The sequence below is a fragment of the Dipodomys spectabilis genome, unplaced genomic scaffold (genome assembly GCF_019054845.1).
Source record: "Dipodomys spectabilis isolate Male_0828 unplaced genomic scaffold, ASM1905484v1 ptg000006l, whole genome shotgun sequence".
NCBI classification, from domain to species: domain Eukaryota; kingdom Metazoa; phylum Chordata; class Mammalia; order Rodentia; family Heteromyidae; genus Dipodomys; species Dipodomys spectabilis.
The window spans coordinates 10,043,598-10,331,955 of NW_024870683.1; the positions used below are offsets into that span (position 1 = coordinate 10,043,598).

General features: G+C 42.7%; 5 protein-coding genes across 9 annotated transcripts; 3 read left to right on the top strand and 2 right to left on the bottom strand.

Moving 5' to 3' along the window:
* Positions 1–231: 231 nt before the first annotated feature.
* Positions 232–59,420, top strand: Tdrd7 (tudor domain containing 7). Of its 4 annotated transcripts, XM_042696293.1 has the most exons (18): positions 232–371; positions 9,400–9,612; positions 10,894–11,035; positions 11,878–12,091; positions 14,679–14,749; positions 15,559–15,603; positions 17,678–17,889; positions 26,186–26,772; positions 29,636–29,822; positions 35,534–35,645; positions 38,971–39,173; positions 40,679–40,813; positions 43,258–43,344; positions 44,950–45,084; positions 45,579–45,689; positions 47,263–47,891; positions 52,579–52,739; positions 58,950–59,420. In XM_042696293.1, exons 2-18 carry the CDS (start codon positions 9,406–9,408, stop codon positions 59,168–59,170), a joined length of 3,459 nt encoding a protein of 1,152 aa, XP_042552227.1. In that variant the 5' UTR covers positions 232–371; positions 9,400–9,405; the 3' UTR covers positions 59,171–59,420. The 4 variants fall into 4 exon arrangements, with proteins under 4 accessions (XP_042552227.1, XP_042552233.1, XP_042552239.1 ...); XM_042696299.1 differs by lacking the exon at positions 15,559–15,603; XM_042696305.1 differs by lacking the exons at positions 232–371; positions 9,400–9,612; positions 11,878–12,091 and having other exon boundaries at positions 10,959–11,035.
* Positions 59,421–86,830: 27,410 nt separating this feature from the next.
* Positions 86,831–139,291, top strand: Tmod1 (tropomodulin 1). Of its 2 annotated transcripts, XM_042695909.1 has the most exons (9): positions 86,831–87,001; positions 102,556–102,712; positions 107,525–107,644; positions 116,905–116,994; positions 118,538–118,668; positions 120,290–120,397; positions 123,138–123,281; positions 136,153–136,297; positions 138,732–139,291. In XM_042695909.1, exons 1-9 carry the CDS (start codon positions 86,882–86,884, stop codon positions 138,794–138,796), a joined length of 1,080 nt encoding a protein of 359 aa, XP_042551843.1. In that variant the 5' UTR covers positions 86,831–86,881; the 3' UTR covers positions 138,797–139,291. The 2 variants fall into 2 exon arrangements, with proteins under 2 accessions (XP_042551843.1, XP_042551852.1); XM_042695918.1 differs by lacking the exon at positions 102,556–102,712 and having other exon boundaries at positions 86,919–87,001.
* A 1,994-nt stretch (positions 139,292–141,285) lies between these two features.
* Positions 141,286–163,368, bottom strand: Tstd2 (thiosulfate sulfurtransferase like domain containing 2). The gene is made up of 10 exons (XM_042695898.1): positions 163,258–163,368; positions 161,584–161,791; positions 156,314–156,627; positions 155,069–155,189; positions 149,287–149,412; positions 148,292–148,397; positions 145,409–145,527; positions 144,806–144,964; positions 144,104–144,242; positions 141,286–141,769 (listed from the first exon to the last, which is right to left on the bottom strand). The coding sequence occupies exons 2-10, from the start codon at positions 161,743–161,745 to the stop codon at positions 141,486–141,488; spliced, it is 1,530 nt and encodes a 509-aa protein (XP_042551832.1). The 5' UTR covers positions 161,746–161,791; positions 163,258–163,368; the 3' UTR covers positions 141,286–141,485.
* Positions 163,369–163,679: 311 nt separating this feature from the next.
* Positions 163,680–199,652, top strand: Ncbp1 (nuclear cap binding protein subunit 1). The gene is made up of 23 exons (XM_042696067.1): positions 163,680–163,922; positions 171,403–171,491; positions 172,729–172,829; positions 175,357–175,513; positions 177,997–178,104; positions 178,706–178,827; positions 180,484–180,553; positions 180,837–181,052; positions 182,275–182,372; positions 183,015–183,078; positions 185,032–185,142; positions 186,087–186,151; positions 186,901–186,963; positions 187,117–187,191; positions 189,562–189,665; positions 191,567–191,689; positions 193,229–193,331; positions 193,895–193,988; positions 195,008–195,111; positions 196,553–196,667; positions 196,945–197,073; positions 197,975–198,088; positions 199,115–199,652. The coding sequence occupies exons 1-23, from the start codon at positions 163,889–163,891 to the stop codon at positions 199,226–199,228; spliced, it is 2,373 nt and encodes a 790-aa protein (XP_042552001.1). The 5' UTR covers positions 163,680–163,888; the 3' UTR covers positions 199,229–199,652.
* Positions 199,653–201,613: 1,961 nt separating this feature from the next.
* On the bottom strand, positions 201,614–215,776 carry Xpa (XPA, DNA damage recognition and repair factor). The gene is made up of 6 exons (XM_042698091.1): positions 215,523–215,776; positions 212,456–212,566; positions 210,394–210,499; positions 207,240–207,405; positions 205,259–205,376; positions 201,614–202,993 (listed from the first exon to the last, which is right to left on the bottom strand). Exons 1-6 carry the CDS (start codon positions 215,707–215,709, stop codon positions 202,845–202,847), a joined length of 837 nt encoding a protein of 278 aa, XP_042554025.1. The 5' UTR covers positions 215,710–215,776; the 3' UTR covers positions 201,614–202,844.
* Between the last annotated feature and the right edge of the window lie 72,582 nt (positions 215,777–288,358).

Below are 288,358 nucleotides of genomic sequence, written 5' to 3' on the forward strand. Positions count from 1 at the left end.
GCGCGCCCGCATCCACCCCGCAAGCCCGCGTCCACCGCGACCCCGGCGTGGGCACGCGCAGAAACCGCTAGGCGGTGTCGGTTTTCCTTCCCACGCGAGGACGCCGGCGTGGGGTCCGACGCGCCCGCGCGTGCGCAGAGGGCTGAGCCGAGCCGACGGGGGGCGGGGCCGGAGCGGAGCGGGGCGGGGCCGAGCCGGGCGGGGCGCGGGGGCCAGAGGTGTTTCCCGAGCCGGCCGGCCGCGGGGCGGCTCCGGCGGTGCGAGGGAAACCGAAAGTGGGCGGTGGCTGAGGCGGGGGCCCCGGCGGAGACGGCGGCGGGAGCGGGATCCAGAGGCGAGGGGGACGGGCCGGGGGCCCCCCCAAGGACGAGGTGAGCGCAGGTCCTGAGGGGGCCCGCACGACAGGTGCGGAGCCCCGGCGGGCGGGAGGCGGCGTCTGGAGGTGCGGTGCACCTGGGTGGCCGGCGGGACGGGAGGGGTTCCCCCAGGCCCCAGGGCCTCTTTCCTGCAGTCGCCCGGGACGTCCGGGTCCGACGCCCGGAGACCCGGCGGGGACGCCGGGGGAGTTGGGATTCCAGAGCGTTGTGATTTAAATCGCTGGAGAGAAGCGGACGGCCCTGCGGCCGCCGGGGCAGCCCGGGGCCGCCCGGGTGGGAAAACGCCGCAGCGGGGGCGTGGACGGGGCGGGAGATGCTGACCAGGAAGTGGTTCCTGACGGACGCGGCGGCGGTCGTCCGCCGGGGGCCGCGGGGGGCCCGCGGCTGACCCCGGGGAGCGCACCGCTCCGAGCCACCGCACACGAGCCCGTGCAGGCCGCTCAAGAAATGCCGGAGCCTTGCATCCGTTCCTCCCCACGGGGAGCGCCGGCCGGGAAACGTGGATCCGACTTCACCCCCACCCCTCCAGCCAGGTCGGGTCTTCAGCTTCAACTTGTCCGGAGGGAATTTGCTGCTGGCGTTTGTTCTCAGCTCCCATCCACTTGAGGGGTGTAAAGCTTTCCGTCCATACTCAAGGGCACCGCTCACAAGTAATTTCAAAGAACCAGGGAGGGAAATATCTGACTGTGTTGGCAAAGTTCGGGTTCCAGAGGATTCTGATAACCGTCCAACCAAACCTAGCGCAAACAACGACAGCAACAAAAACCACCACCAACAACAAAACAACACCCAATCTGGTTCCTGTCACCTCACCCCACCCCCGGTCGTGCAGATGAGAAGTGCTCTGCCTGGACACTGGGAACAATATACTGTGGAAGGGAAACTTAGACCCTGGTTCTAGTCTGTCCCCGGGCTGCTTTAAGGTGTATGAAAGTGTGTGCGCACGCATGTGTGCGCTCTCCAGGCCTGGAATCTGGGCCTCTCAATTTAATAATTTTGTGATTATGAATCAGTTGCTCACTTTGAGCTGGGTTTTCCTATGTGGCAAGTGGAAATACTTAATTTACTCTGCAAAGGCTTTTTCAAGATAAACCCTCTAAAGATCCTTTTGCTTATTGAGGCAAATTACATTTAACTCTTTTCAATCAAATTATTTTACATAATTGGATCTCTCTCTCACTCACTCTCTCACTCTCGTGTAAAGACCTTTAACTTTTAAATATAAGAGAAGTTGGCACGTAGTGGAGACCTTTTTTCATGCAATTCTACACAACTGATACTCATTGAGTGTCAGTTACATGCAAAGTACTTTGCAGGTTATGGGAATTGTTCCTAAGGCAAGATAAATTAGAACTCACATCTCCTACTCCAGGGCCATTGGGTGACACACAGTCTTCCTTTTTGCTAGTTAAACATAATGGACAGTGAAACAGCAATTGGCAGTGCCTTTGGATTTTAGTCCCTGTAGACTGGAAGTGAAATGTAATCCTCACTAATGCCCTTTTAAGTATACTACTTGAAAGTAGCTGAAAGGACTATTGTGTGTTGCATCAAGAGATTTAAACTCCTTGGAGGATCTCTTTCTCTCTTAAATTGTCTGTATGATATAATCTAGTTAGATATTTAATACCAACTCTTCTCCCTTTGCAAGAACTGATAAATGCTTTGTCTCTGGACACTTCCATGCAACAGAAGTTGCATCTAATTTTTCCGATTGATTTTGGGATTTAGTGCTACACTGCAACTTATATTTGAGACAAGAAAAATGTAATGAGCTAAATGGTACAGTTAAAAATATTTGAAAAATGCATACATGAGAGTCAGACTAGTTTGCTAAAAATCTTTTGGGCACCCATGGCTATAGGAAGCAGAAAATGCAAATGACTGAACCAGCTCACTGTCTCAATGCATCTGTCTAGGATGATGCATCAAAGCCAGATTCTTCAGAAAATTAACTATGACTCACAAAATACAATTTGAACTATAGTGAGGATTGTTTAAATTTTGCTTCCCTCAAGGTTATCATTACCTGCCCAACTTCTGGTATGTTAATTAGCATTTTAGGGTGCCCACATGAATTGTGTAGCAAAAAGAGGAAGGACAAAAGTAGCTGTAAAGTTGTCTCTGAAATTTTGTTACAGTTGGCAGTTCTGTTGATTTGGATGTCATCCTTAAATTTAAATATTGCAAGTGTCTTGTTGCTTGGTTAAAGGGCTAGTCACTAAACATGCCTACAGGTTCCCATTTGAATTCCCTAACTCAAAACGAACTTTCAGAAGTCTACTGTACATATTAGAAGCAACTGTGTAAAGGGAAGCCCTAGTCTGGGAGCCTAAAGTTGGAGTTCTGCTGATTCTGACTACAAATATATGTGAGAGCTGGAATGTTTATGTCAGATCTCAGTTTTCCTAATGTGATAACAGCAGAGTTTGGAAAAGATAGGGTTAAAATGCCCACTAGCATTCTGTGCTCCACCCACCTCCCCATATTTGAGGGTGAGTGCATGTCTTATTCTGCTTTCCTGGGCTGGGCTGGATCTTAGGTATTGGGGAATTGTGGTTTGAAGGAACTCTGCTCCAAAACCCTTTGTCAAAGTAGTAAGTGACTTTTTGCCTATTGAGCTAGAAATCTTGGAGACCTTCTGACTTTCTTACTAACTGGTGTTTGTGAGGCAAGTAAGAGTATCTGGGAAGTTCTGATATTTCAAATTTAACACTATACTAAACATTTCTCCAATATACCCAAGGATTATTATCATTACAGTCTTAGCCATTTAGCATGCGTTTTCAAACCATTTCTTACCTGCACCATGCTTCTACATCATTTTTTATTAAATAACTATTGGTATTGTACAAAAATAATAAACTCAATTTTTATAGTTAAATTATTCCTATATACTTTAATTTGCCACCTTCAAGAAGATCTCAAAAAAGTCATGATGTCAAGGTTTAATAAAACTCAAAGCATTTTAAAGCATCATATGTTAGATAACATTTAAGCTTTAACTTCCTTTTTGTTCAGTGCATAAAGAGACAGCTAATGGAGGAATTGCAAGTGAGCTTGGAAGTGACATCCATGAGACCAAGACACACACCTGTTTATACCTCTGAGTTGTGCTGAATTTATATGCTTCTCACCAGTGTTGAGGTCTTCAACTTGCAGCCTAAGCTTAGGACTACCCTTCCCTCCAGAAAGTTGCTTTTAGAGTTAGAGTGTTCCATGAAGACTAGCATACTTTAGAAAAAGTCTTACAGACTGCAGCCATGTGGACAAGCGTTGCTTCCTACTCTTCTCAAACAGGAGGTCTTTTCTGTAGCTTAAAAAAATTTTTGTGAGATCTCATCACTAGTAATTCTAGTATAAATTGTTTGATTAAATACAAAATTATTAAATGCTGTTGCAACTTTGGTAACAAGCTTGTGTTCGTGAATTCCAGCAGCATCTGCCCACTCCTAAAAACAGAAATGTGTATAAGTGTGCAGCATTCACCAGTGTTTGAGCAACATTTATGCTTGCTGGGATGTATGCATTCCCTGGATGTGTGCACTCCTTGCAGGAATGTTGTTACCCTGACTCAGGCCTGCTTATTTGCCAGCTGGTTCTCCAATACAATTTGGTGACAGTGACAGTTGTTTCATTCAGTTTATAATAATCATTACATTTTAACATTTTTTTCTAGTATTGGAGATTGAACCCAAACAGCCTGATGTATGCTAGGCAAGCATTAGTACTAGTAATCTATATCCCAATCCCCTACAGTCAGTCATTGAAACTTGAAAATAATTTTCATAACAAATTGGAGTCAAAGCTATTTGTTTGAGAGCTGATATGCATTGTGTGGAGTTTTTGTAAGTAGGAGATCAAAATACTGATGGTAGCTAGAATAGAATTTCTTGCTAATCCAGCATCTATTTATTGAGTTCTCATTGACACTAGGGATTCCGTAGTGAAGAGCCACACATTCCTGCTTTCATGAATCTGTGTTCAAGTGAAGGAGATAGACTGCAAAATTAAATTAAGAAGATTATTTGACCATGCGACATGTTAAGGAGAAGAATAATGCAGCGTAGATGGAAAGAAAGTCCTTATTCCAGGGGTCCATGTGGCTCACCACTTCACCTTCCTCAGGTATTTGTTCATACACCACCTTCTCAGCAACACCTTCCCTGGATACTCAGTACCAAAGTCATAACCAGGATCCCAGCTACCCAATGTTCTCTATTCCTTCAGTATGTATGGGACAGCTTCACCTCAGATGGCTTTGCATCTGCGTATTTGGATATGGACTCTAGTGGAAATCACATTCTTTGTATCTACAAGAAACATAATCAAGTCTTGGAGCAAAAGGATAAAAGGATACAAGTTATAAAACATCTACCTGTGTCTTGACAGAGCCTACAGCCTCAAGGAAAGAGATATATTCAACTACTATTCCTACTATTGATTTCCACAGTGACTTAGGGTCTGAGTGTGGCCTTCACCTTGTTCCTAGATTAACTGCCCTACTTGGGAAAATTCCTTCTGATAGCTGTTTGAGAAATAAGGAAGGTTAAATGAGGACATTTTAGGAATGGGACAGAAGATTGTTCTCTTGATGGAGGAGGGAGGTGAAGGCTTTCATGTTGGGCAGCCCTCAAATACCTGTTAAATACCAGTTGACATTTGGATTATGCATTCTAGGAAATAATATATTTATTGAATGTATGTTCTCTTCTACCAACAGTATCACAATTTTGGGTTACTGCAGTTTTGTAGCAGGTCTTGAACCTTATGGTATTGGTGAGGAACTTCAGTGTGACAATGGATAGGAGTTTGAGCATGAACATGTTTTTCCCCTGTTCCCAATCTCAAGGAAAGAGCATTTATTCTCTGTTACATAGGATGTTAGCTATGGGTTTACATAGATTACCTTTATTAGGCTAAGGATGTTTCCTTTTGTTCTTATTTTCTGAAAGTTTTTAATGATAAAGGGACTGATTTTTTCACTGACATGAGCATATGGTTTTACCTCTTTTTGTTGAGTTAGCCTTGCATTCTAGAATAGATTTTTTTTTTTTTTTTTGGCCAGTGCTGGGATTTGAACTCTGGGCCTGGGTACTGTCTCTGAGTTTCTTTTGCTCAAGGTCAGTGCCCTACAACTTGAGCCACAGTGCCACTTCTGGCTTTTTTGAGTAGTTCATTGGAGATAAGAGCTTCATGGAGTTTTCTGCCCGCAATCCTTAGATCTTAGCTCCTGAGTAGCGAGGATTACAGGCGTGAGCTACTGGTGCCCGGCTAGAATAAATCTTAATGCTTAACTTTCCTGTTTATTGTTTAATTTGATTTTCTAGGGTTAGACATTTTTGTAGTCACATAGGAGATAATTGATCTATTTTAAAGTGTTTTTTCTGGTTTTTAGTATAAGTATCATGCTGGCCTCATAGAATGAATTTAGAAGTGTTTCCTTCATTCTGTCTTATGAAAGAGTAGCACGGATTTCTTTTATAAAGTTTGGTGGGATTTGCTAATAAAGCAGTCTGGGCTTTGAGCTTTCCTTTTGTGAAGCCAAGGTAAGAAAAATAAATTAATTCTTTTAGGAAATATAAGAATATTCAGGTTATCTATTTCTTCTTGAGTAAGCTTTGAAATTGGTGTCTGTAAATGAATCTATCCATTTATTTCATTTATCAAATTTATTGGCCTAACTTGTTTTCCTTTATTATTTTTTGTTTTATTTATTTATTTTAATACTGTTGTCAAGGTGAGTACAGTGGAATTATAGTTATATAAGTAATGTAGTGATTACATTTCTTGTCTAACTTGTTACCCCCTCCCTCACATTTCTCCCTTTTGCCCTCCCCCAATTCTGTACAAGTTGTACAGATCATCTCCAACATGGTGTCTTGTGAGTATCGCTGTGACATAGGTTCCCCCTTTGTCTTTTGCCTCACCACTTTGTTGTTCCCCTTCTCTTCCCTAGTTCAGATAAATGCATATACCCAGGGTACCAAAATTGAATACAGTGACAACAGGGGATAAACCATAGAGGGAAAAACAAAAAGAAACATAGCACATTGAGAACAATATTTAAAAATATATATCTGTAGGATCTGTACTAATAGTCCCTCTTTCAATCCTATTGTGGTAATTTGTCTTACCCATTTTATTGATGTTTTCAAAGAATTAGCTTCAAATTTAGGATATTGTTGTTTTTAACTCTGTTGTTATTATTTCATCATTCCCATATTGATTTCTGCTTACCTCTTTAGTTCCTTCCACTTGCTTTGATATAATTTACTTTTCTTTTTTGAAGGAGGAGATTAGATCATTGACTTAATATCTTTCTTTGTAACATAGCATGACATAAAATATAATGCTATAAATATTCCCCTAATACTCTTAATGTACTCGGAAAGTTTTTATGTACTATATATTCACTATGTAAGTTTTTTCAGATGTTTTTGATTATTGAGAATTTAGCAAATACCTGGGAAACATTACTGGTACCTAATGACTTTTTCCAGGTCACGGAATATTACTTTTATAGCTTCAGTTATTTTGAAATTGGTTGAATGTTGGTTTTTAATATGATTATATTGTTGTTATTAAGGTGTACAGAGGGCTTACCATTTTGTAAGTCAGGCAAATTAACACATTTCATTTTTTATTAATGTCACCCCTTCCTTTGCTTCCCCCACCCATATGTTTTTAGTTCAAAAATAAATTGTTTTGGTAAAATTTTCATGTGTTCTTAAAAAGCATCTTTATTCTACTCTTCTTGGAGTAAGACATTCCAGTGAGATCAATTGGGTCAGTCTGGTTGAACATAGCTGTTCAGCTATTCTATAACCTTAGTGATTTTTCTGCCTACTGGTTTTATCAATTATTAGGAAGGGAGTTTGGAATCCTATATCCTTTGTACTTCCAGCTCTCAGGTTTGAGTGTGGTTTTTTTTTTTTGTTTTTTTTTTTAGCTCTCTCACCTAAATCTTGCCACACTTAGGGAGGTTAACTCCATATACATTATAGAATGTCCCTTTTATCCCTGGTAATAGCCCTTGTTCTGATATTAATATGGCCATAGTATTTGCACAGCATATCTTTTTCTATATTTTTACTTTTAACCTATGATGATAATGCTTACTATTATGACTGGTCTACCAATCTCTACCTTTTTATTGGGATATTTCAGTTATTTACATTTAATGTATTAGGTATGGTTGGCTTTAAATCTACTATTTTGCTAGCTTTTTTCTTTTTTTTTTTTTTTGGGTCCGGTAGTGGGGCCTGAACTCTGGGCCTGGGCACTGTCCCTCAGCTCTTCAGCTCAAGGCTAGCACTCTACCACTTGAGCCACAGCGCCACTCCAGCTTTTTTCTTTTTGCTTATGTGGTGCTGAGGAATCGAACCCAGGGCCTCAGGCGTGCAAGGCAAGCACTCTACCACTGAGCCATCTTCCCAGCCCCGCTTTTTTCTACTTTATCTATATTTTTGTTTTTATTTTCTCTTTTTTCTCCCTGCTTTTTCAGCTTATATTCTATTTGTATTATATTCTGTTTTATCCAATTTTATCTTTACCACTGGCTTATTAGTTACCTCTTAATAATTTTATGAGTTTACTTATTTATTTATTTGTTGCCAGTCCTGGAGCTTGAACTCAGGGCCTGGCATTAGCTCTGGGCTTCTTTGCTCAAGGCTAGTACTCTACCACTTGAGCCACAGCGCCACTTCCGGCTTTATCTGTGTGAGGAATTGAACCTAGGGCTTCATGCATGCTAGGCAAGCGTTCTGCCACCAAGCCACATTCCCAGCCCCTAGATACATTTTTATAACATTCAAATAATAATATTTACTTATTATACTTATTATAGATAGTATAATTACCTTCCAGTGGTAGTTCTCCCCTCATGCTTTTTGATGTTATATGTTCTACTTTTACATATATTAAGGAACAATTTGGTTCCTGATGGAAATACTTTAATAATAGTAATGATTATATGAGAATATTTTTCAAATCTTAGACATAACTCATTTTATATGTCTAAGATTTGAACATCTTGTAGGTATTTTCTTTTTTGTGTGTCCATGCTTCCAAATGACAACCTTCCAAATATGTTCACTGTTTACCCTATCTTGTCTCCCTGTAGGCAGAAGATAGTAAATCTATGGCCTCTAACCTAAGTTCCTACTGCACATATGTACATGGCTATCCTATGAGCCTTTACATGTCTAAAATGAATCTACTCTCTTCCTCTCTTGTAAATCTGCATCCACTCCATATGCATTATTACGGTCCACCATGTTTCTTAGTAGGAAACTTGGAAGCCCACCTCAGCCTTCATGCCAATTAATTCCTAAGGATTCTACCTCTTAATTATCCTCCAACTTAACTTTTTGTTTATTCCTAAAACCTATTTTCAAATCCTCCTCATTTCCAAGAAGTTTTGCAGCCTTAAGAAGTTCTTAAGTGCTGAATAGTGGTCTTTCAAAATCAGAACTAATCATTCTCTTTTCATAATTGGAACTTTTTTAAAGCCCCATATTACTTTTGAAAAAAATACAAACTATTAGCATAATGTGTCTGTTTCCAAGTCTGCCCACTTCCCACTTTTCTAGTTCCGCTCGTAGCTCTCAGCTTAAGAGTCTCAACCAATCATGTCCAACTACATAACTGCCTGGAATTATCTGAATCCATGTCTTTCTCTCCTACATCCATGCTTCTGCACTTTCTGTTCTCTCTAGACCCACAGCCTACCCTCTTCCTCCAGGCTTACCTGATTCCATCTTGCTATCAAGACTCCTAGGCTTCCTGTGGTCTGGAAACAGTCCCTAAAGTCTTCCATCTCAGTCCATCTCAATGCCTTTCCAAGTTTCTCTCTACATTCTCATGGTTCACTATGTTTTCCTACCATCATAGTTTCCCCAGCTTTGTCAATAACACAGGAAATATTCACTATTTATAATCTAACAAGCTTAAACTCTGAAAGTCTGTTTGCATTCAGAGTAATGAGCCATCATATAGTAACCAGCCAATGTTCTTACAGGGGAAGATGCTGGAAGCAGACCTGGTTTCAAAGATGCTACGGGCTGTTCTGCAGTCTCATAAGAATGGGATAGCATTACCCCGGCTGCAAGGAGAATACCGATCCTTGACTGGAGACTGGATCCCCTTCAAGCAGCTGGGTTACCCTACTCTAGAAGCCTATTTGAGAAGTGTGCCAGCAGTTGTCAGAATAGAGACTAGTAGATCTGGAGAGGTAAGTAGGCAATTGTGCATGTACGAAGAATCAAACTGATTTAGAAACATCTACTTGGGACTTTCATACCAGTAGTAGAAAAGTACCAGCTAAGTACTTTGAGATCAGCAATGCTATGGCAAGGATAAAAGTTAATTAAAAATATTAGTAGGAAAATACCATCACTTATTCCCCCCAGACAGGTTTAATCCTCCTTTTTATGTGCACCTTGTAACACATCTGTGGGACACTTGACATGATATTTTCTATTTAGTTCCATTTCCTTCTTTTTTCCTTCCTAAGTTTCTTGAGGATGAGAGACACTTTTTACCCATCATAGTTGACTTAATAAATCCATGTTGAATGCATGAAGACCTAGTGTCCAAATGAATAAGTTAATAATGCATCAAGTACTTCTGTACCATGAAGTACTTAAATTTTGCTCACCAATTTGGGACATTTTAAATGTTTCTGAGTTTTAGCTATTAATATAATCCCTTACTGAACATACTGACTAGGTAACACTCTTCCTTTGAATTATATTCTCAGGAACAAAAGCCTGGGCCAAAGAGGATAGTAGTGTAAAACGCCATTGTTTTTCTGTTCTCCATTTCAGTTTAAAGTCTTGAAAAACATCTAATTCCTTTAATCTACACACTATACATATTTTTCTCTTATATCCTATATACTGTCATAACAACTTTTCAGTCAAGAGTAATAAATCTGGCCCCTGTGTTTTAAGCAGGTACTTTTTTTAGGGATGTGTGTGTCATGCCTTGTTCTCATACCTTTGCCTGTGGGACCTTTTGAGATCCCTTTGGAATTTTGTGGCTCTAATGAACCCAGTTGAAACTCCAGGTCTAAAGCAAGCCTGTTAAGCTGAAAATTCCCAAGGCTAGCTTCACTGTGTGATTTGGAAGTTTATCCAGCTTTCCTGAGCCTCTGCTGCTCCATGTGTGAAATGGGGATCAAATAGATCTCATGGATTCTGTGAGATAACACATGCAGATCACAGTTTTATTTTAGTTCCTTTGATAATTGCATTCTAACTAGTACACTGTAGATGTTTGGTAAATACGTGTTTATGATAAATTTCAGTTTGCAAGGTGATCATTTGGTATACTACATTTTGCAGTAAATCTGATTTTGCATCTACATTGTCAAGGAGTAAGGTAAATGAACATTTGTATATAGTTCGATGTGGCATGTGTGGGCTCACTTAAGACTCACTTTCAGAAACTGGTCTCTTGGTAACCCTGGGCCTAAGAAATATCTTCCTCTCACTTTGTCCCTCTTGAACAGATTACCTGTTATGCTGTGGCCTGCACAGAAACTGCAAGGATTGCTCAGCTAGTGGCTCGGCAGAGGAGCTCTAAAAGGAAAACCGGGCGGCAAGTTAATTGTCAGATGAGAGTAAAGAAAACCATGCCATTTTTTCTAGAAGGTAGATCTTTTCGTATGTTAAAATTTTAAGCCCCTGAATATAATATCACAGGAATTATGGAAATGCTGCTTATATCCACAATAAGGAGAAAATTCCTGAAGCTAAGATTTACATTTGAAATGTTAGTGAACATGAAGAGTGTGACTTACCCAAAGCAAAACAGTTACACAGTTGGAAATAGCAGATTTTAACTGTTTATGATGGCAAAGTGCTTTTACTCTTTCAGGTTATTTGATAAGCCACACCCAGAATTTTGAGTGAACCAAGAACCTGTGATTTAATGTCTTGCTTAGCAAATTGTGCCTTTTGGTATAAGACCCTCTGTTTTTAGAAAAATATTAATTACATAGTATGAAAAATTGTTACAGACAACTCAGCCTTTCTTTACTGGATGCTTATCTTGAGAAGCAGTCATTTCTAAAGTGAAATTCTCAAGAAATAGTTCATTGATAAAACAGCTCAGTGCCAGGGTGAGCATTTTAGACAGCCAGGAAACTGGGAGCAAGAGCAGAAATGGAAGGCTTCATAGCAGAGGGGAAATCTCACCTGCCAGGGTATGGATTGATCCTCCTGCCAGGAGGATCATGCTGTCCTTTATAATAGTGGCTGCCACAGAAGTGTAGGTGCCGAGTAGGTAAGAACTGGTTAGCCTGCCAGTAGTAGAACTTCATCTGCAAATATAGTCCAGTCTCTCCTTCCCCTACTCATCCACCCTTCAGGGGCTCTGTTATTCTTGCAGGCTATTCACAGAATAGAGTCCCACAGAAAACACTGGGAATGGCACAATGAAACCAGGGCTTGGAGAGGCCAATTGATTGTATTATATATGCCTAACTTCATAGGAAAACCAAAGGCAACACTCAGACAACCAGGATTTGCTTCGGAGTTTTCTATTGGCAAAAAACCTAATCCAGCACTGTTAAGAGACAGAGGAAATGCTTTTGGAGTTAAGTCTGATGCTGAAATGCCACCTTACCCAGTACATACGACTCTTGGAAATGAAGTATTCAGAGACATTCCAATGCAGAGGCATGTGAGCATGCCTACCAATAACAGGTATCTTGGCTTTATCTGACTAAAAGGAGAAGCGTGGTGAACCTAGGATAATAAGTGCTAAAAAAAAAATGTATATTTCAAGCAAGACTTTCTACTGTATTTAATGTAAGTTTACATGTTCTAGGAAATGTGTCATTGGCAGTAGATCTACTTTTCCTGGCTTCCCAAGTGCCACTGTCAGAACAGATGGATGTCCATTTTGGGTTTTCTCTACAATATTGATCATCTCTCCTTGTAAAATTCACTCTAAAAATTCTTGCAGTTTATTCTAAGATACTGTTTCATTGTGAAATATAACCCTTTATTTTAAAAAAAAAAACCTCATCATTTGTAAATTTTGTAATAAGATCTTACCCAGTTATCCATTCCCTCTTTCTTTAGTACTCATGCCCATAAGTATGTAGTAGCATCAGACATCCGTGTACAGGAGTCCTGGGCTAGTAATCAGTCAACTTTGTCTTAGTTTGGGTACTACCATTTACTAGCCAGGTGAAACAAAATATTTCGTATTTTGGATGATAATTTCCTTATTTGGTCCAATAAAATTGTAAAAGTAAACTTATATCAAAATTCCTTTCTATCTCTAAAGTTTAGGGCTTTATGAGCTGTTTAGGAGTTGGCAAACTATCATCTATGAGCAAATCAAGCTTCCTGCTGTTTTGTAGATGCAGTTTTATAGGAATGTAGCCATGTCCTGTTCACATGCTGTCCATGGCTACTGTGTACCCAACCAATGACTGGCTAAATGGTGGTATAGGGTCTTGGTGATCTGCAAAATCTGAAAGGCACCTGTTGCCCCTTCCCAGAAAAAGTATTTTCAATACTAATGTAGATGAGTCAATATCTCATTCTTCTTCCTTACACTATTTTTTTTATTATAGACTTATAGCACCAAATTCCTTTAGGTCAGTGTTGACAAAGTCCATTTCATGCAAACATACATTTTTTTACTCCAAATACTATAATTTTAGGAATAATTATTTTTTAATTTTATTTATTTTTTGTGTATGTGATACCAAGGAATTGAACCAGGGCCTTATGCATGGTAGACAAGCACTCTACCACTAAGCCATATAACCATTGCAAAAATTACTTTTTAAAAGTTTGGTAGAAAAGTTTGATGTATTTTCACATCTTCTGTTATTTACTCATGAACAAATATACAAATATGCTTTTGTAATTGCATGCACTAGATAAGCCCTATTAATAGCCCACATCAGTAATTTTTTATAATTAAAATATAAGAAATGCCAGACAACTGGCTCACTTCTGTAATTCTAGCAACTCAGGAGGCTGAGATCTAAGGATTGAGGTTCAGAGCCAGCCCAGGCAGGAAGGCCCAGTAAACCACCACAAAACCAGAAGCAGTGTTGTGGCTCAAGTGGTAGGATGCTAGCCTTGAGCTGAAGATCAGGCTCAGGGACAGCGCCCAGGCCCAGAGTTCAAGCCCCACAACCAACCAAAAAAAAGAAAGAAAAAAGACAAGAAATGTGCTTCATTTTAAAGAATTGATCTAATTAAATTTTAGTGTTCCAAACTATTCAGAAATTGGAAATACATATTTTGCATGGTAAAAATGTACTTATTGATTCATCAAATCATGATTCATTTGATCATTCTTACATGATTTTTCTCCCTTGAAGTACCAAGTACTTCCTAGGCCAAAGGAACACGAATAATGAAGGGTATCTAGTAAGGGAAAGACTCTGTACATAAATGGTATATGTGTGTATATGTACACATATACATGTATTTCTTTGTCCTCATATTTAGAGACATCTACCTATATAGTCCCCATCATAAATCTTACATAATTATTGTAGTAATGGTGTGGAGATCGGTTTCTTCTTTTCAAAATAGGTACTTGAGCACCATCTGTGTTACTGCTTTGAAATATTGATCTGGTTTGAAGTACTATTTTGTGGTATGCCAAGATAAAATATAAACTTATTGTTTGTAGGTTTTCTGTTTTACTTACATACTCAGATATTTTAAATGTAACTTTATGATGTATTTCAACATCAAGTCCTTTGTTTTTTGTTATATTCTTTATATATTATATATTTTTATTTACAATTGCTTATTTACCAGGACTTGAACTTAGGGACTTGCACTCTTACTGGGTTTTCTTTTTCATAGTTGCCCCTCTGCCACTTCAACCACCTCCAAGCCAGCATTTTTGCTGGTTAATTGGAGTTGGAATCTTGCAGACTTTTCTGCTGGGGCTAGCTTCAAGCCTTGATCCTCTAGGTCTCAGCTTCAGAGAGACTAGGATGATAGTCGTGAGCCACTAGCTCCTGGCCTAGCTATTTATTCCTTGCATTTATTTATTCTATTTTGCTAACACTGTAAAGGTAATTAGTTATAAGTCTGACTTGCAGGCTCTGAAAGGGGCTTTCAAATACTCAGCTAAGTTGAAGCTATCTTTAACATACTTTCCTCTGGGTAGATATGGAAGATAATACTAGATTTCATTTCCATTTTTCTGATTTTTGAATACTTTCATGACTTCTTTCATTGTTCAATACCACAGAGGCTTTAAGTGGCAAGTACAGTGTTTAAAACTTGGTATTCTTTTATACCCTAGGTTTAGCCCGAAGGCATCCCTTCCGCAACCTTTCCAGATGCATCTCTCAGCCTGTAATAAGGAAGTGAGTGGTATGTTTTCCAAACATCTTCTTGATACATACTCGCTTCTGAAGCCTCAGGGCCCCCAGTAAAGTATCTATCTAGTGGTAGGCTTTGGCAGTCCTACTTCTCATCTCCTACTACTTTTTTTCTTTTATTTTTTATTTTTTATTTTTTTTTTTGTCAGTTGTGGAGCTTGAACTCTGGGCGTGGGTGCTGTCCCTCCGCTCTTCAGCTCTACCACTTGAGCCACAGCACCGCTTCTGGTTTTGTGGTGGCTTATTGTAGATAAGGGGTGAATTCTCATGGACTTTTCCTGCCTGGGCTGGCTTTGAACCTCAATCCTCAGATCTCAGCCTCCTGAGTAGCTAGGATTACAGGCATGAGCCACCAGTGCCCAGCTTCTTCTCCTACTTCTAATTCCTTTAAATCATGAATTCAAGTGTTCTTTAGAGGAAATAATATTTCCAAGGATATTATGACTATTCTGACGAGGCCTTCCTCATAGTAGACCTATTGTTTCGCCTCCATGTGGCCTCCTCACAAATCCTAAGGAGGTTGAGCCCTCAAAACTTGCAGCCTCAGGCCCTACTTGAAGAAACTCCCTACTGTAGATTTGAAGCACATTAAGTTTATAAAAGAGTTTCATGTGTCCCACTGCTGAAAAATTGGTCCCTAAAATGTGTGTAGTGATACTGTATTATCTGAATAGTAGGAGTATACCTAACTCTTCAGGTTATAAAACTTGAAAGGGCTGTTAAACAATAAGACACATAATGAAGTCAAAGAATGTACAGCTCAGAAACTGACCTACTCGTCATCTTGTTTTCTCTGACCAGTGTGCACATCTCCTGCTATGGACACAGCCAGAGGGCGCGTGCAGAGTGAGTGCTTGTGGTGTGTGAGGTGCACACACGACTTTCTATTCTTTGTGGCTTTCATTATGATTCTGGCTGAGTTGAAGTTCTTTTTTTTTTTTTTTTTTATAAAAAAATCACTTCCAGTATTTCTTACTTAAAATACTAAATGATGCTGGTAGCTCATACCTGTAATCCTAGCTACTCAGAAGACTGAGAGCTGAGGATCACGGTTCAAAGCCAGCCTGGGAAGAAAAGTCCCTGAGACTCTTAACCTCCAATAAATAACCAAAAAGCCAAAAGTGGAGCTTTGGCTCAAGCACTAGCCTTGAGCAATAAAGAAGCTCTAGGACCCAAGTGCCCAGGCCTCAAGTTCAACCCCAGGATCAGCAAAGTAATAAGAATAAGAATAACTGAACAAAAGGATTTTTACTTATATGAATTATCTTTACATATGCACTTTCTGAACTGTGACTACACAGTTCTAGAGGCTTAGCATAAGCTTTTTCTTCAGAAACAAGAGAATGTATTTCAGGAGAATATGCAGTACCCCCACCACAACTTTTCTACATGCTGGCAGTCTAGACTTCCTTCCTCCATTTGTTCATCGAAAGGTATAAGAGCTTAGGTGACTCCAGATGCTAAACTGTGTTTGCAGACTCCAGATTGAGTCAACCAGTAGGTAACACACTGTCATTAAGGAGAGTCTGGCTAGATATGAGAGGCTTATCATTTCCTCCTTCATAGTCCTTTTATCCCCAGTAAACCACATGAGCCCTTAGTAGGAAATGCAAATGGATGTTTGAAAACTTTCTGTTCCCCACGTTAGTCCAGTTCTGGCCAGGCCATATCTTTATACCCTCTAGTGGGAAGATAAGAGTCAGTATCCCAGCTTCTGTGAGAGAAACTCTTCTTTGGCTACTGGCATCCTGAGAGACCAGTGTTCCCCAAGTAGACACTATGTCTCTGCCAACCAATTTAAAACAAGATAAAAATGATAGAGTCCTAGCAGAGATAGTGTGAGATTAAATTATAAATATATTTTTACATACATAGCAATTTTTAATATACCCTGATCTGTATCCCAGTAGAATTTTGAAGGAGTTTAGAATTAATTTTATAGTTATTAAAATACCAGAACCAGAAACACCAGAATACCAGCTTTAGTGAATACTCAGATTGTTTTGTCTTAGGATCCGAATTCAGATACTCCAGGTTTTAAATTTTTTTAAATGCAAGGAAGGTAGCCAAAACTTTATAAATGTACACTGATGAGAGATCAATACTGGGGAAATCAAAATATAAAATATATCAGCATTACTTGTTTGTGGTTTCTAAACCTTTTATTTATTTATTTTTGGTGGGGGGAGTCTGGTCGTGGGGCCTGAACTCTGGGCCTGGGTGCTGTCCCTCAGCTCTTCAGCTTAAGGCTAGCGCTCTACCACTTAAGCCACAGCGCCACTTCCAGCTTTTATCTTTTTGCTTATGTGGTGCTGAGGAATCGAACCCAGGGCCTCATGCATGCAAGGCAAGCGCTCTACCACTGAGCCACCTTCCCAGCTCTAAACCTTTTATTCTGGCTTATAAACCTTATTTTTGTGACTGAATCATTTTTTGAACTACTGCATGTTGCTAAGTTATTTTCATAAGTAAAATGATCATAATCTGAAGACCTGGACAACTTTCTATCTTCTGTAAAATGTTCTTTGGCCTTACTATTAAGGCATTCTTATACTTTGTAGAATATAGCTTTAACATTGCAAGCATATCAACATTATCTAAAGTTTCCCTTCCTTATTTGTAGGTGAAAATTATTAAATGATTAAATTACTAAATGATTAACTTATTCTTTACCTTATAAGGTCATGCTGATGTGTAGACTATAAAGCATCTTTGCAAAATGAACACTCTTTGGAGGTCTCTTGGCCAGGATGGTTAGGTGAGGGATAATAGAACAAAGTTGTCCTCTTGCTGTTTTATTGAATCCTGCCAACTTCTAAAACCTTTGGCCCCATAGAGTAGTAAAGACACAAATGCTAGGTCATGGGGACAATCTAAAATTTTAAACATTTTGGTTAATTCTATCCTTTTTTATTTAAAGATAATATAAATCAGACGGTTGAAAAACCAAATGTCACACCTCCTGCCTCTTATAAAATGGATGAGGTTCAAAATCGTATAAAGGAAATATTAAACAAGCATAACAATGGCGTTTGGATATCTAAGCTTCCACATTTTTACAAAGAGTTATATAAAGAAGACCTTAATCAAGGAATTTTACAACAGTTTGAACATTGGCCTCATATTTGCACGGTACGTGTTTCCTTCTGCTTCTCTTCTGATGCCTCTCTCCACTGTTCAGACCTCTATTTATTAGACATAATACCTTTTATTAGGGGTATGAGGTGCTTTACACCTGATACTTTACTTATTTTTATCTCTAAGATTAACACAAATTGTTCCTTACTTATATAACAAGTATGCCAATGTTGATGGCTCTGTGTGTTGTAATTGCTTTTATGTGTTTTTGCTATAAGTTACTTTTAAGTTACACTTTCTGTTTGGTAATACATATTCTGTATCAGTTTGTTTTGGGTGACCTGCTATAGTAAGCACTGATAGCTTTGCTGTTTTAGTACTCCCTAATAATCATTTTTAGTAGACGTGACTTTTATATGCTTGTTCAATTTACCTGCACAATTTCAGTTACTTGGGCCAGTTATTGGCATATTATCATTAATATATTAGAATTCATACTCAAAATTTTCACAAGCAGCTTTCACGTAAGAAACTTTGAGAGTACTTTATTTTTTATAATTATTCCCACTTGGCTTTTTATCATTATAAAGTGATAGATCACTTATTAGAAATCTTAGCTCATCCAGAGATAGATACAGGGAAACTCTTAAATCTAAGTAACTTCTAAGACATCTCTTGATGTTTTTCTATACACAAAATATATTCAAAATTTAAGTACCTTAAACAACATTTGTTACTACTTGATACATTGGTGTTTATAGTTAATATCATGAGGAATGAATGTGTTTTAAAAGAGGGCTTTTTGTCTTTAATATGTACTTTGATCCCTATGCCTATTTGGCAAAGTATAGACTACCCTCTTCATAAGCCTAAAGAGAGCATACACTTTCATTACCACTTCTTGTACAGGCTGTTGTCACCCACTTGGGTTGCATAGCTACTTTTGGGGCAGAAATCATTGAGTCTCTCACCCAATAAATATTACAGTTGTCCTTCACTATATCACAGTTCATTTATTGCAGCTTCACTGTATCATGGGTTTTTAAAAAATACATATACATAGTGATCCCTCACCTACCATGGGAGTTACATTCCAGATAGGGAAATATCTGCAAAATAGCAACAAGTAAGCCACAATATAGTAAGGGATGGCTATATGACATTACTGCTTCACAGATCCAACTATCATGGGGGTCTCTGGAATGTAATTCCTGGGATAAGTGAGGCATCACTGTATTTTATATGATCAGATGCACATAAGCATCTCACCTTTGTGTTCCTCTCCTAAGAATATCCTTTTTATCTCACTGCATGTGACTATCTAGAGAGCACCTAGCTATTTTTACACATCTTTGCACACCTACAGCATGGCCATTTTTTATTTCTTCCAAATGCTTGTTTTCATCTTGCTGGAATCATAAATCTAGAGCATGTGCCTGGTTGGTATTACTACAAGGTAGGCAGGTAGCCTCAATGGCAGTGCAGAGTATAGGGTAAAAAAATGGGCATCTCTCTATATGGCTTGTCTTATAACCAAAGAAAAAAATCCAATTGTAGTCATTTTTTCTTTTTAAAAAAATATTTTTCCTCCAACTTTACAAAGCATTCAATGTAAAAAAAAGTTTTTAAATAATGTTGTAAAAGAAATACAAATCTTCCATAAGTTTGTACCCTACAATATCTGTCATAGGCATTTCCATTTGATTATCAGAAATATCTGATGAACCATTGTTAAATTTAACTTGGGTGAAAGTATGAATAAGAGAAAAGTAAATCATACTGTGACAGAGTCATAGAAGCTTGGGGGGGGGGGGAATGAAGCAAGGGGAGGAGAGGAGGAGGAGTCACACCTCCACTTCTGGCTTTTTTGGTGATTCATTGGAGATCAGACTCTCATGGACTTTCCTACCCCCAGCTTGCTTCAAACTGTGATCCTCATATCTCAGCCTCCTAAGTAGTTAGGACTACAGGCGTGCCCTACTGGGCGCCTGGTAGGCCGCTGTCATTTTTGAGAAGCAGCACAGAATTAAAGCTGACTAAAACCTCTTGCTGAGGCCGAGCTTCAGTGAGCTGAAGTGAGGCAGTTACCTCTGATAGGCAAAGTTAAAGAGAGGAAGGGCAGTGTTTTAAGTTAAAAGGAAGAAGCAGTGGGTAAGGTCAAAAAGCTGAACCTCCAGAATAAGCATTGTGCCATTATCAAGGAATGGTTCTTACCCTGCCCCACCCTGCCATGTAGTGAGAGCCACTGCTCCAAGCCAGGAGCTGTTTCCCCTGAAACCTTGTTATGTGTGGGTAGGGAAAAATCCATCATCTCCTGTAGGAACATTTGAGAACGCAGCCAAGCCCTAGGCCACCCTGAAGGAAAATGACTTGAAAGTTTATCCTGATGAAACTAGGTGTAATGGGGGTCTAAAGACAGTGTCTGCAAGCAGTCATAGGTAAGGGATGAGGTGAGAGCAGGTTGGCCCTGAAATGAATTGAGTCTATAAAGCCATTTAGGAGAAAGGGCCTCTGGGTAGATGGTTTCTGAACAGTTGAAGGTTACAACAAGGAGTTTTTAACCTTCCCCTTGTCTGTGGAACATTCTACAAACCATTGTACTCTCTTAAAGAAAATCTAAAAAATTACAGCTCCTGTGTTTCTTGAGCTTATAATGGTTATGAGTGTTAGAAACTGTAGGACAGATGAGTGGAAATAGGTGGTTTGGGACAGTGAATTGGGTGGGTCTCTGTCTTTTTCTGAACCTTTGCATGCTTCAAATCTTCCCTGATTCAGTTTCTTTATTGTGACTCAGTGATGCCATTGGGACCATTTCTTCATCTCTTTCTCAGTCCTGTCACTTCCAGCTCTACTTGGCTTTAGTCCATAGATAGACTGCCTCTTAGCATGGTCATCAGCCAACCTTCCTCTGAACTGGCTATTCCTAGGACACAAGCTTCTCTTCAGTAATCTAAGGTTGACATTGTTCCTTGGCACACAAGAATCTTCAGTCTGCCGCCAAAGTCAATTTTTCACTTGTTTTGGGTCAGTAAACATTGCTTGCATGCAAGAAGTTCTAGAAAGCATATCTCCAGGTAAATGAGATTTTATTGTACTGTTTCCGGTTTTGTTTATGCTGGTCCTGGGGCTTGAACTCAAGGCCTGAGTACTGTCCCTAAACTTTTTTGTTCAAGGCTAGCTAGCACTTTATCATATGAGCCACAGCTTCACTTCTAGCTTTTTTGGTAGTTAATTGGAGTTAAGAGTCTCATGGGCTTTCCTACAGGGTCTAATTTCAAACTGTGATCCTCAGGCCTCAGCCTCCTGAGTAGCTAGGATTACAGGCATGAGCTACTAGCAATTGGCTCTGTCTCAGGTTTTTATTAAGTAATGGCCATGTTAAATGAAGTTTACAGTTAAAGTTTTAACACAAAGAACAACTACCTAGAAATGAAAAGTGTGCTTTGAAAAACCTCTAGACTTAATTGGATGATACTGAATTCTGTTATAGAATCCCAATGAAAATTCTATTTCCATAGAGACAGTAAACTCACTTCAAGAGTCCTATGGTACGGAATTAGCAGGTGAGTCTTCAGGGACTCTCAGAAGAGTTTGCCTTCATGAACTTTTTAAGTTTACAGCACAGGTAAAACTAGAAAGCAAGAAACCCATTTTAGAGTTAAAAAGAAGAAATGTTATAGATAGGGGATGAAAACTTAGTTGTATGAACAAACATTTTCTTGAAGAAACGAATGGTTTAAGTCTTTGGCCCTCACATCTACCAAATCTAATCCATTGATTGAATCTTACAGAAATGCAGAGAGATGTGAGATTCCAAATGAGGCAGAAAGAACTCAAGCAGGGTATAACATGCTTAAGGCATATTTGATGTAGTCTTCTAATAGTCATCAGAGGAAACAGTTTGCCTCATGATGGAGAGTTCTGTATCACTTGTCATTACTTTTAGAAGTGGGGATGAGGGTCCTTGTAGAGTATGTAGAGTTATGGTTCACTCCAGTTCCTGTCATTGGTCTGGTGATTTGTAGGTTAGACCTCCAAAGCCAAAGGGGGAAAAATATGCAGACATAAAGTGAAGAATACCATGAAGGTTACAAACCTTGAGTATCTTCCAGGGAGGACCTTTGGACCTCTCCTCAGGTATATTTGTGAATCAGATGGACTAAAAGAACTAGAAGTTCCTCTCTAGAAATTCACCTGAAGTGCTTAGCAGTCAGTTATGACCAGAAAATTATAAAATTATAATTATAAAATTATAAAAAAATATCTTGAGTAGATATTGACTTCCCATATCCATGCTGTGGCTGTTTGGAAGACCAGGGTCAGATATTCTGTTTTGGGGGCTGAAGCAGGAGATAGGTGTATAAGTTCTGTCAGATGCGCCACAGCAAAGTGAAGGACAGACATCACACAATATAGCGATTCCTTGGCTTTGGGGACACAGCTTGTCCTATTTGCTTTGGGAACTCTTTATAACCATTTTGCAAAAAAAATTAGAACATGCTTCATGGAAGATAGGTGGCAATCACAATTTTCATATGAATAAAAACCAATGAGTTTAAGCTGAAAAAAAACACATTTGTCTTAAACTATATATTTAACTCCAAATTAGTTTCATGTATTTTTCCCTTTGAATTGAGGAACTCTTAATGGTCTCAAAAGATTGGTTAATGAAGTATGTGGACTAGCATGTGTTCCACATCACCATATCCATGAGTAGCTTTGTCTTTGAAGAGTGGAAGGCTGCTGGGCATGCCTGTAACACTAGCTACTGAGGAGGCTGACATTGTTCACAGCCAGCCCAGACAGGAAAAAGAAAAAGAAGAAAAACCCTGGAAGTGAATACTTGTCTCAAGTGGTAGAGGGCTAGCCTTGAGCTAAAAGGCTCAGGGATAGTACTCAGGCCTTGAGTTCAACACCTCCCCTCCCCTCACCCCCCCCCCCCCCCCCACACACACACATACACAAGAGAAGGCTATCTGAATCAACTCTATTTCATGTCAAGTTCAATTCCTAAAGTCAGGTGTAGGTTCTATTTTAAATACAAAATACCCTTTTGTATTTAAACAGTAAGCTAATTGAAGAAAGATGGCTTTAGGCACATAAAGATGAGGAAGAAGCCACTGAAGATTGCAGAGAGCTACATTCAAAGTCATGGAGTGTGGTGGGAGGCCCAATTACCTGAAATGGGGGAAAACGTGATGTGAAAAAAATTGTCTTCTAGTTTATGTAGTTCATTTGGTTTTTGTTCGGACTCTAAAGGCAACTGTCAGTTTGATTTAAATGCTGCAGGTAGATTTGGAGATACACTATTTCCAGAAACTCTGTAAGATTGTTCTGGAATAAAGAACCCTCAAACTGGAATTGTCAGGTTGCCTTGAACCAGCTCTCATTAAGTATGATGGTCATATCTTCTGTTAAGACAGTAAGTAATTCCAGCTGGGTGTTAATGGCTGTCTGTACTTACTCAGGAGGCTGATATCTAAGGATTAAGGTTTGAAGCTGTCCTGGACAAACAAATTCTGAGACACCTATCTTCAATTAACTAGCAAAAAGCCAGAAGTAGAAGTGTAGCTTGTGGTAGGGAATCAGCCTTGAGTGGAAAAGCTAAGCAAGAGCACAAGGTCCTGAGTTCAAGCCCCAGTAATGACATAAAAAATAAATATAAATAAATATAACTAGATAAAATTAAAAAAATAAAAGTAATTCCTACTCGAAAGACCCCATTATGTTGCTTTGCTCAGAGATCATCTTCAGAGGCTTGCTACTAAAGTTTATTGTTAGGTCCTGGGTTCTGATCACATGAGGCTAGATGAAAATGGAAGCTTTGATGCTGGAGGAGAGGACCAAATAAACATGGGCATATTCCATATTCTCAGGCAACCCACTGGAGTGGAAAGGATCATAAAGCTGAAGAACCTTCCTATCCTTTTATGGGTTAGACAGAGCCATGTGTTCATTTGGGTGATAAGATTTATGGCTTAAGCTTCACTGAAATTTGCCTCCTCCAGCCACTCAGCAGGGCTGGAGAAGAGGTTGGTAGATAAAAATTGAGGAAAAATTTTCTAGTAGGCTCTGCAGACTCATCTGGCTTTGGATAACAACAATTGCCATGTCTAAATCTAAAATTACAGTAATTAGAATAAATGAGTCACTCAGAATTCTGCTTTTCCATTTTCATCACAAGTATCTTTTCTAAACTTCCTTTGCCTACCCAGTCTAAATGCTTATACCTTATCAGGTATCTGAAAGCACGGGGTAGACTGACATTTAAAGATTCTAAGGAATAGTTGAGTAAGCCTGATAACATAGGAACAGCCCATAGCCAGACACTGGTGGCTTTACCTGTAATCTTCGCTACTCATGACACTGAGATATGAAAGATGGATGTTTGAGACCAGCCCAAGCAGAAGAGTCTCCACAATAGCAGCAAAAAGCTGTGCTATAGGTATGGCTCCACTGGTAGAGTACCACTTGAACAAGCAAGCTGAGGCTGAGTAAGCCTCAGGCCCTGAGTTCAAACTGAAAAAATAATGTTAATTAAACTTGCACACATATATGCATACAGACACATAAACATATATATGAGCATTTTAGAAGGTAGTAAATATTAACTTCAGTCTTACAGCCTAGTACAGGATTTTAGAAACTGTTTTTGTAAAGACCAAATAGTATGTGCTTTAAAGTTTTACAGGATCTAATGTTTTTTAGAGCTGTATGACAGTCACATACTGTCACAACTGTTTTACCATTGTAGTGTAAAAGCAGCCCCAGATAATTCATAAGCAATGAGCATGCTGTTCCAAAAATACTTGTGTGTTGAATTTCAGTCATCTTTGCATGAAGTAAATTTGCTTTTGACTCTTTTCAGCCATCTAAAAATGTAAAACTCAGACTGACACTGGTGGCTTATGCCTGTAATCCTAGCTATTCAGGAGGATGAGATGGGAGGATCACAGTTCAAAGCCAGCCTTGTCAGGAAAGTCTGTGAGATACTCTAATTAACCACCAGCAAACCAGAAGTAGCACTATGGCTCAAAGTAGTGGAATGCTAGCCTTGAGCAAAAGACTTAGGGATAACACTGAGACCAAGTTCAAGCCCCACAACCAACAAAACAAAACAACAAAAAAATTAAAACAGTTTTAGCTCATGAGCAGCACTAGGCCACCAGCTGGCCTTTACCTGGTCTAGCAGAGGAAAGAAAGGCTTAGAACTTGAACACATCGGGCTGGGAAGGTGGTTCAGTGGTAGAGCGCTTGCCTTGCATGCATGAGGCCCTGGGTTCGATTCCTCAGCACCACATAAGCAAAAAGAAAAGAGCCAGAGTGGTGCTGTGGCTCAAGTGGTAGAGTACTAGCCTTGAGCTGAAGAGCTGAGGGACAGTGCCCAGGCCCAGAGTTCAGGCCCCACGACCGGACCCAAAAAAAAAAAAAAAAAAGAACTTGAACACATCACCACACCACTTCTCAAGCTGCATCCCTCAGGCATTCTGTGAGTACAGAATTAGAGACCGGATGACTGACAGTTGCCTGGTGTCGTATTTTTGGGTTTTTTGTTTGCTTTTGTGACTGTCCTGGAGCTTGAACTCAGGACCTGGGCACTATTCCTGAGCTTCTTTTGCTCAAGGTTAGAGCTCTACCCCAGAAGCACTTCTAGCTTTTTCTGAGTAGTTTATTGGAGATATGAGTCTCACAGACTTTCCTGCCCAGGCTGGCTTCAAAAGATTGTCAGATCTCAGCCTCCTGAGGAACTAGGATTACTGGTGTGAGCTACAAGCACCCAGCTTGTGTTTTTAACAGTTCGTCACTGGAGTGACAATACATCCAACTAGCATTCTGTTGATTGTTATAAAAAACTGTGCCTTACCCTTAGGCCATTTTTCCCCTAAATAATGGAGAGCTGAGGGCTTTCTTGAAAGAAGTGAAATTGTATTATTTTGTCCAAATATTCCTACTGTGCTTTTCAGTGGCTGCTTCCTGACAGCTGTGATACCTTTTTGTAGCTTCATTTCACCTTGGATCTGGTGCATTTTGTAAGCTATAGCTCTGGATTCTTCACAGAGGAGAGCACACAGCACATTTTAGACAGAGCAGAGCATTATGGTTTCCTAGTCTGAATGCCTCACAAGTGAAATGAGCACCTTTTCAGAATTTCAGAAATGTGGATTGTGTTATTTGCAGATAAACACAGTGCTTGAAAATACTACTAGAAGAATACAATGTATACTTCAGTGTGTGATTGCTCTGAACTTTGAAAATAAGTGTTGCTTTCAAATATGAAAAGCTTTAATGTGTTTTCCGGTTGCTTATAGCCACTGATAGTCTTGTCTTTGCTTGCTTTAAAAATATTCAGGTGGAAAAACCTTGCAGTGGAGGCCAAGATTTACTTCTTTATCCAGCCAAGAGAAAGCAGCCCTTGAAAAGTGAACTGGACCCTGACAAGGTACCCCTGCTACCTGCTTCCAAGCAAACACAACCAGCGAAAGAGAGTCCAGCCGTGATGCCAGGAGATGTCAAAGAGAAAGTGGCTGAGCTGCTGGTGAAATACACAAGTGGGCTTTGGGCAAGTGCACTCCCAAAAGCATTTGAGGACACATACAAAGTAAAATTCCCCGAGGATGCCTTAAAAAACCTCGCTGCACTTTCAGATGTATGCACCATAGACTACATTTCCGGAAATCCCCAGAAAGCCATTCTGTATGCTAAACTTCCATCGCCTCCTGACAAGATCCTAAAGGATGAAGGGCAAGCACAAGGCGATTATGACATCAAGTCTATGATTGAGCAAGAGTATTTGCAAATAGAGAAAAACATTGCTGAGAGTGCCGAAACCTGTGCAGAGGATATGACCATAGCCATTCCTCCTCTAGTCATTCCCACTGAGGCCTCCCCATCTGTGCTGGTGGTTGAACTGAACAACACAAACGAAGTGGTTATCAGGCAAGTTGCACTTTCTAACTCTTTCCAATACTGATATGCTATTGTTACTTGACTATCATAGATGCTGGGATTAAAAGATAAAATATTCTTGGTTAGAAAGAGTTATAGTGGAGTGCAATAATATTTGCACTAAATGCTCAAGATACGCAACTGTTCTTATGAGAAAAGATAACTAATAATTTTAAAATTGAAATGATAAAATTATCTTGAAAAACATGTCTTCAGATTATTTAGATAACTTTTTCCAGTATAAGTTTGCATCTTCCCTAGCTTTTTCCATTATAGGCATGCATCCTGGATTCTGCATTTCACATGTGGAGTGGGGTGGCTGGAAGCCAGCAAGCACAGTAGGCAATGTTTGTTCTTAACTTGATCTAGGTCCTTGGCACATGCCCCACCCCTGCAGACTTGGCAGACCCCTACCAGACTAATCTCTGTTCTATAATCACATATTCATACAGACAGGCTTCATAAGGGGCTTGGAGAAGTGCAGAAGCAGAACCTGCACATCACAAATGGAAATCTTGGTCTTCACTCTCAAAAATTAACATTGGGTCTAAGAGTGGAGCCTAAATATGTATGAAGCTGTTGAGTTCCATCCCCAGCATTATAAATGGGGGAAAAAAGTATAATTAACTTTGTGAAACTATATGGCATGCCTTCATTGATGTCACCATTCTCTCTCCACTTGCTCAAGTAATTTCCAGACACTGAATCCATTCTTGTGACTACCACCTCATTCCAGCTGTAGCATCATCCCTTGCTCTCACAGGACTGCATCTGGCCTTTCCTATAGGGGCTGCTGCAGAGAGAAGAAATGCCTCAAATTCCCACTTCTCCCCACCTCCCATCTCCTTACTGGAGCCTGTGCCAAGCAACCATATCACCACTGCAGCCTGAGTCCTGCCAGTTGGTCTTAGGACTGAAACCTTTAGTGGAAATCCAGGCGCCTGAGACTCCAGATCCCAGGAAATGGGGCTCAATACAGACCTCCCAGGAGATTGCAGAGTGGGACAACTGCATTCCTGCATGTCTCGACATTTACAAAGCTCTTTTAAGTTTAAATGATAGAGTATGGTAAAGCCTTGGGAGGTTCTGGAGTGAATAATATGCTTGTGTTGCTTTAAAAATAGCCTTTGCTCCTCAAAGGGGCTCTCGCCATCTGCATAGGGTCTTTTCTTTTTTGTTGGCTGTGGGGCTTGAACTTAGGAAATAGGTGCTATCCCTGAGCTTTTTTGCTCAAGGCTGGTACTCTACCACTTTGAGCCACAGCTCTTCTTCCAGCTTTTAGGTAGTTAATTGGAGATAGGAGTCTCACATATTTTCCTGCCAGTGCTGGCTTTGAACCATGATCCTCAGATGTCAGCCTCCTGAGTAGCTAGGCTTATAGGTGTAAGCCACCAGTGCCCGGCTTGTGTAGGACTTTTAAATAGATTTTTGCCTCTTTCTGGTAACAAACAGGTTTAGTACAGCATCTTCTCTCCTGCTCTCTACTTGTCCATATGCAAAAACACTCATAAAGAAATAGCTTCTTACAGCTACCTGGGCTCATTGGGACCTTGGGAAACAACTGATCCATACCAATGTTCTATGTCTACCCCCACCTCCCTGGCCAGGTGAGTTCATAGCACAGCCTCCAGACAAAAGGCTTCCGTGGGTAGTTATGGCAGCTCTTGTTTTCATGGCCCAAACTTGGTTTTCAAGATTTTTTTTTTTGTCTTAGAAGCACACCCTTAATGAAAACAGGAAAATAGCAGCCATGTATAGAAGAAAAAAAAAACTGTTCAGTTATTTTTGTGATTGTTCAGTGGGGTTTGAACTGAGGGCCTCATGCTTGTTAAGCAGATCCTCTCCTACTGGAACTACATCTCCAGCACTGTTTATTTTGCTTTAGTTATTTTTTTCTAAGTAGGGTCTCGAGTTTTTGCCTGGGCCAGCCTCTGAGGAGATTCTCCTATGTCCTTCCATGATGCTGGAACCCAGCTATACCACCATGCCTGCCCTATTTGTTCACATGGGAATCTAGCCAACTTTTTGCCTCGGCTGGCCTCTAACTTAATCCTACTGGTTCCTGCCTTTGGAGTAAGTGGGATTATAGGCATGTACTACCATGACTGGCTAAATGAGTGTGTTTTGATAACCAGAGATAGATCAGCAAGACTGCAGTCATCAGCAGTAGAAAATTGTAGAACGTTACAGGGTGTGTCTGAAAATAATATACTCAGAAAGGATACATTTTAGAGGCTTCAGCTAGAATATGTCACTTTTTAGAGTAAGAATTCAACATTTTATTCTAATTGGTTCATTAAATTTTTTTAGGGAGGATGTCACATTGCTATATTTAAGGCTGGTGTTTTGTTTTTCATTTTGGCTTTTGTTCTTGTTGTTGTTATTGTTGTTTGCAATTATATGGATCACACCCAGGATCAAACTAGACAAGCACTCTACCATTGAATCACTGCTTTTCGGAGCTGAGGTTTCTTAACACCCAGCCTCAGGACAATGCTGTCTGCTAGATTCTCTTCTCGGTGGTCTGCACAGATCTAGTAGCCTTACTCAAGATCTGAGGACTGCCCTTACTTGCCTCTTTCCTTTTATGTAGATTTTCAGTGTGTCTTACTTTCTTCCAAACCTCCTCAGCTTGATCTTCCCCGAGAGGCCTCTTCATTCAACTGTGTTAGTGTTGGTCAGCTCTGTTGTACAGTGATCGGGACCTCAGCTTGCCTTGTGTGATCCCTATAACCCTACTCCCTGAAACCAGAGATGGCCACAGAAGAGTTGAGCCCTACAGAATTCCTGAGGTTCCCCCCTCCCCCCACTCCTGGGCTATTTCATTTGTGTTCTCTTCCTGTCATTAATCCAGGTATGTGGGCAAAGACTACTCAGCTGCTCAGGAATTAATGGAAGATGAGATGAAGGAGCATTACAGTAAGAATCCCAAGGTTGCACCAGTCCAGGCTGTACATGTCGGGCAGCTGCTGGCGGTCAAGGCCGAGGAGGATGCCTGGTTACGTGCACAGATCATCTCAGCAGAGGAGAACAAGCTAAAGGTAAGCATTAAAGCTTCTCTTTCATGGGTAGTGAACACTAAGGTTGAAAAGATTGTATCTATAAAAGATTATCAGGAGTAGTTGTGTGAGCTTTGAGCTTGGCAGTATATGTATGTGCTTCTCAAGAAAGGTTGCATGACCCATGGTGTAATATGGAAAAGGTGATTTATTCCCATTCCCAATACCAAGCAGTCCAGTAGATCCGAGTCCAGGCTTCCACAGAGGGCCACAGCCTGATTAGAGAGCTGCCCTTCTTCCTCTCCCTGCTCAGGGCCTGTTCCCAGGGTTGCTCTCCTTAGTCCTCTTAGACTACTGGGAGCTCATCTGCATCTGTCAGCTTTTCATTTCCACAGTTTTTATGAGCATCAATTAGTTGTTCAAAGAGTTCCATTTTGACATGTCCATATGTATACACAATGTACCATGGTCAGACTCAGCCCCTCCTTCACTCTCCTCTACTCTCCTTTCTAGACCAGTTTCAACAAGCATCATTGTTCCATTTTCATGTACAGTAAGTGTCTTGACCACTCTCTCCCATCCTCTCCTGTTTTCCCAACCACCTCGCATTAGTACCTGTACCCCAGACCAGACATGTTTTGCATTTGTGTGTTTTTGTGTATCTCTGCATGGTAATTGGTGAAAGAGATTTCCCTGTGGTCTTTCGCCCTGGCTTGCTCTCACTTTCCCCATCTCTAACACCCCTGCTATTCAGTAGCTGTCGATGACTTTAAAATTTTTGATATTTTCATCCACAGTACAGTTTATTTCAGTATCATTCATGCTGTGATATTTTTTTTTTTACTTTTTTAAATTTATTTTTGTCAGAACTCAGCTTGATCTGCTGGCACTCTACCACTTGATCTGTCTCCAGGTCTGATTTTTTTAAATATTTTTTTTTATTGTAAAGATACAAGATACAAAGGGGTTATGGTTACATGAGTAAGGTAATGAGTACATTTCTATCAAGCATTGTTACACCCTCCTTTGTTTTTCCCCTACCATCCCTTCCTCCTCACCTCCCCAATTCCTCCCTCCCCCTCTCCCTCTCTCCCCTCTTTCCCTTGCAAAGTTGTAAAGTTCGTTTTCAACATAGTGTCTTGTACATCTCATTGTTCCAACGGGTCAACCTGTATCCTTATTTCAGCATTTTGTTATTTCCCTCCTCCTCCCCAAATTAGAAAAATATATATACAAGATACAGAGCACCAGAATCAAATACAGTGAACACACAGGTTATACCATAGGAGGAAGAGCATAGAACAGAAACAAAAAAATCACGTAATACATTATAAATACATTAAAAAACAACAGCAACAGAGATAAAACCTCTTGTGTCCTTATCCTGGGGTTCATTTCACTTAGCATCATCTTATACAGTCATATGTACATAGCTTTTGACCTTTTCTGTTTGTCCTAGACATCTAGGCCTGATTTTTGCTGGTTATTTTGCAGATGGAATCTCTCAGGCTGGCTTGGAACCACAATCCCCAGATCTCAGCCTTCTGAGTAGCTCTGAGCCATCAGCACCCAGTTTGTTCTAACAGTTTTTTTTTCTTTTTACTGTGTTGCTTCTTCCTTTCTTGGTAAATTCAGTATGTTTGTTCAGAAATTACCTTAAGGAGGTTCTTAAGGTTCTTAAGCCCCTTGCAGAGGGGTTGTTACTTTATGAAGAATTTGGGGAAACATCACTGAAATGTTTCCTCTTCACTCACTAAGGAAATGCACTTCAGGACCTCTGTACATCATCACCTCTTTCATAGGAGAGTGCCCTTGGCTCCATGTTTCACAGTTCTGTGTGTACAGAGGAGACATGTGTTCTCTCTGGATTTTGAAAGCAGGGAATTATGCCACCATCTTTGCAGCCTGTGTTCTACAAGGCAAACCTGAAACCCACATGCCACTATCAGCCCCTGGCCATAACTCACTATGTGTCACTGAAGATATGTAATCATTCTGAACAGTGCTTAGGTCCACCTACTCACCGAGACTCTGTCTACACCATTGAGAGACAGAGAAGACACTGTTTCCTACCTAGTTTGCTCAGGAGATAAGAGAGGCTTTGATCCTGTCCAAATAGGAGATCACTCAGCCACCTTTTTCATTCATTGTGAATTTAGGAAATCCCTTAGCCAATATACAGAGACATGGTATTTAAGAATTGAGTGACTTTAAAATCTGAAAAGTGTAACAGTTTGGCAGTTTAAAAACACTTATTATATGTCCCCTAACTATACAAGAGAAATGTAAATACAGTATCACACAAGGCTTATGTCTATGTTTGTAGCAAGTTTATCACTAATAATCCCAAACTGGAAACATCCCGGATGCTTATACATGTGAATGTATAAACAGTTAATTCATGCAATGGAATATTATGCAGTAATCAAAAAGAATGAGCTTCTGATATAGACAATTATATAGATAAATCACATGATTTGTGCTGAACAAAAAAAGCCAGTCACAGTAATATTACCCTATGTAAGTGATATCTAAGAACTGATAAAATCTGTTTGCAGTGATAAAATTGGGACAGTGCTTGCTTGGCATAGTAAGTGAAGAGAGGCTAATTGCCAAGGACCAGAGGGCACTTCTGGGAGGCAGTGGGAATAGTCTAAGTTTGATAATGGTGGTGAGTATATGGGTATATATATATTGATCAAAACACATTTAAGCCAGGCGCCTATGGCTCATGCATGTAAACCTAGCTGCTCAGGAGGCTGAGATCCTGGAGATCTCAGGAGCCAGCATAGGCAGGAAAGTCTGTGAGACTCTTACCTCCAATTAACCATCAGAAATGAGAAGTGGCACTGTGGTCAAAGTGGTGGAGCATCATTCTTGAGTGAAAAAGCTCATGAGACAGTGCCCAGCCCTGAGTTCAAGCCCCATCACTGACAAAAAAAAGTAACTATAGACGTTAAAGCATTAGCTTTTATTCAGTATAAGTTATACTTGGATAAATTTGAAAACAGATTGAAAAGTCCTAAGGATCAAGTTGAAGGGGGAAGCATAAGACTTGTGTTTGTGGCACAGGCACTCAGCCTGACTTTGCTTGTATTTTTGTGGCTTTAGTCAAGTCCCTCCTTTGCTCTGGGCCTTTAGGTGATAGGCTATAACTACCCCAAATGTTCATTGATAGACTTCTACTTCTGTCCATTTCTCTTACCTACCCTTAGGCTATGCTATTTTAAGGCAAAGGGATCTTTTCTTTCTTTCTTTTTGGTCGGTCATGGGGCCTGAACTCTGGGCCTGGGCACTGTCCCTCAGCTCTTCAGCTCAAGGCTAGCTCTTGAGCCACAGCACCCACTTCCGGCTTTTTTCTTTTTGCTTATGTGGTGCTGAGGAATCAAACCCAGGGCCTCATGCATGCAAGGCAAGCACTCTACCACTGAGCCATCTTCCCAGCCCCACAAAGGGATCTCTTATAAAGAGAAGAATCCTCCATAATTCCCAGGGACATATTAATGGTGCAGCAGTGTTTACAGTATACAGTGCAGTTATCCACAGACATTGTCCAGAATGCCATCGGTATTGCTGCTGAGAGTTATGGCTAATTGATAGAAATTAAAAAGGTAGCTGAATATTTTATACACTAGTATGTATAGTGGTCCCACCCAGCTCTCCTTCCCTCCTCCTGGTGGAGCTCAGTTATTTCTTCCTTTATTTGGAGAAACCACAACTACTTCTAGCACTAGCTTTCTCTTGAGTTAAACTTTGCCTGATGATGGGTATCAGAACCCTTCTTGCTCTCCATCTGTGAGATCCTTGGTGTGTGTACTCCCTGAGGCTGGTGCCAGTAGGCTTGACCAGACTAGACATGCATGTCAGAGCAGCTTTGAGTTACTCAGGTGACTCTGTGCAACTTGTGACCGTTTGATGGCGCCAGAGAACCAGGAGTGGGGGGGGGGGTGCTCTGGGAGCCTGCTGGTGCCAGTATCAGTATTTCAAAGAAACTGCTTTGTCCTCACAGAATAGAGGACAGTGTGGCAAGAGTCAGTCTGGGCCATCCAGGGACAAGTGCTTTATAAATGCTGTCTGCCAAGCAAACAGGTAGTGGCCTGATAAGGACAAGAAAGAAAGGAAAGAGGCAACTTATGAACATTTCAAAAACCCTTTGAAGACTTTAGAGCAGTCTTCCTTAAGATCCTATTGTATTAAGAAAATGAAAGCTGCTCTGCCCCTGAGTTTGGGGGGGGGGGGGGGGGGGACAAGGGGCTAAATTAGTGTGAGAGAGATGCACTTGTACACAATGAGGCTTACTGCCTTCCGTGCAGGTTCTGCCATTAATCTGGAGCCGCAGCAGTATAAAGTATGAGTTTATAACAAGTGCTAATTTTCAAGAGAGAGAAGGAAGGCCCACATGGTCAAGGTTTGAGTTAGTCTCCCTGCCTCTCCTGGTTTCCTGAGACTCTTGACTAGAAACTTTTATGTTAATGCTGTCATCTAAGTACTAAGAAAACTGGCCTGTATACTTTTTTTTTTTCTCAGAAGGTGAAAGAGACCTATCTTCACTTGTTTGGTACTACTTAGCCAACCCTGGTTTTTTGTGTGTGTGTGTGTGTGTGTGTGTGTGTGTGTGTGTGTGTTAAATAACCATCACCAGCTTTCATTAGAGAATCATACTAGATTTCAACAATTTCAGATTCTTAGTTATCATTCTAAACCACAACCTAATGTTTCCAGATATTAAAAAGGCTTTGTATTTACAGCCTTTTTCAAAAGAAAGCTTTGCATAAACACTAAAAATTATCTATATTAGAATTATACTCTATGAAAATACTATCCAGGCTCCTGTAATGATCTGTAGTAATAGAGAAGAGAGGTCTACCTGTGCAAAAATGCTCTGCCCCACGACTGAGCTGGAAGCCTAATCTAGCTTCATGCCCTTAAAAAAGAACAGCTGAGCTGGACACCAGTAATCCTAGCTACTCAGGAGGCTGAGATCTGAGGATCAAGGTTCAGAGCCAGCCTGGGCAGGAAAATCTGTGACACTCTTTATCTCCAGTAAACCACCAGAAAACCAGAAGTGGTGCTGTGGCTCAAGAGGTAGAGTGCTCGCCTTGAGCTGAAGAGCTGAGGGACAGCCCCAAGGTGCAGAGTTGAAGCCCCACAGCTGACAAAAAAAAAAAAAGAACAGCTGTGCATGCTCATATTTTCAGGGAGTCCTATGCTGTCTGACCTTCTTGTTGACAGTAGTATCTTGGTCCCTAGAAGCACAATGGCTGAGAAGAGGCCATATGTGGCCTGGGGCTTCTAGAATCTGTTCTGTACCATAAGAGCAATGTCCCCTCTCTATGAAAACTACTACTGCCCAAGAACATGAAAGTGTGATTGAAGAGAGGACAAGGTGACACAGGCATCAGGCCATTAAGGAGGATAAGAGAGGAAAGCCTCAAGTTGGCAGAACCGTAGGTATGCTGCTAAGAGACTGGCTGCAGCAAGGTCTGGGAGTCTTATTCTTTACCCTGCTCTTACCATTATTCAAGGGCTGAAGGAACAGATGGGACTAGAACAGGAAGCCCAGGTTCTCTTTGTCCCAATCCATCTTTCTCTTCTGGGAATCATCAAGGAGTGCATGTTCTGGCTTTGTGCAGTTGGCTGTGATACCATTGACCTTAATGATTGTGAAATAAAATGCATCAAATGGTTTTTTAAAGTGAGGATTAAGAACTTTTTGAGCCTAACCATTGTTTTTCCCCCTTTTTTATCATTAGGTATGCTATGTTGACTATGGTTTTAGTGAACATGTTGAGAAGAGTAAAGCATACAAACTGAACCCAAAATTCTGCTCACTCTCATTCCAAGCTACAAAGTGCAAGCTAGCAGGTAAGAGAGATGTTTAAAACCAAACAAAAAAGTTGCCTTGTGTTTTGTTTTCTGAGGCAAGGTGTCTCCATGTAGCCCAGGTGGGCCTCCTGTCTCAGCCCTTCCTACTGCTAAGATTACAGCTGCTAATTCTCTCTGTTTTGGCAGGTCATCACCACTGTACTTTTTGGTAGTTAAAATCTTATAATCGCAAGGTGGTGTGCTGTGTTATTTTCTTGAAAGCTTTAAATGAATTGCATGTTTAATATGATCTGTATAAGATTATATACATAACATAAAATATAAAAAGAACATTAAAATATAAAAAATTATGAAAATGTTATGTTTCTTGCATTTTGTTTTGTCATAAATATTTATTGATACATTTTATTGTAAAAAAGGCTTTGCCATCTGAAAGAGTTGTTTTATACTTATACTAGTGAAAACCCGTAGAAACTCCCATCACAGGATTTGATCAGATTCAGTTGTTCATGTGTTACCAGGCGACCCTTAGACTTTTCCCACAGAGATGGACCATGGAGTAAACCCTTGTACAGCCTCCAGAGCCTGGCTATAGGTCATGTGCAGTTTTTTGCATAGTCAAGGAATCCTTTCCTCCTTAGGAAAAGAGGGGGGGAGAGAGAAAGAGACAGAGAGAGAGAGCATGCACACATGCATGTGTTTGTAGCATTGTAGGAATAAACAAGGTATGGAGGATACAGTGGTCAGGTGAATGGGAAATGTTAAAAGGGTTTGCACAGAATTCCAAAAAGTGATTGTAATTCACCCCATTCTCTGTAAGAATGAGTGCTAATGTCCAGGAGTTGAGTCTGATGGTCAATCAGATAAACCTAAAGTAATTTTAAGAGCATGTTCAAAACCTATGGGCAGTGGTTTTGAAAGAAACATATCAAGAGCATAGGACAAGACTTAAGATTCTAAAGAGAAATGTTTGCAAAAGGCTATGAAGTTGTACACTGGAGAATATTGCAGGATGAGGAATCTGAAATTTAGCTTGTGGGAAAGTATAGAACTAGGCACTAAAGTATTATATGAGCATAGGATATATGGAATTAAAATTTTCAAAGAACTAAAAGAGTAATTGTACTACAATGCAATTCACCTCATACCTGTGTTCAGTTAAACACTAATTTTCTCTTTCATGGTATTCTCAAGAGTCATGATGGTAAGAAGGAAGAGAGGAAGGAAAGGAGGGAAGAAAGGTGGTGTCTTTTAGATGACAAGATCTCCTTGTTCATGGGTTGGCAGACTTACTTAATATTATGAAAATGGCCATACTCCCAAAGGCCACCTACAAAATCCCAATGTCATTCTTCTCCAGAGATAGAGAAATCAATCTAAAAATTCATGTGGATACACAAAAGGCCAAGATAGCCAAAGCAGTCCTGAGGGAAAGAAAAATAAAGCAATACTGAAGACATATTTCCAGACTTCAAACTGTATTATAGAGCTGTAGTAGCAAAACTAGCTTGGTATTGGCACATAAACAGACCTGAAAACCAAACCAAACCAAATTAGAAGATCCAGAAATAAATCCACATACTTACCACAGCCATCTGAATTTTGACAAAGGAACCAAACATATATGTTGTGGGGAGCTCTTCAACACATGGTGAAATGGTGCTGGAAACTAGACCTCCATATGCAGAAGTTAAAACTGGATCCCTGTGTCTCACTTTGTACTAATATAAATTCAAAGTGGATCAAAGACTTTGATGTAAGACCTAAAACTTTGAAACTCCTTCAGGAAAGAGTAAAGGAAACACACTACGAAGTTACAAGTCAGGATATAATGGAGGTACCTGCATCCCCATGTTCATTGCTGCACTATTCAGAATAGCCAAGTATGGAAATAGTCTAAATGTCCTACACCTAATGAGTGTATCAAGACAGTGTGGCATACAGACTGGAATTTTATTCATCAGAAAGAATAATATGTCATTTTCAGGGAAATGGAGATACCTGAAAAAGTCATACTGAGTGAAGTAATTCAGGCTCAGAGAGACAAAAGCCATATGTTTCATCTGTTGAAGTTAGACTTAAACTGTAAACATCTGCTGGGCTGTATATATACAATCAGACTGACTATAATATATGCAGAGGTAGTCTTCATAATATAACCAAGTATTTACAAAATGTGTTATCTGAGAAAAGGAGAAAGGATGAATCAATAGAGGACATAGTGGTCAAATGTAGTCATAATATTCAATGTACATATGCAAAAATAGAATTGGAAATCTTTAGGAGACAAGTATAGGATGGGATGGGTAGGGGAACAGAATGACTGAAGGGCTGACGCTACTCAAGATGCACTGTACATATAAATGAACATGTGAAATTGAAACCTTAATTTAATGTAATATTTGAAAATCACAAAAAGAAAAAAGTTGATGTCTTTATTTTCAATAAATACATGTTTAAAAGAAAAAAAATAATTGAATACATTTAATTAGAAACTGAAGAGCCATATTTCCAGCCTGTAAGCCGTTTCTTCTAAGCTAGAAATTCTGATTAATCAAATTTTCTTTAAAAACAAAAACTAGTTCTTGCCAGGCACCAGTGGCTCACACCTATAATCGTTGCTACTCAGGAGGCTGAGAACTAAGGATTGTTGTTCAAGGCCAGCCCAGGCAGAAAAGTCCCTGTGAAACTCAGAAAGGGGCACTGTGGCTCAAGTGGTAGAGAGCTAGCCTTGAGCACAAAGAGACTTAGGGACAGCACCCAGGCCCTGAATTCAAATCCCACAACCAACAACAACAAAAACATATTTGTTCTTAAACACTTCATTCTTTGGTATTTCTTTTATCATTATTAACACCTATTTAGTTGGATAAAGGGGTTTCATTTTAATATGTCTATTTACATATATATATCTTGATCATAATCAGGGGTAAGTCTCCCTCCTTCCCTCAGGCCCCTCCCAAAACAAATCTTATCAGGATTCCTTGTTCCATTTTCACACACATGTATATAAAGGTATTTTTGATGCTTTTGCCCTTCCTCCCCTTCTCTGTTTGTGGATTCCCCTCCCCTGTTTTTCTTCTTGAGTTAAGATTGTCTTAGTAGATCATTTAAAGGGGCATCCACATTATAATTTTCAACACTGACACATGAATATGGTTAAGATTATAAAATCAAGTTTCCATCAAAAATGTAATTATTATGTGATACATGCATCATTTTTTAAATTTCTTATTTTTTAAAAGACTGAAGGAAGTTAAAATTTAACGTGTCCATAATTTTAATACATGGTCAAAACAAATACAAACAGTCCTCCATCTTGTAATGACTGTTAGTAGAAATGAAAATATTCTTCCCTTTTCAGGGTTGGATGTTCTAAATGATGATCCTGACCTCGTGAAGGTGGTTGAATCTTTAACCTGCGGGAAGATCTTTGCAGTGGAGATACTGGACAAGTCGGACATCCCCCTGGTTGTTCTGTATGATACCTCAGGGGAAGATGATATCAATATCAACGCCACTTGCCTGAAGGCCATGTGTGACAAGTCCCTGGAGGTTCACCTCCAGGTAACCTTTGGTCACCACTGTCCTCTGTCACACCTAAAATATGAAAGAAAATTGTCAATAATATTACAGATCTTAGGCTAATGATCGATAAAACATCACATAAATATTGAGAAAAAAGGAAAAGGCGGTGGAAGAAAAATGACAAAATGTTAATAGTAATTTTTTCTTAGGAATTGGGTTATTATGAATATGTTATTTATGGGTATATATGAAATTACTCTACAAAGATAATTTTTTAAATGCAAAGAAATAGGATATTATTCAACATTATTCACACTTTTTTTTCTTTCACTGGTACTAAAGTTTGAACTCAGGATGTTGTGCTTACTAGGCATATACTCATCACTTGAACCATGTCTTCACCACTATTTTTCCAAATAGTGTTTCACATTTGAACCTGGATCACCTGGAGTTTGATACTCCTATTAAACTGTGTGTATGTACACACATGTGCACACACATGCATGTACACATGCACCAGCCAATTCTGAGGCTTGAATTCAGCGTCTGGCTTCTGTTGCACTCAAAGTTAATGCTCTACCACTTGAGCCAGAGCTCCACTTTCAGATTTTTAGTGGTTAATTGGAGATAACTGTCTCATGGACTTATATGCGTGGGCTGGATTTGAACTGCTACCCTCACATATCAGCCTTCTGAGTAACTAGGATTATAGGCATGAGCCACAAGCACCCAGCTTTTCTATTAAACTTTTTGTGTAGCTTGGATGACAGGCATATCACCACACCTACATTATTATTGGTTGAGATGGGAGTCTCATGAACTTTTTGTTCATCTGGCTTTGAACTGGAATCCTCCTGATCACTGCCTTCCAAGTAGTTAAGATGATAAGCATTAGCTACTGTGCCTAGTGCAAAGAAAAGAAAAGTTTTAAATAAAGAACATCTACCCTGAAATGTTCAAAGTGATCATTTTTAAAAATATTTCACAAAACCTTGGGGAAAAATAGTATCAGTAGAACTGTGAATTATTCTTAGGAGTTGAATAAAAAGGTTAAGATTAAATGCTTGCTTTGATTACAGTTTTTAATAATTGGTAAGATTCAGGTAGCCATTTCTTGGACACAGGTTAGAAAGCAGTCTGGTAATGGAATTGATTTTGTAAGTTGTAGGGTTTCTTTTTTTAATATCTATTAGTGTTGAAAAAGCATGGTGTATGGAGTCATTCTTATCCTAAATAAATGGGGAGAAAATACACCAAAGTTAAGGCCTCATCTATCACCTTTCAGAGGATGAAATGTGGTAATGTGCGAACTGTCCCTTTTGTACATGACACATATGATACTGAGTATTCTTTTGGGAAAGAAAAGGAATTCAGTGTAGTTAACTGTAGTGGGTTTTTTTTAACATTTAAGTTGTGAATATTTTTATTTAGCTGTCCTCTGATATTTTAAAATGTAAGACTTTTAAAAAAATGAGATAATTAGGTAAATATCCTGTGATGGGGTAAAAGCAACATTCTGTTCTTATGTCCCTTGTTCATTCCAGGTCGATGCCATGTACACAAATGTCAAGGTGACTAACATTTGCTCTGATGGGACAATCTACTGCCAAGTGCCTTGCAAGGGCCTGAACAAACTCAATGACCTTCTGCACAAGATAGAGGATTATTTCCACTGCAAGGTATGGCAGCAAAGCACCCCCTCCAAAACTAGTACTAAAATGCAAACACTAACCTGCATTAGTGTAAGTTTTTAACAGTTTAAACTTCAGAGTTTTGGGGGACTTTAGGAAATAAAACTACTCTAATTTCTGCATTATAAAATGAGGTTAGTAACTCTTGGGCATCTACCCAGATCATTACAGGTCAAAGACACTTGCATATCCATGCTCATTGCTGTGCCATTCACAATAGCCAAGTTATGGAAACAGTCCAGGTGCCCTACAACAGATGGAGTGATTAATAATACACACAATGAAATTTTACTCATCCATTATAAAGAATAAGATAGTTATTTATAAGGAAATGGATGAATCTAGAACAAATCATGCTAAGTTAATGAAGCCAAGCTTAGAAAGGCAAACAGCACTTGTTTTCTCTCATATATGGAAACTGGATCTAAAATATAACTAGACATGATAACCTACACAGGACTCTAGACATTCACACAGTCAGACTAAAGGAGAATAACCTTAGAGGATAGAACCCAAAGGTGTAACTCCCCTGAACATTTATAATACTATAAAACCAATATCAGGAAAAGGAAACATAGGTTTGTTTTTTTGTTGTTGTTGGTCGTGGCGCCTGAACTCTGGACCTGGGCGCTGTCCTCAGCTCTTCAGCTCAAGGCTAGTACTCTACCACTTGAGCCACAGCACCACTTCTGACTTTTTCTGCTTATGTGGTACTGAGGAATCAAACCCAGGGCTTCATGCATGCAAGGCAAGCACTTTACCACTGAGCCACCTTCCCAGCCCCAAAACATGGGTTTTGTTGTAGGGGGTGGTGGTGGTGTTTGTTTTAGTTTGGGTTTTTTTTTCTTCTGAGAGACAGATTGGGGGGAGGGGGCGGGTACAGAAAGGAAAGGAGAAAGGGTGAACGAATAGAATCATAGTATTCAGTATACACTTTGGAAAATGACCTATGTAACTTGTGGACAATGGGGGCGGGGGGGGAAACTGGAGTAAAACAAAGGAAGGGGTAACATTGTCCAAAAAAGAAATTACTCGTTACCTGAATTATGAAATGGTAACCCTCTGTACTACAGCTTAATAACAAAATTATATTTAAAAATGATAATAAAACAAAGGGAGTATTGTGTTCTATGTGTTTATCACAAGGATAGTGGAGATTCTGCTTAGCACAGGGTCTGGCACATATTAAGTGTTTAGCAGTGTGTAGATTTGTTATTTATAACTGCAGCTGCTGGTAACTGACTTCTGGAGCCAGCTGGTCTGCTGCTACATGCAAAGAAGGCTTATTGAGGGCAGTGATTGTGTCTTGTGAGTTTGCAACATACCTTGCAGTACCTAATTTAGTGTCATACAGTGGAATAGATATTTCAAACTATTTGCTGAATCAGGTCAAACCTGTATTCAGACTCTCATCTGAAACTGAGACATCAGATCTAAAGTTTTACCTCTTTCTATGTTATAAGTGAACTTGCTAGTTTATCTTGGAGAAACCTGAAACCCTCCCTAACCCCACCTGCAGAGAGGCTGACTCCGGTGACTCCTTTTTACATGGATAGTATTATAACCCATGAAATAGAAGGCACTTGTGACATTTTCTATTACTCTGCTAAACTGAGTAGAGGTGTTAGCTCTAGGGAGAATAGAAACATTCACTGAACAGAAAGAGACATGGGCAGGTCCCAACTTCAGGCTGTAGCAAAAGAGGCAGTTGAGAAGGCTGTGATTTGTTAGCATTTCCCTGGCATTGACAATACATATTAGGAATTAAAATCTTACCTTTGAGGCTAAGTTTTAAAGGATGGAAAGAAGAGGCCTTACAGTCGGCCATTCCAGCCTCCTCACTTTTTATCCATCTACCCTTCCTGCTTCTTTCAAACTCAAAGATGTGTAACTGACCAAGCCACAGCCTACATGAGTCTCAGTGGTTTCTACTAATATTTGTAGACATTTTTTTTGGTCAGTCGTGGGGGCTGAACTCTGGGCCTGGGGGCGCTATCTCTGAGCTCTTCAGCTCAAGGCTAGCACCCTACCACTTTGAGCCACAGCGCCACTTCTGGCTTTTTTCTGCTTATGTGGTGCTGAGGAATGGAACCCAGGGCCTCATGCATATGAGGCAAGCACTCTACCACTGAGCCAACTTCCCAGACCTATTTGTGGATATTTTAATGGTCCAGATTTCTGAGCCATGTGCTTAAAGGGGGAAGTAAACCGTTAAGTGCAACAAACATAATAATAACAAGGCAGATCATAGATGTTCAAGTACTCTGGTACATTTGCTGCATCTGTTGGGCCCACTTGGAAGGTAGGGCTCATGGGAAATCTGTCTTCATGGGGGAAAGCAATGTGCCTGTGCCTCAGCCATCTGTCTTGAATGGTGTAGCCACAACTCTTTGCTAAGAGTAAATACAGAATTTCATATTTCTGTCTTATAGCACATGACCTCTGAGTACTTCATCTCACTGCCCTTCTGTGGGAAAATCTGCCTCTTCCACTGCAAAGGAAAATGGTTACGAGTAGAGGTAAAATAAGTTGCTTAATCTTTGAGATTTTTATTATGAAATATTTTAAATAAACAAGTTGTTTTAAACATAGAGTAAGCATGCCCACACTCATTGCCAGTTGATAAAAGAAAAAAAAATGGTTATTATGATTGGGCTCCCGTTTTCTTAACTGTCCCTTCCCAGGAAGATTCTCTTTTTTTTTTCTTTTTTTTCTTTTTTGGTCGATCATGGAGCTTGAACTTAGGCCCAGGGTGCTGTCCTTGAGCTCTTTTGCTCAAGGCTAGCACTCTACCACTTTGAGCCAAAGCACCACTTCCAGTTTTCTGCTGATTAAATGGAGATAAGAGTCTTAGGGACTTTCCTTCCCAGGCTGGCTTTGAACTGCAGTCCTCAAATCTCAGCCTCCTGAGTAGTTAGTATTATAGGTGTGAGCCACCAGCACCAGGATTTCCTCTTTCTTTTCTTTAAACTATGGTATGTATAGATATAGATATAGATATATATTTCTCTATATATAGATATATAGATATATTCATTTTTACTATGTATTTTTTATATGTTGGTAGTAGACCTATAGAAACAAATTGTACTTAGAATATATAATAAAAATAATATATTAATAAATTATTGGTTTTCCCTTTAATTAAAAGTCATGCCTGGTGCTAGTGGCTTATACCTGTAATCCTAGCATTCAGGAGGCTGAGACCTGAGGATTTTGGTTCAAAGCTAGCCCAGGCAGGAAGTCTGTGAAACTTTTTATCTCCAGTTAACCACTAGAGAACCAGAAGTGGTAGAGTGCTAACCTTAAGCAAAAGAACTCAGGGAAAGCACCCAATCCCTGAGTTCAAGCCCTACAACCTCGTAAAAAAGAAAAAACGTGAGGAGTAATTACTATTATCAATATGACTGCATATCATCAAGAGACTGAGATCTGGAGTGCTTTTCTCCTTGAGCCACAGTTCCACTTCTGGACTTGTGGTAGTTAATTGGCAATAAGAGTCTCACATACTTTCCTATCTAGACTGACTTCAAACCAAAATCCTCAGATCTCAGCCTCCCCAGTAGCTACGATTTTAGTCATAAGTCATCAGTAACTGGCATTAGGTTTCCAATCTTTGAACTGTTAGTTTGGATGTAGGTTTACTACTCTATGAATTGCTGGGTTTCAGATGTTATTTAATGAGCACAAATATAATAAAATTACTAGAACTTAAAATGTTATAACTTCTAAATTTACTCAGTCTAATAAAATTCCATCGCTGAATCATCCCTGTTCTTTATTTGCTTATAGTTTTTCCCTCAGATTTTAATTTTTTAGAGGATAGACTCCATCTTATAATCAGCATTATTTAATAATATATCAAGTCATTTTATAACAGATTATATCCTGAAATTAGAGGCATAGTAAATATTACTGTTCTTATATTTTACCAATTATTATTAGTTTACCAAATTAAAGCAATTAAGGGAAATTAAACACTTGATGTTGAAATCACTTGTATTAACACTGATGGTCTGTGTTGCTCTTATGTGCAATTAGGAATTGGGTAAAATGTAAATTGTATGGAAGCATTTTAGTTTTTTGTATATTCTAATAAATTGTCAACACGTGTCTCATTTCAGATCACAAACGTACACAGCAGCCGGGCTCTTGATGTTCATTTCCTGGACTCTGGCAACGCAACATCAGTGAAAGTCTCAGAGCTCAGAGAAATTCCACCTCGGTTTTTGCAAGAAATAATTGCAATACCACCTCAGGTTCTACATGTTATAAGCTTGAGATTTGTCTGAAGTATTTTGGATTGTGATTGTGTTGTGAGAAGCTCTCTTGGTTTTGATGTTACTAATGATCAAAGTTACAGTCTATAAGAGAATTTGAAACTTGTCCAAGTGTAGTTGTTTACTGGTTTTCACTTAACACTCAAAGCTCAGGCATACAGAGAATTGTAGATACTTACCTAGCCTTGTCTTTTCCGCTCTGTTGTCTCCCACAGCTAGTCAGTTGAGTTATTTCACTATTTGTAAAATGATACCACAGCTTCAGCTACACGGAAGTATTGTGGAGTGATTGGTGTCTAGTAACCTTGGCTCAAAATAGAAGTATCCACTGTGTTGACACAAAAAGACAGCCCTAAACAAAGAGCTTTGATGGCTCTTATCTGCTGTTGTTTTCTGTTTATATTGAGAACATCTACCTCTTAGGATAATGGACAGTATTCATTCATTTGTTTTCCTATTGTGTTTGCTCTCAGGCTATAAAGTGTTGCTTAGCTGATCTTCCAAAATCAATTGGCATGTGGACTCCGGATGCTGTGCTTTGGCTAAGAGATTCTGTTTTGAACTGCTCAGACTGTAGCATTAAGGTGAGTTATTGTGCTGGCTCTGGTATGTCTTGAAGAGAAACTGGAGCTCGGGAATGGGAAACTCATGTATTTTTTGTGAAAGCATTTTATCCCACTATAATACATGGATGTTTTTCACAATAGACACATTTTTTATTAAAGGGATGATTCCATATATAGTTATTTCATGGTTTGTATCTTATTTAAAAAGCTCTCCTCTATCTTTTCAATTAGTTTTTGTTTTCTTTTCTCAATTAGTTTTTGAGTCCGGTCGTGGGGCCTGAACTCTAGGGCCTGGGTGCTGTCCCTCAGCTTTTCAGCTCAAGGCTAGCGCTCTACCACTTGAGCCACAGCGCCACTTCCAGCTTTTTTCTTTTTTGCTTATGTGGTGCTGAGGAGTCGAACCCAGGGCCTCATGCATGCAAGGCAAGCACTCTACCACCAAGCCACCTTCCCAGCCCTTCTGAATTAGTTTTAAACCCTTTAAAAGGGTGTTAGATACTCAATAAAATTGCTTTTCAGTGGATACTTTTTAACATATATATATACATATCAAAATAAATGAATAGCCAGTATCTCAATGCTTCAAAGAATAAATTTAAATAAAATTTAAAAATTAAGGAAATTGCTATACACTACCTTGATAGTGTTTTCTCTCTTCTGTGTCCTTGATACCAGTTAGATGTAGCCACTTTGATTTTTCTTAAGACAAACCAGAGAAGCTGATTAAGTCATTAGCAGATACTTAGTCTTTGGGATACATGGTAGTGGGATTGCAGTACTGGGGTTTGGTACTCCCCTACAGAGATAGAGCAGAAGTTGGCAGTTAAGTAGTCTTCTGGACAAAGGTGCAAAAATGTCATTTGTCCTATTCACTAGAGCTTTCTTTTTTTCTCTTTTTTGGTCCGGTCGTGGGGCTTGAGCTCTAGACCTGGGCGCTGTCCCTCAGCTCCTCAGCTCAACACTAGTGCTCTACCACTTGAGCCACAGTGCCACTTCCAGCTTTTTTCTTTTTGCTATATGGTGCTGAGGAATCGAACCCAGGGCCTCATGCATGCAAGGCAAGCGCTCTACCACTGAGCCACCTTCCCAGCCCTCACTAGAGCTTTCTTGTCCCTTTTTTTCTCTCTGTAGTTATGACTGGGGAAGGGTGAAGGTTGAGGATGTGTGTATTCTAGGACCACCCAAGGTGACATCTCCAAGTGGAAATGTCAGTCCCCTTTTCTGTGGGCTCTGCAGCCTGAAACAGGAGGCTTGTTGAACTTGTTGCCATCTTTGCAGTCATTTTTATTGCTGAAACTGGCTGGTGAGTACATAGCCACTCATCATAACTATCAAGACCCACTTCCTTCTGTCAGTGGTGATGATCTCTAGCAAGTTCCAAAGTTCCTCAGAGTTTTTATTTCCATAAGATGGCTATTTCACTGTAGGCTGTTTTGACTTGAGTCAATTTATTGCTAGGCTGTGGTAGATAATTCATCTTTGCTTAATTAAAAGGAATTTTAGCATGTTTTTGGTAAAACATTGGATCTTAATAGTTAAAGTTAATGATTGCTTCTCAGAATCCAATGGATTCCTTTTTTGTTTTCCGAAGGTCACCGAAGTGAATGAAACCAAGGGGATTGCCTACGTGTATTTATTTACTCCGAAGAACTTCCCTGACCCACATCGCAGTATTAATCGCCAGATTACAAATGCAGACCTGTGGAAGCATCAGAAAGATGTGTTTCTGAGTGCTGTGTCTAGTCCAGTCAGCTCTCCTGGCGGCAGAAATGGCAGCACGTCCCTGTTGGGCAATATACCTGTGTCCAGCAGTACACCTATTTCTAACAACATTCCTGTGTTGGGTAACACGCCTGTGTCAGTTAATATACCAGTGTTGGGTGGCACCCCACTGTTGGGTGGCACACCCCTGTCAGGCAGCACTGGAGAGAATTTCAGAAAGAGCTTCCCAGAAATCATCAAAAAGTCTGTGGTAGACCATACCAGCCCTTTCTCCGCGGAGGAACTGCCACCTCCTGTCCACTTGTCAAAGCCTGGGGAACACATGGATGTATATGTGCCCGTGGCCTGTCACCCAGGCCACTTTGTCATCCAGCCTTGGCAAGAGATTCATAAGTTGGAAGTTCTTATGGAAGAAATGATTCTGTATTACAGCATGTCTGAAGAGCGCCATGTAGCAGTGGAGAAAGACCAAGTGTATGCTGCCAAAGTGGAAAATAAGTAAGTCCTGGGACAGAGCCAGAAACATGCAAGGGCTCTGATCTTGTTTTAGGGGGGCGCCTCTGAACCTGGAATGGAAATGGTTATTGTGGAGTCAATAGCTTTTTAAATATGTAAAGTGATGGCACTTATCTACAAGTCAAGTATTCCTGCTCAAACCAAATTTTATACCTAAAATGAAGGTTTAAATGTTTTACCCATTTTTCTACTAGAAAAATACTCTATATTCAGAAAATAATTGTTTCTATTAACTTATTTTTTAATGTACATTGTAGAAAATTGAAAAGTAAAGAAACTAAAGTCAGTTACCCACACTTAGTGCTTGTTAAACTGTGTATGTCTCATTTGTTTGTATGCATATTTATAATAGTTGGTATATTATTATCATATGTGAAGTTGAACTTGCTTTTCAACCCTAACAGTATGCTATGAACATTTTTCCATATTCTATTACATGGAAAAGAATCTAGGAAGTGGCACTGTGACCCAAGCACTAGAGCGCTAGCCTTGAGCTGAAGAGCTGAGGGACAGCGTCCAGGCCCAAAGTTCAAACCCCATGACCCACAAAAAAAAAAAAAAATCTAACATCATTATTGTGTCATATAATCTGCCATATGGAGAAATCATATTATTCTCTTTTGTTGTATAGAATTTTTTTCCCTCAGGTCTTTCCCTCTTAGAAATACTAATAGATTATTAGTATAAACAAGCTTATTTTACATCCCTAATGATTTATCAATGGATAGATTCCTCCTTAGGAGAGGAATTAACCTGTGGAAAGAGGACAAGATGCCCAACATAAGTTGCCATTGCTTGCTAGCAGTTGTGCCCCAGTTTATTAGAGCAGCAGTGTGGGAGTGATAGTCCATTACCTTGTTGCTCTTCAGCGTTGGGCTTCAAGAATCTTACTTCTTACATTTGTTTAGCATTTGTGTCTGCTTTCTTTCAGTGGCACATTTGTATTCATGCCTTCTTCCCCCAATGGGTATGCCCTGTAAATCTACTCTCTGATCTGTACTCCTGCCTTCTTAGAGCTCTGGGAGGATGACACAGCCACTGTTAATTATCCCCATGCCAGAGTGTTAGTGAAAACTAGCAAGTTTTGTGAATGTTAGACTTAAAGATCTGTGTTTTCTCCCCATAGAAATATATATACAGATTATACAGATCCCAAAACTCAGTTTTAGGCAGACTGCCTTTTCTCTTTTACATAATTGCTTTCATTTTTTTTTTTTTTTTTTGGTCGGTCATGGGCTTCAACTCTGGGCCTGGACACTGCTGTACTACTTGAGTCACAGTGCCACTGCCAGTTTTCTGGTGGTTAATTGGAGAGTCTCAAGGACTTTTCTGCCTAGGCTGGCTTTGAACTGCTATCCTCAGTTCTCAGCCTCCTAAGTAGCTAGGATTACAGGTATGAGCCACTGGTGCCCAGCTGCTTTCATTCTTTAGACAGCAAACAGGCATATGTAAAATAAACTCACTTTCTTGGGAGAAAAAAATTCTAATTTTTAATTCTGAAATATGAAAAGCACAATAACTCATTTTCAAAAGCATACAGTCCATATGTCACAAGATTTTCATCTTTTAAAATGATTTTATTATGTCATTATGACATGTTATTTACAATCATTTTGCATAACTTAATTTGTGTAAATTTTTGTAAATCAGAGCTCTTTGTAGGGTAATTATAATGCAAACCTAATACATTAATTATCATCATTAGTTGTGATTAGTCGTGGGGAGAGCCTACTTGGAGGATGAAGAACCCAAGACTGGAGCCTTTGAAGTAGGGTCCTTGACTCCCCACCTACCTCTTATAGGCCTGAACAGCCCTACCCCAGGACTACTTTTTTTTTAACCAACTAATTTGTTCCCACATAATCAAAAGAGGTTTTACAAATAAGAATATAGCTAATATTCTGTAAACTTCATAAGTTAAATCAATATAAAGTGTTTACTTTTTTGTCCCAGTTCTGAGTCTTGAACTCAGGGCCTGGGCACTACCCCTGAACTTTTTGGATCTGCTCCACTTCTGGCTTTTTGGAAGTTAATTGGAGATCACAATTTCACAGGCTTTCTTGCCCAGGCTAATCATCAGATCAGCCTCCTGAGTAGGATTACAGGCATAAAGTATAAGCCACTAGTGCCCAGCTTTAAAATTTTTACTGTTTACTGAACTGTGTTAACTGTGCTATTAAGTCAAGACTTAGGAATTTCAAATGCTTTTTAAAAAAGTGTTTTCCAAATCTATCTCAGCAACATTTGGAAATCAATTACTAATAGAGATTTTCTTTTTTTTCTGGGGTCTGGTCGTGGGGCCTGAACTCTGGGCCTGGGCGCTGTCCCTCAGCTCTTCAGCTCAAGGCTAGCACTCTACCACTTGAGCCACAGCGCCACTTCCAGCTTTTTTTTCTGCTTATGTGGTGCTAAGGAATAGAACCCAGGGCCTCATGCATGCAAGGCAAGCGCTCTACCACTGAGCCACCTTCCCAGCCCCTAATAGAGATTTTCTTTCTTTATCCCAGGCCTCCTGAATCAGAATCTCTGTTCCTGATCCTTATAAGTGTTTTTAACACTCCAGTGATTCTTTGCCCTGGAATTGGCAATCTAATCAAAAAAGCTAGTTTTGAAAAAAGAAATGCTACGTAGGAATACAACACATTGATTTTCTGAGGCTTTCTCTTTATTGCACTGTACCTCTTATTTATGAAATAAAAAGTTAGACCATCATTATTTCACTGTGCAATTAAAAGACAGTGCTGTTGATGCACACCAATTTGTTTTGTCAGTACTAGGGTTTGAACTCAGCACCTTATACTTACTACCACTTAGGCCACATCCCTGGACCCACTTTTTTAAAGTTATTTTTCAGATAGGGTCTCATCTTCAGACCATAATCCTCCTACTTACTCCTCCCAAGTACTTGGGACCACAGACATACAGCCTCATGTCTCACTTTATGTGTTGAGATGGGGGATCTTGACGTTTTGCTTTTAGTACTAAAAAGTGTTTATCAATGTGTAAGCCACTGTATCTGGTCCTCCAAATTTTTGATGCCTTTTTTCACATAGACAAACGAGCACTGTGTACAAGTTTGGCATTTCTGCATGTGAAAAGTTCTCCCCAATTTGATCTAAAGTTCAACTTATCTTCCAGATGAAGGCTACCTTTTGCTAAGTGTCTTGTAATGCCACGCAATGTTCTAAGCATCTCTCACATAGTATTTATGCAAGTGAGTTAAAAATAAATACCACACATGAGTTAACTGGGGCTCAGAGAAGAGAAATAAGGAGCCCAGGGAGCCATTGCAGGACAGTGGTCCCCCAGAACTTAGGCACTAATGACCCCTTTCTCTGTCTTCTCTGGGACTCATCTGTAACTCCTTGTACTTTGGACCTATTTGAAGGTTTCTGGATTCTCTGGCAGCAACTCCTGCCCCCAGCCCATCACATATAAAGTTTAAAGGTGGCCTCTTTTTGTAGGTTTCTCACTATAGTTCATCCCGAACAGTCACATCGATTTCCTCTACCTAGTCTTTGCTAAGTGTTTGCTAGTCAGTTCTGGCCTGGCAGTGTGTTCCACTAGGGTTGTAGCTGGTAAACCTGTTGCAGAGAGTGTCTGGGCCTGCCACCTGAAGTGCCATCTGGGCTATGCCATTCAGAGCTTTGCTCTTTTGGCTTTGAGTTGTAAAATGACCAATCTTCATTTGCTTAATATAATCCTTTCTGATCATGCTAGTGACACTGTTAAGACTTTAAAGTGGCTCTTCATATATTAACCTTAAAGTCTCAAACTTTTTCTCATGTTAACAATATTCATGTAGACCCAGAATTAAAGTATGGTATACAGTATATGTAAATTATATACTATATATTATAGCGTATAACATATGCTATAAATATAGCATATATAATATATATAGTATATGTATAATTTTTTCATAGGAATTTCTTTCTGGTCCCTTGAACTCCAGGTCTAAAACCAGGTTCTTCATTTCACCCATTTCCCTCCTACACCTTCTAGGTTCTTTATTTTAGGGACTAGGTTGATTTGTGGGGGGGTGGGGGTCTTAGTGTTTTCATTTGGACTAATTTAAATGGTCAGTATTTCATTCAAAACTTTTCTGATCACCAGCCTGCCACCCAATCTAACTTTCTCTTCTATTCCTGCTCACATTCTCTCTTCTAGCAATACTAGAGTATTTGCCCGCCCCCCTCTTCCCGTCTTCTTTGCTCTTAGGCTCTTTAGCTGCAGCTGATCCTGCTTGTATCTCTTCATTTTTTCAATAAAGACTGATTGCTTGCTGATATTCAGTATACTAAGTACTAAGGATATGACTGTCCTCCCAAGAATAAAGGGATCCAGGTCTGATTAGGCTCTCATGGTGTGTCCTGTTCTGCTTAAGGATGGCTGGTAGTTTATATACTGGTATCCTTCATCGCTCCTTGAGGCTCATACGTCTCTTGAATGAGCAGGTTCTATTAGATGAGCCAGTGACCAGTAGAGAGTAGTGGCCTTTTTGTGGGGGAGGGGTAAGGGGCGAGAACTAGTAGCAAATGTTTTTAAGAACTTCTACAACAATAGTTTTATGTTTTGATAGCCACTCTTTGCATTTATCAGAAAAGGTTTATTTATCCTTAAGTATTGACTTTGTATGTTTTCTCTATTTAACTCAATGCACATCTAGGTGGCACAGGGTGCTTTTAAAAGGAATCCTGACCAATGGAATGGTGTCCGTGTACGAGTTGGACTATGGCAAGCACGAGCTAGTCAACATAAGGAAGGTACAGCCCCTAGTGGATGTGTTCCGAAAATTGCCCTTCCAAGCAGTAACTGCCCAGCTTGCAGGTAATTTGTGTGGAATTGAAAATCACTTGAGCTGCAGTATAGCTTATATTTTCCTTTTGTCCTTGCTACTTAACAAGCGCAAAACCATTGGCCCACTAGGATTTTATTTTTCATGCTAGCACTATCCCAACCAAAATGGAAATCATCATAAGGATCTCTTACTCTCCGTGCTTTCCCATTATTCACAGTGCTTATTTTTCCTATACCTTTCTGTCCCTTGTTTGCATGCCTGAGTAAATTTCTAAAACTGCAATGATATCCCAGTACAGGTACAATATTGCATTCTGCTTTTCATTTAGCGTTTCCCCCACTATTTTGCTGGGGGGGGGGGGGGATGGTTCATGTTTTTGTTGTTATTCCTTCTTCCCACTGTACTTGGAATTGAACTCAGGGCTTTGTGCACGTGCTAAGCATGCATTCTACTTAGCCATGCCCTCACCTTCTGCTTCTGGTAATTATTTTTAATGGATGCAAGCCATTCCATTGAATCAATTATTTCCCTACTGTTAAACAATTAGCTTGTTTATACTTGTTATTGTAATGTTGAGAGAAACCTTACAGATACATAAAACAATAGCAACAACTTGTGTCCACTAGTCATTCTACTTTGGACTTGAACTTTTAGATAGTTTCTACAAATTAATGATTGTCTTTTCGCATTTTCACTTTTAATGTTTCAATTTTTGTAACAGCACCTTTTATCAAACATGATCATCTGGATACCCAGAGAAAATTCTCTGGGAGGAATTGGGTGCCTGCCCCTACCCTGTCATTAGCCTCATGTTGGTGGTTACTGGTACTTAGTATATGGTAGAGACCCTGCCAGCCACTTTGTCTTTCTTGTAATAATATATGCATTCAATGCTGTGAGTTTTCCTCTAAATGCTGCTGTTGCTTCATCCCTCAGGTTTTCATATGCCCTGTTTTTATTTTCAATTAGCTCAATGAGCTGTATGCCATTTAGAACTGTGTTGTTCATTCTCCAAGTGCTTGATTTTCTAGCCATCTTCCTGTGATTAATTTCAAATTTAGCTCCATTTTGATCTGAAAAGACATTTTATGATTTCTATCTCTTTAAAATTTATGTCTTTTATGCTGAAGAATGTAGTCTAACCTGGAAAATAGTCCATGAAGAATATATTCTGCTGTTGTCAGATGAAGTAGTCCAGATGTCGCTTATATCCAGTTGACGCATACAGTGCTGTTCAGTTCAGTGTGTCCCTGCTAGTTTTCTGCCTGCTGGATCTGTCCCTTTCTGATAGAAAAGCTAAAGTCTCTAACTACAATAAGGGGGTTCATGTTTCTCCTTGAATTTCTGTTTCTGCCTATGCTGTTGTGGCATGCTGATGTTAGGCTTGTGCATGTGAGAACTTACCCCTGTACCATATGTAATGCTTCTCTGCATTCCTGATAACTTCCCTTGCAGTGGAGTCTTCTGGTACCTGCTCCCCAAACAGAGCCTGTGTTGCTTTCCTGCCATTTTTTCATTAGTTATACAAAGGGTTTTGTTATGGTATTTCACACATGCACATGTAGTCAGACTAATCCTCTCTACCCACAAGTCCATCTTAAATACTGTTACATTCCTTCATGGATAGTGCAAATACATCATCATAACAAAAAAAAATCCCGGGGCTGGGAAGGTGGCTCAGTGGTAGAGCACTTACTTTGCATGCTCGAGGCCCTGGGTTCAATTCCTCAGCCCCACGTAAGCAAAAAGAAAAAAGCCGGAAGTGGCGCTGTGGCTCAAGTGGTAGAGCGCTAGCCTTGAGCTGAAGAGCTGAGGGACAGCGGCCAGGCCCAGAGTTCAGGCCCCATGACCGGACCAAAAAAAAACAAAAACAAAAAAAATCCCATAATAAAGTAATTCCTTCTGCCTGCCCCTTGCTTTATTCCACTTATTTTACTTTCATATGCTAGCATATATAATCAGACTTCGTTGCTATTATTATTTTGAACAATCTTTTAGACCTGTTAGAATAAGAAATAAAAATTTACCAAACTTTATTCATTATGTTTTCCTTTACATACATACTGATTTCATTTTCCTTTCCTCTGAAAAACTTATATTAATATTTCTCCCATCTACTGACAACAGACTCCTACAACTTTAGTTCATCCGAGTCTTTGTTTTGTTTTTCTTCCTTCCTTCTTTCTTTTCTTCTCTTTGAGTGTGTGTGTGTGTGGGTGTGTGGGTGTGGGTGTGGGTGTGTGTGTGTGTGTGTAAGTACACATAAACTGGAAGAAGCTTAGATCCACATTCATGCCAGAGCAAGTGCTCTGACACTGAGCTTCATCCCTAATCTCTCTACTTCACTTTTTTTCACTCCCCCAGTCCTGGGGCTTAAACTAGTGCTATCCCTGAGCTTTTTAGTTTAAAGCTAGCACTGTACCACTTGAGCCACAGTTCATTTCTAGCTTTCTGGTGGCTAATTTGGTTAAATAGGTCTCACAAACTTTTCTGCCCAGGCTAGCTTCAAACCACAAACCTTAGATCTCAGCCTCCTGAATAGCTAGGATTATAGATGTGAGCCACCAGTGCCCAGCTCCCCTTTCCTTTTGAGTAATTTTTATAGGACACAGAATTCTAGTTGGTAGATTATGTTTTTCTCTCAATATTCTTTTCTTGCCTTAAAAGTTTTCTAAGGAGAAGATAGAAATAATTTTCATCTGTGTTCCTTTTCAGATAGGCCCCTCTCCCACATACTCTGGTCTCTTGCAAGATTTTTATCTTTGATTTTCCAATGTTTAGCTATGATATATCTAGCTTACTTGGGGATATTTATCCTGCTTGGTATTCTCTGAGCTTTCTGGATCTATGGTTTTTGCATATGACACCAATCTGAAGAAATTTGCAGTTGTTTGAAATATTGCTTCTGTTCTTTCTCTTTGGATGTTCTATTCTGTTTTTGTTTCTAGTTGTTTTTCTCTTTGTCTTTCAGTTTTGGAAGTTTCTGTTGTTACGTCCTCAAGATCAGGGCTTCTTTAGTGGAATGCAGTCTGTAATGACCCTATCAGATATTTTTGGCTGCTATGGTATTTTTGATCTACAGAATTTCTTTTTTATTCTTCCTTAAATTTTCTGCTTATGTTATCCATTCTTTTCCTGCTGCAGTACTAGAGTTTTTTAACTCAAGGTCTTAAAATTGCTAGGCAGAAAAAAAAATTGCTAGGCAGAAAAAACAATTGCTAGGCAGGTGCTCTACCACTTGAGCCAAACCCCCAACCCTTTTGCTTTAGTTATATTTGAGATATGATCTTAAGGTTCTGCCCAGGTGTCTTTAACTACAATCCTTTTATCTCCTACTGTAGCTAGGCTGACAGGCAAATACCACCACACTTAATCTTTTTTGTTCATGGATCTCATGAATGTTTTGCCTGGACTGACATCGAACTACAATCTTCCTGAGTAGCTAGAATTACTGGTGTGAGACATTGTGCCTAGCCATTTTTTTCCTTTTGATGTTAATGCTCAAAACAAGGGCCTCACACATGTTAAATGTGTGCTGTACCCCAGCCCCTCTTGCATCTGCCCTTACATGTTGTCTACTTCATCCTTTAAAGCCCTAGCATACTAATCATATTGTTTTAAATTTCTGGTCAACATTCCTGCCAAATACTGACAGTTTTTCAGTCTCTTCAAATTGGGTGGTTGGTTGTTATTTTTTTTGGTAGGTTGTGGGGCTTGAACTCAGGACCTGGGGGCTGTCCCTGAGCCTCTTTGTGCTCAAGGTCACTTGAGCTGCAGAGCCACTTTGAGTTTTGGAGTGGTTAACTGAAGATGAGTCTGACGGCACTTCCCTGCCCCACCAGCTTTGAACCCCTATCTTCAGATCTCAGCCTCCTAAGTAGGTAGCATTACAGGGACGATCCACAGGTGCCCAGCTTCAAACTGTTTTTTGCCTTTAATGTCACTTGTAATTTGCTGAATATGATGTACTGTGTGAAAGGAACTCCTTTAAACAGGCTGTTAGTATATGTAGTGCAAGTGAGTTGGGTGGGGAGTAGTTTACCTATAGTCCATGATCAAGGTTTAATCTTCTGTGGACCTGCAACTCTGGACTGAGTTTTACCCTGTGTTGCTAAGGAGAATGTGAGTGTTGTGGCATTTCTCTCCCCCTGACAGAATAGATGGTGATGAAACCCCTGCAGGTCAGGCTTCATTAAACCCTTTCTCCTAAGAGAGGGAGCTTAGGAACAAAAAGGCTCTGGTGCAGTTCAGACCCAAAGGGAATTCTTCTCTGATCCTCACCATTAGGACCAGGAGATAGCTCTTGCTAGAGCTCTTTACTTTTCAACTTGTTCATATGAACCCACAGCTCTTTGTCACAGTTTGATTTTTCCTCGTCTAGTACTGACTCAGGTCTCTAGGATTGGTTTCTGCTCTGGTAAGTTGTGATTTATGACATCCCCCTGTCTTTGTGTCCTTTTCATGGATGGCAGATTGCTCTGTGACCTCATTTTGGAGTTTTGTTCACCTTTTTACTTGTTAGGATGGAATGAAAACTTCTGAATTCCTGGTGGGCAGGGCAGAGCAATGTTCCAACAGCTATTTTATTTCATTGACTTCTCCCCCTGCTGGAAGGCTTAAGTACTACTAATGCAATACTTGCACACAAGCTGAATACTTTTCCTGCGTAGACCCCATAACCTTCCACCCCCTGCACTCCACCTTTCCAGCACTTCCCTTTCTGCACTAAATATAGTTTGGAAGTTACTCAGCCTGGATTCAGGGCCCTTGTTGACCTACCCACATCATTATTTCTGCTTATGTTCCAGAGCTCGCAATAGGTAAATCAGAGAAGAATGAGTATGAAATCACCTTCTAGGCTAAAACCTGCAGCACAAACACATGAATATCTTTTCATACTTACACCTAGAGATGTAGTGTTGATGTTGGGCCCATCTGCAACCTGAGTTCCTCCTCTAGGCTCACCTCTGCCAGCCTGCTTTCCTCTGCTGATTTGCTTGTTAAGAGTCTCTCTGGGCATCAGACTCCTGGAAGGGAGAACTGTGGAAGAGTGTTTAGGGTAGAGAGTATCTCTCACTCCACCTCAGGCATCTGCTAGAGAGGATGACATAGAATTGGAGTTTTGTGGAAGTCACCTGTTGTGTGGCTATTGGAGGCATCACTGTGGTAGACTTGATTTACTGCCAACCACAGCCTGTGAATTGTGAGAATATCCCTAGATTTAAGGAACTCTCTAGAACTTAAGTGTGGGAATCCATAGGATGCTCAGATTGTGTGAATCAGAATATTTTAAGGATTCCCCAGGGACCTTGAGTAAATCCTTGCCAGCTTAAAAATAGGGCCATGTTTAAGATCGTAACAGGATTCTCTGACTTGATCTCTCAAGTTCTGAAGTTACAGAGGTTAACAGATGCCAGAGCTTCAGATTCATCTGGTCCAGTTTCTTTTCCACTAGGCAGAGTGAGGCCTAAGAGAGCAGTTGATTTGCCTCAAGTCACAGCCATGATAGAGGAAAAGCTGGCTAATAGTAGCCAAGTCCCACTTAAACCTTTTCCACGATGTTTAGAATGTTTTAAAATTATATTGTAAACAAAACTAATCCTTAAAAAACAGCAATCCTTAAAAAAATTGGTCCACTGGGAAAAATAGTTGAAGAGGAATGTTACTAGTATGATAGAGACTGATGTTCTGTGCTCCTATCTATATCTCAGTTGTTAGGTTAAGACTACATATAGTTTGTGTGTATGGGGAGCAAGAGTAGTTGATTACCTCATTTTATCATACATCATCAGATCTCAAAAGAAAGTTACGTTGATAGGTAAAGACTTGCAGAAGTGACTTTATTTAGAGAAAAAAACAAAAAACTGTGCAGGTCTAACATGTGATGCTGCAACTGCTGTGAAATAGACTAGACAGTTTCCCCTTAAAATAGATCAAAGCTGGTACTGGTGGCTTATGATTGTAATCTGAGCTACACAGTAGGCTGAGATCTGAGGATCGTGACTCGAAGCCAGCCCAGGCAGGAAAGCCTATGAGACTCTTACCTACAATAAACTACTCAGAAAAAGCCAAAGTGATGCTATGGCTCAAGTGATAAGAACACTAGCCTTAAGCAAAAAGAAGCTTGGGGACAGTGCCTAGGCCCTGAGTCCAAGCCCTAGGACTGGCAAAAAAAAAAAAAAAAAGAGGATTAAAGGATGGTGTGTTTTGAACCCTCACCTTTTCTGTTTTTCTCCTAGGAGTGAAGTGCAGCCAGTGGTCTGAGGAGGCTTCGATGGTGTTTCGAAATCATGTGGAGAAGAAAGCTCTGGTGGCACTGGTACAGACAGTTATTGAAAGCACTAACCCTTGGGACCGGAAGGTAGTGGTCTATCTAGTAGACACGTCGCTGCCAGACACTGACACCTGGATTCATGATTTTATGTCACAGTATCTGGTAGAGCTTTCAAAAGTTAATTAATCACTGCGTCTGAGACCTTGACAACTAATTCAGATTTTTTTTAGCAATAATAAAATGTAGTAGGCTTTAAAAAAAATCTTATTTCTGCTACATGGCTCTGACTGTTGTGGGAGATTGGAAAGAATATGCTTATGTTTGATGAGAGATATTTAGCAAGTTTTGTTTTAACAGAGTTGACTTTTCAAAGAAAATTGCACTTGAATTATTACTATAATATTAGAATAAAAATGTTTATCAATGTAAAAACTGACTACCTTGTCATTTCTAGGTTTTATGGTCCTAAGATGAAATTTCATTGCCCGTGCCACTAATGTCTTCCTTGTGATACAGGGTCCTTCTCTGGGTAGACTGAGTTCCATGCCTTAACTCTATCCTGGGTTAATGGTATACCCCAAAGCAAGTAACCCCCAAAGCATGTGACCTGGAGTCTTTGGCCTATCAGCATTGCCAAAGGAGCAGCCAGGCAAACAAGCATGCCCTCACCCCGCATCTTGAGTGGTTCCTCATTGCCCAGCGAACTTAGACCCATGACTAGGCCTTTCCCATCTCCCCTCTTCTTTCTACTCAGCTCTACCCACAGAGGCCTTTATTTGGGCCCTAAACCTTGCATATGTTCATCCAGGACTACTGATATTGTCACACAAGACTTGGCTTTTCTCAAAACTTGTCCATTCTATTCCTTGTACCTGTAACGCCTTCTCCTGCACCAAGTTTTTTACACATCAATGCCCTGCCAGACCTCCCAGGCTGACCATGAAAACCTTTCTTCGGTGTTCTTTTCCAGTCCAATATATTTTGTTTTTGTTTGCTCATTTGTTTTTGTTTTTAGAAATGAGGGCTTGCTATGTATGTAGCTCAGGCTGGCCTTGAACTCCTAATCATCCTGCCTCCACCTCCCCAGTATAGGGATATATGTGGCACCCAGCTCTCCATTGTACTTTATGCCCACTCTGCTGCCACAACTAGTTGCCTTTCTACCTGTTACTCCAAGTAGATAGTGAGCACATACCCCCTCTGGGAGTATATAGTATTATCAGTAATACATTGGTAAATGCTTTGTGACTGGTTCTGGTTGCTGGGAGGTGAGCATTGATGTGTATGCTAACATACAAGTCATGGCTCCACCATTGGTGGTTTCTGACTAGCAATGTGACATCACTGAATATTGATTTAGGAGATGTTCCTTCAAGGATTTTGTGACCCTGGATGAGGGTCTCTAGCATACCACTGCCTAATACCATACACATGGACAGAATGACAGTTTGCACAGCTCAGCATGTGCTTGCTACATGGTGGGCAGATGGGGAGATTTGTAAATTGTAGTAGTGGTCTCAGGATAATGTGGAAGAGGTTTTGGATGAGAGTGGGACAATGCAAGTACAGGAAACTTGAATTTTTAAAAAATAAAATCGCTAGAACAAACCGTAAATGGGTAGAGAAGTTAGGGAAAACACTAGAGGCAAGCTTTAAAACCAAGGATGGTTAAGTTTGAGTGGAAGATTAAAATTTTGTTTTCTAAACACACAGAATTTGAGCTAATAAACCCCTCTATAGGAATGAGGCAGAAGCTCTACCACTCAAGCCCCTCTACTGCCCCTGGAGATTAATATTTCTAAAGTCATTTGAGAAAAATCTAGGAGAAATGATAAAAGGAAGAGGAAAGGCAAATTTTTTAAGTTGTTCATCTTAAACATGTAGGAGTTATTGCTAGATTTTAAGGTTTTTGTTGTTTTGTTTGTAGTACCGGTGTAAACCTAGCACCTTGCACTTGGATAATCAGGTGCTGTACCCCAACTCTTTTTGTTTTCATTATTTTTTAGATAGGAGCTCACATTTTTGCCCCAGGCTGGCTTGACTACTGTCCTCCTGTTTGTGTTTCTTGTGTAGTTGAAATGACAAGTTCACACCACTGTGCCCACTTTTATTGACTAAAATGCAGTGGGTTTTTTGTTGTTTTCTTTTTTCTTTGTTTTTTTTTTTTTTTTTTTGCCAGCTGGACTTTTGCCTATATTCTCCAAATCTCTGACTGCCAATTAGTTAGATTACAGGTGACAGCTACTGATGCCCAGCCTACTTTTTAAACTGATTCAGAATTCAAAAATACTTATGCCAGTGATTTCATTTTAATAAAGTAAAATATATTCTGGTACATAAAGATTTAAGTGAGATAAACTAGTGATGATTTTTATGTGTGTATGCTGGTAATATAATTTGAACTATGGGTCTCACATTCTTACTCGTGACTGACACTCTACCACTTCAGCTGCACCTTCAGTCTAGTATTTTGAGTGTGTATATACTAGTCCTGAGGATTGAAGTCAGGCCCTAGGCACTGTCCCTGGACTTCTCTACTCAAGGCTAGCTCTCTGCCACTTCCAGGTTTGGAGGGAGTTTAATTGCAGGTAAGAGTCTCGCAAACTTTCCCGCCCAGGCAGTAGTTTTGAACTGTAGTCTTCACATCTCAGCCTCCTGAATAGCCGCTGGCGCCCAGTCTAGTATTTTTGCTGGTTAATTGGAGATAGAGTCTCTCAGACTGTTCTGCTCAGGCTGTATTAAAATCATGATCCTCAGATCTCGGCCTCCTGAGAAGCCAGGTCATGATATCTTTATGATGGTCTGTTTCCCTAATACACAAAAAAAGAGCAAAGCTCAATTTTTTGTCTACAAGAAGAGTTGTTTTTTTTATTTTATTGGCTTTAGAAATAAAACACTATGTGTGTGAACATAAATGTAACAACCTGGTACTGATTCGATTTGACACACAGATGAACTGGGCTTTACCACATACCATATTCCAAAGTTAGTTCCAGGTGGATTGGAAACCTAAACGTGAAAAACAAAGGAAGATAGCATAGAAAAATACCTTTATAACTCAGGACTAAGAAAAAATTCTTAAGCAGGACATACAAAATACTAAAAAAAAAAAAACGTTATAGACAGACTATTAAAGACATTAAGGCAAAAGGTAAAGCACAGAGTAGAAGAATCTAGTGATATAGAAATGTGTTCACTAAACAAAAGACTACAGAAGAAAAGTGGGCAATCAGTTGTAACATTCACAAAAGAGGAAATCCAACTGGCCAAAAAACAAAAAGGTGTCAGCCCATAAGGACATAGAGAAACCCAAGTTGGAACCTCGTTGAGAGACAATTACTCATGTACCAGAGTGGCTGGAATGTCCAGCTCTTGTTTCTGCGAAGTACTGCTGAGAATGTGGAACTGCTGTTGATGACATTATAGGAGTCCATGGAGTTAGGCATGCTTCATGACCCAGCTCTACAACAGTGTATGCCCTTCCTTGTACAGGAGGACACTGTGGAAGAATGCCACCAGTATTTGTAATAAAATATGAATACCCTTAATAGGAAAATGGATTTTTAAAAATTGTACTATATTCATATGATGGAAAAACTCTACAGCAATGAGGGAAAACCAACTATGGGCACATGAAATACTATGGCTTAATCTCAGAAGAGCTGAACAATGGAGACAATCTACATGGGTCCAGGAAGAGAAAGTAAGGATATGAATAAGCGTCTCTAGAGAAGCTTTCTTGAGTACTGGGCTCAAACTGAAGGCAACAGCACCCACTGGGTTTTCTTGTCACACCTCCAGCCAGGCTTTTTGCCCTAGCTGGCTTTGAATTGAAATCCTCTAGGGTCTCAGCCTTCTGAGTAGCTGGGATTACAGTTGTGAGCTAAGAAAGCACCTTTAGGAAGAGTTGTGACTGAGAAAGCACAGGCTGGTTTATGAGCCCCTGGGGAATGTTTGCTGATTGGTGGTTGGTTTGCACAGGTGTTCACACTAAAATTTTAGGAACCTACATATTGATATTATAGGTACTTAAGTATTTGAGTCTGTAGCAAACATGTTTGAAAATTATAATCTGAAATGTGTATATATACATATTTATGTGTATATATGTTTTTATAAAGGTCTCTTTCCCTAAAATAATAAAAGGGGCACAAAGATTGTCTACAACTTATGAAGAGATGGTTTCTATTTCACTGACTTAAAATACACATATAAAGAGCATTCTCATAATAGTTGAGTTTTCATAATATAGAAATACATTGTTGTGAAAATATTTTAAAATTTATTAGCTTACATTAGTTATATAGTGATGGATTTCTTTGGTGGTTACAATATATTCTAATAAATTTCACTTCCTCTTCCTCCCCCTTCCCCAAAACAATTTAGTTTTGGGGGAACAGGCTTCCTTGTTCTATTTTCATAGTTGCAATCAATCTATTTCAACCATCTGTGAAAATACTCTTAAATGACTGTTTTTCATTAGTAATCTCCACCAGAATTCAAGAGTTGATTTTATTAGGGTCTCCCCCACCAACAACTTTCTCATAACTATCCAAACCCAGACATTTCCCTACACCCCTATGAATTCCTTTGCTAAGAGCCATTTGTTTATTAAAACACCCATAGTTTCTGTTTGGGTTTAAGTGGTTTGTTCTGGAAAACACATTAGCCTTTTAAGAAAGGGGAGCTTTTGTTGTGGTTATTTTAAGTGGCTATTTTGGACTCTCCAGTCTCTGTCATTCCGTGTAGAGAGAATGCATTTCACCCAGAGTTGGAATTGCGCATTCATCAAATGATAGCTATTAAAGTCTGGGCTCCAGCCAGACCCCGCCGGGTGGCAGGAAAAGTGTGACGGGTCGCGGCTTTACCTCCATCCCCACTGAGCGCCTCCCACAAACACTAGCCCCTGCGGGAACAGAAAATCTGCCCATCTTTTTCCTGGTAACTCAACATGGCTTAAACTCTTCTCTGGGATAGTGGGGAAACTGAGACTCAGACTGGGTCACACACACACACACACACGCGCGCGCGCGCACACACACGCGCACACAAACACTCCCAGGGCTGCAGATCCGGGCTTTCGGGCGGTGAGGTGTCCCCCAGTCCCGCGCGCTCCCCACAGCGGGTGCTCCTCCCCAGGGTCGGGCGGGGGCGACGCGCGTGCCTCTGCCCCTAGGGGAGGGGAGGTGGAGGGGAGGGGGGGTGGAGGGGAGCCGGCGGGCGGGGCGGGGCGCGGTGCCTGCGCGGAGCCGGGCCCGCCCCTGGCTCCCCCGCTGCCGCTCGGGAGCTCGCGCAACCCCGCGCTTCGCTCTCCCGCCGGCCGCCCGCGCTCGCCCCGCCGCCGCCCGCGCCCGCCTCGCCGCTCTGCGTCCCGGTAAGGCCCCCTACCCACACACACACCCTCTTGGGGTCCCCCTGGACTCGCGGGGCTCCCTGCCGCCGCTCCGGGGCCCAGCCATATCTGGGCAAAATATTCAGCTGTCGCCACCGCCGCCAAGAAGGACTGAGCGCGGCTCCCTCTATAAATAGCTGCCGCCTCGGGTCGCCTCGGGGCTGGGGAGCCCGGGAGTCGGGGTGCGGAGCCCGGCGCCCCGGAGCCCGGCGCGCCCGTCCCGTGCGCGCGGCCCTCCCTGGCCGGGGCGCCCCGAGCACTGCACCTCCGCGCCGCCCCTGTGTGCTCCTGGAGAAGTTGGGGCGGGGGGAGCCTCGAGAAGACAGATTGAGGGGTTCGGTAGTCCGGCGAGGAGGGTGCCCCGGCGCTGGCTGACGTCCGACGCGGCGGGGCTCGGCGGCCGCAGGCGCCGATGCGCGCAGGTGCGTCCCGGGACCTCCGCCCGCAGTTAGGGTGTCAGCGCTTGGGGAGCTGACACCGCGGAGCCCCGGGAAAAGTTTCCCCGACTGCGGCTGGGGAGGAGGCGGGACGGACGGCGCCGTCACACGCGTGTAGCGGCCGGGCGAGCGGGGCGGGGGGCGGGAGGGTGGGCGGGAGGCAGGAGCCCCTCGCCGCCCTCCACTCTCGGGGCGGCCTTCTCTGCACCCCGCTTTTCCCGCCAGCAGGGCGAAGCTAGGTTGGTTCCAATCCAGCGGCTGGGAGCCCCCGGGCGGGCGTGAGAGCTGCGGGGCGCGCTCTGGACCGCCTCGCTCCCCGCCCCTGTTCACCGGCCTGAGTTGTTCAGTGCGGGTTCAGGGGTGACACGAGTCTAGGACCTTTGGCGGCTCCCCTAAAAACTCGAATCAAAAGTTGGTGTCCGCTAGGACTCAGAATAACCCGCACCCCCAGAAAACGCACCTGCGGAGTGCTTGTGGACATCTTTTGGCTGAGAGGCCGGCATCGTCTTGGCAAAACAGTGAGAAAGCTTTAGATCGATCAATGAGCGGGTTCCCGCTCCGGCGCCCCCTGGCCTCAGTTTCCCCCGCTGTGTCCCTGTGGTGTGCCTTCCGAGACGCGCAGCCCCGTCCCCTCCTGACCCCTTGTCACGTCCACCCCCTCTGGGATGCCAACTCTCCTGGGTCCGAGCCGCTGAGCCAGACCCTGCAGGGTCCGCGAGAACACCCAGGGGACCCTCCCTCTCTGTCTCCCCACTGGCCCGCCATTTTGTTGTCCGTGCAGGGCCTCCGAGCCCCCTGTTCAAGGTCATGCTGCGGGACACCAGGTTTGTGGTCACTGCGCACTTTTCTCTTGTGTCCCTGACCCCTCTCGCCCTGCGGGAAGGTGCTGGGTGTTCTCTGAGCACCCCATCGTTGTCCCCAGTTTGTGATCTGCTTACTGTACAGGACTTTCCCTTGCCAGGGCAAGTAGCGCCCTCATTCTGAAGTTTCTGTTTGTTTCCACTTCTATGGTGTTTTCGCTAAGCCATCTCAAAGCCTGGCAGATAAAAGAATTAATTGAGAAGAAAGAGAGCCAAACAGTAAGGTTCCCTTCAATTCAAGCCACAGGGCAAACAGGCTGAGTGAAGACTGGGAACATTCATTTGGGTGCATTATCTCTGGTGAGCTAGTGTTACAAACCCACGTTTCCCACAGCTATTGGCCCTTGGGTTCCTAGCAGGCTAAGTGGAAAGCCTTCATCCTCTAAATATAGCCCCCGCCCTTCCCTTATCAGGGGCTCACACCTTCTCCCTCCTCCTGGGCAGGGTGGTTTCCTGCAGTGTAGCTGAGACAGAAAGCTAGGAGCTGGTACTGGCAGCTCTGAGTAATGGAAGTGGCTGGCCTAAAGATCAGGCCAATGACTTCAGCCTCACAGCTCACTCAGTGTGACCTTGAGCAAGGAGAGATGGACAAGATGGTCCCCAAAGAACTTGGAATTCAGAGGGCTCAGAATCTCCCTTGAAAGACCTCTAGCATGAAAAGAAAAGAAAAACATATCAAAGTGCCAAGAATGAGATCTAGGGCACCCATCTTGAGGAGAGCAAGGAGGGACTGCGTGGGAGAAAGTGGCTTCCAAGAGCCAAAGAGGAGAGCAGGGACAGTTACCTCAGAAAGATACAGGATGGTAAGACCTGGGAAGGGGCCACCAGAATTGGCACTGAATTAAAAGAATCTACAAGTACCTGGGCTGTATGCACCTTAATTTCCTCTTTTACAATGGCGTTAACCCCACTTCTCAGAGGTTGCTGTGGGCAGGAGATGAGATAATTCAAGGATAGAATACCAGCCCGTAGCTGGTACCCCAGTAGACCTGTGAGTGAGAGCAGAGGCAGGGAGCTCAGGTGGATACAGGCTCCAACTCAAGGCTTAGAAGAGTAAAGAGGGGAGGGAAAAGGTGGTAGGAGGTAAAACAAAGAAGAGACAGTGTTTCTGGCCTGAGGTGGTAAAGAACCCATGAGAGGGCCACAGAGTTTAAGAAAATCTAAGGGGTGTGACTGCGGCAGGACTGAGGTCCTTAATGGCCTTCCACTGTCACCAGTTCTGCAAGTAGTCTTCACCCCTTGGAACCAAAGGCTTAGCAAAACTAGGTAAAATGCCCAGGGGCCTTTGTGACCTTGTCTTGCTTATTTCTGAAATGACATCATCTATCGATGATGCCTGATAAACCTAGTCATTATGGACTCTTCCAGTCAATGTTTTGAATTTTCAGCATTACTAATGGACAGGCCAGGCTGCCAGCATTTCTAAAGAGGACAGTTCACTCTCCTTTCAAGCCGGAACACCAGATAAATCAATTATTTGGATGCTAGGAGCCATTATCAGTTTAAAGCTATAGACTTGCCTTATTCATAGAATGACAAAAATTGATAATAAAAAAATGCTGCAGTCATTTTTTTCTCTTTTCATTTGTAAACTCTTTCTTGGTTAATAGGATGGACCTGTCTCTCTTTAATCTTAATGATAATGAAAGAATGAGCTCATCAGAGTCAATCTAGGACAAGGGTCTGGAAAGTTTTCTTGGTGTTAGGAGGTGCTGAGTCCTTGTCTGCAGTGAAAATCTCAACACTCAAGCATTTCTCTCATTTCTCCTTTTCTTGTCTGTTTTTGTTTAAGTTTTTTGTTTTCTTTTTAACAAGGATGTCGTTTGTGAGAGCTAGACTTGATCAAATCTGAGGAAGAAAGATGGAGGGAGGAGACAAGCCTTCTCCTGTGTCTCCTTTCTCCTTTCACCCTCCCAGCTTCCCCACACTCTGGGACTAGTGATGTGCTACCCCGAGGAACACCATCTAGATGTACCTGGAAGGTTATAAACTGTGAGCACTGCCTATTTGCTCCGATGCTCAGAGGAGCAGAGGAAAGCAGAAGCACCTCCTGGCCTCACTCAGCCTTCTTCCTAGACTCACCTTTCTTAGGTGTCAACACTTCTCTTATCCTCAACGCTCACAATCTTGTTCACACCTGTGGACCCCAACCACCTTACAACTTCCAAGTTCTTATGTCCAGCCTGGACCCCGCTGCCAGTCCCAGGAATCTATGCCAATAGTACATCCCAAGGACACTTCAAACCCAACAGGCTCATGCTTTCTCTTCCCAACACACACGGTCCAACTGGATGCCTAGCCAGAAGCCCACCTATTTCCTTCCCCACTTATGCACTTCCTTCATGTGGCCACCAAGTCCTGTCGATTCTACCTTTCTTGACACCTCATCTCCATTTCCCCACATCTACCACTGCAGCGAAGGCCTTCCTCCTCTCTTCCCCAGGCTACCGTTGGAGAATCTTTTTCTGCTGTGCTACAGTTAGCAGAGCTTTGTGAAGAAGAGCTGTGGCTGTGTCCATACTCTCCTTTCAGGGAACTCCCTATTTCCTACTGAGTAAAGGCCAGGTTCCTTAGTAACTGACAAGACCTGGGCCCAAGTTTCTTTGAAATCATTACTAAGCCCTCCTCCCCAAGCTCTAGGTACCTTCTGTTCATGGCATAAGCATGCTGTGTCTTCATGCTTCTCTTTCTTTGCCGCTGCTATTCCTCCTGCCAGAATGCTATTCTCCTTTTCTCAGCCCATAAAATTGAAATCTTCCTTCAAACCCAAGTTTCTTTATACCATATCTTTGATCCCTCTGCCCCCTCAAAACATCTGTCACAGTGTCCTCAGCCTGGAACCTGTATCTGTCTCTGGGCAGACTGGAAGCTCCTTGATGTGGCTTATTTATTTTTGCTTCCTTGGAGTCTAGCTCACAGCTCAGTCCTCAACACATCATTAGAGCTTTAGGTTTTAATGTTTGATCATTGAATGAATGAATGAAAAGAGCCAGTAAGTGAAAGTTTTATCATCACATAACAGGCATGCTTACTATTATGAGAGCAGAGTGCATCACTCTTCTGCATCCTGGCAACTCTTGGTTCCTACTGGAATAAATGGCTGGTGAATCAATCCATGAAGGCACATTAATCCTGTGAAAGAGAAACAGCAGGTAGCATCACTCTGTTTTTAATTGGTCAGTGAACCTCAATAGGAATTGCTCCAAGTCATCTAAGTGGAGCGCGCTTTGCAGGGTTTGATAAGCCTGAGGAATGAATCTCCTACTGGATGCCAGCACTTCTCAGTCTTCAATGCACATTTCAATCATTTGGACGTTTTCAGAATTGCAGACTTTGATTCAATAGGCATAAGATGGGCTGAGATTACCAACTAATGTCTAATGGGCTCCTTGTTAGACACACATTAGGTGATATGCCTAATAATTCCTAATGTGCTCTAGTGAGCATAGTAAGCCGACCCCTCCCCTCTGCCCCCACATGTGGAACACTGGTTATTACAATATTTTCTCCTGGGCTTTGCAGTCAAGACCATGGTTTGTAAAATCCACAAGTGAAATTATTTGAGCCTTGGCTCAAAATCAAGATATCTTGATTTTTTGATCGGCACGTTGCTTACCAATTGGGTGTTTATGAGCACAGTCTGCACACCTGCCTAGTGCTGGAGTGGGAGCTACAGACACCTGAAACCCCAAGACATTTAAAACCACTTGGGAGTACACAGCTTTGAAGACGACAAGAGGGATGTGTGAAATCAGACTTTCTTCATGCACACTCAGGAAGGCTCATGCCTATAATCCTAGTTACTCAGGAAGCTGAGATCTGAGCATCATGGTTCCAAGCCAGCCCAAGAAGGAAAGTCTGATCTCCAATTAACCACCAAAAAGCTGGAAGTAGAGCTGTGCCTCAAGTGGTGGCACTAGCCTTGACCGAAAAAACTCATAAACAGCACTCAGACCTTGAGTTCAAGCCCCAGGGCTAGCACCCAATAAAACAAAAATTACTATGCAGCCTGGATGGTAGTGTTGCATGGATATGTGTGAGCATTTTATACTTCATTCTATTTATACCTAAAACAAACCTGTACAGACAATATGGTAAGAGCAGAACAATTCTGGGGACAGGGCAGAAACCTTGAAGATTAAGATCATGAAACTCTGAGGATCTAATTAATGCTTGCTCCAGATAAATAAATACATCTAAACATGAAACAGCTCATATATTATTTCAGTGGGCTCTAGGATCTCCCAGAACCCCCTTCAAAATCATTGGTTAAGAATACTTATCACATAGTCCTGTGCTGGTGGCTCATGCTTATAATCGTAGCTACTCAGGAGACTGAGATCTGAGCATCAGGGTCCAAAGCCAGTCTGGGCAGGAAAGTCCATGAGATTCTTATCTCCAATTAACCAGGAAAAAAAAAATTAAAACCTGGAAGTAGAACTGTGGCTCAAGTGGTAGAGCACTAGCCTTGAACAACAACAACAAAAAAGCTCAGAGACAGTACCCAGGCCTTGAGTTCAAGCCCCAGGACCAGCAAAGAAAAAGAAAGAAAAAAAGGGAAGAGAAGGGAACTTACTACAGAAAATAAGAGAAAAAGCAGACCAGCATCCTGGCTGAAGATGGCAACTGTATTTGGACATTCGGCTCTGAGATGAGTCCTAGAAGCCAAGGGAAAAAGGGAGATAAAGTGAATTGTGTCACAAGGAAGAACATCAGTCTTTCAGGAGACAGAAATGTTTTCTGAGCCCTAAGTCTCAGTGCATTGTCATGATAGGACACTTCATGAAAGAGCTAACTCCACCAACAGGTTTGGAAGCTTGGCACAGTAATTCAGAGCAGGGACTCTAGAATCATTTTTGGACTGCACACCATGGAAGTCTATAATTCTACCTTAGAGCATTAAGATATATATTTATACACACACACACACACACACACACACACACAAACACACGCGACCAAAGTAAAGAAGAAACAGAACATGGACTCTGAAGATCACCTCCTTGGGCTCAAATCTGAGCTCTACCGTACTGTGTGGTCTCAGGTATCTTTTTGCACCCTCTGAACCTTGACTCCCCCTCTATAGTGCAGGGTTGTTGTGAGGGTTAACCTGTTGAGTGTGGCAGGCCAGGGACAGTGTCAGTACTAAGCAAGTATGAGTTGTTACACTGTGGGAAGGCTGCATGGAGTGGCGATGCCCATGGCGTCCAGTCAGGTTGCCTATCCAGACTGATCTGACTCTATCACTTGCTGGCTATGTGACTCAACTACACTCTGTGTATTGGGTTAGGTGCCCTTCCCCACCAAGTCATGTCAACTTAGAACCCCAGAAAGGGATCTAACTTGCAAATAGGGTCTTTGCTTAGTTAACACAAGGCCATACTGTATGAGGGTGGGCCCTAAATCCAGTGGAAACACACAGGGAAGACTCCTTGTGATGGAGCCTGAGGCTAGACAGAAGTGATGATATGCTGAGGGCTTCAGGGACTATAGGAGGTAACCAGAAGCTAGGAGAAAGATACAGGGCATATTCTCTTTCCTTCCCTGGATTTGCCCAGGTTCTTGCATCTTGGCATCTTGACTGGGTTTGTAGCCTTTTGAATGGCAACAATACATTCTGTTGTGTTAAGCCACCCGTTTGGTGGTTATTTGTTCTAGAAAATCCACACCATCATTGAAGTCAGATTTCTTTGTGCTCAAGTTCCTTCACCTGCAACATGGTGATGATTTAAAAAAAAATACCTACATCACAGAGTTAGTGCGATTGCAGGAAGTGATTCATGAAAAGAGTTTAGTACGGTGCTGGTTGTGTAGTCAGTACTAAATAGTGCACTGGAGGCTGTGGGTGTGGCTCAGCTCCAGAACACTTGCCTAACATGTGCCAGTACCATACAGAGGTGGAGGAGGGAGAGGAAAGGAGACTTGTATAAGCAGGATACAGTGACACAAAGGGCTTATTAGCCCAAAGGAGCATGTCAACACAATTCCACTATTTGTCTTCACAGTAATTTATGTCAATCAGTTTGACAGGGTTTCTGGGTTTTAGAGTGATGGGGATGATGACGAAATTTCTACATATATTTTTGTACCATTCAGCCAGTAAAACTAACAGGGCAAATTCCTGGAAGTGGAACTGCTGAGTCAAAGGGTGTGGGCTCTTTGACGGACAGTGCTTAAATTGCCTTGAAGGAGGCACACCAGTGTACCCTGTCCTGTGCTGAGCCAACCAAGGTTGGCAGTTGGCAGACTTTTCCATCTTGACCAGTTGGATAGGTGAGTACTTACGGATGATTTGTGTCTTGCTTACTATAATGATGCGTTAGTTTTGTTGCCTATGTTAGTATTTATGTCATTTGTATTTTCTTCTTCCTCCTTCTCCTCTTTCTCCTTCTTCCTCCTCCTTCTCTTCCTCCTCCTCCCCCTCTTCCTCCTCCTTGTCTTCCTCCTCCTCCTCCTCTTCCTTCTTTCCTTTCCTTTATTCCTTCCTCCTTCCTCCCTCCCTCCCTTCCTTCCTTCCTTCCTTCTCTCCCTCCCTCCTTCCCTCCGTTCCTCCTGTCCTCCTTTCTTTTTCCTCCTTTTCCTCCTCCTCTTCTTTCTTTGTCTTCTTTTTCTTTTCTTTTTTCTGCCACTTGAACTGCTGCTCGATTTTTAGCTTTTTTTTTGGTGATTAGAGATAAGAGTCTCCCAGACTTTTCTGCCCTGGCTGGGTTGGCATGGCGGCCATCCTCACTTGTCAGCCTCCTGCGTAGCTAGGATTTTAGATATGAGCCACTTAGCCTGTATTTCTTTTTATATAGATTGACTGTTCCTTTCCCCTTCTGTATTTTGTCACTTGTGGGCTTGATCTCAGGGCCTGGGTGCTGTCCTTGAGTCTCTTTGTGTTCAAGGCTACCACTCTACCACTTGAGCCACAGAACCATTTCTGGTTTTTGAGTGGTTAATTGGAGATAAGAGTCTCACAGGGACTTTTCTGCCTGAGCTGGCTTTGAACCGTGATCCTCAGATCTCAGCCTCTTGAGTAGCGAGAGTTACAAGCGTGAGCCACCTGCACCCAGCTCCCCTTCCTGTATTATTTATTTTATTTTATTTTATTTTTTTATTGTGAAAATACTATATAGAGGGGTTACAATTACATGGGCAAGATAATGAGTACATTTCTTATCAAGCATTGTAGCCTTCTCCTTTGTTTCCCCTTCCCATCCCTTCCCATCCTCCCCCTGCCCCCCCACGCAATCCTCCCCGCCCCCACCAAAGTTGTAAATTTCATTTTTCCACATAACGACTTGTACATCTCATTGTTGCAATCCCTTCCTGTATTTTTATGCACAATTCTATTTTTGATATTGTTATTGTAAGAACTTGTTGTATATTAAGCAAATTACTCTTTTGTTCTATTTTTTCCCCATTTGTCATTTTCATATTGGTTTTTCAGAAAATACAAAACATGCTTCATCTACCTGCTGTGAGGCCAGAGGGTAAAGTTCCTGTTTGTCTAACAGTGTGAGAAGGGAGCACTCCGCAGCTTTTTCTGTTTTGTTTTTTTTTTGTCGGTTGTGGGGCTTGAATTCAGGGCCTGGGTGCTGTCCCTGAGCTCTTTTGCTCAAAACTAGTACTCTACCATTTTGAGCCACGTCTCTTCTTCTGATTTTCTGGTTGAACCACAATCCTTAAATCTCAGCCTCTTCAGTACCTAGGATTACAGGCATGAACCACTAGTACCCAGTGCTGCATGTTACTTTCCTTCTACCAATGCTTTTGACTTATGGCTGTCAAATCCAATAGTAATGTTAGTCATTCATTCATTTATTCCTTTTGACAGCACCTGAGAGATACAGGGCTTTGCATAGCCTCTAGAATAGGGCTGGTTGCCCACAAGGAGAGAAGCATAAGGCAATGCAATATTTCCCACAGAATTCTGATGCCTTTCCCGTTTGTATTATGACGTCTGTTTTCTTGGAACCATCTGGAACTGGTATGGAGGAAGATGAAATAGATGTGTATCCTAGTGAGAGTGAAGGTAGCCTAAACTCAGGGAGCTGTGGAGAGGTAGGGCGAGGAGCGCCATTGTGTTTGAAGCATGGTTGAGGTTGGTGGACAGGCAGCTGGGACAGAGAGGTGCTGTGGGACCTCTTTTCTGGAACCCTGCTGCTTACAATGATTCATGCGGTGACTCAGACATGGTGGTGACACCCCCCATCCCAAGGGATGCAAAGTGGAGTCACACGTGCATGCCCACACACGACCTTTTCTAAATTAAACTGTTTGACAGTTTTGCCTGGCAGTGTGGACCTTCAACACTCAGTGTTGGGACTCACATCAGCTGCAGAAAGTGACAGTGAAGCACTATGTTTAGCTATCCCACCGTGCTTTTTTAGAAGGTGCTTTCCTGTGTGACTAAAAGAATGAGCTCAGGCAGGGAAAATAAAAGCATACAGGCAGAATGCATGTCTTTTAGCCATAGCTGAGCCTCCTACCTTCATCACTCCATATACATCTTCCATAATAGAACCAGGCCTTAATGGGCCTTAAAGCTCATCAACTCCCCTAATACCCAGAGAAAATTCAACTCTCTCTGAAGGCTTCACATAGGGATCCATCATCTCCATTCACAAGTCTGTCTGTAATGACAGGTGCTTCCTACCTCTTGAATCAGCCCAATGCCTCCTTGGGTATCATTATTGTTAAAAGGCTCCTAATGTTGATTAGAAATCTTTAAGTCAATGATCTCAGTAATCCCTGTGGATAAAACCCACCATATTCTTCCTCATCCCCAGTCAACCCATTGGAGGGCTATAACCAAATTCCTCCTGAGCTCTCCCCTGTTTTACTTATGGTTTCTTGCATACCTTCTCTGATGCCTTTTGCACCACTCAAGAGAAGGCCCATTTTGCTGAAGAGATGATCTGTGTGGTCAGTGGGCAGTCACAGGGAAGTGCACAATGAGATGCCATCAGAATGGCTAATAGAAAAGTACTGACCCCACCAAGTGTTGGTAAGAATGTGGAACAACTAGGATGCTCACACCTTGCAGGTGATGTAAAATTGTACTATTATTTTAAAAACTATTTGGCACTATCTACTGAAAGTTCTTGTATGCCTACCTAGTAAATTCTACTTTGGGGTACATATTGTTTTTTTTTAAGTACATGAATATTTCTACCATATCCCATATTCATAACACTGATTGTAATTTCTAGATACTGGGAATGACCTAAATGCCCATTAATGGTACATAATTCAATTATAGAATATCTGTAGAATACTGTACAATAGTCAAAAAAGAAGAAACTTGGTACAGTCAACAGTATGGATGAGTTTCACCGATAAAATGTTGAGTGAAAGAAGCCATGCCTGAGACTGTGCTCAGTTTATCTGTGGGTATGATCAGAGTAGTAGTTACCTTTGAAGTTGCTTAACTGGAAAAGGATATGATAGCCTTAAGGTGAACTGGAAATGACCTCTCTCTTCATCTGAGTGTTAACATAGCTTTATAGATGGTAGTAGTTCATTTAAGACTCATGCTGGATGGAATGTATATAATCTGTAACCTATTTAAGAAGAAAAAATAGTGTCTCCAAAAAAATATTAAGAGAAGGATTCCAGCACAAAGCTGAGGGGTCATGGCCCTCGTCTGGCCATTATACTTTTACTAATCCTGCTGAGATCTCACTCTGCTGATTTATGCTGGATGGTCCATCACTGCAGAGTCCTACCTCTTCTGAGGCTGCTCAGCCACATCTATCACTCCACAGCCTGTAGATGTGGTTTATTGTGTCTGAGACCCTGAGGGGCAGAAGGAAGGTGAAAGAAGCCAGTGATATGAAGTATGTCACCATGTCTCAGGTCACCTCCCTAGAACACATTTGAGTGTCATGGCAGAGGACCCAGGAATCCCAGAAGTAATCACTGCTGCAGGCCTTGAGGCTATTAGAGCCAGGGCAGAGCCTGCCCAGGTCTATAGGAGCCCTGGTCTAGAAGGGCTCTCATCTGTAACAGGCTGACTTTGATGCAGAGTGGGGAATGAAGAAATGACACACGTAACACCATCCAAGGATATCTTTCCTATCTTCCCAACTTCCTTATAAGATTCCTGAATCCTGGGGTCTCCTTTTACATCTCTGTCTCTCCTACAAAGGCCTGAATTGCCTTGCACATAATGAATGATCAGTAAATGATCACCTAATAAATCCGGTCATGGAACCTGAGATCCACAGAAGTGCAGCTCAAGGTCATACAGTATAGCTCAAGGTCACACAGCCAGTCTTTAACTGTAGTCAGGACTCATAACCAGCCTGGACTCCCTAGGCTGTCCCTGCTATTACATAGTGCCCCAGCTTACTCCTGCTCCCAGAGACTAGAGATTCATTGCAATGAGTTGGAAGGCACAGGAAGGAAAAGGACCACCGCGGGTATGAGAAGGACAAGACTGACTCCGGAACCTTCAGGATGTGTGGCCCTGGGCATAGAGTTGGGAACCTTCCACTCCCTCACAGGTGCACAGAATCCTGCTATCCAAACCCTGCTGACCCTGTGCTTGGTTGGTTGCCTTACCATCGCTGCCTTGAAATTCCTAGTGAGCTCATCTTTAACTGTATAGTTATATACAATCCCAGTGAACAGTCTGCAGTCCCCAGATTTAGAAGCTCAATCCACAGGATGTGCCACGTCTTGTTGCCTCTCTGCTTCTAGGGATGGGTTCTTGGTTTCCAACTCCCCTAACCCCAGGCCTCCACCAAAGTCCTCCCTTCTCTCTTACTCCTGCCCAGCTACCATAAAGGCACTCTGTACCTATTTCTCTGATATCTTCAGCTGGAAATGCTGCAGGGCTTGCCTCTGTTACTCATATTCCTCTGATTCAGGTCCCCAGAGGCTTGGCCTATAGATGACAATCCCTTTGTATTGCAAGCTCTAGCCCAGGACACTAGGAACAGGGAATGAAAGCCCGTGTCAGAACAGTGGCCATCAAGAAGGGGAAATGCCCAGATGATCCACACCTTGCCAGAAGCCTCTATCCTATGTCTAGCAGGAGAGAGAGAAACTGGCAGCCCATGATGTCACAATGCACAAAGTTGACTTGGTGCATTGAGACACCAAACAATAAGCAGATTAAGAGAGACAATGAGAGAAAGGAAAATCTTTACATTTTGGTACCTTCCATCTTTTTTCCTGAACAAAGGATCCTATTAGTTTGTTTTTTTTGGGCCCAGCTAATTCTATAGAGTCTCACCTGGAGGAGCTCTGCCACCTCCTGCAGGATTTTAGAAGATGGCCTGAGATTTGAACCTTCATGGCTAGGAGAGCTTAGTTCCTTTCTGTCCACTTTCTTCCTCTCCTGTCTTCTGTCTGGACCCCATCACAGGTGCCAGTATGCCCAAGGACATGAAACTGTAGGTCTCGTGTTGTTTTTATAATCTGTGAAGGTCTCTGCACATCAGAGGAATGACTATTGGCATAACCATTGTGTCATACTTTGTGACCTTTCTCTAAACACCGAGGAAGTTAAGCTCCTCTCAAACTTGCATTGGCTACTTGTCTACCCCTTCCTCACCTACCTTAGTGCTGGCACATTTCCTCCCCTTGCTGTCTGCTGACCTGAGTAGGGTTTGCTTGTCTTCTCTGCTCCCAGGGATCTATGTCCCCAACTGACAATTCAGCTCAACCCTTCAGTAAATTCACCCTTCCTCTGAGCCAGGCCAGAGCTGGGCACTGAGATGTGGTGGTATCAGATATAATGGCGGGTGGCCCTCACCAGCTCCACCTGGAAGCATAATCAGAAACCGCAGGAGCAGATGTGGAAGAACTGAGCTGTGAGGCTTTCTAAGACTGGAGGGCATGGAAGTAGGCAGAGAACGGTCCAGGCTGAGGATCAGCATAGCCTAGGACTGAAATCTCAAGATTGCGTACCAATGCGGAGGGGGGGGGGGGGGGGGGGCGGAGATCTGCACAACCAGAAGAAAGGGTGTGCTGTGATGTGATTAGAAATGGAGACGGCCTAGGGGCCACCAGATCTTAAATGGTGTCAAACTCTAGGAGGAATTTGGTCTCTGTTATACCAAGGCTGTTGCTGGTTGGAAGCTGCATGAAAATGATTTTCACCTCCATCTTTAGACGAAAGAAGAACTGAGGCACAGGGACAGGCCAAGGACTGTTAATAACATAGTTAATAAAGAGTAAGTGCCATGAGAATGGAGAACGGGGCAGATAAAGGGATGTTAAAGTGCCAGATGCTGGTGGCTTACACCTATAATCCTAGCTACTCCAGAGGCTAGCTACTCTGGAGGCTAGCTATTCTGAAGGGATTGAGATTCAAAGCCACCCAAGGCAGAAAAGTCTGTGAGACTCATCTCCAATTAACTACCAAAAAGCCAGTCAGATTCAAGTGTGGCTCAAGGGACAGAGCTCCAACCAGGCAAGAGTATGCAAGGTCTTGGGTTCGAGCCCAGTGCCAGCCCCAACATAACAAACAACAACAAAAGATCTTTAAGACACAGTATTTTTTCAGTCACACAAAGATCCCAAGTGTAAGGATTCACTCCTATGAGACAGGAAAATGGTGGTTGCCAGGGTCAGGCAGGGACGCGTTGAAAGTTGACGTTTAATAGGTGCACAGCTTCACTTGGAGTAGAGAAGAAGGCATTCCAGGGATGGGTGGTTGCATAAGAAGATGAGAAGCGTCTGAGAACACTGAGGGTGGGAAGAAGGGAAGAGCACAGAGGAGCAGGATCCCTGCTAGGAAACTCGATAGGAGGGGCCAGTGAAGAAGGAGAGAAGCCAAGATTTGGGGCTCTTGTTATTTGGTTTCGAGAAGCAAGAGCCCATTCCCTTCAAGGTGCCTCTTGTTAGTTGGCTTAGATAAGCAAGGGCCCATTCTAGGGTGCACTGTGTGTGGATCACAGGGCCAGAGAGCTCATGGGAATTTAACTGGAGACATCTAGGACCCCAGTCTTCTTCCTTGGCGACTGAGGATGCAGGAAGTGTCCTCACTAGGATTCTTGCTATAGGACTTTCTGTATAGGCTCAGCTTCCACCTGCTCTTCGTGGTCACCCAGCTTCTCTCTTCCCCCTACCTATAGCTTCCCTTACTACAAGCCTCATTCTCTTCATATGGTCCACATCCGTCCTTTTCAGGGTTGAGTCGTGTAAACTCCACCCCACCCCCTGGCAAATCTTTGCAGATGATCAAGTTAATGTAATATCATTAAGAAATCCTTAATTCAATATGATTCCTGTCTCTTTTTTTGAAGGGGAAAATTCGAACTCAATCACATATATGGGGGAGACTACATATGTGTCTGACACAGAGAACAAGTCACTTTAAGCCAAAGTACACCTGAATCTACCAGAACCAGGAGCGAGGCCTGGAGCAGATTTGCCATCAGAGCCCATCCCATCTTGCTTTGGGGTTTCCAGACCTCAGAATGGAGCAGCTGCACATTTCTGTTGTTTCTAACACTCAGTTCATGGCATTTTGTTATGGTGGTCACAAGAAGGAATTCATTTGGGGGCTGGGAAGGTGGCTCAGTGGTAGAGTGCTTGCCTTGCATGACTGAGGCCCTGGGTTCGATTCCTCAGCACCATATAAGCAAAAAGAAAAGAGCCAGAATTGGCGCTGTGGCTCAAGTGGTAGAGCACTAGCCTTGAGCTGAAGAGCTGAGGGACAGCGCCTAGGCCCAGAGTTCAGGCCCCACGACTGGACCCAAAAAAAGAAAGAAAGAAAGAAAGAAAGAATTCATTTGTCTAATTCATTTGGCTTATCCCATCCCCAACCACACCCCCCATCTTCTCCCTCTCCCTTCTTCTCTTTACTCTTTTGTCTTAAGCTACTTCAGACGCCATTGCAGCCAATCAATTGGCTGGTTGTTCTGGAGCCAGGTACCCACTCTGTCCAATCAGCCGAGAGTGGAGTGATAGCATGTGATATAAAGAATAGCTGCCTGAGAAGCACCCCTGTTCAGTAGCCAGGGAGTTACAGGTCTCTTGTGTCTCTGAAGCTAAAGGAAGAGAGAGTTCAGGAGAGGGAAATAGACAGCACTATCCTGGGATACAGGATTCATAAAAAAAAAAAATCTCTGTAGCCAAATTGTCTTCCCAAAGAGAAGACAACATATAAAGGATTAGTTTTGTAAGCCAACTTTTCTTTGCCCATCTTTAAGATGTTCCCTGGCTGAAATAAAGGAAATGGCATAACTGGGAAATATTCCCTTGAATTTGTGATTCAGTTCTTCCTGAACTCAGGGAAATGCAGTCATAAATCAAGATGATGTCCCTTACTTGGTGGTGGATGCTGGAGAAGCCATTAGCAGAATTGCTGGACTCACCCCCATGAAAGCTGTGAAAGAGAATTTCATACTCCTAGAGCCCTAGTTCAGACCTTCCTCCTGCCCATTCCCTGATGGGTTGCCTCAGCCTTAATCTACCAATCTTTTCTTTCACCTTGCCAAGATTTACTTCCTGGCATAGCTTGTCAATTCTGTGTTTTTATATTTAGCAGAAGCTTATAGCTTCTGTTGTGGAAAAGCAGGGTGGCCAGATGGGTTATAAGTGTAGCACAGACACCAGATTTGGAAGACTTAAGTTCATATGTTTTAAATTTAATTAAGGAAAGAAAACACACAAAAAAAACCAAAATGGGCCCCGGTGCCTCATACCTGTAATCCTAGCTACTTGGGAGACTAAGATCTGAGGAACATAGCTCAGAGCCATCCCAAGCAGGAAAGTCCGTCAGACTCTTTTCTCCACTTAACAACCAAAAAAGCTGGAAGTGGAGCTGTGGTTCAAATGGTAAAGTGCTAGCCTTGAGCAAAAAAGCTCAAGGATAGTGCTTAGGCCCTGAGTTCAAGCCCCAGATCAGCCCAACACACACACACACACACACACACACACACACACACACACACACACACACACACACACACACACACACACACACACACACACAGGGTGGGGAGGGAGAGGGAGAGAATTAATGCCTGTAATTCTAGCTACTCAGGAAGTTGAGATCTAAGCCCCAGGATCAGCCCAACACACACACACACACACACACACACACACACACACACACACACACACACACACACACACACACACACACACACACACACACACACACACACACACACACACACACACACACACACACACACACACACACACACACACACACACACACACACACACACACAGGGTGGGGAGGGAGAGGGAGAGAATTAATGCCTGTAATTCTAGCTACTCAGGAAGTTGAGATCTAAGGACCGTGGTTCAAAAGCCAGCACAGGCAGGAAAGCCCATTAAGACTCATACTTCCAATAAATTACCAAAAAGCTAGAAGTAGAGCTGTGGCTTAAGTGGTAGAGTGCTAACCTTGAGGAAGAAAACCTCAGGGACAGCACCCAAACCCTGAATTCAAGCCCCAGGACTGGTTAAAAAAATTAAGCTACTGACCCTGTTCAGGACCAAGAGCTGTTCTGCTTTAGGAAGGCCATGCTGGGGAGCCCCTGTATCTTCACCCACCCATCCTGCCTCTCCCTCTTTTTTGGGATTCTCAGTTCCCCCAACCCAGTCCAATTTTCCATGTCAGAGATAGTAAACAGAGGATCTGAGAAGAGAAGGGACTTGCCCAAAGTTCAAGGATGCTCAGCCAGAACCCAGCATGCTCATTCCCTGTTCTCACATGCTACCTCTGGACCCAGCACAGGGCTACACCCTGAGGACATGAAGGCAAATACAACATAGGTATGCACTGAGGGAATTTAAAAATCTGATGATCATGGGAGTCAGTGAGAAGAGATGGGGGTTTCAGTACGAGCAGCAGCCTATAATGGCTGAGACTAGTTGAGCCAAAATGAACTGTGCCCAGCCCTAGGCTCTGCTCTTACCTGCTTTTGTCTCATAACATCCTGTGGGTGATTGCTCAGTCTCTGACTATTGCAGGCAAAAAAGCAAGTTAGTGGTTTTCAACTTTTTCTTTGAGCTGCAGAATTCTTTCTTCAAAGAAACTCAGTTATGGAATCCCAAATAAATACATCAAGTAAGATGAAGAAGTGCTTTCTGAGTGATCTCTGGGCACAGTTCAAAAACCACCCATGTAATTCTATTCTATCATTTTACAGGTGAGCACACAGAGGCCCGAGAATGGAAGGAATGGAGTGTGAATGAACAGGGTGTTATTGTCATAATGAAATCACCAACCAAAGTCCTGGGAATTTCAGGCCTGTGCCCCATTCCCAGCAATCTGTTCCAAGCCATATTTTCAGACCAACCTTGCAATGGGGCTCTCTTAACTTGTGGCTTTCATCCATAGGAGGAGAATCCTGCTTTAAAGAAACCATCCCTGTGAGCCAACTAGATGAGTGTGGCTTGAAGCTGACAGCTTCATAGTTTACCTTATGAGTTCTCAGTTCTTCTCAACTGATTTAATGCATTGCTTTATCATTCTGTAATATTCACAAGACACGGTGTTAGAACACTTTAAATCATGTGAAATAGAGAACTGGAATTCAACAGCAAGCACCTTGGGGACGTAAGTGGTATATTAACTTTCCTGGGTGTGATAAGAGGAGATTTCTACAGGAAATTTGATGATTGCATCCTTTAGGTATCACCTGGGGTTGGCCTGTTTCCTGCCTCCCCTGCAGTGGGCTCCAGAGTTTCTTCCAATTTCTCTCCCCTTTCCCAGCTCCTTCTGCCCAAGCTGGCTTTAATATGGATTTCCCCACCCCACCCTGCCATTTTCTTGCCCTGGATCATCTATCCTCCAGTGTCAATCTATGATTCTTTCCATAAGGATCATGTAGGGAAGAAGCAGCTGGGAGACAGTCTGGACGGGAAGCTCCCAGGGTCTCAAAGCTGTCCGACTTCCCTGGAGCTCTGTCCTGTCCCTGAGAATTCCTTCTTGGTGGCTCCGTGATGTGACCCAGAGGTGACTCTCAAGGCTATGTTTTCCAAACTTCGTTCCATAGATAACAATTTGGGGAGAAGTTTCTTAGAGACGTGGTGTCATGTCAGAAGAATTGGGGAAATTCTTCTTGTCTCCTCTTGGAGACAACCCTTGTATAGTAGCAAAGCAAAACTTTTGAGAAGTCCTGTGGTCCAATGTCTTGTGGAATTTGGTCCACCCTAAAACCTGTTTGAACACAGTCTCAGTCTATGGAGACTGGATATTTTATAAAGTAAGGGGGTTTATTTATCTCATAATTTGGATGATCAATGAGCTACCTCTAGTCAACCTCTGGTAAGGGTCCTCCTGGCTATATCTCAATATGGTGATGTATCATGTACTAAAGTTAGAAAATCATACAATAAAATGAGGAACCAGAGAACAGAAAAGAGCCAGTCTTTCTCTTGTTCTAACAGCTTCCTCTGGTGAGAACTAATTCCTCTAGATTAACATTTATCCCTCCAGTGGGAAGTTCCGCCATCAACCTAATTACCTCCCATTAGGCTCCACCTCTTAAAGGTTCTATCACTTTAACACTGCCACTCTGAGGATCAAGCCTTCAGCACACAAATCTTTGGGAAGCAAAACCATGTCCAAACCATAGCAAGGACCAGAACTTTGTATTTTTGTAGAGATACTAATTTGAGGCCACCCTGAATTGTCTGTGGGAGTTGGTTCTGGAAGTGTCTTGGTCCTGAGATGAGGATTGTTATTCCTCTCTCTCTTTCTTGGCCTCACTTAGGAAAAGCCAAATTAGGTGGTTCTGAGGCCCTTCAGGAGGTGTTTTTCTCTATACCAGAGCATTGTCAGCTGTTTGTGCTTTCTTTGGAAGCAAATGGAAATGAGTCAAGGGGGGCAGCCCATTTATGGTCTGAACATTGCATTCTTGGGGTCTGGTCAAAGGAATACGTCAGCCCAAGCAGGACCTTCCTTAGAGGAAAGGATGGCACTGGTTTCTGTATTTGAGAAGCAAGTCATCCTTATCAAGGCATCTGTCACCTACTCCAGTTCTCCCCAAATGCCAACCCCCCTCACCTTATATTGAATGAAATGTGCCCTCTGATTTCTGAAATGCAGACTTTTTCTGTTTATTTAAGAGAGCTTTTAGCCAGCTGCTGTTGACTTAAGCCCGTAATCCTAGCTACTCAGGAGGCTGAGATCTGAAGATCGCAATTCAAAGCCAGCCCAGGCAGGAAAGTGTGTGAGACTATAATATCCATTTTAACCACAGAAAATCAGAAGTGGTGCTGTGGCTCATAGTGGTAGAGTGCTAGCCTTGAGCAAAATTGCTCAGGAACAGTGCCCAGGCCCTAAGTTCAAGCTCCACAACTGACAAGAAAGAGGGGGAGGGGGGAGAGAGAGAGAGAGAGAACTTTGGTTTTAGTTTGTTTTCCATTGGTTTCATTGTTTTTTCTACCATGAAAAATTCCATCATCATGTCACAGCTGAGACCTGAGATTTGTGTTGGTGTGTTTGTTTGTTCATTTGCACAGGGGTCTCAGAAAAAAAAAAATGCTGTGCAGAGGGAATGCCAATTCTGTAGGTGTGCCAGGGTGGCTGTAACAAAGTACTACAAACTGAGTGGCTGAAGCAACAGGAATGTTCTGGAATAGGAATGCCAGTTCTGGATCAAAGTGTCAGCAGAATGGGTTTCTTCTGTGGACTGTGAGGGAGAATCAGTTTTAGCCTTCTCTCCCAGCTCCAGCTGGCAATCTTTGGTGTATAGAAATTTCACCCTGCTCTCTGCCTGCCCTTTCTGTCTGCCTTGTCCCAGTGTTCTCTGTGCGTGCCTAAGTCCGAATTTCCCCTTTCTAACAAGGACACCAGTCATACTGCATCATCATCATCATTGGATTAGTATCATTGTGCTCCAGGATGACCTCATCTAAACTTAATTATATTTGCAATGATTCTGCAAAGGCTGCATTTCCAAGGAAGATCCTATTCTTACTGGGGGTTAGGACTTTCTTATATGTGTTTTGGGGAGTCACAAGTCACCTATCACACTGATTTGAGGTGGTGTGGCACTACATTTCCTTTTGCAGTGTTTAGGGAAAAGAGCTTCTATCTCACCTGTTTGTCCAGATGATGGCTCAGCTCATGTAGATGGGTGCATAGTTGGGAAGAGATTCACACCCAGAGCTTATAATAGCCATTCAGCAAACTCACAGTTTCCAAAAGAAAGGTGCCAGTGGTTCATGCCTATAATCCTTGCTATTCAGGAGGCTTAGACTTGGAGTATCACAATTTGAAGCTAGCCCAGGAAGAAAAGTCTACAAGACTGTATTTCAATTAACCAGCCATGGCTAGAGGGATGGCTCAAATGGTGGAGCACCAGTCCTAGACAAATAATCCAAGTAAGTACAAGACCCTTGAGGACCAATCCCAGTACCAGGAGAAAAACCAGACCAAACCTGGAACCTCCTCAGGACTTATTCAATACCAAAGGCAAGTAGAAAACTGGGATTAGAAGAAGCTTCCTGCTGTAGGCACAGCCCTGGAGTCTCAGCGTAGCCCATGGAGAAGCCACAACAGGATGAAGGTAGCAGCCATACAGAGAGGTGTGGCCACTGCTGGGCCATGATGACCCTCAGGTTAGGTAAGAGGCTGTGTGGCATAATGGGGAGCTTCTGTAGGGTCATATGAAACCCTAGGCCATACCTCAGTTTCTTCATTGATAAAATGGCTCTAATTAAAAGACCCAACTTGTAGGCTATATCAAGATACAGGAACAAAATGTGATGGTCATGGGAAGTAGCAGACACAGACAGAGTCTACACATGGGTGTGGGTGTTTCTGGTGACATGGACAATGAACAGTAGAGAAAGCAGCCTACAAGTAGCAGCTGTGGAATCCGGTTCCCTTGATACCCGTGGGCAAATCACTAGCTTCCTTTATCCTTTAGCGTGAAGGAGTTCAAGCTAGACAATGTCTTTCTGGCAATAGTATCTTTGACAGACATCATCTAGAGCAGTGTAGACTCAAAGGGCCACATACTTGTGTTCAAATTGTTAACCTGCCACTTCCTAGCAGTGTGAATTGGGTAAGTCACTTAATTTCTCAAAGCCCAGTATCCTTATCTGTAAAATGAGGATAATGATAAAGACATACTGCAGAGGTAAACTTGAAAAATCCTTATAAAGTGCTTAGCCTGTGGCTTGGCATTTGCTAGTACGAGTTAGCTATTTCTTTAAGTCTACCTTCTGTCTGGATTGAATGAGATGTGGTAGGTGACACCCTCCATGCAGTAGGCTTTCTGTTACCCCTTTATTTCATCTCCTCCTCACTGAAAAAGTAGACCGGGTTGGGGGAGGGGAAGGTTCTCAGCAGTCATGATTCCCACTGAGACATTGGGTGGAGGGATGTCCAGGAGAGAAGTTCAACTACTTGAATAAAATTGTTTTCAAATATTCATAATAATCACCCATGTTCTCCAAATGAATAGCCATGTGCATTACAATCAACAATTCATTAAATCACATGACCTAAGACTTTCACATTGTTTAGGATTATTTTTTCTTTTTTAAAAAATGTTATTTTATTGTAAAGATGCTGAACAGAGGGGTTACAGTTACATGAGTAAGACAACGAGTCCGTTACTTGTCATTCGTAGTTACCCCTTCCCTTGCTGTTGTATCACTATCCCTTCCCTCCCCCAGCTCTCACACTCCCCCCCTCCCCCTACACCACCCCCAGGTTGTAAAGTTCATTTCCAATGCACTGTCCTATGGGTATCATTGTTGCAATGGGTCATCCTGTGTCCTTGTTTCAGTGTTTTGTTATTCCCCTTGCCCTCCCCAGATTAGACAAATGTATATAGAAGATGCAGGATATCAAAATCAAGTACAGTGACAACAGGGGATATACCATAGGGGGAAGAACATACAAAGGAAACACAAAAAATTAAATAGTACATTTAAAACAATAACAAAGGCAGAACTCTTGTGTCCATATCTTAGGGTTCATTTCACTTAGGATCATCTTATATGAACATATGTACATAGCTTTTGAACTTTTCAGCTCATCTGATAAGATTATCCTATATGTATACTAATAGGACCTATTTATTTATTTATTTATTTATTTATTGTTGGTCATGGGGCTTGAACTCTGGGCTTGGGCACTGTCCCTGTGTTCTTCAGCTCAAGGCGAGCGCTGTACTGCTTGAGCCACAGCGCCACTGGGACCTAATTTTTTGAAAGGTCTTTCTAAGATTCTTTCCCCTTTCTGATCAGCACTGAAACTCAGAAGATAAAGAGAAGTCCTTCCATCATGTCCTACAGACGAGAGCTAGAGAAATACCGTGACCTGGATGAGGATGAGATTCTGGGAGCCCTCACTGAAGAGGAGCTCAGGACCCTGGAAAATGAGCTGGATGAGCTGGATCCTGATGTGAGTAGCCTGGGGAGCACTGGGGGAGGGGCAGGTATGTACTTCCTGAAGCCACCATTGCTGTTTTCTTATATGGAAGCCACATTGGAATGATGTTACCATGGCAGAGGTTCTCCAGCAAAATGAGGGAGGGGAAGGGAGGGATTGTGGCAGGGCAGGGGCGGTGTGGGGGGGGGGGAGTTAGATTATAAGCAGTTGGCTCAAAACATTTGGGAGGGTGATAAATCTTGATCTACAAACCATCAGAATGAATGATACTGCTCCAGTCTAAACACTGGTAGGCTGAAGACCTAGAAAGAGCCAATGTTCTAATGTGAGCCCAAAGGCAGAAGGAAACAATGTCAGTTAGGCAGGAGGAAATCTCCCCTTCCCCCTCTCTTTGGAGGGTCAGCTTTTCTGTTCTATTTAGGCCTTCAACAGATTGGAGGGGCCCACCCACAACAGAGAGGCCATCTGCCTCACTTATTCTACAGATGCAAATGCTCATCTCATCCAGAAACGCCCTCACAGATACAACCAGAATAGCATTTGACCAAAGGGCTGAGGACCTGTGGCCCAGGCAACTCATAAAATCAACCAGCACAAATCCACCTCTTTGACAGCCTGGCACCCATGAGCATTTCTTCAAACCGCCATCCATTTTCAAATAAAGACAGTAATAGGACATAACAAGATATAACCAATCTGTGCACAAGGGACAACCTACCCTCCCTTCCCCAGGAGAGGAGATGAAAACTTTGAGTGCTGTTTACTCCGTTTCTTGATATCATATAACTTAAACACTGTGATGGAAAATTAACAAACTTAAATCCTATGATAAAAAGCCAACACAAGCTTATATTACTTGAGGAGATAATAAGAGAGAAGAAAAACCACAGATATTTGTTATATATAAGTGTGTCCATAAAACAAGGAAGAAATATTCATGACAATTACAGTTCCTCTCATTGGTCAGGTAGAAGTAGCTGCTATATATCATCATTCATTCATTCTGTACTTCCTTGCCTTCAGCAAGTGTCTTAGCTGATTCTGGAGGTCCTTTATCTGATGGAGTGACCCACACCTTCATCCTAAAGGGTCTGGGGCATTAATAGTCCTATCTGAGTTGGACTGCTGCAGTTTTCTATTGACCTTAGTCACCAGAAAGGACCTCTTATCTTCCACATTTGTTTCTCTACCTCTGCTGTAGAATAGTAGTCCAACCGGCCTCTGATAGTCAGACTCTGTCACCCCAGCCAGCTCTGTAACCCTCTTCTGTGTCTGTTGATTCTGAGGCACAAAGAACTCAGTGGCCAGGTAGCAGTGTTAACTTCCTCCTGTTTCATGGGGTCATTGTGACTCCTGTGAAAGAGAGCATTGCTCCTTTGGAACTGAGATGGCTACACAACCGAAGCATAATGTCAAGTGAACAGGAAGTAGAAATGTGGCTAGTGGGTCACTGAGGGTAATAGTGAAGGCTGCCATTCATGTTTCTAATCTTAGTTTCTGGGCCTGTGTGTCTTGGCTCTGGGAGAAATAGCATCCTATGTGGGTCCCTGGTTGCAAGCGTACACAGCCTTTTAGAGAACCTTGGTCTAGCCCTGCCTAGTACTTCTACTTTGCTGGTGATGTAACTGTGTCATCAAAAGGCCACTTCACTGTTCCAGCAAGCCCTGTGTTTCTGCTGAGAAAAATAGGATAAGAAGAATCCTTTGTTGAAAAACATCACTTGGTTGATGTTTTATCATCAGGTCTCATAGTTGGCATATCTAAGAAGTTTGATGTTTAGAGTTTACCTCTGCAGTCAGGATCCCCAGAGTTGAGAGGCAGAGAGGGCTCTTTGGTCATGTGTTGTTGGACAAGCCACACTGTAGCAGAGAGCAGGGCAAAGGGAGAAATTCCTAGGCCATATATATCCTAGGCCACTCATATCCTATGACTATATCCCAGGTACCTTCTATGTCTAGCACAGAGAAGTCAAATAATAAATGCAGTTTCATTCAATGCATTTTCACTTGGTATGTTTGTAATTAAAGATGGAATGTTTCATACCTTTTCTTTTAACCAGTCATTGTTCAACTCTTGCTTAACAGTGAAGGAAGTGAACAAGGAAGAGAAAGCTTTTATAGCATCTCACACACACGTACTTGCTGTGATGGTATAGGGAGCACAGATCAGCAGGGAAATGTAAAACTGGAGGTTAAATGTCCTACTTCCAGGCCTGGCCTTGTCCCTCACACTCATGTGACTCTAAGCTAGTTGTCCTTCCTTAGGTCCCCATGTTCTATCCATGAGACGATGGAAATGCTTGGTCCCTTTCAAGGCTGAGCTTCCATGTCCTTACAACCTGCGCTTATCTGTAGACCTGACATGTTGGCTTCTTTCCAGATTGCTCAGAATCTGTGTTTAGGTGCCAGGTTTCAGGCCCCATGGAATGACAGAAGCTTCTGGCAGGGTGTCCTTATCTTCCTATTCATAGCTGTCTCTTGCCTAGCCATGTAGACACAGTCCCTGATGAGGCTGCTCAAGTTGATTGGATGACAGCCATGGTGGCCAGAGCCTTGGGTCCCTCCTCCTGCTGCTGCCTCGTCTCCTGCATTTGATGGCTTTTCAGGGAAAACTAGCAAAGGAGACAAGGAACAAAGCCTCCGCTCTGCTGCAGCAAAATTATTCTGTTCCAATTCTATCCCAGATCATTGTCACATGGAAGCACAAAAACAGCTTTTAAAAGGATGCACACGGGGGATGCAGCTGCCTCCAGTTAACCTGGTAGATGGGAGGTAATTACCTGCCAAGTCCTGGGCCTGTGCTGGTCCCCAACAGGAGAGCTTGGCAGGGATCCTGCCCCTCAGGAGCTTGAGATACAGGTCATGGTCATGGGTGTAATAAAGCATGTCCTAAACAAGGCAGACAGGGTGCTGAGAGAGGATTACTTCTGACTGGTGGGAGGCTCAACAGAGCAGGTGATGTTGGAACTGGGCCCTCAATTTCTCTAAGTCAAGAATAAAAACAAAGAACTATAGGAGAGTGAAGGGATCCAGCACCAGTCTCTGTGTGGGAGGGAACTTGGGATGAGGAGTCTCCTGTGATTTCTGTGGGAAGGCAGATATGAATAGAAATGGGACGGGGGATAGAAACCAGGATGGGGGCAGCCAGGCCCACAAGAGTTTGAGCTTTTCTCAGTGGCCTTGCAGAGGCCTTGAGGAGCACTGACTCAGTGTGACCTAATAGTCTGGGGAGCGACCCTGGCACCCAGAGGGTGGAGCCTGCAGGAGGAGAGGTGAGAGGTGAGTGGTCAACTGTGGGAGACTCATGCCCAGCCCAGCTGGAGGTGGGCAACTGCTTTTCCTGAAGATGGGAAAGGACCCTGCCTTGCTCTACAAGCCTTCCAGCCTTACTGCACAGCCTTGCTGTGACGAATGAGGCAGGGAGTGAATATCCCTCTACCCAATCCCACCCCATTCCCAGCTGGTCTTTTTGTCTTGTTAGAGTTTCCTTAGGCTGATGTGTATGAGGTCAGATAATGCCATGGTTGTAAACAGGGAAAGTGATGACAAGGATCAAAACCCAGGATCAGCCCAGGATATAAGAACATCTCACCTCAGGTCTGAGCTGAGGCCCCGACTGGGAGCTCTAACTTTACCCCTAAAGTGACCAAGAGCTCCCAAGGACTCCTACTCCAAATACCAGGCTAGCTGCATCTCAGCAAAATGCCCAGGGTCTAAGTGCCTCTTACATGGTCAGTGTGGACTCAGGAGACTGGCAGGAAGAGGCCTTCCTGCTGGGAGGGACAGGGCACAAGAGGCTCAGATTTCTGTCCTGTTTGCCAAGTTACACGTGTGACCAGGCAGCAAGAGTCAAGTTGCAAATGGGCAGGGGAAAAGCCATTGAGTATATGGATCCAGGAGGAGGTATCTGAGACCTGCGATGCTCAACTACTATGGTTTCAAAAGTGACATTTTCAAAGACCCCTTTCTCGCTCCGTTCAAGGAAAAGAAAAGGGAAATGGGAAACCACAGAGGAAAGGAGATAATGGAGACTAATGGCGTTTCTGTCCCAGCCACACAATTGGCTCCTTCACTGAGATTAGTTCTGTTCCCAGATTGGCAAGACACTGTAGTGAGTGAAAGGCAGACTGGGCCCCCCTTCTTTCTGAGAACACAACATCTAGCTCCAGTTTCACCTGAGGCCTGGGCCCACCTTTGAAATCACAGCTCTGGGAGTGCCCAAAGGTATGCAGACCAGGACGGGAGCAGTAGGGGGTTGGTGGAGGGTGAGGTATCCAAAACATGTATCAGCCACACAGACAGAACCAGAGCAGAACCCAGGTGCCCAGGTTCTGCCCCCCTGTAGTTCTCCACACTCCATCTGTGTTTATTTCTGTGTCACAAGTGCAGAAGTGGCACTATGTATAATCACTCTTCTAAGCAAATTGGGAGTAAAACTCACTTAACCTTCCCTGGGGGCCTGAGAGGTAGATAACTTGTCTGAGGTTGCACAATTATTAGAGTGTGGAGTCATGTCATAGTCCCATCCAGGCTGCTCTAAGGCTTTCTGACAGTCTTCAGGAAGAGGATTTGGAATCATTGATATGCTTTCTTGGTCTGTAGTTCCACAGAGAGCTGTAGGTAAATCATGTCTTTCTTTTTTTTTTTTATCAGTTGTGGAGCCTGAACTCTGGGCCTGGGCACTGTCCTTCAGCTCTTCAGCTCAAGGCTAATGTTCTACCACTTGTGCCACTTCTGGCTTTTTCTGCTTATGTGGTACTGAGGAATCAAACCCAGGGCCTCATGCATGCAAGGCAAGCACTCTACCACTGAGCTACCTTCCCAGTCCCAAATCATGCCTTTTTTAAGCCTAAGGTTCAGGTGTTGGAGTCCCCATCCTGTCTCTGCTCCAGATGTAGGCATTGGCTTTTCCGTCTTCAAATCTCATGTCTTCTCTCTGTAAAACTGGCAACAGTGGCCCAGATGGCCTTGGATGACTCCTCTAGTAAGATTTCCCAGGCCATTCCTAACTGGTCTTATTACCTGAACTCAGTGATTGTGCCAGAGCGTGAGATGTTTTTTGGAGGTTATATAATTGTTAAGCCTCGTTGTCATGTGACAAAGTGGAGTACAAGGACTTGGAAAGCAGCTCTATTGGCAGCAGAGGGTTCCAAACTTTTGCACATTAAAAAAAAAAAAGTTTCTGACACTTTCTATCTCTCACTCTGGAAAAACTGGAGCTTATTATCATGAGATGGTTGCACTGGACTCCCTTGGGAAAGGAATGCTTCATGGGGCTAAAAGTATCCTCTGTTGTCTGGTTCTCCAGAGGTTCTGCCCTTTCTCTCTGGAGTTAAGTGGATGCTATCCTGAAGCTGGGCCAACCTCCCTGCTCAGCTCGCCTTTGTGCTAGGCAGATGGGAAAGCAGGCAACATCCAGAGAAGCTTGAGGATGGCAGGTCACACTGACTTGTGTGGAAATGGTGAGTGGACAGGTATTGAGTGCTCCATAGATACTTACTTAACACTTAATGGGTGAAACCCCATATGGATTATCTCTGTCTTCTGAGAGGGTTCAGTGCCTAGCTCCATTTTAGAGTTGGGATAGTGAGGTAACCAGAAAAGAATTAACCTGTCCAGGAGGCAAACTGGATGCTTCTGGGATTCCTTTTGGATAGATTGTGGCAGCCCAGGAATCTGTGAGATTAAATACCACTGCGGTGAGGGGGCTTTGGACACCTGTCCTCCAGATCACTGCTGAGATCTAGGGTTTGAACACCTGCTGAGCAGCTCCCCTTCCCCTCCCCACCCCCTTCCTTCTGGTCTCATACAGCAGCCCTGGCAATTATCAGCAAATTGATTTTTTTTTTCCTTCCAATTTAGTTTCCTTTCAAGTGGCTAGGTTATTTTCAACATATATAATAATCCTTTAAAAAGAGAAATTAAGAATCATTGATACAAGAGTTTAACTATAAATATTGTTTGTTAATGAAGCATGGAGAAAATGGTGGAATATTTCGGAAACCTCTTCTACAAGTGATACACATATTTTCAGGACCTTCTGAAGGAACTGAATCCTAAAAGTTGATGTTTTAAGCCAGCAGTTGAGAATCGGTGACATAAGATCATCACAAAAATCTTAATAGAAATAGCAGATTCTGCAAAACTCAAAATCCTACCCACTGAGGTGCTCTGGCATTTTTAGGAGCATTGTATCATAAAACCTCCTAAGGACTCCTACAGATCAACCCTCACAGGCTGTTGTTAATTCCATCCTATTAGTAAGGCGGTGGGCTACACTTAGGCAAACACTGCCTTTCCCAGCCCCATGTGTCAAGACTATCAATTGAGAGAAGAAATAATGGAAGGAAAAAACCTAGCATTGTAAACTCCCAGAGCCACAAGGCACTGGGAACCATTTAGCACCCTCCCCTCCCTGCCCTATGTACATCAGAAGTACAGAGTGAAGACTCTTTCCTTATGGCTCCCTTCATGGCCCCCCTGGGCTGTTCACTGGTGCTATCAAGCACCACCAAATTCTCATACCCATCCATAAGTATCACCATGGCCATGTTAGTGAGCTCCAAGCAACAGCAGGCCATGAGCTGAGAAAAGGGAAAGGACTCAGTCAAGGTTGCACATGAAGCAGATCAGCAGCAGAGCCAGCCAGAGGACCTGTGGCTTCAGGTGGCTCAGCAGACTCCCCATCCCATCCTTTCTCCTTGCCCCAGGTTGGGTCCTTAAGGCCCTGGGGCCCTCCTGGCCATCCTACTAGTGACCAAGTTTAGTTCACAGGCCATGGCTCTCTCTTGTAACACAAACCGGCAGAATCACAAGCCCAGGACAGAAGTAAACAGTTGAAATGGAAAGAAATAAATCTCTTCTCTAAAAATAGGCTCCCATCCTTAGAAACTCTGCCGGCAGCCTGCCATGTACAGATCTGGGATGGGCCTGGCAGGGTGAGGGCGAGCCAGGCCAGGCGCAGTGTGTCCCCACCCCACCCTTGTCTCCTGGCGCCATGACAGTACCCCCACCCTCCTCACCCCGCTCACTCTGCAGTGCCTCCAGCAGATTCCCCTCTTCCCTTGGGTCATAATCCTTAATTTCTCTAGGCCTCACTTCCTGACCCTTCTGGCTAAGTCCTGGCACAGCACCTGTACCACAACAGATACAGCTTTCCTTCTACCATGACATGTTTAACAGGAAGCACTGGAAACTCAGTGAAGAACATAGAATCCACTGACCATGTTTCACCACCTCAACTTAACAAATGTTAATACTTTGCCTTCTCTAGTTGAAAACATCCTTGCAAAGGAAAGATGCGATTATAGTCTGAACCCTGCCTTTTACCAACCCTCGAGCCTATTCCCTACCTCTCCTACCCTGAGTGCTTTGTGGGTACAAAGCAACTGAATACCCAAATACACACAGCATCAAGATGCTAGTGAATCATAATGATTGCTAATGAGTTGTAAATGAACAAGGAACAGGGACCCATTCCTTCAACTTGGTTCAGCTTTTACTTTTTTGATCTTAAAAGATATATATATATATATATATATATATATATATATATATATATATCCACTTGCTGGGCACTAGTGACTCATGCCTATAATCCTAGCTACTTAGGAGGCTGAGATCTGAGGATCACAGTTTGAAGCCAGCCCTGGCTGGCTTCACTTAATTGGTGACATTGATCAGGATACATTGTATTCATAAACTGCTTTGTTATATAACACCTCCTCTATACAACTACTTAAAGATAATTTTTTTTGAAAAGGCAAGTAGAGTGCTAGTCTGGACCAAAAGAAGCCAGGGACAACACCCAAATCCTGAGTTCAAGCCCAAAGACTGGCACAAAACAAAAAAGTTTACTTTCCACATAAGCTTCAAGGAAGAGAAGCCATAGCAGAGTCACTGCTAGGGATGCAGTAGCTGAACTCTGCCTCCATGGCAGGCACAATGGAGAGCATGGGGACTGAGGCAAAGGGGAACCTGTCCAAATGACACCTGCTTCTCTGCCCTTCCAACTGATGTAGGCTCAGTGATGCCAGATTGTCTAATGCTTTAAGACCTGTTGGAATCCTGGCTTTTTATCTTAAAATGTTGGCAGTTTTAATTCAAATGCACAGACTAAGCAAAACAAACCAAGTTTCTGCACTTAATTGAACTATAGGCCTTCTAGTTTGCAACTCTGGTGTGCGCTCTCTCTTTCTCTCTTCCTCCCTCCCTCCCTCCCCCCCCTCTCTTTCTATCTCTCCCCCCCCCTCTCTGGGTGTGTGTGAGCTCTCAGAAGGCTGAGGCAGGCAGGTCTTTCAGGAATTTGATTGATGTTAGTCTGGGCTGCATAGTGGTAACTGTGGTACCTGTCTGCGGGGAGAGCCCCTGACAGTATTGCCAAGGGTCTGGCAGTTGCCGTTGTCCTTTGGATGGCTATTACTTCTGGGTGTGGCCATGAAGGCTTGACCAGACTAAGGTGTTAACTTGTGGAGTTACACAACTGTCTGTTTTTGTGAGGTTTTTTTGGGTGATATTAGGATTTAAACTCAAGGCCTCTTACTTGCTAATCAGGCACTCTACCACTGAGTAATGATTCTAGCCCCACATCTGAGTTTTAATGTGACAACATCTGAAAGGAAGACATCATTTTAAAAACCAAAAGTAGATGACTATAGGAAAGGTGGGTTAATTTTTCCCCTATCTGAATTTCCAAGAGCATACTAAACTTTTGTTTCTGTAATACGAAAAACTTTTAGTTAACCTATGCATGTACCTCTTTCTTCCTCTAGCCTAGTTTGGTATATACAGAGCCCCCAGTCAATATTTGTGGATAATGAATACCTTGATAAATGAATACTTTGACTTTATCTACATGGAATTTTAGTCTGGTAAAAACCTTAGATCAGACATGACAAAATGGCAAAATGTGGCTGAGCCTGGCTAGTAGGCCTATTTTATGTGCTCTGAGCATATAAAAGCACCACTGCTTTGAAAATGTTTGATCTACATTTTAACTTTATTTGTTAAGTCATAACGCAGGGCCTGGGCACTGTCACTGAGCTTTTTTTTTACCACTTTGAGCCACAGTTCCACTTCTGGTTTTTAGGTGGTTAATTGGAGATGAAAGTCTCATGGACTTTCCTGCTCTGGCTAGCTTCAAACCACGATCTTCAGATCTCAGCCTCCTAGGTAGCTAGGATTAGAGGCTGAGCCACCAGTGCCCAACTATATGTTAATTTTTTAACATCGAGACCATTCACATAAAATCAAACAGATCAAACCACGTCATCATCATTCCTCCATGTTAACAGTTTACTGGAACTGGGTAGTATGGAGTCACAAAAGCTCCAGTGTGCCACAGTCCTCACTATTCCCAAGTTTCTGAGAGCTGTAATTTTAGGTTAAAACCAGAATATATCTAGAAGTCCATCTTCCCTAAAACTTACACTGACTTTCCTGCCAGGGGATAAAGATCACTTAGGCATTAGTCACTGCTTTTCTCTCATAAGTAAATTTCCAATCATATATACAGACATGAAGATTTGCTCAGTCTTTACACATGAAGCTCTATCCCAGAACAAATCTTATCCTTAGCCAACTTGCTCATGTGATTAGTGCATGTGACTCTGGGATCCCCTGGTTCTGAACAATAACTGTTTGATGGGATTCATGGATGCTTCCTCTTAAACTCACTTCCCAAAGAGCCTGGCCAAGCACACTGGCTGTGCTTGCATGCAGTTTTCAGTTCCTTGGGGGTTAAATGGCTCCAGGTTCCCCTGGGCATCAGGAAGTATTTCTTTTACAGGTGACATGTAGGCTGGTCATAGATTATTCTTGCTGTTTAGTGGAGTTGATCTTGATCGTCATGTATCCTGGGAAATAACCATTTCCCTACACTTTTCTTTCTTTCTTTCTTTCTTTTTTTTTTTTTTTTTTTTTTTTGGTTGTCCTGGAACTTGAACTCTGGGCTTGGGCACTGTCCCTGCGCTCTTTGGCTCAAGGCAAGCGCTCTACCGCTTGAGCCACAGTGCCACTTCCAGTTTTCTAGTGGTTTATTGGAGATAAGAATCTCACGGATTTTCCTGCCTGGGATGGCTTTGAACCTCGATCCTCAGGTCTCAGCCTCCTTAGTAGCTAGGATTACAGGCACGAGCCATCAGCGAGTGGCCCCTAGACTTTTCTCTATTGACTTCACACCTACCACTCACTTCCCATCTACCTCTTACTCCAACTCAAAGCCTGTGATAGGTTCATGGCCCAGCCTCTTATCACACTGCCTGGGCATATGGTAACTCACTCAATAGATGTTTGTTGATTCAATAAGAAATAAAGGCATGGAAGATACATTTCTAACATGCATGGTGCTCAAGTAGGCTCCTAGTTAGAGCCAACAACAAAATGGTAGCGGGAACACTCTATCTCTGTCTCTGTCTGTCTGTCTCTGTCTGTCTGTCTCTGTCTGTCTCTGTCTGTCTGTCTCTGTCTGTCTCTGTCTGTCTGTCTCTGTCTGTCTCTGTCTCTCTCTGTCTCTCTCTCTCCCACTCCTACTGTTGTCTAACCTGGATCTGAGAATCACTGGTAGGTTCTAAAAGTCATGAGAGAGCCCAGGGAGTATTTTCTTACCCATTTAACTTTCCACATCTAATTGATACCATAAAAACAGGGCTTTGTTTTTAATGGGACCATCTCTAGCCTGGAAAGACTCAGTACCACTGTTAGCCCTCCCTCTCGAAGAGCCCTTGCCTCTCAACCTTCCACTACAGGTTCCTTTGTTTATCAACTTAACCATCTCGATCCCTCTTGCCTAGGGAAAAAACATATCACACCATTTATCCAAGGGGAAGTGCACAATTCCAACATTTAAATTATATTCATAGTTCTACACCTATCACCGTAATCAATTTTAGAGCATTTTCATCACCTCAGAAAGAAACTTCACTCCCCGGTACCCCAGCTGCCCTAGCTGGCTTAATTAGCTCAGGCTGAGTGATTTAAGCAAAAGAAATGCATATTTCATGCCCGTAATCCTAGCTACCCAGGAGGTTGAGATCTGACGTTCGAAGTTTGAAGCCAGTCCAGCCAGACCTTGAGACTTGTGCCCCCACTAAAAAAAAAATCAGAAGTAAAACTGTGGCTAGCCTTGAGTAAGAAAACTTAGGTACAGCACCCAGAGCCTGAGCTCAAGCTTCATAACAGGCAAAACGAAAAGAAAGAACAGGTTGGGGCAGCACGGGGGGCGGGGATGCTGGCATACCCCAGATCCAGGCTGGCAAGGTTGGTTTCTGGTAGAGCTTTCTCTTCTAGCTTTTAGTTGGCTGTCTTCTCACCATGTTGGCTTGTAGGTGACAGGGGAGTGGGGCTTACAGCAAGCTCTCTTCCTCTCATGTGCTACTGGGATTTTGAACTTGTGGTCTTACCCTTGTTAGGCTCTACCATTTAAGCTACACCCCTAGCCTATTCTCTTCTAGTTATTTTTCAGATAGAGCATTGCACTTTTATCTCAGGCTGTCTGCCAACAACCATCCATCATCTTTGCTTCTCACAGGCTGGGATTACAAATATATGCCATCTCACCCAGTCCCATTGTCTCTTTTTACAAGGCCCTGACCCCTGTTGGATCAAAGCTCCTTCCTTGTGACCTCATTTATTCCAGTTACCTTCTTATATGCCTCATATCCAAATGCAATCACATTGGGGGTTAGGGCTTCTCCATATGAGGAGATGAACACAGTTCAGTCTATAGTACTAACCCCAGAGCAGCCATTAATTTACATTCTGTCTCTGTATATTTGACTATTCTGGATGTTTCATATAATATGTGGCATATATATGTAGCCTGGTGCATCTGGCTTCCTTCACTTAGGAAAACATTTCCAAGGATCATTCATGTTGTGAATCTTCAGGCTGAGTGATCATTGCATACATTTACATTAGTCAATGGACATTTAACTTTTTTCTGCTTTGGGCTATTGTGAAAAATGCTGTTATGAGCATTCATGTACAAGCTTTAGGGTGAACCTTTCTTTTAAATTCTTTTCTGTTGGGTGGGGGGGTGAGGGGAGAATGGGAAGGGATGGGAAGGGGAAACAAAGGAGGAGGCTACAATGCTTGATAAGAAATGTACTCATTATCTTTCCCATGTAATTGTAACCCCTCTGTACAGTATTTTCACAATAAAAATTAAAATTAAAAAAATAAATTCTTTTCTACCTATACGTGCAATATCTGGGTCATTCTGGTAATTCTAGGTTTCACTCTCTTGTAAACAGCCAGAGTGATTTCCAAAGAGGCTGAATCATTTTCTAGCCCTGCTCAGCAGTGCTCCACATTCTTGCCAACACTTATTATTGTCTGTGTTTTGGGTGTGTCCATCACAGTGGCTATGAGGAAGGATCTCATTCTGGGCTTCATTCACTTTGCCTGGTGGCTAAGGTGCTGGCTATAGTCTCCTGTGCTTGATGGACATTTTCGTATGTTCTCTAGAGAGAGATCTATTCAGATACTTTACCCATTTTTAATCAGCTTACTTGCCTTATAAGATCATAAGAGAAATGTATGTATTCTACATATTAGAGTCTTATCAGATAAATGACTTACAAATACTTATCCCAGTGTGTCTTTTCACTAATGTCTTTTAAGCACACATGTTTTTAATTTCCGTGAAGTCTATCCAATACATCTATTTTTTCCCTTTGTTGCTTATTGTTTTTCTGTCATATCTAAGAAACCATTGCCTAGTCCAGAGTCACAGAGATTTATTTATGCCTATGCTTTCTTCTAAGAGTTTTATAGTTTTAGGTCTTTGATCCATTTTAAGTTAATATTTATATACAGTGTGAGGTCATGTGCTGATTTTGAAAGCAAGTTAAAGTGATAAATAAGCGCTTAAAAGTATGTGACTATCTTTGGTTCTAAATGAAAACCATGTGATACTTCATTAAATGTACCCTTTAATGGAAAGAAAATAACCCAAAGGAGGAGGATACGGTCCACATTTCCTTTTAAAAATTGAGACGCTATGGATTGTTAGAAAAGACCTTTAACATTTTTGTTTTACAAAAATCAACTTTTTCCAATAAGTGCTTAAATAAAGCCATATTTTAACATGCTATGCAAGTGATATTTTAGATACATTAAAAAAAAAAATCTTCAGTCAGACTCTGGTGACTCACGCCTATAATCCTAACTACTCAAGAAGCTGAGACCTAGAAATCATGGTTTGAAGCCAGCCCAGGAAGAATAGTCCTCCAGACTCCAGAGACCAGAGAGGTTGCTGAATCATCTGCAATCCACAGAGCAGCTCCAGAATGAGGGTGCAGTCAGCTCAAAATGGCCGTTGTGAGATTGAGAAACCTTGCTTTATCTAAATCAGCGGCTGCCATCAGGTAGACTCAAAAAGGGATGCAGCCGGGCACTGGTGGCTCATGACTGTAATCCTAGCTACTGAGGAGGTTGAGATCTGAGGATCTCGTCTCAAAGTCAGCCTGAGCATGAAAGTCTGTGAGACTCTTATTGCCAATAAACCACTCAGAAAACCAGAAGTGGCACTGTGGCTCAAGTGGTAGAGCACTAGCCTTGAGTTGAAGAGCTCAGGGACAGCGCCCAAGCCCCAAGTTCAAGCCCCATGACCAACAACAACAAAAAAAGGATGGGAGATGCAAGTTTACAAACCATTCTCCAGCCCTGTATATTTCTCCTATCAAGATAGTGATGAATCACTCCCTGCCACCATGTGTTTATTTGGACAACTGATTTGCTAAAATGTATTTTGTCTTCTCATCACGATGGTAACAAGTTATGGTTTTGGAGTGCTGGCTATGTCAGCACTGGGCCGAGCACTCTCCTTGTGCCATTACATTTAAAGTTCCTAAGAGAGAGCTGCTGTCAGTGTTCACCTTTCCTACAGTGCAGTTAGGGGACTTGCCCAAGGTCACAGTGGTTACCAGGTGGGGCAAAGCTTGCCATGAGCTCAGTTGTGAAGTGCAGGCAGGCCACAGAGCTGCTGGCTTAGCCATGGACAGCCGCAGACAGGTCCTACAGGGCAGCGAAGGGTGTCCTCACTCACTTGCTCTCAGGAAGCATCCTGAGTAGACACACACAGCTTGGCCGCAGGAAATACCATCTACACGGACCTGCCTGCTGAGGCGTGGCTCATCTAGGAGCACCACCTGTCCTGCCTGCCATGATGAACCATAGCTGAAAACCAGTGCTTAAGAAAAACTGGGGCATGTGCAGCCTCACCCACCCCCAAGTCAGCAAAGGCTCTCATAAAATGCCCTAGCATCTCTGGCCTAAATCAATTCGCATGTACCCCAACCCCACCCTCGGACCCCTTTACCCCCCCCCACCCCTGGGCCTTTGCACTCTGTGCGTGTGCACACACACACACACACACACACACACATACATACACACTTGCACTCATACTTACTGAGAGAGTACTGTAGTTGGACAACGGGACAGCATATCTAAGGAGCTCAGTAAAGGAACCATGTGAGAGTTCGGAGGCAAGCATTTGGTAGGCACAGAGATTCCAGATGGAATGACTCTCCAGCCTAGCCAATTCTGGGGTTCAGCAGGAGGCTGCACACCTGCCTCCAGATGTAAGGAGAGTGAGGGTGGGGGGAAGCACACGCATTAGAAATAAAGCTTGCCTGCTCCAAATCCAAGAGAAGACCCTGAGTTTGTTCCTGATGTGCCCCTGAAACTCCAGAGCAAGTCTTCCCCTCACTTCGTCTTGAAAAGAGGCTACGTGCACCAGGTTATAGCATGCTTCCAGCACTTCCTTTGACTCTTGAAGGAGCCTGGGGGCTGAATTAAAGCGAGATTCACATCCACCCTAATTAGGAATCTGCTTTGGTAGCGAGCCCACACCTAAGAGCCTGCCCATGTTTGAAGAAGAGAGTGCAGCAATTGGTCAGTGCTATCTTTCTTAAGAGACCCATCTCCAGGGGCGACGTTCAAAATATTTAACAGCCAGCATATCAGGACTATACACCCGCCAGAGCCTACAAGGCCCAGTAGGGTATCCCTCTCCAGCCTTGCCCATCTTGTGGCTCTGCCCAGCCTTTCTCCTACTTATTCGGGGTCCCACCTCTTTATGCCTGATTCTACATTCGAAGGCCCTGCTTCAACACCCCCCCCCCCCACCTTCCGCTTCTCCCTCCAGCTACTAGATACACCACTGCTCTAAATGTCTCTGTACATCCAACTCCAACTTAATCCTACTTACCACTCGACAGGTGCCCTGAGCACTCTGTGCTCAGCCTGTGTGAGATCCCCTGTCTCCTGACCCCTGGCCTTTATAAAGGTTACAGGCAGGGACACCAGAGGATTAAGAAATTCTTAGCTCCAGCCTGTCTTGGCTGGCTTCTGCCTCCCGGGTGGCCACGGGAAGTCTCTATCTCTCTTGGGCTATCTCATTCTTCGCATGTAAAGGAGGAACTTGGGTGGATTTTGCTAGCCCTGAGGTCCCTGCTGGTCTATGATGAGTTCTGGGGAGTTGCAAGTCTGCAGCAGTTGACCGCTCTCTCTTTCTCTCTTTCTCTCTTCTCTCTCTGCTGCTGCCCATCACCTCCACCATAGAATGCTCTGCTGCCTGCGGGCCTGAGGCAGAAGGACCAGACCACCAAGGCGCCCACGGGCCCCTTTAAGAGAGAGGAGCTCTTGGATCACTTGGAAAAACAAGCCAAGGAATTTAAGGACCGAGAAGACTTGGTCCCCTACACGGGGGAGAAACGAGGTACTGAACAAGACACTCTTATGAACATGTCAGTCACAGACATTGCTGAGGGCACCTTTGTGCTGGGCCTGGGGTTGGGCCGGATGTGCATCAGCTAGATGTCACAACAATCCCAACCCTGAAAGCATCAATGCACGGCATGGATTTAGTCCATGTTGGGTGGACTGGGAAAGAGATTCACCTAGACCAACAAAACTTCTCAATTTCCCTTTGGTAGGGTATCTTAGTTTTCATCCAAACCTCAACCCTTTTGAGAATGAAAGAACATCAGGCCCTCAGAGGCTCCAACAAAGCCATCCTGTACAAACAAGTAACAAGAGATGTCACCCAACTCCTTCTACTCTGATTCTTTCTGCTCTTTTCTCCAAAGTTCTCTCATTCTGGCAACTACATTGTCCCTTCCTTTGCCTGTCTCTCTAAGACTGTTCCAGCATAAAACAGGCCCTCTAGAGCTCCCCCCAGGGAAACTCTCCAAATATCTCCCTTCCAGGCCTTCCTCTCTCCTCCAAACTATCCTGTCCTTATTCATGGCACCAGTCATTGTCATGACTGAGTTCCTTTTTAGCCATTTTATTTTCCTTGTATGTTCCCTCTTTCCCAGATCTCTGGAATCTGATATTAGCATAGAGGTCACGAGACATTTTTCCCCACAATGATTTTGTGATGTGTTTTGCTTGGAGAGATCATGGATATTTGCTGCTGTAAACAGTTTAAACGACAGAGTAATTTTTTCTATGGGAAAATAAGTACCAATTCCATTTTAGTGAAGATCTTTCCTTAGTGAAGGCATTTCTCTATATTCTTCGTATGCCCTCTGGCCCTATTCCACTAAACTCCTGGTCCAAGTTACATCTTTCACCTGTGCTATTGCACAGCCCGGTCACCACCTCTCCTTACTTCATCCTCCCTTCTTTACAGACTAGTCTCTATTAACAGCCAAAGTGAGCAAGGAGTTTTCAGTTGAAGTAAACCTGACATATAAAATGAAATTACTTCAATGGTGTGGCTGTGCAGCCACCGCCTCTATCTAGATCCAAAATGCTTTCCTCACTCCAAAATAAAATTAGGGACCTCCACTCATCATCTGGTCCTCACATATATTTTTGGATTTACTTCTAGATATTTTCTTTTTCTTTTTTTCTTTTTTTTTTTTTGGGGGGGGGGGGTTCCGGTCGTGGGGCCTGAACTCTGGGCCTGGGCGCTTTCCCTCAGCTCTTCAGCTCAAGGCTAGCGCTCTACCACTTGAGCCACAGCAGCTCTTCTGGCTTTTTTCTTTTTGCTTATGTGGTGCTGAGGAATCAAACCCAGGGTCTCATACATGCAAGGCAAGCGCTCTACCACTGAGCCACATTCCCAGCCCACTTCTAGATATTTTCTATAAGTGAAATCACCCAATATGAGTTTGTATGTCTGGTTTCTTTTGCTTAGTATTTTTTCCAGACTCAAACATTATAGGTGTCAGTATTTTGCTTCTTTTTATGACTGAACAAAATTTTTGTTTATCCATTCATGCACTGATAGATAGTTCTTTCTTTTCTTTTCTTTTTTTTGGTTGGTCTTGGGGATTGAACTCAGCTTGAGTTCAGCTCTTCAGCTGAAGGCTAGTGCTCTGCAGCTTGAGCCACAGCGGTTTTATGTGGTTTATTGGAGATAAGAGTTTCACAGACTTTCCTGCCTGGGCTGGCTTTGAACCATGATCCTCAGATTTCAGTCTCCTGAGTAGCTAGGATTACAGGCATGAGCCACGGGACCTGACTAGGTAGTTATTTCTATCATTTGCCTTCTGTGATTCAACACTCTTCTGCAAGTGTTTGTTGGAATACCTGTTTTCAATTCCTTGGGGGTATGTATCTTAAGAGTAGAACTGATGAATCATGTAGTAATTCCATGTGTAATTCTGAGGAAACTCCCAAAATTATCTTCCGGAGTGACTACCATTTTTCATCCTCAAAAGGAATATATAAAGGCTTCAATTTTCCTAATTTTTACCAATGCCTATTTTCCACTTTAAATTTTTAATTAACATGTTAATTGTACAAAAGAATTTTGTGGTGAAATTTCCATACATGCATATAATGTTCTCTGTTCAAATTCATATCCTCTATTACTCTTCCCTATCTCTCTCATCCATTTTTAAACAGTTGTAAGGGGTTTCATTACATTGTTTTCATATAGGTATAGGAAGTATTTTGATCATGCTCATTTCACACTCCTAGTTTTTGCATATCCCTGGTGGCCAGTGATGTTAGGTATCTTGTCATGGGTTTGTTAGTTATGTATAAGTCCTCTTTGGAGAAATGCTCATCACAGTCCTTTGCCCATTTTAAAGTAGAGTCATTTGTCTTTTATTGTTGAATTATAAAATTATTTTTTCGTATCCTGGAAATCGGACCATTATCAGATATGGTTTGTGAATATTTTATTCCTTTCTGTCTGTTCATTTTCTTTCCGTTGTCTTCTCACTATCTTGAAGCACAGAATTTTTCCATTTCAATTCCAATTGATCTAATTTTTTCTTTTTTGTTAATTGTGCCTTTGTGGGTATTCAAGGCTTCATTGCCAATTATAAGGTCATAATGACTAATGTCTGTGTTTTCTTCTAAACATAGTATAATTTTAGTTCTTATATTTAGGTTATTGATCTGTGTTAAGTTCATTTTTGTATGTGGTGTGAGGTGGGGATCCAGCTCCATTCTTTGACATGTAGATATCCAGTTGTATCAGCACTACTGGTTAAAGAGACAGTCATTTCCCATTGAATGGACTTGACACAGCTGTTGAAAATCTATTTGTCACAGATGGTTAGTTTTGCTTCTGAAGTCCAAATCCTACTCCATTGCCTTTGTGTCTATCCTCATGTCAGTACCACATTGGTTAGCTTGTGGTTAAGTTTCCAACATCAGTAAGTCAGTCTTCTATAATTTGTCTAAGATTGTTTTGCTTTTTTTGTGGTTCCTTACTATTCTTTACAAATTTGACAACTGTCTTTTTATCTTTTGAAAAAAATTGCATTTAATCTATACATTGATTTGGATGTTATTGCTATCTTAATAATATTGTATTCCAACCCATAAATTCAGGAATTTCCCTTATTTAATTGTTTTTTAAGAATAAAATGTTTATTTTCTTCTAACAACATACTGTAGTTTGCAGTGTATAATTCTTTTAAATTCATTCCCTTGTATTTTGCTCTTTGGATGATATTGTACATATAATTTCTTTCCTGATTTCTTTTGCAAATTTATTCACTGCTGGTGTACAGAAACACCATTTATTTTTGTACATTGATCTTATACTTGGAAACATCACAGAATTTAATAGTAGAAATTTAGTTTTCTCCATATTAAGACCATGTCATCTACAAAGAGAAATAAGTTTACTTATTTTTTCAGTTTGAATTCCATTTTTTTCTTTCTGTGGTTTATTTTTATAGTCTCTAGTGTACTCTGACTAGGACTTTGAGTACAATCTTGAATAGCAGCAAAATAAAAGTATATATCCATGCCTGTTCCTATGCATAGGTACTCATTTCCAATTTCTCTCAGGTCCCACACCAACAGGCCATCATCTCAGTGATGCTGTCCCTGACCACCTCTATCCTGCCATTTCCTATGCCCTTGACTGGCTTTGTCTTCTTTCACAATGCTCATTGCATCTGGAATCTCACCTGTTTCTTATTATCTGTTTCAGTACTCTAAATTGTAAGCTCTTAAGCTCTTAAAGGTCTTATTTATTGTTTAGCCCTAGAAAAGTGCCTGGCATGTAAAAAGCACTTAGTAAATTTCTTTCATGAATAAATACGTATCTCACACACCTATACTCAGGCCACACACATACACATACCACACCTATACTCATAACCCACATACCATACCCACATATATGCATGTACATACACACCCCACACCACATATACACATGCATACAGTCTATTCTCTGTTACTATAAATGAATAGGAAAAAACAGATCACTTGTAAAGAAAAAAATTTATTTCTACAGTTCTATAGTCTGGGAAGTCTAATTGCTGAAGAGAGCGTCCATGCTGTGTGATACTGTGGTGCAGTAGAGGACCTCACCGGGCAAGACAAAGCAGTCTGCTAGTGTGGGTCTCTTCCTCTGCAGTCAGACACTAGTGCTTTCATGAGGCTCCCCACCTTGGGCCTTCATCTAATCTTAATCACCTCCCTCAGGCCCCATACATCCATTTGCATATGACTTTGGGACTAGGTTTCCATCATGGAGACTCTAGGGGATATATACAAATTATAACATGGAATTTCTCACAAATAGAATTGAGTTGCTCACTCTGACTTACACTGTCACCAACCTCAAGTGGACACTCGGCAGCCATCCACAGGCCCCACTCCCTTCCTCATTGGGTTATGAGCTTGTCACTTAAAAAAAATAAGGTCCCATAAGGCTAGGATACATTTTTGCTCCCTATTTGCCTTTTAATAATCTTATCTGAGTGTGTGTTTTTTATATTTTTAGAAGTTTACAAGTTTCTCCCTCACATGAGAACCCATGGTCAGAGGTCTCTCAGCCCCTGGCATGCTATTATATTTCCTCTTGTAGTTTTTCCCACAGAGAGGTTGTTTAGAGGCATGACCAGTTCTCTTGCTAGAATAGTATACTTTGACCAAGTTGTAGAGCCATTCTCCTCAACTGTGTGGGTGTTGTTGGGACCCCCCAACTCCAATTCCCTGGGGAAGGTGGTCATCAGACAAGAAACCTTCAAGGCCTCACAGGACTCTCCCATGATTTACCCGGACCATAGCTGCACACCTTGACGGGCACCCCATGTGTTTGCAGGCAAGATCTGGGTCCCCAAGCAGAAGCCAATGGATCCTGTGCTGGAAAGTGTGACTCTGGAGCCGGAGCTGGAGGAAGCCTTAGCCAACGCTTCTGATGCAGAACTCTGTGATATCGCAGGTAAGATCATTCTAGGAGTTTCTGCCTTTCTCAAGAGGGTTCTACCCCCATCTGCAAGGAAGTTTGCATTTCATTACACCAATGCCTTCTAACAAGGAGACCAAAAGTGTCTCCATGTTATTCATTATCAAAACCAAGCCCATCACACTACCTATCTTTCTGATGTTGCCATGAGACCCCTCCCTATTGATGAGCCAGTGTGGACCCTTTCCCCAACATTTGCATCAGGTCCTGCCCAAGCCACCTGGTTTGGGAGGCTCACAAATGGCTTGGAAAAGAGACACTTGATTTTGAAACTTTGAGCAGGCTTTGAGGGCTCTGCTATCCAAAACCCTCGGCCATCTGTGCCCTTCTCTCCCTACTGGTGTCTAGTCATACTCCAGGCCCCTGCCTCCACCCACTGAGGGCCAACACCGATCCCTGGTGTTGTGCTTCCAGCTCAGTGAGTGGGTGGAGTTGGGGGCTGCTAACCATCACCCTGGTTGGTAGCAGGAGCCTGGTGAAGTAGGGAAGATGCCAAAAGCCAATGGTAGGAGAGAAGAAAGGAGGGACCCACTGAGATTGAGGTCCAGGGAGAAGCGGAGACACTTGACCCCAGTGACTAGGTGGATATTGGTGCTTTTAATGACAGAGGAAATGCTTAAGGCCACCCAGGGGGCCACCCAGGTGTTTGTATATGATGATCTGCTCTTCAAGGGGTACCTGTTCAAGATGGTGAGCTGAGTACAGTTAGTGTGCTTTCTACTACATAGCAGAACATGGGTCAGGTAGGGCCTGAGCTCTAGGGTCCAGGGCCTGGCCAAGGGATGAGCCTTGGGATAGGGAGTCGGGGGGAGTGTCATGGAAATGAGACAAACCTACTATGGGCAGTCAACCACAATCTGAGAAGCAGAAGCAGAGTCGAGATAGGTAGAGCTATTTAAAGAGCCAAGGAGACACAAGAGTAGTCAGGAGACTCTGATACACTTAGACCAGAGGCCAGAGGGGCTGCAGCTGCTCTATGTTATCCTGTTTGCTGGCCTCTTGGATTCTTGGGGGTGCTGTATATGACTCGATTATACTGTCTTCTGGCCTTTAAGCCTCTCAGGGTTGTGCACGACTCCTCATGATGTTCAGATGGGGCAGGGGTTGGGGACACTGCTCCCTTGCATTTGGGCCATGAGGGAGGGCAGTGACTTCAACTCCATACTTGAGTCCACACAGCCCTTCCCTCAAGAGGCAAATACTATGAGGAAGGACAAGGACATAGCAGAAGGCTGGGTGGCCAGGAGAACGTGCTTCTCACTTTGTAGCACAGAAGGGCAAGTACGGCACCCTAACAGGATCAGAACACAGCAGAACTGAACACGACACAACCTGGGTTGCTTGGTAGTGTATGATGATCTGTTTGGTTTGGTAGTACTAGGGTTTGAATTCAAAGCTTCATGCTTGCTAGGCTGGTGCTCTACCATTTGAGCCCTACCTCCAGACTTGCATTTTACTGGTTCATTACTGAAGATGGAGTCTAGTGAACTTTTCTGCCCAGGCTGGCCTTGAGATATAATCCTCCAGATCTCACCCTCCTAAGTATCTAGGATTACAGTATGTGAGACCCTGGTACCCAGTTAGAGATGAATTTTGACAGGAGCCACCTGAGTCCTCTCAGATCCTACAGTACACCCCCACCTTCTGGTGAGGGTCCCCATGACTTCCGGTTAGTCGGTGCTATCATCAGGAGGCCTGATGCCTTGTCCTCTCTCCATGTTTACTCCCCTGAGGGGAGCTGTTTTTATCCTGGCCTTGCTCCCTCTGATCCTCTGCCTGACGTCACTCTCCTCATTAGCCTGCTGGCTTGGGGGAATTATCAAATGACTGCTGTCAGAACGGCCAGCTCCTGCTGTGTCCTGAGCCAAAACAGAACTGTCACGCTGTGCCGAGTTTCTGTGTGCTGCTTTCTCGAAACTATTTCTCTTTGTTTTTGTTGGCGGGCTAATTGTTATGATTTGTCCACAATTCCATACCCTTTTGATGTCCTAGAAGGAGCAGGAGGCTGTGGGTCCATACCAGTATTGACTGGCTGTCCCTGATTTCCTTTGGAAGGTGACAATGCCTCTGGGGAAGGAGGGAAGGGAAGTTTGCTGAGCAATGCCTGTGATCCAGGTACTGTGTGAGCTGTTTTCAGGACCATGTTGCATTTATCCACTCTTAGCAATCCTATAAACACGTTCTACTATTGCCCCCATCTTATGCCAAGAGAACTGCTGTTCCCAGTGTTGGGTCAGATATCGAGGGTCCCAGAGGATGACAGGTATTGTGGCTACAGGTGACAGAAAGCAGAACAGGGTGACTGAAGGAAAGTTTCTCTGAACCAGTGGCTGAAGGCACTGGGGATTTTTAGAACCACCACAGTGGCAGTCCAGGCTCAGAATCTTCCTCAAGGATAAGGTGGGTGGAGCAGTATTATGCATGACTCATCAGAAGAAGAAAAGAGGGAGAGAAAGCCAAGGGTCTGTAGGTCACTGTTGGCTCATGTGCTCCACTTACAGGGAAGGCATCACCACCAAGATCGAAAGTATCTCACAGGGTGCCGAGCAGAGCTCACTGGACCCTGACAGTGTCATGTGGCCTTGGATTGTAGCTCAGAGGCCATTGGGAATCATCTATACACACTTGGGATTCTCAGGGCCTCCTGTGCACAATCAGAATGCAGTCTTGACAGCCCTTGAGGACACTTCCAGAGGGATAGGATAAGGAAGGGAGTAGGATAAGAGACTCATCTTCCAGATAGGGGACCTGCTGGCCACCCTCTCCCAGTTGTTGGCTAGCCCTAGCTTCTGTGGCAGCCCTGGCTTCTAGGCAGGCCCAGCCTAGTCCTGTGTGGTCTCATCAGGCACCTGTTCTCTTCCTATTCTGTCTGGTGTGGCCTATCCAGGGACAGTTCCATGGTACCCAAAATGGCACCCGAGACCTGAGTTGGAGCCAGTTTCTCCACCTGGCCTTGGGATGCAGGAACACACCTTGCGGCCATCTGCTCAGGGCTGGCCCAAGCTACTGGCAGCTGGTAAAGCTGGGGATGTGTGCAGTTATCACTCTGAGTCCGAGTGGAATTACAAACGGAGTGCTCCCTGCCAAGGCAGAGAGGAGGCAGAACTCAATGTTCTTTTTCAGGGTTCAAAAATAGTTCTTTTTTTGAGTTTTGAGGAAGATCTAGACTTTTTAAAAAGGAGAGAGAGAAAAAGAAAGAAATCAAGTTTTCCAGTGCTAAATTCAGCCTTGCCAATATCTACAAAGAAGGAAATAACAGGCTGTGTCAGGAAAGTTTTCTTCCTCTGCTCACTCCTGGCAGCATAGGGAGCACAAAACCAAGCGAGGAAGAAGTCACCATTTGGTTTTTTTTTTGTTTGTTTTTTGTTTTTATTGTTAATAAGTTTTTTTATTGTGAAAATACCGTACAGAGGGGTTACAATTACATGAGCAAAGTTATGAGTACATTTCTTATCAAGCATTGTTGCCTCCTCCTTTGTTTCCCCTTACCATCCCTGCCCCCTTCCTCCCCCGCTCCCCGCCAAAGTTGTAAAGTTCATTTTTCAACATAACATCTTGTACATCTCATTTTTGCAATGGGTCCACCTGTATCCCTATTTAAACAATTTGTTTTTTCCCTTCCCCTCCCCAAATTATACCAACATCAAATACAGTGAAAATAGGGGTTATACAGTGGGGGAGGGACATACAAAGCAAAAAAGAAATCATCTTATAAATATGTTAGAAACAGTAGCAAGAAAGAAAAACCATTTGAGTCCTTATCTTGGGGTTCATTTCACTTAACATCAACTTATCTGACCATCAGACAAGAAGTCACCATTTGTACGTAGAGCACTGGAAGGTAAGGCTAGCTTCAGGGTCTTGAGCTCTTGCTCAGCTTTTTGGCTCTCACAGCTGGTGCTCTACCACTTGAACCACACCTCTATTCCAGTATTTTTCAAGTTGATTGGAGACAATTGTCTCATAGAATTTTCTGCCCAGGCTGGCTTTGCTTCTTGATCCTCCTGAGCTCAGCCTCCTGAATACCTATGATTACAGGTGTGCTTCTTCCTCTTCTCCATTCCTCCTTTTGGGAACCCTGATTTCCTTTGAGCTGTCAAATGGTCCTATTCCTTCTATTGACTGCTATTGACGTAATTTACCTCCTAGAATATATGTTAGCAGTCTGCAGAATTTTCAGATTGATGAGATGTTTTAGAACCCTAGAACAGCTAGTGACCTAGTGGTTAGAATATTAACTTAGAGAATCCTTGCTAAGAAGTTTTGGCAAAAAAAAAAAAAATCCTGGAAAATGGGAGATTGTCAGTGCTAGCCCTGGATGCTCATTGTAAAACATAGCCAGGATGGAAACGGGAAGAGTGCTAGTGACTGTGAAGTCCCATGGGAAGAGCAATGTCTGGCATTTAAATTCACTCCATTTTACAGCTGGGTAAACTAAAGTCCCCCACAGGGGATTGACTTGTGTAGGGCCATCCAGAAAAGTAGTACCAAGGCTCAAACTGAAACCCGGGGCTCCTTGCTCCAGGTCCTTTTGTAGCTTTGCTGCCTCTGCACCCCTCGCTAGCCCATCACAGGGCCCTGTCATCTAAGCAGCAAATGCATTTTCCATTTTCCACCTCCCTATATGCTAAGGGAGACCAGACAGCCAATAGCAGGTTATATTTTTCATATCCCAACAATCTTCCCAAACTCTGTTCCATACCTGTGCCCAGCATCAGCCCAGAGCTGCCGGAAGCTGCAGTGGTGGGGAGCTTAATGTGACTCACTTGCTCTGCCCCAGCCTCCACTCCTTCTGCCCACACAGACACAGCCTAAATTAAAACCCGGAGAGCTGAAAAAGCTGCAGATGCCTCTCTCCCTACCAGTCCTCCTGAGTGATGACCAGGCAAGTCTAATTTTAGCTGAGAAGACTTGGGGTGTGAGGAACAGACGGGGCTGTGAGATCACCTCATAGTTCTCAGCTCCCACAAAGCATGACAATCACCTAAGGAACAGAGAGCGTAAAGGCACGCACTTGTAATCCCAGCACTCAGGAGGCTAAAGCAGAAGGATTGCGAGTTCAAGACCAGCCTGGGACAGAGCAGGCCCTGTCTCAAACTTCATTTAAGGAAAGTTAAAAAAAAAAACATATCTCCAGAGAGTTGCATGTTGGATCATGATTGAGAACCACTGGGTCTCAAATTTCCTCTGGTTGGATTGAGAAGGCCTAGGGGGAGGGAACTTGCCCAAGGTCAGTCACACTGGGGGACATGCAGAACTGGAACGTGGGTCTTCTGACCCTTCATTAAGAATTCTCATGTTGGCTCTCTAACTGGAAACTATCTAATGAAATGACTGAGGATTTAAAAATAACAAAACACCACCAACTATTGAGAAAACACCTATCATATTGGGGGGCAGGGAATATTAATGTTCTTCTCTGACCTCTGGAAGCCCAAAGTCCAACAGAGGAAGTACGCATGTATTGATGCCAGGAGTACTCTGTGAAATAAGGATACCAGGCTGATGGAAGAACTAGAGACAGAGAGGCATCATGGAGGCTCCCTGGAGGAAAAGGATTATCCCAAGTCTTGAAGGAGGGAAGAGTGGGTATACGTAATGCAGGATGTCTAGTTGAATCTGAATTTTAGGTAAACAGTGACAAATATTTTAAGTATATTCCGAAAATGGGTGGGCATGGTTATTCATTGTCTCTCTGAAATTCTGGTTTTATTGGGTGTAGAGAATCACCAGCAGAAGGCTCAAGATAGACAAAAGAAGCGCAAGAATGGTTTGTGTCACTAAAGCTGAAGGATGTGAGTGAACAGCAAGGCTGTTGAGGCAGGACCAGCTCAGGAGAGCCAAGGAGCCAGACTCTGGAGTTTGGACTTAGTCTTCAGAAATCATCACACTCCCTCTAGACAGCCACAGAAGCCTTCCAGTTCCTGAACCCACATTTACCTCTCCCTGCATAGTGAGTTCTTCATACATTGTCAGAACTGGGGTCAGCCCATCTCAGTCCCTGATCAAGCCTTCAGTGACTTCCCACCCAGGTTCTTCCCAGGAAAAGATGTCTAAACTCCTCATCTCACTCAAAAGACCCTGCCTTGCCTGTGTGAATCTGGGTGTCACAGGGATTAAAGATATAGTGATAGGCAATGGTTCTCAACCTTGTCTGCTATCGAAATAGTCAAAGGAGCTTTTCAAAATTCAGGTGCCTGCTGGGCTCTGATGGCTCATGCCTGTAATCCTAGCTACTCGGGAGGCTGAGATCTGAGGATCATGATTCAAAGCCAGCCTGGGCACAAAAGTCCATAAGACTCTGGTCTCCAGTTAAGCACCAGAAAACTGGAAGTGGCACTGTGGCTCAAGTGGTAGAGTGCTAACCTTGAGCTGAAGAGCTCAGGGACAGCGCCCAGGCCCAGAATTCAAGCCCCACAACCACCCAAAAAACAAAAACAAAAACAAAATGCAGTTGCCTCTGGTCTACCTGATATGTGGATGTTAAATACAAATTGCAAGGAGATATGACAAAGTAATCAGGACTAGAAAAACAAAGGACCTCCACTCATCTTGTTGTAAATGACCCCATGCTGTAGACCACATATATGGTATAGATATGCACATCTGAGGAAAAGTAGGAGGAAGATACAGAATCAGAGGGAAACAGGGGAAAACATACAACAGAGGGGCCCATCAGCTGCACTGGACATGGATGAAAATGAACTAAGCAACTCAAGGGCAGCGATGGGAGGGAGGGAATGAGAGGGATAGAGGGAACAGCTAATACTAAGCAAAAGGAAAGAAATGTATGTATCACCCAATGTGGAAGAAATAGCTGTATTGTCAAAGCTTATAGAATTCACAAACTTTATAGACCACGATAATGATAATTTGCCTCATGAAGGTTAAAATGTGTTTGTGACTTTAAGTATCACTATCTCAGAATACTATGAAATTTGTGAAATTTATGTAATCACTTAATCACAGCAAAAAAGTTTTTTTTAAAAAAAAAAATGCAGGTGCCTAACTGGCACCAGTGAATCACATCTATAATCCTAGCTTTTAAGGAGGCTGAGATCTGAGGATCCTGACTTGAAGCCTAGGCAGAAAAATCTGTGAAACTCTTACCTCTAATTAACCACCAAAAAGCTGGAAGTGGAGCTGTGGCTCAAGTAGCAGAGTGCCAGCCTTGAGCAAAAAAGCTAAGAGACAGTGCCAAGGTCTTGAGTTTAAGCCTCTCTCTCTCTCTCTCTTTCTCTCTCTCTCTCTCTCTCTCTCTCTCTCTCTCTCTCTCTCTCTCTCTCTCACACACACACACACAAATAATAACAATGCAGGTTTCAACCAGATGCCAGTGGCTCCTACCTGTAATCCTAGCTACTCACAAGACAGAAATCTAAGGATTTTATTTGAAACCAGCCCAGGCCAAAAAAAAAAAAAAGGTGGGGAGATGGGGGGGGGCGGTAAAATGTCTCGAGACTCTTATTTTCAATTAGCCAGAAAAAAAAAAAAATAAGCCAAAAGTAGAGGTGTGGCAGCTCAAATGGGAGAATGCCAGTCTTAGTTAAGTGAGAGCATGAGGCCCTGAGTCTAAGTCCCAGTAACAGCACACAAAAAAGAAAAGAAAAAGAAATTGCAGATGCCTGAGTTTCACCTCCCAAGACCAATTTGTTAGTTCAGGCCTTGGCATCAAGAGTTTTAAAAGAGCCGGCACCAGCGGCTCACACCTGTAATCCTAGCTATTCAGGAGGCTGAGATCTAAGGATTCTGGTTCAAAGCCAGCCCAGGTAGGAAAGACTGTGAGACTCTTATCTCCAATTAACCACCAGAAAACTGGAAGTGGTGCTGTGGCTCAAATATGGTAGAGTGCTTGCCTTGAGCTGAAGAGCTCAGGGTCAGTGCCCAGGCCCAAAGTTCAAGCCCCACGACTGACAAAAAAAAAAAAAAAAAACACCAACATAAAGAGTTTTAAAAGATGCCCAAGTGATTCTGGTGGGCAGACAAAGTGTCTTCGATGATCCAGAGCATCACTCAGGAGTGTGGAATATGGGGTGCCCTTGCCATCCTTGTTATTATCCAGCTTCATCTCTGCCTCTCTTCCTATCTGCCCCAAGCTCCAACCTCACTGCTTACCTCTGGCAACATTCAGTCATCCTTCTCTTCCCAAGTCCCTCCTTAATACCCTTCCAGAACACATTGTCATACCTGTGCTTACATTTCTAATAGTATGAGCATTTGCTTAGTGCTTCTGTCCTCCAACAGATTATCAACTACATGGGCAGGGACCCTGACATTCTTGTTTTCTCCATCCCCGCACCCCAAGAGCTAGTGCTCAGTAAATGTTAAACAAATGAATGGATGAAAGAATGACATAGGAATGATGAGATTGTATTGGCATATTCAGAACGATCTTTCTGGCTATTCTGGGCTGAATGTGGGGAAATGGAAGGAAAGACTGAGGCCAGGACACTTGAGATTCCATGGCTATGACAATATGCAAGCTCTCCCACCAAGGATGAGGTAATGTCCTAATAACACAATTGGGAGTTGAAAATACTGTAAGCCAAACAATCATTTAATACTCTGGCCTTCTGAACACTGTAGCTTTGCAACCCACTTGGACTGTAGGGTCTCAGATGTTTCCCCTTGTAACTGTGAGGCTGGCTGGGAACTCAGATTCACTGCCTCTGCCCAGAATACCTTTCAGAATATTGCTAGCTTGGGAAAAGATTAAAATTAAATCAAAGTATGGTTTCATTTTCACATCATTTGTAAAGTGGAACATCCCCACATCAAGCCATTGTAAAGCCAAGGATTATCTGTATAGCCAAGATATGATAAGTTCTTAATGAGGTCTAAGGTCTTCTCAGGGGAGGTGAGATCCCAGAGAGATCTGGGTGAAGGGGGGCTAATGGGCTTGGAGGAGAGAATGCCAGATAGCTGAGGTGCTGCCCTAGGGACAGACAGGTGGAAGAGGGGAGGGCATGCATAGGAAGAGGCCTTGGCTAAAAAGATTTCCTCTGTGTTAGGCCAAGTTGGATGGGACTTGCCGGTAGGACCACAGGGAGACCATCTGTGGGCAGGATGGAGGTCTGCAAGTAACATAGACAGAAGTGAGAGTAGAAATAGCACCATATTACTACACTTCCAGGGAAGGGCTTCTTACCAGCAAAGCTCCTGAGGTGTGGAAGGTGTGTTCCCAGGCAGCTTCAGCAAGAATGGAGTCATAGGCCTTCCTTTCTTTGTTCCCACAGCTATCCTGGGTATGCACACGCTCATGAGCAACCAGCAGTACTACCAAGCCTTGGGAAGCAGCTCCATCGTGAACAAGGAAGGACTAAACAGTACGTACGAGCCCTTCACTGCCTGGCATCCCCACCCTCACTGGGCCCCAAGGCTGGTTCACAGAGTGCTCCTTGGAAGAGAGACTAGTCCTTGTCTCTGGCTTTCTCTGTTCTCTTGATATTCTGTTCACTGCAGATGTTCTAAAGTTTTATGTAGCCAAATGTAGCCATGTTTTCCTTTCAGTCTCCTGGGATTTTATGGCTTGTTTACAAAGGCCTTATTTATCTTAAAATCCTATTTCCCTCCAAAGGTTTTAGACATTTACTCCTTATATCCAACTTCTTGTTTGTTTGTTTAATTATTTACTATTTGCCGTACTAGGCTTCACTCTTGCTATGTAGGTCCTCTTTACTGCTTGAGCCATGCATCTTGCCCTTTTTCTTTTTTTTTTTTTTTTGGTGGGTCGTGGGGCTTGAACTCGGCCTGGGTGCTGTCCCTCAGCTCTTCAGCTCAAGGCTAGTGCTCTACTACTTGAGCCACAGCACCACTTCCAGCGTTTTCTGTTTATGTGGTGCTAAGGAATTGAACCCAGGGCCTCATGCATGTGAGGCAAGCACTCTACCACTGAGCCACCTTCCCAGCCCATCTTTTGTTTTGTTTTGTTTTTTTAATAGGGTCTCTTGTTTTTCCTCAGACCTGATCTGTGATCCTCCTATTTATACCTCCTTCTTAGCTGGAATGACAGGAATACTCTACCTCACCCTTTATTGTTTTTAGTTCTTTTTCTCTCTCTTCCTTTCTTTCTTTCTTACTTTCTTTTTTTCTTTCTTGCTTGCTTTCTTTTTTTTTTCTTCCTTCCTTCCTTCCTTTCTTTCTTTCTTTTAAATGGAGTGAACTTTTGCCTGAGCTGGCCTGAAACATAGCCTTTTCTATTTCAGCTTCTATGATATAGGTGTGAGCCCCAACATTTGGTTTATATTCAACCTCTAATCCACCTAGAGTTGCTCATGTTTGTGTGTACTTTAAGAAGAGATTAAACTTTCATTTTTTTAATGGATATCCAATTATTCCCACACCATTCTTTGCAAAATGTATTCTTTCACCATTAATGTGAGCCTCCACCTGTATGTATTATCAATTTCTACCTTCTGTCTCACAAGTCACTTTGTCCTTTCCTGAGCCACTATTGCATTGTCTTAATTACTCTACTGCATTGTTCCAAGCAGACATTTTGGCCCCATAGAGAAATGAGGATGCCAATAGAGTAATTATCCTTCCCTTTTGGAAGATGACTAGTGTTTCTCTCCCACCCAGACTACATCTCATTCTCACCAGAGCCCACTGAGGTAATGAACATAGATAGAATGATTGTGCACACTTTATAAGTGAGGGCTCCAGTTCAGAGCATTGAAGTAATTTACCCAGTTCTTATAAGAAGTCAAAGGCAGCATTCACAAACCCAGACCCCTGACTCCCGACAGAACTGCATTGGCACATCATCACCCCTAGTAGCCCACCTTCTCATGCCCTGAACCCTTGACAATGTTTCTTTTCCTTGCATTGGGAGAAAGTGAGCCACCTTCCTTTTGTTGCTTACCCTAGGTGTGATTAAACCAACACAATACAAGCCTGTGCCCGATGAAGAACCAAATTCAACAGATGTAGAGGAAACACTGGAGCGGATAAAGAACAATGACCCAGAACTTGAAGAGGTTAACCTCAATAATATCCGGGTAAAGCCTCTTTATTTCACCGCACCTGTGTGTGAGTAGGTGGAGAGGGTTAAGTTGGTGCCAACATCCCAGGCTGTGCAGAGGAACGGGGTCCTGTTTGGACTCCAGGTTTTTCTGAATTAGAAGAATACAGGTGAACATTTGAGGGAGGACGTGTGAACAAGTGCATCCTACACACAGTCTTGGTTTCTTCTTGAGGCAATCATTAGTCCCAGATGTTCACCACAGGCCAATCTTGGGTCAACCTGGAAACCTGCCATGTTATTCAAAACACAGAGATTCTCTGGGATAAAATCATGAGTCAGACAAAAACTGAAGCACAGGACCTCACAGCTGGAAAAGTCCAGTGCACACCAAGCTCACAGAGTCACCAAACCCCAGGCCGTCCCTATCCTTGACCCATCACTGCTACTGCTGAATGGTTACCTTCATAGGCAACCTCATTTTACAGCCATACAAAGGAGCTGTTGACCTAAGTGCCCAAAGAAACGCCTGAGCTTCCTGCCATATCTCTGTGGGCATTTCCTGAGTGACTATCAGGGCAGGGTAGGGACAGGTGGATGGCAGTCCCACCCTGGACAGGCTGTGGGAAGAATGCAGAAGCGGGCACAGCTGCCTTCCACCTGCTCAGGCCCAAGGCCAATGGGATTAGTTCAGGGAGGGGGGGGGGGTGTAAGACAAGAAGTGAGCCCCTGTTCCTGCTCCTCTTTCCTTTCTGCTTCACTTTCCTTTCAGCGGCTGCCAGCCCTGAGCACAATCTGATTGGAACCTGTACCCTAGTGTTCTCCTCCTCCTGGCTCCCCTGCTCTGTTCCCATGGGAGCTTAAGTGACACCCTGAAATGAGAGCTTGGCAAAAAGCACAGCCAGGCTCTTGCCTGGCGCCTCAGTTGTCTGCTGAGTACCAAGGGAGACAGTGGCGCAGTTCAGAATTGTAGATTCTGGCAGTGAATACCACCTGAGACAGGAGGGTAGTAGGACCTCACCATGAGGTCTCAGTGATCCTTCTAAGCCTCCATAAGGTACAGCATATGCTGTACCTTGAGGTAGTTGAACCAGATCAGTGATACTTTTTACCTGAAGAGATTAAAACACCAACAACCAAAAAGCAAACAAAAAAAACCCTCAGTCAATGCCCAGGGCCACCCCTGAGATTCTGACTGTGATGGTCTGGAATAGGCCTAAGAATCCACATTTGCAAGTTGTCAGAAGCAATTGATGTGCCACTAGTATTGAGACCATCTGAGGGCAAATGCCTCTTAGAGAGTGTTTAGTGCAGCCCCTACTTCTGTTCTCAAAAAGAAAGAGAGTCACAGAGTGAGTGGGGTCAGACACACCACTGGTCACTGGTGGGTAGGGAGCTCAGCCCCGCTCCTCCCCTCGTCCTGAGCCCTTTGAAAAATACTCCTCAAAACTCCATGCATAGAAGAGAGTTGTGGGTCTTATCTCAAAGTTTCAGGGGAGATGTGTGTATCAGAAGTTTCTTCTTAAGTCTCAGTGATCACCTCATTCAACCTTGTGCCCAGATGTGGAGAGGAGTCAGGCTAAGTATGGAAAAGAGATCCTGCCTCTCCTCTGCCCCAGGCTGGGCTGCTAGTCACTCTCCATTCTTTCTTTCTGCAGAATATCCCCATACCCACCCTCAAAGCATATGCAGAAGCTCTGAAAGAAAACTCCTATGTGAAAAAGTTCAGCATTGTTGGGACCCGGAGCAATGACCCTGTGGCATTTGTAAGTACTGCTACTCTTCTGTGTTGATACCAGGGCAACAGAAGGGCTATACTTTCGGCCTCAGGACTAGCAATGTTCCACTACTGAAAATTTCTGTGTGATAGACTGAAGAGACAGGGCTAGGAAAAAAAAGGGGGATGTGAACAGGACACTGTCACCCTCTCAACAGTCCAGCTAAGTCTTACACTGACCCTGATCAGAAGCATGGACCTCCACCCTTTACATATGGAGAGGAGAACTAGAATTTAGAAAGGCCAGCCAACTTGCTTTGTCCAAAGTCACCCAGCAAGTGCTCGACTGACAGACTTAGGATCTAATGAAACCACTCTGATCGTAACATCTCCCTTAGATTGTAAAGCCCAGCACATCATACTTAGACAAGGCCCTGTCCTCTGGGCCTCGGTTTCTCCATTTCTAAAATCACTGTGTGAAAGCGGCCCTGTGGCTCAAGTGGTAGAGCACTAGCCTTGACTAAATAAAGCTCAGGGACAGTACCCAGGCCCTGAGTTCAAGCCCCAGTAAAAATAAAAATAAAAATAAAAAAAGATAAAATCACTGTGTGCATCAGGAGGTTCCAATGAACATTTTGCTTACTTTTGTCCATGTCTTAAAAAATATCACTAACCATATCAAATTGTACTTTTTGTAAAGGCACTATGTATTCTTCTTTAAAAAAATATTCAATACACACTTCTTGAGTTTCTCTATGATTGGCACTGAATTGGTTTCTGAGACTCCAACTGTGGCCAGTGCATTCCCAAGCATGCACATCCATTTGGCTGAGCGGACCACTAAAGCATAGCCACACAGATAGTGACTACACCACTAGTAGCAGGAATTTGCTTCCCAGAGGTGGTAATCAGCCATTTAGTAGAAGCCAGTTCTTTTCTGATTTTTAAAACAAGTAGGGTCCCTTTCTTCAATATTATTGAAATGAGAAAAACAGCTGAGTCTTTCACAGCTGCCAAAGGAAACTTCTAGGTTGAGGCTATCTGACGTCAGTGGGTCCCCATTCACCCATGGCAACATAGCTGGCAACACTATATGATTCCAACATTACTAAGTCATGGACCAGAAACCAGGCATATCCACTCAGCTCAATGCCACCAATGTTTTTTGGCCACAGACTCTGTGCTAGACTGACAGTGTATTTGCACTTGAGTACCTATTGTTCAGTGCTGAAACACCTTTAGGTCAGTTGCTACATCAGGCTGCCAGTGCCTTGAAAGTGCCTTTCACTGCCTTGCCTGGCTCATCTCCTATACCCTTAGTCCTCCATGTGATCTAGTACACCAGAAGTTAACATGTGGCAAGGCAGGGCATCCAGGACCCACTCAACCTCCAGCATAAGCAGGCTAGCTGCTGGGGACATGGGCCCACTGGCTGTTAAAGTGCATTAGTGGAAGGCCAAGTGGTCTTGTGGAGACCCAGAGAGGTCAGAATCAGATCCCCTCAGGAAGAGCCAACTTGCTCAGAAGACAGGCATGGTCACAGGAATGGTGAACACACTGTCTCAGGACTCTCAGGAAAAGGACCGTCCAGGAAGATACAATTCAGAATGAGAGTCTGACAGGGGACTAAGCCTCTCTCATGGTTTTAGCTAGCAGGGTCAGTACTACAGGGCAGCCATTCCTGGTGTCCCTTCAGACAGCCAGACCCACTGATCACAATACCCCTGTCCCCTCAGTGGCTGGTGTCATCTTTCCCCATGATGCGTCACTTTCCCCAACTGCTAATTACCTCATTCTCTTCAGAGGCTCTGATTGTCATCTACACCCCCTGGCTGCAGCCCTCTGAAACGTGCTAAGGGCCATCTGAGCTCTGCTCCCAGAACTGGCTCTGGTCACTTTCTGAGTGGGGTGGTTTTCCAGCCCTGCTCTCTGGTTCTCTGGGAAAGGAAACAGCAACATTAGAAGAGACAAGTTGAACACAGAGAAGGTAGAAACTCCACTATACATTGCCTAAAAACCTTCTCTATGAGCACTATGGGCAACATGGATGTTAAGGGGGCTTTTCCAGCCCACCAAAGATAGTCTAACGGGCCCACATTAGCATAAAAACAACAGTAAACCAAGGAGTAGAAGTTCCTCAAGGGAGCTCTGGGATAAATTCTGTGAAGTTCAAGAGGGCTGATTACAGCTAGTAGGGATGTCATCAAAAGCTCTTCGAGAAAGGGACATTACAAAGGGCCTTGAAGGGATGGCCAGGGTTTGGCCAACTGAAGGAAAAGTTTGGCCAAATTCCAGATGGTACTGATGGAGTAGGCAAAGGTAACTGGGTAGAAAAGCACTGAGCATGTGCAGGGAACTGTGAGTCATATGATGAATGGAACAGAATGAGGCAGACTTGGCTGGGAATGTGGCTTAGTGGTAGAGTGCTTGCCTAGTATGCGTGAAGCCCTGGGTTTGATTCCTCAGTACCACATAAACAGAAAAAGCCAGAAGTGGTGCTGTGGCCCATGAGTGCTAGCTTTGAGCAAAAGAAGCTCAGGGACAGTGTCCAGGCCCTGAGTTCAGGACTGGCCAAAAAAAAAAAAAAAAAAAAATGAGGTAGTCTTAGGCAGGACAGGGGAGGAGCAGCAGGTGGTGAATGGCAGATTGGAGGGAAAGCACTGCTTGGAAAGGAAGTTCTGGAGACCATCGTGTCTGTTTCGCTTGGTATTTGTGGATCCACTCAAGGGGAGCTTCTGCCTTGCCCAGAGTGACTCATGTGTGCCCCCTGCTTTTCTTCTGTGGCCAAGGCCCTTGCTGACATGCTCAAAGTGAACAAAGTGTTGAAGACACTAAACGTAGAATCCAACTTCATTTCTGGAGCTGGGATCCTGCGCCTGGTGGAAGCTTTGCCACACAACACTTCTCTCGTGGAACTGAAAATCGATAACCAGGTAAGATGGGCAAGGGTCATCGAATGTCCTTTACTGTGTGCCACTCACCTTACTGTACTTGCTGGCATGCTGCTTGACAGCAGATGACAATAACTACAGAAGTGAGGGACTTAAATAGTTATCCTGCCCACACCCTCCATTATGCTACTTTCCTTCTTCATGCCCACTGCATGCTCTATCTGCTTGTGTCCCTGGGGGAGTAGGGAGCTCACCCCTTACCAACATCACTTCTTTAAAAAATACACTTTTTATTATCTTTAAGTAATTGTACAAAATAGTTGCCATTTAACAAAGCAGTTTATGAATACAGTGCATCTTGATGAGTGTCACCCCTTTCAACATCCAACATCACTTCTTTACTCTTGGGCTTTGAGAATCTCATATTTTAGACCCAGAACAAATGAGCTTTGTAAGTTCTGCATGTTGATTTGGCTCTGTTCTCTGCTGCCCCAGAACATCTGATGCAGAGATCTCACAGACTACTAGACCCTTCTTTCCCAGGCCAAATACCTCCATTTTCTTCAATCAATGTATTCCATGAGGCTTTTGAGTCTTCTTACTTTTGATGTTTCTCTATGGGAAAATTTTAGTTGTTTCTTATTTCTGTTTCTAATTTCGCTTTGGAAATTCTTTTTTTAAATTTTTGTCTGTCGTGGGGCCTGAACTCTGGGCCTGGGCACTGTCCCTCAGCTCTCTTCAGCTCAAGGCTAGTGCTCTACCACTGGAGCCACAGCACCACTTCTGGCTTTTTCTGTTTATGTGGTACTGAGGAATCAAACTTAGGGCCTCATGCATGCAATGCAAGCACTCAACCACTGAGCCACCTTTCCAGCCCCTGGAAATTCTTTAAGTCCCTACTTTCTAAGAGGATGTCACTAGCAAGAGCTGTGTGTAACAATACCTTGTGTGTTATGTGGATGAGGGTCTTCTGTGGACCAAGCTCTATGCAATACATCTTGCTTCCATCATTACTGGTCTCCATAGAAACCCAGCAGGATACAGGTATGATCAGTCTCCATCTGCAGAAGAGAAAACAGCCTAATAGGCTAAATTCTTTTTCAGAGTCCCAGAGTCAGCATTTAGGAAGTAGGATTTGGATCCAGGTTTCTTTGGCTCCAAAGCTCATACTCCTTCCACTGCTGCATGTGACTTCCAACATGAAAATGAAAACTAAAGACTTTTTCCCTACATGAAAATTTTGGCTGAATGGTGTGTACATGTGTGCAAAGATAAAATAACTGGAAGGAAGTATTACAAAATTATACACAATGGATCTACCTAAATGCTTTTAAACCTTCTCATTGTAAAAATATGACAAAGAGAAAAGTAAGTAAATCATAAATGTACAGTGTGACAAATCACATGACCCCTGGGACCTCTATCTAGGTCAAGTACAAAATCACCAACCTCCAGCTGTTTGGGGCTACCTTTCCAGTCACAGCCCTTTGAAAACTCTTCAACTTACTCCCACCCTCCCTTCCTCATGCTGTCTGCCTCCTGGAATGTCCTCTATGTCCTGTCCTTCTGTCCCCTGGAGAGACTGTCCTGTTGGGGAAGGCTGGTGCTCTGGAGCAGCTGGGATCAGCTTGAAGGGCAATATCTCATCTTCCCAGCTCAACCTCAGTGTCAGCATGTGGCACGTTAGCACCTTGAAATTGCCCTGATAGGTAGGAGTGCTAACACTGTGGAAACTGGAAATCAGGCCTTTGTGTTTGCTTGAGAGCCGATGGACCACTGCCTTCTCTATCCACCTCATAGCCCTGCCAAGCCTTTGAAAGAGAGAGCTATGTGTTCCCTCCTCTGTGGTTTCCTAGTCCCTGGCCTTTCCTGTGAGCTTCTCAGAAGCTAGTGCTGTATTGGCATCACCTCCATATCCCAGTGCCCAGCCAGGTATCTGGCCCTGTGTGGGGAACTTGCTTGCCCTGGATGGTTGTGTATATTGATCAGGGAACAATGAACATGCAACCCTCAACTCACTCTCCAAGCTGGAATGCCTCAGACATTCATTGAAAGAGACCACATGAGCCAGAGGCATCATGTCATGTGAACTCACTGCATGAGACTCTGTATCTCTTGAATGGTCACTCCCAACTCTACCTGCCAGGCCCTTTCTGTGGAACACCTCCCTCCCCTTCTGTTGCTGATTCTGCTCTCCTGCAAGCTAGAGGGGCATCACAGAGGGAACACAGCATGTAGCACACTTAGCAGCAGCCCCTAACCAGGCCCTGGGGCCTGTGACTTCTGGCTTGGTGGGTCTACCTAGAGTCAGCTGAAACCTGACTCCCAAAGATTACAGGATCCCGGCCTCCAGTCATTGAGAGGGTGCTGGCAGCAAGCTCATAGCCTTGCCTATTACTACATTTCCCCCAGAGCCCAAGCCAGAGCCAGTGCTATTCCAGCATTGACCTTACTGTGGCCGAACACCTTGGTGCAAGAATATTTACTTCTGTGAGCCTCAGTTTTTCCACTTATAAAAATGTGGATAGTAAGAATCTTTTTTTGCTTTTGAGCACCAGTGGCTCACACCTGTAATCCTCACTACTCAGGAGGCTGAGATCTGAAGATCATTGTCAAAGCCAGCCTGGGAAGAAAAGTGTGAGATTCTTATCTCCAATTAACCACCAAAAAGCCAGAAGTAGAGGTATAGTTCAAGTGGTAGAGCACCAGACTTGAGCAAAAAAGCTCAGGGGATTTCTAGGCCCTAAGTTCAAATCCCAGTACTAACATAAAAGGAAAAAAAAAGAATCTTTATTCCTAAGATGGAAACAGAAGCATTAAACTGACAGACTACCTAACAGGGCACTTAAGAGATTACAGAGGGTACCTCTGGCGGATCATTCTTGTAATCCTAGTAACTCAGGAGGCAGGAAAGTCTCCAGCCCAGGCAGGAAAGTCTGTGAGACTCTTATCTCTAATAAACTACTGAGAAAAAGCCAGGAGAGGTGCTATGGCTCAAGTGCTAGCTAGCTAACCTTGAGCAAAAGAAGCACAGAAACAACACCCAAGCCCTGAGTTCAAGCCCCAGGACCAGCACAAAAGAGAGAGGGGCAAGGAGGGGGAAAGAGGGAGAAGGAAATAGGAATGGAAGGAGAGAACAGAGGTAAACTGAAGTTGGCATCTTAGGATGAGTACACAGGGACTCACACGTTATCCTAAGAGTTCATGAGCCAGTGCCACAAGCCAGAGTCCACACTGGGTACTTTGCATTGTCTTATTTAATACTCACAATGCCTCTATAATGTATATAAAATTGTGTCAAGTAGACTATACAATCTACCCAAGGTCACAGTGTCTGCAGGAGACACAGGCACATTCAAACCCACGTCTGTGTGATTCTCAAAGCTCTGGGATAGCCCTGAGTTGGATCCTTGTGGTTTCTCACCTGTCCCTTTCCCTATCTGTGCTGGACTCTGTATGTGAACAAGGCTGTAGCTGTTCCTTTCAGGACCCCCATGCTGCATAGGAAGGGAGACAGGTGAAGACATGGCCTGCACTGGGTGCTCTGCAAGTCATAGTGAGCCACAAGGTCCGCTGGAGGGAGCAGCCCTGCTCAGGAGCAGGGATCAGGGCAACAGGGGAAGGAGGTAGAGTCTGGGTGACCTACCGGCTGGGCAGTATCAAAGATAGTGAAGCATAAACCAGGCACCACACGATGCAGGAAACGGTAAGAAAGAAGGAAGCATACTCCAGACTTGGGGTACCCCTGGAGGAAAGCCAGATAGGCGTTGAGAGAGAAAGAACCTTGAATGGGGTAGGTTAAGGCTGTGGGCTGTGCTTTTGGAAAATGGCTTCTGGCTGAATAGGAAAAGATAAGATGTAGGGACAAGGACATGTAGGGACACAGACATGGAGACCAGGAGGCCAACAGGAGGCAGCAGATGGAGGGGGACATGTGGAGGGTATTCCTATCAAAGTCCTTAGCTCCTGGTGGAGAAAGGGGCTGAGAAGATCGAGGCAAGCATCGGGGATGCACTTCCGGACCCAGGCTCAGGAAGCCCCTGGACCTGTCACGGTGTCTCCTGAGACCCAGCACAGCTGCCTCCCCTCAGTGCCCCAGCACTGGAGGAGGAGTTGGGCTGGGACCAAGCAAAGGTGGCGAGTGGAACTTGATTTACTCCTCGTTCTTGGTTAGTCACCAAGGTTTCTGGCGGCCAGAGCTTTTGCTTCAATCTCTGTGCATGTAACCTGTGTCAGTGAAACTCTGTCCTCCTTTCTCCTTATACGGCCAAGAAAAGGGACTTGGGGAGCTGTACCCAGGGTGACATGGAGCCTGGCAGGCTAGCTCAGCAGCAGCTCAGAACTGGGATGGTGAGGCTGTTTATTTATTCAACCCCTCAGAGTCCTTATCTCTGGGAAATAATGGGTGAGGGGAAGGGGTGGAGGAGGCCCTGAGTGGGGGCTGAAGGTTGGGTAAATATCTCATCCAGTTCTCCTCTTACGGGTAGGGAAACTGAGACTCAAGAAGGAATGAGACTTGCCTGAGGTTTCAGGTCAGTGGCAGAGTTGGGTTTATAGAGAGTTGCATTTATAAAGAGGAAAGACCAGTCAGCCTGAAGGAATAGACACTCTAGAGGGGTGCCTGTAGGCCCCCAACCCAAGTCATCCGCATCTAAAATGGTGCTTCTGTACCCTCCTACCTCCCCTCAGAACTACCCGCCCGCAGATCCTACCCCAGGGACTCTCAAGGCCCCGAGAGAGTCTTGCCCTCCAAAACAGACAAGGCCTGAAAACACAATTACCTCTCCCTAAATGGAGATATGCACACTATCTGGGAAATATTCCCCAGATTTCCAACATTCCCTTCCCATATTTGACAGTGTTTAATATTGTGGAGAGAAGCAAAAGAAACTAGATTGCGTTTTCTTTGTTTTCCAGATCAGATAATTTGTATCTAGCTTTTTAAAAAATAAAAAACTCAATATTGGGCTGGGAAGATGGCTCAGTGATAGAGCGCTTGCCTTGCATGCCTGAGGCCCTGGGTTCAATTCTTCAGCACCACATAAGCAAAATGAAAAAAGCCGAAAGTGGTGTTGTGGCTCAAGTGGTAGAGTGCTAGCCTTGAGCTGAATTGCTGAGGGACAGCACCCAGGCCCAGAGTTCAGGCCCCACAACCGGACCCAAAAAAAAAAAAAAAACAAAAAAACTCAATATTGCCTGTGTATGCATTATCTATACCTGTGTAACAAATTGTCCCAAAATTTATGCCTTGGAATCTTGGTTTAAAACAACAGTAGGGATAGTAGGGGAAAAAACAAAGGAGAGGCAACAATGCTTGATAAGAAATGTACTCATTAGCTTGCTCATGTAATTGTAACTCTTCTGTACAGTATTTTCACAATTTTCTCTTTAAAAAAAGAAAAGTAGGGGCTGGGAAGGTGGCTCAGTGGTAGAGTGCTTGCATGCATGAGGCCCTGAGTTCGATTCCTCAGCACCACATAAGCAGAAAAATCCGGAAGTGGGGCTGATGCTCAAGTGGTAGAGTGCTAGCCTTCAGCTGAAGAGCTGAGGGACAGCACCCAGGCCCAGAGTTCAGGCCCCATGACTGACCAGAAAAGAAAAGTATTCAAAAGACAAAAAAAAAAAAAAACAGTAAACATGTATTAGCTCAGGAATCTAGGGGCAGCTTGAATGCCTAACTTCTTCCAGAATAAGCCAATCCAAGGCAGACAAAGAAAAGACTTACACAAAGGCCTTTCTGCCATCTTGTTTGTTAGAAGTGAGTCCCTCATACTCAGGGGGAGAGGAATTAAACTCTACCTCCCTTCAGGAGGAATATCAAATAACTTTGCAGACATCTTTGTAAGTCATTGTAGTAAGAATCATCTATATTATTTTGTGTCACAGCAGTTTGTCCAGAAAAACTACCCAAAGATGGAGCAGGTACCTCAGGGAGGGGACCTCCCTCCCGAGGGTGTGTCAGCTGAGTAGTTTGGCGACTCAGAGATGATTCTGACCAAGGTTCAAGACTCTGGTGTTGGACAAGACTTGTCTGTTGTATTTTCAAACGTTACCAGTGATTCATATCATGGGAATCACAAAGCCATAGCCAGATCAGGCCTATCACATATACAAAGTGAATTTCTCCATGCCCATGGCCCAGAATGAGGTCTCAGCGCCAACTTCTCCATGGCACAGCTCCTAATAGCTGAAGCATTGATCACATTACCCCTGGTCATGGCAGTGTAAGGACACCAACTTTCACACACTGCAGAAGGATATGCCAACTTTCAGCATGACAATAACTATTTTAGTCCTGGGGCTAGAACTCAGGGCCTGTCCTTGAGCTTCTTTGCTCAAGGCCAGCACTCTACCACTTGAACCACAGTGTCATTTCCAGCTTTTTCTTACTAGTTTATTAGAGACAGGCTAGCTTTGAATTGTGATAATCAGATCTCTACCTCCTAAGTAGCTAGGATCACAGGTGTGAGCCACCAGCACCTGGCAGCAATAACAATTTTAATACAAACTATGCCCTCCTCTCAAAGTTCCCTTTTGCCAAACTATGGGATGTTCCCTCCTTTCTTCTCTTTCTCCCTCCCCTGCTGCATCTGTTGTTAAGGAGACTTGGAGCAACCTAAAATCCAGCTACATCAGATAATCCCATAGACACAGTAATAAGCAACAAAGTGGTGGTGAGCTTACTCAAAGTATGCTGTATAGCCAGGGCCCAGTGCTCACACCTGTAATCCTAACAACTCAGGAGGCTGAGATCTGAGGATCGCGGTTCAAAGCCAGCCCAGGCAGGAAAGTCTGTGAGAATCGTGTCTCCAGTTAACCACCAGGAAACCAGAAGTGGCACTGTGGCTCAAGTGGTAGAGCACTAGCTTTGAACTGAAGAGCATAGGGACAGCACCCAGGCCCAGAGTTCAAGCTTCACAAACAACAGCCAAAAAAAGAAGCACAAGACAACAAAAAAGTACTCTGCATACATCTATGGAATTAACACAGTGAAGCCCACTTAAACTACTAAGGTATGCTCTAAAGCAAAAAAAGCCAGGCCTTGATGGCTTATGCCTGTAATTCTAGCTACTCAGGAGATTAAGCTCTCAGGATTGAGGTTTAAATCCAGTCTGAGCAGAAAAGTTAATGAGATTCTTATCTTCCACTTAACCAACAAAAAGCCAAACCTGGAGGTCACCAGTGCACCAATCTTGATCAAAAAAGCCAAGACTGAGTTTAAGGCCCAGTACTGGCATAAAAAGTGAAAACAGGTGCTCATAGCACATGCCTGCAATCCTAACTACTCAGGAGACTGAGATCCAGAGGATCACAATTTGAAGCCAGCCCAACAGAAAAGTCTGTACGACTTCATCTCCAAAACAACTAGCAAAAAGCCAGAGTGGAATTGAGATGAGAGCAAGAAAGCATGTAAGCACAGGTCCTGAGTCCAAACCCCTGTACTGGCAGAAAAGAAAGAAAGGGAGGGAGGGAAGGAGGGATGGAGGGAAAAAAGAAGGAAGGAAGGAAGGAAGGAAGGAAGGAAGGAAGGAAGGAAGGAAGGAAGGAAGGAAGGAAGGAAGGAAGGAAGGAAGGAAGGGGAAAAAAGAAAAAAAGCAATGAAGTGACTTTCCATAGACATGGAAAGATCTTCATAAAATACTGAATGGAATAAGCAAGTTACAGATTTGTAAGCATAGTATGAATCAATTTAAAGACAGAAAAGTGCAACAAGACAAAACATAGCCTTGTTTCTATATACTGAAGTGCCTGAAGCCGCACAGAAACGCAGCCCTTGGCCACAGTAGGCACGTCAATGGAAGAAGGTAAGATTGGGAGAAAGTGGTGTAAAGGTGCTCTTTCATTTTACCCCATCTGCTGCATAACCATTTTACTTTTAATAATGAGATTATATTTATTCTCAAGTGGTTTGTTCATTTCTCCCGCAAATCAGATGGGAGTCCAGACTTTTTCCCTATCCACCTTTGCCCTGGCCTGTGGCCAAGACTCTGCCATTGCCAGTGCTGACAGTCGAGCCACCCATCTCTCCCTAGGGGATTCTTATTGCCTTTCACCGACTGTCAAGGTCATTCTCCTGATGTTTTGTGCCATTTAAGCAAGCTATTCATAGACTCATAAGACTCAGGCCCCAGAGGCCTTACAGGTCGTAGAGCCCAAGCTTTCCCCATTCATGACATCTGGGTAGTCCCTTAAAAGCTGTGGCTGATTTCTGTTTATGCACCTCCAGGGACAAGCACTTCCTTCTCTCACCAGGACGTTCTTTCAGTATGTGAACACCTCTGATGATGAGATTGCAGATCTGTATGCCAAGTCTGCCAGTGTTCCTTCTCTGTTACTTCTCTGTCAGTGCTCCTTCTACCTTCTGAGTTCTCTCAAAGGGCTGTGGTGATTAACTAGCATGCAACAAACTGCCTATATTTACATTCTTCTGCAACTGCCAGTTTCTGTGACCTAGAGCACATTTTTCTTTTCTTTTTAGTAGTGCTGGGGATTGAGTGCAGGGCCTCACACTTGTTAGGCAAGTGGCTCTACCACTTAAGCCACACCTTTTGCTTTTGTTTTTCAGATAGAGTCTCATGCTTTTGCTAGGTCCATCAAAATTGATATAAGGATCAAATAGAAGGATCAAAATTGATCTTTCTACCTATGATTCCTACATAGTTGAGAACAGATTATATACCACCATTCCCAGGAGGGGAAAATTCTTGTACCTATATACTTCATTCCCTTGCCTATAAATGAAAATTATGATAAATAATACATATTGCATAGGTTGATAGTGAGGAAAATGAGATTGTTTTTGTAAAGTGCTTAAGTTAACAGTGGTCATTAAATGGAAGTTATTTGAAAAATAAGAGACTTGAGTTAATCTTGGCCTTGTAGCCAGTGCCCATTGTCTTGTCTATAAGATGTGTCATTTTAGTCTCAGAGTCCCTGGAGTTTGAGAGACCTTGAATTCTTAATGTTCGTTCTAAGGATATATACATATTTTCTATTTTGAGCTGGGAATATAGCTCAGTGGTAGCAAATATACCATACGTGTGCAAGGTTTTGGGTTTGATCCTCAGCACTGTGAAGAAAGGAAGGGGAAGGGATAGGGAAACAGGAGAAAGGGAGAGAAAAGAAAAAGAGTGGAGGTGAAAGAAAAAGGAAAGGAAAGGGGAAAGGGAAAGAAAAAAGAAAAGGAAACAGTCTTGGTCCAAGATTCACACTTCATGTCATGATTATAAATGGAATTCTGTACCCTGCTACACACACTCAAATAGTCCTACAAGTATCCCTGAAATCTTGAACACTAATTTGAGATTCTGAAGCCCTGGAGAGCCTCTGCTGTCCTTCCAGTCCCAGGTCAAGGTCAAATCTTGCATCTGGCATTAAGAATTATGGAGCTAGCAGGACACTGGTGGCTCACAGCTATACTCCTAACTAGTCAGAAGGCTGAGATTGTAGGATTGTGGTTCAAAGCCAGCCCGGACATGAAAGTCTTTGAAACTCATCTCCAGTTAACTACCAGAAAACCAGAAGTGGAGCTCAATGTAGTAGAGTGCTAGCCTTGAGCTAAAAGAGCTCAGGAACAGCACCCAGACCCAGAGTTCAAGTCCCACAAGTACCAACAACAACAACAAAGACGGAGCTGTCTAGCCAGCTTCTGTCTCTACATAGTAGTTTGCTGTTTCTGAGATGGAGAGGCTTGTTTCTGCCTGCCCTGCTCATCCCCCAGGGACCTAGGCAGGTCAAGAGGCTGTGTGAGCTGGACCTACCTGCTCAGAGTATCCACATTGAAGCGGTCACATGACCCTCACAGTCCTGGCTGAGTCTTATCTCAGGGCAGATGGTGCTTTTGAGACAAGCCCATCCTGAATTCCATCAGTGCTTTCCCAGCAGGTGACCCCAAAGAGAAGCCAGGCTTTCTGCTATGGGATGGGAAGGGAGCTGCCAGTTTCTCCTGGAGGCCTCAGATGGTCGCTACCATCTTCCAGGCCAGCTGGCCAGACCCAGGTTCTGCTGAGTCCTCTAAGGTCAAGCCTGAGCTCTTCCCAGCATTTTCAGGAACCTTCCCAGATGGGCCAGTGGGATTACACCAGTGTTCTACTATGGTTGGCTTTCCCGGCATCTTCTGGTGGACTCAATACTTGGGAGAAATTCTCTGTCCAGCATCTCAATCTCAATTTACACTTGACCAGTGAGATCTCAGCCTTGTTCTGTGTGTCCTCCAGCTCTTTTATGCTGTGCACTTGGATGACTTTCTAGTTCCTCTGTTCCATGCAGTTCCCCAAAGCCTGAGGAAGAGACACTAGGTGGCAGTACCCTCCAGAGCTCAGCATGGACAGCAGCACAGTGAGGAGTGGCATGCTGTTTATGTTGACCAATATGGTAGCCACCAGCCAGTGGCCACTGAGTTTGTGCAACTGAGAAACTGAGTTTTAGACTTGATTTTAATGATTCAGGTTTGGGAGAAGAAAAAAAAACATGGCTAGTCGCTGCTGTCATGGAAAGTACAGGTCTGGCTGGAGAGATAGAAATGGAGGCAGATGGACTGTGGTGGGTGGAGAGAGGGATGTCCAATGTGGAATGGAAAGGATCATATCCAGGCATTAGAATCACGAAAGGCTTCAGCAGGGAGGGAAAATTTGCAGTGGGTTTTAGATCACTAGAGATACATCTAACAGGAGATAGTAGAGGAAAGGCAGAAGAGCCCACAGGTACCAGGTACCATAGTAGCAGATCACCAGTCATAGACAGGCAAGCAAGGAATGAGAGAAAAAGGAGGAAAGGACCAACTGTTCAGGCTCACGACCAATACCACAAAAAGAAAATAATAATTATTTTAAATCCAATAAAAACATCTTTAAATTATCTTTAAATAGTTGTGCACAGGAGGGGCCATTTAACAAAGATGTTTATGAATATAATGCATCTTGATCAGTTTCAGCCCTGCAATATTCTCACCCTCCTTCAACCCAGCCCTTCCCTTTTCTTATTTTTGTGGTATACATAGTGAATTCTTGACTGCATTAGTCCTTATTCATTTATTTATTTATGTATTATTTTTTGCCAGTCCTGGGGCCTGAACTTGGAGCTGGGGTGCTATCCCTCAGCTTATCAGCTATTCAGCTCAAGACTAGCGCTCTAGGCCTGAGCCACAGGGCCACTTCCGACTTTTTCTGTTTATGTGGTGCTGAGAAATCGAACTCAGGGCCTCATGCATGCAAGGCAAGCACTCTACCACTGAGCCACCTTCCCAGACCCTCAATTGTTATTTTTTTTAATATCATTGGGGGACAATATTGAGGATTGAACTCAGGGCCTTCCACTTGCTAGGTAGGTGCTCCCCCAATTGAGCCATGCTTCTAGCTCCTTCTTTATATTGGTTATTTTCAAGCTAGGGTCTTGTTTTACTTCCAGGCCAACCTGGGCTATGATCTTTCTATGTATGCTTCTCCACATCATTGAGAATGGCAACCATGCATCCCTTTGCCTAGCCATTTTGCTTTCCCTATAGTTGGAATAACAGGTGCACACCACTACACCTAGCAGCCACTGCTTAAGATGGAGTCAGGAACTTTTATATCCAGGCTGCCTTAAACCATGATCTCCTGATCTCCACTTCTCATTCAACTGAGATAAACTGTGCCTGGAATGTATATCATTCTTTACCCTGCAATCTTGCTAAACTGGTTGCCACTAATGTGTATGTGTTCTTTAGGATTTTCTAAATATAAAATCATATAATCTTCAAATACTTCCTTCTTTCCAGTCTAGATGTTATTTCTCTTTCTTGATTGTCCTGGTTAGGACCACCAAAACAACACTAGTAAAAGCAAACATGGGGTCGGCCTTGATCCTAATCTTAAGGGAAAGATTTTAGTTTTTAACCATTAAGAATATTATCTTCCCCTCTATATCTTTTAGAGGCATGTGTTTGATATTATGTTTACGTTTTATTTTATTATATATGGTAATGGAAATTTCGAATATAAAGAAGACCACAAAACTCCTATAAATTCTGTCATATCAGTTTTTCTGTGATCTATAGATAAGATATCAAGCAACTTTACACAAAAATGGCCTATTTTGTGACCAGGGTTTTTGTCTCCTTGAAGTATTATTTCATCACCTTCTTTCCATGCATGTGACCATCATTTCACAGTTGCCTATGCTGTTGTTTTCTAGCAGCTATCTCTTAAGTGTTTTCCCCTTTCCTCATGTTGTCATAAACAGGGATAGGATGAACACTTTCATAAACTCCTTCCCAAGACTGTATTGTTAGGTATTTCCAGGTTGTGGAGTTGTTTGTTTTTTAGTCTTTAAGTAGATGATCACTGTAGATTTGGGGGCAGGGGGACAAATACTGTGGGGTTTCAGAAAGCTAACTCTGGCATTCCCAACTTAAGATTATGATCTTGAGCAAATCCAATTTCTTCTCTGGGCTTCAAGTTCTTCATTAATAAATTGAGAAATTAGTCTAAATTACCAGCTATGAAACTTGTCTGAAATTGGTATCACCCAGGGAGTTTTAACAACTACCAACCAGTCCTACCAACCAGTGATTTTTACTTCATTACTAGGCACATCCTGGACAGCAGAATTCTAAGAACCTCCTTGGGGTTAGGTGAATTTGCAAGTGCTCCCTAGCCAAACATTCTTCTGAGAGGGAGCTGTTACCTGGACACCTGCTTAGAAAGAGGCTGTTATGGAGCCATGGACAAAGCCTTGTTTGATGGCCATTGAAGAAGCTGGGTTTGCTCCTGACTGTACAACCCTTCAATCGCTCTACATTTTCATTCTCTTGATTTGGAGAGGGGACTAAAATCCTCACACATCACTCAGGATTCCTGCCTAAACAGGTGGTTTAGGTACCACATTGTGTAATGGTTGTGACTTTTGTTCTTTTTTTTTTTTTAATCCGAAGAGTCAGCCCCTGGGCAACAAAGTGGAAATGGAGATTGTGAGCATGTTGGAGAAAAATGCAACACTTCTCAAATTTGGCTACCATTTTACCCAGCAGGGGCCCCGGCTTCGGGCATCTAATGCCATGATGAACAACAATGACCTTGGTGAGTGGAAATCCTCATTCTGTCCTGCCCACTGGATGAAGGGTGGACACTTAGGTTGATTCCATATCTTGACTGTTATGAACAGTGTTACAATGAACACAGGAGTGTACTTTTCTTTGACATGTTTGATTTCAAATCTTTGGTGTAAATCCTCAGAAGTAGGATTGTTAGATTGCTGGATCCCAAATCAAAGGTGTTCTTAATACCTCCAAAACCATCTTGGAAAAGGAGACTACTTTCTCCATAGCTGCAAAAGCCAGTAATGTGGGCATTTCCTGCCAGCCAGCCAGTGACCTCACTGCTAGTCCCAATGCCAGCCTCAAGTTAAATCCAACCCATGCACCTGTCCTTCTGTAGTGTCCCCAGCCTCCAACAGCATTCATCCCAAATTGAGTCCTACCACTCCCTGCTTAGGAGCCTTGCAGGCTTCCCATGGCTCAATGCCACTTAACTCCCATGACAGGCATAAGCACTGTTCTGAAACTTCCCATCTTACTAAATTATGCCATCCTCCCCAACACCCTGTGTGTTGTTATCTCCTGAGGATCTCAGATCCTCTCTGGCCGAGATGATAAACCAGTATCTGGTGGTAGACCTGCCAATCAAGTAGTTTTAAGAGATTAGCAATCAAAGAGAGAAAATCAACAAGCAGATTGAGCTAGAGGATACTGGGAAACCTGGCTTCTACTCTATTCTAACTATAACATGGCACCTATTACTTCCCTTTCCTGGCCTATGACTAAAATGGGAAAACAGTACCTCGGGGGCATCCCTATGAAAGCCAGTGTTTGAAAACTGTGCACAAAGGTCTAGCCCAGGGCACACAATAAAGGCAAGTCATGGTACACAAAGGCCTGCATTCAGCCACAGCTAAGAACTTGACTGCCAGTCCTGGTTCTGCCAGTGGCCCTCAGGGACTGACCATGGCTCTCTTCTCCAGGAGAAGGGAGCTGATGAGGCAGAGATAGACCAGTTCTGAATGTCCTGAAGGAAGCACTAAATGGAGGCTTGCAGTGAGTCACCAGTCTTAGTGCAGTCTGATGCTAGTGTTATTAGTGAAACATACTCTCTGCCATACTTTCCTCATTTGTATAAATGGGAATGGCAACAATAGGAATATCCCCGGATCTCTGGCAGGGTCCCCATGAGGTATGGAGCCCAAGAAGATGGAGGGTGCTGCTGGACGTGCTTCACAGCTACTGGCCAGGGACATGCCTCAAGGGTGGGTTCATGGGAACTACTCACATTGAGCCAACCTCGTCTCTTTGGGTTTGGGTTTTTGTTATGCCCCAGATACTTCCAAGCTGTTCCATACTCTGGTCAGCTTCAGGAATTGGGCTGGATGTGAAGGGACTGGTAGAGGCGGAGTCACAGGCAGAACTGTAGGCCCCTTGTGGGGCGTTCCTGAGCACTTCCACCTCAGCTCCCAGCATATCACCACACACCTCCCTGTGGTGTGCTAGGGGTCAAGCACAAGCTGATCAGTGTGAGGTATAGACAATTCTTCCTTCACCAGCAGGCCCGATTGCCACCTGCTGCCTCTGCAGCCTGGCTTGATCTTTCTTACTCTTGTGGCTGATCTAGCTGGCTGCTTGGTCTTCACCTGCCAACTCGACTTCATTCCAATCTTCTCCATTGGTAAAACAAAGTGATCCCTTTGCCACCTTCAACTTGTCATTCTTTAAGCTAACATATCTTAGCTGGTGTTTTCTTCTGTATGACATTAATTTTATGTGAACAGCCTAAATTGCTCTTTCTGGAAAAATGTCACTGCTAAACGTTAAGTGGGCAAATACTGGTGACCTTCAGGTGGGAACAGCAGCTTACGTAGGCAGGAGCAAGGCTGAGTCCCCAGAAGCTGGTGGAAATATAGGACTTCATCTCATTAAGAAGATACACTTGGCTACACACTGGTGGCTCATACCTAACAGCTACACAGGACATGGAGATCTGGAAGACAGCAGTTCAAAACTACTCAGAACATATACATGAGACCCCTATCTCAACCAATTGCTGGGTGTGATGGAACAAAAAGGGATAGAGATATGGCTCAAGTGGTAGGACACCTAATAAGTGCAGTATCACCTACAAATTAAAAAAAAAAAAACAAAAAACACTGAAGTCAACTTTTGTCTGAACTGGAATAAGTCTTCAACTTTGGGCCCTTGATAGAAAAGGAAAAACAATCTGGTAGATGACGTGGGCTGTGATGTGAGGTCGGTTTATGGACAAGTCTCTCCTACCACAGGCTCATCAACAAGCATAAATTGAGTGTCAATTATACAATGCACACCAAACTGTCCTTTTCAAAGAGACTTCTGACTTTGCTAACCAAAAAGTGAACAGGAGATCCACAGTGCTTTCTGGACCAACAGTAGGGATTCCTGGTGGGTAAGGGACAAATGGCTTATGTTTCATTTCCATTCCTTTCCAGTGAGGAAGAGGAGGCTTGCAGACCTAACGGGGCCCATCATTCCCAAGTGCCGCAGTGGAGTCTAGTGTGCTGGTATGAAGCCCATGCCTTTGAACTGGATGTGTTCTACTGACATTGTGCTCTGCAGTGGAGAGCAAGAGGCAAACGCTGGCACAAAACTCTTTTGTGGTTAAGTTCTTTATGCACTAAGGTCTTAGGTTAACTAGTGGTTGTAGTTGAACATTTTATAAACTATGGCTAATGTGAAGTTTCTCTTTAGTCACAGAAGTTCGGTCTTGTTATTATTTAAAAATTCAGAAGCCCTCAAACTGGCAGCTCTTACTTTAAATGACACAACAACCATGGCAGTGACTAAACCCCTGAGCCCAGGCTGGTGGCCTCGCTGTGTGGTATTTAAGGTGCATTCACAACACGAAACACATGAACAACAAGGAATTCTTCCACTTAGTTTAGAGAATTATAAAATACTTTATTATGGCATAAAGAACAGATCATCACCCTTTGTTATCTTTTTAAGTTTTAAGAACTTCAAGATTAAAGTTGCCAAATTGATTACTGAATTTAAAAAACCATTTTCCCCCTAAAGAATCACCCAGAGTAAAGCCACAGGACTCTGTCAAGAGTCACACACACACACACACACACACACACACACACACACACATACACACACACACTCACTCCTCTTGTTGGATGTTAGAAAAAGGCAATGGTGAAATTTCAAGTTTCAGAAGCCACCCAAGCAACCATTGCTGAGTGTTCTTTAGGAACGTGGGAGTAGAAAGAACTTTCCTGACTGAATGCCCACCTTATTGTGGATGTGAAAACATTGGCCAAATATGTGCGAACACCTTTCTGTACAGCAGAGTGAGAAATGGCTTAGGGGAAGCTAGCCACCAGTGGTGTACATCCCCATTCCATTGTGGGTGTGGGAGTTGGCATGGGCAAAATAACAAACTTCTACTCCCTAGCTCATCACTCATTAGACAAATCACCACTGAGCTCAGTCTGAAAATGAAGCCTCCGAAGGACGATAGTGCAGAAAGCCCGGCTACTGAAGAATGACCACATTTTAGCTACACTACCCCAGGATAATTCTGAAAATAAAATTTTGGTGTTTCTCCTTGTTCCTTCTAACACCATGCGTACCTTTTGGGAGCCAGTAAAAATGTCAAGCCATGTCACATCGCCCTTGTGCCTTTTAATATATCACAGTGCCAGTTCAACTAGTGATTTTGTTTGTTGCTTTGGGAGTTATTTTCATTGGGGATTCAGCAAACCTTATATAAGGATAAGGCCAAACGCCAAGGAGCACATTTAGGAAGCTTCTGATGAATAGGGTAAGTCCCGCCCACAGAACTGCAATGCTGTGGATAGTACAGGGTAACTAGAGGTGGAGCCAGGGCCTCACCATTACGAAGAGTGTCTACTTGGGCTGCAAATGGGCCCAGGAATGGCACCAAGCTGCAGGGATGGCCATCCCCACTTGGCTTCTCCTTGAAACACAAACTGCAGCTGCATTCTGCATCACTGGAAACTGCAACATACTATTAAAGCCGTTGGTCTACATGTGGCTGTGGGTGTGTTTCTTGGAACCAGTGTGACAGCAACATGTGCCTGGCATGCTGACCAGAAGGCTGGGCAGCCACCAATACTGAATGATCTCACTAAGAAAGTGTCTTGTTAAATTAAGAAAAAAAAAAATCTGGGCGCCGTGGCTCACGCCTGTAATCCTAGCTACTCAGGAGGCTGAGATCTGAGGATCGCAGTTCAAAGCTAGCTCGGGCAGGAAAGTCCGTGAGACTCTTATCTCCAACAAACCACCACAAAACCAAAAGTGCACAGTGGCTCAAGTGGTAGAGTGCTTGCCTTCAGCTAAAGAGCTCAAGGATTAGCGCCCAGGCTCAGAGCTCAAGCCTCGCAATCAAAAAAGAAAAAGGGGGCGGGGAGGGAGGATCTTGTATTCCAGATGCTGATCTAAACATGGTTCAAATGCCAGTGCCCTCAAGCTTATCTGAGTCTCCCTAAGCAGAGGTGAGGAATTTTTTCTCTGCCAACGGCCATTTGGATATTTATAACATCATTTGCAGGTCATAGAAAACTATCATTACAAGCAGACAGCTGTGGGCAGCTGATGAGAAGCATGTGTCTGTCGTATCATGCACCAAATGACAGGATGACAAACTTTTCTATCAAGTGCCAGACACTATTGCAGCTCCTCAATAGTACCACAGATCATACGTAAAGGGCTGGGGGGAGGGGAAGGGGTGCCTCCACTAAATTTTCAGAAGTAGGAGGTGAGCCAAATGCCAGTTTACAGATCTCCTCAGGTGATTGGAGAAAAAAATGAGGCAGTGGAAGATAGCAGATGACCTAAGTGGTGGTCTAGGAGTCCACTCCCACAGCCACTTTTGCTGCCAGGAAAACAGGTTTGCTAATAAGGACCATGGCTATGAACAGTCCTACTGCATGGCAAAGAAAGGGCATGACACAGTTGCCACGTACAAGGCTTGATTCTTCTACACCTTGGGATCCCATATAGCTCACCTTGTTCTGTGTGCTAGCATGTTCTGAACCAGGATGGTTCAGGTAAGTGGCCAACACTTCCTATCCCTCTTCTCTTGTAAAGTGTATGCGACCAACATGGTGACCAGTTTGCTATGGTGGCACTGAGCGCCAAATCTCCAATTGGTTTCTGTAGCCTTGACATTCTCCTAATAGACCCCAACGACTTTGTGAAGATCTGGCAAATGCTCATACAAGCAAAGGATCCTCGCCAACATCTGGGCTCACAGGGAGTGGACCAGGCTGAGAGATTTCCCTCGGGATGCGTGGCCGCCGGGCTGTGCACTCACACTCCTCTTTAAAGCTATCCTGGGGAAGGTCTGAAGCCTGCCTGTTCCCTTTGTCTTGACACATGACACAACAGGCTGTGAATCCTTGTCCTTGACAGGCAGGGCAGATCAGAACAAGCTGGCGGCATTGAGGAGTGGAGCAGAGTTTATACTGGTCCCACTGAGCCCCACAGTATGAGCATTCTAGAACAGAAAGAAAAGCCCTGGTTATTCATTCATCATCTGTCTGTCTGTGTCTCTCTCTCATACACACACATACCTATCCAGTTCTAAATGTAACTCTTAGCTTAGTGGACTCTAATACGTCTGGTTAGGTCTAGAGGTTTGTTGTTTTTTTTTAAAAAACAAAAAAATAGAAAGTTACATAGCCAGATGAGTTTGGTGCACTCCTGTAACGCCAGCATGCAAGAAGATGAGGTTGGAGGATTATGAGGTCAAAGCCAGCCTGGGCTATCCAGAAACACAAAGCAAAAACACAAGGGGTAGGCGCACACACACATACACACACAAAGCAAACTCCCAATTTTCTAAGCAAGCACCCATGCTTTTTGTGTGGGGGGGGGGAAGGGGGGAGGAGAAGAGGAGGGCAAAGGAGGTTTCATCTGGAAATTGTCTTCTGATTCAATTATTCACTTTTTTTTTTTTTTTTGGTCGGTCATGGGGCTTGAACTCTGGGCCTGGGTGCTGTCCCTCAGCTCTTCAGCTCAAAGCGAGCCTTTACCACTTAAGCCACAGCACCACTTCTGGTTTTCTAGTCGTTTATTGGAGATAAGAGTCTCATGGACTTTCCTGCCTGGGCTTTGAACCGCGATCCTCATATCTCAGCCTCCTGAGTAGCTAGGATTACAGGCGTGAGCCACCAGCACCCAGCTCACTGACTCATTTTTATTTTTCTTTTATTTGCCAGTCCTGGGGCTTGAACTCAGGGCCTGGGTTCTGTCCCTGAGCTTCTCTGTGCTCAAGGCAAGCACTCTACCACTTGAACCACAGCGCCAATTTCAGCCTTTTCTGAGAAGTTTATTGGAGGTAAGAATCTCATAGGCTTTCCTGCCTGGGCTGGCTTTCAACACAATCCTCAGAACTCAGCCTCCTGAACAGCTACAGTTATAGACATGAACCACTGGCACCTAGCTTCATTTTTCTTCTTTGCCTTTTCTCATGAGCCATTCTGACAAAGGATGGTAGGAGTTGAACACCCTTTTTTAAATGTCTTTCTCTTTAAAAGGGAGCTGACCCCCAAACTGAATTACTTCTGAAGTACACACTAACTCCTTGGGCCTGAGCCTCAAGACTGTGCCAGGACCCTTGGCCACCTGGTTCCCAAACTGCACATCATCTTTCTCAACCACAAGTCTTTCCCAAGTCTTCTTACCTTGGTTATCTCCTATCTCTGCTACCTTGGGGCCTTTCTCCCCATTTCTCCCCATTACATGCAGGCATTCCTCAAGTCCTGCCAGTGTTTCCTCTGTAAAACTAACACATCTGCTTTGTACTCATTTGTAATTTATGCTATATCTACTTCCAAACAGATCTGAAGTACTTTCCAATAAGAGATAAGGATCATTATGGTGAACAAAAAGATCTGAAAGGTAGCAAAGACACTCTGACTTTATCATTACCTCAGTCCCTATTCACAGGAGTTCTAGAAGCTGCAGCAGCCACTCGGATTGTCAGTGACACTTCCCATTCCAAACTAGGGACAGAAGTCACCTTTCTGAATGATTTTCTCTCCCTTTACTGCCTGTGCCTAAACCAATCCTTAGTGCAGGCCCAACACTTCAGCCAAATCTAGGCAGCCTGTGCTTGCCTACCTGTGGCCACCCTGCCCCTGGCCTTGGCCATGCTCCATTCCCCACTCAAATGTGCACAGCACCATCTGTGCCATGGATTTATTTGACAGACTAGTAAATTCCATGGACTATATCTTAGAAAAATGATTTTAAATGATTAAAACACACAGTATTACAAAGGAAACCAATTGTAAATAAAAACTGTTAAAAAACCTTTTTCAAAATCTATGGAACAGTAAGAGGTACAAGATATAAATAAGACTTACTGGGGAGCCTAAAAACTATTTGTGTTGTGCAGTAGAATTCCGCCTATTTTGAGATAGTCAAAGCAACTGATTCTACTACAAAGTCTCCAGGTACATCTAATACAACCAGTCTACTGCCTACATGCTAATTGAAGGAGTTTCTGAAAATAAAGATTTAACTACTTTTCCATCCAAATCCACTGAACCCCTGAATTCTATATGCCAATTCCAGGTTCAGCTCCTGATTTCCCCCACTGGGCCAGCTCCTGGCAACACACAGAGCACACATGCTCATTTTGAAAGGCTTGCCTGGTCCATGCATGGTATAACCAGGACTCCTATTGCTGTCTGCTCCACTGTTGTGTCTCCAGCTGCTGGAGATGCACAAGTTTCCATCAGGTGCTTCCCCTGCGAGTGTTTCTAGAATGTTGGATGGAATGGTGCCTGCCTTCAGTATGGGCTCTGGACCTGGGACAACCTACCTGACACCACAGCACTGTTGTAGGACAGGGCATAGCGCTCATCAAAAACAAACAGCTTCCCTTTGTAAAAACCATTGGGAAACTCTTCCAGGTACTTGTGGATGCCGCCCTTGAGCTGGAACACTTCCTTACACACTCCCTGGGTGTGGAAAAACATCAGGAAATCTGAAGAAATAAGCAGAAACCTAGAAGAAGCTCCATAGAGTGGCGGCAAGTGCCCAAGCGGAGGATTCCCCACCTCTGCTGCCAGCCAGGGGCTCACGGTCCCCCTGCGAGACACAGACGGATTGATAATTAAAGGGTCAAGGAACCAACTGGCTAGACCTGGCCTAGTGAGGAGGATGAGTGATGACAACAGTGAGACATTCTCCCTCTAAGACCCTAAAGACCCAACTATTTTTGCTGCCTCCTAAATATAGGAAGCCATCTGTTGAGACATGTAATGTTATGAATTTGTTCTTGGGATCAAGCAAAAGGATTAGGAAAGGAAAGATGTTTAAACTTTCTCTTTAGTACTTGATGAGTCTCCAGGACTCTTAAGTGCTTTTCTCATCTTGAGATTTAAGAACCTCACACTTACAAACTCAATACCTGAACTATACAAGGGGGGGGAAAATCCCCTGGCTGGCTGGGGATGGGACAGCGATGGGAAGCTCCACACAGGCAGCTGGAGAGCTTTTTAACTGCAGGGAAGAAGCTCACCTTGGCTTTGAGGTACGCTGAACCACGCTCACAACGGATCCCCCCGGTACAGTACATCAGCACCTTCTTCTCTCTGAAAAGTTCTAGATTTTTGTCAACGTAGCTAGGGAAATAACTGAATTTCCTTATGTCTGGGGCTAAGCAGCCCTGAAATCGCCCCTACAACACAGAAGCAATGGAAGGAAAGTTACCAGGAAAACAAACCTAGGGAGAACAAGTTATTTCCATGTAACAACTTCCACCTTGGCAAATCACTTCACTAGTTGCTTCTCTCTGATCTGGAATTAAAAGCAGGGCCAATGGGCTGTGGGTTACTCTCCTACAAACTCAGGGGAACTGAGGAGGCTCCCCAAAATAAACTTCACAAGATCACTGATCAAGAGTAGGCTCATGGGAGGCAAAAATATATTCTGTGTCAAGATGTTAATTCACATTCTCTTCAACTTTGTTACCAAATCCTCAATTCAAGGCTTGGGTTTTCTCTGAAGCAGCTAGAACTGAAAGGAGATCTATGTGGACATAATTTCCCCTGGAGAAATATGCTGTTGATAGGGAACAGGGAAACTTACCATTTTACTGAATCTAATTCTGGTTCTTACTTACTATTTTGCTTTCATAGAAGTTTCTGCAATCTAGTAGAATAGTATCACTTTGTTCTTGATTTGCCTGAGATAAGAATTTCTCTACTTCTTTATGAAATTCACCTGGTGATAAATGGATTCCTAAAACCAAATAAAAAACATTACATTAAGACAAAACAAAAAAGTTAAATTAAACTTAAGCACAATCAGCCTCATCTGACTGGTTTCTTTCCATGGAAACTTCTTCTGGTAATGATAACTGTCTTCTAAATGATAGTATCTGATGATTTTGATAAAATCATTTAGTGATTCTAAGCATCCTCAATCTCCCTGATCCCAAGATCCCTACTTGAGGATCTCAAAGACCTTAGCAGTAAGACATTTCACATCCTCATACTCGTAGTATAACTGTAAAATGTCAACAGTTGGAATCTGTTTAGGTTTGCTGACCCAGTGTTCATTAGCAGGCCACCACACCATGTCACTCTGCATGGGAAGCTTCAGTATATACACACATTATTACAGGCTTTAAACTATTCTACACTAAGGTGGAAACCAAGTTTAAAGAAAGAGCCCTGACTTAGAACTGGTAGCTAAGAGCATAAACTTGTGGAATCAAGTTGGAGTATGTTTTCTTTTTAAATGAAAAAAAGAGTAAAAGCAGTGTGTCTAAGTCTATAAGCATGAGGGAAAACAAAGACAGAGTTTGAGAGACAGACAGACAAGAGAAAGGACATGAGAAAGAAACCAAAAAGGTAAAAACACTAGATGTGAGGAAAAGGAGACAAAGCATACAAACAAATTGAGAGCTTCAGTCTGATGGAGCCCTTTGCCTTTTGACTCTCCAGGATAGAAATATTCCCCAGTCTTTGGGAGTCTACATCTTGTAAACTGAAAAGGTTTTGGTGAACTTAGCATTGGGGGATAACTGCAATTAAGGGTGGTCACCTTCCACTCATGATAAAGCTTCACAGCACCAAAGGAGCCACACTCCACCCAAGAATGGATCCCAACAGCCACTGGACAGTGTTTTATACCCTGGAGAGAAAAGAGGCTCCAGAGCACAGCCAAACTGCCTGTATTTCTACCTGTGCAAACTAGATTACAGGGAGAATGTAACCAGGCCCAATGCTATTTAATGTCATATACCTTCATAGATACCAAAACAGTGGGCAAAAAGAGACATTCAAAAATCTGTGAGAAGTGTGGAAATGTACTCCCCACAAGAGCCCCGGGGAACCAGTTGATTTCCTGTTTTGTTGATGTTCAATTGACTATAGTTCATGTGAAAGAAGCATAGTACTGCCTGGAACCCACTCTCTCCCAAGCTCCTGGGAAGTGTCCTATAGCCAAGAAAAGCTATAGTTGTCAGACTGCTTCCTGCTGGAGGGACACACAAAGATGCAACCTGTTTCATTCTTACCTCCTCACACATGGGCTGTTTTTTCCCAGATGTGTGTAACTTACTTCCCTATCCCTCTACTTAACTCCTGACATTCTTTTAAATGTTTACATATTAAAAAATGAATACTCTTAAGTATTCTTGTCAGTCCTTAGCTATTTCTGATGTAGAAGTTAATACTACCTATGAAATAGCTTTGTGGAGGGAGAAAAGAAAGGAAAAAAGGAACTGAACTTGAGTTTGGTCCAGTCTTGGGCCCTGTGCTATCTGACCTGGCAGCCACCAGTCACCTGCGTCTGACAAGCACTCGAAACATGGTTTTGAGGTATGCTATAATAAAAGTGGATTGCAAGGACTTGGTATGGAAAAAAAAAAAAGGTAAGTATCTCATCAATAGTTTTTGTATTAATTACATGTTGAAATAACATTTTGGATATACTTCATCTTAAAGCATGCAACTGAACTTCAGATACTTTTTACATGTGGCTACAAGAAAATATAAAATTATATACTTCATATATATCTACTAATTTGCAGGAAATACAAGGAACAGAGAAATAGCCCACAGGGACTCAATTAGCATTATCTATCCACATTATGAGAGTCTACAGGCCACATGCCCTAGCTTCTTCAAAACTAAAGTGCAAGAGGGAAGACAATGCAGGTAAACATGTATGTTGATCGACTTCATGATAATAAGGAATCATAAAATGGGTCTCATTTAAATCCTAATGCAAACTTAAGAAATGATGGCTCAACCTGGAACTGACTGAGATCTGAAAATATTAGGGATTTATTGCTAAAACCTCTTAGACATAATAGTTTATTTAAATAAAAAAAACTTTATCTTCCAGAGATACCCACAAAAGCATTTATGAGTGAGATGGCATGGCACTGGGATTCTACTGAAAAGGGAGAAGGGGACAGTGTAGAAGAATGTTGACCATTAGTGAGTTGCTGCTGAAGCTGAGCAGTAAATACGTAGAAGTGACTTCACTCTATTTCTCTTCTAATGTTTGGGCATTTTCATGATAAGAAGTAAAATGAGCCCAAAACCTCATCAAACAAATGTCTTTCAAACACCAACAGTAGCCACCAGGGAAGAGGGGGAAGAACATTCTAGAGCATTACAAACTGCTTTGCTATTTATTGAAAGCCATTTGCTCCCTGTGCCAAAAGGCCTGTGTGTTCTATTCTGCTGACAACTACTCACATATAATAATTACACTCTTCCCAATTTGCTTTCATGGGAAAGAGCCAACAGCTTCTTACCAAACCATCACCAAGAAGAATCAGATCATTCTAAGAGCAAATCTGCAATTACGATAGCACCTAAGAGAAGCACCAAGTTAAGCACTAGATGAACTAAAATGTTAGCCACCCCAACACTACCTTAAAGATGGGATTTTCAGGACAACTTCTGCTGATCAGCTTAATTTCTTATTTTTTCTATTAAGATTTGTCCCATGACGAAAAGCACAACTTTTCTGAAAACAAGCATACCGGGCTTCTTGTAGGAGATCTTACTGGGGCTGATCCCCATGGGCACGATTTCTTCAAATACACCAACACGCAATTCTGGAAAACAGTGAGCTCCTCCTTTGCTGGTCTAGCCAATGAGAAACAAAAAGGATATATAGTCTTCCTATCCCATTGCCAAGTACAAAAGAAATGCCAAACCTAAGAATTATGCTCTGTTTTGTAATGATAGCTAAAGTCTTAAGAAACCTCAAATTAGGGGAAAAAAAAATTAGTAAAGCTTAATGGGGAGAGAGTTAGGGTTCAGAATGTTCCAGATAATTTAACATGTTAATAAATATTTACCATGTGTAGAAATGTTATGTTTCTAGGGCTACAAGCATTTAACTAAGCACCACTAAACTGCAGCTATTGTTCTGGAGCAGTGACCTTTCTTTTCTTTATGCCACCAGCATGAACATTACAAAAGCATCTGCCATCACCTTATCACTGACAGTGGTAGAACAAAAGTCACTCAAACACAGCAGCTCACTGTGAAAGCAACATGCTCCCACGTGGTATGAAGCATTAATCTGTTACTTCCAGCTCTTCTAAAAACATAGTACAACACAGCAATCTGTTGAAATAGTCTCTTAAATGAACAAACCTGCCCAAGTGTGATTCCTACATTGTACAACTGTGACATCTTCGGGGTCTAAGAAGGAAGACTGGGGCCTAGAAAGGGCCCAGCTGACCCTTGGTAACATGGCAACTCAGTGGAAGGCCAACAGCTAGGACAATCCTTCTACTGCACTGTCTTGTAATCCTAAAGGGAAAAGGGATTTATCTGGCACTGTACGCTTTTCCTCATTGTCCTCGTCTTCAATGAGGTAGAAGCAGATGGCTCTAGAGTCTTTTTTTTTTTCCATTTCCTGGAGGTCACTTAGATAAAAGTATTAATTTTATATTAGAGGCCCAGAGACACTGTGCCTTGTGTTCCTCCCCTGAGTGTACTCCTTTCTACTTTCTATTTCTCTTACCTTAAAGTCATCTTTACACAGATAATCCTTAAATAATGGGCAAGAAAGCATGACTTCCACGTAGAGTCTGGTGGCCAGTTTGCTTCCTCCAACCGTCCCATTGATTCCTTCAGTAGCAATTCGAACCTGAGATGTAAGATGTGAGAAACAGAGCATGTTCTTAGCTGTCTTTGAAGGTAGAACAAAAGGCTCATAAAGATTTAACTTTTGCCCCAAAGTGTAACAAAGTGTGTTTCTATAAGTGAGATACTCAGTTCATGTGTGCTGAACATGAAAATTGGAGTAAAATTTTGGCAAAGTCCAGTAACCAAAGTTTAGCATAAGCCGGGTATTGTAACACAGTCTTCCAGAGGCCAACCAATTTAGGATGAAAATTAGTTCTGTGCTTACTTGTTGTATAGGCCACAGATTAACTGACTTCTCTGAACTTCATTTTCTTATGTCAACAAAAAGAGGACAAAAGAACAGCAAAAACAGATTTAAAAAAACTAAAACTGCCGAAGATATTACCCAATCCTAAAGCATAGCACACTAAGACAGGGCATGAATGAATCCCCTTTGGAGGGGAAGCAACCACTGCAAACCACCCCCACCCCCACTGGAACCCAAGTTCTAGGAGGAGTACAAGTCTGTTCTGTCCACGAATGTGTCTCTAGAACCTAGAACAGTACCTGCACACAGTGGGCCTGCTGCATATATGCACATATACTCCTATTTGGAACTCCTTGGCTTCTCTTTGAAATATTTCACTGGCAAGGAGACAGTAGAGCCTGGTGTAGAGCACCATAAAGGGCATTTTCTGGGGCCCTGAAGAGTTGTTTGTTCTAGTACTACAAAATTCTTTAGCTGAGTTTAAAGGTAGATTAGCTTTAAGAGGAACCATTTCTAGAGAAAAGTACTAAAAAATGCAGCTCTGTAGTTTCATGGTAATCTTTGGAAAGAGAAGTCTAATATTGTTACCATTATTTATATACCAACGCATCAGAATTTCAAAGTGTTCAATGGCTGCCTGTGTCAGGGTCCAGGAAAGGTACTTGAGTTGTTGCTTCAGTTAATCCAATTGGATAGCCAATTGGATCCACTCCATGAGCCAGTGTTCATGACATCACTGGTAGTAGTATCCAGAGTTCCAAAGTAAAGATTCCAGATTACAATGGACTCCTTGAGAAAAAGTGCTACATGTTAGGGAAACCTATTCTGGGCATGGGGGAGGGAAGCAGAAAGCATATGCAGTCTCTGATGCACAGGTCCCTGAACCCACCACCAACTTACAGGACACTACATGGGAAAACTAAGTTGAACCACTCTAAAAACCAGGAAATGTACTTCAAAACGGTCTAAGCAGAGGCAGTATGAGGTGTGCATACTGCTGTATGACTATTTTGGGGTAGGGTAGCAGATTATTTCCTATTTTCTTTTAATCTCAAAACCCAAATAAATGGCAAGCACATCCACTTCCCCACATAGCTAAGGCAGAGCCATGTCCAAACTCATGGGCTGTACTTGCAATCTCTATGATTCTTCAGTACAAAACTCTAGAAGAAGCTCCTTGGTAAGAAATGCTTTTCATCTAAGAAATTGAGATAAGCAACAGTCAGCACTGACTGAATACCTGCCATGAAACAGGTATATTGTATCATAATTCAGAAAAGTAGGCACTGCAATCCCCTATTATTCAGAGAAGGAAAGAGAGGCTCGGGGTGAATCAAGTACCTTCCCCAGTGGGCAGTAGATCTGGAATACAAAACCAACAGGAAAGAGAGGTTCAGGAAATCAAGTAACTTCCCTGGTGGGATGAAGATCTAGAATATATCTTGTTTTGTAAAACCAGACCTTTGGGGCTCTGTACCTTATAATGTGTCATTCTCAAAGTCTCCAATCTATCACCTCAAATTTCTTGAAGATTTCTTGAAGATAAAGATACACAATAATAAAGACATGTACTTTTTAATTCTAGAATTTTCAGGTTCTCTTCTTTCCTTCCCTTAGCACCAATACTCTGCCAAATCTAACAGCTCAAAATTCTCTCACTAAACTGGCCACATGAGCAGCCTTAAAGGGGGAATTTGGACCCGCACTCTGGGGAGAGGCTGCCACCTTGTGGATAAGACCATTCACTGCTACATTACTAGGGCAGCCCACTGAGACTGGGCTAAGAAAATCTGCCCTCTAAACACAGAAATCAATTTCATAGTTTGTAAGAATACCTATCTTCCAAGGTGTGAAAGTTCCTTGGATAGAGGTGGTGATATGTATTCACTCCACAAGTTTTACTGATGTGTTCAACTGTGTGTCAGAAATTGTACAAGAAATTGGGTATGCAGTGGTTGATAAAAATACAGTATTGTTCCTTTTGGAGCTTAAGACTAAGGGAGATCACAAATAGTAAGGTCTAAATTACAAATGGACAAAATTTATGAATTATTATTATCTAGGGAAAATGAATTTAGATTGAAGATCTAGAAGGGTCTCTGAGAAAAGAAAAGTGGGGGGAGAGGCTATGAAGAGTTTTCTTGCAAAAAAAAAAAAAGCACAAGGACAAACAAGCAAACAAAAAACCCTTGGCATAGCCAGGCGCCAGTGGCTCACACCTATAGTCCTAGCTACTCAGGAGGCTGAGATCTGAGGATGGCGGTTCAAAGCCAGCCCGGGCAAGAAACTCCAGGAGACTCCAATAAACTACTAGAAAACCAGAAGTGGTGCTGTGGCTCAAGTGGTACAGTGCTTGCCTTGAGCTGAAGCTGAGGGATAGCACCCAGGCCCAGAGTTCAGGCCCCACGACTGACAAAATAAAAACAAAAACAAAAAACCCTTGGCAGATATGTTAAGAAACTGAACAACAGCAAGGATGGAGCAAAATAATGGATTAGAAGCAAACACTACTTTGATTTTATGAATAAGAAGAGTCAGGAAACACAGGAGAGATTATTACTAAAGACAGGGGAAAATGATTTCTTTTTTTGGGGGGTGGGGGTCCAGTCGTGGGGCCTGAACTCTGGGCCTAAGCACTGTCCCTCAGCTCTTCAGCTCAAGGCTAGCGCTCTACCACTTGAGCCACAGCACCACTTCCAGTTTTTTTCTTTTTGCTTATGTGGTGCTGAGGAATCGAACCCAGGGCCTCATGCATGCAAGGCAAGCACTCTACCACTGAGCCACCTTCCCAGCCCCGAAATGATAAATTTCTAAATGTATCTGACCTGCTAAAACTGAATGAGAGTATAAACTACTTGAAAAGATCAACAAGCAGAGACAAAGGAGGCTAGGACTAGATGAATTTAAGTCCAAATTCTACCAGACCTTTAACGAAGAACTAAGGTCACTGCTCCACAGATTATTCTATGAGATTAAAAAAGGAAATACTACCAAACTCATTCTATCAAAACAGTGTTACTCACTGAAAGAGTACAACCAAAAAAAAATTATAGACCAATTTCTTGGATAAACATAGACACAAAAATTCTTGCAAACTGAATTCAGTAACATATTAAAGAGATCATATACCATGATCTAGTTGAAAGCTGACATCATTTCCAGTATGCAAGGATGTTCAAGTTCAACATAGGTAAAAACTGTAAATTTAGTGCAGCACATAAACAGAATCAAGGGCAAAAAAAAAATCACATGATCATCTCAATAGATGATATATGACAAATATACCGTTAACATGCTACTAAATAGAAAAAAAACCTTGAAATCATTTCCACTAAAATCAAGAACAAGACAAAGGTTTTAAATCTCTACTCCTATTCATTATGGTATTGAAGTTTCTGGTGAAAGCAATAAAGGAAAGGAATAAAAGGGTAAAATTAAGAAAGGAAGGGGTTAAATTATTGATATTTGCAGATAATATCATCCTATACATAGAAGACTCTAAAGACTCTGCCAAAAAAACTCTTAGATCTAGATGGAATAAGTAAGAAGAGCCCAACCATGCAGGAACTCAGGACATGTGAAGGATAGAAAAGTTTCCTATCACATCTAGTAGGCAGTCATTGGAAGATACTAGTAGAGAGCAATGTGACTTCTAAGTAAGGTAAACTTCTAAGATCATTCTAGCTTGTATGGCAAATGGATATATGGTAAGAAAGGAGGACTACAGACTAGTTTGGGAATGACTGCATGACCAAGACAGAAAGGGCAGGGACTGGTCTCAGATGGTAAAAGTGTAAGAAAAGTGAATGGAGTCAAGGGTTATTCTTGAGGTAGAAATGGCAGGACCTACTGATGAAGTCATGAGATAATAAAATCACTACTTCTTAGAAAACATGGGTGTGGAAAACAGCACTGATCAATCAGTTTACCATTCTAGAAAATTAAAACCTGAGTCACATACAGTAAAGATTAGAACAGTACAGCCACAACCAGAGGATATCTCAGAGTCCAGTTCTTTTGACTTAAAATTTGAAAATTAGACATATACACATATAACCATATAGAACATTTTACAAAAATAAAAAGATACCTATCATGCAGAGATGACCATTATTAACACATGGGTGTGTGTTGTGTGTGTGTACAATACTGGGAATTTGAATTAAGAATCTCTCATTCACTTGGCTTACTTGCTAAGCTAGTATTCAACCACTTGAGTACCTGTAGCCTAGCTTTTTACTGATTAATTGGAGGAGTTTCAAAGACTTTTTTTGTCTGGGTTGGCTTTGAACCATAATCCTCCAGTCTCAGCCTCCTGAGTAGTGAAGATTACAGGCAGGAGCCACCAGCTCCCAGCCATCATTAACATTTTGATATATAACATTCCATCTTTACACATACTTATGGTTTTATTATGAGCATGCATTCACTCCTTTATTCAACATTCTGCAAATATTGGCAGAGTACCTGCTATTGCCTTGCTGGCACAGAGGATAGAGATTAATTAAGACAAAGTTCTTGAATTCATGAAGCATATATTCTATGACAGAGATGGATCATGCTTTCAGTCACTCATACACTCTTTGAATAGCAAAAAGAGATGCATGATGAGCGCAACTTCAGATTCCAGTTCCAAAGACTACACTGGAGCAGAGATCTGAGAAAAGGCCAAAACCATATGAAAAAGGGGAAGAACCAGGGCATTCTAGAGGGGTAAGAGAACCTGAGCTTGCAAAAGACCCAGGCAGGTACTAGGAAAACTAAGAGGCAACTTCAAGTAAACCTATATATCCATCTGTCTATAAAATACCGTGAGAAGTTATATAATATTTTCCTGTCCCAAGGGATCAGCCAAGTACCCCTGCTTTTGCATGTTGCTTTATGAGAACCCAGCCATATCCACTTTTACATATCATGTACAGCTGCCTTCAATTTTACAAAGTCTGAAGTATTTGTCTGACTCTATTGGAAAAGTTAGTTGACCCCTGATATATGCCATTTGATTCAAGTCATGGGGCTTGAATTCAGGGCCTGAGTGCTGTCCCTGAGCTCTTTTGCTCAAGGCTAGTGCTCTACCACTTTGAGCCATAGCTCCAATTCTGGTTTTCTGGTGGTTAACTGGAGATAAGAGTCTCCCAGACTTTCCTGCCCCAGTTGAGTTTGAACTATGATCCTTAGATCTCAGCCTCCTGAGTAGCTAGGATTATAGGTGTGAGCCACCAGCACCCGCTAGATATTCTTGTATCTTATATTTGTATGTAACATGTTGATAGCTGTTTTAACACTTTACTGAATATCCAGCAAGACTTCCCAATGGTGAACGTTTACAGAATGAGCACTGACTGGCTCTGTATTCCAAAGCTGGAAGACAAGACCAGCCTAGTGCAGAGGGCATGTGGAGAAAGGTTACCTTGCCAGTGAGGTGCAGATGCTCACACAGAGCTGTCTGCCAGGCACAGATCCGATAGGGCTCCTCCAGGTCCCGGTAGCAGTAATAAAGTAGCACCTCCCCTTCCTCACTGCCCTGGCCACTATAAATAGAAAACCAGAGGGCAAGAACACATGAGTCACTGTATAGGGTAGTATGGGAGGAAGGTAAAGGTAGAAACTCATGCTCCTCTGACGTGAAGAGTAACTACTAGTCAGTGTCTGCACTGCATTTCCTACTTTACAAAAGGCAAGTTTACTTTTTGCTCCTCATTTAATAGTCATAACCAAGAGATAAGTACTGTTAACTATGTTTTATACAAGAGCTGAAAATGAGTCGTAAAAAGTAAGACTTACTATTAAAAATCACCACAACAAAGGGGCTGCAAGTATGGCTCAAGTAGCAGAATGCTTGCCTCGCAAGCTTAAATCCCTGCTTTAAAACCAGTATTACCAAAAACAAACAAAACAAACAAAAAACACTCCCAAACCTCCCTTATACATTTTTTTTTTGTTGGTCATGGGACTTGAACTCTGGGCCTGAGAGCTGTCCCTACTCTCTTCAGCTCAAGGCAAGCACTCTACCGCTTGGGCCACAGGACCACTTCTGGCTTTTTTAGTGGTTTACTGGAGAACAGAGTCTCACGGACTTTCGTGCCCGGGCTGGCTTTGAACCACGATCCTCAGATTTCAGTCTCCTGAGTAGCTAGCGTTACAGGCATGAGCCACCAGCGCCAGGCTTCAGTCAAACTTTCTACCAGAAGCAATCTATGTATCAGCATAAATTGGCTTTGCCTTCAAGTAATATGAAGAGGAAGTAGCCTGAACATCAGCAGTCCATCAGTCTTCCTGCACAGTATTCTATGAGTACATGTGTTCATTCATTCTCTTGCTTTGGACATTTGCAACTGTTGCCAGATTTTTTTATGAATAAAACAGCTATGAATATTCCTGTTCAAATAATTTTGTGGACATGTTTTTACTTCTCTTGGTTATAAGCCCAGGAACAGATCACAGGAAAGATGTAACTTTAAAAAGAACCTGCCAAATTTTCCAGAGTGGCCATACAATTTCCTATTCTATCAGCCAGTTGTCCCCACATTGCCATCCATTTTTGCTGAAAGTGGTTTTTCTCATTTTAGTCATTTTAGTAGGTATATTGTAGTATCTCAAACCAAATCAGAATGAAAGTTTTTAAATCAAGCCAAAACAGAATGAAAACTCTTACCTCATTAGCTCATCAGTGCTAAAGCGGCTGATGTCAGGGAGCCACGCAGATACTTCATGGCTATGAGTGAAGGACTCTTCTGGAGAGTTCTTTTGGTGTGCAGACACAAGGCTCTTTGAGGCACTCAAATTGGCGGCCAGTTGCTTTAAAATAGCAGCAGTCTGGAGATAAATTTCATCACCATGTTGTGTTGCCACATGTCTGTGGATGCTGGTTTGGTCTGTGAATAGATGCTGACAGCACTTCCACTGGCTTTCCTCACATTCCAAAGAAAGGGTTGGAACTTGCTTGGTTTTGACAAAAAGGGCAAAGGCCTGAAATTACATTGCAAATACTATCACAGGTAAGTATCTTTAGATATATGGCCGATGGAAGATTTTATGAAGTCCCTTCTGTTATCTTTCTATTGGGAGTTCCAGTTTTATGTCTTATTATTGTGTGAGCATTCTCTGAGAAAGTAATAGTTCTCAGATTAGTAACCTTTGGAAGAAATCATTTAAAAAAACTAAAACCAAGGGGTTCATATTATGGATGTAAAAGTTATCAGAATCATAATTTTATTCCCAGGATGTAAAATTTAAGTCACACACGCGCGCAAACATACACAATACCTTTCATTGTTTCTAGTGGTCCATATATTAAATTGGAATGATAAAATATGGCATCTTATCCTCGCCTTTTGCACTTTCACTTACAGTGGAGCTCTATCACTTAAGCCACAGATCCATTGCTGGCTTTTTGCTGGCTAGAGACAAGAGTCTCACAGACTGAAGGCTGCTTAAAACCACGATCCACAGATTGTAGTCTCCTGATTAATTAGTATTATAGTTGTGAGTAAGCCACCACTACCTTTCACATCTTCACTTTTCTTTACTCTGATATCCAATCATCAGCTCTGCTTCTAAAATATACCCAGAATCCAATCCTTCTCACCAACTCTCTTGGCTACCTTTCTGCTGATCCAAACCACCATGTGTTCCCTGAACTATTATAATACTCACTTTCCCTCTTTCCATACTTAACCTCCTAATTTATTTTCCATTCAGCTAAAATGATTCTTTTAAAACCTAAATCAGATGCCATTCCTCTGCTCCAAACTTTCCTTACAGCAGTGTTATTATTCTCTAGCAAAATCCTTACAGTGGCCTATAATTCCTCAGGAAATATGGCTCCTTGTACTGTTCCCACTTGACTTGCTACCTTACTATTCTTGCCTTTGGTACTCTACACCATCACTGAGATTTCTCTAGTAACAAATTATAGAAATTATCCCTGAAAGTATAGTCTTCTATTCTTGCCTTTGGATCAAAGACAACATGCAAGCTTGTGTCCCATGGCCTTTGCTTTAGATGCTCTTCCTCCAAATATGTAGGACTTGCTTTGCTCACTCATGCACTTCTTCAAACGTTGCTTACTGATGAGGCCTTTTTCTGACCATCCTACAAAAGGGTGTAAGCTGAAATCTTACATTTTAATTTTTGCCCATTAACACTTGTCACTAACTGTTTACACATAATGAAATAATTGTTTAGTACCTATATATCTTCCTGTAAAATCTTATTATTTTCTAGAATATATTTAGAAATCTGCTAAGGGTAAAATGAAATGGGTAGTAAAATATACTACCTATAGGAGTATACTCTTTCTTGGAAAACTAACAGATTTAAAGAATGTGAACAGTGTTTATGGTTTCAACTTTCTTAAGAAGTTTAAGGGAAGGATCTGAATTTCAGGCAAATATTAGTACTATCGTACCATCATTTATGTCCAAAAGCAAAATGATAAACTATGCTGTAAACTTACCAAGAAATAGTAAGCAACTTTAAACTATATGAGAAACCATTGATATTACGTTGAGTGAAACAACTGAATAGAATTTGCTGATATGATACAATCTGAATGGAACTTTAAAGTACAGTAAAAAAGACTAGAATAAAATACATGAAAATGTTCTGATTTTTTTTTTGGAAATTAATGTGTGATTATTTTTTATAAAAATTACGTAAATTGCCAGGCACTGGTGGCTCATGCCTATAATCCTATCTATGCAGGAGGCTGAGATCTGAGAATCATGGTTCAAAGCCAGCCCAGGCAAGAAAGTCCTTGAGACTCTTATCTCCAATTAACCACCAGAAAACCAGAAGTGGCACTGTGGCTCAAGTGGTAGAGCACTTGCCTTGAGCTGAAGAGCTGAGGGACAGTGCCCAGGCCCAGAGTTCAAGCCCTATGACTGACAAAAAATAAAATAATTTGTATATTGTTTAAAAAATTAACAAGAGAGCCAGGCACTAGTGGCTCATGCCTATAATCCTAGCTACTCAGGAAGCTGAGATCTGAGGATCACGGTTCAAAGCCAGCCCAGGCAGGAAAAGTCTGTGAGACTCTGATCTCCAATAAACGACTAGAAAACAGGAAGTGGTGCTGTGGCTCAAATGGTAGAGAGCTTGCCTTGAGATGAAGAGAGCAGGGACAGCACCCAGGCCCAGTTCAAGCCCCATGACAGACAAAATAAAAAAATTAACAAGAAATTTCTTAGCCAATTATCATCTGAAATATATTCAGAATTTTCAACATTTGCAATTCTTTTTTTTTTTTTTGGTCCGTCGTGGGGCTTGAACTCTGGGCTTAGGCTCTGTCCCTGTGCTCTTCAGCTGAAGGCAAGCGCTCTACCACTTGAGCCACAGCGCCACTTCCGGTTTTCTACTGGTTTATTAGAGATAAGAGTCTCACAGACTTTCCTTCCCGGGCTGGCTTTGAACTGCGATCCTCAGATCTCAGCCTCCTGAGGAGCTAGGATTACAGGCATGAGCCACCAGCACCCGGCTCAACATTTGCAATTCGAAGCAATGTTGACTGTGTTTCTTCTACTTCTTTAAGCATCTACATTCAGGATAGACATCTACAAGAAAACTTAACGGGTCAAAATGCACAACATTTTAAATTATGACTTGCAGCAAAATTGTACCACTTTGTTTTCCCCAACAAAGAAAAGGAATGCTAGCCAATTTTTACTTGCATGTCTTTGATTAGCAGTAAGTCTGAATGTTTAGATCATAGCTATTAAATACTTTGTCTAGCTTGTCATTAGGTTTTATGGTACTTTCTGGTACAGAAATATGGGTTATATAGGATGTATTACTTTCAGCTTTGCAAAGTACAGTGTATCCTGTCTAGTGGGAGGGGGGTGGAATATTTTATACATATATAGTGAAATAATTTTTAAATGAATTCAAGACTTCTGTAAAGTAACCTTAAATACACACTTTGTGGGTACATCACAGATGAAAAGCATAATGCTGGACCCTCCTCAATGTGCAAGATGTATTTGGATTGTCTAGGATTGAATCAATAGGGTGGGGTAGCCTCAAATTATATTAAAGGACTTTTTTTGGGGGGAGGGGTAGGTCCTGGGGCTTCAACTCAGGGCCTGGGAGCTGTCTCTGAGCTCTTTTGCTCAAGACTAGCGCTCTACCACTTTGAGCCACAGCACAACTCTCAGTTTTTGAGTAGTTAACTGGAGATGAGTCTCACAGGGACTGTTCTACCCAGTCTGGCTTCAAATTGGGATTCTCAAGTTAGAGGGCATGCTTTAGCCTCTCTTCTGGTTAATCCTTCAAGACAGGCAAAGAGAAAAGGAGATAACAACATTAATTAAATGTGGCAGGCATTTCTCTATCAAGTAATCAAAATTACCTTGTCAGTAACAGGGGTGAATTGACATTGTACTTCCTACAGAACTCAAGAGGAGTACAGTATCTCAGGTTTTGAAAGCAAAACCTAGAGCTAATTACAAGGAAATATGAATCAAAATCAAACCAAGTAACATTCTAAACAAACAAACAAAATTTGTAATTTTCAAAAATGTCATAATCAGATCTAAGGGAAAAGAAACTATTCAGGTTTGAATAAGACTAAGGCCAAGTATGGTGGGTCATGGCTGTATGCCAGTGTTCAGGAGGCTGAGGTAGGAGTTAAAGCCACCCTGAGCTACACAATGAGATTCTGTCTCAAATAACATAACAAAGACCACTGAGAAGACATAACAATTAAGTAGAATTTATGTGAGTCAGTTTGGAGAGCTGGGGGTTTGACAGATCACCAACCTGGCAAGTACATGGCTCTGAGTCCAACTCCTTACCATATTTGTCCCCCAAATCCACACAAGCAAAAGCCATTTGAGGACTAATGGTGAAACATGAAAGAAATTTCTGAGTATAGGGAATATGTGTACCATTCATAAAATTCCTGCAATTTTTCCATATACTTGAAATTATTGCAAAATATTAGTGTTAAAGACTTTGTTGTACCCTTTGAATTTCATGATCAAGGAAATCTGGGGGACAGCTAGGAAGTTACTAGCAGACATCTGTTCTTTGCTGACAAGGAACTAATAAAAGAAGGCTCTGTGAGAAGGTTGCAGACTGAAGGTAAGAATACTAAGTCTCAATTGCATTTCCTCAGTTATTCTTTTCCTTCCTGTTGAGCTCAGGTTCTCTACTGTTAAGATCATAGAGTTTCAATCAATGGTTTCTACAAAAAAAAAAAAAAGATAGGGGGGACCAAATAGCACAGAACAGCAGCAACACTACATCCATTACAGCCCTATCAAAGCTGTAGTGAGCAAACCTATAGCATTCTGGGATTCTTTGTTCTTCTCCAAAGCAGTAGAACCCAGACAACTGGACCAGATCAGAAATCTTATCTCAACAGTCGGCTGGGTTCAGTAACAGCCTCAAGTCTGGTAGCCTTGCTAAATGACAGCTGCCCTACTGCCTATCTGTTCTCTTAATGGTTATGTGTCCTGTATTCCTGGCATTCCTCCCATAACTCTGGGTGGGGAAAAAAATCCAATCTGTCTATAATCTACTGTACACAGATACTCCACTATAACTATTCCAGTGCCACACATTTTCTTCGATTCTCCTTTGCCTGGCATTGAATTAATATACAGTCATCCCTTGCTATACTGCGGCTCACTTATTGCGGCTTCACTATATTGAGTGAACGTATCTCCCTATCCACAGGAGATATGTTCCAGAGACCCCTGTGACAGGTGAAAATCTATTACGTAGCAAGAAGTGAACCATGATACAGTGAGGGACAGCTATGTAACACTGCTACTTCGCAGATTTTCACCTATCGCAGGGGTCTCTAGAGGTAAGGATCATTATATCACTGAGGACTCCTGACTAGACCATACTGTAAGCTGGGAACAACCTAAACAAACTAGTTCTATACTTCTAGATCATGAAAACATCATAGCAATTTACCTTTTTCTTTGCAAATGAGTATTTCTTCTTTGTATTGCCATCTAACTCTGCTTTGAGATTGCTGCTGGGACTAGTAAGACTTGTATCCTTTAAATCCAGGTTAAAAATTTTTAGTATACAGGTCTCCAAGTCATCTTGATCTGATGAAATAGAAGAAGGCATCTGGTTTGGTGCTCCTTGCGGCAGCTTCCTTTCAGTCTAGTGCCTCCTGAGACAAAAGTAGGGGAGAAACAGTAATGTCCAAGTCTCTGGTTACTTTTTGAAGTAAGTATGAAGCTAAGTAATCATGCAAATCAGTGTGGGCCAAGCAGCATAGGCTATTCATTCATTCATGTGCAGCTTCAATTTTAGCACTTATTTAACTATCCAACCCAGACACTGTACTACACAATGAATAAACTCCTCATAGAGTTTACATTCCAGTGGGGAGAGGCAAACAAATGAAGAAAATCAGATGATGGAAACAATTGTGAAGAAAAGTAAGCAAAGTAAGGAGGCAGAGGGATGGAAAGGCTCACTCTGAGAAGACCAACCACCATGGAGTAAGCGAGCCAACCCAGACCATGCAGAGACCATGTAGAAGAATCATGTAGAGAGGACCTAAGGACTTCTAGCTAGTAGTCAAAATTGACTGACAGGCTCTCAGATGGCTTCAGTTCCAGCCCCAGTCTTTAGGCTGTGAGACAAGCTGTCCCTGTTGTACCCTATCCAAATTCCTGCCCCAAAACATAACAATGGTTATTCCATGTCATCATTGGTTATTTCATTGTCTCCCAAAGATAACCTTGAAGGAGGTAGCCTGGGGTGGACAGCAGCATTCTGAAAGGAGTGGTAACAGAGAGGCACCAGAAGAGGGTACAAATAAATTGCCACCAACAATGAGAAAAATGCAAGAAAGACATGACAACAACCCTTGCCAATTCACAACTTTATGAGGCACTCTGTTTAAAAAGAACTCTGTAAAAGGAGTTTTCACACGGGGAGAGGGGACTATATACTAACCATGGTGATTGAGAATTATGGAGAACACACAAATACAGAGCCCCATCAGGGAAAGAAAACAGTACACATACCTAAAATGTTGGTAACAAACTAGACTTATGAGAGGAAGAGAAAGAACACAAGTATGAGGGCAGAACCCTACAGGCTATGGAGTTTGCAATGAAACGTTTAGCAGGGTTTTAAACAAGACAGTAACACAGGTCTGGTTATGGATGTGCTTTGAAAGTATAACTGGCAGGATTATGGATAAATGGTTATGAAAGGAGAAACGAAATCTACAGGCTCTTCCTTGCATTTATGGATTAAACAATCGTAGGACAGCGCCATTTTGTGACATGGGTAAGACTAAGGGGGAAGTATTTAAGGGCCAGCGAGTGAAATTTCAGATGACCATGGGCAAGGCAGTGTAGTGTTCTCACCAAAGGCATCAGGGAGGTGGCGATCCTACGCTGTACTCGTAAACTAATTCCAACGGGCCATTAGGAATAGATTACTAAAACAATAGTTTGTAGGTGAGCTGACCAGCACTGCAGGCTGAGGTCCGCAGGGGTCCATCCACACCAAGGACAGCGCGAGGCACCGCCTCCCGCCCGGGCCCCACCTCTCCTCAGAGCCTGGCCCAACCTTTCCCACAGGCCGAAGCCTGGAGGTGGGACTGAGAGGAACACCTACCCACAGACCTCTCCGTAAGGTCTTTCTTTGACTTCCGCTTAGCAATAGCCTTCGCTGTCCCGCTCAGCAAAAGCCTTCGTTCCCAGACTCACACGCCAGCCAGAGCGAAAGAAAAGCAGCCCGGAAGTGACTGCGCTCCGGAAGTCCTCGCGACCTCGGCGCAGGGGCCGCCGGGAAACCCTGGACGCAGAGGGGCGGGGGGAAGTGGGCGGGCGCGGCGCGGCAGCGGGCCTCGCGCGGCTCGGGCTCCTCTCACCACCCGCTCTGGATCGCGGCCCGCAGGCTCTGGCTGGCTGGAGCGACGGCGGCGTCTTCCGCGTGGCCCCGGAAGGACCCAGAGCGGAAGGCGGGAGGAGGAAGCCGCCGGCCGCGAAGGCAGCCTGAGGGGGCGGCGGCGTGCCGAGTCGGACGCGGGTAGCTCAGTGAAGTTGGCGACTGCGGCCCTCGGCCGCCCAGCCCAGCCGGCCACCTCTTCCTTCGAATTTCTCCGGGAGTCTCTCGGAGCGAGTGCGCTTGCGCGCCGGCCAGTCCGCGCGCCTTTCCGCGGTCCTCGCGCGCCGGGCGACCGGCAGCTCGACGGTTCCTGAGACGCTTCCCGCCTGCATCTCAGCCTTGGCTGTACACCGGCAGCATGTCGAGGCGGCGGCACAGCGACGAGAACGATGGTGAGCGCCCTCGGCCCGGCCGTCCTTGGCTGGGCGCTCTATGTCCTCGGGTCTCTAGGGACGCCTTTCTCCCTTCCTCCTCCCCCCGCTCCCCGGGAGCGTGCGGGGAGCCCTGGAAGGTAAAAGGGGGATCGGTGCGGCGCGGGTGTGGCCGGGCGTCCTCTGGAAGTCCTCGATCTCACCGCCACCCTCAGTAGTTAGGAAAGAAGGGCTAGTGGGCTCCCATGGTCAGGCCTGCCCCCCACCCCCAATTTGGTATCCCAGGACCATATAATAGCCCTGCACCGGCTAGCAGGGAATTGCCCCCCCCCCATGTCTGAGCTGCCGCCTCTTAGTGTCAGTAACGGCGACCCAAAGCTACACCTCAAAAGCACTCTGGAGTTTGCTGAAGGAAAAGAACAAAGACATGACAGATCTCAGGAATTGCAACCTGTCATCCGTTGATCCACTCTGTTTCAAGCTTCAGGGAAAAAACTTTCGTCCCTCCCAAGAGGGCACTCAGAATCATGTTAAAATGTTAAGTTGGCCTTGAGCGTATTTCCTCGTTGGAAGAAAGACTGCTAGGAAACGAACCGGAGGTCAGAGGTTTTCGTGGATGATTGTGCTCATGATGTTCTACCATAAAATCCAAGATTTTGCTAGTTTTAACAACAACTAAAAAAAAAGGTTATTTTACCCCTCAGCATTACATTCACTCAAGATCACACATCCATATACAAGCGAGTGAAGCTTAGTGTGATTCTGTTAATATTTGAGAATATTACTCCTCAAAGAGAGTATTGTAGTAGTTGAGGTGAGACTTGGGAACCCAAGGGTTTAGGTTCAAAACCAGACCCCTTTTTCTTCTTTTCTTTTCTTTCTTCGTGTGTGTGTGTGTGTGTGTGTGTGTGTGTGTGTGTGTGTGTGTTGGTCCTAGGGCTTGAACGTGTGTGTGTGTGTGTGTGTGTGTGTGTGTTGGTCCTAGGGCTTGAACTCAGGGCCTGGCTGCTGTCCCTGAGCTTTTGTGCTCAAGACTAGAACTCTACCACTTGAGCCACACCTCCACTTCCAGCTTTTGGATTAATTGCAGAAAAAAGTGTCAAGGACTTTCCTGCCTGAGTTGGCCTTGAGCTGTCATCTTGAGATATCAGCCCCCTGAGCATCTAGGATTACAGGCATGAGCCATTGCCCCCCTGTTCAGACCCTATATTTTGTGATCTTTTCCAGGTTATATAACTTTTTTAAGCCTTAGTGTGTAATGTATCTCACATATATATGTATGTTACATTACATATATATGCATATATATACATACATACATCACTAGTAGGGATGTTGTCTATTTTATTTTCTGTTAATGTTTAGAGATGATAAACAGTGGCAACTGCCAACAGCATAAGAAAAAAAATTTTTGGTGATACTGGGGCTTGATCTCAGGGCCTGTGCCAGGCATGTGCTCTGCTACTTAAGCCAACATTCCAAGGCCTTTTTCTGGTGTTTTTGCACTGGCCAATCTTAGATCTTTAACCTATTACTACGCTTCTTGCTTAGGTGGAATCACACCATCTAACCACCTGATCACACCTGAAACCACTATGCCTGGCTTATTTGTTAAAATGAGATCTCACTCACGTTTTTGGTTTTCTTTTGGTTTTTTTTTTTTTTTTTGGTCAGTCGTGGGTCTTGAACTCTGGGCTTGGGTGCTGTCCCTGCGCTCTTCAGCTCAAGGCGAGCATTCTACCACTTGAGCCACAGCACCACTTCCGGTTTTCTAATGCTTTATTAGAGATAAGAGTCTCATGGACTTTCCTGCCTGGGCTGGCTTTGAACCACTATCCTCAGATCTCAGCCTCCTGAGTAGCTAGGATTACAGGCATGAGCCACCTGTGCCTGGCTGATCTCACTAACATTTTGTCCACGCTGGCCTTGAACTGTGATCCTCCCAGTCAATCTCAAGTAGCTGGGGAGTAGGAGTATATATACCACCATGTGCAGCAAAACAAACATTTTAAGTTGGATAAATTTTTTCTTGGAATGTTGAAGTTAGAAATGGAGGCAGAATAGCATGTATTTCATTTTAACAAAAAGTACCAGATTTCTGATAAGGCTTAAAAGAATAGTCTAGCTTTCTCATCCAACACTTAAGGATCTAGAAGGCTGAGTGTCATTGACTTGACACAGCTGTCAGTGCCTAGGTAGACCAATGTGTAGGTGTAACACCTCTGTATTTTTTTATTGTAGGAAGCTTTTTCTTTAACCATTTATTTATTTGTTTATTTTCTTGTGCTTTGTGTTTGACTAATCAAAGATGAATCTGCTTAAGTCCTCACTTGAATTTTAAAGAATTAGGTTCTTCACACTGACTTTATTCATACTTTTTTATCTTTACCTTTTTGGTGCTAGAGTTCAAACCCAGAGCCTTGCATATGCTAGGCAAGCACTCTACCACTGAACTACATCCACAACTCTTGCACTGAATCTGTATTTTAATTTTTGCTTTTGTTTTGCTTTAGGAGGCTTGCATAACTTTCTTGCAGTTGGCTTTATTTCTAAAGTTGGCAGCTATATCATTGTCTACTGGGTCTTGCTGCAGAACCTCAAAGTAAAGAAGACAAATGTAAAATAAGACATTCTTTAGGCAAAGTTTATTGTGGCAGATCATTAGTAGAAAGACATTTTATATTCCTCTTTGAAAAGACCCGAATCTAGAAATATTGTAAATTTGAGTAATGATCAACTAGGGTTTAGTGTTCTGAATTAAATATTTTGGATGCTTTTTAGTCAATTAGTACCTTTTTTCCTCTTTTAGCCTGCTAACAGTACTTAAACTCAGGGTCTTGCACTCTCACTGAGTTTTTTGACTCAGACCTGGGTCTCTACTTTTGAACTATGCATCCAGTCCAGCTTTTTGCAGGTTAATTGTCAGGATAGAGTCTCTAGACTTTTCTACTTGGACTGACTTTGAACCAGCATTCTCAGAACTCCACTACCTAAATGGGTAGTATCATAGGCGTAAGCCACCAGTATACCAGGCTAAGTAGCACAATCAGAGTCAAATAGATCTATTTGAGTGTTTCTGGATTACTATCAGTTCTTACCAATCACTTATTCTCTTAACCTTCCATATACTTGACTGTATGTAATCAGTTCTCTGTTGCTGCAGCCCTCCATCCCTGGATTCAACTGTGGTTGAGAGGTATTTGGGAGAAAAGGAATGACATCAGTATTGAACATGCATTCATTTTGGTTTTTTTGTTACTCTAAATAATACAATGTAACCTTTTGCATGGCATTTATATTGTGATACAATGTAACGACTATTTGCACAGCATTTATATTGTAATAGTTACTATAAGTAATTTAGAGATAGAGTTGCACATGTTATATGCATTTACTATAAATAAAAAACTTGAACATACCACAATTTTAGTGTCTGGGTGAGTAAGTTAAGGTGAATCAATGAGGACTTACCAAATAGTCTTCTAAGGTAGTAGTGGACAATATAAGGATAGTTACATTGTTCAGAGGTGAGCGGACTAATAGAGTATATTATATAGTCATAAGTACTGCAGAGAAAAAATAAGTCAGGTAAAGGGTGTAGAGACCACTGTGAGGGAGATAGGTAAAGACAAACTGAAGAAGGCATTGATTGGTCAAAGCCTTGCAAAACATGAGGGAGGGAGATTTGTAGACAAAATATAGGGGATAGCTGTGGTTCAAACAAAGGAAACTACAAGCATAAGGATCTTAAGGATACAGTGTTCCTGTCATGCTCATAGAATAATGAGGTGGCCATTACTGTGAGTAAAGTGGAAGTTGTGGGAGATAAGAGTTTAAGAAGATCAAATTTTACAGGGTGATTTTAAAGCATTTCTTTGTTGATCATGGAGATGGGATTAAGAGACAATATCAGAATTCTTGTAGTCAGACTTAGATTATACACAGTCTTCACCAAACCTCTAACTAGTCTCATTTAAGCTATTTAGAGTTAGGCCCTTATTTGGACTGTGATTGATTTATACTTAACAAGTATAGAAAAATTAAAGAACTGACAGTAGTTTCCAAAGTGATGATTTACTCTTAAATCAAAATACACTACTTTTCTTTCTGTTACTTTTTTCTCTTGCAGGTTTGGTTTTATAGTTTAATCTACTCTAATAAGGGTAAAGGAAATACTTCAGTGTATCTATTTAAAAGTAGGATTTGACTTACAGGAGAGAAATTTATGGGTTTTAAATAGAGGCTTGCTTTGCACTTCTCTATACTGTTCTATGCCTCTATTCTGTATCAGTGAGATAGCAATATGTAACTTAGGTTGTAAAGCTTTTACATAGCTGTATTTTTAATATTAGATCTCTTCTTGGGTTTGGAGCTACTTTAGACATGTTTTCTTGGTGTATGTGAAATGTACATGAAATCAATTAATTAATTGAACAATAATCTTAATTAAGGTGTGATCTCACCCAGGTTCTCTTCCTGAATTCAGTATCTTTTTACTGTCCATAAGTTCAGATCGTATCTGTAGTTAACCCTGCTTTATATTATCTCAAGTATCAGATGAGAATAAGCTATATTTTAACAAGAACTCCTGGGAGTGTTTGGGGGTTAGCAAAGTAGATGAGCCAGAAAGAAGAGTGTTCACAAAGTTTAGAAAACAAGATCAAACAAGCAACAACGACCAAAAAACAAAAACAAAAAAACCTGTTCTCAGGCTGGGAATGTGGCTTAGTGGTAGAGTATTTGCCTAGCATGCATGAAGCCTGGTTCCATTCCTCAGTACCACATAAACAGAAGAGGTACTGTGGCTTAAGTGGTAGAACACTAGCCTTGAGCATAGAGAGGCTCAGGGTCAGAGCCCAGGCCCTGAGTTCGAACCCCAGGACCAGCAAAACAAAGCAAAAAGCCTATTCTCATTAAGTGTCTGCTTTCACCTCTCCTCATCAAAATCTGACTGAAGAATATCGTATATTATGTTTCCTACAACAGTATTATTCAACATCAATACTATTGACAGTTAAGGCTGGTCTGTTGGGTGGGAGATGTCCTGTGCAATATTGCATATCCAGCAGCTATCCTGGCCAACACCCACTAGATGCCAACTACACTCTCCTAATCCTGAAAGTTAAAAATTGTCTCCAGCAATTACTAGATCCATTCCCAGTTGAGAACTGCTGTAGGAGAGGCCTATTTTAATGTCTTGACGTGAAGCTTATGTAAATATTGCATCAAATATGCAATTTTTTTCAGTGAATAGATCCCAAAAAAAATGGTTCTTTGAGTAATAGATGTAGGTTATGTTTGATGTATACATAAGAGTTAAGGTCACTGATTATGCTATGCCATACATGCCTGCAACTTTACACAGGCAGATAGCTCCAGGAACACAGTTCTTCTGTCCTGCTGCATGCATGTTACATACTTTTTATGGTGTTACCCATCAAAATTATATGTGGTGAATAGGCCAGATTATAATGGCAATTAAGGCGTTGTATAATCAAAGCACTGTATGTAGTGTTTTATAATAACTCCTGTAATCCTATCTGGATAACTGTAGGTTTTTTGTTGTTGTTGTTTTTGTTTTTGTTTTTTCAACCTGGGTGCTGTCTCTGTCCTTTTGTGCTCAAGGCTAGCACTTTACCACTTTGAGCCACAGCTCCACTTCCAGTTTCCTGCTGGTTAATTGGAGATAAAAATATCACAGACTTTCCTGCCCAGCTAGCTTCAAACCATGATCAACAGATCTCAGCCACCCTGAATAGCTAGGATTACAGGTGTGAGCCACCAGTGCCCAGCAGTAGATTGATTTTATTTAGCTTAAGCTCATGTATAGATTGATTTTATTTAGCTTAAGTTCATATATAGAGAATATTTCAGTTGTTGGGAGAAACTTTTAACCCCATACTTCAAAAAGCTCTCATATTTTATCCCAACTGCTCCTGAGGTAGCGATTGAGAAAATAGTGGCATGAGACTAGCCCAAGCAAAACGTTGAGATTCCCCATCTCAACAAATGTCTGGATGTGGTGGTATGCCTGTTATTTCAGCTATGTAAGATACATAGGTAGAAGGATTGAAATCCAAGGCTAGCACTAAGCAAAAAGAGAAAATCCAAAAAATATCTAAAGCGAAAAAGGCTAAGGGATGTGGTTGAAGCCCTGAGTTTAAACCCCAATACCTATTTTTTAAGACAAATGTTGCATTTTATGGAAGCACATAATTTATTAAGCCAAATGTTCCAGAGATGAGTAGGATTATGAACTCTGTAAAAATTGTTCAATTCCACTAGCTATTTGGGTCTGAAGATTAAAGTTATATATAACTTACTACTATGTAAATATCCAGCTGCAGATTACAAGCATAGATAACAAACTTGCTTCCTTATCAACATGCTGTTCTACTAATCTAATTGTTGGAAAATTAAACTGCATTAGGAGACTATTGCCAACATTGTGTGGCAATATCTTGGTTTCATACATAGCACTATTATTTTTGGTATTTTAAGCCTTTAGGACTTTAGGTGGATCTGTTTTTAAACAGAATGGTAAGAGATCATTGACAGCAAGGGGAAGGTAAACAGAAGTCTATTATTTGAGATGGATTTGTAGCATATCTTCATTCAACTTGAATTAAGAAGACAATTGTTGGTAGAAAATTGTTAATGTTTTTTTAATATATTAGGTTCTTTGAAAGTTTTTTTTTTAATGAGTCAGAATCTGTAATTATGCAGTTGTTATTCCATCATTAGATGCGTAAATTAGTGGCACTGACAGATTTAGGAACAAGCAACTGAAGACCAGGAAAACTCAGAAGAATGGAAGTAACAATCCATGAGTGTTGTTAGCTTACCAATGTTTAGCATATATCCAGCCTATCCACAGAAATGGACAGAGCTGCTATATTCCATAGTTCTATGGACACTATTATACAAAAAAATTTACCTAAATAATGTTTCCTGGAGTTATTGATTATAGTGACTCTAGTTTTGGTTAACATAGCCTACTCAGAAATGGAGGATCATGGGCTGGGAAGGTGGCTCAGTGGTAGAGCGCTTGCCTTGCATGCCTGAAGCCCTGGGTTCACTTCCTCAGCACCATATAAGCAAAAAGAAAAAAGCCGGAGGTGGCGTGTGGCTCAAGTGGTAGAGCGCTATCCTTGAGCTGAAGAGCTGAGGGACAGCGCCCAGGCCCAGAGTTCAGGCCCCACAACTGGACCAAAAAAAAAAAAAAAGAAAAGAAATGGAGGATCATGATTTGAAGATAAGCCAAGCAAAGTTTGCCGAAGACCTCTATTTGAAAAATGACTGATATCGGGGTCAAGTGGTATAGTGCTTACTTAGCATTCTTGAGGCCATGAATTCAATTCCCAATACTCTCTCTGCCTCAAAAGAAGAAATTGAGGATCATAGGTATCAATTCTGTGTAGAAAAGAGATTAAAAGTAAAATAAAATTTGTGATAGCAATCATCATGTAACAGGGGTTCTTTTTTTTTGTTACTGAAATAGGTGGACAGCCTCACAAAAGGAGAAAGACTTCTGATGCAAATAAAACTGAAGATCATTTGGAATCTTTAATATGCAAAGTAGGAGAAAAGGTATGCACTAAGGTCGCCTAGACAGCCATGAGTTAAGGGTGTGATTAACTGCTTTGGCTTATTTCTGGATGTTTTAAGTTTTAGACAGAGCCTGTATTATCATGTATCTGTATCCATCCCAAAGTGAATCACTTTAGGGGCTGGGAAGTTGGCTTAGTGGTAGAATGCTTGCCTTGCATGCATGAGGCCATGGGTTTGATTCCTCAGCACCACATAAGCAGAAAAAGCCGGAAGTGGCACTGTGGCTCAAGTGGTAGAGTGCTAGCCCTGAGCTGAAGAGCTGAGGGACAGCACCCAGGCCCAGAGTTCAGGCCCCACAACCGACCAAAAAAAAAAAAACAAACTCCTGAGATGGGGGCTGGGAAGGTGGCTCAGTGGTAGAGCACTTGCCTTGTATGCATGAGGCCCTAGGTTTGATTCCTCACCACATAAGCCAAAAGAAAAAAGCCGGAAGTGGCGCTGTGGCTCAAGTGGTAGAGCGCTAGTCTTGAGGTGAAGAGCTGAGGGACAGCGCCCAGGCCCAGAGTTCAGGCCCCTCGACCAGACCCAAAAAATAAATAAATAAAAATTAAACTCCTGAGATGCAAATAATTGAGATATTGTAATAATTTTCATGGATAAGCTTAGAATAGACCTAGAGAATAGTCTTCTCAGTTTATAAAAGACTTAAGCCTGTCCCCTTGGATACTTGAGGTAATTTGCCTAGTCAAAAATAATAAATTAGTAAGGGTGATGGAAAATGGCTCATGGTACCTTCTCATTTCTTTTTTTTTTTTTTTTGTCAGTCATGGGGCTTGAACTCTGGGCTTGGGCACTGTCCCTACGCTCTTCAGCTCAAGACGAGCACTCCACCACTTGAGCCACAGCACTACTTCTGGTTTTTGAGTGGTTTATTGGAGATAAGATTCTCACGGACTTTCCTGCCAGGGCTGGCTTTGAACCACAATCCTCAGATCTCAGCCTCCTGAGTAGCTAGGATTACAGGCATGAGCCACCGGTGCCTAACTTTACCTTCTCATTTCTAATACTTAGTCTGCTTGAACTATTCATTTACAATGTTTAATTATTCACTTTTATGGAACATGTTTCTAAAGCCTAATAACTACTTGAGCTAATTTATCCCTTACTTGTCATAGTGCCTTATGTATATAACACCTTAATTTTTTTATGGTTATTCAGAACTTTTAACTCATTAATTGCTGAGTACTTGACAGATTTGATGTGATGTCCTCTACAGAGTGCCTGCTCTTTGGAGAGCAACCTAGAAGGTTTGGCTGGTGTCTTAGAAGCTGATCTTCCTAACTACAAGAGCAAGATTTTAAGGCTTCTTTGTACAGTGTATGTATGCAAAAGATTTATGAATCCAGGTGATAATGTATTATCTACTCTTAAATGCTTTCAGAAATGTTCATAAGATGTGGTTTATAATCTATATGTCATTGACTTTGTTCTATCTGGAACTTTGTACAAATGAGTTAACTTTTGACCCGTTATGGAACTCTTGTTTTAATAATAAATAAGACCAAAATTTATTTTCATTATTTTTTGTTTCTTAAAACTTTAAAATCATTTAAGTTGACATTGTATATGATTGTGTGCCAGTACTGGGGCTTGAACTCAGGGCCTCACGTTCACTTAACTTTTTTTCACTCAAGGCTGGTACTCTACCACTTGAGCCACTGTTCATTTCCTGCTTATTGCTGGAAGATATGAGTCACATGGACTTTTCTGCCTGATCTGACTTCCCACTGCAGTTCTCAGACCTAAGCCTCTTGGACCTTAGCCTTAGGATGATAAGTGAATCGCCAGTGCCCAGCATAAGTTGACTTTAAATAAGGAAGTAGATGTTTTCTCATTTAGTGATTTATTTTTAATCATTTATATTTAAATTTTTTTGTTTCGTTCTGAGACTGACACTCAAAATTGGTACCTAATGCTTTTGCTCATTGGCTAGTGCTTGTACCAACTGAGCTGTGCTACCAACCCCTTACATGTAGTTTTAAACCCATGGTACCAAGCAAGTTTAAGACTGGCAAATCAAGAAATACTCATTTGTGAAAGACTAAAAGTGACTGAAAGCTATTAACAGTCACAATCTTTTTGTAAATTGGATCATCTATCTTTTTTTTCTTGTTTCTTTTCTTTTTTTTTTTTTTGGTCGGTCGTGGGGCTTGAACTCTGGGCTTGGGTGCTGTCCCTGCGCTCTTCAGTTCAAGGCGAGCGCTCTACCACTTGAGCCACAGCACCACTTCTGGTTTTCTACTGGTTTATTGGAGATAAGAGTCTCATGGACTTTTCTACCTGGGCTGGCTTTGAACCGCAATCCTCAGGTCTCAGCCTCCTGAATAGCTAGTGTTACAGGTGTGAGCCACTGGCGCCCGGCTTTTTCTTTTCTGTTTTTTTGTTTGTTTGTTTTTTGTGCTGGTCATGGGACTTGAACTCAGAGCCTAGGCTCTGTCTCTTAAGTTTTTTGCTCAAGACTGGAGCTCTACCACTTGATCCACACTTTTGGCTTTTGGTTAATTGGAGGAAAGAGTCTCATATACTTTGTTTTCTGGGCTGGCTTTCAACCTCAATCCTCAAATCTCAACCTCCTGAGTAGCTAGGATTATAGGCGTGAGCCTGTATCCCACTCTTAAAATAATTGTTTAATGCTTACAGCCCACTTTTGAAATTTATAAAAGTGAACATAAAGTGAAACTATCAGTGGATTTAATCTTAATTCTCTGTTTTCAGTTTTTAAAAGGAATTCAATTAATATTTAGGAATGCATATCCTTAGCCTAAAAATTATGAATAAAATAATTTTGCTAAGTTACCCATAAGACATCTGTTTTGACACCATATTTGTTTGCTTAAGTCTGGACTGATAGTACTTGGCTCTATTTTAGTGTTTGCTTTGGGGAGCACTTAGGTATTTTCTTAAGTTGTCTCCAATATTCTGTGAGGAAAGCACACAAAGTATAAGAATATTCTTTCTCCATTGAGCTAATTTCTTAAAGCTGCCTAAATTAAGAAGTAATAAATACTTTTTCCTCTTCAAATTTAATGAAATTAGGGGCTGGGAAGGTGGCTCAGTGGCAGAGTACTTGCCTTGCATGCATGAGGCCCTGGGTTTGATTCCTCAGCACCACATAAGCAGAAAAAGCTGGAAGTGGAAATGTGGCTCAAGTGGTAGAGCGCTAACCTTGAGCTGAAGAGCTGAGGGACAGTGCCCAGGCCCACAGTTCAGGCCCCATGTCCAGCAAAAAAAAAAAAATTAATGAAATTAATACGCCAGAAATTATAGTATGAGATATAACCAATTCTTAATTTTAAAATGTCATGTTAAGAATTCTGATGGGAATTTAGTTAAAACAGATTTAAAGTTCTTCATCTTTCCTAAGCTACTAGAATTGTATTTTTCAAAGTAGAATTTTAGTCCCATAACATTTGGTTAGCTAAGTTTAGAAACTAAAAATAGTCTGTTCCTCCTTAATGATGCAACTTTAAAGACTCTTGTTTCACTGGGCAGTTCTAGATACTTTACCATGGAAACCATTTTCTACAGAAATGCTATTCCACTAAGTACATATACAGAAAAACTCTTCCAACATTAGCTTATTTCAGTGGGATAACCTCATAATTAAAGTACTTTCTTTCAGATTAACTAAAATTGAAATGAAAAATTATGGGGAGCATATTTGCAGCCCTTCTCCTTTTAAAAATAAAGTTAAAAGTAATATTGTTGCAAAGTTAATGGATGAAAGTAATCTTGTTGCAAAGTTAATGGATGATAAAAGGCTTAGATAAAATTCAGCAACTTAACATAATGCCATTGTTTGGGTTTGTTTTTTTTCCTGTTGTTGCACGGGTCCTCAAATCAGTGCACGCCTACTACCTGAGAAGCTGACAATTTATACAACTTTAGTTGGACTGCTGAATGCTAGGAATTACAACCTTGGTGGAGAATTTGTAGAAGCAATGATTCGTCAACTTAAAGAGTCGTTGAAAGCAAACAATTACAATGAAGCTGTCTATTTGGTAAGATACTATTACCAAATAACTGGTAACAGTTATTATTTTCTGTGTATTATGACAGTGTTAGAATGGAAGGGAAAATGTTGCCCTACAACCAATTTATTCTCTATCTTGAGGTAAGATCCTCTACTTCCCCCAGTAATGGCTCCTTGCAAAGCATTCTAAGTACTAAATAGTTCGTTACCTATACAATCTAGTTGCTTGTTTTTACTCAGAATCCTAGCCTACCTTCCTGCAGCATGTGGTTCTTTTTATGTATCTTTGTTTCTATAGAAGATCTCCTATCACCCATATCTTTTATTATTCAGTTTGGAGTTTGAACTCAGGGCCTTTTTTTAAGTTCCTAAGCAATGTATTTATGCCTCCTTTTCATCTTTCTTCTTCCCATCTTGTCACAGAGCCCCTGTGTATTGAGTAACCCATCTAGAACTCCTGAGTGTCAATTTTTGTCTTCCGTTTGCCTGCTTAGGTCTGTAGCATAGCTCATAGTTCAGGCTTTCCTTGTGCAGTTGTTTTGTTTTATTTATTTGGGTTTGGTTTGTTTTTGTTGTGTTTGGGAGTACCAGGGTTTGGACTCTGAGCCTTGTGCTTGCTGAGCAGGCTCTCTCACTTGAGCCCTGCCCTTAACCTTTTTTTTTTTTTTTTTTTTTTGTCGGTCGTGGGACTTGAACTCTGGGCCTGGGCGCTGTCCCTCAGCTCTTCAGCTCAAGGCGAGCGCTCTACCACTTGAGCTACAGCGCCACTTCCGGTTTTCTGGTGGTTTATTGGAGATAGGAGTCTCACGGTCTCTCCTGCCCGGGCTGGCTTTGAACCGCGATCCTCAGATCTCAGCCTCCTGAGTAGCTAGGATTACAGGCGTGAGCCACCAGCGCCCGACTCCCTTAACCATTTTTAGATTTAGTTACCTTTCAGTCTTGTTTTTATGCTTGGTATGCCTGGACATTCTACTGTTCTCCTTTTATGCTTCCTGGGTAGCTGGCATGACAGGCATATATTACTACATCCAGCTTTCATTGGTTGAGGTACAGGTAGGGAATCTTCAGTCCACAATTCCTTTCCATTGTTTATAGTAGGTGGCCTTAAAAGCTTGATGAACAAAATGATTCAATTGCTTGCAGGAAGTGAATATTAGAACTTTTTATTTGTCTTGAATAGAAATAGAATTAAGGCCTACCAATAGTACTTAGTATATAGTGTTAGTGAAACATCCATATGTTAAGGATATATGAACACATTTTTATTAGTAAACAGAAAACTTTTGGTGCAGAACAAGCTATAGGTTTAAATTTTTCACCCTTTATTATTTCCTCAGTCAGTTCCTACTTGCCATATGCCCTCTACTTGGAATGCCTTCCTTGCTCACCACTTTAGTATTTCACTCAGCTTTTATGGCCTAGCCCACTAGTTAATTCCTTTATGTTTTCCCCTTGTCACTGTCACTTTTTTTTTTTCCATTTAGAAGGAATTTTATTGAGCTTGAAATCAGAAAACAACAACCACCAATAGTTTCTTTGATGCCTTTCCTGATTCTGATTCAGTATTTCACTTTAGGTTTCTATTAAGGTATATTCAACCAAAAGACCTATAATAAGATGTCTCTGTATGACCTTGATGTGTTTGCAGAAGACCTAGATAATGGTAGAAAACCAGGATAACAGCTAAAGACAAAGGCTCTAACATTAAAAAGACGTTTTTGTAAATCTGCTTTTCCTATATGACTTTGAGTAGGCCTATGCCTTAATCTGTGTCACCTGTGCTGGTCCTGTAGTTAGCTCTAGTAGATATTTACCTATTTCCTTAACCATTTTATAGGGCCCCATCAGTTTTTTTCAGCATTCCAGTTTCTCCACCTAGTCAGGGTGGGATGGTTTCCCATTGTAACTCTAATTTGCATTGGGTACATTTTTATTTACCTTTTAGTGCAGAGTCATACGTTTGTGTTAATATCTACTTGTCCCAATAAACTATGGGTCCCCTAAAATAGGCCCTTTAATAGTACTCAGCCCTAGCACACAAAGGGCACTCTCTTCCATAATTTCCATATCTGTACTTGAGTGAAAATTATTCACAGCCAACCAGAAAAATCAACCTATGTAAGTAGTCAGAATGTTTCACAGTCTGGGTTCATAATGTAACATATCATGGACATTCATAAATTCAAATCCCTGTTTATCACAGGACCCCAGTCCTATCTGCCTGCTGGGCTCTTGAAGCCGAAGAACATCCTTACTTATAAATAACCAAGTGACTATGGCTGTGTTCCACTAAAAGTTTACTTACGGCCGCTTGATTTTTTTTCTTTTTAAATAGGCACTAAAAATTTTAAAACTATTCTTGGTTCACAAGTTATATAATGAGATAGGCAGTGAGTTTAATTTAGACCTTGGGCCCTAGTGCTGTGGACCACGATTAAACTATGTAAGATTGCTTATTTTGTAATTAGTATGAAAGACGTTACAATTTAATAGCAGAAACTGTCCCAACAGGTTCGTTTTTTATCTGATCTTGTGAATTGTCATGTGATCGCTGCCCCATCAATGGTTGCTATGTTTGAGAATTTTGTAAGTGTAACTCAGGAAGAAGATGTTCCTCAGGTAAGATCATCCTTTATGGGGCTGGGAAGGTGGCTCAGTGGAAGAATGCTTGCCTTGCCTGCATGAGACCCTGGATTCTATTCCTCAGCACCACATAAGCAGAAAAAGCTGGAAGTGGTGTTGTGGTTCAAGTGGTAGAGCTGAAGAGCTGAGGGACAGTGCTCAGGCCCGACGACCAACCAAAAAAAAAAAAAGATCAGCAGCAGCAACTCTTTAGCAGTAAACAAAAGAAAATAGATAATCATATTCTAAGTACATAATATTTAAATAATAAGCTGGCGTGTGGGTGGGCTGTTTGAATTCAAATGATTCTGTGTAATAAGATTACGACCAATTTAGAATGCTCTAAATTAATCAGATGTGATACTTAAGCCTTCTTAAATAGCTTACATAGGATTTTAGTTAAGATTAAAACATGGAGTTGAAGGTATAGATCAATGATAGAACATTTGCCTAATAAGTGCAAGGCCCTCAGTTTGGTTCTCAGTACTACAAATGAATGAATGAATGAATGAACAAGGAATTAATGAATAGAAAAAAGGGAGAGGGGAGGAAAGGGGAAAATTAAATATTTTAAGCTAACATTTAAAAAACTCTTTAGGTACGACGAGATTGGTATGTGTATGCATTTCTGTCATCTTTGCCCTGGGTTGGAAAAGAGTTGTATGAAAAGAAAGATGCAGAGATGGACCGCATCTTTGCCAACACTGAAAGCTATCTAAAGTAAGTGCACAGCTCATAGTATGCTTTGTTGTGTAAAGGATATCTTACTGATGTGCTAAATGTGTTGTATTTTATCTATTAGCAATAAATACCTTTTGAGTTCATTTTTCTAAAATGCAGTAAAATTCTTGTTCTGTAGATAATTCATTCTCTTACTATTATAACTCACTGAGAACTCAAGTAGACAAATATATTTATGCAAAAAGTTAGTAATTAGTGCAAAAAAGTTGGTAATGTTTCTGTTAAGCCAATTTTATATGATTTATACAAAAGACATGAATTACCCTACTGTAATAGTTCCACTAATATTAGTATTTGGTACTAGAATTACTAGTGATAACTTGAAATGCTCAAACCCCAGTCCCTAGACCTGGTGAATTTCATGGGAAGAGAGGTTTAGGCATCTCTTACTAATTCATTCTATAGTAGAGAATCATGGCCCTAACACATACACTTTTCTCATTATAAGTTAATCTTAAATACAACAGCAGTACTTCTTCCATACCAATGCTTGTTTTAACATTTTAGATACAAACAGTAGGTCTTGTTAGTAGCGTATGATTAACCATCTAAAGGCATGATAATGTGTCCATTGCCACTTTTAAGTTTCAGGTTGGTTTTGTTGTACCACTTTCTATCAATAGAAACTTCTTTGGGTACTGCTTATCTTTGCTTTGTTGGTTGCATATCAAGTTAAAATAAGTCTAAACATAAGAATCTTTCACATATTTGTATACATACATATATTTGTACTTATGTGTTTCTACTTTCTAATATAGATATACAAGTTCTTGCTTCTTTTTGCTGTAACTTCAATTTGTTATATGAAAGTTTATAGATCTACCTAGTTTTCCAGCAGCATGGCATTCCATGGTTTTAATATGTCATCATTTTGATTTTTTGGCAGAACTGGAGTTTAAACTCAGCCCTTCATTTTGCTAAACAGAACTACCACTTGAAGCATACTCTCAGCCCTTTTTTGCTTTTATTTTTTAATAGGGTCTTGAGTGTATTCCTGGGCTAGCCTGGACCTCCTTTTTTGTTTTCTGCACAGCTAGGTGAGATGACAGGTGTCCACCAACATACCCAGGTGTTAATTGGTCAAGATGGGGGTCTCCCCATAATTTGTTACCTAGGCTAGCTTCAAACTGCGATCCTCCCAATCTCTGCCACCCAAGTAGTTAGGATTACAGTTATAAGCCAATGGACCCACCTAATATGCCATGATTTTTATACTTGGACCTTTGTTAGCCACATTGAAATTATTTCAGTTTTTGTTACTATAGACCATCTGTCAGTGAATATTCTTGTATGACTGTCTTCAAGAATATGTGCAAATATATTTATGGGGACTGTGCATTCTTAGAAATAACATTGTTAGGTTGAAGATTCTGGTCAGTTAAAATTAGTCAAATTGCCTTCAAAAGGATTATGTTCTTCCGAAGATTTTTATACCCTTTAACGCTTATGCTTGCAGTATAAGACTGCCACTTTGCCTGTATTTTGATCATACATTGCACCTTATCAAAAATACTGTTACTTGCTAATCTGATAAGTAAAAATGTTATTTTATTGCTTTAATTTGCATTGTATCAATTACGAAAAACTACGTTTTTTCATGTTTTTTAAAGTGGAGATTTTTATTTTTAACTTTAGAAGGCGCCAGAAGACACATGTGCCCATGTTGCAAGTATGGACTGCTGATAAGCCACACCCACAAGAAGAGGTAAATTGGTTTCAACTGCTCAGAGCCCTCTGCATACAGAGGGTATTTAGTAAATGCTAGAATGTAACTGAAACAGTCCCTGTTCTGTGGATTCCAGCTAATACCCATTTTGAAAAATAAAAAGAGTTAACTCTAAACCTACTACATTAAATAAGTGATTATATAAACACTTAGTGCAGTACCTTTGTATCACATGTAACTTTAGTTACTTTTATGTTCTGTGTTTTGGACTTGTCTAGTCAAAATGATATTTATATTAATTACTAAAAAATCTGTTTTTTAGTATTTAGATTGCCTGTGGGCCCAGATTCAGAAATTGAAAAAGGATCGCTGGCAGGAACGGCACATCCTAAGACCTTATCTTGCCTTTGACAGCATCCTCTGTGAAGCACTACAGCATAATCTGCCTCCTTTCACACCGCCTCCTCACACTGAAGATTCAGTGTACCCCATGCCCAGGGTCATCTTCAGAATGTTTGATTACACAGATGATCCTGAGGTACGTGACCAACTAACTATAAATTCCTGGAAAGGGGATCTGTGTTGCATTGTACTTGTGCTTTAACCTGTTGGACTTTGTCTGAGAAATTTTGGGGTTTTTTTTTGTTTGTTTGTTTGCTTTTCAAGACAGGGTCTTAGTGTAGTCCAGGCTGGCCTAGAATCCATTCTCCTGCACTCCTCTTGAGTGCAGAGATTACAGGGTCACCATCACATTCCCAGCTCTGAGATACCTTTTAAGTTTTAGTTAGTTTTTAATGTAGTAAAATAGATGGATGATAGATAGCAATGAAGTTTGCTCTTTTTTTGGCGGGGGGGTCCTGGACTGACTTTGAATCTTGACCCTCATATCTCGGCCTCCTGAACAGCTAGGATTACAGGCATGACCCAATGGGTCCTGGTTTGAAGTTTGCTTTTTAATTCAGTAAATGGTATCATCCCATTATACAAGAAATTATATTTAGCATATGTACATAGACTTGAGCCCAGCATAATATACAGATCAAGAGCATAGGTTTGAGAGTCAGATTGGACTGTGTCTTAAACCTCAGTTACCCAAATACTATCTGATCTTGTTTTTTTTGTTTTGTTTTGTTTTGTTTTGGTCCGGTCGTGGGGCCTGAACTCTGGGCCTGGACGCTGTCCCTCAGCTCTTCAGCTCAAGGCTAGCACTCTACTACTTGAGCCACAGCACCACTTCCGGTTTTTTTCTTTTTTGCTTATGTGGTGCTGAGGAATCGAACCCAGGGCCTCATGCATGCAAGGCAAGCACTCTACCCCTGAGCCACCTTCCCAGCCCCTTGAGTGAGTTATTTAACTGTGTCTCAGTTTCCCTACAGGAATAATAATGGCATGTATAATGTATCTCATTATATTAGATTAAATTATCAACATATAAAGGTACAGAACAATGTCTAACATTAATACTCAATAATTTTAGCCCTTTTTATCTTTTTTAGAGGTGGTACTGAGGTTTGAATTCAGAGTCTCACACCTGCTAACAAGTGCTCTACCACTTGAGACACTTTACTAGCATTGGCTATTTACAAGTTATAATCTTTTTATACCTGGACCAGCCAAGACTACAGTCCTCCTCCTATATGCTTCCCTGCCTTTACTTGGGTTACAAGCCCATTCCTCATTATTGGTTGAGATATTGTAAACGTTTTCCTGGAAAATCTGTTTGTAGGCCTCTGTATGTGTACATTTGGATTTCTTTTCAGGGTCCTGTTATGCCAGGAAGTCATTCAGTGGAAAGGTTTGTTATAGAAGAGAATCTCCACTGCATCATTAAGTCCCACTGGAAGGAAAGGCAGACTTGGTAAGATTCTATCCATGGTACTTTCAGAAGGAAAAATGTTTTGATGATTTGGTAAGGCAGAATGTGTGCTAATAGTATAAGATAGTAATTCCATCCTCCGGGCTTCCTATCTTGCCAAAAGCAATCTCTGAAACACTTGCTTTTCCTTTCTTGAGGCTCCTCACTGTCATGTAGTACTCTGTTGGATGTTTATAATAATGTGTATATGGGTGCTAGCTAGACTATGTGACTATTTGCCATATGATCTTGGAAAACATTAATGACAAGCTATTTTTAGTTTTGATGTTATGCTAATACGTGCACACTAGAGGTTTTAATCTGTTTTCTATGCATTTAGACATCCAAGTGTTGGATGAGTTTATTTTCAATAAACTTTTGAGAAATATTTTGTTTAGGTTTTAAAATAGAAAAGAATGTAGTATTTTGGGTGTAGACCATCTTATTTAGTTAGGTCTGAATATATTGCCTTAGTATTATTTATTATTGTTTAGTATTGTTTTTGAGTTGGGGAAGACTTGATTCGTCAGTTTAAATAACCAAAATCTACAACATTTAGCAAAGCTATCCTTTCCTTACATCTGAATACATTGCTTTGGAAATTGAATTCTTGTGTCTTAATACCGACTGAAAAATTTTTCATAGTGCTGCAAAGCTCCTGAGCTACCCAGGAAAGAGTAAGATCCCCTTGAACTACCACATAGTGGAGGTATGATTTCACACATGTTTCAGAATTTCTGAATCTTTCTATTGGCTCTAAAGCATATTTTTGTGTTTTATTTTGTTTTGTGGGATAGCTACTTGACAATTAATAAAGAAGCAAGGAAATTATTGTCAGTTGGGAGTTGTGTTAGTCATTTTATTTTGTTTTTAATTTTTTATTGTTACAAAGGTGATGTACAGTTAGATAAGTCAGATAAAGAATACATTTCTTTTTTGACAATGTCACTCCTTCCCTTGCTCTCTCCCAGTTTCTCCCTCCCATCCTTACCTTTTAGCTATTTATTAATAATTTTTGTAGACCTTAGGAAAGAGTAAGTTGAGACTTGTAGTCAAGGGGCTGGGAAGGTGGCTCAGTGGTAGAGTGCTTGCCTTGCATGCATGAGGCCCTGGGTTCAATTCCTCAGCACCATATAAGTAAAAAGAAAAAAAAAAAAAAAAGCTGGAAGTGGCGCTGTGGCTCAAGTGGTAGAGCGCTAGCCTTGAGCTGAAAAGCTGAGGGACAGTGCCCAGGCCCAGAGTTCAGGCCCCACAACCGACCAAAAAAAAAAAAGAGAGAGAGAGACTTGTAGTCAAGTGGAATTTTAAGTTGCCTATTAATTATTTCTTTAGTATTCCTTCATGTACAGGTAGTTACTGTAGATAACTTAACCTCTGTCCCTGAAATTTAACCTCTGTCCCTTTCAGAGGTAACATTCTATTTAACAGATGTAAAAATGGTTTAAATACCCTAAAACATTTTATTACTGTAGGACGATAACATAACTAATTGGCTTCCAATTACCATCTCATATCTGAAGAGTAAATCTCAGCCAGCACCGATGGCTCACACCTGTAAACCTAGCTACTCAGGAAATCTGAGGTTTGAAGGCCAGGAAAGTCTGAGACTCTTATCTCCAGTTAAATCAACAAAAAGGCTGGAAGTGGTACTCTGGCTCAAGTGGTAGAGTGCTAGACTTGAGTAAAAAGAGCTCAGGGACAGTATCCAGGCCTCAGAGTTTAAACCTCAGGACTGGCCAAAAAAAAAAAGTAAAAAAAGTCAATCTCTTGTAAAACTGGGTAGATTACCCTTACTTACTCCTAGAATAATGAGTGGCTTATTCCAAGAAACAAGTGCTTTTGAAATAGGAAGACTAGCCAGGCGCTCTCGCCTGTAATCCTAGCTACTCAGGAGGCTGAGATTTGAGGATCACGGTTCAAAGCCAGCCCTGGTGGCAGGAAAGTTCATGAGACTCTAATCTCCAATAAACCGGAAGTGGCGCTCTATCTCAAGTGGTAGAGCTCTTGCCTTGAGCTGAAGAGCTGAGGGATAGTGCCCAAGCCCAGAGTTCAAGACCCACAACCAACAAAAAAAAAATAGGAAGACTAAAGGTGCTTTGTCCCTTTACTTTTTATGCAAGAGAATGACACTAGTAGAGGTAGTGTAGTACCTTGATAGCATAGTAACTAGAAGAAATTGTGTCTGCATAAAGAGATTACACTTAACAGACTGTTAACTGCACTGTTCCTTTATGTCATTCCTGAAACAGAAGATCATAATGTGCTATTTAACATTTATTCATACCTTGTTTTTTTTTAATATTACATATATCCTCTTATAAAACTTGAGAGAATATGCTTCAACTGTGAATTTGGCTCACTGATATATCAGCTAAAATGCAAAGTTTATTATACGTATACACACATATACATATGTACATATATTTGTATATATAATTTGAGGTGGGATCTTGCTTATATGCTCTTATTTGATTGAGTTACAGAAAGAAAAAGATTTCCATGTGGTATTCAATTGTGTTTGAAAGCTTAATTTTCAAGATGAAAAGGTCATTGTTTTTCATTAGAAATGTCATGGAGTTTAGGTTTGTGATGTTTAGGTCTCTGATGCTAGAGATGCAGAGATAGCAGAGGAGCTGAGTTCTGACTCATGGTTGCCTTGTAGGTGATCTTCGCAGAGCTGTTCCAGCTCCCAGCGCCCCCTCACATCGATGTGATGTACACTACACTGCTCATTGAGCTGTGCAAACTGCAGCCTGGCTCTCTCCCTCAAGTTGTATCCTTTCTTTTGTTTTGACATTCTTTGGCCTGACTTTGCATTAAGTATTTCAGCTGGCTTTTCTCAATTTTGTCTTTTATTTCACTGGGTTGTAAGTTTTAGCTAGGGCGGTTATGCTATGCTTAGTTTAGATGGTCAACAATTTCATTCGAATTAAGCAGTAAACTGATGTGCATGTTGTAAAGTTCAATACATGTAGCATGTTATACTTCTGTCATGAAATAAAATGTATTTCCATGCTTTAGAAGTTCTTTATCCTCCCCAGTAGGATACCCCTACTTCCATCTGCTTGCTAATTATTCTGACATAGGATAACTATTACCTTGCCCTTTTCTTATTGTCTCTTTGCATCTTGTTTTTACATTACTAGAGTTTGGATCATGGACTTGAACTTGCTAGGCAGGCACTCTACCACTTGAGCCATGTCCTCAGCCCTTCTTTGCTGTAGTTATATTCAGATAGGTTCTTGCAAGTATGCCTTAGGCCAGCCTCAAACAGTGATCCTCCTACTTATGGCCTCTTAGGCCATAGGCATGCACTAGCATACCTAGTTTGTTGAAATGAGGACTCATTAACTTTTGCCCAGGCTGGCTTCAAACTATGTATAATCTTTCCAATTTCTATCTCCCAAGTTTCTGGGATTATAGGTGGAAATAACCTAATGACAGCAGACTAATGGATGCTTGAGAAGGGCGGAATAGGAGAAAAGGAAATGGATTACAGAGGTACATGGGAAATACTAGCAGTGGCAAAAATGATGTATGGGTTCCATGAGAGAGATACATACACATACATATACAAATCTAATTTTACTTTACATGACTTAATTACATGAAAATATGCTTAAAGTTATTAATTGTTGCTTTATTACTTTCTGTAATACGACTACTTTGAATTTGAAGGAGGGTGAAGAATAGTTTTCCTTACCTTTAAACTTCCAGCTTGCACAAGCAACTGAAATGTTATACATGCGTCTGGACACAATGAGTACCACTTGTGTGGACAGGTATGGTCATTGTTTATTTCTATATTAAGTCACAATAGCTTCTCTTCTTTGTTCTTTATAATCCAATGAAGATACTTAATTTAACAAAATAACCTTTTATAATAACAAAACTCATACATTTTTCAGTCTTATATTTCAATATGAGATGATACCCATACTGTAGTTTTCTTTAATTCATTTATTGTTTAGTTGTTTATTTCTTTAATATAGTTATCTTTTCCTTCTTTAAGTATCAGCTTTTAAAATAGGTTTTATGATGGCCCCTATGTTGAAGGAGAATCAGAGTCTATTACCATGTACCTAGTATATATAAGCATTTTTAAGAGATAATATCTGCTTTTTAAAGTAATTGCATAGAAGTCTTTAGTGCATTTGTGAGGAAATGGGCATTCTGTGATAAGAAATTAGACTGGCTCTGCCATCTGTAAAGCATTCCTAAATGTTTTATCTGAAATTTCTTTTTCTTTCCTCCATTCCAGCATCAGATATATGGGGAAAATAATATATTCCTTGAACGTTGTGAATGTTTATGCTAGCACAAAATAAATGTACAAAACGTGTCTTTTACTTACTTAAAAAGAATATAAGGTAGACTGTGAGAAGTAGTAAAACATGGGAGTGTTGAAGATGAGTTTGCATGTTCAGAGGTAAAAGAGTAAGTGGCAGGAGACAACAGCTACAGGTGATAGTGCGTGGTGTGTGTTCATGCATTCCTGGTCTAAACTACAACCTTCTCCTCCCCTGTCTAGATTTATTAATTGGTTTTCTCATCATCTAAGTAATTTTCAGTTCCGTTGGAGCTGGGAAGATTGGTAAGTACCAAGTGTTATACGCTTAAAAGCTAGTTTTAGTTTCTTTGATAATTACCGTATATAAATGAGATAATTGGAATGAATCTATAGTTAGTAGAAGTTAGGTATGGGCAGATTATTATGAAAACTTACAGAACTACATTTCTTCATTAGGTCAGATTGTCTTACTCAAGATCTTGAGAGTCCCAAACCAAAGTTTGTACGAGAAGTTCTAGAAAAATGTATGAGGTAAGTTTTTTGTGTGTGTTTTCTCCTTAGTTTGGTCTTCCTAACTTTTCTGAAAGGATTTTTTTCTCTGCATTTTTTTAGATCCAATATTTGCTCATCTTCCATATCACTTTTTTTTCAGGATTTAGGTGAAAAAAATTAGGCACATATACCATTTGGATTCTACAAGAATTAAATCAGTAGTTTTTTTCTAATGTATCATTTTATAAAATAGTTTCAAATTTATGGAAAAGTTGTCACAATTGGACAAAGACTTCTGTCTTTTTCATATTATTTTCTTAATTATTAACATGTTACTATGTTTCCTCCAATGCTTGCTCCTTTGTTTTCTGTACCCATTACAACCCAAAAGTTATGAGCCCATCAGCCTTCACATGACAGGGAAGCTTTTTCTTTCCTTGCCCAGAATTGTCTCTAGGAATGTGTAGCATTTTTATTTTCTCATTACTCCAGTCTTAAACAGATATTTTTTATTTTTTTCTGTCTGTCTCTTTCTTTTGTTTGTGTGTGTATTTGTGTCTCTATGTGTGTGTGTCTGTGTCTGACCGTCCATGTGTACTTGTGGAGTTTGAACTCCAGGCCTAGTAGTATCCTTGAGATTTTTACCTCAAAATCACTGCTATACCACTTGAGCCAAAGCTTCATTTCTGGGCTTTTTTGGTTTTTAATTGAAGAGTATCCTGGGCTTTCCTGCTCAGGCTGGCTTTGAATGAAGATCTTCAGATCTTGGCCTCTCGAGTAACTAGGATTACAGGCGTGAGCCACCAGTGCCCGGCTTTTCTGTCTTTAAAGAGGTCTGGGGATCGCAGTTCAAAGCCAGCCCAGACAGGAAAGTCTGTAAGACTCTTATCTCCAATAAACAACTCAGAAAAAAGCCGGAAATGGCACTCGGGCTCAAGTGGTAGAGTGGTAGCTGTGAGCACAAATAGGCTTAGGGACAGCACCCAGCCCCTGAGTTCAAGCCTCAGGACCAGCCAAAAAAAAGCCTAGAGACCTTACTTTCTTGGATTGCTCTGATAGCTCCTCTTGAGCTAACTCAGGTCTTGCATTTTTCCCAGTGTGTTACACAGAAGGCATATGAATTCACCATAGGTGATATTAATCTTGATTGCCTGGTCATGTTAGTGTTTTTCAGGCTCGTTGGTATTTTCCTTTCTCATTGTTTAATGTTTGCAGAGATGATATACTAAAGAAAACAAAAAAAAACCACTCTGCTTATCCAGTTGTTGGTGGCTCTCACCTGTAGTCCTAGCTACCCAGGAGGTTGAAATTTGAGGATTGCAGTTCAAATCCAGCTGGGCAAGAAAGTTTGTAAGACTCTTACCTCCAGTTAACCACTAAAAAACCAGAGTGGAGCTGTAGTTCAAGTGTAGAGTGCCAACCTTGAGCAAAAATGCTCAGGAACACCACTCAAGCCTTGAGGTCAAGCCTCCCCACCTCTCCTTCCCCCAGAAAAGCACCCCCCAAAAACAGAGAAAACCCTCTTGCTTTGTCAGTCACCATGATTACTAAGGAATTCTTTTTTATAATGTTTTTTTATTTAGTACTTGGTATTTCTGTTTCTCCTTATATATTTTATTTACATATACACGGGGACTAAAGAAATTATTTCATCCAGTGTTTTATAAACCATGACTATCATGATTTATTCTGATGTCTATATTGTCTCTGGGAAACTCCACTAAGTCCTGTATCCAAGTCTTTTTTTTTTATTGTCCTCTAACATTCATTGAACTTCCTTATATTCTTGTTTAAGACTTTCCAAAATCATGTTGTTTCCTTATGACTCCCATGGGATCATTTGTTCAAAATGGTATTTAGTTCTTTGTTATTGGGGTGTCATTGATTCTAGGCCAGTTCTTTGTTATTGAGGTGTCATTGATTCTAGGTCCTCTCAATAGACACATGCACACATACATACATATAATTACTTGTATATCCACGTGTATGTGTATGTGTGTTTGTATGTGTGTATGTGTGTGTGTTCATCTCTTCCAACCCAATTAACTGTAAAGCCATCTTCTCCTCCTTGGTTTGTAAACACTTCCCTTGGCTCCTGTCCTCTATATTTGTTTAGTGTTGTATAACCCATTTTGCCACTGTGCCAACTATCTGTCCCACTACCTCACTATCACCCATATCCTTGGTTGCTAGGCTACACACACCTCAGTGCACATCAAAAGTTTTGAAGTAGTCTGAGTTTCCATGTGGTAGCTTGTACAGAAGCCTAAAGGACTTTCATTTCCCTGTTCACTTTTTGGTTATTAGTTGTGTTCAGTGTTAGAGATTGTGGCTTTCCAGCTAAAGTGCATGTTACCAAAGAGTAAAACTAATAAAAGCTACTTTCTGAGGCTGTTGTTTGTATTGTAGGTTGTCTTACCATCAGCGTATATTAGATATTGTTCCTCCTACCTTCTCAGCTCTATGTCCTGCAAACCCAACCTGCATTTACAAGTATGGAGATGAAAGTAGCAGTAAGTAACAAAATAAGAATTCCTCTGTCTTTAAACATTACCAATGCCTAATGCTTTGAAGTAAAAAATAGAAAAAAGAATTTTCTACTTTTTCAAAGTAGAAATATTGAATTTTTCTTGGGTATATATTTTCTGTTTGAAAGTGGTTCATCACAAGCCACTATATTAAAGATTTTTTGTTATCTATATTATTACGGGCTTACAACTTGTTTCTCTTTCAATATTGTTTGCAATGTTTTATCTGTGACATTTTAAATATAGGGCCAAGTAAAGCAAGATAATTTTATAGTCTATACTAAGTTGAAAGTATGCATTTGTTATGATGATTGAACTTCCTTGAATTGATCAGTAGCAGCTAACATTTCATTTCTGGTGTAGCAACATAGGGGTATGTGACAGAAGTAAATTTGTAAATAGGATTTTCTTACCTTTTGGTCCCATCATCTCCAGAGTTGCATGGTGTTTCATACAACTGTGATTTGCTATGTCATTTGTGCTTTACAGTATTTGTGCTTAATGAAGGTTAAGATTTTGGACATTGGCAATCAATATACAGTCACCTGTAAAGATTTTTGGAGTTGGACTCTGTTTCTATCCCCCACCCCCTCTCCCCATGAGCCTTCTACTTTGTGTGGTGAAAGTTCTTGGCTCAAAATTCTATTCCCTGCCTTGTGCATTCTATTCCCTGCCATTACCAAAACACAGAAAGTCCTAACTATCGCCAGATCCTATTTTCCTCATAGGGTCTAGCCCAGGCTTACTCCTGTGAATATTTTTTAACTTTCAGCAAGCCAGTTGTATATTGCTCTCTGGCTTCTCTTAGTTCCTTAGCTAGAACATAAATTCTTTTGTGACAAAGAATCTTTACTTTTATTGTATGTGGGTTTCTTATTGTTGCTGTTTGTTTTTCACTTAGTTTCTTTCCACTTTAGAGAAACAATACAGCTAGTGTTACCTGAATGTCCTCCTGTAACCTGTCTTGACAGGATCTGTGTTATAGATTCTTTTTGCTTTCTTTTTTTTTTTGTCGGTTGTGGGGCTTGAACTTTGGGCCTGGGTGCTGTCCCTGAGCTCTTCAGCTCAAGGAAAGCACTCTACCACTTGAGTCACAGTGCCACTTCCTTTCTTCTGGTGGTTGATTGGAGATGAATCTCACCGACTTTCCTTCCCGGGCTGGCTTTGAACCATGATCCTCAGATCTCAGAGTAGCTAGGATTACAGGCATGAGCCACCAGTACCCAGCTGTTATAGATTCTTAACTCACACCCTCTGGCCTTATGTCGATTGTTTTTGTTATATCTTTGTCTACCTTGTGTTAAAAGCAGATTTTCTGTTGCTTTGGAGATGCCTTCATGCTGGCACAAATCCTACACATTAAGAACTCAGTAGAAAAAAAAAAAACTCAGTTGATACTAACTAGTAGTAAACACACAAGATCATGTCACATGAACATCTGACCTGGGTGATTCAGTGGATTCTACATAAGAGAACTGCAAAACACTCTCTTTAATTGGCAGCCTTTATCTTGTTCAAACTTGAACTTAGTCTCCACTGCCCCAGAGGACAGAATGAAGAAGAGGGTAATGCTAAAAACAAAAGACAAGCACATTGGCTCTTGGCTTATGAACTTACAAAGGCCAAGGAGGAGAGCTGAGGACTGGTATAAGGCAGTATAACTATGTCACCTTTCCTCTCACTGCTCATCTTGAAGAAGATTTGCAACTCTTGGTTCACCAGATTTCAGGTAGTGAAACATATATTTTCAGGTACAGTATCTTAATGGTTTAAATATTGAGATACAGTGTATTCTATTTTGAAAGGAAGTAATTTGTTTCTCAGTTATCTATCTAGTCATAAGAATACTCTTTGTCTTGATTACCTTCCCTCCATTCTATGTTTAGATTCTCTTCCTGGACATTCTGTGGCCCTCTGTTTATCTGTTGCCTTTAAAAGTAAGGCAACCAATGATGAAATCTTCAGCATTCTGAAAGATGTACCAAATCCCAACCAGGATGACGATGATGGTAAGAAACTTAAGTATTTCTTTAGTAGAACTATTAATAGACATTTTAAAGTAATGTATAAACATAACTAGCAATATGAGTTGCAATTTATCATTACCATGAAATGACCTACTTATCTTAGAGCCAGGAGTAGATGATGGCTCGTGCTGGTAATTCCAGCACTGAGGCTGAAATCTGAGGATTGCAGTTTGAAGTCAGCCCAGGCAGCAAAGTCTATGAGACTCTTATCTCCAGTTAACCACCAAAAATCCTAAAGTAAAGCTGTGACTCAAGTGGTAGAGCCCTAGCCTTGAGCAAAAAGGCTCAGGGACAGTGCCTTGAGTGCAATCTCTAAGGCCAGCACAAAAGAGAGCAAGAGAATAATATATTGGAGATACAGTTTAGTGGTAGAGCACTTGCTAAACATATGCAAAACCCTAGGTTTGATCTCTAGTACTATGTGTGCTATGTCCTAAACCTATGAAGTAAAAATATACCTTGATAGTTCATGACTGTAATGCATTACCTCCCTTCACCATACAGAGATCCTAAATGGAAAGGCTTTGTATGTTACTAGATGGATATTTTCTCCAGATATTACTAAGCTGCTGTAGTAATAACGTTTACTGAACATATACCATGTAACTTAAACCAGATTCCTAATTTTTTTCTAGCCAAGGATAGGAAAATTGACTTTTAAGTTTACTTGAATTAATAAGTGAATAAAGAAAAAAGTGATGAGATAGACTTTTCTTATCACATATTAAAACATATTGTGAAATGCTTAGTTGGCTACTGGGGCAAGTTTATAACCATTGGTGAGGGACTACATGTAGGTGTGTGTGAGTCAACATAATGATAATAAATTTACACATTGTCAGACATCCTGAGACATAGGCTTGTTTCCTGTTTTTATTTTTTTTATTTTTTTTTTAAACCAGGGCTGAGAACCAAACCCACGGCCTTGCGTGCGCCAGGCGGGCGCCCTTCCGCTGGGCTAAACCCCCAGCCACCCTGTTTTTATTTTTATTAAATATATTAGCCGGGCACCAGTGGCTTACACCTATAATCTTAGCTATTCAGGAGGCTGAGATTCTTATCTCTAATTAATCACAGAAAAAGCCAGAAGTGATGCTATGGCTCAAGTGGCAGAATACTAGCCTTGAGCAAAAAGGAGCTCAGGGACAGTGCCCAGGCCCAAAGATCAAGAGCCAGGACTGGCCAAAAAATGTGTGTGTGTGTGTGTGTGTGTACACATATATGTAGTCGTCATATAGAATATAAAGTAAGAAAATCTTTTAAAAATAAATGTATCATATAGAAAAGTAATATAGAGAAGTAATTCCATAAAACCAGAAATTGAGATTATGATTGGTTTTACATTTTGAGCAATTGACATCAGTAATGATTTTTCGTTGTTTATTATTACTGAAAGACAATACATGAATGTGTGACTTAGCATTTGGATATTAGCATGCCACTTGTTTAGCATTCCAGATGCAGCACTAAGGAATTGCTTATATTTACTTTTTTTTTCTTTTACTGTGCAATTCTTTTCAGATGAAGGGTTCAGTTTTAACCCATTGAAAATAGAGGTCTTTGTACAGACTCTGCTTCATTTGGCATCCAAATCATTCAGCCACTCCTTCAGTGCTCTTGCAAAGTAAGTACAAGCCAATAGTAATTTTTGCCTAAAGTTGTCAAATATGAAGATCTTAACATTGTTACCATTTCATACAAAGCAATGTGATTTGCGGTAGATTTTAGCTGTCTGTATGTACATTCATATAGACATTGAGGGAAGCTGGTAAAGACCAGATCCTCAGGCAGTCATTGATACTGTCAAAAATTCAGAGGCCAAACTTAGCATCTAAAGACACATCTTTATAGCTTGTTAGAGTCTGAAAAATAAAGCATGTAGATATTCCTTTTTCAAGATTCTGTGCAGTTGGAAGTGGTGCTGTGGCTCAAGTGGTAGAGCAATAGCCTGGAGCTGGAGAGCTGAGGGATCACGCCCAAGCCCAGAGTTCAAGCCCCATGACCAACCAAAAAAAAAAAAAGATTCTGTGCAGCTTTTGTACAAACTGAATTCCTAATCATAACTTGTACATCTGTGAAAGGATGTGGCTAATATTTGATTCTTTTCCATTTATATACTGTATTTATATTGAGTAACTCTGAAGACATTAAAATGACTAATAATGTTTTTCCTCCACTATCCAAAAGGTTTCATGAAGTCTTCAAAACCCTAGCGGAGAGTGATGAGGGGAAGCTACATGTGTTGAGAATTATGTTCGAGGTTTGGAGGAACCATCCACAGGTAACAATTACTTAATTAGATATACAGAGGCCCAGATAAAGTGAAAAATTAAATTCTGTTCTGCTTATTGAATGTTTTTCAAATCTATAAATTTTTTGGAGTTACGGGAGTAATAGTACTTGATGCATTCTTTAAAGAATTAAGCATTGTGATTTGTTTTTGAACTATAATGATCTCCACATTTTAATATTCATTGAGTATTTGTTACTTGGCAGAATCTACAAGTTTGTGTAGTGTATCCAGTTTCTACAACAAGACCTGAGTTTCTGAAGCCTTAACATATTATTTAAATACTGTATTGTATATATAGAAATGAATTCTTAAAACTACTGGTCAAGGAAGTGGCGCTGTGGTTCAAGTTGTAAAGTGTGCAGGGACAGTGCCCAGGCCCAGAGTTTAAGCCCCACAACTGACCAAAAAAAAAAACCAAAACTACTGGTCAAACTGATCAGTTTCTTTACATATATGGGGGGGGGGGGGGGGGGGGGGTAGAGAGAGTTAGTCTTGGGCCTTGAACTTAGGCTCTGGGCACTATCTCTGAGCTTTTTGTGCTAAAGGCTAGTACTCTACCACTTTGAGCCACAGCTCCACTTCTGGTTTTCTGGTAGTTAGTTAGAGATAAGAGTCTCATGGACTTTCCTGCCCGGGCTGGCTTTGAACTACCACCATCAGACCTCAGTCTCCTGAGCCACCAGCGCCTGGCAAAAATTATTTTTGCCAGTCCTGGGGCTTGAACTCGGGGCCTTAGCACTGTCCCTACAGTTCTTTTGTTCAAGGCTAACCACACCGCCACTTCCAGCTTTTTGTTCTTATGTGGTACTAAGGAATCAAACCCAAGGTTTCATGCACACTAGGCATTCTACCACTAAGCCAGCTTCCCAGCCTAAACATAAATTTTTTATAAGCCTTCATATTTTACTTAAGAGAAGCATTATTTTGTGTTATAAGTAGTAGTATTTTGTGCTATTTGTGCAAGTGTTATTTTGGCTACTTATGATGGCCTAATTCTCTCATTGTAGATGATTGCCGTGCTAGTTGATAAGATGATTCGCACACAGATTGTTGACTGTGCTGCAGTAGCAAATTGGATCTTCTCTTCAGAGCTGTCTCGTGACTTTACAAGGTTTGGACCAGAATTTGGAGCTCATATAAGAGACCTCGTGTATATCAATTCTTAGAAAATATGAACTTTGTAAATAATTCATACAACCTAGTAATGGTTCTTACTTGTGAAAGTTTACAATCTTTATAGTTGATCGGGACTGAAACATTAGCTGACATACTTACAGTTCATTTCTTGGTCACTGTACTACCACCGTTCTATTGTACAGAATATGAAAATGTCACAGTTTAAGTAACTTGTCCAAAGTGACACAACTAAATTCAGACTCAGACACACTGCAATTGCTCCAGTGCTCAAGAGCTTTAGCTGTTCTGTAACACCTAGCTAGCATCAATATTTCCAATTCTTCCAAGCTTTCTCTGCCCTCTCCCTGAGTTAAAGTATGCTGCTCAATCCTATCTTCTGACATCTAGACTTGGAGTTTTAGGAAGAGAATGTTTTATTCTCCTCCTAAGCTGTCATGTAGGCCAAAATTTGTGAAGGAAGTACTACTCTGTATTGTGCCCTGCCTAGTTTATAAAAGGAAAGGAAGGAAGGAAGGAAGGAGCAAGAAAAAGAGGGAGAGAAAGAGAAAGAAAGAAAGAGAGGAAAGGAAGGAAGGAAGGAAAAGAAGGGTCATTTATGCAGCAAACATTTTAAATCACCTTTGAGGTGATCCTTATATTTGATCTCTTTCCTAATTAGGTAGCTGACATAAATGTTTATCTCATTCTTAAACCCATAGTCCATTGTCAACTAATGAGTTTCTTGGATGTTCCATGAGAACTGGCTGAGTGCATTAGCTGAACAGTGTGACATCACAGTGAGTCCCATTTTGAGGAAAGTTCAACACTTTGTTTACATTTGAAGTGAGAACTACATTTGTTTTTTTTCCTGTTGTTAGTGTTTTCCTTAGTTTACCACTTGAGTTCAGTGAATGTGTACACACACTGCTCATATCTAGTTATATATATTTAAGGAATGAGAGCATGCCAGGGATGCAGCATTGCCCTCAGGGAGCTTACCTGAGTCTAGTGGGTGGAAGTGGATGTGTCTACAATTTACAATAACAGGCAGTTTCTAAGTGTTGCTCTAATTCTGCCTGAAGGAAGGAAGGCTATTATCAGCCCTTAAGAATGAATAGGTTAGCTAGGCGCTAACCTATGGGTGGCTCATGCCTGTAATACTAGCTACTCAGGAGGCTGAGATCTGAGGATCGCTGTTCAAAGCCAGCCCAGGCAGGAAAGTCCATGAGTCTCTTTATGTCCAATTAATCACCAGAAAACTGGAAGTGACACTGTGGCTCAAGTGGTAGAGCGCTTACCTTGAGCTGAAGAGCTCAGGGACAGTGCCCAGGCCCAGTGTTCAAGCCCCAAGACCAACAACAACAACAAAAAAAGGATGAATAGGTTATCAACTTTGAGAGCTTTACATGCAATAACCAATGCCATATTACTTTAAGATTGTTTGTTTGGGAAATCTTGCACTCTACAATTCGCAAGATGAACAAACACGTTCTGAAGATCCAGAAAGAGTTAGAAGAAGCTAAAGAGAAACTGGCAAGGCAACATAAACGGGTAAGTCTTTTTTTTTATTGTCAAGGTTATGTACAGAGGGGTTATAGTTACATAAGTAATTTCTTGTCAAACTTAGTACCCCTTCCCTCATTTTTCTCCTACTTTCCCTTCCCCTAAATGGGTAAGTCTTATATACAGAAATTCTGGAGAATATTCAAAGATACTAACTTGATGGTGAAGTTGTAGAAGCAGAGGAGGAGGAAAAAGCAGGTAGTCTCTTGTCTGCTCTTGTCCTACATGGTCTATAGTGGATTTCTTAATGTTTTCCTTTCTGCAGCGAAGTGATGATGACGATAGAAGCAGTGACAGGAAGGATGGGGCCCTTGAGGAGCAAATAGAAAGACTACAGGAAAAAGTAGAATCAGCACAGAGTGAGCAGAAGAACCTCTTCCTTGTCATATTTCAGGTAGGTTGGCTTGGAACATTGATGTGTAAAAGACATCTATACCAAGTCAGACACCAGTGGCTCACACCTGTAATCCTAGCTACTCAGGAGGCTGAGATCTGAGGATTGCAGTTCAAAGCTAGCCCAGGCAGGAAAGTCTGTGAGACTCTTACGGCCAATAAACCACCAGAAAGCCAGAAGTGGCGCTGTGGCTCAAGTGGTAGAGCACTAGCCTTGAACTGAAGAACTGAGGGACAGCACCCAGGCCCAGAGTTCAAGCCCCATGACCAAAAAGAAAGAAAGAAATCTATACCATTTCTTTAGTTTTTTATTCGTGTTGTTTCTGTTTTGTTTTTTGAGCCAAGGCTTTACAGTAGTTCAGATTGGCCTTGAACTTGTTATCCTCATGCCTCAGTCTCTAATAAGTGCTGGGATTACAGTTGTATACCATCATACCTAGTAAAAATGTTGCTTTTGATCACAAAAGGAATATATGTTCATTTAGAAGAGCTTAAGATATAAAAATTCACAAAGGAAATAAAATGTCACCACTGAGGTCTGTGCTATTAGCACTTAAAATTCCTATCCCATGTTTAATTATTTACTATCAATTATTTATGATTGCTGTACTTCCTATGGACATTTTTGGGTACAGATGCCTTTTAATACTACCAAGAGTCAGGAAGTAATATTGCAAGAATAATTTAGACATTATTTTCTATATTACCAAGAAGGATGTACCAACTCAAAATTATTACTGGTCTTCCTTTTTAGGTGGACAGTATTTCAGCGAATCATGAAAGGCAAAAGTACAGTATAGACTACCTGGTATAAGCAGTACTTTTAGGGCCCTCAGTTATTAGCTTATTTCTGAAATGTAAGGTTCTCCATCTAATACTTAAACTTCATTTGTCCTTTCTAGCGTTTTATCATGATCTTGACTGAGCACTTGGTACGATGTGAAACTGATGGGACCAGTATATTAACTCCGTGGTATAAGAACTGTATAGAGAGACTCCAGCAGATCTTCCTACAGGTTTGAGAACTGCTTTGAGTAGATGACAAGCACTATTCTCAGCTACAAAGGTTTCCTATTTTTTTAAAGAAAAATCTTCATCAGGCTAGGGATATGGCTCAGAGGTGAAGTATTTGCCTACCATGCACAAAGCTGTCAGTAATGTCCAGCACTAAAAAAAGAAAACGAATAAATCCTTCTAAAATTTGCTAGACTCCGTAGACTCTTCAACAGCTACTATTATGCATCAGAATATTTAGGCTTAAATTGGCTTTATATCATTCAAACCCTAACTGCTATTTTCCATTGCTAGGGAGCCGGCTGTAATCTAAACTGTAGAGGGAAACATGTAAGGGAACCATAATTTTATAGGTAATTAAATGTCACAATAGCTGATAAACAGTGCCTATGGAAGTCAAAGTAAGCTGAGGTCTCTGTAGAAACAAAATGCCAACACTGCTCTTAGTTATGCTGACATTAAAGATGTATAAGAGAGTGGAGCTGACCTTCAGGCAATGTCCATTTATTTTACAAAAGTCATTAATGCAGAAGCCTTTTTTAAAGTTGAATCCTTTTAAGCTTCCCAATAGAAATTCCCTATTTTTCAGTTACTGATAATTAAAAAGCTTTGACAGCCCCTGGTCATGTACAAATATTCAAATATATTTGAGTCTACCTAAAGCAAATAGGCATGTTTTGGCTTCATAGCTCAGTCCTGCTGAGGCTGCTTTCTAACAAGTCACCATGTATGGGGAGACCCAGAAAAGCTGGTCTGTAGCAATAGCTGCAAGCACTGCCTTGCATCATGAACTGCATTTCCACAGAAACTCCTGAGGACTGAGATGCTTCAGTTACTAAGTATCCCTTTCCCCACTGCCTCTACTGTTTTGGAGATTTTATTGAAACCCATCACTCCTATCAGCAGGAACTGTTTTTGTTCCTACCTCTTTCCTTCCTTCCTCAGTATGGGTGGGCTGCCAAGGGACATTGTCTAGTAGATTGCTTATTTGCTTTTTCTGACCAGCACGCTGTTTTGTATGTCCACAGCATCACCAAATAATCCAGCAGTACATGGTGACCCTGGAGAACCTGCTCTTCACCGCAGAGTTAGACCCTCACATCCTGGCTGTGTTCCAGCAGTTCTGTGCTCTTCAGGCCTAAGGATGACAATTTTCCCTCACGTTGAGATTTTTTTCTAATATCTTAAAATAATTTGTCTTATTTTTGATGGTTTGATGCTTGCTTTCTTGTAGCCTTTCATTTCTTAAAGGAAACAAAGGGGGAAAGGGGAAGTGAGGAGTATTATGTTATCCTTACTTGCCTCTAACAGGCCAATATTTCTTAGTGACAATGTGATAATGACCGTGTTGTATTATATATGTGACAGACACAACTTTTTAGTGACCGGTTTGATATTTTCTCTCCTTAAGGCACAAAACAACAGGTTTGAGGTATGTGAAACAATAGAGGTTCAGCTTACAAAGTCATGGGTAGAATGGTGAGCTTATTTCCAGGTAGCATAACTTGTCACAGCTCCTGGATATCCTAACATGGCTGAAATAAAACTAAAAATATGTTTTGTAAACTTTGTTATTTCATTACTTATTATCTTAGTCTATTTTTAAATAGGTGGTTTCTTACTGAAGGCTCAGATACCTCCTTTAGTATTTTCTCTTCAAAATACTTTTCTTCAGTAGTACTTTATAACCCTACTTCTTTATATAGCAAAGTGTTACTACTATTTGGAGTCCACCTTCCAAATTTGCCTAAATTACCTGGGAAGCTCTAGAGTCATTTTAAAACACCATTATGTTTGAAACACAGATTTCTCCAGGTGGTTCCAGTTTTGGGAACCATTGTTTTAGAGCATCTGGTCATTTGCCTACATGCACCTGAGGAACTAGAATTAGGTAGATTGGCTAAAACTGTTCTTAGAATTAGAAGTGGGTTTTGGCAGTGGATTGTATTCAGATAACTTCATTCCTGAGCCTATTTGCTATATGACATCAAGGCTTAAATGAAATGAGGGTTTTGTAAAATAATATATAATGAATTACCTGAGACGTTTCAAATTTCTAGGGTTTTTAAAATTCATTAACCTTAGAAAAAATTACTATTAATCTTATTGGTGGTATTTTTGTGCATTTGTACAAGATAGGTATCTTTTTCCTAATTACATCCGAAGTTCGTGATGCATTAAGTCCTTTCCATATTTGAGCAATATGGTTAGTCACTGTACATAAATCTTAATAAAAAGATACAGAATCAAGTCCATTCATTGGAAGGGAATTTCTAGGGTTTTTGTTTTGTTGGGGGGCGGGGGGTGGTTTGGGTTCGTCATGGGGATTGAACTCGGTCTGGGTACTGTCCCTGAGCTCTTTTGCTCAAGGCTAGCACTCTACCACTTTGAGTCACAGCTCCACTTCCAGTTTCCTAGTGGTTAATTGGAGATAAGAATCTCACAGACTTTTCTGCCTGGGCTAGATCTGAACCATGATCCTCAGAGCTCAGCTTCCTGAGTAGCTAGGATTAGGATTAGACCAGTACCCAGCAGTGTCTAGGATTTTTAAATATACCGTTTAATTCAGTCAATAAGTATTCAATAGATCAATGTTGCTTGGCAAGTTACTAGCAGAAAGAGGACCAAACCCAGGTTGTTGGCTAAATATTCTGATAACACAATTCTTCTCCCCATTGCTTAAGCAACTAGTTTCTGTCCTCAAGAAGCAAAAAGACAGCTGTCTTAAAGTACTGGTAACTTTGCCTTGAACTGCATTGTAATCCTTTTCACAGTACACAAGTCTAGCTAGTTACACATTCTAGAGATATTTGTAGTTTTCATTTCCTTTCAGTTAATCCTCTTTTCATGTGTAATGGTTGCTTCTGACAACTTCATGCTGTGGCCGTGCTCTGTCCCTGTCTAGCAAGCTACGGGTATGGAAAAACTGAACTAGGGATTAAATTTTGAAGAAGTAAAAGAACAGATGTTCAATAGTTGCTAGTGAAGCTTACATAGACAAAAATAGCCTGTCACACATACCATGCAAAACTAAATTCTGTTAAATTATCCTTATGCTATTTAGCATGATTGTATTAGGTCATTTTTATACCTTTAAAAATGAAGATGAGAGAAGCCATTCCATCCTGGTAGAGCAGATTTGACTTGGGTGTATCTGGATACCAAGATAAACTTAAATTGAATGAAGTTAATGGACGAATGAAATAAACCTCAAATAGATAAATCTCAATATTGGCCTTGGCTCATTATCTAGAGGACTATTATGATTCAGATTTAAGATTCATCATATTAAATTTTAAATAGTACTCCAAGAGATTCTGCTTATTTGACATAAAAAATAGGCCCAATGAAGAAACTTGTCCAGGGGCCAGAGCCAGGAAGTGGAACTTGAACTTGGATCCATTGGCTGAGAGCCCTTTGTCTCTCACTGTACACTGATACTCCTCCTCATAGCCTGGACCCCTGGTTAGTCTGCTGTCATCAGACCACAAGCTTCCCTCACACACATACACAAACCTGGCAACCCATTCAAAGTCCATTTTTACTGAGTTTTAATGTTTATAGCACATGAAAAAAAAACCTGCTTGAAAAATACATTGACCATTTCTGTGTTGAACTTTTATATCCAAAACAATTAATTATACAGTCCCAAGAACCTAATTACTTGAGTTTGGCTTGGTTTAAGTTTGGGTTTTCTCCAAGTATAATTCCCAGTGGCTAGTCTAGAAAGATGTAAATGTATAAACTTCTTGTTTTTCCTGTTTGGAGTGGAGAGATATTGATATCAAACAACAATTTGTCTATTTCAACTTGAATTTCATCAAAATAATGATGCCTAGATCCTTTAACTGCACTTTTGTAATCCTTTTTGATAGGATTGAGAAAATCTTATTAAACTTTGCCAAATGTCTGGGGTGAAATAAGAAAACAGGAAGTTGTCTCTCCCCCCAACTCCTCCCCCCTCCCACCCCAAATTAAATGAGAATACCTGTAAGGCACTTGGCAGTACTTTGAATAAACTTAGTTTTAGAGAGAGCTGTCTATAAAACCCTCTAGCAACGGGCTCTGAGAGTGCAGAAAACATGATTGGATTCCTAGGGTTTACTGTTTATTCCTATTGTATGTACATCAGCATTTTTTCCAGCAATGGTTCCTCCCTCTTCAGGGAAGAAGTAGTAGTTGGGTGCTGGTGGTTCACAACTAACTATAATCCTAGCTACTATGCAGGAGGCTCTGCTGGAGGCTCTGAGGATCGTGATTCAAAACCAGCCCAGCAGACAAATCCAAGAGACTCATGTCCAGTTAACCATCAAAAGGCTAGAAGTGGAAGCATGGGCCTTAAGTTCAAGTCCCAGTACTGGCACCAAAAATAAAAGTAGTAGTTCCTAAAAACCTGACTTAGAGACTGGTACAGTAATGTACCACCATCCTTATGGGTTGTGTCCAGTTTAGTCAGCTTTGGCCTTCATTGGAAGCTTCACCTCCTGCTCCAGTCTAGGGTTTGCTTGTTCCTCAGAGTGAGCTCTGACCTGCTGCCTCTCTCTACCATTTGGCTCCCACAGACACCACCTCTTTCCTCAGCCAGTCGAGCTGAACCCTAACTAAAACCTGCATTTAAGGTGAAAGAACACCTGGTGAAGAATCACCTACAAAGTGTTTCATTTGTAAGCCCACATTGTGAGTCTCAATGTAAAACAATTAAGTTTTCCTTAAGTATAAAAGTCAGTTTAAAAAAAGGTCACTGATCTAAAAAGAAAATCACATCTTTTCATATGTCAGTTCGTGGCCACATACAATACAGGTTTTGTGGTACATGTCATCGTCCAAGTTTTCTTCTGGTCCATACTCATGTTGATGAACAGCTGTTTCTCTTTTCCACACACTACTTCTTACTGCTCGCCGCAATTCTAAGAAAAAACAAGTTGCTTTGCTAAATCCAAAAATGAATCCAAGCTGTCAGCACATGTGCATATTTAAACTCTATGATACACCTTAATTTTACGACAAATCGAAGTTGATTACACATTTTTCCTTTCTTACCTCACCTGCTTGCCTGTGAAATCACTGAAGTCATTGCTGGAGTGGGATGCGGTGAGAATCAGAAATGGGTGTAGAATGGTTAGAAATGCAGCAAAAGAGAACAGGTAACAGCAGGGTACATGTGGACATGGAAAGGAAAACAGGATGCCACAGGAACAAAGGAGGAAAGGGGAATGTGACTTAAATCACATGTGTACAAGTCTGGAGTCCCTGCTATAAGAGACATGTTACATGCTTGCAAGAAAACTAGAAAGTCAAGATCACCATTAGGTGCTGATGTGGTTTCATGTTAGCTCATACAGGTGATACTAGGTCTGCTGAGTTCTTCACTATAAAATGTCACATTATTTTAGTAATTGCCAATGACAACTGCAAAGTATAACCTGTGAATAAGAATCACAGAAAATTAACAGGAAAGAAAAAACTTTTATTTTGCTTCATTTTATTCTGCAGGTAGGAAAACAGCAAACATAGCATGTGACAAGTATTTGGAACTTTTGGTCTATATGATACTAATGGCTTTTGCAGAATTTACACTGCACATTCCAACACTTTGTGCTCACTGGAAATGAACAAGATGGTGACTTTCCAGTGTCTCACTTAATGACTAGAAACCAGCACCATCTGTCTACATTTCTCACCAGTGGTCTACCTAGCTCATCAGTATTTGACAGTTCAACATATCAGTTTATAAGTACAATGAATCTTAATCAGTGTTACCTCTTCTCCCTATCCTTCCAACCCAACCCTTATTCTCAAATAACCAGGCAGAAAATTTTTAAAAGATTTGAAAGCTAGGTAGTGTGGCAGATGCTTATAATCCCAGTACTTTGGGGGCCAAGGCAGGAAGCGCCCTTGTTCATTACGACCCAGTACCTGTCACACTTCTGACACACTGGCTCTAGCACTTACAATGGCCCAGTGCCCAAAAGGAGAAGACCTGAAACATTCATGCAGAGGTGGGAGGTAGGTGGATGGATGGATTTATGGACTCATACACACATGGATGGAAGAACAAATTCAGAGACAAAAGAACCAAGTTGCATGCTGAAATAAATGCACTGATGGAGGAATGACTATATATGAAGAGTTCCACTCAAAAAAGCTTGGGTCCTGTTCCTACGTTTTATACATACCTTCCTGGAATATAAAAAGAAAGTGCTCAGACCAGCTAGCATTAGAGAGTTTATTCTAGCTGTAGCTGGATGTGGCACAAGCCTAAAGTCTCAGTACTCAGTTCACAGAAGCAGAAAGGTCATGATGTCAGGACCCACCCAAGAAAAGTTAGTTGAGATCTGTCTCCAAAAAAAAAGTTCCTTTTAGTCTAATGAGAATTGGCATGATTTTTCATTTGAAGCAATTAGAGAAATTTGTTGGTGAACCTTCCCCCCCCCCCCCCCCCCCTTTTAATGTGTGTCAATCCTGGGGCTTTAACTCAGGGCTTGGGCACTGTCCCTTAGCTTTTATGCTCATGGCTAGGGCTCTACCACTTGAGCCATAGCTACACTTCTGGTTTTTAGGTGGTAAATTGGAGATATGAGTCTCACAATCTGGTGCCCAGCTTAAGCACTATTTTTTTTCTCACACTTGATCATATATCATGCAGCTGGGTGCTGGTGGCTCATGCCTGTAATCCTAACTAGTCAGGAGGCTGAGATTGAGGTTCAAAGCCAGCTCAGGCAATAAAGTCCATGAGACTCTCATCTCCAATTAAGCACACACACACCAAAAAAAAAAAAAAAAAAATCCAGAAATGGAGCTGTGGTTCAAGTGGAAAACGCTAACCTTGAGCAAAAATAGCTCAGGCCCATACTTCAAGCCCCAGGACTGACAGAGACACAGAGACAGAGAAAGACATTTAAATGTCAAATTTTAAATTTTAGGTGTCAAGCTCTTGACCAGAGATACCATCCTTTTTCTGGCACCATTTGTATATTTAAAAACGATTTACATTAGCATGGTGGTGTGAAACCCAGTATGAGGAAGTTGAATTGCCAAACTTTAACTTGAAGGCAAACTTCAAGTCATTCAATCTATGGGTAGCATTGTCTTTTAAAAAAAACAAACAAAAAACCCTAAAGGCTTTCTGCTACTTTGTAAAACCCCATTATGACACAAGATGGGCCACTCACCTTTCACTTTCTTATCGAACTTCCTCTGTTTCATTTTTTCTCGGTTTTCCTGTCGCACTTCCTTTGCTTCTTCCAGTGCTTCCTGACTCCCCCAAACTTCGAGAGACCTCTTCACAATCTACAAAACAGCACACAATGAAGTTCCCTTTGCACAGATTATTAAATTAATTATCAAGCACACAGCTATCGAAAAGAGTCATCTGTCTCAAGTACAGATTTACTTACTGGAAACTTAAGTATTTCAAATGTGAACAATATGAAACTAATAACATCTTAGAAACTGCCCTCTTGCTTTTAGGAATTAGAATTTAGTTGTTGCCAGTAACTCATGCCTGTAATCCTAGCTACTGAGGTTAAGATCTGAGCATCAGGGTTTGAAGCCAGCCTGGGAAGGAAAGCCCGTAAGACTCTTTATTTCCAATTAATTAGCAAAAAGCCAGGAGTGGAGCTATGGCTCAACTGGTAGAGTGCTAGCCTTGAGCAGAAGAGCTCAGGGATAGCTTCCAAGCCCTGATTTCAAGCCATTAAAAGAAAGAAGGGAGGAGAGGGAAAATTAGAATATGACTGCAATGATTGATATTTTGGTTCCCTTAACATTATGAGTATATCCCGAGCTTAATTCATTTTGTCCACACACAGAGACATACACATTCTGGTGGCACTGGGTTTGTTGGGTCACATCTTAGCTCTTTTTGCTTTAGTTTTTGTTTTTTTTTTTTTTTTTTTTGGGGGGGGTCCAGTCATGGGGCCTGAACTCTGGGCCTAGGCGCTGTCCCTCAGCTCTTCAGCTCAAGGCTAGCGCTCTACCACTTGAGCCACAGTGCCACTTCTGGCTTTTTTCATTTTACTTATGTGGTGCTGAGGGATCGAACCCAGGGCCTCAGGCATGCAAGGCAAGCACTCTACCACTGAGCCATCTTCCCAGCCCCTGCTTTAGTTATTTCTTGAATAGAGTCTTATGTTTATGCCTTGTCCATCCTGGCCTGAGATCGTCCTATTCTTTTTTTTTTTTTTTTCTTTTTTTGCCAGTCCTGCTCAATGTCCCTGAGCTTCTTTCGCTCAAGGCTAGTACTCTACTACTTGAGCCACAGCGCCACACTTCAGGCTTTTTCTGTTTATGTGGTACTGAGAAATCAAACCCAGGGCTTCATGCATGCTAAGCAAGTACTGTACCACTAAACCACATTCCCAGCCCTTCCTGTTCTTGTGTAACTGGGGTGACAGGTGTCTATCAACCACATTCAGCTTTTATTGGATGAGATGGGGTCTTGCTAGTAATTCTTTGCCTGGGCTGATCTTAAATGGCTATCCTCCCAATTTCTGCCTCCAGAATAGCTAGTATTACAGACACAAGCCATATGCACCTAGGTATATTCTGTATTCTCTTAAAAAGAGTAGAGGTATATAATTCAAAGTCTTAAAATTAGAAGGAAGACTTAGAACGTAAAAGGCCCCTAGACTTCCATCTCCAAAATAACCAGTAAAAAACTGAACTGGAAGTATGGCTCAACTAGATAAGTGCTAGCTGAGCAAGCCAGCCAAGTAAGAGTGCAAGGCCCCTGAGTTCAAGTACTGGGAAAGAAAAAAAAATTGTTTTGTTTTTGGTTTTCTGTGTGGAGGACTGTGGGATGGGAAGGAGAATGAAGTATCACTCTTAAATCTTGAGTTTCAGAACCATACAAACCTTACCCACCACCTACATATTTGTTCCAAAATGCTACAGCAAAAGGCAAAATAAGAAAATATGGCTACTAAATATCATTACACATGACTATGATGTATATGCCAAACAAGAAAGAGTCCTTTCCACTCTGTAAGCAAAATGAGAACAAACTAGAAGTAGCTTTTGTTAAAAATTTCATGAGGGGTTGGGAATATCGCTTAGTGATAGAGTGCTTGCCTAGTGTGCATGAGGCCTTGGGTTCAATTCCTCAGTACTACATAAATAATTTCTTTCTCATGAATACAACTTATTGAAGACCTGCAGTTTTAGGTAGAGCTTCATATCACCCCACTGTGCATGATGAGGATTCTTCTTCACAATGAACTTCAGAGCTGGTTCTCTTTTTTCCAAATCACAGTCTTTCAGAAGGTATTCTTGCTTTGCTTCTGTTTTTGTTATAAGCTTGTGTTTATCATCAGCATCTCTGAAAACAGATTAAAGTCCATTATATAAATTATTTTAAATAAACTAAGTTTTCATATAACCCAGCAATCCAGGGGAATGCACACCAGAAAGACATAAAACACTTCTTTCTAGCTGTAATTCTCCTAGCACAAAAATTCTAACATAAATACTTCATCATTTATTTATTCTTAAGTTACCTAACAATTTAAAGTTGCTCTTTCTCCTGAGTTTGAAATTACTTAGAATAGTAGGCCAAATGTGAGAAAAAGAAAATACAAAATAAATTCCAAGGTCAAGATGGCCTGTGTAGTTCAATCTCAGTGCAGCTGGTATCCATCTGGTTCTGGATGTTGTCAAAAGCCAGGTAAAATCAGAGACAGAGTCAACTACACAGGCCCCATTCGTTTGTTTACCATCCATTTACCAGGTACTCTTCAAGGGATATAGTCTTGCTTTAAGAACTGCATAAAGCTTTGTCTTAATGAGGCTTACATTCTAGATAGAAGTCAGTCAAGCATAATGACAGGTTGAAATGCTAAAGGAAAAAAAGCAGAATGAAGGATAGATGTTCTCAGATAGGAAGTAATCAGAGAAGTCTACAGGGGACCACATGAGCACAGCCCTGCAAAGTCTGGGCAACCAGCACACCCTAGCAGAAGGGAGGGCAGGCAAGTGCTGATGCTCTGGGGCAGTACAAGATTCTAGAACTCAGAGAAAGGGGCAGGTGTAACCAGAATGCTTACAGTAAATGTGGAGGAGGAGGGGAGGGAGGAAAAGTCAGAGGCACACACAGGCCTCATAGGTGATGGTGATGACATCAATTGGGGCATTGGAGAGGGACTACTAGGGGTACACAGTGGGGTAGGTCTGGCAGAGACCAGTTAAAAGGACAACACAGTGGTCCAGGAAGCGCTGATGGTGGACTATATTATGTCAGTAGTGGGAGAGGGTGAGAAGGGAGTGGGTGTGGGATATGCCTTGAGCATAGCCAGATGGACTTGGAATTGAATAGAGTACAGAAGAGAGAGCCAAGCAACAAAGCTAGCCATTACTAAGAGGAAAAGTACAGGCTGGGGAAGAGGGAAATCAAACTTTCCTATCACAAGACCTACCTAAAACTAGAAATAACTCTAAGGAAGCTACCAAGTAATCTGGAAGGGTAGATGAAAGGGAAAGGATGCATAGACTATTCTGTACTAAAATCATAATCTTCGAAGATGACATAACAAAATGGGGGCAAAGGGGAGTTGCATTCCTAATTATGTTTAAACAAAAGAGTATTTTACAGATTAATACACAACTCTTTTTTTTTTTGGGGGGGGGGGTCCGGTCCTGGGGCCTAAACTCTGGGCCTGGGCACTGTCCCTCAGTTCTTCAGCTCAAGGCTAGTACTCTACCACTTGAGCCACAGCACCACTTCCAACTTTTTTCTTTTTGCTTATATCGTGCTAAGGAATCGAACCCAGGGCCTCAAGCATGCAAGGCAAGCGCTCTACCACTGAGCCACCTTCCCAGCCCCTACACAACTTTCTTTAACCTGACATTAACAGTCCCTGCATTTTCTCCTGTTCCTCAAAGCTGGAACAGGCCTCAAAAAAGAGTGGTCCTAGGACCACTGCACTGATGGGAAGTGAGTTCATAATAACTGGAGAGTTGGAACATGTTCAGCTCGTTACTGATCATGGGAGACCAGGGAAATCACTACCACAGTGTGTCCATTAGGGATTCCAATTAGCGACAAGCCAATGGTGATGATGACTCTCCTGGTGTGCCCTCTATCCTGGGGAGGGGACATCTAGTGCTACAGGTACAACAGAGGCCTTCAATGGGCAAAAGATACAAACTCGGGACTTGGCTAAGTAGACAGGAGAAATAGGTGAACCACAGACAGTAACAAGGATCATTCTAGGATGATATAAAAACGGATGCAGGAAGTGGCACTGTGGCTCAAGTGGTAGAGCACTCTCCTAGAGCTGAAGAGCTCGGGGACAGTGTCCGGGCCTAGAGTTCAAGCCTCATGACAGACAAAAAAAAAAGGATGCAGAGCATGGTGGTTCACATTCATAATCCCAGCACTTGGAAGATAGAGGCAAGAGAATGAACTCAAGGTCAGCCTCAGCTACATAGCAAGACCCTGCTTCAAAATACCAAGGGCTCAATCTTAAACTGTTTTCAAGTACAGTAAAAACCCTCCTGGTTTTGATCCCCAGCACTGGTGAATGAATGAAAGCATGTATGTTAGATAAAGGCTAGAAGAAGAAGAAAAAGATTGAGGGGAGAAAAGGGGAATGGAAAGGTATCTGAGCTTTCTCTCCTCTTACAAAGGCCCCACTCCTCTATCCAGGAAGCCTACATACACACTGGGATAAGAAAGAAACAGGATCCTTCGGACAGGCTGAAAAAAATGGTTATGAACTTGCTGCTGAGAGATGGAGTGAAAAAAAGGGAAACAGAAAGGAAAGAAAATTTCTTAGGTAGACTGGAGGCATTCTCTCTGTTCTATAGGGCATATCAGAAACCTGGATAAACCCAGGGTTCTATGTTTCTTTGGCAAAATGGAGACCACAAAAATGTTTGGAACCACCCCTAAAATAAAAACCATAATTTAAAAAATCAATTACTAAGAAAATAATACAAACAAATATAACCATTATTTTTCCCTAGTCCACCACACAAATATTAGATTTTAGCAATTTAAAAATACCATCTGATAAAAAAAAAATTAAAAAAATAAAAATACCATCTGGCTTGTCCTCCCCACTACTCAGGAAGCTGAGGCAGAGCAACCTCAGCATGAACAACTTAGGAAAACCCTCTATCAACATAAAGTACAAGAGGGCTGGGCATGTAGCTCAGTGGCAGAGTGTTTACCTAGCATGGGCCAGGGCCTGGGTTCAATCACCAGAGCCGTTAAAAAATAAAATAGGAAGGAAGGGAAGAAAGAAGGGAGGAGGGTGAGGAAGAGGAGTGGAAAGGAGGACGTGGGTACTAAAATAAAAATCAGTACCTGCAGTTATCACAGGTTGCCAAATCAAAGTGATTCATGAGGTAAGAATCCATAAATTCTTTCCCACATTCTTCACATATTGTGTAATCGAATTCCATGACGGGCCCTACAGAAAAGAAGATGAGCTCCATAATTTTCCTTTCTTTTGTGACTACAACAATATCTACTTTCTTTTCTGTTGCTTTGGGTTTTGGTAATTGGATATCTTTTTTAATATTTTTATTTAGCATACATTTGTTGTACAAGAGGGGTTCATTGTTTTGTTTTTTGTACCAGTCCTGGGGCTTGAACTCAGTGTGTGGGTGCTATCCCTAAGCTTCTGTACTTAAGTGCTCCAGCACTTTGAGCCACAGCTCCATTTCCAGCTTTTTGAGAGTCAATTGGAGATAAAATGGACTTTCCTGTTCCAGCTGGCTTTGAACCATGATCCTCAGATCCCAGACTCCTAAGGAGCTAGGATTACAGGCTTGATTTACTGGCACTAGGCTAAGATCGGTTTCTAAGCCTGGCCATTGTGACATTTCAGTTCATGTATACCCTAATCAGCTTCACTGCCTCTACCATTCTCCCTCATCCCCCTCAAGACAATTTCAACAGGCTTCAATTGTTCTACTTTCATATATGCAAATAAAGTATTTTGGCCATGTTTATCCCTAGTTATCCTCTTTGTTTGCCCTTCCCCTTCCCACTGTGTCCCTCACTCAAGCTTGCTTTACTTTGCTGTCATTCATTTTTCCTTTGTGTGTGTGCAAGTTACACTGAACACTCAGAAACTGGAAACACACTGCTCAAAGCCTTCACTCTCTCCATGCATTCAGTCTTTTGTTTCCTTCATTTGTGCAGCTTATTACTGATAGAGGCTTAAGGGCTCTTATTTCTTAATGGTGGACAGTTCCTTACTGGCTGTCAACTTTATGGCCACAGTGTCCAAGTCTCTTCACCTTGAGGATATGTGTATACAGAATGTTCTTAACAAACCATTAATCTTAGATAATAGATTCATATCCTTCTTTGTATGTCAGGTCTCCCTATCTCCTACTTTTTTTGGGGGAGGGCGGGGGGAGGTCCGGTCGTGGGGGCCTGAACTCTGGGTCTGGGCACTGTCCCTCAGCTCTTCAGCTCAAGGCTAGCACTCTACCATTTGAGCCACAGCGCCACCTCAAGGCTAGCACTCTACCATTTGAGCCACAGCGCCACCTCAAGGCTAGCACTCTACCATTTGAGCCACAGCGCCACTTCTGGCTTTTTGCTTTTTGCTTATGTGGTGCTAAGGAATCAAACCCAGGGCCTCGTGCATGCAACGCAAGCGTTCTACCACTGATTTTTGGTCGTGGGGCCTGAACTCTGGGCCTGAGCACTGTCCCTCAGCAATTCTGCTCAAGGCTAGTGCCCTACCACTCGAGCCAAAGCGCCACTTCCAGCTTTTTCTGCTTATGTGGTGCTGAGGAATCAAACCCAGTGCTTGCATGCAAGGCAAGCACTCTACCACTGAACCACCTTCCCAGCCCCCTATCTCCTACTTTTTAAACTGTTTTTTGCCCTTCAAACATAAAAGACTGTCCTTAATTTGTCCTCTTGGGTTCTTGTGTTTTTGGCCTTTAATTTTAGCCTATAATGATTTTTTCTTTTTTCTTTCTTTTTTTTTTTGTCAGTCATGGGGGCTTGAACTCTTGGCCTGGGCGCTGTCCCTCAGCTCTTCAGCTCAAGGCTAGCACTCTACCACTTGAGCCACAGCGCCACTTCCGGCTTTTTTCTTATGTGGTGCTGAGGAATCGAACCCAGGGCCTCGAGCATGCAAGGCAAGTGCTCTAACACTGAGCCACCTTCCCAGCCCCATCAACACACTTTTATACACAAACTACAAATTAAATAATTTCCACATGCATGGGTGTTTCTTGGATTCTTTTCATCAAAACTGTCAAATATTATCCCTCTTACAAAGATAATCTGCTCACAGACCAAAGAAGCTATGGTAGTATTTAACATCGACTTGCAAAGAATAACACATGTTACTCAAAGTAGCCAACCTAGATACTTATTTTCTGAAAAATTCACACTTTACCTGGCTGATGAATCACATTTGCAATCTTTTGTTCTTCTTTTTCTTCCTCTTCCAAAATGAAGCCTCCTCCTGTGTCAATTATTTTGGGGGCTGCTTTTACATTAGCCACACCTACAAAAGTAAATAAAAATGGTTGTCAATTGAAGGAAGCCCATGTGTCCCTTTCCACAAAAACAGAAAATTTTCTTAACAGATATCACACAAGACAAGGATGTTTGGTCACGTCTATCATCATTGTACTGAAGGCTGCCACTGTGCAATATGACAAGAAAACCAAACTGCACAAAGGCTAGAAAGAAGTTAAATGGTACTCATGAACAGAAAATGTGACTGTTTATGTCAAATATCCATAAGAATTAAGACATAACAACAATAATGTACAGACCCTTTGCACTGAAAACCGTAGAACATTAAGAAAAACCAAAACATGAATAAACCACATGTAGATTTTAAGCCTGGATATTATAAAAGTCAATTTTCCCAAAATTTAATCTTCACATTCCAGGTGATCCCAGTTGACCCCCCCACCCAAGAGTAAGACACTGGCAGGTGGTGAGAGTTGCTGATAATCTGATCCTAACATATATCTGAATAGTAAGAACTTAGACTAGCCAAAATACAAGCTTGAAAAACAAAACCAGAGGATTTATCTAAACTTTCAGTCATTAAGGCACTATATTATTGGCAAAAAGACACATAGGCCAATGGTGCCAAGGAGACAGTCCTAAAATGGACATACAGGTATATCTACTCTTTTGTGGCAAGGCTTCCATGGCAATAAGTGGGAAAGGATAACAACCTTGCAGGAACTGGTGCTGGGATTTTACCACAATCCACCATACTACAGTAGCACTGGGAAGAAATCTTCTCAATAAGTGAACTTTGACTCTATCTCCAACAAATACACACACGTAATAAGCTTAAAATGGATCACAGTCTTCCGTGTGAAAGGTGAAACAATACAACCCCAGACAAAAACACAGAAGAGTAATTTCATAAACTTGAGATCCCAAAGCTTCTTAAACAGAACACAGAAAGTCCTAAGAGAATAAATACTATTCTGGACTGAACTAAAAGTATGAACTTCTCTTCATCTACCCCATTACAAAGAGCAAAATGAAAGGCGGTGTCTGTAACATCTGACAAAACCCGACTCTAGAATGACAAGCTATTATAAAACAATAAAAGACAAATACCCTAACTTGAAAAGAAAAAAGTAGAACCTGGGTATTTCACAAGCAGGGTTATTCCAAATGGCCAGTGCATAGATGAAGAGGTTCCACTATCATTAGCCCCCAGAAAAATGCCGGTTTACACCAGCACAAAACACCCTGACATTCTCACCATAATGTGTGGCATGAAAGGCCACCCCCAGACCATGAGGGTGTGGAGCACACAGGACGGCTGTACACTGATAGTGAGAGGCCAACAGACAGACTGTGTAGCTGGCAATCTCTGCCAAAGCTGAGACTCTGCCACCCAGCAACTCCCCAGATCTAAGCAGATGCTAACACAAACTTATTGCTCGTTCAGGAAACTACCAGTTAGAAGGAATACTCCAAAGTCCAAGTTCCCAGATACTATATTACCAAAGACCATGCTTTACGCAATCTGCAGATAGGTCTCCAACCTGCTGCAAACTCATCTCTGCACAAGAAACTGAGGAAGGCAAATGGGCAGCATCTGTGGCAGCCTAGTTTAAAAAAATTGATAGTTAGCTAGGGGCTGGTGGCTCACACCTGCAATTCTAACTACTTAGGAGGCCAAAGTTAAGGAAGAGGTTTTTGGTCAGCAGCAAGAGAACAAATGCAATAGCAACTATGAAAGCAATTAAAATGAATACTGCCATAAAATATAAGGGTTACCGTTTAATACTGGTCTCTACAAGGACCCCTTTGATGAGGGAGATGTAACAGAGATGACACTGGAGGGCAAAGATCTTCCACCCTTTCACCCTATCAAGAAAGTAATATCATGCTTGCGTGAGGGCATCAATAAGACAAAGCACCTGCGGTGCACACGGCAAAAAGAATAAAACATACCGCTGATAGGTGATAACAGAAAGAAGGCTGAGGAAATATGGAGGATGTTAAAGAGTTTTATCACAGGACCAATGGAAATTTTTGGAATATTAAAATGGAAAGGAACTGAGTGCCTGTCTGTGGCTTATGCCTGTAATCCCTGCTACTCATCAGGCTGAGTTCTGAGGATCGCGGCTCAAAGCCAGCCTAAGCACGAAGGTCCATGAGACTCTTTTCTCCAATTAGTTACCAAAAAGCTGGAAGTGGCTCTGTGGCTCACGTGGTAGATCACCAGGCTTGTACGAAAAAACTAAGGTACAATGCTCAGGCTCTGAGTTCAAGCCCTAGTATTGGCACAAACAAACAGACAAAAAAAAAAAAAAAAAACACCTAACGTATGTGAGGCATTCAAAGCTAGAAGAAAAAAAAAAAGGCAGAAAACTACTGAAGCATGCATGGGGGATGCAGAGGAGGGGAACCGATCCTAGAAATCTAGAAAGAATTTGGGTGGGTCACTTCTAAGAGCAATGTCAGCAAGCCAGAAATAGGATGGACAGATTTAAGAACATGACAGATGAGAGCAAGCCAAAAATTAATCCAAGAAAGGGGGACAGATGGAAACCTCTTCCTGCAGGTGAGAAAGGTGGCCCTGGCAGCAGGGGGAGCTAGTGGGCAGGGAGGGCCCGGTCCCCGGGGTCAGATGACCCAAATTTCTGGTCTCAACCGAGCGCGAGTAAAACATCAGAGACCAAAGCCTTGTCCTTTTTCCTCTCCAGGAGGATGTCTGGGAGAATCCAGCTTGATAATCTACCCGAACGAGTGGCGCGCCACAGGTGCGCTCCCCCGACGGGGCGGGCGGCGGCCGGGCACAGCTGGGAAGACCGGCACTCTGGCTGGCGGGGCGGCCAGGTGCCGGCGAGACAGCCCCAGGGCTGGGCTCGGGGTGCAACCGCCGAGGCCAGAGCCGGGCCTGCGCGCGCGGGGGCAAGCCCCGAGGGCATCGCCGGGGCCCGGGGAGCCGGGGAGCGCCGGGGACGGGGCCAAACCTCCGGTCGCCGCCGCTCCCACTGCGGGGTAGGGCCGGGCTGCCAGCCGGGCCTGGCGCAGCATCAGCGCCCGCTGCCGCTTCCGCTCGATGCTCGCGCGCACGGACGCGGGCAGCTCCGCGGCTTGTTCCGAAGGTGCGGGCTCCGGTGAAGTCCGCTCTGCCGCCGCGGCTGCTGCCGCCGCCATCTCCAAGCCACTCCGTGAACCGGGACTCGGACCACGCACGCGCACGCGCGAACGCACACACCCGGCGCGCGCACACAGCTCGGCCGCGTCCCCACCCACCGGCCTGAGTGCGCCTGCGCAGTCAAGGGGACGGGCAATGAGTGGCGTCTGGGCATGCGCAGGACCTTGAGCTTTTTGTATTCGTACCCACCAGTTTTTTTGTACCCTGGTCTAAAGATTGGTTCTGAGGCTATTCATTTATTTTCTTTCTCTTTTTCCCCTTTTTAAAATTGCATTTAAAAAAGTATTAAGGAATTTCACAAAGGGTACAATTCCACAAGTTGGGTACAGTGTTTCCTGGTCATGCATAAAGTGAGTTTTGCTTAGTGGCTGACAATACGGACTTTGGATTCAGACCTAAAAGACTGAAGTCCGAATTCTGACACTGGGCACATTACTTAACCAGAGGTCAGTCTTTTAATGGTAAAATAGTACTAACGGACCGACTTCTGGGCCACTGGGAAGATGAGCTGAGCCATCACAGTGATGGTAGCAGGCAGTGGTTGGTACTAATCACACAGACAAAAAGATGATTGATCTAACTTTGTGTTGGACACATGACCTAGGGAACAGAATCTGGGATTTGAAATGAGAAGACAGGTTCAAACTTGTGCAATATTTGGAACCAAAGCTAGTTTACATGAGGTTCACTGTACTTGCCTTGGAACTTCCCTTTAGTATGGCTGAGCTGCTGTTGCTGATGCTGCTGCCAACATGGAGGCCAAATAGCCTGACTTCATGAAAGTGTGACAAGTGGAACAAAACATTGTAGTGCTTTACCAAAAAAAATTTAACTATACAAAACAATTAAAACTAGAAAACATTCAATTTTAAAGAACTCACTGCATTCTACCATCTGTGACTAATTTTTAGAAAGATCAACTCGATACAATGAGTGTTCCATTGATGATAGAGTTTGGAATTTATAATGCAGTAGTTACAATCTATTGGTCATATGCATTATTCACGTGTGTGTATTACTTATGTCTGTGTACACAGTTAGCCAGCCTTTTTTGCAAACTTGTTACACATAATTTTGGCTGAGTGCAGTTAAAATAATAAAATCAAAGAAATTTCAAAAACAAAATATTTAAATTCCTGACACATGCATTACAGTTCTGTTGGTGTGGAGAAGCTCTCTGTCATATATTATCATCCATTGTGTTTAAATCATTGTGTTATCTACTCAGTGTTTCCCTGTGTTTTTTAGTTGCATTATTATTATTATTATTTGTTTTTGCTTAAACTGGGGCTTGAACTTAGGACCTGGGCACTGTCTCTGAGTGTCTTTTTGCTCAAGGCTAGCACTCTACCACTTGAGCCACAGTGCCACTTCTGGCTTTTTCTGTTTATGTGGTTATGTGGTGCTGAGGAATCAAACCCAGTACTTCATTCATGCTAGGCAAGTACTCTACCACTGAGCCACATTCCCAGCCCTTTAATTACATTTTTGTCTCTAAGTAGTTATACAAAGAAGTTACCATTCAACAAATCAGTTGGGAATATTGATGTTACCCCTTTCATCACTCCCTCAATTTTCTTAACTTGTAGAATATGAAATGACCTTTATGACTACCTTCCCCTCCTCCTTACTCTTTTTAATTTTTGTTGGTGGTGGCAGGCTTGGGACTTGAACTCAGGGTCTGGGTGCTGTCCCTGAGCTTTTTCCACTCAAGGGTAGCACTCTACCAATTTGAGCCAAGTACCACTTCTAGTTTTCTGGTGGTTAATTGGAGATAAGAGTCCCATGGACTTTCCTGCCCAGGCTGGCTTTGAATCAGATCCTCAGATCTTAGCCTCCAAAGTAGCTAGGACTACAGGTGTGAGCCACAGCTCTTCTCTTCCTTTGTCTACCTGCTTTCCCTTCACCCTACCCTTACTTTTCAAGTATCAATTTCCTGGTATTCACTATTTAAAGGAATTACACTGTTTAAATTCTCCCCTAAAAATACCATATTTTAGTTAATCAATTTGTGTGCACTTGCATCCAACTCCAGTGTGGTTACTTATGCATTTATAAATTAGAGAGAAAAGATGTATCCTTTGTCTCTCTGGGACTGACATACTTCATTTGACATACTTTTTCCAGGTCCATCCATTTCTTTGAAAATGATGTAATATCATTCTTCCTATTGGGTGAGTAAAATTCCATTATATAAATATATATATATATATATATATATATATATCTCACATTATCTTGATCCATTCCTCCATTGAGGATCATCTGGGCTGATTCGGTACCTTAGCTATGGTGAATAGAGCTGCAATGAACATGACTGCGCTGATGGTTTTTTATTGCATCCTTGTTTGTAATTTTTTGCATAAATGCCTAAGAGTGGTATTGCTAGATCAGTTCTATGTTTAGTTTAGAATCTCCAAACTGCTTTCCAGAGTGGTTGAACACATTTTAATTCCCACCAACAGTGTACTAGGGTTCCTTTCCCCCAACGTCTGCATTATTGTTTGTATTCTTGATGATAGCCATTCTAATTGGGGTGAGGTGGAATCTCAGTGGAGTAGTTTGGTTTCTCATTTCCTTTATGGCCAGAGATGTTGAGCATTTCTTCATGTATCTATTAACCATTGTTACTTCTTCTCCTGAGAAGTCTCTATTTAGCTTATTTGCCCATCTATTAATTGGGTTGTTGATTCTTAAGCTCTTTGGTGTTTGGTTTCTTAAGCTCTTTGTATAATCTGCATATTAGCCATTGTCTGATGTATAACTGACGAAGACCTTATCCCATTGAGTAGACTGGTCTTTTTCACTAGTCAGTTATGTTCTTTACTGTGTAAACACTTCTTAGTTTAATACAATCCTGTTTGTCCATTTCCCTGCTGTTGATTTTGTGAAAATATGCCTTCCACAAATCATTGTTCCCAAAAGGCAAGGAAGGAAAAAGTTATGATAATCTTCCAAAGCCAAAAAGGAACTTAATGTGCTTAATTCAAGTGAAAGTGAAACTTTTATTTAGGTTTGTTGGAAGCAGCATGTCTTTACTGCAAGTTGGGTAGTGATATGGGAAAATGGGTCAAGCATCTGCAGTGCTTTACAGTTCTGAACTCTATGCATGCTGAGTATTTGAAATATATCCTCTTCTTACCTATCCACTGACCTTGACCAGGTGAAAAAGGTCTCCGATTCCTTTATTTTTTATTTTTTTATTTTTGTCGGTCGTGGGGCCTGAACTCTGGGCCTGGGTGCTGTCCCTCAGCTCTTCAGCTCAAGGCTAGCGCTCTACCACTTGGGCCACAGCACCACTTCTGGCTTTTTTCTGTTTATGTGGTTATGTGGTGCTGAGGAATTGAATCCAGGGCTTCATGCATGCAAGGCGACCGCTCTACCACTGAGCCACCTTCCGAGCCCAAGTCTCAGATTCCATGACATCCAAAGCACAAGCAATAAAAGAAAAAAAAAAGGCTTTTATGCATCAAAGAACACTATCAAAAAATTAATCCAAGAAGGAGGGAAATACTTGCAATTTTGATATCTGATGAGACTAATATCCAGAATATGTAAATAACCATTTCAACTTAATCATTTAACTTAACTTTTTACTAAAATACATGCCACTGGGCACTGGTGGCTCAGAGCTGCAATCCTAACTACTCAGGAGGCTGAGTACTGAGGATCAGGGTTCAAAGCCAGTCCAGGCAGGAAAGTCTATGAGATTTATTTATTTATTTATTTTATTTTTGTCAGTCATTGGGCTTGAATTCTGTACCTAGGTGCTGTCTCTCAGCTCTTCAGCTCAAGGCAAGCCCTCTACCACTTGAGCCACAGCACTACTTCTAGTTTTCTAAGTGGTTTATTGGAGATAAGTGTCTCATGGACTTTCCTGTCTGGACTGACTTTGAACCTGCTAGGATTACAGGCATGAATCACTGGTGCCCAGCTCTGTGAGATTCTTATCTCCAATTAACAACCAGAAAACTGGAAGTGACACTGTGGCTCAAAGTGCTAAAAGGCTAACTAGCCTTCAGCAAAAGAGCTCAGGGAGTTCAAGCCCCATGGCTGACAAAAAGGGAAAAAATAATGCATGCCTGTTTTTAAAATTAGCAAAGGACTTAAACAACACTCCTCCAAAGAAGATAAATGGATGGCCAACAAGCACATAAAAATGTCTTTAGTCTCTGGTAAATGTATTTAGTGCTGGTGGCTCATGCCTGTAATCCTAGCTTCTTGGGAGGCTGAGATCTAAGGATTGTGGTTCAAAGCCAGCCTGGGCAGGAAAATCTGTGAGACTGTTATCTCCAATTAAGCACCAAAAAAATAGAAAGAAGAGCCATGGTTCAAGTGGTAGAGTGCTAGCCTTGAGCAAAAAAGTGCTCAGGGCTGGGTGCCAGTGGCTCACACCTGTAGTCCTAGCTACTCAGGAGGCTGAGATCTGAGGATGGCAGTTCAAAGTCAGCCCGGGCAGGAAATCTCCACTAAACCCCGGAAAACCAGAAGTGGCACTGTGGCTTAAGTGGTAGAGCACTAGGCTTGAGCTGAAGAGCTGAGGGACAGCGCCCAGGCCCAGAGTTCAAGCCCAATGACAAAAAAAAAAAAAAGCTCAGGGACAATACCCAGGTCTTTCATTCAAGGCCAGGACTGTGTATGTGCGTGCACACACACAAAATTACAAACAGCAAGTGACGATGTAGAAAAATTGGAATACTTGTACATTGCTGATTACAATGAAAAATGATGTAGATGTGTAAACCCCCGCTGCCTTAACCTCAGCAGGCACAGCTTGGTTGCACGATAGCACCTGAGATGAACCTGTAGGCTCTACATTGCTAACTCTGTGAGGTTGTGGAGTGTTTCTTCTCTCTCAAAGTAATCTGAGTGACTGGTTCCCAGAACCTTCCTAATGAAGCATTCCAGCCTGAGCATAGCAGGACACAGAGCACAGCTTAGATGCCATGCCGACCCTGGGGTTTTGAAACTTCCTGGCAACCTCTTAGTTGCAACCTCTTCTTTTGCTGGTCACACCCTTTCCTTTGTCATAGGGACCTTTGTTGGTGAGTTTCATGTAATTGAGTCTGAATTGGGAGCTTGATGCCTCAACCAAGCAAAACAGAGACTCCCACTTCAGAGAAAGGACAAATGCATGCCCTGATCCGTACAGCTCACTAAGAGGCAAAGGCTACAGGCCTTGCCCAGAGCAGACAGCTTGAGTCATCTTGCTGTGGCACAAAAGGAACATACTGTAAACCAGGATGTGCATTCTGCCTCTCCCCATTCAGACGCGGGAAACTTGTGACTACATCCAGCTTTTTGCCTTTTATTTCTCTCATGTACCCAGACCACCAGATTCTGATTAAAAGAGGGGAACTGAACAAAGAACAGACAGAATTGAAAGCCCTAGCCAAGCCTAGGAGAGAGCTGGTAGGGCAGAATGGAATCCTGGAAGAAGAAGAAAAGAACTTAGCAGTGCCTCTTCTCTCCCAGCACATTGCTGGGGTTAGTCATTTTTCAGGTGGTAGGATGTAAACACATTTGTCTTACTCTGTGTGTGTGTGTGTGTGTGTGTGTGTGTGTGTGTGTGTGTGTGTGTGTATGGGGCTTGAACTCAGAGTCCAGGCACTGTCCCTTAGCTTTTTCATTCAAGGCTAGTACTTTAGCACTGGAACCACAGCTCGATTTCCAGCTTTTTGATAGTTAATTGAAGTATCTAACAGACTCTCCTGACCCTAGCTGGCTTCAACCATAATCCTCAGTTCTCTGCCTCCTGAATAGCTAGAATTACAGGTGTGAGTCACCAGCTCCCAGCTCTTCTTTTTATTTTTCCTCCAATTCCCTGGGGCTTTACTCCTTCATGTGGTCACTTTGAGCATTACTGGCATCAATCCAAATAGCAGGAACATCTGTAGACAGGAGGGATCTTTCTGGGACAGGACTATAGCAATAGAAATTAGCCCTGTGCTATTGACTTAAATTCTGTGGATTTAGTAATCCAGAAAACATCACTGCTTTTTTGCTTTTTCGGGGTTTTCTTTGCGTTTTTGTTTTTGTTTTGTTTTGTTTTTGTTTTTTTGCTGTTATCAACCTGCTAAACTTAAATCTCAACCTCCTGGATCTAAAAGATCAAGAGATCGAGGCAAAAACATCATAGTGGAGCATTGATCAACAAAATGTGTGTGCAGAGAGATGTAGAAAACACCTGGAAGATTCGCAGGAATTGTCTTTCCAAAACCAGTAAAGGAGAGTCGAGATGATTCAATGAAGGACAGAGCCCGTTGGCTATCCACTACAGAAACGGAGTCTTGCCACTCACAGAGCATTAAGGACTGCTCCTTCTCACTCTGCATCTTCTAGATCCTAAATATGGCCTAGAAGACCTTGCTTCTCACGGCTTCTCCCAGGAAGCCTCCCGATTCACTCCTCTGGCTGTCTCAGAACCTCCTCTCGACATCCCATGGCTGCCATTGTAGCACTTACCTGGGTACCATCCTTACTAGGTTATCATGGCTTTGAGAGCCGGAAATTCCTGATTCATCTCAGTATCTCCAGGGCTTCACATGGTATATGGCACATAGTAGCTCTTTTGTAGATCTTTGTGGTATCAATTTAATAAATAACGCTGAATATGTATCTGAATAAGCATTGAACAGAGTCCAGAGTCTTGTTCCTGTTCCTTTGTTTGGGGGGGGGTCCAGTCGTGGGGCCTGAACTCTGGGTCTGGGTGCTGTCCCTCAGCTCTTCAGCTCAAGGCTAGCACTTTACCACTTGAGCCACAGCCCACTTCCGGCTTCTTTTTCCTTTTTGCTTATGTGGTGCTGAGGAATCGAACCCAGGGCCTCAGGCATGCAAGGCAAGCACTCTACCACTGAGCCACCTTCCCAGACATCCTGTTCCTTTGCTAATAAGAGATACAATTGACCAGTCAATCCCATTTGCCTTCTGAATCTGTTATTGTAGCATATAATAATGTATATTTGTATGTTATACATTATATAAGGGACAAATATTACAATGGGGTTATAAATATCCTATTTTCTTATTTCCACAAATTGGGTTTCTCTCACAATTACCTTTTTCCTGGTGTTCACTTCAATAAATACTATTTTATATGATTAGATGCACATAGGCATTGTGCCTTTCTTCCTCCCCCGTAAATATCCTCCTTTGGTCACACTGCTCAATAACCTTTCTAACACCTGTGTTTGCATCTTCAAACTACACACTTGTATTTTATTGGCAAGTGCTTCCTCTGATAGCCATAATTCTGTTGAATCCATGACATATTTGTCTCCAGACACATTTCATTGACAGTTTTCTTGATTCCTGGGAAGGGATTGAATTAGTTTAGTCCTCAATCCTTTCCTGGCCAGCCATCTACCTGGTCTCCAGCCTCAGGTTGATCTCTAATCCATCCACCACACCAACACACAGCTTCATCTTGCTCAAGTATAGCTTTGAACCTCCTGACTTTGCTCTGTTCAACCATCCTTTCTTGACTAGTAGTTGTGGATCTTCTAAGATCCCATTACCTGGTCCCAGCAGGCCTTTAGGGACTTAGAGTCCATAAATCCTCATCATGAACTCATGAACAAGTCTCTGTTTGCTAGACCTATCCTGCACATGACCGCTGGGCTCTGCTCCTGCTGATCTTTTGTTCATGCCTTTTTACTCATTCTTTCATTTACATTGTTGTTCATTCACTGAACTTTACACCAAGCCAGCTCCCTTGGTGACCTGGAAGAGAGCACAAACTGAGTCATGGTCCTTCTCTCAGGGAGCTTCAAGTCCAAGGTAGACTCCTGCTCCCATCCATGACCATAGTCACAATCCTATCTGAGAGGATTCTAGCTCCTGTTCCTTGAAGGCTTTTTCTGGTATTTCAGCTGGAAATAACCCTGCCTTCCTCCGAAGCCTGTGTTCTACCCTTCCCGTCTTCCAAGCCATCATCTCAGCTCCCATTACAATTATGGGAATGCTTCCAGGTGCCAGTGGCTCACACCAGTAATTCTAGCTACTTGGGAGGTTGAGATTTGAGAATCATGGTTTGAAGCTAGCCTAGACAGTAAAGTTGGTGAGACTCTTATCTCCAGTTAACTACCAAACATCCAAAAGTGGAGTTTTGGCTCAAGTGGTAGAGCACCAGCCTTGAGAAAAATGTTAGAGGAGAATGCTCAGGTCCTAAGCTCAACCCAGTACACACCACATACACACACACACACACACACACACACACACACACACACACACACACACACTATTGATGTCTTATTCTCCTGCATGTTCAGAAGCCTGAATTTTCTCTGGCTTCCTGAGGCAGAATCTTTTTGCATACAAGGACCAGTGGAAGGACCAGACTGGACATCTATCAAGGTATTGCAGTTGATGAGCATTGCAGCTACTACAGCCGAGGAAGAGTAGAGCTTGGAAAGGTTATACAAAGCCCTCAGGAAAGGTAGTGCCTCCCACATAATCCACAAGCATATAGTTTACCCATTCAAAGTGCGTAACCCAGCCATCTTCAACATATTCCATTTTCACATATGCAAATAAGCTTCTTCTACCCTGTTTATCTTCATTCACCCTGTTAGCCCTCCCCCTCGTCCTGAGACCCAGCCCTCCCGCATGTCTTACTGTCTTGTCATTCATTTCTTTCTTTCTTTTTTTAAGTGTGTTGTTGTTGTATATGCTGGTCCTGGGGCCTAAACCTATTGCCTGGACACTATCCCTTAGCTTTTTCACTCAAGGCTAGTGCTTTACCATTTAAGCTATGGCTCCACTTCTGGCTTTTTGGTGGTTAACTGAAGGTAGGAGTCTCATGAACTTTACTGCTCAGGCTGGCTTTGAACCTAGACCATCAGATCTCAGCCTTTGAGTAGTTAGGATTACAGACATGAGCCACTAGCTCCCAGAGTTCTTTTTATCTCCCTTCTCTTCCCCTCATCCTCCAGCATAGTCCCATTTAGGGACTATGTATGTCTGTGTGTATGTGTTTATAGACATGTTTATTTATATAGGTGTATATACAGACAGACAGACACACACACACACACACACACACACACACATATATATATATATATATATATACATATATATGTCCATGTATATGTATTTTAGATCTAGTTTCTACATAGGAGTGAAAATTTTGATATTTGGCTTTATTGGCTTTATCCCATTCAACATGGTATTTTCTAATTCTATCCATTTTCCTGCAGATTACATGATTTCATTTTTCTTTATGGCTGAGGAATATTCCATGGCCTATATGTATCATATCTTTTTTATTCATTCATCTGTTATATTTTTAATTTTTAATGAAATGGTCTATTTTTCTTAAAACTCTTTTATTTTTCCTCTTTTGGCTTGACAAAAAAATATGGTTGGGAGGATGTTGTACTGTAATAGATACAGTTGAACTCAGAGCCTTGCACTTGCTAGGAAGATGCTGTATTTGAACTATTCCATCAGCTCTTTTCATCTTGGTGATTTCAAGGTAAGATCTAACTTGTGGCCTGGGCTGTGGTCCTCGTATTTGTGTTTCTTAGCACAGATGCAAACCACACTGTCCTTCCATTCAAAATGGAGTCTTGAAAACTGTTTCCTTCCCCCAAGTGGGCCTCCAACCACAATCCGCCATCTCTGCCTCCCAAGTAACTAAGATTTGAGGCTGAGATATGGTCCCCAGCTATAATCACTGTGAGGGAAAGCAGTACACAATATATTGGCCAACAAGTGGTGTTGACGCTAAGCTTTGGAAGGAAGGTAGAGTCCCACAGGCTGGTTTTCAAACCAGGCTCAATCAGTTTAAACAGATTATAAAATCTCTATGGTGCTGGGCGCCAGTGGCTCACGCCTGTAATCCTAGCTACTCAGGAGGCTGAGATCTGAGGATCGTGGTGCAAAGCCAGCCTGGGCAGGAAAGTCCATGAGACTCTTATTTCCAATAATCCACTAGAAAACCGGAAGTGGCGCTGTGGCTCAAATGGTAGAGTGCTCACCTTGAGCTGAAGAGCACAGGGACAGCTCCCAAGCCCAGAGTTCAAGCCCCACGACCAACAAAAAAATTAAAAAAAAAAATCTCTTTGGTGGTAGTCATGGGGCTTGAACATGGGGCCTGGGTGCGGTCCCTGAGCAGTTTTGCTCATGGTAGAACTTTACCACTTTGAGCCACAGTGCCACTTCCAGTCTTCTGGTGGTTAATTAGAGAAAATAGTCTCACAGACTTTCCTGCCTGGGCTGGCTTTGAACCATGATCCTCAGATCTCAGCCTCCTGAGTAGCTAGGATTACAGGCATGAGTGAGGTGCTAGTGAGCACCCTGCTAGATTATATAATCTCTATGAGCCTCAGTTTCCTCGTCTATAAGATGGGAATAAAATTATTTACAGGCTTGTTCTGTTGAATGACCTGTACAGTAGGTAGCCAGAAAGGGGAGTGATTGTTGTTTTGGATTGCCAGTAGAGGGCAGCAAATCATCCTGTAAATGAAACCATCCCAGGTATTGAGGCACAAACATAAGAAAGCCTTTGGACACAGGCTGAGACTTACCAAGTGTATGGACACACACACACACACACACACACACACACACACAGGGAGAGGGAGAAGGAGTAGGAGAGAGAGGGAAAGAAAGAAGGAGAGGGAGGGAAGGAGAGAGAGAGAAAGAGAGGAAGCTTGAGATAGTACAAAGAAGAGAAAGCCTCAGGGGATGCATGGCCTTGTCCTTGCCCTAGTACTGGTGCTGTGTGATCTTGGACAAGTTACAGCCTGTGTCTGAACCCCTTCCTATAGCCCCAGAGGGTTGGGCCAGCCCATCTCTATGGAATCTTTCAGCAGTGTGACTAAGACTGGCATGCACCGTGCAGGTGGTGGGGTACAGGGGTGCATGCACCAAGCAACCTCCAGGTGCCCTCTCTGGGGCTCGGTGCCCATGATTTAGCACAGGCCAGACCAGGGAATCACATGTGGCTGGCTCATCCAGGCCTCACAAAGGAGTGAGGCTGGAGGGGATGAGAGGCTGGGTGTGTTTCCTTCTGCACACAATACTTATCATCATCTTCCAGAGCAGGTCGCTGCTGAAGCCACCAGACCACCCAGCCCGACAAAGAAAGGAATTCTTGTCTGCAGTTGACAGCCGTCAGGTTGACAGCTTTCCATTTGCCCCTGGGGCTGTCACTCCAGAACAATGGCTGCAAGCAGGGTGGCTCTCACCTGAGACACTGCTGCCGCCTGGGGAGGGGGGCTAAGGGGCTGGGGTGCTGTCTTCTCCCTCCCAGGCCCAGGTTTTAAGGTCATGCCCCCAGGAGTCTGGGGAGGGCTCTTTCCTGTGAGGATTGTGTCTCTGCTGCTCAGAAAGCAGTAAATACTTATGATGTTACTCTTTGTTTTAGTGTTTTTTTTTTGTTGTTGTTGTTTTTTTGAGGAAGTGGTACCATGGCTTAAAGTGATAAGAATGCTAGCAAAAGAGCTCAGGTATGGTGCCTAGGCCCAGAGTTCAAACCCATGACTGACAAAGATGAGAAACAAACAAAAATTTTAAAAACTAAAAATAATTTTAGCCAAGCACCAGTGGCTCACACCTGTAATCCTAGCTACTCAGGAGGCTGACATCTGAGGATCCCAGTTCAAAGCCAGACTGGGCAGGAAGGTCTGTGAGACTCTTATCTCCAATAAACAACTCAGAAAAAGTGGTACTGTGGCTCAAATGATACAGTGCTAGTGGCAAAGTATTTTAGACTTTAGCAGAAAACCATGCAGACACCCAGGAACAGAGAACAAAGAAAGGTTTATTGCTGGGAAGGGGCCAGCAAGACCCCTTCTCACAAGAGAGAAGTGAGAAGCACAGGCTATTGTCCAGGGTGACCTATATAACCTAGGAGGTTTAGGAGGGGCTAGAAGGGGCTAGGAGGCAGAGACCCTGGTGTGGAAGTGAGGGCCAGGGGCTTCATCATGGTGGACTAGGATTTATGGCTCCTGCGCAAATGGCAGATAAGGGGCTCTGCAGCTGCCCAGACCTGAAGGTCACTCTAAGGGGCTCTTGTAGGTGCCCCAGAGAAGGACCATCTCAAGGTAAAGGGGAGGGGGTTGGAGGCTGATTATTTACTGTCTTTACTAAATGGGCCTAGTATTGCCTAAGAAAGGAGCATGTTAAGCTGTGGAAAGGGAAAGGAGTGTACTAAGCTATGGGTAGGGAGCTCTGGGCTAACAGCTAGCCTTGAGCAAAGGAAGCTCAGAGACACTGCCCAGACCCTGAGTTCAAGTCATAGAACCAGCAAAATGAATGAATGGATAAATAAATAAATAAAATCATTATTTTGAGAAAAATGAGCCAGAGATTAAAAGTACACTGTTCTTGGGGCTGGGAAGGTAGCTCAGCAGTAGAGTGCTTGCCTCCCATTCATGAGGTCCGGGTTCGATTCCTCAGCACCACATAAACAGAAAAGGCCAGAATGGCACTGTGGCTCAAGTGGTAAAGTGCTAGTCTTAAGCTGAGATGCTCAGGGACAGTGTCTAGGCCCAGAATTCAAGCCCCACAACTCCCTCCCCACCCCCCCCCCCCCCCACACAAAAGTACACTGATCTTGTAATTTTGTGCTCTCTATTTCTATGAAGTTGAGAGTTGATGAAAGAGCCTTGCTGTCTATAAAAGGTGAGAAAGAACTTTCTTGGGGGTGGAAGGGCTCTAGGTGCTCAGCTGAAAGGGGAGATGGTACACATATCCTTACAAAACTCACCAAATTATGGCTTAAAACCAGTGTTCCTGCATGCAGATTACATCTCAGTAACATTGATTTTTAAAACTCAATGGGAAAAAAACCTTGTTATAAAACCATTTCTCAGTCTCAAAAGAAATATAATTCATTGCAGAAGACTGTAAAAACACAGATCTTACTTTTCAAAGCAAATTAAAAAATCAGCTATAATCCTATTACCCAAATGTTTCTTTATCCATGTACCAGTTGATGGACACGGGTTGTTTCAAGTTTTTGTCTATTACAAATAATGCTAATGTTACTATGAACTTGCAATTTCTCTTTCTTTCTTTCTTTCTTCCTTCCTTTCTTTCTTTCTTTCTTTCTTTCTTTCTTTCTTTCTTTCTTTCTTTCTCCCTTTCTATCTGTCTGTCTGTCTGTCTTTCTTTTGTCCTTTCTGCTTCTCTTTTTTTCTTTTTGGTGGGGGCACTGGGACTTGAACTCAAGGCCTTTCATTTGTTTTTTTCACTCAAAGTTGGCCCCCTACCTCTTAAGTCACAGCTCCAGCTCCAGATTTTTTGCTGGTTAATTGAAGTCTGTCAGATTTGTCTGCCTGGGCTGCCTGGATCCAGAGATCTCAGCCTTCTGAGTAGCTAGGATTATAAGAATGAATGAACCACCAGCTTCCAGCTATTGGTAATAGTGCCAGTTTTATTTTCACAGAAAGTAGTTTGGTTTAATAACCCGAGTTCTGTTTTTTATTTACTTTGGCATTAAATTGATAATATACATACACAGTTAAACATTCACAAAGTTACAGAAGATCATCTAGTTAAAAGTATTCTCTCCTTTCCACTCTCCAGCAACAGCCACTTTCACTGGTTACTTAATTTTCTTAAGGAGACATCATATACTTACAAGCACATGTGAGGCTCTTTATGGAACCAACAGAAGCACTCAATATAGAGCTTGCATGCACTCAGTCAACCTGCATCCTCATTACAACCTGACAGCTGGAATCTTCATGTGTCATGAAAATATTCATACAATGTTGTGACTTTTTGGGTTTTGGTGGTGGTGGTGGTGGTTGTAGGGCTTGAACTCAGGGCCTGGCTACTGTCTCTGAGCTTTTTTGTTTAAGACTTGCTTATACCCTAACATTTGAATCACAATTCCACTTCTGGATTTTTGGATGGTTAAGTGCGGATTATTCTCACGGGGATTTTCCAGCTTAGGCTGGCTTCGAACCCTGTGTGATCCTCAGCTCTCAGCCTCCTGAGTAGCTAGGGTTTCAGGCATGAGCCACCAGCGCCTAGCTTAGGATTTTTGTTTGTTTGTTTGTTCATTTTTGTTGTTGTTGTTGTTGTTGTTGTTTTGCACAGGGTACTGTAGAGCCTAAAATAGAAATGTACAAAATCAAATGAATAAATCTCAAAGCACATATTGATTCTATTTTCATATCTAGTACCAGTATAAAATAAGAGAACATTTCAAAAATCTCTCTAGTTACTCTCCCCCAAAGTAATCCAAGCAGGAAATTGTGGCTCAAGTGGTAGAGTACAAGCTTTGTGCAGAAAAAGCTAAGGAATAGCGTGACCAGATCATGAGTTCAAATCCCACCACTGGAACACACGTTAAAAATAAATATGTAACATTTTCTATGTATTATAGATATTAGCTACTATCTCTATGAACTATTGCCTCTTTTGTTTGTTTTTGTTTGTAGCTTGGAGGATGAATGGAAGCTCTATGTTTGGTAAGATGACAAAGACTAGCTAAATAAGGGATAAAGGGAGTGGGAGAGGCTGTCTTACTCTTTTGATGCCTGGGAAGTTAGCCAAGACCTCCTCATAGGGCTTATTAGCTCCATTATGCAGATGAAGAAACGGAGCTGGGAGCAGAGTCACAGCAGAAGCTGAACTCACAGGCAAGAGCACAATGGGGCCACGGGCCCCCATTCACAGCCTCGACATCCCCTGTTCTCCAGGGAAAGGGAGTCAAAGGTCCAAGGTGTGTACACAGACAGCCCTGGAAAGGAATGTGGGGTTTTGTGGCTTGGGTTTTTCCTCCCCTTTCTAAGCACGCTCCACATGCCAGCAAAGGGCGGGCATCGTGTTGGGGACGGGGGAGCTGAGGGGTTACTTGTCATTCCTAAGCCATTTTATAAAAGAGGTCAAAGCCTGGAAACTGTGATGAAGCTCCCCGGCCCTCCCCGTCCTTTGGTGTCTCATCAGAGCTGAACGCCTTCAAGGGAGCTGAGGCCCTTGGGTGGGAACGGGGCTCGGGTGCCATGCGACATGACTCATGGAGCATGGGCTTCCCGCTCCTGGCATGCCCCTTTTGTTACAGTAGAGACAGACAAACTCTCGGCCTCACAACCTCGAAACTAAAGGTTGAAAAGATAGAAAATGTTTCTGCATGCCTGTAAATCCACCTGACCCAATAGAAGTCACCTTTGTAGATGGGGGGGGGGAGGGGGGGAAGAATCCCACCAAAGGCCTCAGGCCAAGGCCTCAGCACGCACACCTCTCTTGGAGAGTCACAGTAACAACTCGAGAATTTGAGCCTCAAGAAGTCAACGCTGTCACCTAGAGTTTAACCAAATACTATCTAAAACCTCTGACAAAAGGACAGTTCCATTGTTAGTTTTGAGATGGGGGGGTCGTCTCTCTTTTTTACCCAGCCATGTTCTTAGAAGCCAGTACACCTATTTTAAGCTTCTTGTGATGGCCAAGATGACAGGTGCATGCCATGTTGCCCAGCTTTCTGTTGAAAAGAGGAGTCTTAAAAACGTGTTTGCCTTGGCTGGCCTTGAACCATGATCCTCCCAACCTCAGCCTTCTAAGTAGCGAGGATTACAGACAGGAACCACCAGCAGACCGCTCCACCTCCTTTTACACTTATGCCGTGCTTTTCAATGTATCAAATATCTCTTATGGCCACTATTTTCAGAAAATGAAGTGTTTGGGGCTGGGAAGGTGGCTCAGTGGTAGAGTGCTTGCCTTGCATGCCTGAGGCCCTGGGTTTGATTCCTCAGCATCACATAAACAAAAAGAAAATGAAGTGTTTCTTCTGCTCATACAGACTGAGTTGGGTTTTTTTGTTTTTTTTTTTTACCATGTTGCACATTTTGAGTGATTGAGACTTGGCATCTTTAGCCATATTCATGAAATATCTTGTTTTCAAACATCAGTATTAGTCATGTTGGCATTACTTTTATGAATTTGTTACATGTGATTTTCCTGAACAGTACATACATGGACTTTATCTTTAGGACATTAAAATATTTCTGATTATAATCTTCTTTATTATGAGTAATCGATGAGCTCTTTAAAGTTGTGTGTATGTGTTTAAAGAAAATATAGAGCAGACAGAAAGGAAGGAAGGAAGAGAAAAATGAGACCATCTTCCAGGAGGTATTAGTGGCGTCCAATATTTGGGGCCCAGTAGGAGTAGAAGATGTTCTTCAAGGAACACAGAGATATACACGATGGTCTTGGACAAAGACTATTTTAGGGTATACCAGTTGCCCCCAGCAGTGCCTCTTCCTCACAGCTAATCCATTTGCCGCTCAACTCTTCCCACCCCCGGCACTAATGTCTATCCCTCTGTCAGTCACACAAATCAACTATTCCAATCTTCATAAAGTGGAGAAAACCCAGATTAATGGCTCAGTCTCCAAGTTTCCCTTGGTTATAACTTAAGCAACTGTACATTGTGTTCTGGTGTGAGTTCATGACAAATATATACGCTAATGGAATCCTGATAAGAACCTTTATGGGTGTTGTAGTTGGGACCCAGAGATCTTCAGTCATGTAGCCGAGATCCTTTCTGTCTGCCCGAGTGATAGCTTAGGACTCAAATCCTGGTCTCTGGAGTCCAAATCTCTTGTCCTGCCACCTTTTTTTGTGTGCCAACCTGCTCCTTGCTTTCAGGCAGTCACAAAACAGCAAGCAAGATGTCAAACAAAAGTAGAGCTCTCCTCAGCCGTGTGGAGCTAGAAGATATTTCCATCTAACAGAATGAATGGGCTTATTACAAAATCCTCCTAATTCCTCAGTCAACTCCTCTGAGCTCGCGTTGTGGGTTCCCCACTACTGGGCTGTCATCTGCGGCTGACAGGTGCTGTACATGGAGGCTGAAAAGCACGCAGGCCTGGGAGGTGGCTTTGGGTTTCATAATGGCCACAGGTGTTCTGGTCTGCTTTTCTGCTTCACCCTTTTCACACTTTGCCAGACGACAAAGACATGATGACGAAGGTGGGCTTGCCTTTCTGAGGCCTCCCTGACTGCAAGGATTTGAAACTTGCATTTTCTTGCCTGTCTTTCCCCTGGGAAAGTTAGGCTCTCAAAACTAGCTCTAAAACATTGAGGGTGGTTCAGGCTTAAATCTCAAGAATGAAAGGTTAAAAGGAAATAGAGTGAAGATGAAGGTTGTGAGATTAGGGTTGGAATTTTTTAGGAACAGCTAGAGAATAGTGAGAAAAGAACCAAATTCTACTTGCTTTTTTTGTTTGTTTTTGTCGGTCACGGGGCCTGAACTCTGAGCCTGGGCGCTGTCCCTCAGCTCTTCAGATCAAGGCTAGCGCTCTACCACTTGAGCCACAGTGCCACTTCCAGCTTTTTTTTTGCTTATGTGGTGCTGAGGAATCAAACCCAGGGCCTCATGCATGCAAGGTGAGCACTCTACCACTGAGCCACCTTCCCAGCCTGCTTTTTTTAAAGAAAAAAACAATTTCTGCAGGATTCCAGTGGCTCAAACCTATTATCATAGCTACTCTGGAGGCTGAGATCTAAGAATCAAAGTTGTAGCCAAACCACGGGCAGGAAAGTCTTTGAAACTCTTTATCTCCATTTTAACCACCAAAAAGCCAGGCATGAAGCTGTGGCTTTAGTAGTAGACTGCCAGTCAGAGGGGGAAAAAACAAACAAACAAACAATAAATAACAGATACCGTGCAGGTTCTGACTTCAAACCCTAGTATGGGCAATTAATTAAAAACATATCCCATCCTAAGAAACATGCCCCTTTGTCATTTGACATCATTATAAATGAACAGATTCCCAAGACAGAGGCTCATAGGATACCAAGGCAAACATTTCTCTTTCTTTCTTTGTCGTCATGGGGCTTGAACTCAGGGCCTGGGCACTGTCCCTGAGCTATTTTGCTCAAGGCTAAAAGGTGAACATTTGTTCTTTCTTTTAAGCTCTCTGAAAGATGGCATAGGAGGCATGTTATTTCTAATGTGGGTCCCATGACCCAAATGACCACTGAGGGTACTGTTTTTTAACTAACAAATAACTTTTTATAACAAATAACTTTATTATAGTAATAAACTATTTTATACATCATACTTGCTTTTGCCTTTTCTTACATAATTATGTAAGTCATTGGATTGGCTGTTTGAACCTAAGACAACAATAGAGCTAAGACAATATTTTCTTTTACATATTTTTTATTGTAAAGATACTGTACAAAGGGGTTACAGTTACATGAGTAAGGTAATGAGTACATTTCCTATCGAGCATTGTTACCCCCTCCTTTGTTTTTCCCCTACCATCCCTTCCCTCCCCACCTCTCCAGCTTGCCCTCCCCCCTCCCCAGCCCCTACAAAGTTGTAAAATTCGTTTTCAACATAGTGTCTTGTACATCTCATTGTTACAATGGGTCAACCTGTATCCTTATTTCAGCATTTTGTTATTTCCCTTCTCCTCCCCAAATAAGAAAAATGTATATACAAGAGTCAGGGCACCAGAACTAAATACAGTGGCAACAGGGGTTATACTAGGGGGGAAGAACATACAAAAGAAACAAAAAAAAAATCACATGGTATATTACAAGTACATTAAAAACAACAGCAAGAAAGATAAAACCTCTTGTGTCCCTATCTTGGGGTTCATTTAGCTTTGCATTGTTTTAAATGGTCATATGTACATAGCTTTTGACCTTTTCTGCTTGTCCTAGACATATACTAGTTGTTGCAAATAAGGGAAACCATGGGACTTACGTTTCTTTGGACCTGGCTTACTTCACTTAATATAATTTTTTTCCAAATCTTTCCATTTCCTAACAAATGGGGCAGTGTCATTCTTTCTGATGGAGGCTCAGAATTCCACTATATACATACATATATATATATATATGTATGTGTATATATATATATATATATATTACATTTTATTGATCCATTCATCTACTGAGGGGCATCTGGGGTGGTTCCATATCTCAGCTATGGTGAATAATGCTGTGATAAACGTAGTTGTGCTGGTAGCTTTAGTATGGCCTTGTTTGTGATCGTTTGGGTAAATGCCCAAAAGTGGGATTGCTGGGATTGCCAGGTCGTAGGGGAGCTCTATGTGTAGTCTTTTTGTTGTTGTTGTTGGTCATGTTGGCCTGGGTGCTGTCCCTCAGCTCTTCAGCTCAAGGCTAACACTCTACCACTTGAGCCACAGTACCACTTCCGGCTTTTTCTGCTTATGTGGTGCTGAGGAATCGAACCCAGGGCCTCATTCATGCAAGGCAAGCACTCTACCACTGAGCCACCTTCCCAGCCCGATGTGTAGTCTTTTGAGGGTCCTCCATACTGCTTTCCAAAGTGATTGAACAAATTTACACTCCCACCAACAATGCAGTAGGGTTCCTTTTTGGCCACATCCCCTCCAGCATCTGTTGTTATTAGATTTCTTGATTCTAGCTATTCTAACTGGGGTGAGGTAGAATCTCAATGTTGTTTTGAGAAGTTGAGCATTTCTTCATGTGTCTATTGGCCATTTTTATTTCTTCTTCAGAGAAGTCCCTCTTTAAGTCTTTAGCCCACTTATTAATTGGGCAGTTGTTTCTTTGAGGATTTGTTGTTGGGAGATTTAATTATTTTATTTCTAAGTATATTTTAGATATGAGACCCTTGTCCGTTGTATGACTAGTGAAGATCTTCTCCCAATCCCTGGGCTTTCTATTGATCTTGCTAGCTATGTCCTTTGCCATGCAGAAGCTCTGCAATTTCATGCAATCCCAATATTTTCTATTTCTTTTCACAATTTGAAAAGTTCTGACTTGGATAGCACCTGGAAGTTTGATTTTTGGAGAACTTAGAATTCTCAAGGTACCAAGATCATGTGCCCAAGAACAGTTTAGTGAGAGAATAGATATGGGAGTACTAGACCATGGAACCCCAAGGTAGAGCTATGTCTGCTTTATAAGCGTACACAGCCTTTCAAGTCTGTGTTTGATTCCTGTTTCTTTTGCTTTAATGGAATACTAGATAATATGTAAAGAAGTTGTTTGAGCTGTTTGTTCCAAAGACTGGGAAGTCGGGCTGGGAAGGTGGCTCAGTGGTAGAGCGCTTGCCTTGCATGCCTGAGGCCCTGGGTTCGATTCCTCAGCACCACATAACCAAAAAAGAAAAAAAGCCAGAAGTGGCGCTGTGGCTCAAGTGGTAGAGTGCTAGCCTTGAGCTGAAGAGCTGAGGGACAGCGCCCAGGCCCAGAGTTCAGGCCCCATGACTGGACCCCCCAAAAAAAAAATCACCAAAGACTGGGAAGTCCATGATAAGAATAGCCCCATCTGTCGAGGACCTTGTGCTGTTTCATTACATGGTGGAAGTCAGAAGGATGAGTGGGTATGTGACCAAGAGACAAGCTGTGAGGAACAGCCTCACTGTGTAGCAACCTGTTCTGTGGTAACTAACCTAGTCCCATGCTGTAGGCCTTCATCTTAGGGTCCTTGAATAGTTTATTGTTATATCAAGCATGCTGTCTTAATTACCCTAGGTCTCACTATTCAATGCACAGGAACTCACCTCCAAGGAACCACTCACGGGGGGAAGCTGAGATGCAATCAACAGCCAGGTCCTGCACACAAGGTAGGAGTCACTAGAGATTCTGTCCTGGTGAGAAGATGTCATGGGGAAGGTAGCACTGCTTATGTCAACACATAAGAGACAAGGATGTAGGAGAAGAGCCAGAGCCAAGGCAGGGAAAAGGACACACAGGTGACAGGTAGGTCGACATGGCCTCCCAACTTTTATACTGATGCTACAGCTGCCCACATGTCCAGTAGGTGGCGCTTCTCAGCTCAGGCCTTTCTGTGCTTGGAATGGGTTAACAAGCCGAGGGTGTTGGGTGCTGAAGAGGGATGGCTGCATTTTTGTCATGCCTGGATCATTTTGGATAGACTGCCTGCCTGTGACGGCTTCTCTAAGTGCTGATGGAAACCCAGGTGACAAAGCATCAATAAGCCCAGAAGTGTAGTGAGAGGCATGAGGGAAAGGCATGAACCAGGGCTGCAAGGATGGGCTCTGGGCCTTTCCTACAGTGCCCTTCCCTCACTGCCTTTCTGTCTCAAGTACCAACATTCTGGTGGAAGCCATGCATGGAGTCTTCAATGTGAGGAACCCACTTACTGACTCCTGGAATCTTCTCCTCAGTGAGCCTAGGGTTTTTTTTTTTTTTGTTTAATATTTTTGTGTTTTTTGGGGGGAGTAGGGGTAGGGGGCTGGGCTGGGACAGGAAATCTGCCTTCAGGAGAAAATGCTTATCTTTTCAATAGAAAAGATGGGGAGATGCAATACACCATAACCCACTATGTAAATGCCATTTGAGGTCATCTGCCTTCTAGTTGGCTAGACGTCAATCTGCTTGTTTTCTTTTTTGTGCAAATATGAAAAAAGGGTGTGCTTGAACTCAGGGCCTGGACACGCTCCCTTAGCTTTTCATTCAAGGAGGCACTCTACCACGTGAGCCACAGCTCCATTTCCAATGATTCCACTGGCTAAAGTCTCACAAACAGGGGGAAATGCAGTTATAAAATTCAACATAGCTGGATTCTGGTAGCTCATTCCTGTAATCCTATCTACTCAGAAGGCTGAGATCTGAAGTTTGTGGTTCAAAGCCAGCCCAAGCAGGAAAGCTGGTGAGACACTTGTCTCCAATCAACCACCAGAAAGCCACAAGTGGTGCTGTGGCTCAAAGTGAGAGACTGCTAGCCTTGAGCAAAAGACCTCAGTGACAGTGCCTAGGCCCTGAGTTCAAGCCCCATGATGGACAAAAAAAAACTTAATTTCAACATATATCCTACAAAATTAAGAAAAGAAGGGGAGGGTTGGAAGGCATGGCGGAGAATGATGAAAGAGGTGATACTGATCAGAGTCACTGTATTCACATATACTACTTTGTTGAATGTCAAGTCCTTTGTACAGTTACTTAAAGACAAAAATAACTTGTAAAGAGCCTCACAAACATTCTTGCCAGGCTGGCTTCAAACCTCGATCCTCAGATCTCAGCCTCCAGAATAGCTAGGATTACAGGTGTGAGTCAATGGTGCCTGGCTGATTCTTTTTCTAAAGTTCTGTCCAAAATGAATGCAGTCCCATACCTGCACTTCTCAGTCTTTGAGAGGAGGGAATTATCCCTGCAGCCATGGGTTTCCAGTCCTAATCCCCTGTGGTCACCTGCTGCTCCATTCTGGTGACAGCAGGTGAGGCACCCCCCCCATCCCTCTCCCTACCCCAAATGAGGAATGCAGAGAATTAGCCTTGTGCATAAGGCCACTTGACCTTCTGCCGGATGACATGGTGATGAGCAGGCAGGGGAACCTTTTAGTGGCAAATGATTCTTGCCTGGATTGGGTAAACATTCTTTAAACCTCCGTGGCTCTCAAATATTTGTCTCTCTGATGCCCACTTCATTCTTTCCATGTTAGACAAAGCCAGAAAACAACTTGGGAGGTTTCCAATCAGTGTTTACGACAATCCAAAAGGAAATGTCTTCCTTCTTTTCCTCTATCATTAAAAATAAAACAATAGAATGTTCAGTCTTAGGGAACAAGGTTATTTTCCTTTCCGTGGGGGAAAAAAAATGACCTTTGAATTAGCAGGAAATGGCCAGTCAGGTTGGACCCCTTAACTGGAATGTGACTAAAGACACCCAGCATCCAATAACTGTTCTGTCTTATATACAGACATCAAAAACAAAATCAGAAAAAGAAAGTAAAAGCAGTGGAGGTCATAGCAATTAACCAGTTATTGAAGATGACCCCAAAACTGAAAAGAGGTCACCTGGACACTCGGGGATGCTTCCCAGGGCATGCATGCTGCAGTGTGCCCAGCCAGATGCCAGAGCAGTGAAGCATGTGTCAGCCCAAATCAGTGACAGCTAGCCCCTCTGTATAATACTTCACAAAGACAGCCTGACTTGGTTGCCCAGAAGTCACAGGCTGCTTTCCACCTTTTATTCCCCCCACAAACTCATGGCCAGGGAGCTCTCCCTTTATTAATCAAGACTGGAGCTCTACCACTTGAACCACACCTCTACTTCTGCCTTTTGGCTGATTAATTAGAGATTGGAGTCTCTCAGAGTTGGTCTGGCTTCAAACTGTGATCTTCATATCTCAAACTCCTGAGTAGCTAGGATTAAAGATGCAAGCCATTGGCACCTGGCTGCTTTCTACCTTTTGATAACAGTGGAGCTTAAATAGAGAGAAATGCTACAGTTGCTGGACGACATGAATCCTGGGGCATGATTGCTAACCAAGGAGCAACTCTGCATCTCCCTTTGACTTCTTGCAATAGCAGCCATTGGAAAACTGCTCTTCAGAGCACCACCAGAAAGAAGAATTGTGCTTCCTTCTCTCTGGCTTTTATTTGTTTTGTTTTGTTTTTGTGTTGGTCCTGGGGCTTGAACCCAGGGCTGGGAGGTGTCTCTGAGCTTTTTTGCTCAAGACTAGTATTCTACCCCTAAAGCCACAGCTCCACTTCCAGCTTTTTTGGTGGCTAATTGGAAAAAAAGAGTCTCTGAGACTTATTTGCTTTGGATGACTTTTAACTGAGATACTGAGGTCCTCAATCTCAGCCTCCTGAGTAGCTCAGCTTGTTTTTGAGATAGGGTCTCACTATTTAGCCCAGTCTGGCCTTGAACTCTTAGTCTTCTTGCCTGGGCCTTGTGAGTGCTGTGATCACAGGCATGCACCATAGCCCACTGTTCTTTCTTCTGAAGAAAGTCATATCAATGCTTCATTCAAAAACAAGGTGTGCTGAGGTAAGGGCTGAGCAGAGGGGTGTGTAATGTCGTGGTGGTTACTTAAAAATAGAAAGAACAATACAGATACCTTGCTCCATATCTAAATTATGATCTGGTCACAGGGAAAAATATCAGACAAGTCTAAATTGAGCAACAGTTGATGATGTCTATAATGAGGACTCCTCAAAACTGTCAAGGTCATGACGTTGTGATAGACAAGAAGCTGTTACAGACCAGGGGATTTCAAGGAGACAGAACACCTACAACAACGTGGTGTCTGGATTTGCTTCTAGAGCTACAGAAGGTATCATGTAAAAAATGATGAAGTGGATGGCAAGACCGGAAGTGCCATCTCTCTACCAATACATGCAGATTTCTTTATGTTGACAAGTGAACTGTGAACACAAAGCACATTGGGTAACTTTCTCATGACTAAAAGCAATTCCGTCTGGTGCCAGTGGTTCATACAGTAATCCTAGCTACTCAGGTGACTGAGATATGAGGGTTGCTATTCAAAGCCAGCCCAGGATGGAAAGTCCATGAGCCACTTCTTCTCCCCTACCCCACCCTGGGGCTTGAACTCATGGTCTGGGAATTGTCCCTGTGCTCAAAGCTAGCGTTCTACCACTGAGCCTCATTGCCTCTTCTGGCTTTTTCTGAGTAGTTTATTGAAAATAGGAGTATAGGAGTTGCACTGACTTTTTTTTTTTGTAATGGGGCTTGATCTCTGGGCCTGGGTGGAGCTGTCCCTGAGCTCTCCACCTCAAGGCTAGTGCTCTACCACTTTGAGCCACAGTGCCACTTCTGGTTTTCTGGTGGATAATTGGAGATAAGAGTCTCACAGACTTTCCTGCCCGGGCTGGCTTTGAACCACGATCCTCAGATCTCAGCCTCCTGAGTAGCTAGGATTATAGGCATGAGCCACCGGTACCTAGCTTCTTACAGACTTTTTTTTACCTGGGCCAGCCTTGAACCACGATCATCAGATCTCAGCCTCTTGAATAGCTTGGATTACAGATGTGAGTTACCAGCACCCCACACCATGAGACTCTTATCTGCAATTAGCCACCAAAAAGCCACAAGTGGAGCTGTGTAGCTCAAGTGGTAGAGTACTACTTGATCGTAAAAACTAAAGGACAGTGTCTAGGCCCCAAATTCAAGCCCCAGTTCTGACACTAAATAAATAAATAAGAAAAGTAAAAATAAAAGCAATTCCCAAACAAAGATTACTTTCAAATAACTTCCCCCTCATAGGTTAGCACCCTCCAAAGACTCATTCAAATCGATTCAGTTGCATAGCATTCTTTACATTTATTGGTTAGCACGTATTGGACAGGGAGGGTGTTGGGACACATCCACACATCTCTCTGTGTGCAGAAGAAGCAGAGGAAGCTAGCAACCCTCAGCTCTATCCTCTTGCTGAGACATGCAATGTGGCTGCAGATAGGCCCCCAAATATTCAAGATCATCTCAGTTTATCCTTGACAAGGAAAGGATTCATGCCTAAAGTTGTACATTCAAAACAAAAGAAATAAGTAAGAACCAGTGTCTTGCCCAGGACAAGATTTTGCCAGGCACCACAGGAGTATGGTGACTGGGCCCAGTGTAATTGAACAACCTGCCAAAGGTCACACAGGTGGCAGAGTCAGGATCCCAGGTCTGATCTGCCTGACTCAAAGCCTACACTCCCTTTTCTTTTCTTTTTTTGTGATAACATGTATGTTACACTCCCTTTTCTATGCCATGCCACGTCACTACTTTGGGACTCATTTCTTGTCTATAAAGGGCCACCCAGGAAGAATCCCTCATACACCTCAGAACCTTAGATAGAACCCACCAGTCCACAGAAATCACCAAGTCCTTGTGGTGGCATTAGTGCCCCTACCCCAAGTTGCCCCATCTTGAATTCACTCACTAAGAAGCACCAGATGAGGTTGAGTCATGACCTTTGGAACTCCAAGAGGAGGCATGTATGTCTCAAACAGGGTGGCCCATCTCCTGGCTGCAAAGCTAGTATTAGTGATTTGGGAAGAGTCAGTAAGATAAACAAGTACCATCCAAAACAAAAAGCCTTGTGAGCACATCGGCTCATTGCTCCTGTATTGTTCTTAAAAGTAGCTTCCCCACATCCTGCATTTGGAACATGAGCAAACATGCAAAAGAGAGAGACACATAGGAGCACCAGTCACCAGTCACGCAGACCTCACACCTAGCTTGGGAATGGTGGTCCAGAGCATACATCAATGGCTGGCCCTGCCCAACCAGGGAATCTTGGGTAAAGCACATAGTCACCACCTCAGGCCTGAGCATCCTATCTATAAAACTGCAAAGCCATGCCGAGTGGAGTAGTGATTATGAGGACCAACGCCACACCAGAGGGCATCACAGAGCGTCCCCCTCAATGCACATACAAAGGTGCTGTTTTCCACGCTTGTGTGTGATTTTTATAAGACTAAATGCAAAGCCAGGTGCTGGTAGTTTATGCCTATAATCCTAGCTAGTCAGGATGCTGAGATCCAAGGATCACAGTTTGAAGCCAGCCCAAGCAGGAAAGTTTGTGAGATTCATCTCTAATCAACCAGCAAAAAGCCAGAAATAAACTGTGGTTCAAGTGGTAATGGAAAAAGCTGATTTCAAGCCTCAGTATTGGTGTGCGCATGTGTGCACACACAGACACACAGACACACACACACACACACAGACTAAATGCAGTCACTTTTTTCTTTGGGACCATTGATCCAACATCCCAGAACATACAACCCCAATCAAGAGTTAGGATATAAATGATCAGTCCTCCAAAAAGCTATGTAAAATTTCATGGACCCATATACTTTCCTTATAATGAAGCCACTAGGCTTGGCACCCAGTGACTGGCTTTTGTTTTCTGGGCAGTTATAACAAGCTTAGTTATTATGTCTGGTTTCTCAGAAGCAAACAAAGACTCCAGCAACTAGCTCATTGTCCCTCACAGAAAGCATTATTTAACAGATTTACAGGAACTGTAGTCACTCAAGATCACAGCCCAGGGTCAAAAGCATCCATTCTCCAGGATTCCCTGGTGTTGGCAATGACTCAAGACACTAAGAACCAAGTGGCTTCATAGTCTTGTGTGATTTAGTAGGGCTAACAACACAGGTTAGTGGCACCGTTCTCATCTATTACATGTGATGACCTAAGCTCAATCCCTAGCACCTCCCACCACCCCAATTCAATCCTGCTTCCACCCCAAACCTATGGCTTGAGTTTCTCCAGAAGCAAGATCTAGGTGTCTGTATTTTAGTGGGTATCCTGAGTGACTTTGACAGGTGTGGAAACGCAAAGTAGGTTGGCCTCAAAATGACATCCACATGGAAGGTCACGTATGAGAGTAAGAAGTTGCCTTTGACAGCATTCTGCTCTTTCCAGGACTGAACTTGGGCTTGATGACCAGCTGGGAATCAGGATGCCCATATCTTGGTCAATCTGTGCCTGATTTGCTTTATGACCTGGGAAATTCACTGTTCCTTATTGGACCTCATTATCTCTGTCGATAAGAGGAAAGCCAACACTGTCTCCCAAGGCTCTTTCAGATTCAGAGTTCTCCAATCCTAAGTAGTTTAGGTATTTGCAACAGACCTGGAAAGTCTGTTGTATATGTGCAGGTCCTGGGGCTTAAACTCAGGGCTTAAGCATTGTCCCTGAACGTTTTTTGTTCAAGGCTAGTACTCTACCATTTGGGCCATAACTCTACTTCTAGCTTTTTGATGGTTATTTGGAGATAACAGTCTCATGGACTTTCCTACGTGGCAATTGCTTTGAAGGTGATCCTCAGATTTCAGCCTCCTGAGTAGCTAGGATTGCAGGCATGAGCCATCACCAGCTACCCAGCTCTCAATCTATCCTTTTTTATTGTTGTTTATGGTCATGGAGCTTGAACTCTGGTCCTGGGCACTGTCCCTTAGCTCTTCAGCTCAAGGTGAGAGCTCTGCCACTTAAGCCACAGCGCCACTTCCAGTTTTCTGGTGGTTTATTGGAGATAAGAGTCTCACAGACTTTTTTTGCCCAGGATGGCTTTGAATCTCAGATCTCAGCCTTCTGAGTAGCTAGGATTATAGGCATGAGCCACTAGCACCTGGCAAATCAATGTCCTTTTTTTTTCTTTCTTTCTTTTGGTCGGTTGTGGGGCTTGAACTCTGGGCCTGGGTGCTGTCCCTGTGCTCTTCAGCTCAAGGCGAGTGCACTACCACTTGAGCCACAGCACCACTTCCCGGTTTCTAGTGGTTTATTGGAGATAAGAGTCTCATGGACTTTCCTGCCCGGGCTGGCTTTGAACCGCAATCCTCAGATCTCAGCCTCCTGAGTAGCTAGGATTATAGGCGTGAGCCACCAGCACCCGGCTTCAATCTGTCCTTTTTACAGCTGAACAGTCAAGGCTTAGGGGAAGACAGTCAGAAGTCAGCACAGAATCAGGGGCTGAACCAGACCAGAACACAGAGCCCATGCCTTTCCACATGTGTACCCCCAGAAAGCCACATGTGTGAACATGTGTGAGTACATATGTGCATGCATATGCAGACACATTTCCACATGTGCCTCCTAGAGCTGCCCTGTTCCTTGGATCTTGCGTGTGTAGACTTGTTGTCTGGCCAGATCTGATCCAGGTCTGATCTAGGCAGTTCTGCCCAGAGGAATGGGGAGGGGAGAGAGAGGGGGTGGGGGAGGCAGCTACACCTACATTTTTGTGCCGCTCACTGATTTCAGCTGCTGTGTACTTAGCTAAGTCTGAGTGACTCCAAACATAGGCAGTGGGCCGGAACGCTGCCTTCCAAGCATCAGAACTGACAAGTTCCTCTTGCATCTGGGATTCTTAACTGCAGGAGCATTCATAACCCTTCTAGTACACAGAAATAAACATGTTCATGAAAACACACCCATATACACACACGCGCACACACACACACACACACACACACACACACACACACACACACAGTGAGCATCTCCCCCTACCTGGCTTCTGTAAAATGGAGACAATTATCTTTGCCTTACCCGAGGACTCTAGGTTTTGCAAACTGAAAAGGACTAGGGATGCCCTGCTGAGACAATGTTCATCCAGTCTGCTTATATGACCCGTGGAGAATAGAACTTCCTTTCTTTTCTGTAATCAGTAATATAAAGTATGTGGGCTGCCTTTAAATGGATAGTTGATAAATCCACTCTACTCTGCAGATAATACTCTATTACCTTAATAGGTAGTTGCTGATTTCAACCTCAGAAGCATGCTGGAGTGCTTTCTCCCCACCAAATCTAGAAGGATTTGATGGTCAGAGAATGCCCTGGTTGATGGCTCAAAAGGAAAGTAAGATGTTTAATGGAGTAGATTCAGGAGCCAGGCACAGTGGATGATGAGTACTGTAGCCCTAGTTACTTGGGAGGCTGAGGTAGAAAAATCAGTGAGCCCACAACTTTGAAGCTAGCTTGGGCAAAATAAAAGGACATCATCTCAAAAGAAGAATGGACTTAAGGGACACAGCGTCTAGGTTCAACTACTAGTTCTATCACTAGCTTGTTGAACTGCATTGCCTTGGGAATTGTTTTTTAATTACTCTGTGCCTTCAGTTCACATCATTTGTCAGGGGAGGGTTGATTACATCTCCATTAGGCAGTTGTTAACGTCAGCACATATCAAAACTGTTGGATAAGTGCAGGTTAGTATTTTGTATCCTTGGAAGAAGAATAGGTAGTGGTGATATCGATGGTGGTGTGCAGATTGAGGGTCATTTTGTTGACTCATTGCTAGTACTAAGACTGGCTCTGAGCTCACCTGATATCCTTCACAGCTTGCACTGGCTTTGAGGACCTTTTATTATTGAATGGGGAGGGCCCACAGCCTACAGGAGGTTGCAGTGAGCAAGCCAGGGGTGCTCTCTGCTCTGCTCCCCACTGTCTGGACCTGGATGAAGAGGCCTTGTGGAAAGGGATTTGGGATCCTGAGGGTTGTGAGAATGCAGGAATTTGTCAGTAAAAGGACTTAGGCTAAAGGAAGAATTGAGCTCCAGCTGCTGCTTTGGGTGACATGCAAGGTTACTCCACTTCTCTGAACCAGGTGTTGGTCTCATGCAGGACTCTCTTGGTTTGAAGTGATGCAAACAAAACTCACACTAACTTAAGTAACAAAGGCATTTTAATTTTAAGTATGGTAAATCACAGATTTTATACATCAGTTTGTTTTGTTTTTGGGTGCTGGTCCTGAGTGCTTGTACTCAGGACCTGGGCAATGTCCCTGAGCTTTTTTGCTCAAGGCTAGTGTTCTACCACTTGAGCCATTACCTCCACCTCTGGCTTTTTTGGGGGGAGGGAGGGAGGGAGATAATAGGAAGTAAGAGCTTCATGGACTTTCTTACCCAGGCTGACTTCAAACTATAACCTTTCAGCCTCCTGAGATGTGAGCCACTAGCACCTGAATACACATCATTTTGACCACCCATGGTCAAAGAAAATCAATGGAATAATTAAAAGAAATTTCACAACAAAAATTTTAATTCCTATGCACATATTACACAGCTCAGTTGATACACAGAAGCTCTCAGGCAGTCCCACATGAATGAGTTGTTTAAATCATCATGTGATCTTCAGATATGTCTTTAATTTTGTAGATATCTGCCTTCCCAAAAGCAAATGGCACCCCCAAAGGGTAATGTGTTTACGTGATAAAGTGAAAATTTTTAGATGTGTTGATGGGCAGTATATCTTTAGAGGAAGCTGAGTGATGTTATGGGAAAAATGAATCAAACATTCATAGTACAGTACTGAACTTGGTGTATGCAGAGCATGAGAGCTTTTCCTCACTGAAGTCTGATTGGAACCACATACCGTGAATACCAAGGGTCTGCTATAATCAAGGGCTTGGGTGAGCTGCCTTTAGAGAGGTCTGAGACCAGGGATTTGTATACCAGCAAGACTGTCTTCAGCTTCTCATCTCTAACGATTGGCTTTATTCTGCCCAGCTACAGAAGCTTTCTATAGGGTGATTACATGGCTTCCAACAGGGATGGGGCATTAGGTTTTCCACTAGCTTAAACAAAAAAGCTACCCTAAGGAAAGGATGGGGAGGGATCATCAATCAAAATGCAGTATACTTATAATTGACTTGTTGAACCCCTTTGTACAACTAGTTATAGATAATAAAAATGTAATTTAAAAAAATTCCACTGGGTGCCAGTGGCTCACGCCTATAATCCTAGCTACTCAGGAAGCCTAGGATCTAAGGATTCTGTTTCAAACCCAGCCTGGGCAGGAAAGTCTTGTGAGACTCTAATCTCCAATTAAGCACCAAAAAAGCTGGATGTTGAGCTGTGGCTCAAGTGATAGAGCATTAGCCTTGATAGAAAAATCTCAGGAACAGTGCCCAGGCCCTGAGTTTAAGCCCCCACAAGGCTTTGGCTGTGTCACATGACTATATTTGAACCAATCTTAGCAGTCAGGAGGATGAGTCCTCTGATTGGCTAAGGAGGACTGAGTCACATGTTTTCCCTGAAAAAAAAAAAAAGTAGACTACTCTCCACTAGGTGCTGAAGATGGCATGAAGCCATATCCTAGGTGCTACATGCTCTTAGTGGGGCTTTGGTATTATGTTTATCCTAAAATGTGTTCTTTGTAGAAGGAGCTCCACTTAATACAGCTTAATGCTGATCAAATCCTCCATCCTCAGCTGCTGTTTGCATAGCTTACACAGCACTCACAGTCGACCAAGCCCAGCACTATGGCGGGCTTGCTGGAGGGCCCAGTGTGAGCTTTCCTTGCCCCAACCACAATCCCCAGAGCCTCAGCAAGATGCTGGCTCCCATGTCCTCTGTTGGTGCCAGCAGATCTCTGAGGAACTGTGCCTGAAGCAAAAATAGGTGCTAGAAGGGAAATCATTTGGAAATCATTGGAAATCATTCGGCTTATTTCACATGTGGGATGCATACATCCAGGAGAAGGGTCAGGGGTAAGCCCACGTAAGCACACCGGCATCATACACCCCACAACCCCTGCATTTGAAAGGTCCTCAATAGAAGATGCGTGGATGGAGGGGAATCCAGGCCTCCTGATTTCCAGACCTGAATTTTTCCTGTGGTACCATTTTACTTCCCCTTGAGTATAGAAAAGGCTAAATTTCTACATCCAGAGCTCTTTCTGATTCTAACAAGGCAGCAAAATCATGACAAACACAACTTATAAAAAGTACATTAAAAAAAAAAAAGTACATCCATGTCAGGCATAGATCACTGTCCGCCCTCTCAACACCTCTAGCTCCTTTCTGGACCCCATCCTTTCCAGGCTTCCCACCCACTCAGTGGGTGGCAGAGACTCCAGGAAGGATGTCACAGGCCATGCTGCCAAGATCTAACCCTATGCAGGGCCTGACAGTCTCTCTGAGCCCTGACTGCTGTTCCTGAGGCTCTGACAGATGCTAAAAGTGAGCTGGCACATGTCTTGTCCTCTCAGAGACTGCAAGCCTGTCCCTGTGCCACACACCAGCTCCTGAAGTGACTCCCAGGGAGGCCTCTACCCCTGACAGCACCATATCCAGATCCCTGGGTCTGAGGACAAGGAGCCATCAGGCCACAGGGTAAAGAAGTACGAGAGGCCTACTAGGACTGTGTGCCTCCTATTGTTGAGGGCAGACTGAGACGGGGAAAGGGGATGGGCAGGTCTTATCTAAAATAACCCCAGGAGTAGAACCTAGACCCAGGATTTTTTGTTGTTGTTGTTGTCAATCATGGGGCTTGAACTCTGGGCCTAGGCTCTATGCCCCTTAGCTCTTCAGCTCAAGGCTAGCGCTCTACCACTTGAGCCCTAGCGCCGCATCCAGTTTTTCTGGTGGTTTATTGGAGATAAGAGTCTCACAGACTTTCCTGCCTGGGCTGGCTTTGAACCTCGATCCTCAGATCTCAGCCTACTGAGTAGCTAGGATTACAGGCGTGAGCCACTAGCAGTGATACTCTTTTTATAAGTGTTTTCAAATCTTTTTATTGACTATGTGGAAAGAGAAGAGAGGATGGCAGAAGAGAAGGAACTGAATTTAAAGCCAGCAGACTTTGGCTAAGACCTCAAGCAAGATACTCCGTTCTGTGTACCTCAGTTTCCGTGATTGTCCAGTTGGGGTTCTATTGCTCATCTGACAGCTAGTAGAGTTTGGTGGAAAGCACCTAGTAATAATAGGTACTTAATAAACCTCAGTAGAGTCCAAATCTGAAAAGATTCCTTCCACTTCCAGTCCCATACATGGGTGACAATGGAAGGTGTGGAAACAGAAACATCATCATCTTCACAAACATTCCTGAGAAGTTTCTAATAGAGCATATTGTGGGGTTTCCAGATGTGTGCCTGAGTTTGTCTTCCTTATGAAGATGATGCCTTGTGAAGAAAGTGAAGGAAGGATTGCATTGATGGTGTTTAAATGGACATATTGCTGGATTTCTGTGCTCTGCCATGTGTTTTGTGTATCTGCATCATTTCACAGTGCATTTACCACATGATTCTTGTTTACCAAGAACACTAAATTCCTCCCCATAGTAGGGTTCTCCTGGGAAGCCATCCGTGGGGCGGGGGGAGGTTGTTTGCTTTTTATGCCAGTACCCGGCCTGAACTCAGGGCCTGAGCACTGTCCCTTAGCTCTTTCACTCAAAGCCTGTGCTCTACCACTTGAGTTATAGCTCCCCTTCCAGCTCTTTGCTGATTAATCAAAGATAAGAGTCTCATGGACGTTCTTGCCAGGGCTGGCTTCAAATCACAATTCTTAGATCACAGCCTCCTAGGAAGCCAGGATTACAGGCATGAGCCACCAGTGCCCATCTTGGCTCTGTGTTATGTCTGCCATTTACTCATTGTGTGACCCCATACATGTCCCTTGCCCATGTGAGCTTCAGTGTCCCCACCTGCAAACTGAGGTGAATGGAATCCTCAAGCTGCTTCCAGTCTGGTTTGCTGGGTCTTTGCAGTTCTCCTCTGCTCTCAGGTTCCTGCTTATGGCCTTGAGATCCCAGAACAGGACCCAGACCATCCTGGGTACAGGGGAGAAATCCAAGAAGGGGCAAATCTGCGGGCAGTCCCAATGCTGGTCTGCCTGTTTGCCCTTGGAAGGGTGGAACAGATAGAGACAAGTCCCCACCTGCAGTCAGAGGAGACACCCCCACCCCACCCCCAGGACAGTCAGCTGCTGGGGGATTAAGAGCAGGCCCAGCTCCCATTCAGGCCATTCAGCCAGCCAGGAAGCCTAGCACGCTCCTGCCCGCCCACCTCTGCAGGGCAGGTCCCAGGGATTACTGCAAGAGAGTTGTGCTTTGTGCTGGAGATTCACACAAAGCAAGGCCCAGCCCTCCAGGAAAGGCCCATGGGGCCCAATGTCCTTGGGAATCCACTGCCTGGTACCAGAAGCACCAGTGGGCTGAAGAGCTGAACCCTCCCGGCTGTGGGGCTGAGCCCTCTGTGGGCAGCTGCTACAGTGCCCAGTGTTGTCTTTTATCTGTCCACACTGGGGACTCCCAGTACCCAGCAGCAGAATAAGTACCATCCCTTCCAATCCTTCCCTTGTGATGAGGTCACATCCCTTCCTTCTGTGATGACCTGGTGATGGTCACCATGGTGTGAGCACTCTTTTGGCTTGCAAGTGGCAGTCTGCCTTCCTCACAAAGCAGTAGTCTCACAAGACAGGTATGGGTTGGTGGTGATGGTGGTGAGGACAGGTTCTTTTCCAGAAGCAGGAAGCTCCTGCAGGCCTCATCAGAGCCTCCCCTCCCCGTCCCCTAGACCCACTCCATCTGGCTAAAAGGTAACTCTAAGACCCAGATGTCTTGGTTGGTTCCCAGAGGTTGATGGGAGGTGTCACTGGATATAAAAATGCTGCATCAAGTGTCATACCCAGGCCACTTAAAGAGATGATCATCTGGTCTCAGATTTGTGTTTGGAGCAAGCACTTCAGTAGGTGTGGCCCTTCCATCACACCTAATTTTAGCCATGTTGGTGAACACCTTTACAGGATATTTTTCCAGGTGGTCTTGGAGCCACCTTTATGGCTCATAGTTCTTAAGAATAACTAGAATGTATAGGGAAGACAACATTTCCAGACAGAGAGGGAATAGCCAGACCACCCAGACTCTTCCAGTTTACCCCCGGCACATGCTGTCCTTCAGTGCTTTTGCCCAGCACCTCCAATTACCCTGCAGTATAAAACCTAGGGCTGGAGTCTTTCCAGAGCCCCTCAGCTGTGCAAGTGGAATATACACACAATCTGAACTCCATCTGCAGCTTTCCTGAGTCTTGGGAGAACTGGCTGCAGGTGAATCCTGTTATATCTGTTATTCTATACTGCCTATCTCAAAGTGTTGAGCTGCTGCTTGTTGCTTGTGTGGGGAGGTCAGCGGACTCAGACAAGTAGGTAATCAGTACACAGTGAACCCACTTTTCAATCTGTACTATTATTGATTTAATGTTTTTCTTTATATTGACTTGCCTTTTGGCTAGAAAGTATATAGTCTTTTGGTAAGTAATACATGTAAAATAATGGCCTTTTATGGCAGTAGTTCCAAATACAATAATTTATGTCAAAAAAGTGATTGGTCCCGAGCCAGGCACTGGTGGCTCATGTCTGTAATCCTAGATACTGAGGGTGAGATCTGAGAATTGTAGTTTAAAGCCAGTACAGCCTTTGAGACTCCTATCTCCAATTAACCACCAAAAAGGCCAGAAGTGGGAGGTGTGATTCAAGTGGTAGAGATCTTCCTTGAGCACAAAAACTCAGGGACAGCATCTAGGCCTTGAGTTCAAGTCCTGGGATCACACACACACACACACACACACACACACACACACAATTAGTCCCTATTAAGCCTAAAATAAATTTGGGAATCATGAAAGTGAAGTCATAGAGAAGCAGTTAAAGAATCTCTAAGCTCCCTTCCAGTCTTGGGAACCACATCTTCCATGCTATTGATTCCAAAATTCTCCAGTCACTTCATCTAGACCTTCAAGAGTCTGTCCTCCTCTTTCCTCCATCCCCTGATGGAGTGGTTAGTCAGTCACGCTTCCTGAATGTCTCTCCTATCTGTTCCCTTCTTTCTATCCCGGTAGATAAAAGCCCAGTTGCAGGAATTCATAGAACTGCAACAACCTCTTCTCTGACCTGCGTGTCTGCCTCCTGCCTATCTCCAGGCCAGGATCTACCCTGCAATCAGGATGGCCTTTTATATGCATATGTATATTTGAGGGCTTAGTACATAGTAAACACCTCATAAATGATAGCTTTGATTTGTTTTTAACCAGTCCTGGGGCTTGAACTCAAGGGTCTGGACACGCTGTCCCTAGGCCTCCTTGTACTCAAGGATAGCACTCTACCACTTGAGCCACAGTGCCACTTCCAGATTTTTCTGAGTAGTTTCTTGGAGATAAGAGTCTCATGGGCTTTCTGCCCTGGCTGACTTCATACCATGATCCTCAGATCTCAGTCTCCTGAGTAGCTAGGATTACAGGCATGAGCCACCAGCGCCTGAATATAGCTTTGATATTTTAAGTAATACAAGTCTAATCATGACTCTGTGCTGCAGAAAAGCTTTCCATGGTTATCTCCACAGACCTTAGGATAAAATGAAATTCCTTAGCCTGACAAAGGAACCTCTTTCTTATCTAGCCCTCTCCTTGTTCAGCTGTATCTCCTATTTTTTCCCATGTTTCCACGTGTACCATGCAGTTTCATGCTTGATTCTGTCACTTTTGCAGTCACTGGGACTGAACTCACAGCCTCTTGTGATGGCTGTGAAGCTCAGTAGTGTTGATAGGACATTCATGATAATGGTAGGGTACATTCTACCCACCCACTCCTGTTTCCCCTAGGAAGGAAGAAGGGCAGGCAGAGACATAGCATCAACTCTCTTTCCACTAGCAGAGTCTACCATACTGACTGCCCACCAGCCACTACGGAAAGCCTCCTCACCTGAGGAGACAGACTGGATCATCCTGCTACCTCTAACAGGGCTCTTAGCTGACAAATGATGATTGAGGGAGATCCCTAAGAGGTTGGGAACCATGGTCTACCATGCCTGCCATTGCTGGTGTGGGCCAAGCATTATTACCCATGATAATCTTGAATGACAGAGTGCCATATGGCTCAGGTACTAGTAAACAGCATCTCTATTTAATGTATGAGTGAAGAGATTCAGAGAAAGCCAAATGTGGTGGTTCATGCTTGTAATCCTAGGTTTTTGAGAGACTAAGGCCAGCCTGGGTAAAGAAGTTCTAGGGATCCTGCCTCAACCAGTAAACACTGAACATGGTAGCTTGCACCTGCCATCCCAGCTACTTGGGAAGTGTAAATAAAAGGATGGAGATCCAAGCTAGCCTGGAGAGAAATATAATCAAAGTGTGGCTAGAGGTATGGCTCAAGTGGTAGGGCACCTGTCAAACAAGTTCAAGGCTCTGAATTCAAATACCACCAAAAAAGAAAAAAGGTGTCACACAGATATAAGTGGTGAAGACAGGTGAGAGGAAATGTGAACACACACAGAGCAGACAGAAGCATGTGAGGAGCACTAGGCACCATCACCCTCGGCCCATTCTACCCTCTCCTTATTTTGAGTCCTATCTGGAGAAGACAATGTACAATTCTATCTATGAATTTTTTTTTTTTTTTTTTTTTTTTTTTTTTTTGTCGGCCGTGGGGCCTGAACTCTGGGCCTGGGCGCTGTCCCTCAGCTCTTCAGCTCAAGGCGAGCGCTCTACCACTTGAGCTACAGCGCCACTTCCTGTTTTCTGGTGGTTTATTGGAGATAGGAGTCTCACGGTCTCTCCTGCCCGGGCTGGCTTTGAACCGCAATCCTCAGATCTCAGCCTCCTGAGTAGCTAGGATTACAGGCGTGAGCCACCAGCGCCCGGCTTATCTATGAATATTTTTATATTCCCCTTTAGAAGAGAAAGCTAACGTTTAAAGCCTCACTAAAATACCATGGCTGCACCTTAAAACCTTGCCATAAGTACATTCTATTAACATTTCCATTCACTGTCAGGTCCTGCTCTCCCCTGCTGCCTCTTAATAAAGATAGAAATGCCTCTCCCATACATACTCACATACTGCTTACTGTCCCTTGAAGGTATACAAGACAGAAAATGTTGAGGGGGTGGGGAATGAGGCTCAGAGAGGTTAGCAGACTCATCCCAGGTCACCTAGAACTTTTCGGGTAGAGCCATGCCCTGTCCCAGGCCTTAGGTCCTGCACTCCAGTGGCCTCCTGATGGCTGAGGGGCTCCAACTGTCAAACTCAGAGGCTCCACGAGACACATCCCCAGTGGTAGCCGGTTGTTTGGTGTTTGACACGGCTGGGGACAGCAGCCATACCCTTTTCTCTTTGTGACAGCAAGCCTAATTCCTAGCAGGGGGCTTGTCTGTGGAGCTATATGGGGCTTATAGCCAGCCTCCTGGACAGCACACCTTAAAGCTCCACACTGCTAATTCTGCTTTTCACCTGAGCGCTGCAGGAGGGTTAAGGCCGCTGCTGTTCTTCTGGGTAGCTCCTTGCCTAGCAGGCCCTGCCCACTCAGGGGATGCCGAGGATTCCATTCTAAATCCCCAGGCTTTTCCCCTAATTCTTCCATTAGTCTGTCGACTGTACGGCAAACCCCTCAGCCTGGTGTTCAGGGCCTGCAGTCTGTCCAGCCGCCACCTACAAAAACCTCTTGTAGACACCAAAGAGACCAGGCCCCCATGTTAGAGGCCCTAGCTAAGTCCTGTGATTGCCTAGTGAGAGTGCTTGAGGAGCTCTGTGTCCTCTGCCGAAATTCAAGCCTAAATTCTTTCTCATCATAAGTGGCTACAGCATCTTCTTGCAGACCTCATACCCCGCAGTGACTGTCCGGCTGGCCATGCAGGTCATTTCATGCCTCTGCCTGAGGATGGGAACTCTCTTCCCCATCCACCTACTCACTCTCAGGTATGCCTCGGGCCTCAGCTGAGTCTCCAGGCATGCCCTCTTCCTCTCCTGGTCCTTTCTCCAGCAGGTGAAGAGTCCACTCACGGGCTGACCTCTCCCATAGCGCTTACCTCAGTGCATTAGGGTCAGCAGCCTGCCAGGGCAGTGAGCACGTGAAGTTCAGCTGTGTCTTTCCCATGCCTCATGGCAGAGCCTGGCTGAGTAGGAGTTTGGTATCATGTGCTTATTCTGTCTCATGCTGTATTATTATGATTATGCTGTCTCCCTAACCCCTTACCACAACACTGTGCATCAGGCTGCTCAGCAGTCAGGATTCCACCCATTTTACAGAGGTGGAGACTGAGACATAGACAAGGGGCTGTCCCAGGCTTCCGTTACTGAGGCACCAACCAGCTATGGCTCATCTCCTGGCCCTGCCACTGCTGCCCTGAATGCCCAGGTTAAGGTCAAAGTGAGGCAAGAGGCCTCATCCCAGAGGTCTGTTGAGCTGGAACTGGGCTCAGATACTTACAGCATAATGCTGGCCGAAGTCCAAACTCCTCATCCTGGCACCAGGGCCTCTCCAACTTCTCCTGGCCCATCTTTCCAGAATCAGCCTTAAGTTCCTCCTCAGAAATCCCTTATGTGTCCCGCTTTTCTGCTCTCCCTTCACTGGGCTCCTCTGAGGTCTCGGGCCCTGAACTTCACAGCCACACTGTCCAAATCACATTCTAGGACACTGGATCCAAGAAACACGGGGAAGAGGTGGGGCAGGTGCTCAAGGGAGGTCTTCCAAGAGCAGGGTGACAAAACAGCAAAGCTTTCAGACCAAGCAATGACCAGCAGCACCCAAGGGGTGCTTGGGAGAAGCTTAGAGTCATGCTATGCAAAATAACACACAGGCCACATATTGATAACGCCTGAGTACCTTCCATGCAACGTCACATTTTATTATGCATATGGCTCTAAAGATAAGTTGTATTTTTTTTCTCTCTCAACTGTGACTAGGAAAACTTCAGCTCAGAGAAGGTGTTGGATTTCCCCATGGTCCCACAGCTAGAAAGTGATACCCAGGATTCCAAACCTGTACTTTTTGCTACTTTGTGAATACCCTCCTTCCGTTCGTCCTTCCCTCCCTTTCTTCCTTGCTTTTTCTCTCTCTCCTGTTCCGTTCCTTCCTTCTTTCTTTTCTTTCTTTCTTCCTTTCTTTCTTTTTTCTTTTGTTCTCTCTCTTTCTTTCCTTCTTTCTTCTTTCCTTTCTTCCTTCCTTCCTTTCTTTCCTTCCTTCCTTCTTTCCTTCCTTCCTTCCTTCTTTCCTTCCTTCCTTCCTTCCTTCTTTCCTTCCTTCCTTCCTTCCATCTTTCTTTCTTTCTTTCTTACTTCGTGCTTTCATACTAGGGTTTGAACTCAGGGTCTGCTGTTTACTAGGCAGGCATGCTACCACTTGAGCCATGCCCCTAGCTTTTTTTTTGCTTGAATTATTTTTCACATAGGGCCCCATGTTTTGCCAATGTCCAGCCTTCAACCAGAATCCTTCTACCTATGCCTCCTGCCTAGCTCGGACAGCCACCGGTGCCATTCCATCTGTCTACAACTTTTTCCCTTAAGGAAATTCAAGACACAAGTAACAGGTTAAACCCCCTGAGGATTCCTGTGTAAATCTGAATAAACATCTTCCACACTTATTTCAGACTCGAGCAACTCCCTTCCATACATTACTTTTTGTTTCCTGAATCTATTCACAACCCACAAATACTAATTTCTGCTGAGCAAGGTAAATAAAAGGCAGCACTGGGAGACACGGCTTTGTTGTTCTCACAGCCTGAGCGCACTGAACAGAGAGATAAAGGGAATATGAAACCCACTGTGCAGAGCCTCTTTATTATACATGGGGTTCCAATGCCCAGAACTGAGAGACAGGGGCTCTTTCAGGTTGCACAGCTAGAGAGGACAGAATGGCGGCTTCAGGCCATTACTTCCCGCAGGCTGGGAGGTAGGGAGTGGAGTGGGGCGAATTTGGAAAGCTCCCAGCAGGTGGTATTCCCCTCACCTTCCTGTAGAGGCCGCACAGACTTCAGGAGATGGAAATGTTTAGAAAGGAGCATTACCTTTCTGAAAAGAAGCCTGAGACTCAAGCCAGCTGTGTCCACAGGTAAATCGAATCCAACTCTTAACACAAAGGCCCAAAGAAGAGAAAGACATGCTTGAGACCACAGAAAAGTTCAATGCACAGCTGACGCACAGCTGGCAGTCCAGCTGTCCCCCCACCCCCACCCCGCGGGCTCCTGCTTTCCTGCAGCCTGGTGTGGGTGTGCATCTCACAGCCTGGCCAGAGGCCCCTGGAGAGCACCAAGAGCTCCAGCCCAAGCCTGACTTCCAGCACCCCACACTCAGGGGGAAAAAAAAAGAAGGAAATAATGACTTTGTGAATTACTAAATACATTTGATTTTTTTAACTCAAAATACTGTTTCTCATCTTGATCATTTACATGGCTAGATTTTGGATGGACCTTGAAAACAAATGTACCTTCAAACAATAAACACAGCCTACCAAAGAATATCAGCAACACATTTTATTAATTTATTTGTGTGTACACATACCTACCCCACACACACACATACACACACACACACACCAGCCCTACTCTGCTGCCTTCGGAAAGCTTACATTCTGGTAAGACAGATCCTTATTAAACAATTCATTTTATAATTAATTAGCCAATTAAAATGCTAGTAATTTCTTTGTGGGGGGAGTACACTCTGATTAACTTGGGCAGACTAGAAAGTGCCAGTTCATCCACTGGATGTCTCGAAAGCTGGCACTAAAACTTTTCCATAGTTCCATACAATAATTTAAAAAGACAAGTGGAGCTAGACACCAGTGGCTCATGCTTGTAATCCTAGCTACTTAGGAGGCTGAGATCTGAGGATCGCACTTTGAAGCCAGCCAGGGCAGAAAAGTCCCCATGAGACTCTTATCCCCAATTAACCACTCAAAACTTAGAAGTGGCACTGTGGCTCAAGTGGTAGAGCACTAGCCTAGAGTACAAAGAGGCTCAAGGGCAGTGGCCAGGCCCTGAATTCAAGCCCCACAATGGACCAAAAGAGAGGGGGAGAGAGGAGAAGTTCTTGTTTATCTGAGGGAAATAAAAAGGCATCCTTAACTAATACATATTACTGGGAAACATAATGGCTTAAGGTAATGAAGATATTCAGAGATTCTCAGTGAGAACCTTCTGTAAGTCTCCCCTGTCTGCTGGAACGCTGCTCAGGTGCGAGCTCTCATGCTCCATTTAGAGAAGACAAATCAAAGGACCAGAGAGGTTCACCAGTTCTTCAGTGCAGGACAGAAATAGAAGCCTGGGCTGATATGACAGCAACACTCAGGATCTTTCCAGGCTTTTCTTGTAGCTTCTAATCTTTAGAGCTCATCAGCCAGAGTTGAAACTTCAGACTCTTGACATCATAAGCATTCGAAGTCTTTTTGTCATACCATCTCCACTCCATGGGGCCCTGGAGAAGAAACACTGCATTTTCCAGGAAACCAAAAGGATCAAAATGAGAAGATCATGCATGATGTAAACCATACTTCTTGGGGGAATGGTTAATTACTGGAATGATTACATTCCTTTCCACTGAGATACAGGGTTCTTGAACAAAAAGTTTTAATATTTCATTTATGCAAATGGAGGAACCATTCTGTCTCTCAAACAAGATGCCCAGGTGAGCTCTTTTCTCCGCCTGTGTAAGACTTAAATATTTGTTTTCCTTCTCTAAGGCAATTCCAACTCTGGGTGCAGCCAAATCTTAAGCAGAGTTTCTGGCCCAAATTTCAGGAGCAAAAATTATTTCCTCCTAATTTAGTTTCCTCATAGCAACAACATGACTTTAGCTTTCATTTGAAGAGAAAAAGACTCATCTTTCCTGGATCCATCCTGTGGCCTAGGGACAATAGCTTGTCACCCTCATGACTCTGTCCCCATGAATACTCCCCCATCAACAGCAAGCTCTTTGGGGCACTTTCCAGCATCCAGAAAACACCCAACTTTGGAACAGGGAAGTGGAGACTGTGCCTTGCCCAAGGTGCCTGCCTGGAAGCCTGCTATTGGAGGTCGGCTGCTCCCACCAGCCCAACCACCCTTCATCTCAGGGTCTGGAGACCTGAATGTCCACAGTGCTACTCAGGCAGCAGGCATTCTGCCTTGTGGAGGGAGCAGGGAAGAGGACACCGGACAGACGTGTCCAAACAGCCCTCCACCTGAGAGCCTGCCTTTCAGGTTTCCTAAGAGCCGGTGCCTGTGGATTCCATAATGAGGAGGGATTTGTTTGTTGAAGGATCTTTTCAGCTTTATTGCTTAACTCAAAGGTGAGAGGAGGTGGGGGCATGATGAGAATTACTCTTCTTTACCTTCTCAAATAGTCCAAATTTAAGCTCTGCCTACACCTGCCCTGAAATAGCAGCCAAGATGGAAGGATAGAAACCCAGGAGTTCCCCCTCTTCTAGACATTCTTCCCATCTGTTCAGTGAGAAGATGGCATACTAAGAGCTGTGCCTCAGTTTCCTCATCTGTATGGTAGGCATTATTTGACTTCCTCCTCCTGATCATTAGAAAGATCAGCATGAATAATGTCACGTCAACTAGATCTCAGGATCCAAGTCCTTATTTTGACAGTAGGTATGTTAGAATTATAAAACAGGATCAAACTCTCCCTGATTTGAGATTTTCTTAGTGATAGCTAACAACCTGTTTTTGCAACAAATACAAATTTTTGGTACCATATTGGGGTTTGAACTCAAGCTCTTGATTTTGTTGTTGTTGTTGCTGTTCAAGGCTACACCTCTACTTTGGGCTTTTTGCTAATTAACTGGAGATAAGAGTCTCTGGAATTTTTCTGCCTAAACTGGCTTCAAACCATGATCCTCAGACCTTCATCTCCTCAGTAGCTAGGATTATAGGTGTGAATATCTGACAACTAGCTCAAATATATATATATATTATATATATATATACATATTATATATATATATATATATATATATTTGTCAGTCCTAGGGCCTGGCTACTGTTCCTGACCATGCTTAAGGCTAGCACTCTCCCACAGTGCCACTTCTGGCTTTTTTTTCTGTGTACTGAGGAATCAAACCCAGAACTTTATACACAGAACTTTAGACAAGCACTCTACCACTAAGCCACATTCCCAGCCCCTCAAATACATTTTTTAATTTTTTAAAATTATTATAAGATGATACACAGAGGGGTTAGAATTACATAACAAATACAATTTTTTTCATTGTACTTTCAATGGGCACCAGTGGCCCTTGCCTGTAATCCTAGCTACTCAGGAGACTGAGATTTGAGGATTGTGGTTTAAAACCAGCCTGGGCAGAAAAGTCTCAGATTTTTATCTCCAATTAGTCACCCTCAAAAGTTGGAAGTGGAGCTCAAATGTGGCTCGAGTGGTAGAGTGCTAGCCTGAGCACAAAAGCTTAGGGAAGGTGCCCAAGACCAGCATTCAATCACCAGGACCGGCAATAAATAAATAAATATAAATAAATTTTAAATTGTACTTTGAAAAGCATTTGAGTTGCAGAGGAGTTACAAAGACTTTCCATATCTGTCCTTCACCTTGCTTGTTATATTCACATAGTACATAACCATAAGACAATGCTAGCTAAGAAACGAAACTGGCATGATAATAGGAGTTAATACAACAGACTTCACTCAGATCGCATGCTTTTTTTTCCACTGATGTCCTTTATCTGGTTCCAAAAATCTAACAGTGCCAGAGTCCACTTTATTGTCCTGCCATTGATGCTCCTCCAATTTGTAACAAATGTTCCATCTTTCCTTTAAACTTGTGACCCAGACACTTTCAAAGAATACTGGCTCAGAAATTATTTAGAATGTCCTCAAGTTGAGTTTGTCTGATGCTTTCTTATGACCTGATAGAGCTGATAATTCAAGGGAAGACTACAAGAGCTCCCTTCATATTGCTGTACTGGTGGTATGATGCTGATGGTGTTATCTCTAGTGGCATTAGTTTGCTCACTTGGTTAAGATGGAGTCTGACAGACTCTCCACTCGAAAGTATGATGCCTCCCTTTATACACTCTACTCACAAGGTTCAGCAAGGCGGGAGGAATTAAGCTCCTCCTCCTAGAGAGTAAAATATCAAACTAGTTTTTTGGGACTTGTTAAATCACCACAGTGAATTTTTTGGTAGGGAGTTCCTTTGAGATTATACCAACATTGTGTTTCTGCTTAAAGTTTTTCCCACCAATTTTATCATAATCATCAGTGGCTCATGCAATTGTAACTAATTTCTTCCATATTCATTTTATGTGAAATTCTTCTCTAAGGAAGAGTTATCCCTGCTTTCTTATTTACTTATATCAACAGGGACTCCTGGGTATTTATTTTATTATTAGGGTTACAATTCCATCCTACATTTTGTTGCTCAAATTTTTTAACCACTAAGAGCTCTTTCAGGTTTACCCTTCTGTCCTTTTAAGATGTCCCATGTTTATGTTTTTAGAAAGATTTCCCCACTTTTTGCCACTCCTTTAATGATTCTTTTCTTTTCAACAGTTTGAACCCAGGGCATCATACTAACTAGGCAAGTGATCTACCATTGAACCATTTCTCCAGTCATTTTCCCTTTGGGGTTTATTTATTTAATAGTCATTCATTCATTTTGAGTAGAGGCCCACTTTTTGCCCAACCTGGCTTAGAGTGTGATCCTTCCATTTTGCTTCCTATATAGTTGAGATAATAGGTGTCCACCACCATGCTCAGCTCTTACTGAGTTAAATGGAATCTCTCAATTTTTTTTTTTGCCCATGGTGGAACAAAGTTTGACACAATCCATGATCGCCCCAATTTCAGACTTCTCAGTAGTCAGTAGCTTACAGGAGTGAGCCACCATGCCAGGCTTCCATTAGGTTTTTAAGATCTTCTTTTTTCTTGACTCAGTCCTAGAGCCAACCACTTCTCCAGGGAGCTTGATTCCTTTTACGCCAAATGGCATTTAAGAACTATGATCTGGCTTCTGGGTGTACTGATTGCTGCTGGAGTGTCACTGCTTCTGTGCGTCCTCAGTGGACAGAGGAAGGATATACATGTGTCCTTAATCTTAAAGTCCAAAAATCTGAAATGCTCTGATAGCTAAAACTTTATGAGTACCAAACACAAAAAGTTTTAGATTTTGGATTTTTGTATTAGGGATGTTTTGTTGGTAAAGTCTATGCAAATATTTTTAATTTATTTTAAAAACAAAAACTCTAGAATCTGAAACTCTTCTAGTCACAAGTATTTTATCTAATACTCAACCTGTATACATACACATATAACACCTATAACATATATATAACACATGATTAGGTATGTACATGTATGTATGCTAACTCATATAGCACATGTGATTAGATATGTACATGTATGCATGTTAACTCAATACACACATATCTATAGTTCTGTATGTACCTATGTTCATATGAAAATAGACCTGAATTCATATGATGATTTCCAATTTAACACAGCACACAGGGTCGTTTGAGTCTTTCCCTGTACTCAGTTCTGTCTTTCTTCTTTGATAGTGAGAAACCTGGCTCTGGTTCTCCACACTGTTTACTTCTTTGTTCAACCCTCATGTTCATACAAAGTAGTTTCAGCAGGTAACTGTACTCCTCGGAGTACAAGTGCACTGTTTGTACACAGTCCTCTTTGTCTTTCACCAAATGTCACTTCTGATAATAGAAGTGCACTTGCATGCAAACCCCACTCCGCCACTCACTGGCTGCGTTGAAGAAAGACACTCTCAACATGCCTTTCCTCTCAGTTTTACTCATCTGTAAAATAAGCACAGTGGGCTCCACCCTACCTGCTTCCTAGCCCTGATAGGAGTGGGGAATCAGAGGAGATAAGACTGGGCTCAGAGGGGCTGGGAAGGTGGCTCAGTGGTAGAGTGCTTGCCTTGCATGCCTGAGGCCCTGGGTTCGATTCCTCAGCACCAGATAAGCAAAAAGAAAAAAAAAGCCGGAGGTGGCACTGTGGCTCAAGTGGTAGAGCACTAGCCTTGAGCTGAAGAGCTGAGGGATGGCGCCCAGGCCCAGAGTTCAGGCCCCCCGACTGGACCCCCCCCCCAAAAAAAGACTGGGCTCAGAGAATTGTCTGAGCACCCCTCCCATGCTGATAAGATCATAACATTCCTGTCCCCCAGATCTTAGTTTGGGACTGGCTACTGGCAGCTCCCACCTTCTCTGCCCTGTCCTAGTTTAAGGCCCCTACAAGTATCCACTCCTTTCTGCATCTGACTCAGTGAGGCTGAGCCAGCCAAGCTGGGGTGGGGGGCCAGGTAACCTGGTCTCTGCCTAAACAAACTCAGACAGAAAAGCATTTGGGCTCTTGGAGGCTCAACCTACTGGGGCATTTCAGTGCAGCCGCCTTGCTGGAGCCAAAGGAGACCACTAGCCCTTGCCCCTGCTGCTTCTCCTTCCACAAGTAGCATGCCTTCTCCAAAAGGGAAAACTTTGTTCTTACTGTGTTTCAAAGTGGTAGAGGCCCACCCTTCTCTGACCCTCAGTTTCCCTAACAGTAAACATAAGGGAGTTAGAGTAGCAGTCCCAAACAAGTAGCAGAACTCATTTGCATTTTCATTATGTTTAACAAAAGGAAAGATTTTATATTTTAAAATAGTTTAGGTTTATAGAAAAATTGAGCAGGAAGAATACAGAGGCCCATGTTCCTTATTCTTACCCCACCCCATGTTTCCTTTATTATTGACATCTTGCATTAGTGTGGCACATTTGTTTGACATCATGAACCAAGGTTGATACATTAACGAGACCCATAATTTAGGGCTTCCTTTTTTTTTTTTTTCTTTTGGATCCAGTCATGGGGCCTGAACTCTGGGCCTGGGCACTGTCCCTCAGCTTTTCAGCTCAAGGCTAGCGCTCTACCACTTGAGCCACAGCACCACTTCCGGCTTTTTTCTTATGTGGTGCTGAGGAATCGAACCCAGGGCCTTGTGCATGCAAGGCAAGCGCTCAACCACTGAGCCACCTTCCCAGCCCAATGTAGGGACTTTCTTATGACTAGGGATAAAACCCAGGGTCTAGAGCAAGTGTTCTACCACTGAGCTATATCCAAGAAACTAGGGTTCACTTCATGTTATAGAAATCTACAGGTAGGATAGGATGATAGTGTCATGAATCCCTGTTTCATCTACTCTATATTTTCTCTTCCTCTAAACCACTGATCTTTCTTTTGCCTTTTACAGAGTTTCGTGTTTGTGGAATCACACAATACATAGTCCCTTCAGACTCACTTCTTTCACTTTATAATATTTATTTAAGGTTTCCTCCTATCTTTCTATACTGAGTTCTATTCTATTGCACAGGCATACCATGGTTTATTTATCCATTCACCATTATGTTTTTAAGCTGGAATAATTTCCCAGCATTCAAGAATGGAAGGAAGGCTTTGCACTGAGATCTAGATTTTCAGATCTCCTGAAAAACAGCAAGATTTGGTAGTGCTGGTTCTGTCTTTCCAGATAGCAACAAGTGCCAGAAAAGGAGTAGCAGCACCCTCTTTGGATAGAGGTGGGGGGACTTGTTCACTGGTTTCCGCTTCCTTCTGTGACTTTCATGTTTTGATCAGCATTTGGATTAAGCTTTGCATCTGACTAGCAGAGTGACTCCAGGCAAATGTCCTGGTGATTTTCCATTGGCCCTACTTCCAAGGGCATTACCCACCCCCCCAGTCCTATCTCTGCCCTTTTCTGTCTTGCTCTGTGTCCTGAGAGAATGACCCTGCCCATTCCATCTCCTAGGCTCCTTCACTGGCTGGCTTCCAGATGATTGGCTATAGAAAGCCTTGACAAGCGCTCAGAGGGTGAAGACAGGGACTGCTGTGTGCTCCTACCTGTGTGGCAGTAGCTCCACCTCTCCAAGACCATGGCTGCTACTAGGCTTCCCTTCCCAGCACTCTCAGTCCTCCCTGGCACTGGGCATCCATGCCACCTTCTGCTCCTTTCCACTGCATTGAACCTTTTCCTGTCTAACACCCCTGTTTGAATGCCCTGTTAGTCCTCTGCGAGAATGCCTTTTGTTAAAGTCTCTGTATTTAAGCCATCTGTGTGTATTCTGCTTCCTGCCAAGACTGAGGCGGCCAGTTGCTTATTTTTTATCATGCCTCAGCTTCCTTGTGTGGAAATGAAAGCTGTGGTAATGGCCATGTTATACGGATAACCTGGCAATTACATGAGGAAATGTTGCCACATATAAGGGCTCAGCGAGTGTTCATTACTACCATTGTGATCATCACTTGTGACCCCGGAGCTGTAGGTCTTCAAACACCAACAGAATATGAATGAGTGATTCACCGCACAGAGTTTTCTAACAATCCTTCCACAGAGGTCATTTTAATCTCTTGATCTCCAAATAGAGTCGAGGCTTGAGCAATATGAATTGTAATTATCTCCTGCTCTTTCTATACAAGAGGACTATGCTGTCTAAGGCAAGCTGTGGTCACTATACTTTCCCCATATGATGTCACCCATGTGAAATTTCTATCCTTCTTACAGATAACAGCCAATTGTTTATGGGGGCAGGTTCTTCATGCCATGGAAGCAGGTCTTTATCTGTGGAACTGGGTAGCACTACACATTTCCATCTCGACAGATGAGACAAAGGAATTGCAGAGGCCAGAAGACTCATCCAAGGTCACAGAGACAAGAAGTCTGGTGAATTTCCCACTCTACACCCTGCCCCTTTCCTGGCAGGGACTATGTCACATCAGTACAAACAGAGTTTTCCTCACCACAAAAATCTTTCCACTTCAAAATTGAAGTGTCACTCGGTTCTAGGAAGTCCTCATTAAGTTAGCAAAGAGCTTGAGAAATGTAAAGTGATATTGTTGAGGGTTGTGCAAAAGTCAGCCCCTGTCCACCCCTTTTCCTGCCAGGCTCCAGCAAATAGCTTCCACTCCCTCACTTCCTGATGCCAGCCAGTCTCGTTGGGCCTCCACCCAGATTGATCTGATTCCCTCTGACATGTCTCCTTACAAGAGTAGAAAGAGTGACTTAGTCGGAGGAGCCCAAAGAGAAGGAAGCAGAAAAGAACTCAGATTAAAAAAAAAACCATACCTTCCTCCCCCACCACCACCCTCGGCCCATGGATGAGAGCATGACAAAGATTTATGGAATAAAAGATAGGAGGAAGAGGAAGTCAGTGAATGTACCACAGCATCATGGCTGGGTTTACTACGGGGTATGAACCAAATCTCTGCTTCCCCTTGTTCAGCCTCATTTCCCCTCAGTAGAGGGCTGTGGCTGCTGCTGGTTCTTGGGTGTTATCTTGGGCCTGAGGAATCAAATTTCCATTGGTACCCAGCACCTGGCATCCAGCCATCTCTTAGTGATGTTCCTTCTCTGCCCCTGTCTTGTTGCACATTCTCCTAACATATTCTTTGACTTTTCTCAGTCTTCTAGGAACATTCTAGCTTGACATCTTGGTGATGATAACAATGGCATCTAAGAATCTTATTTTGAATTCATAGAGAGCTAAAGGCCCAGAAAGCTAAGATTGTAACTTCTTGAATATGTGTGTGTGTGTGTGTGTGTGCATCCATCTTTTATCTATCTATCTATATCTATCTATGTCTATATATATCTGTGTATCTCAGCATTCATTGGAGGATAATATTTACATGGTCAGTGCTTAAGAAAGAGTTGTGATTTAAAGTTTAGATTATTGAAATTTGGACCGTGGTCATCTCCTTAAACTCTTAAGATACTCTTCTTGGACACTTTGACATTGGTGAAATCACGAGAGCCTCCGACAGCCTGGGAGATGGTAGGAAAGTGTATGTGGTCTCTATTATATAAACAAGGAACCAGAGACTGTGAGGTGAGGGTCCTTGTCAAGACCGTAGAGGTCTCCTGACTCAGAATCATTTTTCTTTCCTAATGACTGTTTCTCATTGATGGGAAGAAAGGGACATCCTTCAGCTGGCCTTCCAGAAATACTTCTCTCAACTTCAGGAGGGCTTCTCCCAATGAGAAGTAGTTGTCAGAGCCCATCATAGTGGGAAAATGAGTTGGGACAAAAACTCATTTTCTAACCCTTTCCTTTGAGCTCCTCCTGTTCTGCTGTGTGTTAAAAGGAAGTCGATAAAAGGCAAGGAATACTTGGGATTAACAAAGTGAGAGAATTATTTCAGGTCCTCAGATCCCCTGCTATATCAAAATCCCCCTGGAGTGACTATAAAAAGAGTATTCAGTCCATGTTCTGCCTGCCCAAAGGATCAAGGACCAGAATAGGTCCTTGGAATTTGGGCCTGGCTGCCCAGTTGCTGTCCACAAGGCTCAGAGATGACAATCGAGTCCAAAACTGCAGAATGGAGCCAGGTTTGGGGTTCCTAAGGTGCATGGAAACACAAGTTGTTCCCTCTAGCCCTGTTCCTGAGCCACAGTTACAGGTCAGTGGACATTCGAGAAGAGGCTGGGAAAAGAAGAGGTGGCCAGGGCTGCCATAAGGGGCCAGGGCTCCAGGACACACTTGACTTGTCTCTCAATGGAGGCAGAAACACACTCTAGTGATGCCCATGGCTACTTCCTCACAGGACCCCCTGTCTCTATAGAGCCTCCCTTTGGCCCTGCCAAAAGGAACCCATGGGAAGTAGTCAGAGGATCTCACCAGATCTAGTGGCCAGAGGGAGCTGGGGGACCTGAGAGAAGTGTAGACAAAATCATGTACTTAATATTTTTCAATTCAACCAACATTTCCCAGTACCTGTTGTATCACTCTGCACCAGGATTTGGGGATTGTACATTGAATCAGGCATGCACCCAAGTAGTCAAAATACAAAGCAGAGAATGGCAGGCCCTAAACAAGGACCAGAGAACTGTGTCACATGGTTTAGTCTCAGCTTAGCCTATAATGCTGGTCAAGTTGTTTAATCTCTCCACTCTCAGTTCCCAACCTCACATAGCTACTCTAAAATGAAGTAAGGCAATACCTTGGAAGTACTTTGCAGATGGAACAGGGAGAAATAATGACTGGTATTTCATGTCATCCTTAATGTAGATGCAATTTATCCAGACTGTTCCAAGTACCAGGTGTCATATGAAGTAATTCCAACAGCCCTCATACAGTATTATTATTAACAATATTAACGCTACAGTCCGTTAATATTTTAGAGATGTAACTAGAGGTTCAGAGAGAGGAGGCAATTTTCTGATGATTACACAGCTTGTAAGTGACAGTGGTTAGAATGGAACCAGGTCACTTGGACTCAAGGGCTGATGTTCTTTCAGTACTTTCTTCTGCGGCTTCCTTTTTCCTCTTCCTTCCTTTACTCAGCAATGATTTATTGAGTCTGCTCTGCTAAGCATTGTACAAGGTGCCAGATGTGCAGAGGTGAGCAGGACAGGCCTGGAGCCTTCCCTCATGGGCTCGTCTAGTAAGGACGACCAGCAGTGAGGAATATTTACAAGCATAACAACTCTCACCAAAGAGGAGGAATAAAACCCCATGGGAGGGGCTGTGATGGTGGCCACTGAGCCACCTTCAGTGGTAGAGTGCTTGCCTTGCATGCATGAGGCCCTATGTTTGTTTCCTCAGCACCACATATGCAAAAAAAGCCGGAAGTGGTGCTGTGCTCAAGTGATAGAGCACTTGCCTTGAGCTGAAGAGCTGAAGGACAGTGCCCAGACCCAGAGTTGTCCCCACAACCAACCAAAAAAAAAAACAACCTATGACAGTATGAATCAAGCAAAATCTTCCAGAGACAGTGGTACTTGAGATAAAATTGAAAGCTGGCTGGAGTTGGCCAGACCAGAATCAGGTAAGAGGGAACATTCTGGATTCTAGAGTCAAAAGTGTTGAAGGGCCAGGCATAGAGGGCTGAGATAAGAGGATCACAAGTACTATATAGCCTGTTTGACATAGCAAGACCCTGCCTCAAAAAACAAAAATGTTCAAGGAATAGTAGAAAACAGAACACATCATCAGGAAAGAAAGAAAGGCTGTTGGATGGTGCTGGAGGCATGGCTCTGTTGGTAGTGCATCAGCCAATGAACAAAGTATTAGGTACTAAGTTCAAGTCCTGGTCTTGCAAAAAAAGAAGAAAGAGAAAAAGAAGGAGGAGAAAGAGGAGGAAGAGGAGGAAGAAAAGGAGGAGGAAGAGGAGGAAGGGGAGAAGAAAGGGGAGGAGGAAGGGGAGGAAGAGGAGGAGGAGGAGAAAGGCAGTTGGAGCAGCAGGAGGAAGAGGGTGCTGAGGTTGGTTGAAGAGGAAGGTGGGGACCCTGTGACATCTGTAAAGAGTTTGACTTGGGCTGGGAAGGTGGCTCAGTGGTAGAGCGCTTGCCTTGCATGCTCGAGGCCCTGGGTTTGATTCCTCAGCACCACATAAGAAAAAAGTCGGAAGTGGCACTGTGTGGCTCAAGTGGTAGAGCGCTAGCCTTGAGCTGAAGGGCTGAGGGACAGCGCCCAGGCCCAGAGTTCAGGCCCCACGACCGGACCCAAAAAAAAATAAAAATAAAAAAAATAAAAAAAGAGTTTGACCTGGAGAGGTGAGCTCTTATGTATTTGTGGCTCCTCATTGCCCTCTAACTGACTGATTCAGCAGCAGGGATGGGGTTAGGGGAATTGACAGTAGGCACCAAGCCAAGGTTAGCACACAGCTCACGGGATTTCAGAGTAGGGCAGGACAGGTTAGAGCCAGGTTAGGGCCAGGGGCAGGGTGGCACCAGGGATAGCTCTCCATGGCTCAAGGGCAGTCAGAGAGCCTGCTTGTCTGCCTGCCTGCCTGCCTGCCATCTTTCCTCCCTCCCTCCCACCCTCCTCTCTCCCTCCCTTCCTTCCCTCCTTCCTTTCTTCCTCCCTTCTTTCCCTCCCTTCCTTCCTCTCTCCCTCTTTCCCTCCTTCTTTCTTTCCTTTCCTTCCTTCATTCCTACTAAAGAAGTCCTGAGTACTGTTCTGGACACTGGGGGATACCTCAGAAAACTACTCAGATAAAATCTCCTGTTCACCTGGAGGTCATTCTCTAGTAGAGGAAGACAGAAAGTAAACATACCAAATCAGCCAATCATGCACCAGACTTAGTGACTGGTATATGGAAAGAATCATAAGGATAAGGCTCCAGAGCAGGGCTGAGTATGGAAGGAGCCCCTCTGGATTGTGGCCAAGTGGGTCCATGCATGGACCACTCTCCTTGAAAGGGTGGAGAGGGAAGGTCTGTTGGAGAGCAACCCTTTGCCAGGCACTTTACCCACATGACGCCTACTCCTCTTGGCCACACTGTGAGATGGAAATTATTACCTCTACCTTTCAGACACAGAAAGTGAAGTTCACAGAGATTAAGTTACTTTTCTGAAGCCACACGGTTGTTAGTGGTAGAGCTGAAATGTGAGTCCATGCCTCTGATGACTTCTACCCATGTTCTGGCAAGGCTCTGTAGTCTAGATGCCATTTGCACTGGCTTTAAAAGCCAGGCAAGCTTGAAACATGTAGAGGGTGGGATTGGAGGACAACAAAGAGTCAGGCAGATAGTGAGGTGGAGGTGGGGGGGGAGGGGGAGGGGGAGGGAGGGTGATAAATGTGGGCTGCTGGGTTAAAATTAATTGCCTTTAACAAAACTATGAAAACTATTGGAATTGTATGGGAAGGAGGGAGGGTGACACAGGGGGTGAGAGTGATTGGAATATATTATAGACACGTATGGAAATGTAACAAAGAAATCTCTCCCCTGTATAACTAATGTACGATAATTTTTTTTAAATAGTATACATATGGAACTAGATCTGTAAAGACACTTAGGGCCTTGAATGCCTGGCAGAGGCAGAGGTTTAAGAAGTTTCTTCCCCCTTGTGCCCCGAAAGCTTTCAAACAGGTGGCCTTTGTGGGAAGGGTAGAAAGGAATCCACAACAGAAAGAAGATGGCTCTTTCCATCATATTTTACCGAGTTTAGTAGGCTTTTCAAAACCTGCTGAGCTTTGCGTGATATCTACAAGAGAGTTTTAGAGACAGGTTTGCAGATCAAAATATAATGCTTACTGCTTAAATAGCTTTATTTCTGAACACCTGTGTTAAATCCCAGTCTCCCAACACACAGGCATGATTCTTCCTTGTGGATGATGTATACCCCACACTGCAGACCCCTTGAACCCAACCAGACCTCATAAAGGAAGTGGCTCATCCCCAGGATGTGGCTTTGGAAGGGCCCGAGAAGGCTAAAGAGCAGCTAAGTGGCAAGTATAACATCTTAGATCTTAGGCCCATTTCGCCCCATCAAGTATGACTCTAACCCTGACCTTGGAGCCCAAAGGAGAAATACTTGGAAGCTGAGTGGGGGGGGGGGGTATTGAAAACTTGATCATAAAGGGCCTCAACAGTCCATCATTCCTAGTTCCACAATGTGCTTCCATTTGCTTTGCTTTAGTCATCAGCCATAAGAGGAGCTACCAATGCAAGACCGCATCATGCAAAAACTGTCTGGTCTGGTGCACTCTCAACACCCTACAACCTACTCAACAAGGATATGTAGACCTATTAGTCACTGCTGATGGTCGGGGAGAACAGCATGGGATTGCACCCCTAAAACTGGATTCCAAATACAATCCTTCTAAGAGATGAGAACAAAGAAATACAGACCCTCCACAGGGGTCTTTCCATGTTTCTTGTCTGCAAGACCACTCCTCTTTTCATTCTCTGAGGGAGAAACACCTTTGCCCATCCTTCACCAGGCAAATCTTCACAAATTAGGAAAAGTTCAACCCTGATCTCAGGGCTGGAACTAACCTAGTCAGGAAATCAACACATTCTATCCTCTAGTAGGGCATTTCTCAAAGAATGACCATGCAGGCACCATTCTGGTTGTGAGGTACCCAAAGCACAGTTCTATTCAATGTGTCTCTACCAAAATAAAATAAAAATGCCAGGTGGGCACTGATATCTCATACCTGTAATCCTAACATACCTATAATCCTAACTATTCAGGAGGCTCAGATCTAAGGATCATGGCTCAAAGCCAGCTGAGGCAGGAGAGTCTGTGAGACTCTCATCTCCAATTAACTACCAAAAAGCCAGAAGTTGAGCTGTGGCTCAAGTGGTAGAGTGCTAGCCTTGAGCAAAAGAAGCTCAGGGACTGCACCCAGCCCTGCATTCAAGCTCCAGGACTGGAACACACACACACACACACACACACACACACACACACACACACACACACACACACGAAAGGAAAAGAGAAAAGAAAAAAATGCCTACTTACTCTTCCCATACACTTCCAAATGGTAATGTCTGGAACACACACATACACACCAATCTTCTAAGCTAAACAGTAATCCTAAAGACAATATAGATTCTAGACCACTAAAAGGAAAACACTTTCCCAAAGGCAAATTATCTGTACAGATCCCTGCTGACACAGTAATCCATCTTGTATGTCCCTTTCTTGCATAAGCCTGTTGGAGTTGAGTTGCTATCACTTAAAACTGAAAAGGTCCTGGGCAATGCACCTCAACTTCAATGTAGGTTAAGAAGCTTTCAGAGGCAAATAACAGACACACACAAGTCACAAAATTGAAAGTCAAGGGGTAAGATGGATTTCAGGGTGGGTTAAGTGGTTAATGGTGTCTTCAAGTTCCCCATTCTTCCTAAAAATGTTTGCAATTCCAGACATTACACCCACATGGAAATAGAACCATGAGGTCAACCTGAGGGGTAAGGCACCCTCTCTTTCTGTCTCAGGATTAAGGCAAGGCAATTTTCCCCAAAACTCTTTAGCACGTACTTCCTGTGTTTTATTGGCCATGTTTTTACCTAACCAATGAACTAGGACAGTCAAGTTTTTCTCTAAAGTTGTGGGCAGGACTGTGTGCCCCAGAGTCATATGGCTATGGCTGGTATGTGTGCTTGGGCTGCCTCAGTAACATTAGGGTTCCTTCGTGAGGAAACAAGAGGCAGGACATAGAGAAGACAGCCAGCAACATGCACTGTGCTGCATTCAGTGGCACCCTAGCTGAAAGCATTGGCATAAACATGAGCTACAGCCATTATTTAGGCAGGAAATTTGCACCTACTAGTCTCTTCCATAGGAAGATGAGTAGTAAAGACATCCAATCTCTTGTCTAGAAGCCACTTTTGGGTGATGACATGTGTCTTTCTGGACACATTGAGGAAGGTCCTCCTGGCTACGGTGAGGGTTGGACTGGAGTGATGTATGGCTGGAGCATGAACTCCAGGTAGGAAGCCAGGCCTCTGTCAGCCAATGCCCGGTGAAGCCAGAGGTAGCCCAGAATAGCAGTGTGGGACATGAGTAAGCACTCAGCGGAAGGTTGAGGACAAAAGGGTGCATGCTTTCTGATAGTGCACTCTTGGAGATCCTGCCACAAGGTCATGTCAGAACCCTGGACCCTTCCATGGCTCTGCAAGGGCAAGGTAGAATGGCAAGACTCCATAGTAAGGGACATAGGGAAGAGCCCCCTAGCCATCTTCTTCATTGTTCTAACTGAACCGAGCAGTTGGAAAGAGGAGGCCCTTATCAGGATTGCCCTTGATGGTCTTATCTCCTTGGCTCAGGGCATTCCATGGTAGTTGGACCAGGGAGTCCATCCTCTCTCCAGCCTGTATTCCTGTGTTTTGTTGTACCTGTCAAGCCCTCACCAGAAAGATTTTCCCTGCCACAGCTCTCCACTTCATCCAGATTCCCAGCTGAGAGTGCAGCTTCCTGCTTTGTTCCCACGCAGCTGCAGGGCGAGGTGCCACCCTCTGTCCACACACTAATCTGTCTGACTTGCAGATGAACTGCAAGATCTTCAGGGGGTACAATGAATCTTGCTCATCTTGGTGACCTCCACAATGCCTAGCACAGTGTGTGGCCACTGATGCTTCATAGGAGGTAAGGGCAAGACAGATAGGAAGGAAAGAGGTTCCTGTTACCTTCTCCAGAGCTATGAGGTAGCCAGAAGCCACACATGGCTACTTAAAATAATTAAATAAAACAAGATTCAAGCCAGGTGCTGGTGGCTCACACCTGTAATCCTAGCTACTCAGGAGGCTGAGATATGAGGATCAAGGTACAAAGCCAGCCCTGGCAGGAAAGTCCATGAGACTTTCATCTCCAATAAACCACCAGAAAACCAGAAGTGGTGCTATGGCTTAAGTGATAGAGCACTCGCCTTGAGCTGAAGAGATGAGGGACAGCGTTTAGGTCCAGAGTTCAAGACCACACACACACACACACACACACACACACCTTTAGATTCAGTTCCCTCACCACACTGGCTACCTTTTGGGGGCCAAATACCTACATGTAATTAGTGACTATTGATTGGACAATATAAACGTACAATATGGCCATCATGGTAGAAAGTCCTAATGGACAGGGTGTCTCTAGAGGATCAAACTGTATTTGCAGCTCTATGGGAAGCAAACCTCCTACTACAAGACACTGTCTCCAATTTAGCACCCAGCACAAGGCCAGACACATCCCTCTTGCTCTTCACTCTCCACCTGTCTTTCTCCACCCTATTCCCCACATTCCCAGAGGACCAGGTGAGTAATTCATAGCAGCTTGGGTTCACAAAGCCCTTTTCTACCCTGGGTATCTCTGATACTTCTCTACTGTCCTACAAGATAAGAAAGGTCTTAGAATGTTCATTTTACAGTTGAGGAAACCAGAGCCAGAGATTTGAAGACAGCTTCTTAAGGCCACTCAGTTGGCAAAAGTCAGAACCTTTCTTTTCAGGCCCTTTCTTTTCCTCCCTTACCATTCCTGTCTCTTTTCACTAAGGAAACCTGCAATCTGATGTGATTCTATCTGATTTAACACACTTATGGACTCAAAGTTTGAATAGACTAGTAGAAAATAGTGGAAACTTTGCAAGGTGGGCCTACCTGAGGAAATAGGTCACTGGAGATATGTCTTGACCTGGTTCTTTCCTGTCTTCACTCTGCTTCCTATCTGCCATTAGTTGAAGACCCTCCTCTACCACCTGCTCCTCCCATCAGAATGTTCTGTCCAAGCTCAAGGGGCAAAGCACCCATGAACTGAACCCTCTGAAAGCATAACAAAAATCTTTTCTCCTCTTCCTCATCCTCTTCCTCTTCCTCCTCCTCCTCTTCCCCATCCTCTGCCTCCTCCTCCTCCTTCACTCCTCCCTTCCTCCTCCTCTTCCTCTTCACCTTCCCCTCCTCCAACCCCTTCTCCTTCTTCCTTTTCCTCCTCCTCCTCCTCCTCCTCCTCCTCCTCCTCCTCCTCATCATCATCATCATCATCATCATAGGGCTTGAATTCAGGGCCTGGGTGCTGTCCCTGAGAGCCACAGCACTACTTTCAGTTTTTGGGTTGTTAATTGGAGATAAGAATCTCTCAGGCTTTCTTTTCCAATCTGGCCTTAAACCATGATCCTCAGCCTCCTGAGTACCTAGGATTACCAGCATGAGACACTAGCACCTGGCACAAAAATCTTTTACTCTTAAGTTGCTTCTATTGGATGTTTGGTTACAGCACCAAAACACAGAACAAAGTAACAGTGACATAAGGCCTACTGTTTCCTCAATACCTATATAAAACTCCTGCCTGGGCTGGCTTTAAAATGTGATCCTCAGATCCCAGTCTCCTGAACAGCTATTATTACAAGCATGAGCTACCTGTGCCTGCCTTTGCAGCAACTTCTGAAGAAGGCCATTATCCCATTTGCAGGTGAGCAAGCAGGCAGAAAGCAGGGTGATGTGCCCAAGATCACTAGGAAGCTCAGATGTCAGTCTTGCCATCTGTGCCTGCCAAATGCCAAATCTTATAAACTGAACTTATGGTTTTTCAGTCCATATTCAAAGAATATAGCCCAGAATATAGATATTCAAAGAATAGCTCAGGCCTAGTATGCTAGAACCTTGCAATCCATCCGCCATCATAGCACAGGTGCCGCCCTAGTCCTAGACCCCAACCACTGGGCATGGAGGAGAAGTGGACATAAGCTAGGCTCTGACTTATGCTCCCTCTCTAACTGCAAGATGAGACCATCCTGTGTCTCTCCTCCTCCCTTCTTGGCCTCGGTTGCTCCACTTATATAACAGAGGTTCTTGGAAGTCAGGACTCAAGACTGTGCAGCAACAGCAGGGAATCAGAAGGGTGCAAATGTCTTCAATGGGAACAGAGCACTTTGCTCCTTCTTCCCTTAATAGTGACTGATTTGTTAAGCCCTACAGCAGCAGGGTGAGTTACTAGGTATCATTAGTACTAATTTACAAGCAGGAGGTTAAAGGAGAAAGAGACTGGCTCCAGGATCAGGGCAGAGAAGGAATCAGTGAAAACCTGACAGACATCACAAATTGCTTCAGAATTGGGGTGGGGAGATGGGAGAGAAAACAGGGATGTCCCAGGGATAGGAATCAGGCAAGAATCTGCTTCTGCTCTTCATGGACTTTAGAGTCCCTTCCAGGGTATCTGGGCTACCTCTCTCTGTGCACAGATGGGTGGATTCATGTCCTGAGGTGGAGAGGGACTGGCCCAAGGTCACACAGGCAGCACTGCAGACCAGAGGTTCTCAAGTGAGGCTGTTCCTGGTGCCTCCTAAGAACTGAGCTTCCTCTGTGGCCCTCCCCAGATTCCTAGAGAAAGCAGCCAGCTATAAGCCCCCAGGGATTATGTGTGCACTAATGGCCTGAGACAAAGGCTGCAGGATAAGCTGCTTGCTCTGCAGACTAAACAGGGCTCAAACAGTCAAGTCAAACAAAGGAGAGAGGCTTCAAGTGGGCCCGGCCTCTTGGGAGGCCAGGCTCACAGGCCATAGCCTGGAATCTCCCTTTCTCCTTCTGAGGGCTTCATGGCCACCCCACTGTTGGGTACAGAATGAATTTCTATCATATGCCCCAGGAGGAAGAGACTAATCCAGAGCAAGGAAAGAAGATGCTGTCTAAGTCACTTGGTAAGTCAAACAAGAGACTAGGACCTAAGACTTCCTGACTCCCACTCCACCAAACTCTTCATAAATGGTGTGACATGTAAACACCCAGGCAGAGAAAACTGAAATACAGAATCCCTTCTTACTGATGGGAGGATACATTCCAAGGTCCCCAGTGGAGGCCTGAAACCACAGATGGTACTGAAGTTTATATATACGTGTTTTCTTCCTGCATATGCATAGCTATGATGTAGTCTAGTTTGTAAATGAGGCACAGTAAAAGAGTAAGACACTAATGAATAACAGAAAATATATATCCTATAATAAAAGCTATATCTTATCCTTATTCCTCTATCTTATTCCACTATAGATCTTAGCCATCTCAGGGAATGTGTTTTTCTTTCTTTTTTAAGTTGGAATTGGGCTGGGAAGGTGGCTCAGTGGTAGCATGCTTGCCTTGCATGCCTGAGGCCCTGGGTTCAATTCCTCAGCACCACATAAGCAGAAAAAGACAGATGTGGTGCTGTGGCTCAAGTGGCAGAGCACTAGCCTTGAGCTGAAGAGCTGAGGGACAGCGCCCAGGCTCAGAGGTCAGGCCCCACAACTGACCAAAAAAAAAAAAAAAAAGGCAGAATTTTCACATTTTCACTTAAAAGTCCTTAAAATTTATTTCTGAAATATTGGGTTTGCTCTATTCTTATGCTTTGGGATCATAAGTAAAGTAAGGGTTACTAAACAAACACTATACTCCCACAACACTGATTTAGTAATAAAGACACCTACTAAGTGACAAGCCAGTGTGTAGCACATACAGATGACTCACACCCACAAAAGTGTGGGATTCCATCACACCACTCAGAATGGCATGCAATTTGAAACTCACAAATCATTTCTATTTGGAATTTTCCACTTAATATTTTCAGACTATGCTTTTCTGCGGGTAATTCCAAGTATGGAAAGCAAAATGATAGATAAGAGATCCACTATATACCAATTTCTATTCAAATCATCTGATGTCTCAGTAGATTCCATGAGCTCAGGCTTTAGTCCCAGATAGGATCCAGTTTAAGTCTCACTCCTGTCTTTTGCTACCCCTTCCAGCTTTGGTAAACTACTTCACTATTCTAAATATTGGTTTGCTTATCTCTGAAAGAGGGAAATAGTAGCATCCCTCTTCTTGAGTTGTTGTGCTGATTAAGTGAACCATAGATACAGATGTGCCCAGTCTAGCATATAAGCAACCAATTACAGCTATTACTTTTAGCAACTCTAGCACTAATCGGCTGGGTGGCCTTGGACTAGGCCTCCACCTCACTAAGCCTTCTTCTAGCTCAACTGGCTTCTCACAAAGATTCCTTCCAACGCCAGAGTTCTGTGGTCTCCATAATCTAACCCAATGGCCTCAGAAGAGGGGAAAGTTTGGATGCTTTATCACCTCCTGGATCCCTTTCTAGCCCAGTTGCTTCAGCCCCAGGCTCCATCCAGGGACCTGCTAAAGGAGTTCTGAGGAAGGAGCTCAGACAGCAGCCACTCTGTCTACTACCAGCGCTGTGTTCAATCATTCCCAGTGTGTTGGAGAGGTTTGCATGTGACTCCCTGGGATCTTGAAGTTCTCTGGGGAGAGCACAGAGATTTGGGTTGAGGAAGAGGCTCAGAACATGTGGGCAATGAAAGGAAAACACACCCCTTTTCCCTGGCAGTGCCACAAATCCCCCTGTCTCTTGTTTGAAGTACAAATAGCTGAACAGACAGGCATCCTCACACCACCAGACAACTTAGGCATCCTTCTCCATCACCCTCCTTGGCCAGGTGTCAAAAGTTCCTCACCTCAACCCTAATTGTGCAAGGATTATTCTAGTCATTTCTAAGTGTACCTCCCTTTTTATATTATAGAGCTCATTTCAGGAAAAAAAAAGGGGGGGATGAATTGGCTCCAGGCCAGGGGCTCTTTTTCAGTTCTTGCCTCTAGGTTCCCAACAGGAGCAGGAAGAGCTGTGCCTCATTGTAGATTAAGATGGGATTGGTCTCCACCAGCAAGGGAGCTGCAACAAGACACATGAGGAGATTACCTACCTGTCGCTGCTCACCTGCAAGTGTGTCAAGTTTAATCCCCTGGAGGGATATGTGTAACACTGTTTAGGTTAAAAAACAGAGACCCTTCTACTAGGATTAGAGGTGAGGAGATGTTCTTGCCTTTCACACCAACGCTTCGGATGGCTGCCAACTCCTTAGTCTGCCAGTTGCTGAGCCCAGCTCTGCACAGAAGTGACTTGTGCCACCATACCCAAATGAATAACACCCTAGAGGCCCCTCGTCTTTACAGAACATTTTGGTGCTCACCAGGAATGTATCTAGACAAAGAGTAGCTGGGAAATGCTGGGTCTGTGTTAAAAAGCTGTGTTCTTCCAGGGCTTACTGTGTGGCCTTAGGCAGGTTATTTTCTCTTTCTGGGTTTCTATTTCCTAACTTGTGACCAGAGAATAATAATCTCCATCCATGTTCATTGGTTGTGGACAAGAAAAGGCATTTTCTAAAATGTATAATGTGGCACAACTTGAAGGGATTCTCATGGAGTTCTGGAAAAGAAAATGGAAATGCTTAGAGAAATGGCTTCCAAATATCAGTCTACTGTGGAAATGTTAATGTAAGATCAATAGATGATAATTGTAGGGAGCGTTATAGTTTGAATCTTGGTCTCCCGAAGGCATGTGTTAAAGGCTAGCCTCTATAACTGTGGAACTACCAGGAGGTGATACCTAAGTGGTGTGTGGTAGAAGTTGGGCCATTGAGGGCATAGCATTGAAGGGATCTCATTCTCTTGCCCTCTTCTCCCTTTGCTACCTGGTTGCCATAAAGTAAACAGCTTCCTCCACCACACACTTTCACAATATATTGTGAGCTACAATAAACCTTTTCTCCTTGAAGTTGATTGTTCTCAGGTATTTTGTCACAGTGAAAGAAATCTGGCTAACACAAGGAAGAATTGACTGGCCTTCAGTCTAAGTTTGTGCCTAATTATTTTCTTTTTGATACTTAAAATATTCTTTTCTTTTTTGATGCTAGAGATTGAACCCAAGACTTCCTGAGAGATAGGCAAGGATTTTACCACTAAGTTACATACCCAGCTCCCAATGTACTTCTTCTGTGGCATAATGACATGTCTTAGTTTTTGATGGTTTCTAAGTTTCTTTGTCCTGCCTTAGAAAAAAATTAGACATAATAGGCAGATCCTTCCCCCTCTACTCTTACTTGAAATATTGGCCAATCTAAAAGATTGGGAAACACTGGCTCAAAAAACTAAGATGATGCCAAATAAGTCATTTATTATTGATGATAAATTAATGATGGGCAGTAATATCACAGAGCAGGTACAATCATGGTATAATAGTTACTCCTCCCTTCACTCAATTCCCAGTCATGAGGCCCATGCATGCATGAGGCCCTGGGTTCGATTCCTCAGCACCACATAAGCAAAAAGAAAAAAAGCCGGAAGTGGCGCTGTGGCTCAAGTGGTAGAGCGCTAGCCTTGAGTTGAAGAACTGAGGGACAGCGCCCAGGCCCAGAGTTCAGGCCCCACGACCGGACCCCAAAAAAAAAAAAAAAAAGATAAAAAGTGAGTTTTGGGCTGGGAGGTGGCTCAGCAGTAGAGTGCTTGCCTCACATGCATGAGGCCCTGGGCTCAATTCCTCAGCAACACATAAGCAGAAAAATCCAGAAGTGGTGCTGTGGCTCAAGTGGTAGAGCGCTAACCTTGAGCTGAAGAGCTCAGGTACAGCACCCCAGGCCTAGAGTTCAAGCCCCAGAACTGACAAAAAAAAAGTGAGTTTTGAGGAGATGTGCAGGTCCCAAGAGACAAAAAAATTACAGTAGTTAAGAGTTTAGACTCTAGCTAGACAAGGTCACACATACCTGTAATACAAGCTACTCAGTTGGCAGAGATAGGAGAATTTAAGGTCATCCAGGGAAGTCAGCAAGCCCTATTCCCCTACGTGGGAAGCCTAGTGATTGGGCACAGTGGTGCAGAGTTGTCATGCCCAGTAAAATGGAGAAGCACAAACAGGAAGACTGCAGACCAAGCTGGCCTCAGCATAAAAGCAAGGCAAAGGGGACTGGAGACATGGCTTGACTAGCACTGAGTTCAATTTCCAGCATCACACACGCATAAAAATGTTTTTCCAGACTGAAGGATGGAAGTGTTCATAATAAAAGAACCACTGAAAATCATGTCCATGAATTAAAAACACCTCACACCAGTAGTCACTGCGAAATTAAGAATATTAGTACTTATTCACAATAGCCAAGATATGGAAACAGCCTAGATGCCCCACAATAGATAAGTGTATCCAAAAAATGTGGTATCTGCATAAAACAGCTATTAGAAAGAATAAAATAGGGCTGAGAAGATGGCTCAGTGGTAGAGTGCTTGCCTTGCATGCATGAGGCTCTGAGTTCAATTCCTCAGCACCATATAGACAGAAAAAGCCAGAAGTGGCACTGTGGCTCAAGTGGTAGAGCACTAGCCTTAAGTTGAAGAGCTGAGGGACAGCACCCACACCCAGAGTTCAAGCCCCATGACTGACCAAAAAAAAATGTCATTTGCAGGGAAATGGATGAAACTAGAATAAATCATGTTAAGTGAAGTAAGCCAAGATCAGAGAGACAAACAGCACATATTCTCTCTGATATGCAGAAATTAGATCTAAAACATACTGGGATATGTCAAATTACACAGGATTCTTGATATTCACATACAGTGAGACCCAAAGAGGATAGTGTTAAGCGAGAATCGCAAAGGTGCAATGCCTATGCACCTCTTCCTATTATATAAAATAATATACATACTGAAATGAAATCTAAAGATAAGGAAACAAAAGACTTTTTTAAATTTGTTTTTTCTTTTTTTTTTCTTTTCCTTCTTTTTTTTTTTTGTCGGTGGTGGGGCTTGAACTCCGGGCCTGGGCGCTGTCCCTCAGCTCTTCAGCTCAAGGCGAGCACTCTACCACTTGAGCCAAAGTGCCACTTTCGGTTTTCTGGTGGTTAACTGGAGAGAAGAGTCTCACAGACTTTCCTTCCTGGGCTGGCTTTGAACCATGATCCTCAGATCTCAGGCTCCTGAGTAGCTAGGATTACAGGCATGAGCCACTAGCACTCGGCTCTTTTTTTTTTTTTTTTTGATGATTCTGTAGTCTTTAATTTATATATGGTGTATTCATATGCATATCGGGGAAGGGGAAGGCACAGGGCTAGAGGAAAAAGGGTGGAAACAGAGCAGTGAAGTGCACTGGACACTGATGAAAATGAACTATGCAACTTGTGGGTAGAGATGGGAGGAAGGAGATGGGAGATACTGAAAAAACAGATGGCATTGAACAAAAGGACATATACTTAAAGAGTATATTATAATGCATGTAAATGTAATATCACCTCTATAATAACAATAATTTTTAAAAATACTGGTGCTAGTGGGCTCTGGTAGCTCATGCCTGTAATCCCAACTACTCAGGAGGCTGAGATTTGAGATCACAGTTTGAAGCCAGCCTGAGCAGGAAAGTCCATGAGACTGTTATCTCCAATTAACCACCAGAAAACCAGAAGTGGCACTGTGGCACAAAGTAGTAGAATGCTAGCCTTGATCAGAAGAGTTCACAGACAGGGTCCAGGCCCCGAGTTCCAAGCTCCACAACCAAACAGATTCTTAAAAACTTTTTTTTTAATTAGTGGTGCTAAAGAGAAAGCCTGCAAACTTTCAGAGAGCAAAACCAGGTTGCATACAATGGTCAGCTATTAGATTGACTGAAGACTTCTCCAAGGGAACTCTGGAAATCAAGAGACAATGGGACACATCTTTAAAATTCTCAAGGAAAATTATTAACTTAGCTATATGAAAGAATAAAATAACATTTTCATGCTGGGACAATTTCAAACTGTTAAAATTATGCAAGTTGAGCTGAGCCACATTGAAATTTGAAGCAAAAGTAAAAGATCAGCAATGCTGATTCTGTTTTTATTTAAAATTCTGACATTTTGTTTATCAGGGATATTTTCACATGAATTCAGGTTTTTGGAAAATACTACAATAAAATGTAATTTATGTCAGCCGGGCACTGGCGGCTCACATTTGTAATCCTAACTACTCAGGAGGCTGAGATCTGAGGATTGCAGTTTGAAGCCAGCCCAGACAGAAAAGTCTTGTGAGACTCTTATCTCCAATTAACCACTCAAAAACCAGAAGTAGAGCTGTGGGTCAAAGTGGTAGAGCACTAGCCTTGAGCAAAACGGCTCAGGGACAGCACCCAAGCCCTGAGTTCAAGCCCCACAACTGACAAAAATTTTTTAAAAATTTTTTTAATTTAATTTTTAAAAATTTATAACAAAAAAGATCAAAGGACTTGAACAGACATTTTCCCAAAGGAGATATACTAGCGACCAGCAGGTATATGAAAAGCTGGGAAGGTGGCTCAGTGGTAGAGCGCTTGCCTTGCATGCCTGAGGCCCTGGGTTCAATTCCTCAGCACCACATAAGCAAAAAGAAAAAAAGCCGGAAGTGGCACTGTGGCTCAAGTGGTAGAGCACTAGCCTTGAGCTAAAGAGCTGAGGGACAGCACCCAGGCCCAGAGTTCAGGCCCCACGACCGGACCCAAAAAAAAAAAAAGAATCCACATCACTAATCAAAATTTCATTATAATAACAAATACCTGAGATAAATCAATTTGTAGACAGGAAAGGCTTATTGTGGCCCATCCATTGGCTTTAGGTTGGTGGTGAGGTAGTACAAGAGCTGGTTATCTCTTGGAGCCAGGAAGCAGAGAGAGGATTGGCCAGGGTTCTTCAAGGACAGACCCTCAATGACCTAACTTCCTCTCTCTAGGTTCTACTTCCTCAAAACTTTGCACCAACTCCCAATGGTGCCTCTATGCAACTAATAAAGCAACTCTAAATACTGATTTTGTTTCTGATACTGCACAGAGCTCTGGGTTCAAGATGGAGTTTAGAAAGAGAGATGAATGGCTGGACAGATAGATGGAGGGACAGATAGATAGATGGATAGATACAGACAGACAGATGGACAGATTGATAGACAACTAGAGAGAGAGAGAGAATTGAAGGGGGCCAACCTTAAGGTACATGCCTATAAGTCCAGTACTTGGGAGGCTCAGAGAAGAAGACCTTGAGTTTGAGTCCAGTCGGGTCATGTAAGTAGACTATCTCAAAAAAGAAAAAAATTACTGGAGGGCTGGGAAGGTGGCTTAGTGGTAAAGTGCTTGCCTTGCATGCATGAGTCCCTGGGTTCAATTCCACAACACCACATAAGCAGAAAAACCTGATGTAGCACTGTGGCCCAAGTAGTAGAGCACTAGCCTTGAGCTGAAGAGCTGAGGGACAGCTCCCAGGCCCAAAGTTCTGGCCTCATGACCGACACCAAAAAAAAAAAATTACTGAAGGGCAGTCCTGGTGAGTTTGTATGATCCAACCACTCATTGCACAGAGAAGAAAACAGGCCCCAAGTTGGGTAGATACCTGTTCGGTGTCATGCAGTATTGGTGTCAGTCCAAGCTGTATCCAGACTTCTGGATTCCTGCACCCTTTTCCTCAAAATGCCTCTTCTATGGAATGCTTCCCTAACCATGGCTCTAATCAAATGAAGTTGAGGGCTCATGGTATTTTACCCATCTCACATAGACATCCTTGGGCAATGACTCTTAGTATGGCTTTAATTGTAGCAAGTTTTGACTTCTTCTCTATCTGTTCAGAAAGGCAAATGGGGCCGGGTGCCGGTGGCTCACGCCTGTAATCCTGGCTACTCAGGAGGCTGAGATCTGAGGATCACGGTTCAAAGCCAGCCCGGGCAGGAAAGTCTGTGAGACTCTTATCTCCAATAAACCAGTATAAAACTGGAAGTGGCGCTGTGGCTCAAGCACTCACCTTGAGCTGAAGAGCTGAGGGACAGTGCCCAAGCCCAGAGTACAAGCACCACGACCAACAAAAAGAAAGAAAGAAAGAAAGGCAAGTGGGGAGCTTTCTGGAAACACCCAAGTTCACTGAACCCACACCTCTAAGTCACTCACCAGAAAGATCTAAATCAACAGAAATGAAACTAATTGGCATTGCTTTGTCTTCCCATCTCAAGAGATGCGTGAGAATTCTTAGTTACCGCCTGTGTCATGGGTAAAATCCAAAATCATTTTGTGGAGTTTGTGATTGTTCCAAGAGCTGTAAGAGAGCCAACATCTGCATGTACTAACATCTCTTTCTAGTATCACTTCCTGGATCCTTTTTTTTCTTTTTTGAAGAGTCACTGTAGAGACAGACATTTTGGCAATACATGGTGACATGTTTGGTTGTCAAAATGAGGGTAGGGTACTATTGTCATCTACTGAAGTTCAGAATGAGACTGCTGCTAAGCACATAGACCCAACCAACACTGACTTATCTGGTACAAATGTCAGTGGGCTTCAAGTTACAGGGCCCCAAGTTCAACTTGCTTAAGCAAAAGGAAAAGGAAAATAAAGAACAAGGTGGCCAGGCACCGGTGGCTCACGCCTGTAATCCTAGCTACTCAGGAGGCTGAGATCTGAGGATCACAGTTCAAAGCCAGCTTGGGCAGGAAAGTCTGTGAGACTCATCTCCAATTAACCGCCAGAAAACCAGAAGTAGTGCTATGTCTAAAGTGGTAAAGCACTTGCCTTGAGCTGAAGACCTGAGAGACAGTAACCAGGCCCAGAGTTCAAGCCCCATGACAAAAAAAAAAAAAAGGGAACAGGGTGATTATGAGGTAGATGTTATAATTGCTTTAAAAAATTAAAAATGATGTCAGACACCTTGAACTCGTATACTGTTTTGTAGAATGGAACTTCTTTATACAACTACTTAAAGATATAATAATAAAAACAATTGATACAGAAAAAAATTAAAAATGAAAGTTAAAAAAATTTAAGACCTGATATAAAAGGAAAGAACTGAAAACTTAGAACAGGATAGGAGAGGAAGAAATCTGAAGCCAACTTATGTTCAGTATTATACCTACAACATTAGCAACAACACTTAAGATGATCATTTGCAACACTATTAAAGTGGAAATTGTTCACTTCTTTGTGAAAGCAAGTTAGTAATAAATCCAAACATCCAAAATTCAGTTCTGCCTTTTGGACCACAGGGAGCCAGGCATCAGCAGCTCACACCTGTAATCCTACTCAGAAGACTGAGATCAGAAGATCACGGTTCAAAGCCAGCTCAGGCAATAAAGTCCATGAGACTCTTAACTCTAATACCATCAAAAAGCCAGGAATGGAGCTATAGCTCAAGTGGCCAAGTGCTAAGCTTGAGCAAAAAAGACCAGTGAGGGGCTGGAAAGGTGGCTCAGTGGTAGAGCACTTGCCTTGCATGCATGAGGCCCTGGGTTCGATTCCTCAGCACCACATAAGCAAAAAGAAAAAAAGCTGGAAGTGGCACTATGGCTCAAGTGGTAGAGCGCTAGCCTTGAGCTGAAGAGCTGAGGGACAGCGCCCAGGCCCAGAGTTCAGGCCCCATGACCGGACCAAACAAACAAACAAAAAAAGACCAGCGACAGAGCCCAGACCCTGAGTTCAAGTCCCAGTACAGGCATAAAAGAAAAAACATTGACCATAGGGAAAAAAGCTTAGTGTGTTCCCGTCAACAGCTTCACTAATATTAGAATGATACAGAGAAGATTAGCATGGATGACATGCAGATTTATGAATTTTTCAGCCAAATGGGTGTCACTGTAGGTCTATTTTCATAGACCCTCTGCTGTCTTCTTATAAAGGATGTCAAGTGAAAAACAGACAAACAACAAAAGCACTTTGAGCCAGGTACCAGTAGTTCACATCTATACCAGTAGTTCACATCTATATTCTGATTACTCAGGAAGTTGAGATGAAACATGGAAAAGGCCATGTGCTTGCACACTACTTTCCCCCTTGAAACTGGACCATTCCTGGACTCACTTCTCACATGAAAACAGTAGAACGGAGAAGATTCTTTATGACTTCCTAGGCTAGGTCAGAAAAGGCCTGGATGCTTTTGCTGAATCCCTTATACTCTCTGGGAGCCCTCAGCTTCCATGTACAAAGCCCAAGTCCCACGGGAGCCATGTGGAGGCACTCCGGTCGGCACTTCCAGCAAAGCTCCGTCTTTCAGCTATCCCACTAAGTCATCCACAAGAGCGGAGCTGTTTGGGTTCTTCCAGAACAGCCCCAGCTCATGCACAAGCTGTGTCCACCCACACAACCTCAGCGGATGCCAAAGACAAGAAGAATCACTTGGGTAATCCTGGCCCAAATTCCTCACACACATACTTGTGAGAAATAATAATTTGGGTTTGTTTTTTTTTTTAGGAGTATTGGTTTTTGTGTGTGTGGTGTTTTATACATGCTAGGGGAGCACTCTACCATTTAAACCATACCTCCAGATCTTTTGTTTTCATTTTTATTTTTGAGACTGTGTCATCTTTTTTTTTTATTTTTTCTGGTCATGGGGCTTGAACTCTGGGCCTGGGTGCTGTCCCTGAGCTCTTCAGCTCAAGGCAAGCACTCTACCACCTGAGCCACAGCACCACTTCTGGTTTCCTGGTGGTTAACTAGAGATAAGAGTCAAACTGCGATCCTCAGATCTCAGCCTCCTGAGCAACTAGGATTATAGGCATGAGCCACCAGCACCCAGTAGACTGGGTCTTATGATTACCTTTGCTGAAGCTGGCCTTGAACTAAAAATCCTACCTCTGCCTTCTGAGTAGCAAGGTTTCTTTTTTCTCTAGCCACTAGATTTGGGTAATGAATATGCATCAATACATAACCAGCATGCCACCTCTTAAGAATAAACTCATTCCAAAAATAGAAAAAAAATAAAGGTAAAGAATCAAACATTTATCCTGTCTTTTATTTATGACCTATTCTTGGGACTAACCAAATAAGCAAGCTGATAATTATAGCTAACAAAGAAAACTCAGAACATTACCTGAAATCTCTGACAGAACAATAAATAGCATTAGACAAGGATCATCAACCGCTATGAAAATCATTAGGCAAAAGACCAACACAATGTTTTGATGACAAGCCAGGCTGTGAACACCTCAACCTACTAACCTATATCTTCCCAATTTAGCCAATTTAGCCAAGATGAACATGTGCCTCCCAACCTGAACACACAGCTTCACCTCTACAACTTCCTTGCCTTCCAATTCAGTGTGCTAGAATCTGACCACATGTCTAGAAATCTCTAGGAACCAGAGGAGCAGCAAATGAGCCCCTGCTGAATGTAATCAGCAAACTCCAAACCAGAAATAACTCAATAGGACAACCAAGTTTCTTCAAAAGATGAATGTTTACAAACTATAGGTGGACTAGTCGAATAGCTCACGTGGTAGAGCACTTGCATAGCAAGCCCAAGGCCCTAGATTGAAGCCCCGTGTGGGTCAGTGGTCAGAACTCAGTGCAGATGTTCTTCTCTTCACCCCTCTCCCTCTCTGGCCAAATCCTCCTGCACTCATGGGATAAGAAACCTAAAGAGGTATCTGCAGTCCATTATGAGACTATATAATGGAGGGAGGCTTGGAGTGGGAACAAAATTACTAGGGAGGATTATACTGTCACCACTAGACACAATGGGGATTGTAGCTTTTAACTGCCTTAAACAAGTCTTACTTCATACCAGAGCTGCAATTCAAGCCGGCATCGCCATGGGAAGTGGATCCTGCACAGGAGATCAAATCTTTCTTCCTGTCTGGGTCTTTGAGAGCCGGCTCCCTGCCTATACAGACAGAAAATGGATGTGCCTCTTAGAATGCACTTGAAATCTGTAGTGGTGTCTTTGTGGCCAGTTGTCTTGGAAATCCCAGGAATAAAAGGACCTCTGGATAAAGTTGGCCAGTCCTGCCTCCAAGGGGTTGGGATTCCAGGCTGCCTTTCTGTGGGTCTGTGTGCTCCAGGTTTAATGACAAGCAGTATGACACTGGGTTATCCAGGGGTCTCTGAACACGGCTAGTTCTGCAACTCACCAGCTGTTCAAATTTTGTCTAGTTATACCACCTCTGTGCCTTCTCTATTTATAAAGTGAGGATGGCACTGGGAAGGTGGCTCAGTGGTAGAACGCTTGTCTTGCATGCA

Excerpts from the sequence above, each read along its gene's own strand:
- Tdrd7 (XM_042696293.1), top strand. The coding sequence starts at position 9,406 with ATGCTGGAAGCAGACCTGGTTTCAAAGATGCTACGGGCTGTTCTGCAG. Across the intron at positions 15,604-17,677 it reads AGCCAGAGGGCGCGTGCAGA|ATAATATAAATCAGACGGTT; the intron begins GTGAGTGCTTGT and ends TTTTATTTAAAG. Across the intron at positions 52,740-58,949 it reads AGTAACTGCCCAGCTTGCAG|GAGTGAAGTGCAGCCAGTGG; the intron begins GTAATTTGTGTG and ends TTTTTCTCCTAG.
- Tmod1 (XM_042695909.1), top strand. The coding sequence starts at position 86,882 with ATGTCCTACAGACGAGAGCTAGAGAAATACCGTGACCTGGATGAGGAT. Across the intron at positions 87,002-102,555 it reads TGGATGAGCTGGATCCTGAT|AATGCTCTGCTGCCTGCGGG; the intron begins GTGAGTAGCCTG and ends CCTCCACCATAG. Across the intron at positions 102,713-107,524 it reads CTACACGGGGGAGAAACGAG|GCAAGATCTGGGTCCCCAAG; the intron begins GTACTGAACAAG and ends ATGTGTTTGCAG.
- Tstd2 (XM_042695898.1), bottom strand. The coding sequence starts at position 161,745 with ATGCCTTCTTCTATTTCATCAGATCAAGATGACTTGGAGACCTGTATA. Across the intron at positions 149,413-155,068 it reads ATCTGCACCTCACTGGCAAG|GTTCGAATTGCTACTGAAGG; the intron begins GTAACCTTTCTC and ends CTTACATCTCAG. Across the intron at positions 145,528-148,291 it reads GATCTCCTACAAGAAGCCCG|GAATCCATTTATCACCAGGT; the intron begins GTATGCTTGTTT and ends ATTTGGTTTTAG.
- Ncbp1 (XM_042696067.1), top strand. The coding sequence starts at position 163,889 with ATGTCGAGGCGGCGGCACAGCGACGAGAACGATG. Across the intron at positions 178,105-178,705 it reads AGGAAGAAGATGTTCCTCAG|GTACGACGAGATTGGTATGT; the intron begins GTAAGATCATCC and ends AAAACTCTTTAG. Across the intron at positions 185,143-186,086 it reads CTGGCTCTCTCCCTCAAGTT|CTTGCACAAGCAACTGAAAT; the intron begins GTATCCTTTCTT and ends TTAAACTTCCAG.
- Xpa (XM_042698091.1), bottom strand. The coding sequence starts at position 215,709 with ATGGCGGCGGCAGCAGCCGCGGCGGCAGAGCGGACTTCACCGGAGCCC. Across the intron at positions 212,567-215,522 it reads GGGAGCGGCGGCGACCGGAG|GTGTGGCTAATGTAAAAGCA; the intron begins GTTTGGCCCCGT and ends TTACTTTTGTAG. Across the intron at positions 205,377-207,239 it reads AGCTCTACCTAAAACTGCAG|ATTGTGAAGAGGTCTCTCGA; the intron begins GTCTTCAATAAG and ends GCTGTTTTGTAG.